At 39.8% G+C, this 288,358-nt stretch overlaps 3 protein-coding genes across 5 annotated transcripts; 2 read left to right on the plus strand and 1 right to left on the minus strand.

Moving 5' to 3' along the window:
• The first annotated feature begins 846 nt into the window (after nt 1–846).
• MAP3K15 (mitogen-activated protein kinase kinase kinase 15) lies at nt 847–159,165 on the plus strand. Its single transcript, XM_043990710.1, is given in 30 exon segments — nt 847–1,679; nt 22,720–22,859; nt 24,872–24,895; nt 44,700–44,893; nt 59,649–59,752; nt 59,755–59,816; nt 63,260–63,366; nt 99,319–99,489; nt 101,231–101,343; nt 103,358–103,517; nt 104,747–104,897; nt 106,503–106,610; nt 112,613–112,662; nt 113,056–113,151; nt 115,120–115,207; nt 118,682–118,815; nt 120,831–120,958; nt 123,818–123,948; nt 124,186–124,291; nt 131,808–131,965; nt 138,629–138,812; nt 141,050–141,227; nt 143,128–143,302; nt 146,156–146,341; nt 146,969–147,074; nt 149,988–150,204; nt 154,304–154,416; nt 155,394–155,503; nt 155,580–155,656; nt 159,031–159,165. Coding segments are annotated over 30 exon segments (4,053 nt in total). The 5' UTR covers nt 847–1,285; the 3' UTR covers nt 159,119–159,165.
• PDHA1 (pyruvate dehydrogenase E1 subunit alpha 1) lies at nt 159,090–188,426 on the minus strand. Of its 3 annotated transcripts, XM_043990713.1 has the most exons (13): nt 188,226–188,426; nt 182,396–182,410; nt 177,414–177,473; nt 176,485–176,658; nt 175,040–175,166; nt 173,556–173,647; nt 172,076–172,168; nt 170,913–171,068; nt 170,692–170,763; nt 164,721–164,788; nt 161,256–161,364; nt 160,485–160,655; nt 159,090–160,238 (listed from the first exon to the last, which is right to left on the minus strand). In XM_043990713.1, exons 1-12 carry the CDS (start codon nt 188,280–188,282, stop codon nt 160,491–160,493), a joined length of 1,188 nt encoding a protein of 395 aa, XP_043846648.1. In that variant the 5' UTR covers nt 188,283–188,426; the 3' UTR covers nt 159,090–160,238; nt 160,485–160,490. The 3 variants fall into 3 exon arrangements, with proteins under 3 accessions (XP_043846648.1, XP_043846647.1, XP_043846649.1); XM_043990712.1 differs by lacking the exon at nt 159,090–160,238 and having other exon boundaries at nt 160,263–160,655; XM_043990714.1 differs by lacking the exons at nt 159,090–160,238; nt 182,396–182,410 and having other exon boundaries at nt 160,263–160,655.
• Nucleotides 188,427–243,138: 54,712 nt separating this feature from the next.
• Nucleotides 243,139–244,008, plus strand: LOC122747510 (COMM domain-containing protein 8-like). The gene is made up of 2 exons (XM_043993481.1): nt 243,139–243,217; nt 243,391–244,008. Exons 1-2 carry the CDS (start codon nt 243,139–243,141, stop codon nt 243,861–243,863), a joined length of 552 nt encoding a protein of 183 aa, XP_043849416.1. The 3' UTR covers nt 243,864–244,008.
• The last annotated feature ends 44,350 nt before the right edge of the window (nt 244,009–288,358 follow it).

Below are 288,358 nucleotides of genomic sequence, written 5' to 3' on the forward strand. Positions count from 1 at the left end.
GTCGTGGTCAAAGTCAGAGAACTACCTAAGAGGGAATACTAAAAGCTGAATGGTCTCTTCGTTAATCACCCGGGGCTTGTTTAAAATTTAAAATGTCTGCAGGAAAAATTTTCAAGTTTATTTCTTAGACTCAAGAAGTTCCTAGCGTGGATGTGCCAACTGCACAACTTCGCTGACAGCCCAAAGTCATTCTGGAAAGAACAGTTGGCAGTAGGGATGGGGGAAAGGTAAGAAAGAGGATGTGGACTGAAACGGAGAGTATTTAGGACTTAAACCAGACAGGAAGCCAGGAAGGCTACGGATGCCGCTTTCCCAGGAGGGTCCGGCTTTTGTGCGCTGCGGGGCAGGCGAGACTTCGAGAAGAGGGCAGAGCTCCTGGTAGCAGCCCTTTATCTGTATCCCGCCCCAAGCCCCAGCCTCTTGCTCTTCCACCTTCAAAGGACACTTTGGGGCCAAAGAGCCGAGCCAGGGGCTCAGTGCTTCCGCCGCCCCTGGTGCTTCTCTCCTCCGGACTCTGCCGGCACCGCCCTCTGCTGACCAACCCGGGAAGGCTTGGCGATTGCCTGCGGGGGTCAGGGTCAGGTCCGTGGGCTGGCTAACAGCTGACAGAGAGGGCAGCAGCAGGCGGCCCACGCCGGAATCCTGCCTGCCCCGGGCCAACTAGGACATTTAAAAATCCGGCGGCGGCGAAGGGAGGCGGGTGGACTGCAAAGAGGACCAACTGACCGATCGCCGGCCCAAGCCCTTGCGGCCAGGGGTGGAGGGTAAAGGCCGGCCCCGCGGGAGGGGAGGGGAGGGGAGAGGAGAGGAGAGCAGAGTACAGCTAGCAGCTCCCAGTCCCGGGTCCCGGTCCTCCGGGGGCAGATTCTCCACCCACTCACGATTTGGCTGCAACCCAGCGAGAGGGAGCCGGGCAGGTGTCGGGCTAGAAGTTTTCCTAGCTGGTTGTTGCTTCAGGGCTTTGCTGCTGGCTCAGTTCTTAGCCAATCCCCCGCCGGGCCGGGTCAGTGCCTTCTCGTCTTGCTCTAGAATTTCTCTTTCTCTCTGCTTCTAAGCCAGGCTCTTGCAATCCTCGCCTAAGGTCCAAGGCCACCTTCCTCCCTCTTTCCCTCCCCGTCCTCCACCAGGAGATACCTTCCTTCTTTCTTCCACCAGGTCTCCACCCAGGGCCACCCTTCTTCCCTTCTTCCTTTCAGTTCCCAGCCTGGGGTTCTGGTGGTCTGCCCTGCCTCTGCCTGGGAGGTACATCTAAGGGCAGTGGGGCAGGGAGGTACAGGGAACCCCTATGGAGAGCAGCGGCGTGGCCAGCGGCGTTCCCCCTGTTGGGGTGCCCTCGGCCGCGACCGAACAACCTCAGCAAAGCCAGCAACAGCCCCAGCAGCCCCACCCCGGAGGAGATGGCACGGAGCTGGCAGGAAACGGGCCTGACGGGGTAGGGGTGGCACCCGAGGGCGGGGAGGGCAGTAGTGGGTGTCAGTCCGGAGGCCGCCAGCGCTCCCTGCGGGCAGTGTATGTGCTGAACGACAGTCCCAAGGGTGGAGTGGGGGGCAGCCCCGAGGCCGGGGCGCTTCAATGTCTCCAGCGAGCTTGTGAGGCAGAGGGGGCCCACCTCGCCACCGTCAACTTCGGGGAGCTGGACTTCGGGGAGACTGCAGTGCTAGACACCTTCTACGATGCAGGTGAGAAACAAGAGGGATAAGCTCTGGAGCCAGGCCCGACAGTAGTGCCCAACAGCTCCTGGCCACTCGCGATCAAAGGATATGGAGCTGGATGGGGATGGGGGAAAGGTCTTCTGGGCCAACCTTCTCATTTTACAGATAAGGAAACTGAGGAAACCTTAGGAGGTGAAATGGCATAGCCCGAGGTCACACAGCTGGTAGGCAGCAAAGGTGGGATTTGAATTAGTTTTCTGACCTCAAATCTATTACTCTTTCCACTACACCACAGTGTGCCCTATGGTCCAACTGCATCATTTTACGGAGGAGGAAACTGAGGTTCAGAGAGGTTGTGACAACAGGTAGGCAGCAGCAGAGTTCAGGAATCTATGTCCTGACACAAAATTCCCTGCTTTACACCAAGATGCTTCTCAATCTTCCCCATACATAACCTGGTTCTCTTACCTGCCTTCCCTACCATAAATGTAGGCTTAGAAGCCAAATACATCATTTTTAAACAAGATCCATGCTTCCTATTGCCTGGACTTTTTAAAAAAAGTGCATAAAGCTTTTATGCTCTTCAGTTACCTAGTGAGAAAAGTCATACTTTTTAGACCAGGAAGAGACCTTAGAGATGATCTGGCCAAATACCCTTGTTTTACAAACGAGGAGTGCTGTTAGCATATAAATGCTAACTATTAGTTATTTCTACTATTAGGGGGAGAAGTAGCATGACTGAGAGACACTACACTATAAAGTGCAGGGAAGACAGTATCTCCTTTTTATAGATGAAGAAATTGCTACCATCAATATTCATTTATTTAATGTTCTTAAATATTAGATATGGAAACAAATCCTCCACTTAGGTGTGCACATAATCAAATGCATAGGGCTCATTTCACTTCTCTCTCAATCTGTCTCTCTGTATTTCCGTGTGCGAGCACTTACACACACACACACACACACACACCCATAACTGGGAGAATGCCTTTTCTGTACCTGGAGAACCACACCATATTAGGACTGAAATGGATCTTGCAGATCCTCTGGTACAATTCTGCCCCCCCCCCTTTTTTTTCCAGATAAAAACCAGAGGCTCATAGAAATTAAGTGCCTTGTTCTAGGTCACACAGAGAATTAGTGAGAGTAGAGAATCTAGGAGGGGACGGGAAGAGAAGGTAATACGCATATCGTGCCTACTATGTGCCAGGAGCAGCGAGGCAGTAGAATGGATAAAGCCCTGAGCCTGGAGTTAGCAAGACCCGAGTTCAGATGTGGCCTCAAACACTTACTAGCTAGGTGACCCTGGGCAAGTCACTTAACTGTGTCTGCTGAAGTTTCCCATCTGTCAAATGAGCTGGAGAAGGGAATGGTATACTGCTCCAGTCTCTTTGCCAAGGAAACCTCAAATGGGGGTCACAGAGAGTCAGACATGACTGGAAAAAGACTCAATGCTGTTCCAGGTACTGTGCTAAGAGATTTACAACTCTTATCTTATTTGATCCTTGAAACAATCTCGCTCTTATTTTATTTATTTATTTGTTTTTTGGTGAGGCAACTGGGGTTAAGTTACTTGCCTACGGTCACACAGCTAGTAAGTGTTAAGTGACTGAGGCAGGATCTGAACTCAGATCCTCCTGACTCCAGGGCTGGTACTCTAACGACTGTGCCAACTAACTGCCCCCAATCTTGCTCTTATTAACCCCATTTTACGATTGAGGAAACTGACTTGCCCAGATGAAAAAGCATCAGTGTCCAAATTTGAACTTGAGTCTTCCTGACTACAGCATTTTAAGTGATGCAAAAGATAAATGCCTAGGACTCCATTTTCAATTCTTAGTTTGATGTTCACTGCATTATATATCATGCTTTCTCTCTACTACAGTATTCCTATCAACTTCTTTCCCAACATAGGCTAAATGGACTGCGTCTTAAGCCCTGAAAATAGTCAGGGGGACTATAATAATTACAATTCTCTGGGAGCTTGCTATGCTTCAGTGTCCCATCTCTCAAAATCCCACCCAACATCACAGGCAGAGATGAAAATGCTCCAAGCCCAGCAGAATGGACTGGATCTATTTTTGGTAGAGACTGCCTTTTTTCACAGAAAAGAGGGCCCAGCCTTCTCAAATGACTTTGATTAGATTCTTAAGTTAAAAACAATGCCCTGACAATACAGTCCCTGACCTAGGAATATCACTTTTTTTTAGCATGAATCTTTGTCCTCTCAGTTGAGGAACCATTCTCCCACCAACCCTAGAATTCTCCAGATTCCTTGAATTCAGTTAGTTTGATCTCAAATTTTTGTTATAAACAAAGACCATAAGATTATTTGTGGGTTATCAGATGGCTGTCTTGGCATTGCAGGCATAGAATCATTGAATGTTTGGGCTGGTAGAGCCCTTAGAGGGCCTACCATCTCCTGGTTTGGGGAATTTTCACTGGCTGACCCTCATACCTGGAATTCTCTCCTCATCTCTGCATCCCAGCCTACCTGGCTTCTTTCAACCCCACCGCCTCTAAAATTCCACCTTCTATAACAACTATAAACAAAGTTTTGTCCATCTCAGCTTAATACTTGGTGCCTTCTCTCTGTGTGTTATCTTCAGTTTATGGTGTGTGTATATAGTTTATTTGTACATAGTTGTTAGCATATTGTCACCCAAGGGACGTCTCCTCCCCCCTCCTCCCCAATTAGATTTGCAAGCTCAATGAGAGCAGTGACTAGAATATTATTTTTGTTTTTGCCATTGGATCCCTAGTATTTAACACAGTACTTAGCACGTAAGTCAGTGCTTAATAAATGCTTGTTGACTGACTTAACTATCTTGTCCAGTCAATCTGCAGGCTTTTATTAATCTCAGACACTGCTAGGTGCTGGGGGATACAAAGACAAAACATGAAACAAACCTTCTTTTCCTGGGAGCTTACATTTTCTCTATTCTCCTTCCTCATTTAACCAAGGAGGAAACGGAATCCTCACAGGGAAAATAATGTATGTCGTTTAGATCACCAAGCGAGTTAGTGACAATATCAGGTCTGTAACTCCTCTCTTAAGTTCAGAGGCAGTGCTTTCTCTGGGTCTGAGAATGCCTCTCTTTCAGCATTCTCTGAAACCTTTGCCTGTTGGTTGTTTCTTCTAAGGAAATTGTTATATGATGGCACTGTTCATCTTTCTGAATACCATCCACGTAAGAATAAGTGTGTGTGTGTGCTTGAGAGATTTTGCTTTGCACATGCAATTAGTCTCCTTTTTCATGGAGTGCTACGAGGCTCTATTTCCTCCATCCTGCTCATTGCATCCTATGAAGGATCTTGGAGAAACCCAAAGGAATCTTTCAGGGCTTTCTGTTTTATTGGTACGAGATATATTGTTATTGTTCAATGGTGATCAATTCTTCATGACTCCATGGATCATAGCACATCAATACTGGCCATGGATTTTTCTTGGCAAAGATACTGGAGTGGTTTGACATTCCCTTCTCCAGTGGATTAAGGCACACAGAGGTTAAGTGACTTGCCCAAGGTCACATAACTAGTAAGTGTCTGAGGTCACATTTGAACTTGGTTCTTCCCTATTCTAGGCCCAGCTCTGTATCCAGTGAGTCACCTTGCTTCCTCATAATATTGGTTACTTTGTCCTTAATCTGATTATCCAAAGCTTTTTGGAATACTGTGGTTTTGGATTGCCAATTTAATAGGGGTTTTCAGGAGATGCAAAATTGACCTCCTCTTATTGACTTTGCATTGTTCTTGTCTAAATCATATTGAAGAACATTTTAAAGTATATAGGTCTGTTTCTTCAACAAAGGAAATAACTTTTAGTTGCCTCTTCTCATCCCTGTGAATTAAAATGTTTTTATTTGTTCCCTTGTCTATATGAATATATTTTTTAAAAAACCCAACAACAATCTGTCACCTAGTTTGAGTTTTAAGGAAGGAAAATAATACTTTTTACAATTTTCATATCTTGGAAGTATCAGTAAGTAGATTACTTTGGGTGCCTCAAACCACATGGTCATGACCAGGTGTCAAGTTAAATTTCCTTATGAGAAATTATCAACCATATTGTTTCTAATAGGTTTTTTAAATCCCTTTTAGGGTCACAAATGATTCTTCACTGGTTCTGGAATGTTTGAGTTGAATTTTATATTTGAGGAAACTCAAATTGATGCTGCAGAAGAGATTTTAGGCCCTACTTAGTGGTTCAAGAAGTTAGGAGGATCAGAAAATTTAGAGCTAGAAGTTCCTTAGAGATCACTTAGTCCAGAGATCTCCCAACTTTTTGAGTTTGAGAACTCTTTTAATGAATCCCTAATTTCATGGATCCCTTCTACAATAACTGCTGTACTATTGGTATGCAATGAGTAGAATCAATATATAGTAACTGGATAGTGTGTTGGACTCGGAGTCAGGAAGGCCTGGGTTCCATCATCACTTCTTGACAATTACTACATGGACGAATCACTTAATCTGTCTGAGTTGGTTTCTTCCTCTGCAAAACTGGAATAAAATACCCTTATAAGTTGTGGGTGGTTTTTTTTTTTTGGTGAGGCTCAAATTAATGTCATTGGTGTAAAATGCTTTGTCAATTTTAGAGTGCTACATAAATGTTAGTTTTGTTAATGGGAAAAATAAAGTTGATGGAAAAAAAAAGACCACTCTGAAGTCAGGGATGCTTTTAAACAAATTTATATTTCATTAGTCACACAACTGCCACATAAAATGAGATAGTAAGACCCATATGTCTGAGACGTTCCTTCCACAGAAAATGTTTGTTCATTCATAGTTCATAACTATGTTTTGTTGAGGTTAAGTACCAAAATATTTCTATAATTCATATATGATAATATACAATGTATAGTTTATTAGGTATATCTATGACTTTATATATATATAGATATATATATAATATATATGAAAAAAATAAAAGACTAAAAGGAGAAATAAGGAACAAATTAATTATTTGGGTCTAGAGAGAAGCATGACAATGATTGTCATTGAAAGAAAAAAGCCAAGGAAAACAAAAGTACAATAAGTACATATGAAATATTTTGGTCAACAAGCGTGTGTGTGTGTGTGTGTGTTCTATTGACTCTAGGATTCTGTGAACATTCATGTATATGTGTTCATATGCATTGGGTTTGTAGTCAGAGACAGGAGTTTAATTTCTAGTTTTGCTTGGGGAAGACACAGCCTCTCTGGGCCTCAGTTTCCTCATTTGTCAAGTGAGAGGGTTAGACAACTTCAGGGGTTTCCAGCCTGTTGTCCATAGAGTTACTGCAAGGGGTCCACAAATCCATTTGCATTCTAAGCATGGTCATTTTGATATTTAACTCCAACAAAATGCAGCAAGAGGGTATGATAAACACTTTCTTCACATGTGTACTACACAAATAGGCTTGAAAGAAGAAAACAGCCAATTTTGAGTATCTAATTTGAGTGCCTAGTGTCTCGGACTATCTGCTGGCCCCTTTATTTAAGGGTTTGAAGTTGGGTAGGTAAAAAAGCCAATGTCAGTTTGGCTTTGTTCTTATTGTTTCAGTCATACCCAACTCTTTGGAATCCCTATTGAGTTTTTCTTGCCAAAGATCTTGGGGTGGTTTGCCATTTCATTCTCCAGCTCATTTGACAGATGAGGAAACTGATGCAAACAGAGATTAATCGACTTGCCCAAGGTCACCCAGCTAATAAGGGTCTGAGGCTGGATTTGAACTCGGGTCTTCCTGACTGTAGATCCATCTCTCTATCCATTGGGGTTTCTAGCTGCCTCTTTGCTCCTTTAGCTCTGGAAAATTATTTAGGGAAGATAAATTGATGTTACTGCAGTGTCAAACATGAATTCTTTGAAATTATCTGGGTGGTTTTTTGGCTTTTTTTGTTTTTTTTACACTTTAATCTCTCCCAATTTTTGGTCTTTGGCTAACCAAGACTATATTTTTAATCTGTTTTTTTTCCTACTTCTTGTTATTGCTTTGTATTAAAGGAACTATGTATGATATATCTTTTTTTAAAAATTGACATCTGGCTTCATTACAAAGTTTCATAATATATTTGGTACCTGGAGGATTTTTGAGGCTCGTTAAAGCTAATAAAAAGCTCATATCCAAAGAGCTGACATGAAGCTGATTCAGTTGAATTCTACAAATCTGTAATGTTGGCAGAGACCTGATCATAAATGATGCAGATTTGACTTTGGAGGTTATCTTAGTATGCTCATTAGCCCCTCCTGGCTCTTGTTTCATTTTTTGTTTGTTTAGGTTGGTAACAATCTCTGTATGGAAAAATTGCGGCCTTTTTATTACCTCACTGAGTTATGAAGAAGACATTTTTAGACCTTAAAGCACTATGTAAATGAGAATTATTCTTCTTAATGTGGACTTCACCATCTGTAGTAATTCATGCTTTTTTGAACTCTACTATGGGTGGATTCCTGCAATGCAGGATCAGGTTGAGACACAAAATAGCTCCAGTGGACACAAAATATAGAAGGTTTCTTTTCTTTTTACATTTTCTTTCTTTCTCGTGTGTGTGTGTGTGTGTGTGTGTGTGTGTGTGTGTGTGTGTTTTTGCAAATGGAGTCTTTGTTAACATTACATCAACTCTCCTTTTGCTAAAATTTGGTTGTCTTTCTGCCTCTGCAGGCTTTGGAGTGTTGACTCTAGCTAGCCTTATATGTGTTTGGATCTTGATTATCTTTGTTTTGTTTTTGTTTTTGTTTGTTTTTAGTGAGGCAATTGGGGTTAAGTGACTTGCCCAGGGTCACACGGATCTTCATTATCTTAGAGAATCTTTCCCTCTGGGTACTCATGCAGACTTTGTGTCTCAAAAACAAGAGTGAGCATGTGTAATAAGTGTGATCCTTTCAACCTCTGATAGGAAGCTATAGGAATAATGGATTTTCTTTTTCCTACACATTCCTTTACTTTTCCAGTTAATGGTAATCTAAGTGAGGGGCCCCAACTTTTGCGTAAGCCTCAAACTGCTCAAGTTAGTTATTAACTGCCTGGATGACAAAACCATTCCTTCCATGTAGCATTGATACTTAGGAATTTGCTGCATGAATTGTTGTCTTGTATACTTATTGAGTTTTGATTTTCTCTGGCTTTCTTTCTGAGCAAAATTTTGCTCTTTATTTTTTTCCTTCATCTAGTCCCTGAAATTAAAAAAAAATTGAAATCAAACTATGCTAACATGGGGAAACCATTGTTATGAATCAGTAAGTCATATAGGGTATTATAGTGATAAGACCAAGATCCCAATATTTACCCACTTGTAAGCTGGTCAGTTTTGCCCTATTTGGGGGTCATAGGTTACTCCCTTTATCCCCTCTCCTCCAACTACCTCTTCTTACAGTACCTTTGGTCTCAAGAAATACTAGATAAGAAATGGTGAATAGGTCTCGACAAATCTACTTATATTATTAGATAAATAGCCTATAGTTTTCTTATGTAGGTCAGTAACATATCCTCCCTTGAGTGAAGGTTGCATGCCTTTCTTAAGAATCATATACTTTATTAAGTACTGTAACAATCTAGGTGGCACTGAGGTGGGGGAAGGGATATATTAACTTTTCAGGTCCCATCCAACTCTAAATATGACATGGATAATAAACCACAAGGAACATATGGTTAACATCAATATACAAGGGAAATGCCTTCCTATGTTCCATTTCCTTCTTTTACCACCTTTTCAGGCCTAGTATATTCTCCTTCCTTTATATTAAATAAGGTTTTGATTTCTGACCCAATGTGTTATTACCCTGACAATATAACAGTGATATAAATATCTCACCTTGGTTTTGTTCTCAAAGACGAAAAAAAATCTATGTTTTGTCCTTACCCAAATGATCTTCCTTGTGTCGAGAGGCTATGATGGCTTTGTTTCTATTGTTTGGGTGACTTGAGTAATTTGTTGCTGGATCATATGTATAATTTTACACAACTGCCTTTTTTCCAATCTTAATAGTATTTTTTTTCAGTTACATGTAAAGATAATTTTAAAAATTCGTTTTTATAATATTCTGAGTTCCAGATTTTTCTTCCTTCTTCCATCCTGTCCGCCTTCCCCAAGACAGCAACCAATCTGATATAGGTTATATATGTACAATCGTGTTCAACATTTCCACATTAGTCATGTTGTGAAAGAAGAATCACAACAAAAGGGAAAAACCTTAAGGGGGGGGGGGAGAAAATAGCATGGTTCAATCTGCTTCAGATTCCATAGTTATTTTCTGGATGTGGAGAACATTTTCCATCATGAGTCCTTTGGAATTGTCTTAAATAATTGTATTGCTGAGAATAGATTGCTTGATCATCACACGATGTTGCTATTACTGTACGTGATGTTCTCCTGGTTCTGCTCACTTCACTCAACATCAGTCCACTTAAGTCTGTCCAGGTTTTTCTGAAATCTGCCTGCTCATAATTTCTTTTTTTTTTCTTTTTCTTTTTTTCTTCTTCTTCTTCTTTTTTTTTTTTTTTTAGTGAGGCAATTGGGGTTAAGTGACTTGCCCAGGGTCACACAGCTAGTAAGTATAAGTGTCTGAGGTCTGATTTGAACTCAGGTACTCCTGATTCCAGGGCCGGTGCTCTATCCACTGCGCCACCTAGCTGCCCCCTTGCTCATAATTTCTTACAGCACAATAAGATTCGATTCCATTCCATTCATTTACCACAACTTGTTCAGTACGTGGCTTCATTTTAAGGGTCAAGAGACCTGGAAGGAGTTATGCTCATGAGTCTTGTGATTGAAGCATTAGTCTTTACTAATAGCTCCTACATCTGACTATATGTCACTAGAGTCACTCTCCTTAACTTCAGAGAGGTTCCTTCTCTTGGGGACATAACTCTACATAGTCACTGGTTTGACCCAAGATGGCATTTTTCAATGGTGGCAATACTGTAAGTAGTGGTTAAGATGTAGCTGAACTAGCACTACTGGTATTGTAATCTCGATGTAAATCAAGACCCTTTTCAATCTGGGTGTGGTGGCTCATGTCTGTACATCCTTGCTACTGGTGGAACCTGAGACTAAGGGATCACTTGAGTTTGAGAGTTTTGAACTCCAGTAAGTCTAATGGTGATTGGGTGACTTTGTTAAATATAGTACTAGGGGCTGAGAGGGCCACTCTAGAGGTGAAACAGCCCAAGTTAAAGGTAAAAATATCAGGTTAAAACTGCTGAACAGATCAGCATTGGAATCAGCCTGGGAGAGGGGCTGCTGTACTTAGTTTCTCTAATTTCTGTCCTTTCTCCCCCCTGCCGCCAAAGGGACAATTTTGAGAAACATTTTTCGAATTTAATTTTTAAATAAACAAGCTTCCCTCTTTCCCCCACTATCTGTCACTAACATATTGGGGGAAATTTTTTTTTTTAATCCTTGTATCAGGGGGCAGCTAGGTGGTGCAGTGGATAGAGCACTGGCCCTGGACTCAGGAGTACCTGAGTTCAAATCTGGCCTCAGACACTTAACACTCACTAGCTGTGTGACCTTGGGCAAGTCACTTAACCCCAATTGCCCCACCAAGAAAAAAAAATTTAAAAAAAATCCTTGTATCAGATATGCAAGGGGCAGTTAGATAGCAAGGTGGATGGAACACTGGGCCTGGAGTCAAGAAGACCTGAGTTCAGATCTCCCTCAGATACTTCTAGGTGTGCAACCCTGGGCAAGTCACTTAACCCTGTTTGCCTCAGTTTCCTCAACTGTAAAATGAGCTGGAGAAGTAAAGGGCAAACCACTCCAGTACCTCTGCCAAGAAAACCCCAAATGGGGTCATGAAGAGTCAGGTGTGAGGGGAATGTGGGGGATGGGTCAATTGATCCCAAAGAATTACAAGACTCAGTAACTCAGTTTCCCAAATTTTATCGAAATACTGTGAGTGACTACGGGGAGACCACCAGGGAGATGTTTCCAATAGGAAGAGGAAGATGGTTATATTTATAGTGAGGAAAAAGTAGGTTATCTCCTAATTATCTTAATCTCCTCCTTAAGGAGGTACAGGGGAGGGGTTATCCTAATTTGGAGTTTCTGGGGGCTTAAGCCAACCCTGGAGGTGGATATCCTTTTCCTTGGAGGTGTGTTTTGGGGGTTTACATGTCATAAGATGAATCTAAGGACACATTTGGTCTTTTCTGTGCATGTTCATAAAGACATTCTTAGACTTGTCAGAGCCAGAGGGTCTCTCTGTGTTTGGTGTCTCTTTACTTTAAGGTCTGGTCTCTAGGTGTCCTGTCATCTAGGAATATTAATGGCTATTAATGGTCAATAGTCCCTAGTTATTGTCTCTGTTGATGGTGTTGGTTGATAAGGACTCGAACCCTCTTGGTTACAGTACTGTTGATAAGAACACAAACCTTAGTTTCTCTGTTAGCCCTTTTTGGTACTATTGATAGGTTATCTGTTAACCCTTTTAGCCTCCTACATTCAAGGGTGTGACTGAAAAATTGACTGAATAATAACATGCAGAGACATGCAAAACAAATTCGTATCCCCAAATCTGTCACATTTTGCATCTTGTATCTGTTAGGAAATAGGTAGCATACTTTTATCATGGTCTTCCAGACACATGGTTGATTATTGCCTTGACATGAGTTCTTAAGTCTTTTGGAGGTTTGGTTTGGTTTGGTTTAAACATTGTTATCGTCTGCTCACTTCACTCTGAATCAGTTCATATAAATTGTCCCGGGCTGTCTGAAACTATCCCTGTTGTCATTTTTCAGAAAATATTGTCATCAGAGCTATGTCACAATAATATCTTGTTCAAGATGTGAAAGCATTCCTTTTGTCTTAGCAGAGTATTCCTTCTTCCTTCCCTTCCTTGTATTCCTACTTGACTCAATTTCAGGGAAAGGATGGTATAGCTCCTTAGCTCTCAGGGAGGCATGCTCTTTGGTTTTGGAGTAACATTATGCCAAGACTTGATAGAATAATAGCTGGCAATTATATAGGGCTCTAAGGTTCTCAAAGTGCCTTACATACATTATTTCATTTGGTCTTCACAATAACCCTATAAAGGTCAGTGTTATAGGGATTATTATTATACTTAGTTTACAGATGAAAGAAGCTTGTTGTAGTGTTGAGCTGGACTTCAGGGACAGTCCTGCCCCTCTGACATGGATGGACTATGTGACCCTGGGCAACCCATTTAACATCCTAATGCCCCGAGCAACTTTCTAGGACTTTGAGTTTCAGAACAGGTGCAAATCTGCATGGGTGGACATTTCTTCACTTGAAATTCCCATAACAATGAAATCACCGTTCCTGTCTTCACCCTCTCCCTAGAAGGAATTGCAGATGAGACTATTAAAATAAGGGAAATTATTAAGATAGGGGTTAGATGACTGACTCATGATTATGGCACTAAGGATGAATGAACAAAAAAACATTTAATGCTTGCTATGCCAATTCAAAAGCAAAGATGGTCCCTGCCTTCAGAGAACTTATAATAGGAGAAGAACTTTTGGGGATGGTTACTGGGAGGGGCACTTGGATCTGGAAAATTACAGTGATTATGAATAGGGGAATAAAGCAGTAGGGGAGTAGATGGACATACCCTCCTGAGAGTTGTAAGGAAGGTAGGTGGTTCAGTGGATAGATCTCCCAGCCTGGAGTCAGGAAGACTTTAATTAAAATCAGGCCTCACTTGGTAACCTTGTAATTCTGGGCAAGTCACTTTACTCTGTTTGACTCAGTTTTCTTATCTATAAAATGAACTGGAGAAGGAAATGGCAAACTACTCCAGTATCTCTGCCAACTGTGCCTTATCTCCTCCTCCTCCTTCTTCTTTTTTTTTTTGGGGGGGGGGGCGGCGGGGCAATGAGGGTTAAATGACTTGCCAGGGTCACAGAGCTAGTAAGTGTCAAGTGTCTGAGGCTGGATTTGAACTCAGGTCCTCCTGAATCCAGGGTCGGTGCTCTATCCACTGCGCCACCTAGCTGCCCCTCTTCCCTACTTCTTAACGTACTGACTGGATGCTATCTATGGTGTCAAGGACTGTTAGCTGCTTGGAACTCAGGATTGGAGGCTGATCATACTTTAGGGGCTCTCAGACAGTGCTCTTTCTCTGAAATCCTAGTATCCATTTTTTGTGGGCACATTGTTGTGAAAAGAAATGGTCTCCAATTTTTCCTCTCCTAAATAAGTTCTTTTCATCTCCTCCCATCTGATATCAGGTCAACAGGGCAAGAATATTGTTAAATGTCATTTTACACCTGTTCCTCAGATTTGTAAGGAGGTAAAAATCTAATAGGAATTAGTCAGGGTTAGTCAGTCAACTGTCAAACTGACCCTAATTCCTGTTAAATTTTCACCTCCTTACAATCTGAGGAACAGGTGTAAAATGACATTTAACAATATTCTTGCCTGTTGACCTGATATCAGATGGGAGGAGATGAAAAGAACTTATTTAGGAGAGGAAAAATTGGAGACCATTTCTTTTTACATCAGTCCCTTGTAGACACAGAAGTCATGGGTTTGGTGCTGCAGCTCCAGGTTTGAATCCTGACTACTCCTTACTACTTATTCCATGAAGCAATTTAAGAGTCAAGTCCCATAACTTTAATAGGTCTTTGTTTTGTTATTCTTGTTTAGTTGTGTCCAACTCTTTATAACTCGGTAGGCCATATTGTCCATGGGGTTTTCTTAGCAAAGATGCTGGCATGCTTTGCCATTACCCTCTCCAGAGGATTAAGGCAAAGAGGGTTAAGTGACTTACCCAGGGTCATACAGCTGATAAGTATATGAGGGCAGATTTGAATTCAGAATACTGTGTATGGAGTCAGGAAGACCTATCTCCTAAGCCACCTACCTCCTTGGTCTCTGTTTTCTCATCTATAGAATTAGGAAGTTGGGCTAAATGATCTCTAAGGCATAATCTAGTTCTAGATCTCAAACTAAAAGGCATTTTAAAAAAATAATAATCTTATGAGTTGCTTTTGTTTTTATTTCCCCAGTTGGCTTTAGCTGGTTTAGACACTTGGGAATCCAGCTATTAAAATTGTATGGCAGGGGCAGCTAGGTGGTGCAGTGGATAAAGCACTGGCCCTGGATTCAGGAGGACCTGAGTTCAAATGCAACCTCAGACACTTGGCACTTACTAGCTGTGTGACCCTGGGCAAGTCACTTAACCCCAATTGCCTCACTAAAAAAACAAAACAAAACCAAACCATAGTGTCACGGTTGCCTATAATTTGTGTCCTTTGAATACCAGTACATGGTAACAACAGCTAACATTCATATAACACTAAGTATATTACCTTAGTTGAGTTTCACAGCAACCCAGTTTTGCAGATGAGGAAACCAAGTCTCAAAGAGGGTGAAGTGCTTTCTCAATGTCACCTAGTAGAATGTGAACGTGCATTCTCTGACTCCAGATCTGGGATGGTTTTTCAGTACCCTGCACTGCTTCCCATTAGGTCAATGCAAACACATATATTACAGGTTGGAGAATGAGGCCTTGGCCCCTAGATGACCTTGAATATATTTAAAAACCAGTGTGAGCCAGTACAGTCCCAGAATATGGTCAATTATTCTCTACCATATAGTTGCCTCAGTTGCCTAATTGCTTTAGAAACTTGAGAATCATTTGACAAATGGAAAGAGGAAAAAGTACATGCATAATTTTATGCGCGTTTAAATGAAAATAACATTTATAGTCTATGGTAATATTTTACCTCTGGGGTAAAATAATATGGTGCCCCTCTTTCATCACCATTTTTGTAAGCTAGAATGGATAGAGACAGTGCTAGTTGTAAAAGAGTTCTTTTGTTAATGGGTAACTTGCTTTTTTTTTTTCTTTTTAAAAATATCCTTCCTCCTCAGCTCTTCAGGAAGCCACCCTTTTCAACAAAGGAAAAAAGGAAGGAGAAGGGGTGGGGTTGGGGGACCTATCCAACTTACCTCTGGCTCTAATAGTATATGCAGTGTTCCACACTGAGTGTCCCTCTAAAGGTACTTATTTTGAACCTTAGCCTTTCCCAGTCAGATTCTTATGAAGTTTAAAAAGTCAAGTTGTTGGCAGTGACCAACCACCACTCCAGAGCACTGATGATGAGAAAGTTTACCCACCTTTTGACAGAGAGGTGATGATGGATCCTGAGTGCAGATTGGCATTTGTGTGGCATTTTGTCAATACTTGATTGACTAAACCTAATTCCTGTTGAGTTTTCACCTTCTTACACTCTGAAGAGCAGGTGTAAAACGATATTTCACCACATTCTTGCTTAAAAAAAACAAACAAACAAACAAACGTTTTTTGGTGATGGCTAATGAGAAATTTGTTTTGCTTGAGTGTACATATCTATTAAAAGAGTTGTGTTTTCTTGTTTCTCCACCCCTTTGCTCAAGGAGGGAAGGAGAGGAAACATTTTTTGCAAACTGAAAAAAGGTAATTAAAATAAAATGTCAGGTTGTTGAGAGCTTCTCGACAGGTGGAGCCAGTGAAGGAAGGGCTCTTTCTCAAAAGCTTTTCTGTTGGTGGTGGTGGTTGGTTGGTGGAGTGGTGGGGGTGGTGGTAGTGGTTGTTTGCTGTTGTTGTTGAGTCATGTCCCACTCTGTGACCCTATGGACCATAGCATGCTAGGCCCTTCTATGCTCCATTATCTTTCAAGATCTGTCCAAGCTCAAGTTCATTGATTAGGTGACACTATCCATCTCATTTTCTTCTGTCCCCTTCTCTTTTTGCCTTCGCTCTTTCCCAACTGTCTACATGTAATGTGACCAGCTTTTCTTCCTTTTGTTAATGGAAGACCCACAACACTGAAATGTAGAATCATAAATGGGTTTTCTTTTGATGGTTATCAAGAATTTCTGTATCCCAGATACTCTTATCTCTTTCTGTCTAGTTTCCTAATTGCTTAAAGACTATCCTGATTTTTTTTTTAAAGCCTTTGATAAATTTACCTTCAGGTGACTCCACCAGCAGTGTGTTATGATGACTTTATCAAAAGGAATTCAATAGGGGCAGCTAGGTGGTGCAGTGGATAGAGCACCGGCCCTGGAGTCAGGAATACCTGAGTTCAAATCCGGCCTCAGACACTTGACACTTACTAGCTGTGTGACCCTGGGCAAGTCATTTAACCCCAATTGCCTCACTAAAAAAAAATAATAAATGAATAAAAAAATGTAATAAACATAAAAAAATTTTTTTTAAAAAAAAAAAGGAAGTCAATAAGGAAATATGCTTTACATGGGCAAATTAGTTGTTTTACTCTAATTGGGCTCCTAAGAAAGGATCTTGAACCTTATCTAGTCATATGATATTTTATTTAGCTCAAAGTTTTATACTAAATCATTGGAGTCAAATTGAGAACCAGAGGGATCTTAATTATCTAGTTTTCTTCTTTGCAAATGAAGAAACTGAGCTTTGGGGGAAGATCAGTGCCTTGCCCAAGATTTTAACAAAAGTTGTTGGTTCCAAATCCCTTGTTTTTGCCTCTTGGGAGCTCCCCAGAGAAGCTGGCAATGTGTTCTTGCTACCAACAGCCAAAGCTAAATTTGGTCTTTTCTTTTGAGGAAAGGAGGACACACTTTAGCCAGTGGGGAACTTTAAAATAAGTTTAATTTTAAATTGTAATGTTAAATCATTGTCCCACCACCTCACATGAAAGATCTTAAAACAATAGCAGGAAGTGCCCCGAATATTTTCATCTCTGATGGGCTGCAATCCAGTATCAGGCTTTCAATCACATTCCTCAAAGCTCTTATTCCTTTACATGTAGCTTTAGTTGGGCAGTTGAAACAAGCCAGGGAGAGGATCTGAAAGAATATTGGCTCTTGGTGTCAGAGGAGCTGGGATTAAACTCTATCTCTGACACTTATTTCCTCTGGGACCTTAGGCAAGCCTTTTCATCTGTAAATGAAGGGACTGGATAGATGACCTCAAAGTTCCCTACTGACTCTGAATCTCTCACACCCTTTCACAGTGAAAGGTCATAGCTCAGAAATCTGAAAGAGGCAAATTGAGTAATAATGATTATGATGATAAATAGTGTTACTGATTTATTATTATTATTCCTTGGTTTTCCGTTTTCAGCACATACTATGTGGCAGGCACTCTGCCCAGTGCTTTAGAATTATTATCCAATTTAGGGGCAGTTAGATGGCACAGTGGATAGAGCACCGGCCCTGGAGTCAGGAGTACCTGAGTTCAAATCTGGCCTCAGACACTTAACACTTACTAGCTGTGTGACCCTGGGCAAGTCACTTAACCCCAATTGCCTCACCAAAAAATAAAAAAGAATCATTATCCAATTTGAAAGAAGTAGCTCTTTTTGTTACATTAAATTTGAATCTTCTCTTGGCCTCAGAATACTAGCAATAGCACAATTTTCATAGTGTTTTTCAAAGTCTATAGCTCCTAATGACCATAGGAAGTAAGTAGCTGTTCCTTTTTAAAAGATTAGGAAACCAGGGGGCAGCTAGGTGGTGTAGTGGATAAAGCACTGGCCCTGGATTCAGGAAGACCTGAGTTCAAATCCAGCCTCAGACACTTGACACTTACTAGCTGTGTGACCCTGGGCAAGTCACTTAACCCTCAATGCCCCACCAAGAAAAAAAAAAAAGAAAAAGAAAAGATTAGGAAACTGAGACAGGGGATCATAGAATCATATTTCCTTCTACAGCTCATTTTACAGATGAGGAAACTGAGGCAAATATGGTTAAGTCAGTTGCCTAGGGTCATGAAGCTAATGAGCACCTAAGGCTAGGGTTGAACTCCAGAAGATGAGAGATGAGTCTTCCTGATTCTAGGTCTGACAATTAGAGTAAAACACTGCCCCTCAAGCAATGATTCCCTAAGGCAAACTATTCATCACAGGTGTCCAATATCATGCCATTCTTGTACTGTGATCTCCCATAAATATTCCACAGACAGCCATCTGATGGGCTAGAGGCCTTCTCTTAGGTCTTTTTACATTTTAGGGTACCAGTTCCACTCTCCATCTGTCCATGCAAATTATATGTCTCATTGGTAATGGTTGAACCAAAAAGGACTATTTATGATGCCTGAGTGATGGGGGTACTGAGGAAATGTATCTTAATTTTGGTGACCTCTCTGGTAAAATGCTTGCACCAGGATATTTGCAGTGATTTAGGGAAATCATTTGCCCAAGGTCACATAACTAGTGGAGATCAGAACTCAGGTCTTCTGACCCCCAAATCCTTTGGTTTGTTTGTTTTTTGTTATTGTTGATTTTGTTTTGTTGTTTAAGTGAGGCAATTGGGGTTAAGTGACACAACTCTGGAGAGGACCTAATAGAGACCAGGGCTCCTTGAACCATGTGACCTTGCTAACCTGAGGGGGAGGAGGAGATCTGAGACCTTTGTCCTACAAACAGGTCAGGGGAGTATGACTGACTGTTATATCCACATTGAGAGGAGACAATTACCCATTTCTCACAATTATACATGTATAACCTATATCTGATTGCTTATTGTCTCAGGTAGGGAAGGAGGGATAGAATTTGGAACTCAAAACTTTAAATAAAAATGTTTATTATTTTTGAAATAATGATGATAATAAAATAGAGCTTACTATGTGCCAGGCACTGTGCTATTTTGGGGAAATATTTACATTTTGCATATCATCACTGATTTAAAGCTAAAATTAACTTTAGAAGTCATCCAGACTGAAGATTCTTTACTGTTTTTGTGTTATTTGTCCTTGAAATCTGGTGAAACCTAAGGACCCTTTTTGGGGGAAAAAGGTTTTGAAATGTGTAGAATAAGGTGAAAAGGAAATAAAAATCTCCCTTCTTTCTCCCTCTTTCCCTCCCTCCCTTCTCCTCCTCCTCTTGTCACCCTATTTTATTTGTAATTTCTTTCTTTCCTTTTTTTTTTTTTTTAGGGCAATGAGGGTTAAGTGACTTGCCCAGGGTCACACAGCTAGTAAGTGTTAAGTGTCTGAGGCCGGATTTGAACTCTGGTACTCCTGAATCCAGGGCTGGTGTTTTATCCACTGTGCCACCTAGCTGCCCCTTATTTGTAATTTCTAATAGCTTTGAGGCACCACTGATGCAGTATAACACCTGATGGTTATATTAGCATCAGTCAATCAAAAAAGAATGATGGGATCACTCTGTGGCTAGAACAGTGCTCAGCTTGTGGTGAGGATACAGAGAAATCCAAAAACTGGGCCTTGCCCTGAAAGAGCTCATTAATGAATATATTTTTATTATCTCCAGTGGAGTTTATTGAATCAAACTCAAAGCACTTGTTCTCTTACTCTCAAAATAAATTCTTTAAAAGTGCTGGGGGGACAGCTAGGTGGCACAGTGGATAGAGCACTGGATTCAGGAGGACCTGAGTTCAAATTCAGCCGCAGATATTTGACACTAGTTGTGTGACCCTGGGCAAGTCACTTAACCTTCATTGCCCCTCAAAAAAAATTTTTTTTAAATGGGGGCAGCTAGGTGGTGTAGTGGATAAAGCACCGACCCTGGATTCAGGAGGATCTGAGTTCAAATCCAACCTCAGACACTTGATACTCACTAGCTGTGTGATCCTGGGCAAGTCACTTAACCCCTCATTGCCCCGCAAAAAACCAAAACAAAACACCACCAACCAAATAATTTTTTTAAAAAATCAATTTGGGTTTTTTTGAACTAGGAAAGATTATAGCTGTTTAGATGACCTCTATATTTCTCTGCTCTAGATTTCATCTCTCCATGTTTATCATCCAGTTAAAATAGGATTGAAAGGATCAGTAGCAAAGAATGTTGATTTCATTTTAATTGCTATTAATTTTATCATACAAAAATCCTGCCTCCATGAAAACAGTTATCACCCAAATTCTAGAAAATCTGGTCCTTATCAAGGAACCCAGAATGTCATGAATAGCTTTCAAGAGTTCTTTAAACAATCCCAGTATTTGTGAATTTGACCCTTCTGTTTCATAGGATTAATTTAGTCTTATCTAAAATCCTGTTTTAATTGGAAATATGTTAATATACCCTGAGGGTGAGTATGTACTAACAGAAAAGAAGCCAGGGGGTAGCCCTGATTCCTAGAGAACTGTACATTTTGATTAGGTCTTAAAGGCCTACTTCGATAACTTGAATTCTTTTGTAGAGATGTAAACATTGCCTTTTATTTTTTTTAAAGGCAGGATTTTGAACATGCATTCCAACTGGTTTAAAATTTATTGCAGGTAGTATTTAATTGAATTCCAAAAAACAGAAGACAGTTTTTCATTCTCACTTCTAAGGAAACATTAAAAATCAATTAGTGTCTGAGTACCTGCTTCATGTTTAGAAACACTCTAAAAAGGGAGTTAAACCAGGAAGACCTGAGACCAATTCCAGCCTTAGAGACTTAGTAGTTAGATATCCCTGGGTAAATCATTTCTCAGTTTGACCACTTGTAAAATGGGGATGGTAATAGAACCTACCCTCTTAGAATTGTCATGAGGGTCAAATGAGATAAACATTGTAAAGCTCTTTGCAAACCATAAAGCATTATAAAACAGCTTTGAATAATAACATTAAGCTATTGTTTTACTATTATTTCTCTACCCTAATTAACGTTGAGATTTGAACTAAATCATTCCTTAGCTCTACATGATCATGGCTCACAGCAGAAGTACAAATTGCAGTTCTCTACTGTTTGTAATCGGTGAGAAACTGAGAAAGTGAATAGTAGAATGTCAGATTCCAGGCGGTACAGTAGATGGAGCACTGGGCTTGGAATCAGGATGATTCATCTTCATGAGTTCAAATCTGGCCTCAGACACTTACTAGCTCTGTGACTCTGGACAAGTCATTTAACCATGTTTGCCTCAGTTCTTCTTTTGTAAAATGAGCTGGAGATGGAAAAGGCAAATCACTCCACTATCTTTGTAAAGAGAACCCCAAGTAGAATCGGACACAACTGAATAACAACAAGGCAGGTGTCCGCAGTGCCTGGTACAGAGCTTGGCTTTTTTTTTTTTAACATATATGGTATTTTATTTTTTCTGTTACATGTAAAGATAGTTCTCAACTTTTGTCTATACAAGCTTTACAATTTCAGATTTTTCTCCCTCCCTCCCCTCCCTCCCCCCCTCCCCTAGACAGCAGGCAATCTGATATAGGTTATATCTATATGTCTATATATCTATAGACACATATATATATACATAATATATACATATATATACACATAATAACATTAATCCTATTTCTGCATTAGTCCTGTTATAAAAGAAAAAATCAGAGCAATGATGAAAAACCTCAAAATAGGAAAAAAAAAAAACAGCACCAAAAACAAAAGAAATAGTATGGTTCATTCAGCATCTATACTCCACAGTTTTTTTTTTTTTTCTCTTGGATTTGGAGATCCTCTTCTATCATGAGTTCCCTGGAACTCTTCTGTACCATTGCATTGGTGAGAAGAATATAGTCCATCACAGTAGGTCAACACTCAATGTTGATGATACTGTGTACAATGTTCTTCTGGTTCTGCTCATCTCTCTCATCAGCTCATGTAAGACCCTCCAGGTTTCTCTGAACTCCTCCTGCTCATCATTTCTTACAGCACAATAGTATTCCATTGTATTCATATACCACAACTTGTCCAGCCATTCCCCAATTAATGGGCACCCCCTCAACTTCCAATTCCTTGCTACCACGTAAAGAGCAGCTCTAAATATTTTTGTACATGTGGGTCCCTTTCCCTTTCCCATGATTTCTTTGGGAAAAAGACCTAAAAGTGGTATTGCTGGGTCAAAGGGTATGCACAGCTTTATCGCCCTTTGGGCATAATTCCAAATTGCTCTCCAGAATGGTTGGATCAGTTCACAGTTCCACCAATAATGAATTAGTGTTCCAATTTTCCCACAGCTTATCCAACATTTATTATTTTCCTTTTTTGTCATTTTAGCCAGTCTGATAGGTGTCAGGTGGTACCTCAGAGTTGTTTTAATTTGCATCTCTCTAATCATTAGAGATTTAGAGCATTTTTTCATATGGGAATAGATAGCTTTGCAGAGCTTGGCTCTTAATAAATGTTTATTGATTTATTTGAATTGTAGCAGTGAGCTCTATGACCTTTCCTATGCTCTTCCCTTCCTTATTCCCAATTATTCCAGATGTTGCTGTGGTAGATATGAGTGATATTTCCAGACAGCCATCCCTCTTCTATCACCTTGGAGTACGGGAAAGCTTTGACATGGCCAATAACGTCATACTGTACCATGATATTGATGCAGATACTGCTCTCTCACTTAAGGTAAAGTATGCTTTCCAGATCCTTCTATATTACGTGTTTAGGTGAATAAAATTCTGCTAAAGACTATGATGAATCCAGTTGTAGTTGAGGAAGAAGACTGTGGAATAATATCCATGTAAATTTAGTCCCACAGTAACAAAGGTTTGGCCTAACAAAGAATTTGCTTTCATGGTGAGGATCTCTGAAGGTGTTGCCAATGAATAGACTTGTTTCAGTGAAGTTCAAACCACTTGAATTTGAGTGAACTTCTGGAAAATCACTTGTGATTTCTTAACTCTTGAGGAACTATATAAAGGGAAGTGGCCTCCTAGCTGTACCACACTCCACCTCTCAGCTCCTGGCTTTTTCCTCTGGCTGTTCCCCTTACCTACAATGCTCTCTCTTGTCTCTCACCTTTGACCTTCCTGGCTTCCCTTAAGTCCCAACTAAAATCCCACCTTCTATAGGAAGCCTTCCCCAGCCCCTTTTAATTCTAGTATATTCCTGTTTATCCTGTATATAGCTTGTGCCGTATACATTTATTTACACGTTGTATTTCCCACTAGATTGTAAGCTCCTTGAGGGAAGTGTGTACAAATGTAACTTATGGAGTTTGAGGCAACATCTTCCACTCATTTATGTTGCCCTTACTAAGATGGATAATTTACAGCTGGAGCCTCACCCACTTGAAATTTCACCATTCCTTTGATGTGTGATTTCATTCTCATCTCCAGATACAAATTAGACAATTGGATAATTTTTACAAGCAATTGTAAAAAAAAAAAATAGGGAAAATGTTAGCTTCTGCCATTTCCCCAACCATTGTTCAATACCCATATTTAGAAAAAAATATTTTAAAATATAAAATGTTCTTAGTATATTTTACATACTAATTAACCCAGGATAGTTGTAAGCTTTCAGAATGTTCTTACTTTAAAATTTTAATGTTTATGTTGATGTGTTCCAGGTCCAAACTATATTAATATGCTATTAACGTTTCAGCAATTAGGTAATCCATATGATTGTACCCAAAGAAACCAATTAATTGCTATAATTCCAATTCTACATTTGTTTTCAAGAAGGTTGAAGCATATTCAAATTAGTTCAAATGGCATCAGTATATAGACAGATTTGGATTTCATTAAGGTTGTTAAATTTGTAGTTTGGTAGCTGTAGATACATGGGTAATGGTTTTTGTTGGAGGTGGTTTTTAATATAGGAAATGATGTGAATTTAATATGCCTTATTCCCCATTTCAATAGATAGTTACTTAGCTATGGAGCTCAGTGAAAAGCTATATAAGCTAGATAAAAAAATAGAAGAGACCATTTTAATGAAATGGGGTTGAGTGGTTTGTTATGATACCAGATATTTTTACTTGTCAGATCCCCTCTTTCTAGCCTCCTCTTCTGGGACTAGAAATTTCAAGACATTTGAGATTTAGGAGAGGATGTGTGGAAACAATGGCTATTTATTTTTTCCCCCTCTAAATAAATATTGGTTTCCATGATTGCTTAATTGATGTTTTTCAAGTGTTGTGTAATCATTTTGCTAAATTAACTGGATAAAATAGCTATAACCTGGTGGAGCCTTCAGAATTCTAATTGGGATAAAACCTATCCCCCTAACCACCACCCCCAGCATAAGTTCTTCTCAAGGCTGATTTACTATCAGATAGTAGAAGCCAATTTGGCATCCAAATGGTCCTACTTCATGAGAAAAGGGTTATGAGGCAAAGACCCAAACCCTTGTAAGGGGAAAAACTACAGAGAAAAGAGGTGGGTAAACTTCCATGACATTGAATGACTCTAGTCAGCAATTTGGTCTGAAAGTTATGCAGTTGAGAACAAGAATACCCTAGCTAAAAATTACAGTATTTACTGGGCCATAGTCTAAATTTTTAGGAAGTTTTGCAGTTATTGGCTCTTATTGCAAGTAGGCGAAATGTAATAGCTGCCCTTATAAATTATTGCTATAATTAACTCTTTTCAGAAGCATGTCTTGATTTAATCCTGTTTGTTCATTTCTTTCAGGATATGGTCTCTCAAAAAAACACAGTAAGTATTAAGTCCTTAGATTTTTAGTCTTAATTGTAAATTGTAAAATAAAATCGACATTGCAAAACTTTTCTTAGGTCTATCTCAGTGGAACTTTTAAGCCCATTGGTGCAATACTACCTGATGTTTGAAGCTCCAGATATGAAGAAAGTAGGATCTTTCTCTGAAGATGTGATGGGTTGGGGGGAAGAGATTGGCCAGTAAATGTAGTCCTTATAAGCAATCCTCACATGGACTAAAGAGCATTGCACAGGCATTGTTTCTGGTCTGCTAACCATGGTGAGAAAGATTGGCAGCTGAGCCAGAACTGAGAATGCTTACAAAAGGTAACTAATTGGTCAGAGCATCTCCTTATCTTCCTCTTTGGCCATGATAAAGTGCATATGTTCTTTAAGTCTTTTGTTAGGGAGAAAGCTTGTAGTTTTTGTAGGTACTGAAGATTCCTGGGCCAACTCCCACTCTCACAGATGATCCCACAGAGGACTGGCTATTCCCCTCCTCTGTTCCTGAGAGTATCTTAGGAAAACCCCGGAGCAGCAAAAGATTTCCTTTTTCTAATTCTATTGGCTTGAACTCCAATTATAGCACATTCTCTCTAATATGAATGACCTGATATCATAACTACCTTCCAGTGATTAGTGCCTCAGTATTTAACCAATTTAATCAATTAGCATCAACTAGCTTTTACAAAGGCATATTTACTAGGAAGATATAGCAAGATTAAACATACAAACTTTGCCCCTCAACATCCAGGGGCATGCTTCCTCCTATTCCATCATGGTCTCTGGGGAGATTGGGTTCAAACTTAAAGTAGTTTCTACAAAACATTTGCCATGCCAAGTTCACCTTGGAGTGTGGCTTAGCTGATATATAATTTGGACTTGCTCTATCTTGGTTGCTTTCAATCAACTCCTGTATTGGTTCAATCAGTTCTCTAGTCCTTGCTCCTCACCAACCTCAGCAGTCCACAAAATCCAGCTCTTGGACCAGTGGTACCTCAATCTCTCAACTGTTAAGGGCTAAAATTCTAGCTAGTCTGTCTAAAATATCCAATAAGTGGTTGCCAATAAATTATAAGCTTTAGCAAGACTTAGACTTTTAAGCATTTATTAAGGAGAATAAGAATTTGGTAAAGAAAGAGAGAAAGGCCTAGATTCCTATCTATTAAAGGGAGAGCACATTTCTAGCTCCACTCTCCACCAGAGTCCAAAGGCCAGAGAGTGAGACTGAGCGCCAGTCTCTTCCTTCCTCCTCCCACTAGCCCACGTCACTTCCTGAAGCCAAAGAAAAGGCTCCTGGTCTTGCCCTCAAAGACCTCCACTTCATGGGCGGAACTCTTCTACAGTAAGTCTCCAGCAGGTGGCATTATTCTAATCGTTACACAACCTTTCAAAACTTGCAAGGTTCTATAGCCTGGTCTTCACCTAGGAGTAGGAACAAGCAGAAAGAGGCAAAATCCAAGGCCATGTATGTGTGAGCTTGAGAGAAGAGATTAAGGTCTGAGGCCCCTTTCTCTGCCCAGAAGTACCTACATTGGAGCATGTTTTTCCCTTGGTCACACGTTTGATCAGTTTCCTTTGTGAAGGAATTTTAATAACTGTTCTTAGTTTTGGCTTAGCAGCAAATTAGGAATGCTTTTCTTCTTCAAGAACTAAGAAGATGAGAAAAAAACTGCTCATTTTTTAAGTCCACTTGGGGAAAGCATCTTGTTGGCTGGTCATAAGGATTGGGCTCATTGGCCAACCCTCCCTCTGTCCCCATTACAGGGAGATGGAGAGATTAGATAGTTTTATCTACATGTTAACAGGGGAGTGTATTTTTTAAAGTTTCAAGATGGTTTCAGGACCTTCTGAAGAGAAGGACCATTGCCCTGTCTATTTCTATACTGCCTCACCCAACTTTTGATGCTTCTCCCACTCCCCCCAATAGTTTAACTTTCGTTTTCAGATCTACCTGTTTAGACAAATAGGGAAGCAGTGTATTGTAATGAAAGAAAGAAAACATTGGACTAGGAGTGAGGACACTTGGGTTCTAATTCCAGGACTACCACTAATTAGCTGTGTTACCTAGGAAAAGTCATTAAACTCTCTAGGTTTAATTTTTCTCATCTGAAAAATAATGTGATTTTTATCTCCAAGGCCCCTTTTCACTCTAGAATTCTAGGTGAATTATCCTAGGAAAAGGTAGAACTTAGGAGTGAGTGTGGAAAAACTTTTTTAGAATATCTAAAGAGAACTTGAATTTGACTGCTGAACATCTTAGCTTTTGGAAGTTCTTGAATTATGGGTGGCCTGGATGTTGTCTAATTCTCCTCAGACTTCCTTAATTCTAATTCTTTTTTCTCTTCTGTGCCCTCTAACTCTACACTTAGAGTGATTCCTTCTTCCCACTACCCTGTGGTTCTGGAGAAGTACATTTTGTAGGTTTAAAGACATTTTGAAAGAATTGAGAAGTAATCTTTTGGTAATATTTTTGTGTTGTCTCTGGGTCATACCCCCAGCTTTTGTCCATGTACTTTTAAAGGTCAAGATGGCAAAAAACTATGCAGAAAAATTAAAGGATTAAAAACGATTATGAATTTGGAAAAGAGGACCCATGAGGAAATTTATAGAGTTGTGGAAATTGTAGCTTATAGGGTTGATAAGACTGAGTGAGGGATGCTCAGTGACAGCCTTTTAGGTATGTGGAAGATTATAAAGATGGTAGAAACTAGTTATTCTCCAATCTCTAATTGGGCAGAACAAAGAAAAATGTGTTTGAGAGATTTAAGTTAATTAATATAAAGAGAGAAGCAACATGACCTAGAAGGAAGGTATCAGATTCATGGCAGCATGCCACCATATTACATACACCAGAGGGTGCCCAACCAGGTTAAAATGTAATTGGGAATTACTTGACAAAATAAACAAAAATAGATTAAAACATAAATAACTACATTAAAAAAAACTAAATCAATGTGCTTTCTGGGATCTTTATACACAAATTGGGGAGGGGGCAGTCTTAATGTCTTTGTTTTTATTTGAATTTGACATCACTGACCTAGTGGATAGAGAGTTAGCTTTGTGAGAAAATAATTATTAATAATGAATTTCTTGGGAACCCAGAGACCCAGTTTTAGTCCCTTTCCTCTCCCCCCTGCTTCAGAAAGTCCAATTCTTTACTGGAATCTTGTTAGGGGTGAGCCCAAAGATACAATAGGAGCTGAGATAGATTCTTATGTCTAGGTCATAAAAGGACTGATTAAACCACACCTAGATAATGGACTTTGCCTGGAACAATTTAGGGGAGAGTCTTCTGCATACTTCCCCCTTATGTCACCTGGTAAAGTTCATTTTAATTTGAACCACCCTCAGGTCATGTCAACCAATGGAATTGAATGATGCTAACCAATTAGCTTTGATCAATGTATAATGACCCACCTCTATCAAAAGAGGATAAAAAGCCTTGGCCACCCAAGGGTTGCCATCTTGGCTCTCTTTCTTGGCCTGATCTTGGCTCAGAATGCTGTCTCTTGGTGCATGTTCTCCCTCTTGGGACAGTATAGGTTAGTAGGACTTCTGAACTCTCCTTGAGGCCATGAGCTCTCTCTCTGAGAGACAACATGGCTCTGGGGCTTTCTTCCTGCTTGTGCTAACTGTCACGTAATACTTTACTAATATATAATATTATAAATACTGCCAAAATGGGTACAATAGCCATTAAAATATAAGTAACAATAATTTAAAAAACAGCTTCAAATGCAAGAATCGAAATCGTATGCTAACCATGTGGCCTTGGTACACCACTTGATGTCTCAGTGCCCCAGGCAACCCTTTTGAGGCTTTAAGTTACAGCCTACATTTGTTGAGAGAGTTTCAGTACTGAGAGTCACTTGCACCAGTGAATTCAAAGGTCTTATCCCCAGAAAACAAAAAACCCAAATCCCAAACAAAAACAAAAAAACAGAAAAATATCTTGGTATGAAAGGTGGTCATACATTAGAATACAGTATTAAGGTAATCTGGAACTCTCAACTATCCCCTGGGCCTTTTGACAGTAATGGTCTGCTGGTGCTCGCTCCCTCGCTCTCAATTAGATTAACTGAGATAGCAAACAGAGTCATGTCCTAACTATTTTTCTAGCTTGATGAATTTATTATTCTTGGGTCAATTTAGATGGCTTTTTTTCAAAGCGCACAAGGCTTCTTGCTGTAAACCCAACATCAGTATTTTAGTGCTAAAATTCTAGACCTGAAAAGTGCCCTGGTATAGGCATTGAGTGAAGCATACAGACTAGATTCAGCTATCTGAAGTGGTCTGCATACCTGGAAAAATGGAGATGGTCTCTTTTTTTGGGGGGGGGGCAGTCATTTAAAGTTCTTAGTAGTAACCATATAATATACTACATTCAGGTGAGGAGTAGAGAAGGGGAGGAGAAGTGTAAGAAGACTGGAGAGGTAGAAGGGGGCCAGGTTATGAATGGCTTTGAACAGAGTTTTATATCTGACCCTGGAAGTAATAGAGAACTACTGGACTTGATTGAATAGGGAAGAAGGTGGTATGATCAGATCTTTGTGGTCAGGAAGATTCATCAGGCAGGTGAGGGGGGCAGGGGTAGACTGGAGTGAAGAGAGACTTTAGGCAGACCAACTAGCAGCTATTTCAGCAGTCAAAGCATGAGGTGATGAGGGCCTATACTTGGGTGGTGGCAGTGTCAGAGGAGAGAAGGGAGTATATGATAGAGAGGTTAGGAAGGTAAAATCAACAGGGCTTGGCAAAAGATTGAATATGAAGGGTGAGAGATGGTGAGGATTTGAGGATGACATCTGGGTTGCAAGCCTAGATGTCTGGGAGGATGATGGGGGCCCTCAACAGTAATAAAGAAGTTTGGAATGAGGCTGAGTTTGAGGGGGAAAGCTAATGAGTTCAGTCTGGGGCATGCTGAGTTTAAGATATCCATAGGATATCCACTTTGAGATGCCTAATAGGTAGTGGGAGGTGTGAGTCTGGAGGGTAGATCCTGGAATCATCAGCATAGAGATGATAATGGAAGTCATGGGAGCTGATGAGGTCACCAAGTAAAAGAGCATAGAGGGGCAGCTAGGTGGCGCAGTGGATAGAGCACTGGCCCTGGATTCAGGAGGACCTGAATTCAAATCTGGCCTCAGACACTTGACACTTACTAGCTGTGTGACCCTGGGCAAGTCACTTAACCCTCATTGCCCCTCCTCCCCCTAAAACAATTGTCAGACTAGGTGGTCTCTGAGGCCCCTTCCAACTCTAGATTTATGATGTTACCATCTTATTATTAGAAGGTCATTCAAGTCATCATCACTTCAATCTCTGGTGTTCAGGTAGGACTGTGTCCATTGTAGTTCTAGGCATTTTCTGTGCCTTTGAAATACCACACTTTTATCTTAACTGGTTTGTAGGAGATGTTATACTTAACTTGTCTTCATATGCTTTATTTGGCCTTTTAGTATCTACCTAGACATTGTTATTTTACTTCCTACCAAAGCAAATACCTAATACCTTTCCAGAACTGAGACTTTCCTTTCACTATCAAAGGCTATTTGCACAAAGTATTTGGGGAAAATATTTGTATTTATTTTTGGAAAACAAAGAAGTACATGTATTTAAATGTGAAAAGGCCCCAAAATACTAAGGTTATCCTTGTCAGACCAAGACACAATAAAATTAGTAATCATTTCAGGGAGCTGAAACAAAAGACACTGACCTTAATGAAGATTTAAAATGAATTCCCAGATGATAAGTCAAAAAAGAAGTCATAGACAATATTAATGATAAAACATCAAAATTTCTGAAATGCAGCTGAAGCCATTCTCAGGAAAAATTGTATCTCCAAAAAATACATTAAAATAGAAGAGGAAAGGATGAATGAATTGAATATGCATGGAAGAAGAACCCAAAATATGCACAAGAGGAAATCTCAAAAATTATAGAATAGATAAGTTGGAAACCAAAAGGACTATAGAAATGACAAACAATTAAAAGCTAATTTTTTGAAAAATAAGAGGCCAAATTTTTTCTTACATGACATTAAAAAAGGAAGTAATTTCCAGGCAGTGTGTTGAAGTAATAAATGATCTTATCTTCCGGGTTGTTGTTATTTTTTAAACAGCTTTCTATAGTATGAATTTTCCTGCTATTAAATGGTACTAGCCTTGAAACAATATACTATAAATTCAATGAAATCTTTGAATGGAAGATTTTTTGTTCTTGTTTAAATTGCTATCATGAAAGAAATAGCTAATTTTCTTTTTAATATAGAGGGGCATTAGTTTAGTATTTTGTGAGCATACATTCAAAACTAAATAGAACTAGCAAAGAAAATTTTCTTTTCTCTCTCATGAAGAAACCCTAATGATATGATAACAGCTAGCATTTACATAGCACTATAAAGTTTGTGAAGCACTTTATAAATATTTTTTCATTTTATCCCCACAACCTTGCAAGTTAGGTGCTATTATTATTCCTAATTTACAGATGAGGATACTAAGGGGGCGGAGGTGGGGGTGTGTGTGTGTGGGGGGGGTTAATAGACTAGGATAAGGAGAAATGTGTAATTCTTCAGATAGTATTTTTGCTTGAATTTTATTGTGACAATGGGGAAAAAAAAGTAAAGATTTAATACTTAGCCTAAAATGTTATCCCATTGATTCTTCCTCTTCACTAATGAAAAGTAGATAGCTGAAACATACTTATTTTTTTTCTGTTAAATAGTTTAAATTATAATTATTGAGGGAATCGGTGAAGTATAGTTAAAAAGAACCATGTTCCAGGAGTCTAAGGACCTGGGTTTAAATCCTGAAACTGACCTACTAATTGTTACTTTGGGCAAGTCACAATCTCTATGGGCTTCATTTTCCTCAACTATAAAATGAGGGTGTTGGACAAGATGGCCACATCTAAAACTCAGTATTTATTAAGTCCTTCCTATCTGCCAGGTACTGTGCTAAGGGCTGGGGATAAAAGGGAAAAAAAAGCAAAAGCATCATCCTGGCCCTCAGGGACTTAATATTCTAATAGAGGAGACGGTATGTGGAAAAAAAAATTATATAGATACTATAAATGGAAGGTAATTTCTGAGGGCAGCTAGGTGGTACAGTGGATAGAGCACCAGGAAGACCCGAGTTTAAATACATCATTGGATACTTCCTAGCTGTGTGACCCTGGGGTAAGTCACTTAACCCTGTTTGCCTCAGTTTCCTTATCTGTAAAATGAGCTACAGAAGGAAATGGCCAATTGCTCTAGTATCTCTGCCAAGAATAACCCAAACGGGGTCACGAAGAGTCGGACTGAAACAACTGAACAACAAAAATCTCAGAGAAAGGGTAATATCAGAGGTGGGGGGGTAGGGGGTGTAGAGGAAAGAGACCGGGAAAGGCCTCTTGCAGAGATGGCAATTGAGCCCAGTCTTAAAGAAAGCTAGGAAACCCAGGAGGTGGTGGTAAGAAGAGATGGCAGGAGATGGATTATTTTACGTGAGAAATAAGTCCAGAGTTCCTGAGTTGTAGAGTAGCCAGAGAGGAGTAAAATTTAAGACTAGAAAGCTAGGAAGGGGATGGGTTGTTCAAAAGCCATACAAAGGATTTATATTTGCTCCTGGAGGTTATATGGAGACCCAAGAGTTTATTGGTGGATGAAATGATGTGGTCAGTCATGGACCTTAGGAAAGTCACTTTGGCAGCTGAATAGTATTACAAATTCTTTTAATTCTCTCCACCAGCACAGATCCTAACCCTTCCTGCATTTTAATAGGTAATTTAATGAATTTCTGTGGCCAAAATAACTCATTACCTAGAGGCCTGCTTCCTAATGATGAACTTCTCAAAATCTGTTCTGGTCCTCTGATTGAGGATACACAGCCTGTCACTGGACCTGTGCTAAAAGATTTTTGCCTGTTAAAATCTGTCATTTGCTGAGCTGGTGTGCAGGAACTCAGGCTCACTGTAATTTCCCATCAACCCTCCCCACACCTTCATGCCCATGACAAAGTATCAGAGTAGGAATGTAGGGGAAGACCATTACTACCATGTAATAAAATGGCAGAATGGCTAAAATTGAACCATTTTTACCTGGCATTATTTTCAATTTATAAGTCTTAATGAAAGCACTGAAAACTTAATAACTACTGAAGCTGTGAAAAATATATAATATATACACCAAAAATACATATGTACATATTGGATCTCTATAAACATATGTGTATATGTAAAGAGGTATGATTCATTTGCTTTTTCTAAGAACTCATAAATATTCCTTGGGCTGCTATTGCTGCAATTTGTGTTGTAATTCAGCATTTTTTATTTTGATAGGCAAGTATTCTACAAGTTTAAGTTGAATTCATAAGTGTAACTCTGTACGTAAACACATTTAAATGTAGGATGTTTATTTTAAATTTATTTTCATTGCTTATTTTAAGCTCAGTTTTAGTTCTCTCTCTCTCTCTCTCTCTCTCTCTCTCTCTCTCTCTCTCTCTCTCTCTCTCTCTCTTTTTTTTTTTTTGTGAGGCAATTGGGGTTAAGTGACTTGCCCAGGGTCACACAGCTAGTAAGTGCCAAGTGTCTGAGGCCAAATTTGAACTCGGATACTCCTGACTCCAGAGCCGGTGCTCTATCCACTACGCCACCTAGCTGCCCCCAGTTTTAGTTCTCTTTATGCTGTTTAAAATGCTTTAGAAAAATTAAGACTCTATAGAATGGAAAAAATGAAAAGGACTAGGTAAAGATTGGATAAACATGACCCACACAAAGTGAAAAATCCATTTAACAAAATAGAAGAGCCTTGGATCTCTTACCAATGTAGCTTTGGAGATATTTAATGTTAACATGTTTTTCTAAGGAAGACATTAATCTTAACTATTACTGGGCTAGGAATGTAGTCTCCAATTATAGGCACAGAATAAAATTGGAGTTTAAATGGAACTTACACTTGAGCACCTTCAAGGTAAACCTGATAAACAAAGCATCTGCCCCAGGTTTTGTAACATTACCTGGGCTGAAATGTGCAGGTGAGGGGTTTCACAGTCCTTGATAAAATCTTCAGATAAATTAAATGTTCTATCTGACTCTTCAGTAGCTAGTGATTAAAATTGTACTTGGTTTGATTTTCCATATGTCATGGCCTACAGCCATGGTGAAAATTTACCTTGTGAGCCTGAGGATTGTCAGGAGATTCCAGAATAGTTTCAAACCAGTGTATGGTTAAAAGGTCATGATTATTGTCCTATAAATTGGGTTCCTAGTTCTCGGGTACCTCACTTATATTTAGAGAATGTGGTTTCTAAACCTTGTCAGCAGGTATTACATATACCTGATTCTCCATCAGTGTTCCAATTTCATTCCTGTAGGTTCCCTTAGAAGTTTGTATTTATTATTCTTTTTTTAAACTGTAGCAATACCTCCCAAATCTAGTTATTTGTTCATTTAAAACATCCATTGAGTACCTATTATGTGCAACACACTAGGCAGGAAATTGGAGAAAAAAGATTTTTAAAAAGTGATAGCCCCCTGTCCTCAAGGACTTTATATTTGATGTGATGGGAAGGGAATATGATATATACAGAATAAAGCATAGTACAAATTAGGGAGTAATGGAGACACTAAGAAAAGATCTAAGGTAAGTTCTCTGGGAAGAACACTTGGAACTACTTCGAGAAGGAAAGGAACATTTGTAGGTGGGAAGATTGGATGGAAAAGATGTGATTTCCTAAGCTTTCTTGAAGAATAAAAGGATTCTGGTGGGTTTAGGTGAATGCATTTCAGATGTGGGGGATAACGTTTGCAAATGTACAAGTTGGTGGGGGGGGAGATGGCAGGAGATTGGGGAACAGCTAATACTAGTGTTTGTGTAGGACATGCAGTAATTGTGAAGGGCAATAATATGCAATAAAGATGAAAAAGGAGTCAAGTTTTGGGGACCTTTACTTCCCATTCTAGGGAGTTTGGATTTTATGTAGCTGCCTGTAGGGAGCCCCTTGAGGGTTTTGAGCTGGGTGACATGGTCAGACCCATATTCTGGGGAGACGAGCAATTATAGAGACTAGATGAAAGATGGACTGGAAAGAGAAGGGAAGGAATTCAAGAGATGTTTTGGAGGTAAAAATTGATAGTCATTGGGTGTGAAAGATTAGGGAGAGAGAAAAATCCAAGAGATTGTTGGTACCATCAGTAGAAATAGGGAATTAGTGAGGCAGGGCAAGTTTAATAGGGAAGATGATGGGCTTGAGTTGCACATACAGATACAGACATCTAGTAGTCAAATAGAGTTAAATGAAAGTTTAGAGGAGAGATAACTTAAGTTTATAGTTACAGAAGTCAACTAGGAGTGATAATTAAACCCATTAATGTTTACCATGTCACCAAGGGAGAGAGTGAGCAGTTAACTGGCTCAGTGGATAAATCAGTGGGCTTACAATGAGGAACATCCGTCCGTCCAATCTTTTTCTTGGGGGCAGCTAGGTGGCGCAGTGGATAAAGCACCGACCCTGGATTCAGGAGTGCCTGAGTTCAAATCTGATCTCAGACACTTAACACTTTCTAGCTGTGTGAGCCTGGGCTAGTCACTTAACCCCAATTGCCTCACCAAAAAAAAAAATTAAAAATCTATGATACTTCACTTTGCCAAAAAAAAAAAAATCCTTAAACCTGATCTTTTTCTTGTTGAATCTCACCTACGTGGGGGGGGAAAAAAAACAAAAAAAACCCCCAGAATCTAAGATGAGTGAGAAACATGTTTTCCCCTTTTTGAAAGGATTGGTGAATTAAAAAAAATAAATAAAATGAAAGGATTCGTGAACTTCTTTCTTCAAACCCTGCCTGAATCAAGACTCCATGCTGCTTTTTATTAGCAGGGGACAGAATTTCAAATACTATGGCTACATATACCACCAATGCATATTGCAGAAATAGTATGTTACTCACTGGATGGGTTGTAGTTTCTACCAAGGAAAAAATGTCCTTGAAAATGATAGCTTTGCATTTCTATTATTTCTGCCATCTTAATAATCTGTTTCTGTCTGTATTTCTATACCCTTGTGGTTCTCTCTCTCTCTCTCTTTCTCTCTCTCTCTCTTTCTCTCTCTCTCTCTCTCTCTCTCTCTCTCTCTCTCTCTCTCTCTCTCTCTCTCTCTCCCCCTCTCTCCCCCCTCTCTCTGTCTCTCTCCCCCCCCCCTGTCTCTCTCCCCCCCTCTCTTTCAATTTGGAGTAGGCTGAAGGCTCCAGCCACAAAATTTTTCTTCCTGTCTCCGTACCTCCTGAGTACCACAGTGATAGTATGACAAGAAAAGTATGTATTTCTTATTCCACTTGTTTCTGCTGATTGATTAAACCTATTATGCTGCACGATGTCGGTCTTTTTGTTGTGATTCCTCTGATATTTTGAAGATATTTCAGAATTACAGTGGGATATGTTATATAGCAAAAAGAACACTGGACTGGAAGACCTGGTTTCTAGTTTTCACTCCCCCTCACTAGCTGGGTGACCTTGGGCAAGTCGGTTTATCTCTGAGCCTTATTTTCCATCCTATAAATTGAGAGGGTTGGATGACATCAGAGATTCCTATTCATTCATTTGGTCCTAGGAGTTCATGCTAAAAATTTTTCTGTGGTGCCTTAAGTAGTAAATAATTGCCCATTTATGTTAAGTATCTTTTCCCTCTGTGACAACAAGCATGTTTGAAGCATGTGCGTGTTTGAACTCTTGCAGGTTTGTCTCTGCAGCGATTTAATGTGAAATCTTATAAAATATTAAGCAAATGAGGTCTTGATGGGTGACATCTTTTAATTCTTACAGAATGTCCCACATGAAGTATTCATAATTATTTTATAGAATTTTATAGTTTTATGTTTAGAGTTTTCACAATTAGAGGTAGAATAAAATTTCATATTTTGTCATTATAATCATATAATGATTATAATTAATTTGGAGCTTTTGGAGGCAAGTTATCAATGTGGTTTTTGTAAGTACTTAAGGACTAAATCTTAAAAGAATGTTATGAGCAATATATTAGATTATCCTGGGGAGGGGGTTCACAATACATTTTTGCTGTTGTTGTTGTTGCTTGTGCTGCTGCTGCTGCTGCTGTCCTTATTGAAAGGGGGTTAAGGAACAAAATCACTGGGAACCGCTGCAATAAATGATATTTAAGAGCATTTTCAGCACTAAGGAATTCTGATTCTGTAATGGCCATTTTAACCAAGTAGATGGTAACACATCAAAATAGTTATGTGATTATTGAAAGGTTGCCTTAAAGAAGTCATGTCTTCATTTAAAAAAACCCCAACTCTTTTATTAAAAGAACAACTTAACAACCATCAATTATTATAAACATTTTGCTATACAAAGAAGACCCAAAAGAGGTTGTATATGAACTTTGCTTATGTATGGTTTATTTAAAAATATATAATTAAATTTACTATGGTAGTGACAAAACTGCCCAGTTTATGTCCCCTTCTGACATTGTTTTTTCTATATATTTAAAAATTTCTTCTGCATATTTTAAAGTTCATACTATTTTTGTATCTCTATTACTACGTACTAACTCAAGCCCCTTTGTCATTTAGCAACATGGTATTTTTTTTTGGTTTTTTTGGTGAGGCAATTGGGGTTAAGTGACTTGCCCAGGGTCACACAGCCAGTAAGTGTCAAGTGTCTGAGGCCAGATTTGAACTCAGGTCCTCCTGAATCTAGGGCTGGTGTTCTATCCACTGCGCCACCTAGCTGCCCATGTAAATGGTATTTTAAACATTTTTTGACAGTCTGAAATTATTGTTTGTGTTGATGATGAGTCTTGTGAATCTTATGGTTAAGCAAAGAGGAAGGATAGTGTAGAGATTGCTGCAATAAAGGTATGACCTTAATATTTAACCAAAAAAAAAAGACAATCACACTAATTGGAATTTGCTGTGAATTGTTCACAAACCGTGTTCTCTTAACTAACTAAAGAATGAATTATGCCTTTCAGGTTTACACAGCCTAATAATTATCAGGGCATCCAGTGGTATTCCTTGCTTAGTGGTTTATCATTATCTTGACCAATGATCTATTTATTTTAGTTATTGTGCCATTTTTATTCATTTTCTCCTTAAGATTTTTTTCTTTTTTTTTTGCTACAAATATTGAGCCTTTATAACCATTATGATAAGAACCTGGTATCTGTTCTCCACCTTTTCTGTCCCCTGGGCCAGTTGGGTCTAGGTGTGGTGAACCATTTTGGTGTTCCCATATCTGAAGAGAGCCTTTTCCTGGGTGAAGAACTTAAGATTTTTTTTTTTAATAGGCAATCTGCTTCTGAGTTTTGTCAAGTAAAATATGTTGTCATGGAATTTAAGTGCTATTTATTTTGCCTTATAACACTATTACCAAATTATAGCATTTTTACAGGAAATGCGATACTTCATGAATTCACTTATGATGATGATTTCGTCCTGGGTTGGTATTCAAATAGATTATATATCCAAAGAAGGTGCTGTTGTTTGTTTTTGTTTTTGTTTTTTTTTCCAAACAGGCTTTGTTGGGTAAAAATTTAAAAAAAAAAATTCTTCTCTCTTCTCCTCTGACCTGTCCTACAACATCAAGTTGAAAACCAAGTTCAGGGTATTGCTAAGATAAATCCTTTTGCAAACATCTTACCCGAAACTAATCATTTTTAAGCCTTGAGCTTGCATTGACATGTTTCGCCACCTGCCACTAGCCATAAATAAAAATCAGAGGTCATATCACTCTGCCCTGTTGGGCAGTGTTTCCATCTTGGCACCACAGTGTCCTTGGCAGTCTTGTGGGGAGATCTGAAACAGCTAATTGAAATTCATTCCAAATTGAAGGGGATATTCCAGATAGATGATCTGTTTATTTGTCCATTTTATGGATTACAATCCTGAAAAGAATTGAAAGAGATGTTTATTATACAACTCTATACTACCATGTTTTATTTGGCAACTTTTTATGGATAGGAATGATACTTCTACTTTTCATTCATGATCTGCCTTCGAAGATAAACTAGACTATACTGAGCTCTTCCATTTTGGTTTTAGGGTTAGAACTCTTCAGATCTATGAGTTACAATGAACTGATCTGAGTTTGCATCACCTTTTTATTTACAAAAACAGATTGTAATTTAACCCTGAGATAACATTACACTATATCTGTTAGTTTTGTAGATGGCAACGGATATGTAAACTTTTGAGTCAGCAACTGAACATTTTACAGGACGATACTCTCACCCTTTAATTTTTTTGTGATATGTAAGTGTATCAATAGACTTAGAGATTCATCCACAATCTTGGTCTTTTGTGAATCAAGTTAACTTTGTTTTAATTGGCTAAATACTTGAAGCATTTAAACAATTAAAGTGCTTCTTTAGATCAATGTACTACTGTATACAAGTATCCTAACTAGAGCAATTCATATATATACACACATATACCATTCATATCTATGTATATCTATATGTATATATATATATATATATATATATATAGAGAGAGAGAGAGAGAGAGAGAGAGAGAGGCAATGAGGGTTAAGTGACTTGCCCAAGGTCACATAGCTAGTAAGTGTCAAGTATCTGAGGCTGGATTTGAACTCAGGTCCTGAATCCAGGGCCAGTGCTTTAGCCACTGTGCCACCTAGCTGCCCCCAAGAGCAATATTTTCTTAACCTAAATTCTGTTTAACCTAATACCTTTAAAAACTATGCTGTAACCTTTAACCCCTGATCCCCAAATCTAGATGAGTATCCTTGATGTTTAAATTCCCTTAAGTCCCTACTATTTTCATCTCCTTTAGGCTAGAATAGTAAAATTATCATTTGGAAAGTATGTGTTTTTCTACATTTTTTGATTACTATTTCTTTTTCATCTGAGGATTTTTGTTTTAAAATTTTTATAGACTATTTTTTACACTTACATTTTTCTCCCTTTTCCACACAAAGTCCATTCTTTCCAAAATTTTTTTAGACAATGTTACTTTGTCTCCACAATTTCAGGGTTGCAATTTATTTTTTAAATTTAATTAAATTTAATTTTTGGTGAGGCAATTGGGGTTGTGACTTGCACAGGATCACACAGCTAGTAGTGTCGAGTGTCTGAGGCTGGATCTGAACTCGGGTCCTCCTGACTCCAGGGCCAGTGCTCTATCCACTGCACCATGTAGCTGCCCCTCAGGGTTGTAATTTATGAAAGGTTTTCTATTTTTTCCCCTCTGCCCAAAGAACCCTTCTATGATCTATTTCTTTTTCCTTAGATTATTTCTTCATGACTGTTATTCTTCCATTTTAAAATAGTGTCCCAAAATGTCTTGTTATCTACATTCCCTTTTGAAAATTGTTTTGGGTATGTTGAAACAAAGGAAAATTCTCTTTCCAAAGCATTACTTTGAGACTATTGATAGCAAATACCCCTCATTCTTTTTGTTTGTTTTTTAGGGGCAATGAGGGTTAAGTGACTTGCCCAGAGTCACACAGCTCGTAGGTGTCAAGTGTCTGGATAGCAAATACCAATCCCCTGACTTGTGGATATGAGTTTCTTAATCTTCTACTTTGAAAACCCAAGATATTCCATGGAAAGTTGTGCTTTCCAAAGAAAATTTGTCTCATATATTTTTCACATGGGATGTATTTCTCATTTCTTCTTTTTCTTGTATCAGCTTTATCTAATAATAGAATATTCCACTTATGTATATGGTTTATTGATAATGTTTTTCTTCCTGACCCTTAATTTACATATGTTGCTATCAATCTATAAATCAATCAAAAACATTTAAGTGCTTAATATGAACCAGTGCTAGGTATATAAAGAAAAAATAAAACCATTTCCTCCCTTCAGAGAACTTATGGCATATACACATTCTATACAGAGTAGAAACAAGATAATCATGTAGGTGAAGGTTACCAGCAGCTAGTGGGACCAGGAGAGGTCTACTGTGAAAGGTAGTGCTTGAACTAAAATCTTGAAGGAAGCCAGGGATACTAAGAGGTAGAGGTGAGGAAGGAGAATATTGCCAGGGTTCAGACAGCACCATAGCACAGAAAGTGTGAGGAAGAGCAAGGAGGCTTATATAGCTGGATCTTAGAATTCATTCAGGGGAATAGTGTATAAGAAGACTGGAAAGGTAGGAAGGGGTCAGGTTGTAAAAATGCTTTAAAGCCAAACAGAGGAATTTATATTTGAGCCTAAAGTTAATAGGAAGCCTGTTGGAATTTATCCATTGGGGATGTTTGTACATAAAATGGTCAGAGCTTCTTTGCTAGCTTTGTGGGGGATGAAGGGGAGTTGGAAAAGACTTGAGGTTAGGAGACTAGTTAGAAGGCAGGGGCAGCTAGGTGGCGCAGTGGATAGAGCACCACCCTGGATTCAGGAGGACCTGAGTTCCAATCTGACCTCAGACACTTGCTAGCTGTGTGACCCTGGGCAAGTCACTTAACCCCAATTGCCTCACAAAAAAAAAAAGAAAGAAAGAAAGAAGGCCATTACAGCAGTCCAGGCCAGAGGTGTTTAGGGTCTGAACTAGGGTGGTTGCCCTGTGAGGGAAGAAGAGGGGACATAATTCAGAAATATCATGGAGTTAGAAACAGGAAGATCTGGCAACCAATTGGAAGTTTGTAACTTGGATCGTAATAAGACAGTTCAGAAGAGGGGTGAGTTTTGAGGGAATGATAATGAGTTCTCATTCAGACAATTTGAATTTAAGATGGCTATAGGACACTAAATTTGAAATGTTAAAAAATGTTTTGCAATAGGTTATAGAGGATTGATGCTCAGGAGAGAGACTAGAGCTGAGTATATGGATCTGGGAGTCATTTTCAGAGGGAGAATAATTGAACCCATGGGAGATGATGAAATTATATGGTCATTTGAGAGAGTACAAAGAGAAAAAAGAAGGCCAAGGACAGTGCCTTGGGCTCTACCCATAGTTAGAAGCTAATTATTTAATTCTCACTCTTTCTCACTCTCTCACCCTCCCTCTCTGCATATGTCTAGATATGTATATATGGGGATATATCTATGTATTCAAATACATAAACATAAATAATGTGTATATTTAAATATATTTGTGTGTATATATAAACACCTATATATATATATATGCTTACTAATTCGAAATCAGTGACAATTTGACTGAAAGTTTACTTTTGTGCTCATTCAGTATTAATAGTTTTGCTGAGGAAATTAATAGTGTATCAGATTTATGGGGCAATTTAAGAGAATCAATGGTTTTTGATACTTCAGCATTTCTATTCAAATAAGAAATAAAGCCATTCCTGTTTATTAAAGCAGGATCCAGAAGAATTTCTGCTTTGGAATCTTTATCATTTAGTTGTAGTAACGGTATATATATGAAAGCAATAAGACTGCATTACTTTAAAAAAATATTCTATTATCCAGATCACTGGTTTAGACTGAAGTTTTCTAAATTGGTCAACAAATATTTATTGATATAATAACTATCATTTATATTTAATACTTAAAAGTTTGCCTGTGATTTACAAATATCTCGTCTTATTCTCACAGCAACCCTGAGAGGTATGTGCTTATTAGCCCCATTTTACAGATGAGGAAATTAAGGCTTACAGGTTGAGTGAATTGCCCTGGGTCACACAGCCAGCAAACATCTGAGGCTTCTTTCCAACCTAGCAATCATTCATTATGCCGTCCAAGGAACTGTGCTTAGCTGAATTAATGGGATTGTATTATATAGTTGAGAAGCAGCTTGATGTAGTGGATAGAAAGCTGATCTCAGAATCAGAAAGGCCTAAGTTTAAGACCTACCTCTGACCATAGGCAAATCACTGAGCCTCTCAGAAAACTAGATAACTCTCCTAAACTTTTTTTTTTTTATGCAGAGAAGGGCTGAGCTGTATAGGTCGAGGGAATTTCCTCACCCAGGTGTTCCTTGTGCCAATGAAATCACTGCTTCTTCTGTTAGTGACTGGTCTTTCATAGAAGACTATGAAGGGATAAAACAAAAAAAGCATTTGAATTTAGAGATCGGTCAGCCCACTTTGTTCCAAGAAGTATGGATTTCTGGGAATGGAAAGGAAAACTTTTAGTTTGTCAGTCAACCTCTGTGGCTTCTATCTGGTGTAGTAGATGTAGATAGTGTTCTGGACCTGGAGTCAGGGAGACAGACCTGAATTCAAATCTTTCCTTGGATGCTTAGTAGATATGTGACCCTGGGCATGTCACTTAATCTCTCTATTCCTCAGTTTCCTCAACTGTAAAATGAGGGGGTTGTACTTGATGGTCTCTGAGATCCCTTCTGGCTCTAAATATAGTATGATTCTATGATTTTCTCTTTGATTTGGTATTCAAAGACGTTGGCAATGATAATTCTTCATTAGGCTGATGCTCCAAATCCAAGGTCCTTTGGTCGTTTCTCTGCTGTAGCAGGTAATATTGATTCTGGGTGTGCTTAGGATGAGTAAGAATACAAATGAATACAGGTTCTGCTTCACTATGTCCTAGATGCTGAATATTTTCCCTTTTAGGCTTAGATTCACTGGATTCTTCTGTTATTAGTTCTTTTAACTTCACCCTGTCCCAGATGGCTGTATTCTGTCAGGAGTATAGTCTTTTCTGGAATGCTAAAAAAAATGAGGAAGCATTTTCTAAGATAAGTTTTAGCATAGTAGCAGTTTTGACCAATTAAGACTTTTTCTACAAATGAAATGTGATCAGCTCCTCAAAGCTTGCGTTTCATATTTAATGTTATCTCAAGAAAATAAATTGTGCTGTTGCATTTAAGAATTATGTGATTTAGTGGTGTCAAACTAAAATAAAAACAGAGTATCCATATGTGAAGATCCCCGGTGGCTGCAATGTTGCCTTAATTTTTAAACGTAATATTATCTATATTTTCTTGTATTTTTATTTATTTTGTTAATATTTCCCAATTACATAAAGTGATTGCTTCCATGGACTGAGTGTTGGACACTTCTGATGTAATGTACTAGAAACTTTAACAATAGATTTTCTGTAATCATTCCAAGTATCCATGTAGTAACTCATACTCATTAATATCTACTTCCCATAAATATAGGGTGTACCCAAAGTCTTAGTGCAGTTTTAGGCTTTGGATGCTTAAAACTGCACTAAGACTTTGGGGAAACTCCAAAAAATTACAGTTGAGCAGTGATTATAGCAGTACACTTATAGTGATCTTACCTGCATCGATAGTATGGCAGCGTGCTAACTACAAATGGATTTCATTTATTTATTCATTAAAGTAGGCTAAGAAGGATGTTTACTTTACTTCATTTTAAATAATGTACCCCTAAATAATGCGACCTTTACACCTAAAAGACATTAAAGTAGGGGCAGCTAGGTGGCGCAGTGGATAGAGCACCAGCCCTGGATTCAGGAGGACCTGAGTTCAAATCCGACCTCAGACACTTAACACTTACTAGCTGTGTGACCCTGGGCAAGTCACTTAACCCCAATTGTCTCTCTCTCTCTCACACACACACACACACACACACACACACACACACACACACACACACACACACGACATTAAAATAGCTGATGGAGAAGTCTTAGGTCACTTACTGTCAGATTTAGCATGCTAAACCAAAGAGATATAATGATCTAAATCTTTTATGGCTTGAAATCTATGAAATAACTTGTTATTCTTATGTTTTATACTTTACCTTTGAAACAAGTAGCTATTCAGTAATGTTACATTTATTGTCCCTGATAAGAGCTATTCACAATTTTCTGAACGATCTTTTTCCCCACAACTACCACTTTGTCTCTACTTTTATTTATGGTACTTCCTGAATATTTTTTTTTTGGTCTTTCTTCTAGGCATCTAGTGGGAATTACTATTTCATCCCATATATTGTAACACCTTGTGCCGATTACTTTTGCTGTGAAAGTGATGCCCAGCGGAGAGCCTCAGAGTATATGCAGCCCAATTGGGACAACCTCCTGGGCCCACTGTGTGTTCCCTTGATGGACAGGTTTATCAATCTTCTCAAGGACATACATGTCACCTCATGGTAATTCACTCCTCCTTTATCCCCATTGACATCTGAGAGTTTCCTGTGGAGGGGGAAGGGGACAGAATGATCAAGCATTTATTAAATTTCTACTATGTGATAGTCACTGTACTAAGGTGCTTTATAGATATTATCTCATTGAGATAATGAGAAGCTCATATGGATGGTGAAACCTCAGTTAATCAGAGTACTCACCAAAGAGAAACTTGGGGTAAATTGAATTTTTTAGACTTGGAAGTTGTTGAACATCTTTCTAGAATGTTCTTTGGTAGCAAGAAGAATGAGGCAATGCAGGTGTATTAGCAGTAGTGTTGGTGAAGGAGTGATCTGGGTTCTAACAACTTGGCCTAGATGCTAAATCTACACTATAAACTTTGCTATTGTTGTTTGGTCGTTTAGTTGTGTCCAACTCCTCCTGACCCCATTTGGGTCATTTCACACTAATTAAGGTGTAAGACTAGAGGATCTCTAAAGTTCCTTTTAACCCTAAGACTTTTTTCGGTGCTAAGTGCAATCTACTGACATAATTAAATCTCTCCTTGGTGGGGGGAATTTTGAAGGACTTCAGGGTTATCGCTTTGAAGATGAGAAAGCACAGTACTTACTAGAACTTAGGAAAATATAAAGATTGTACAGAGATGGTCATGACCTCAGGCCATACCTTTGAAATTTATTTTAAATATAATTTATCTTATTAAATACCTAGGGCAGTCAGGTGGTACAGTGCGTAGAATGCTGGGCCTGGAGTCAGGAAGACATCTTCCTGAGTTCAAATCTGGCCTTTGAGACTTACTAGTTATGTGACCCTGGGCAAGTCATTTAACCCTGTTTGCCTCAGTTTCCTCATCTGTAAAATGAGCTGGAGAAGTAAATGGCAAACCATTCCAGTATCTTTGCCAAGAAAACTTCAAAAAGGGTCATAAAGAGTTGGACATGACTGAAAAATGACTGAACAACAATATCTAAATATCTATTAATGTTGTTTTTTGCTTGTAATCTGCCTCTTATGGAGTATAAAAGAATGTAGAAAACAAATTCCAACAGTTGGGGCTCTAGTTAAGTTATGAAGGATTTACTTCTGTAAGTTATTTCACAAGAAAAATGATTTGTACTGTCTTTCCTAAGCACTAATGAAAATCCTGAGTGCTGGCAGCCTCAACCTGTAATAAATTTGAAGAATGTGCTTGTGGTTAATTTGCCTTATTAACTCTCTGTAATTCGGTTCTTTTGTTGCATAGCTTCCATTCTGCATTGAGAGTTTCCACTCCTTTTAAAAGGAAGATGAGTTTGGAAAAGGAGACCATGTAGTGCCTTAATCATTTTATGATGTCTTTATATGATCAGATATAGCATAGTCATTTGGGGTTCAACTAGTCTGCTGACTTGTGAAATATAAGGAAAAACGTTATCTTTTTTTCATGACTACTGTATTATTTCAGGGAAAATACCTGCATATGATACTATATCCTAAGTTTAAGCTATAGGTTAGGGATTCTTAACCTTTTCGTATGCGCGTGTGTGTGTGTGTGTGTGTGTGTGTGTGTGTGTGTGTGTGTATGAATGAGAGAGAGAGAGAGAGAGAGAGAGAGAGAGATGGTTCCATTTGGCAATCTGATGGTCTGTGGATCCCTTCTCAGAACAATGTTTTTAAATACATTAAAACAAAATACTTAAGGATTTTTGGGGCAGCTAGGTGGCGCAGTGGATAAAGCACTGGCCCTGGAGTCAGGACTACCTGAGTTCGAATCCGGCGTCAGACACTTAACACTTACTAGCTGTGTGACCCTGGGCAAGTCACTTAACCCCAATTGCCTTACTAAAAAACAAAAACAAAAAACTTAAGGATTTCAAAGGAAAACAATTATATCGAAATATTTATCAATATATTTAAAAACGCAAGTTCATGGACCCCCAGGTTAATGAGCTGTTTTTTCACTCCAAAAAATAAGTCTTTCTCTAGTCTTTCTACCATATTTCTTCAAAACATGCATCAGATTAAAATGACTTTTCATGCTTAATTCAGGGATCCTTGATTTTATCATTATGGTTATTCCATTTCTTTTCTTTTTCTTTTCTTTTTTTTTTTTTGTGGGGCAATGAGGGTGAAGTGACTTGCCCAAGGCCACACAGCTAGTAAGTGTTAACTGTCTGAGGCCTGATTTGAACTCAGGTTGTCCTGAATCCAGGGCTGGTGCTTTATCCTAGCTGCCCCCAAGGTTATTCCATTTCTAATGCAGATCACTACCAGCTCTGGTCTTTGATATATCGTCTTCATGAGTTGCTTATGATTTTTAAAATCTTTATTTATTTTAATTTATCTTCTTTGCGGGGGAGTGTTAAGGCTTTGTGAACTTTATGGGACTGGTCTTTGGGCAATAGTCCACCATTAGGTTCAGATTCAAAGTCCTTCTAACCTTCTCAGCCCTGCTAGAGTTTCCACTCAGCTGTCGTAGCGTTTGAGAATCTTGGGTCATCTCCACACCCCAATGAGACTTCAGACTAGGGCTCTGATGTAGATAATTTTTGCTGTGTATATTTACCTTGGAAACAACAATGTTAAACAATAACCCTTGGAAACAAAAGAACCCAAACACAGGCTATTACTTTGTTAGGCTTTACAAATAATGTTTAATGCTTTTATGCTTAATGCTATAACTTGGACAGTAATCATGATTTTGAACACCTAATAGATAGCAAATAAGTGCCCACACACTCTATTGATATGCTGATTTATCCCTGTCATCTCTTACCTGTAAAACAAGGTTATACCAAGAATCCATGAGTTTCTTGAAACTAGAAACTTGACTAAAGAAATTACTTTATTCAGTGATTCTTGAGTATTGAATTAACCAAAATTATACAGTAGAAAGGGATCTAAATGAAAGGGTGATTTCTTTTTGTAATTGTTTCTTTTTATACAAGGCAGCGAGGTCCAGAACTATATAGCTGTAACACCAAAGATATGTACCTCTCTGTGCCTCAGTTTTCTCCTCAACTCAAATGAAGAGGATTGAACTCGATGGTCTAAAATATTCCCTCCAACATTAAATCTTTGACAGATGTATTTAAATACATATGTGACAAAGTCCTATGATTTATACAATTATCAACAACCCATAGACATGTGGTAAATGTAAACAGGGATTTTCCCAGTTAACATTTGTACAATAGAAGCAGCATCTAAGACAGCATCAAGGATTTTGGATGAGTAGAAAAGGAGCTGTATCTGCCAATCAGTGATGACAGGTAGACAGTCCAAGCAGTACTGGTGGGCCCAAGCTACTGAAAGAACAAATCTTTTACTACATGGAAAAAAAAATCTTCCTTGGCAGATTTAAAGGTAAAGTAGGACAAGACTCACACATCGGACAAAAAAACATGAAGGAATCTCCTGCATGGGTAGATGGAGTATCCATCCACACTGATGAAGTCATGAATGTAGGTCAAAAGTATCAAAAGTTAATCTTTAAAATGAGACACTATCTTATAAAAAACTAAACTAAACTTCACTCAGCACAAAAATATTTTTTTCAATGGTCCTCCTATGTGCCTAGCTCTGAGTTAGGTGGCTTATTGAGGAGTTTTATAGTATTACAGGCAAATAACCTCAGTTATTCTAATTCTCTTTCTCTGGAGATAATTATTTCTCTATTCAGTGAACAGACCTAATGTTGCCCTGTATAATTTAATTGTTTTAATCTACTTACCAGATTGACTGTTTTATTCATCTTAGAAATGCTAAGTATCCATAAGTAACTTTTCCAAAGTAGACAAGCCACTTAAATCAACCAATTGTAACTACACATATGGCAGTGAAAAAATTATATCATCTTTAAAGGTTTTGATCATTGGATGTTTAAGGAAGAACCATGAAACAAAAACCAAGTCAGTAAATACTTATCAAGTTTCTGTTGGGTGCAAAACACTGTGCTAGGCAGGGGATTGCAAAGGCAGAAATGAACCAGTCCTGGAGTCATTACTCTGGGGAATATTTAGCAAGTAATATCATGGTGGGGGTACAGGGGTGGAAAGAGGGAGACAAAGTGGGTTGGGGGGAAGAAAAACATGGAGGAGGACAGAGGGAGAGGGGGGAAGGAGGAGGAAAAGAGTGAGAAGGAGAGAAAGCAGAGATGGGGAGAAAGCTGAGAGTGAGAATAAAGGAAGGAATGGAAAGAAGGGGAAGAACACAGAGGGAAGGGAGGAAAAGGTGGGGAGGAGGGAGGGAAAGAGGGAGATGGGACAGGGACGGAGAGGGAGAGAGAGGGAGGGAGGGAGAGGGAGAGAGAGGGAGGGAGGGAGAGGGAGAGAGAGAGAGGGAGGGAGAGAGAGAGAGAGAGGGAGGGAGAGAGAGAGAGAGAGGGAGGGAGAGAGAGAGAGAGGGAGGGACGGGGAGAGAGAAAGAGAGAGGGAGGGACGGGGAGAGAGAAAGAGAGAGGGAGGGACGGGGAGAGAGAAAGAGAGAGGGAGGGACGGGGAGAGAGAAAGAGAGAGGGAGGGACGGGGAGAGAGAAAGAGAGAGGGAGGGACGGGGAGAGAGAAAGAGAGAGGGAGGGACGGGGAGAGAGAAAGAGAGAGGGAGGGACGGGGAGAGAGAAAGAGAGAGGGAGGGACGGGGAGAGAGAAAGAGAGAGGGAGGGACGGGGAGAGAGAAAGAGAGAGGGAGGGACGGGGAGAGAGAAAGAGAGAGGGAGGGACGGGGAGAGAGAAAGAGAGAGGGAGGGACGGGGAGAGAGAAAGAGAGAGGGAGGGACGGGGAGAGAGAAAGAGAGAGGGAGGGACGGGGAGAGAGAAAGAGAGAGGGAGGGACGGGGAGAGAGAAAGAGAGAGGGAGGGACGGGGAGAGAGAAAGAGAGAGGGAGGGACGGGGAGAGAGAAAGAGAGAGGGAGGGACGGGGAGAGAGAAAGAGAGAGGGAGGGACGGGGAGAGAGAAAGAGAGAGGGAGGGACGGGGAGAGAGAAAGAGAGAGGGAGGGACGGGGAGAGAGAAAGAGAGAGGGAGGGACGGGGGAGAGAGAAAGAGAGAGGGAGGGACGGGGAGAGAGAAAGAGAGAGGGAGGGACGGGGAGAGAGAAAGAGAGAGGGAGGGACGGGGAGAGAGAAAGAGAGAGGGAGGGACGGGGAGAGAGAAAGAGAGAGGGAGGGACGGGGAGAGAGAAAGAGAGAGGGAGGGACGGGGAGAGAGAAAGAGAGAGGGAGGGACGGGGAGAGAGAAAGAGAGAGGGAGGGACGGGGGAGAGAGAAAGAGAGAGGGAGGGACGGGGAGAGAGAAAGAGAGAGGGAGGGACGGGGAGAGAGAAAGAGAGAGGGAGGGACGGGGAGAGAGAAAGAGAGAGGGAGGGACGGGGAGAGAGAAAGAGAGAGGGAGGGACGGGGAGAGAGAAAGAGAGAGGGAGGGACGGGGAGAGAGAAAGAGAGAGGGAGGGACGGGGAGAGAGAAAGAGAGTGGGAGGGACGGGGAGAGAGAAAGAGAGAGGGAGGGACGGGGGAGAGAGAAAGAGAGAGGGAGGGACGGGGAGAGAGAAAGAGAGAGGGAGGGACGGGGAGAGAGAAAGAGAGAGGGAGGGACGGGGAGAGAGAAAGAGAGAGGGAGGGACGGGGAGAGAGAAAGAGAGAGGGAGGGACGGGGAGAGAGAAAGAGAGAGGGAGGGACGGGGAGAGAGAAAGAGAGAGGGAGGGACGGGGAGAGAGAAAGAGAGAGGGAGGGACGGGGAGAGAGAAAGAGAGAGGGAGGGACGGGGAGAGAGAAAGAGAGAGGGAGGGACGGGGAGAGAGAAAGAGAGAGGGAGGGACGGGGAGAGAGAAGGAGGGAGGGAGGGACGGGGAGAGGGAGGGAGGGAGGGAGGGACGGGGAGAGGGAGGGAGGGAGGGAGGGACGGGGAGAGGGAGGGAGGGAGGGAGGGACGGGGAGAGGGAGGGAGGGACGGGGAGAGGGAGGGAGGGACGGGGAGAGGGAGGGAGGGACGGGGAGAGGGAGGGAGGGACGGGGAGAGGGAGGGAGGGACGGGGAGAGGGAGGGAGGGAGGGAGGGAGGGACGGGGAGAGGGAGGGAGGGAGGGAGGGAGGGACGGGGAGGAGGGAGGGAGGGAGGGAGGGAGGGACGGGGAGAGGGAGGGAGGGAGGGAGGGAGGGACGGGGAGAGGGAGGGAGGGAGGGAGGGAGGGACGGGGAGAGGGAGGGAGGGAGGGAGGGAGGGACGGGGAGAGGGAGGGAGGGAGGGAGGGAGGGACGGGGGAGAGGGAGGAGGGAGGGAGGGAGGGAGGGGAGAGGGAGGAGGAGGGAGGGAGGGAGGGGGGAGAGAGGAGGGAGGCGGGGGGAGGCGGGGGAGGGGAGAGGGAGGGAGGGAGGGAGGGAGGGACGGGGAGGGAGGGAGGAGGAGGGAGGGACGGGGAGAGGGAGGGCGGGAGAGGGAGGGAGGGACGGGGAGAGGGAGGGAGGGAGGGAGGGAGGGACGGGAGAGGGAGGGAGGGGGGAGGGAGGGAGGGGAGGAGGGAGGGAGGGGAGGGAGGGAGGGACGGGGAGGAGGGAGGGAGGGAGGGAGGGAGGGACGGGGAGAGGGAGGGAGGGAGGGAGGGAGGGACGGGGCAGAGGGAGGAGGGAGGGAGGGAGGGACGGGGGAGAGGGAGGGAGAGGGAGGGAGGGACGGGGAGAGGGAGGGAGGGAGGGAGGGGAGGGACGGGGAGAGGGAGGGAGGGAGGGAGGGAGGGACGGGGAGGGAGGGAGGAGGGAGGGAGGGACGGGGAGAGGGAGGGAGGGAGGGAGGGAGGGAGGGAGGGACGGGGAGAGGGAGGGAGGGAGGGAGGGAGGGACGGGGAGGGGAGGGAGGGAGGGAGGGACGGGGAGAGGGAGGGAGGGAGGGAGGGACGGGGAGAGGGAGGGAGGGAGGGAGGGACGGGGAGAGGGAGGGAGGGAGGGAGGGACGGGGAGAGGGAGGGAGGGACGGGGAGAGGGAGGGAGGGAGGGACGGGGAGAGGGAGGGAGGGAGGGAGGGAGGGACGGGGAGAGGGAGGGAGGGAGGGAGGGAGGGACGGGGAGCGAGGGGGGAGGGAGGGAGGGAGGGAGGGAGGGGGGGGGAGGGAGGGAGGGAGGGACGGGGAGAGGGAGGGAGGGAGGGAGGGGAGGGAGGGAGGGACGGGGAGAGGAGGGAGGGAGGGAGGGGAGGGAGGGAGGGACGGGGGGAGGGGAGGGAGGGAGGGAGGGAGGGAGGGAGGGACGGGGAGAGGGGAGGGAGGGAGGGAGGCGAGGGAGGAGGGCGGGGAGAGAGAGAGAGGGAGGGAGGGAGGGAGGGAGGGACGGGGGAGATGAGCGAGGAGGGAGGGAGGGAGGGAGGGACGGGGAGAGAGAGAGAGGGAGGGAGGGAGGGAGGGAGGGACGGGGAGAGAGAGAGAGGGAGGGAGGGAGGGAGGGAGGGACGGGGAGAGAGAGGGAGGGAGGGACGGAGAGAGAGAGAGAGAGAGAGAGAGAGAGGGAGGGAGGGACGGAGAGAGAGAGAGCGAGAGAGAGAGAGGGAGGGAGGGGACGGAGAGAGAGAGAGAGGAGAGAGCGAGGAGAGGGAGGGAGGACGGAGCGAGAGAGAGAGAGAGAGAGGAGGGAGGGAGGGACGGAGAGAGCGAGAGAGAGAGAGAGAGCGGAGGGAGGGACGGACGGAGAGAGAGAGAGAGAGAGAGAGAGAGAGAGAGAGAGAGAGAGAGAGAGAGAGAGAGAGAGAGGGAGGGACGGACGGAGAGAGAGGGAGGGAGGGGGGGGGACGGAGAGAGAATATGAGAATACAGAGTGACAGAGGAGGGAGATCACAGAGGAAAGGAAGGAGAGAAAAGGGAAGAGAAGGGAAGAGGAAGTGCATTTTGGTCAGGTAAGAGATGGAACCCCTAGTTCAGGGAACACCTGGTAGGCCAGTTTGCCTGAGAAACAAATAGCACAAGAAGGGGAGTTAGATGAGAATAAGCCTGAAAAGTGAGCTGTTGGAAGACTTTAGTTACTGAGCCGAGGAGCTTGCATCTTATGAGTAGAGGAAATAGGTAACCACAGATGATTCTTTAAGAGTCATATTAAAAAAATTTTTTTAAATTAAAAAAAAGTCATATTGTCAGATTCTTTTTCTTTTTTTTTTCTTTCTTTCTTTTTTTTTTTTTTTGCAGGCAATGGGGGTTAAGTGACTTGCCCAGGGTCACACAGCTAGTAAGTGTCAAGTGTCTGAGGCCAGATTTGAACTCAGGTACTCCTGAATCCAGGGCCCGTACTTTAACCACTGCGCCATCTAGCTGCCCCGATTTTTTTCTTTTTTCACCTGAATCTGTGGTTTAATTGGTAGAGAACTCTAGGTGAGGAATCTCCCTTTACCAATACAGCAAGTTCTTGATCTTACAGAGTTTCCTGAAGACACAGTATGTGAGTTATAAGTGGGATTTGCACGCAGGTTTTCCTGACTCTGAAGATAGCTTTCCAGCCCTTACTATCTCAGCTACCTCTCAGAATTTTAGGTATGATCATTTTTATACTAGTCGCAATTTTCTTTAAAATTGCCTTTCATATGTTTATATAGCTAAAATGTACATATACGAGGTAAAGTTTTATTATGTATCTTGTGTTATATTACACAAATGTGTCAAGGCTAACAAATATCGTAGTCAGTCATTTTTTGATTATATAATGTGTAATTATCAATACATTTGTTCCCTGAGAGGAGGCAGCTTGGGTATAGTGGACAGAGAAGTGACCTCACAGCCAGAAACACCTGAATTTCAATGCTGCCTCCGAGTAATACTCTGTGATTGATCCAGGCAAATCTCTTGTCTTTGCTCTAACTAAGCAATTCCCTACATAAAAGTTGGTAGCTAGGTGGAACAGTGGATAGAATGCCAGGTCTGGAGTCGGAAGACTCATCTTTCTGAGTTCAAATCGGGCTTCAGACACTTACTAGCTGTGTGACTCTAAGCAAGTCACTTAACCCTGTTTGCCTCTGTTTCCTCCTCTGTAAAATGAGATGGAAAGGGAAATGGCAAACCACTCCAATATTTTTATCAAGAAAACTCCAAGTGGGGTCTCAGAGTCAGATACAACTGAACAACAAAGTTGGAGAGATGGTGCTGACTTGCAATGGTAGAGAGAGTTCCCTCACCTGAAAGTTCCTGTATCAATTAAATTAGAGCTCTTCTTTCTATCCCTTGCTTCTTAAAGTTGGGAATACCATATTTCCATTGAATTTTGTAGCACAAGACTTGGCTCTGTGGAGTTGTTTGATGTTTTCCCCAATGATTGGGGAGATTAGAGAGCAACAATTTTGGATGATCAGATCAAAATTTAAAGTAACCTCAGTTAGTTGGAGCAGCCATCTCAAATTGAATCAGCCTGGCACATTAGAAAGAGTGCAGGCTTAGGAGTTTGGGACCCTGAGTTAAAATCTCCCTTTGATACTGTGTGACCTTGGGCAAATCACTTAACATCCCAGAGGTAATGTTTCCTCATCTGTAAAATGAGGAATTTGGACTAGATAGCTTTCGAAATCCCTTTTAGTGTCTGATCTTTGAATGAAATTTAGTAAGATCAAATGAAAGAATTATAAGTAAGTTAAATATAAGTAAATAAATAGTAATAGATATACTGAGAGAAGAAACCTCGGTACTTGGATATATGAAAAAAGAAAGGAGTTTAAGGCAGAATAAATGGGATGAGATACTTCAGGTTGATGGAAATTCAGTGAATAGTTCTCACTGAGGAAACGTTATTCAGATCCATTTTCTCATTGTGGTTAAAGTCTGCACAAAACTATTGGCTATGTTGAGAAACAGAGGATGCCTGTGTGTGTTTTTATGTGTGTGTCATGTGCTTTTGTACCCCAATGGTATTCTCCCTAGCCTTCTGTTGTTCTGTGCATGTCACCCCCTACCCCAGACCTGTGTCTATTTCTAGGTATCATAAATAATAACAATTTTTTTTAAAAAGCATAGAGAACTTGGATATGCTTCAGTGTCAAGCCACACACACGCTAATATGAGCTAATATGGCCTGTTCCCTTATGGGAGGGTCAGAGAGCATGGTCTTAAGTTGTAGAGCTGGAGGCTACATTTAAAGAAAAAATACCTTAATTGGGAAACTAATTGAAGATCTCTGAATGTTTCCTGATGGCATTTATGTCATTTCTAAGTACAGACTCTCTTCCATTCCTATCCACCGCTTTCCTTTTCTTTCTAATTTGACCTGCCGTCTTTCTTTTGGTTCTGACTCTTGTTCACATAACTTACATACTCCTGTTTTTCCTTTCCTTTTTACATTTCTTTTAAAATGTTTATATTTCTTTCATCTCTCATCAGTTAACCCTTTTCTCTCAGTGTTTTAACGACCAGGGTGAAAGGCATTACTTGCTGGTATGCTAAGACAAAGGAGAAAAAGATGAAATGAAATATGAAGGATAAGAGGCTAAACGTTTTCTGCAGGAGCCAGGATAGACTTAAGGCAGGGAGTTTAATTAGAAATGTATTGCAGTGGTTTAGGTGAGAGGTGATCTATGCCTAGAGACGCATACTGCCTCATGTTCGTCTCCAGGCCTTTGCGCTGGCTGACCTCCCTGCCTGAAATGTTCTCCTTCTTCCTTCCCCTCTGCCTCCTAGATTCTCTGGGAATATGAGTGGAGAGAGGGAATAGTGTGAAGAAAGAAACAAGATTTATGTAGGGTGAGTGATAGTGAGAAGCTAAGGATGACTTTGAGGTTCCAAACTTGAATGGTTTGTGAGGATAGTGGTACCCCCCAACAATGCCAGGGAGGTTCACAAGAAAGGAAGGTTTAGGGGTAAAGAGAATGCATTCTGCTTCAGACATATTAAGTTTGAAATAGGTATGAGACATTCCTCTTGAAATACTAAATAGGCAGTTGGTGATGAAAGACTATAGTCCTGGAGGGAGATGAGGGTTGGAGATATATAGATTTAGGCATAGAGATGATAATGGAGGGGTGGCTAGGTGGCGCAGTGGATAAAGCACCGGCCCTGGATTCAGGAGTTCCTGAGTTCAAGTCCGGCCTCAGACGCTTGACACTTACTGGCTGTGTGACCCTGGGCAAGTCACTTAACCCCATTACCCCATTAAAAAAAAAAGAGAGAGAAAAGAGATGGTAATGGAACCCATGGAGGCTTATGATATCACTAATGTAAAGAGTGAAAGAGGAAAAGGGCCTAAGACATAGCTATGAGGGGCTGTTTAGTGGGCATGACAGGGTTAAGGATCCAGGAATTATCAGGCAGATAAGAGGAAAACCAAGAGAAAGCAGAGACATGAAAACTCAGAGAGGGAGTGGTGTCAGATGCTCTTGGTGCCTTTCTTTGTATCTCCAGTACCTATCATATTGCCTTGCACATAGTAAGCACTTAATAAATGCTTATTGACTGATAGGTCAAGAAGAATAAAGCTTGAGGAAAGCTACTTTTGAAAGAGCTGTTTGATTTGAATGATGAGGTTGGTGCCAGATTGCAGAAAGCTTAGAAGAGAGTGAGAGAGGAGAGGAATTAGAAGGATGGAGTGTAGACTGACTTTTCAATGAGAGTAGCTGAGGGGGAGAGAGAGAGATATGGGACAATAGATAACAGGTATGGTAGGGTCTAGTGAAGGTGTTTTTTAAGGATAGGGAAGACCTGTATGTGTTGGTAGATGGCAAGGAAAGAATCGGTAAGATAGGAAGAGATTGAAGATAAAAAGAGGGTGGGGAGGCTAGAGATGGTGGAGGAAAGATGGTCAAGGGTTCATGTTGAAGGGTTGGCTTTGGCAAGAAGAAAGTTCACCTCTTGATCAGAGCCTGGAATGAAAGAGGAGATATAGTGGGGTATGGTGTCAAAGGGTTGGGAAAAGAGGGAACTCCTGGTGAATGGTCTCAGTTTTTCTGTGAAGTATGAGGAGAGGTCCTCAGCTGAGGGGGGTAAGCAGGAAGAGCTAATATGGGAGACTTGAGGAGAAAAGAGAAGATTTGGGACAGCTGTGGTAAATGGAATAGGGTATTGACTATGGATGAGTAGTAGGATTGTCTTGTTGCAGAGAAGATCTGTTTGAAATTAGTATGCTTTTGTAGAGGACCCAGTAAGTGCAGTTCCGTGATTTCCTTCAGCTCCAGTCTACATCTTGTGAGTAGAAACAAAGTAGGCAGATAGTAGGATTAATTATGGGTTGGGGGTTGGCAAGGTGTGGTCAGTGACAGACAAGGGAACAAGTGTGGAGCTGAACTGGTTCACTGAGCTTGGAATTGGGCGAGGGCAATGTAGCCGGGTGCATGGGTGATGACCCAGCAAAGTACTAAGGGTTGAGGACATGGAGAGGACTGCAAGTCATGGTGAAGCTGAAGTATAGATTTCGGAGGAGTACGCTGGAAATCCAAATGGCTAAGAGCTGAAAGAATGGTTTTTTTTTAGAATGCTTTTTTTTAACGTTCTTGAACACAGAAGAGGAACATTTGTGGGTGATTGCCACATCCAATCCCTTTATGTAGGTGAGGTGCAAGTAGAAGACTGTCATGGGAACTGACCAGATTGAGGAACTGGAAGTTAGGGCATTTGAGGAAATACAACTGTGTATGCTGAATTCTCTATTGAAATGAGGTGGGTGAGATAGACTGTATCATATGGCACTGAACTCATTCTCTCATGGAGAATGTCCTTGGGGTCGTCAGATAATGGCTGCCCGAACCTGGAGTAAGTGATAAATGCATCTAAGCATAACTCTGAAGCAGGAAAGGTTGCTAAAAGATGGCAATAGAGGAAGAACCTAGGAAGTAGCAGAGGACAGCAAGGAATATTCCCTGTCTTGACCAGTGACTAGGGGGAGGGGGAGAAAATATGAGTTGAAAGTCAGCTGTATGGGAAAGAACTGGCCAGGGATACAGTGGCATCCAGATAGGAATTGGGTCTCAGTGAGTGCCGGAAGAAAATGGAAGAAGCAAGAGGAATGGGGAAAGATGAAAGGGAATTTTGTCATTGTGGAGCAGGTGGAAGGAGTGGGTAAATCTGTGGTGGGACAATTCAGTGTGGATGGGAAGGAGAGAGTGGGCCGCTGGGGAAAGAAATTTGTTCATCAGCAGTTGTAATTCCAGTTTCCACTGGGATAGGGTATGAATGAGTAGAAATATGATCATTATTGGGGGATATCCCATGCCCTCACAGCAGTCATGAAATAGGAGGAAGAAACTGCTGTATCCTAGGCACCATAGGACCTGCTGGTCCCCTATGTGAGTCCAGTGAGTGAGTTCAGAAGCCTGCCTAAGAGGCACTGAATCTTGTGCCTTAGCAGGTCTTGGGCAAAGAAACAGGAGGGGATAAGAGGAGCAACCTCACAGCAACCTGTAGCAGATTTCTCTGAAAGCCTGGTGAGGAGGCAGGAGGTGGTTTTTTGCCTCAGCCAGTCTTGTGGCATTTCTTTTCTGTTCTGTCCTGTCCTTTTTTTTAGGGGCAATGAGGGTTAAGTGACTTGCCTAAGGTCACACAGCTAGTAAGTGTCTAGTGACTGAGGTTGGATTTGAACTTGGGTCCTCCTGAATCCAGGGCCAGTGCTTTAGGTCCTCCTGAATCCAGGGCCAGTGCTTTATCCACTGCACCACCTAGCTGCCCCGCATTATTTTTCTATGTAACTATTGCCTCCCTTTGTTAGAATGTAAATTCCTTGAGGCCAAGGATTAAGCAAGCTTTTGTCTTTATATCTTCAGCACTTATGTCTGGTACCTAGCTGATGCTTGATAAATATGTATTAATTAGCTGTTTGATCCTTATCTGAAAAAAAAAAAGATGGTGCCATTGGAGATCTTGATGGACCATGAGGAAGGTGGTCCTTGATCATCCTGGCTGGACTTCACAGTGAGGGAGCCTTAATATAGAAAATAGTTGGTTTTTTTTTTAAATAGAAGTTCTAATTTACTCTTGTGGACTTAGGGAAGTTTATTGTCTCAACATTCCTCTATTATTTGTGGGGGGGGAAAGTATTCAAGTGTGCCACTCATTCTTTCTAGTCTATGATAATCTGATGGAGACAGGTTAAGTTGTATATTAAATTACATTTTCCTGAACAAAAATGGACATTTTTGAAATTCATTTCAAGGCTGTAATGTACTGCTCATGAATTCCTTACATTTGTTTCTCAATATCTGTTGCTTGTGGCATGGCAATCAGCATTTATTAGTGCCTACTATGTTCCTGGCACTTGTGTGACCCATAATTGGATAACAGAGGTTGTCTCCTTTATGTTGCTATAATTATAGTTCACTTTCATATGGTGTGTTAAGGTTTGTTCAACAATCCTGTAAGGTTGGTTGCAAGTATTCACATCCCCCTTCTCTGGTTGAGAAAACTGAGGCTCTGAGAGATCGTTTCTTTCTTTTTAAAATTTTTTTTTTATTTTTGTTTTTTTTGCGGGGCAATGGGGGTTAAGTGACTTGCCCAGTGTCACACAGCTAGTAAGTGTCAAGTGTCTGAGACTGGATTTGAACTCTGGTACTCCTGAATCCAGGGCCAGTGCTTTATCCACTGTGCCACCTAGCCACCCCCAATCATTTCTTTCTTACCGCACTGCACAGTGTTTGAGGTAGAATCTGAACCCACATCTGCTGGATCAAAGTATAGTAGTCCTCTGGTCAATTGCCTCCAAATGATGTCAGAGCTTTTCTGGTGTAAGTGGCTCAAGTGACTAAACTAAATTTATATCTAAACAGAAGTCCTTATTTGCTTTGCTATAGAAACTGGGTCTTCGTACAGGTAAATATGACATTGCTTTTCTTGTTTTTCTCCACCAGTGCTTATTACAAGGAGACCTTGTTAAATGACATTCGGAAAGCCAGAGAAAATATCAAGGTGATGAATTGGCAAAGGAAACTGGCCAGAATTAAACTCCGTATGGATACACCGAAGTCCTGACATCTGACATTGTCATTAATCTGCTGTTATCATACCGTGATATCCAGGTATCTTAGTAATCACTGACCCTCAAATATGGCAAGTGAGTGTGCAGGATTGATCTGTGAAGTCCTCTCATTACTGGGCTGGCCAATTGTATTTTTTTGTAGATGAGGAAATCATCTTATAGATGAATAAATTTAGGTCCTTAGAGAGGTTGAGAATCAAGTGTAAGCTGTCATAGCAGAAAGAGTGGTAAAAAAGAGGGGATTTGTCATATCAAGGTTACCCTGGATGGGATAACGCAGAGAGACAAGAAGTCTTATACTCTGTGTGTGTGGGGTGGGGGGTATGGGGGGGGTCATTTAAACCCTTGGGACTCTCTGTTTTGATTAGCATTATCTATTATGGAAAGGGAAGATGGAATTAGGGGTTAGTCAGTGGCTATAGATTGCTTTAGGACTGCACAGGTATTTTTCTGGGGTAAGCAGTAATAAGGACACACCATCCCTGACATAAGCCTTTGGGACAAGTAGGGGGAAAGAACTCTCCGTCAGCATGGTTTTATATCCTTGAATGATTTATTTTCCACATGTTATGAGGGTCAGCATGATGTAGGGAAAATAGATTAATTGAATTAAATTTTGAAAAAATATTGGAAGAGATTGATAGGTTTTACCCTATGAATTGACAAAGGGATTTATGACATTTTAGAAAGAGATTTTAAAAAAACAAAACCCACACACCTAGATTAGATGATTTTTAAGATTCCTTCAAGGTATCAAGTTCTCTGACATTCCATGACATTGTGTAAGTTGAGTCTACCAACCTGGGTGTGCAGGTGATTGGTCTACATAGTATTCTATAAGCCCTGTCTGTGGTCATTGATATGCATAGAACCTAGGTAAGGTGTACTGCTCACACTTTATGAATGCTTCTGCCCATGGTGCTTATAAACTCGTTTCCTTGGTATGAACTATGTTTTTCTCTCTATGGGCCTTTGCTCATGCTTTTTCCTGTGCCTAGAAGGTTTTCTCTCCTTTCTTTCTCTGTGCAATTATTGCTCATCTTATAAAGCATAACTCAAATGCTACCTCATCATGAAGACCTTCCACAATCACTCAGTCATTAACCACTTTTTCTACTCAGACTTGACAAAGCACTTTGTTTTCTATCTCTCTGATGCAGTTATGTGTTCTTAAGCCTCATAATTATATGCTGAATCTCTTTACTAAATTATGAGCTCCATCAGGGTGATGCTGTGTCATATGTAAACTTTGTATTTCCCTCAGTCACCATAGACAGCATGAATGAATGGATGACAAAATGTATTAAGCATTTACCTTTATGCTAAAACAGTTGGCTAAGTACTGGGAATACAGATATAAAGGTAAGACAGTCCCTGCCTTCAAAGAGTTAGGTCTCTAGCATGAGAGACAGCACACAGAGGACTGTGGTGACCAGGGAAAGGTGTGTTGCTTTGGAAAGACACAGGTATATTGGGTGAAGTCATCAAGAAATTGATTGATAGTAGCAATGGATGCATGGATTTAATTCAGATGCAAAAATACCTTTCTACATTGAATTCTACAGACTACAACAAAAAGGTACAATGAATTAGGAGAGTATAAACCCAGCTGAAGAGGGAGTAGCAAGAAGGTCATGAGGGCAGAATGTGAAGGATGTCTTGGTCTGGCTAACCATAGTGGACCATGTGAATTTGAGAGTGTGGGTCCCAGGATGAATAATAGAGTTGAGAGTAAGCTTCCCAGGGTGTGATCACTAGGCACTTAGTAACTGCCTTGTAGGTGTGAAATTTTTAACTAAACTAAATATAAATGAAGCATCTACTCTGTGTAGCATACTTTTCTAGACACTGGAGAATTCCCAATCAAAATGGAAAATGAGACACAGAAATACATAGAGATATCGTAGCCAGTTTTGTAATGGACAACATTTAAAGATTTTGATAGTAGTAAAGAAATATCCAAATGGTTAAGAAAAATATTGTTCAGTGATCTCTCTCCCTAAAGCCTTCCTTCATTTTGCTACCATGTTTTTTGATTTGTTTTATTCTCTTTGGTTTCCCCATTCCCCTGCTGCCCACACCCACATGTGATGTAATTTTTTTTCTTTTCATAACAGTTGGTGTAATCCTTTGGTTTATAGTAAAACTAGTAGTTATTGGACTATATTAACTTTTCTGTAGGCTGGTGAGATTGAGAGGGGTCAGAAAGAGTGGGAGATGAGGACTTGTTTTTCTGCATTTTAGGGAACCTCTGATATATAGAGACCCTACACTGTTTCTTTGCTTCTTGGTTATTAACAGTGATTCTAATCTTAAATGGAAGAGTAGCAGGTGAGATTTTTAGCAATGGCCCACCCAATCTACAAAATCATTATAACACTTTTACCTCCTGTAACTATGGCAAGTTAAACTAATAAATCATTGACCTAGAGCCAAAAGGGACTATTGAAGTCAGCTAGTCCACCTCCTTTTCAGATGAGGAAACTGAGGCTCAGAAGTTGTGGTTTGCCCAAGGCCACAAGTAGAGGGAGAAAATAGAACCAGTATTCGAACATAGTTCCAGTGACTCAAAGTTCATTGCCTTTTCCATGATCCCCAGTTGTTTCCTTCACTTTTCCCATAAAATTGGGGGAAAATGAGTTGTGTTCCCTTTGCTTGAGAAGTAGTCATAAGTTTCACATATATTTATGCATCTCCCATCAAATTTCTACTGAATAATCGCTGTGCTCTTTTTTTGTAATCTTCCTTTCGTCTTCTGGATCCATGTTTTATATATGGCAGGGAACAAGAGTTTTTGTTCCCTCCCCCCTCCATTTGATGCTGTATGACTTGCCATTTTTGCCTTATTGCTGGTGCTGGGTGGAGCAGTAGATAGAATACTGAATCTGGAGTCAGGAAGGCCTGAGTTCCAATCCAGCCTCAGATACTAGCTGTGTAACCCTGGGCAAGCCATTAACTTCCATCTACCTCATGTTTGTGAAAGACAGAATGGGGATAATACCAGGACCCAACTCCCCAGAGCTGTTGTGAGGATCCAGTGAGAAAATATTTGTAAAGTTATTAGCACAGTGCCTGGCACTGTGATGCTTAATACTTGCTTGTTCCTCTTGACAGATTTGCATATTCAAGGAGGGATTAATTTTCTGGCTTTCTTCTTCCTCAGGTGCCAAAAGATGTTGCTTTTTCAATTTAATCACGAATTCCGAATAGGAATTCACTGAAGTCTTTTAGTATCTAAAAAAAAAAACTATCTTAAAAAAATCAATACTTTTTTTCTTTTTTAAAGTGAGGCAACTGGGGTTAAGTGACTTGCCCAGGGTCACACAGCTAGTAAGTGTTAAGTGTCTGAGACTGGATTTGAACTCAGGTACCCCTGACTCCAGGGTCAGTGTTCTATCTACTGCACCACCTAGCTGCCCTCAAAATCAATACTTTCTAATAAAATATCTGTTTATTTCCTGCTTTCTGGCATTTGGGCACCAGGACTATGATGCTATGGTAAAACTGGTGGAAACATTGGAGATGCTGCCTACGTGTGATCTGGCTGATCAGCATAATATCAAGTTCCACTACGCCTTTGCACTAAACAGGTAAGAATGATCATTTATATGGGAAGTTTACAAAAGAGAGCATCCATGGGACTGTTCACCTCAGGTGACAAATTTAGACAGTTACTATCAGAAGTACAAGTGTTAATGATTTATTTGCAAGGAATTAAGAAGTGAAACAATTTCTCAAATGAAAAATGCTTGTCTTAGCCCAGAATGGGACAGGACAAAGTGAATGATAGCCAAAGGAGGCACCGTCAAACGTGACAACCAGTTAGCTTGAGTTGTGATGCCATGTTTTTCTTTGACTGGGTGGCTTTTGAACCAAGTGAAGCCATACTGGACCCTAAAAGTCGTGGATATGAGATGGAAGCCCTGCACATGGCAAATTCTACTTTTCACCAAGCTTATGAGGCAGTTAGGTAGTACCTTGGATAGAACACTAGGCCTGGAATGAATGAGGCCCAAATTCAAATCTGGCCTCACATGTTTACTAGCTGTGTGACCTTGGGCAAGTCACTTAACTTCTTTTTTTGCCCAGGTTTATTGTGAGGATTAAATGAGATAGTATTAGTAAACCATTTAACACAGTGCCTGGCATATAATAGGCACTTAAAATGCACATTTCCTTCCTTACACTAGAGATGTGCTGACAGGAGGGCTTGAATTTAATTCAGCAAGCATTTATTAAGTGCTTAATGTCTGCCAGACATGGTTCTAGCTAAAGAGACAAAGACAAGCATGTAACAATCCCTGTTTATAAGGAGTTTGAATCCTATGAATAGGCTACAATTTGGACAAAGAGAAAAAAATACCGTGCCAGTCAACAACAATTGATATACTTTGTGTGCCAGGCACTGTGCTGAGCACTGAGGTTATAAAGAAAGGCAGGAAAGGCAGACTTTGTCCTCAAGAAGCTCATTTTTGAATCAGTGAGAAAACATGTAAATAATTGTGTGTATATTATACATATACATATATGCACACACTGATAAACATGTATACATGCAATATGTACATACATATGTGTACGGTTACATATGCATATATAATATATGTAAATAGAGATACATGAATATAATTGTATGGGATTTAAGAGGAAAGGCACTAGCATGGTGGGTGCTGGGTGGGGAAGGATCCCATGAGGAAAGACCTCCTGCAGAAAGTGGGATTTGAACTGTTTTAAAGGAAGCCCAGAAGTAGAGGTGAGGGGGGAGACCATGCCAGTCAGAAGAGGCATGGAAGTGAGATTTGTAGTGGAAAAGCGGGCAGGCTGGTGTTCCCTGGTCATAGAGTATATGGAGGAGAGAACAATGTAGGCAGATCAGAAAGGGAGGAAAGGACCAGGTGGTAAAGGGTTTACCTATTTTATAGGAGGAGTGAGGTCTAAAGTCGGGGTGCGGGGAGGGAAGGGGAAATGAGGGAAGGCTTCTTGGGTAGGTGGCTCCTGGTCAGAGCCTTAAAGAGGGGGTAAGGAATTCAGAGAAGCAGAGTTGAGGAAGAAATAATTTGGAGTCTTTGTAAATACACAGAGATGGGAGCTGGCTTGCTGAGTTGGGGAAACAGCTGGTAATTGCATTCAGTTGGAATATAATGAGTTAAAGGAAGTAATGTGAAATAATGCAAGTTGAACCTAGATTTTAGAGGCCCTTAAATGCCAGGTTTTTGTGCAAAAGGTGCAAGGAATTTGTTTTTCTTTCAATTAAACAAACATTTTTTTAAAGTACCTGTATTTGAAAGAAACTATGCTAGGTAAGTACTGGGAAATAGCAGTTTTGTTTATAGAAAAAGAAGAACCAATCCCTGTCCTGCAGGAGTTTATATTCTACTAGTGCTATACAACATGTGCACAGAGAAGTAAGTCAAGGTAGCTTGAGGTTGAAGAGAGCACTAATGGGCGACTTAGTGGTTGAGTGGATAGTGTTGGGCCTGAAGTCAGGAAGACCTAGTTCAAATATGGCATCAGATACTTACTAGCTGTATGACCCCCTGGGCAAGTCACTTAACCCTGCTTGCCTCAGTTTCCTCATCTATAAAATGAGCTGGAGAAGAAAATGGCCACTCCAATGCCTTTGCCAAAAAAACCCCAAACGGAGTCACAAAATGTCGGAACTCACTGAATAGCGACAAAGAGCACCACCAGCTGAGAAAAGGAAAGGTTTCACCCAGGAGGTTGCTTGCTGAATCTTAAAGAAAGCTAGGGATTCTAGAAGGCTTAGGTGCAGAGGCATCATGTACCAAGCAATCAATATGCATTTATTAAGTACCTACTGCTTACCAGGTACTTTGCTAAGCCAGGGGGGTCTTAAAAGAGGAGCTTACAGTCTAAAGAGAGAGAGAATATGCAAACATATATATAATGTATGTATATATCAACCTATATACAAGATAAATAGGAAATGATTAACAAAGGGAAGGTAGTAGAATTAAGAGGGCATTGTGGGGACTGCTTGTGTGAAGGAACACAAATGGGAGGTGAAATGACGAGTTTCAGGAATAGCTGGTAATCCAGTTGGACTGGCATATAGAGTATGGTAAGATTAAATAATTTTGGATGAACTTAAAGGCCAGGTAGGAGTCTGTGTTTTGTCCTGATGCAATAGAGAATCTTGACTGATTTTTGAGCAGGGGAATGATGTGGTCTGACTTGTGTTTTAGCCTAACTCTAATTAATTTGGCTGTCTGGTGTGGAGGATGGAAGTTGTGAAGGGCTTTGAATGACCCTGCTATTTTTCCTCCCTGAAAAAGAGGTACTTGTTTGTAGGGATGCCCTAAACAATATTCATGTTTTAGCCAGGAGTTGGATTAAATGTCCTTTTAAGTTTCTTTCCAACTCTTCAGATGCTGGAATTTTGTATTCTATTGTATATGTAAAGAGAAAGACAGGATGGTCCAGTTATTTCACTGGAGATGTATGAGGAATTTTCATGAGTTACTGTTGACCTTTGACTCGTGTGAAATGGAGCAAGGCATAGTTATGAATTAATTATGGAAGGTGACCAGTAATGAATGATGCCTGACCCATGAACAGCAATGGCTTTATGTTAGTGGCAGAGACTGGTTCAGTCCTGCTTGGTTTTTCCTGTTAATGACCACTTTGCTGCTTCTATCAAAACTTTCAAAGATAGGATTTTCTTGTACTAACTTTTTCTTCCAATTACTTAAAATTTCCACTGAACTCAGCAGTCGTAAAGGCTGTTTGATTCTTTATGGTGTGGAGGTTCTATATGAGTAACATTTATTGACTATTTGTATGGTGAGCTCGTTATCATCCATAATGAGGGTATATTGGTAAGATATAGCTAAGGGGGGAGAGCAGCTAGGTGGTGCAGTGGATAAAGCACCAGTCCTGGAGGAGTCAGGAGGACCTGAGTTCAAATCCTGCCTCAGACATTTGACACTTAGTAGCTGTGTGACCCTGGGAAAGTCACTTAACCCTAATTGCCTCACCAGAAACCCCTCCAAAAAGATATAGCTAAGGGTCAGGGAAGTTTCAAGGAGGGATAGTTTAAGAAAAAACTTTCTATCAAACTCATTTCAAGTATCTGTGACTTCAGTCAGTCAATAAGCATTTATTAAGCATCTACTTTGTACCAGTTGGGGGGGGTGGGGGTGGGGGGTTGGTGTTGGGCAATGAGGGTTAAGTGACTTGCTCAGGGTCTCACAGAGCTAGTAAGTGTCAAGTGTCTGATACCAGATTTGAACTCAGGTCCTCCTGAATCCAGGGCTGGTGTTCTATCCACTGTGCCACCTAGCTGTCCCCTAAACTATCTTCTTTACACAGTATTAAAGTATTAACATACATTATATACCTGGCTTTAAAATACCTTTAGGCTGAATATCTGGACCAAGAAAAAATAACAAGTTCAACGCAGCTCCACTTATTCCCTTTTTGAAAATTATATTAATATATGTGGGATCTCTGCATATCATTAGAATGTAAAATTTAAGAAAAGCAAAATCATCACTACTAGAATTTCCATTGTAATAAATCTTGATACATTAATTATTGACCATTCTCATGGTACATACAAACTGACTTTTGAATGGGAATATTGTCTGGTATCCTTTGCTCACAAGGTTAGGCTAAGTTCTAAATAAATATTGGTTGTTGTTCTTGTTGCTATTACCATTATTATTCAACCAGGCAGGCAGCAAGTAACACACTCACATCCTCTGCTACATCAAACAAGAGGCACCCTGGGGAAATCAGAAATAATCAATGCTAGATGTTACACAGAGAGACGCTAAGCCTTGGAAGATTTGCTCTCAAAACTTTTGATAATATGGTAATGTTTTACATAATTGCACATGTATAACCTATATCTGATTGCTTACTACCTCAGGGATCGGGGAGGGAAGGGAGGAAAGGAGGGATAAAATTTGAAACTCAAAACTTTAAATAAAAATGTTTATTGATTAATAAAAAAATTTGGAACTCAAAACTTTAAATAAAAATGTTTATTCCTCCTTCCCTCCTTCCCCTCTCCTCTCCCTGAGGCAGTAAGCAATCAGGTATAGGTAATGTTTATTATTGAAAGAAGGAAAGAAGAAAAGAAGAAAAGAAGGAAAGGAGGAAAGGAGGAGGAAAGAAACTTGTCTGAAATAGTCAAGACTAAAAGGAAAGAGTTGTGAAGATGAGCAGGGGGAGGTATGGGATTGGCTGAGCCTCTGATCTTGTTGCTGCTCTTCCAGAGCACAGAGCTGAGTGCTTCACTTCTGCATCCTTTCCCATGTCTTCTTTGTAAGGGGGGAGAAGAAAATGGTACTTCCTGTTGGTTTAAAAAAAAAGAGTGAGCTCCCGAACTCATGACAGGATCGCTCCAAAAAACATCCAAATAAGGTCATAGGAAAATGCCCGGAACAGCAAAACTCACAGAAGAATGTGCTGAAATCATCTTCTAACCAAGAACGGCTTGGAAGGTCAGAAGGAGGGAGCTGCTGTGCTGATACAGGAGTCCCGCCCAACCCCACAGTCACCCTGACACAGAGCCAGTCTCAGGAAGTCCTCACCAGAGAAGGAGACCCCCAGAGCCTCTGAATCAGCTGAAGCACCAGTGTCATCAGGAACTAAGCTCACAGTCTGGTGAGTGGGCTGAGCCCTGGGCAGGGGAGAGACTACAGGGGTCTATGCTGGTGCTAAGGCAGAACTTGAATTTTACACCCCTACAACGAGCACAGGCTCCTTGGAGCTAACAACCACAACACACACAGCTGGTTGATTGGCAAGTTGGTCTGGGGTCATCTAGGACCAGGAAACAGGCTGGGGGAGGGAAGAACCTCATTCTCCTTAAATCATACCACCTGGGACTTCTTAAGCTTGGGATACTGCAGCCTGGAAACAGTGCCCCACTTTAAGGAGCTAAAAGTCAAGGCAAGATGACCCAACAGAGAAAGGTGAGGACCATAGAAAGTTTCTTCAGTAACAAGGAAGACCAAGGGGCACCCTCAGAGGAAGACATCAACATCAGGGCCCCTATATCTAAAGCTTCCAAGAAAAATACGAATTGGTCTCAGGCCATAGAGGTGCTCAAAAAGAACTTTGAAGATAAAATTAGAGAGGCAGAGGAAAAAATGGAAAGAGAAATGAGGGTGATGCAGGAAAGACATGAGAAAAAAGTCAACAGCTTGAAAAGTCAAATGGAAAAGGAGGTACAAAAGCTCTCTGATGAAAATAATTGCCTAAGAATTAGGATGGAACAAATGGAAGCCAGTGACTTTATGAGAAACCAAGACCCAATAAAGCAAATCCAAATGAATAAAAAAATAGAGGGCAATGTGAAATATCTTCTGGGAAAAACTGCTGACCTGGAAAATAGGTCCAAGAAAGATAATTTGAAAATTATTGGTCTACCTGAAAACCATGATCAAGGAAAGAGCTTAGACACCATCTTCCAAGATATTCTCAGGGAAAATTGTCCTGAAATTCTAGAAGAAGAAGCTAAAATAGAAATTGAAAGAATCCACCCATCACCTCCAGAAAGAGATCCCAAAAAGAAAACTCCTAGGAATATTATAGCCAAATTCCAGAGCTCTCAGGTCAAGGAGAAAATATTGCAAGCTGCCAAAAAGAAAGAATTCAAGTACTGTTGGAGCCCCAGTCAAGATAGCACAAGATCTAGCAGCTTCTACATTAAAGGACCGGAGGGCATGGAATATGATATTCCAAAGGGAAAAGGAAATGGGATTACAACCAAGAATCACCTACCCAGCAAAACTCAGCATTATCTTTCAGCAGAAAAAATGGGACTTTAATGAAAAAGAAGACTTTCAGATATTTGTGATGAAAAGACCTGAACTGAATGGCAAATTTGACTTTCAAATACAAGACCCTAGAGAACCATAAAAAAAAAATTGGAGCTGGGGGACATACCTGGGTTCGTACAGTGGGCGACTGTCTTGTGTCTGAGGCCAGGTTTTGGCTGGGATCCCCCTGGGTCCAGGGATGATGATTTGTCCACTGTGTCACTTGGCTAGATGATAACATCTTTAGGGTTAAACTGAGGGGTAAAGGGAATTCATTGGGGGAGGGGGAAGGGCAGAAGCAAAATCCTATAGGAAAGTAACAGGAAAAGGCTTATGGAGTGGGGGAAGAGATGGGAGAGGAGCAGGGCAGTAAATGAATTTTACACTCATCAGAAAAGGCTCAAAGACCTCAATCTCATTAGAATTGGCTCAAGGAGGGAATAATATACACACTCAATTGGGTGGAATAATCTCTATAACCCTGCAGGAAAATAGGAGGGGAAAGGGATAAAGAGAGAGGGGCAAAAGAAGGAAGGGCAGAGTGGGGGAGGGGACAGAAAGAAGCAAATCCCTTTTGAAGAGTGATAGGATGAAAGAAGATGGATAATAGAATAAATATCATGGGGAAGGGAATAGGATGGAAGGGAAACAGTTAGCAATAGTAATCATGAAAAAGAGAAAAGGGGGGAAAATTGTACAAAAAAGATTTATAGCAACTCTTGGTGGAGGCTAAGAATTGAGAATCAAGGGAATGTCCATCAATTGAGGAATGATGGAAAAAGCTGTGTTATATGATTGTAGTGGAATGGACTTGTGCTACAGGAAATGACAAACAGGATGATCCCCGAAAAACCTTGAAAGACTAACATGAAGATCAATGTATAGTGAAGTGAGCAGAGATGAGAGGACATTGTGCATAGTGACAGCAGTATTGTTCAAGGAGCAATTGTCAATGACTTAACTACTCTCAGCAATGCAATGATCCAAGACAATCCCAAGGAACTAATGAGGAAGCATACTATCCACCCCCATAGAAAGAACTGATAAAAAGAATACTTGTGGACTTGTGGATTGTACATATATAACCTGATTTCGATCTTGTGGAGGGGGGAGGAAAGGGAGGGAGAAAAATTTAGAACTCTAAATCTTGTGAAAATGAATGTTGAAAACTACCCTCACATGTAACTGGAAAATAAAAAATAAATGTTTGTTAAAAAAAAAAATAGCTCTGGGCTAATAGCTGCATCTCAGTCCCAGTTCTGCTATCTCCATTGTTCGGTCATTCCTTACTCCCCCCATCACTTCATCAAAGGAGTGAAAGAGTCCATGCTCCAACCTTCCAAAGAGACCCTGAAGAACCTTGGTGTAGTTAGTAGAGTCCTGGGCCTGGAGTCAGGACGAGGATAGTTTCCCATCTCATCTCAGCAACTTTCTATCTTGACAGATTCTCTCTGTGACTCAGTGTTAAGGGCTAAAATTCTAGCTAAACTGTCTAAACTATTTAATGAGTGGTAGCCAATAAATTATAAGCTTTAGCAAGAGTTAGGCTTTTAGGCATTTATTAAGGAGAATAAGAATTTGGTAAAGAGAGAGAAAGGCCTAGATCCCTATCTATTAAAGGGAGAGCACATTTCTAGCTCCGCTCTCCACCAGAGTCCAAAGGAAAGAGCGCGAGACTGAGCGCCAGTCTCTTCCTTCCTCCTCTCACTAGCCCGCGTCACTTCCTGACGCCAAAGAAAAGACTCCTGGTCTTGCCCTCAAAGACCTTCGCTTCATGGGCGGAACTCTTCTACAGTAAGTCTCCAGCAGGTGGCGTCATTCCAATCGTTACATCAGTTTCCTTAGAGAAGATTGGAGTTGACTTTTTGGGTCCTTTTCAACTCTAAAACTATGATCCGTCCATCCCTTAGGCTGTTCTTTGGTGAATTCTTTCTCTCCTTTCAAGGCTGCACTTCTTTTGTCAGGGAAAGAAACAGCCTTAAGTGATTATTATTCTTTCCAGCACTTCTGCTTGTTAAAGGGATACTTCTATAGAGACTGACCCTGTAGATGTGTGTGTGTGTGTGTGTGTGTGTGTGTGTGTGTGTGTGTGTGAGAGAGAGAGAGAAGTATTTTGATGATGATTTCAGGACAATAGGTTTTTTGGTAACCCTATGTATTTTATGGATTTAGAAAACATTATTCTGAGAAGGGGTCCATAGATGTCACCAGATTGCCAAAACAGTCCATGACCCACAAAAGGTTAAGAAACCCTAATGGAGAAAAAAAGAAGACATTAGTTCAAACTTCACTGAAGTTGAGAGAATGATGGGCCATCCAGGGCGTTTCCCTGAGCTCCTACTAAATACAACAAATGCTCATTTAATATTTAATTGATGCTTAATATTAGTCGACACATTGGTTTTAAATAGGATGCATTTTACACTAGGGTGCTCTTTCTTTTATATGCTCTATGTTCAGTTGTTTTCAGTCGTGTCCCATTTTTTATGACCCTATTTGGGATTTTCTTGCAAAAGATACTGGAGTGTTTTGCCATTTCTTCCTCCAGCTCATTTTACAGATGAGGAAACCGAGGCAAACAGCATTAATTGACTTGCCCAGGGATACAGAAATAGTAAGTATCTGAGGTCATATTTGAACTCGGGAAGATATCCGACATTCTATCTACTGTGCCACCTAGGATGCACTATGGTACAATACATTTCTGGCCATTTTCTAGAGCTATTCCTTTTTTTTTTTTCTTTTTTTTGGTCAGGCAATTGGGGTTAGGTGACTTGCCCAGGGTCACACAGCTAGTATGTGTCAAGTGTCTGAGGCCAGATTTGAACTCGGGTCCTTCTGACTCCAGGGCCGGTGCTCTATCCACTGCGTCACTTAGCTGCCCCCGTTTTCTAGAGCTCTTACAAGAGAGGCAGTATACTGAAAAGTCATTGGAGTGGGAATAAGGAGGCTTGGTCCCACTTTGTCACTAACTGGCTATATGACCTTGGGTAAGTCATTTAATTAAAATAACAATAACAACAATAATAAAATAATTGAAATGATAAGTTATTTAAATAAAATAATACTAATTGACATTCATATGAAACTTTAGTCTACAAGGCACTTTACATACACAGAGGACTTAGGTTCAAATTCAGGGTTTTCCATTTACTACCTGTGTTACCTTGGGAATGTCACAACTTTTGGGCGGTCCGATTTCCTCATCTGTAAGATGAAGGGGTGCTGAATCTCATTGTTTCTCCCATTACAAGATCTTTCATTTGCTTCTATTTCTCTCCTCTTTCATAGGCACCACCTTAGTTTAGGCCCTTATCACCTTGTAGAGATGATTGTAGTAGCCTTTAAAAAAACTTTTTTTCCTTTTTTTTCCTTTTTCTTTTTCTTTTCTTTTCTTTTTTTTTTTTTTTGTTGTTGAGGGAGGGGGCAATCAGGGTTAAGTGACTTGCCCAGGGTCACACAGCTAGTAGATAAATGTCTGAGGTCTGATTTGAACTCTGGTCTTCTGGACTCCAGTTGCTTAGTACTGCTTTTAAAACCTGTTTCAAAATTCCAGTGGAACTCATGAATAATCACATCATAGAACTTCACCAAATAGCCAATTGCTGAAGGCTATCAGGAGCCTAGGAACTTTTTAGTCCTGAGTTTTCTCCCACTTAACTATTGGACTCTTGGCAAGCTATTTCATCTCTGGGTCTCTACCACATATAGGGGATTGGATTAGATTATCACTAAGGTTCCCTCAGGTCCCCAGGATTCTCATGAAACATTCTCTGCTGCTAACAGCCACATGAAAATGGTCTTGGATTTCCAATAGACTACAAACTACAATCAGATGATGAGTCACCACGGTGACAAGTCAGCTGAAGAAACCCCTACAAGATTAATATAAACAATATCCAGAATGAGGAAAAGATTAATTCCATTGCACACTGCCCTAGTCAAATTGTATCTGGAGAATGATATTCAGTTCTGGGCACAACATTTTAGGTAGGATATTCATGAGGTGGATATAGGATATAGAAGCATATAGGTAGCATCGTGGCTAGAGAGCTGGACCTGGAGGCAGGAAGAACTGAGTTCAAATCAGACCTCAGATGTTTACTAGCTGTGTGACCCTAGGCAACCTCATTTTCTTCAACTGTAAGATGGGAATAATAATAAAGCAAGTACCTCCTAGGTGTAACGATTGGAATGACGCCACCTGCTGGAGACTTACTGTAGAAGAGTTCCGCCCATGAAGTGAAGGTCTTTGAGGGCAAGACCAGGAATCTTTTCTTTGGTGTCAGGAAGTGACGCGGGCTAGTGAGAGGAGGAAGGAAGAGACTGGCGCTCAGTCTCACTCTCTTTCCTTGGGACTCTGGTGGAGAGCGGAGCTAGAAATGTGCTCTCCCTTTAATAGATAGGAATCTAGGCCTTTCTCTCTCTTTACCAAATTCTTATTCTCCTTAATAAATGCTTAAAAGTCTAACTCTTGCTAAAGCTTATAATTTATTGGTGACCACTCATTGGATATTTTAGACAGACTAGCTAGAATTTTAACCTTAACATAGGGTTGTTGTCAAGATAAAATAATATTTGTAAAATGCCTAGCATATAGCCACCATATAAATGTTAGCTGTCATTGCTAGTGTTGTTAGCTGCTATGTGTAGAGAGAGGCAGGTAATTAAAATGGTGAGGAACCTGGAAACCATTTCATATAAACATTGGTGGAAAGAAGTAGGGGTGGTTAGTCCAGAGAAGAGATTTAGGGAGCACATGACAACTTTTATTGTTGTTCAGTCGTTTCAGTTGTGTATGAACACTCTTCATTTGTTCTTGTTGTTGTTTGTTTGTTTTTTTTGGCAAAGATACTGGAGTGATTTGCTTTTTCCTTCTCTGGCTCATTTTATAGATGAGGAAACTGAGGCCAGTAGGGTTAAATAACTTGCCCAAAGTCACACAGCTTGCAAGTGTCTGAGGCCACATTTGAACTTGAGTCTTCCTGACTCCATGCTGGGTGTTCTATCCACTGCACCACCTGGCCACACCATCATGACAGCTACCTTTCAGATATTTGAAGGGTTCTCATGTGGGAAAAGAACAATTAGGATTGTTTTGCTAGGCCTCAGAACTAGGATTAAGAAGTTGCAATGGGGCATCTAGGTGGTGCAGTGGATAAAGCACCAGCCCTGGATTCAGGAAGACCTGAGTTCAAATTTGGCCTCAGACACTTCACACCAGCTGTGTGATCCTGGGTAAGTCACTTAACCCCAATTGCCTCACCCCCCCCCAAAAAAAAAGAAGTTGCAGAGACAGAATTAGGTTTTTTAGTTTCATTAGGGGTTTTTGAGGGAAGGGGACTCTGGACTTCTTATTTTGTTGGTTTAGGGAGTTCCAGGTGAGGAAAACTCCTTTACTAATGTAGACCAGTAACTTCTTTTCTTGTTTCATTGGTACTTTTTCTCCGCTGCCCCCCACCCCACCCCATGGATACCAACTTTGTTTCCAGTTATTTGCTATGAAAAAAAGGTTCTGCTGTAAATACTTTTGCTCACATGGATCCTTTTTCTCTGTCTTTGATCTCTGGGTTATGAGTCTAGTCATGGTATTGCTCAGTCAAAGGGTGCATGGTTTCATGACATTTGGGATATAATAGGAGTGGATTACTTTCCAGAATGGTTAGACCATTTATGAACAGTGTATCTGTGTGCTTGACCTCCCCCAACCTCTCCAGAAACTGTCGTTTTTGCCAATCTATGTGTATGGAAGAATCTCGTAGTTATTTTAATTCACATTTCTCTGATTTGTATTGATTTGAACTCTTTTGAAAACATGTGCTACTGGTATAACCCTAGGCAAGTCACCTACCCTCTCTTACCCTGTTTCCTTATCTATGATTAGAATAAAATAGTATTTACATCACAGACTTATTGTAAAGATCAAATGAAATAACATGTAAAGCACATTGCAAACTTGTAGTGCTACATAAATTATTATTAGAACATTTTTTTCCATGTGATTGAAGTTCTTTTGACAGCTGCCGATTCCTATCCTTGGGACCATTTATCTATTGGGGAATGAATGTCTCTTATTCTTATACATCTGTATAAATTTTCTAGATACCTAATATTACAGACCTTTATCAGAGAAATTTGTTACAAAGATTTATTTCTAGTTCACCGATTCCCTACTAATTCTTACTTCATTGATTTATTTGTGCAAAAAACTTTTCAATCTTATGAAGCCAAAATTGTTTTATCCCCTTTGTTTTCTTTGGTTGAGAACTCTTCCTCTATCCATAACTCTGAAAAATATTCCCTTACTTGTTTTGGAAGATGTGGTTTTCTCAATAGGAGCCCCTCCCCCCACCCCCGAAAAATATATGTTACTGGGCAGCTAGGTGGCACAGTGGATTGAGTACCAGCCCTGGATTCAGGAGGACCTGAGTTCAAATTTGACCTCAGACACTTGACACTTACTAGCTGTATGACCCTGGGCAAGTCACTTAACCCCAATTGCCTCACACACACAAAAAAAAATGTTACTGAAGAATATTGGTGATTGGGCTTTTCCAGCATCTAGCCAATTAGCATTATGGATGGCATTTCTACAACAGCAAAAAAGTGGGTAGGCATCTAAGTAGACACCATTAGCCACTGAGCCATATGCCTACTTCCCCTTTACTATAAAACTTTTTATGAGAATAGTTCATATACACATTGAAGGTATTCATAGTGATAACATGAGAAAGCATGAGGCAAGCATGCGGGATTTCAGACGACTTTCTGCAGCAGACCACACAACTGTCTGAAAGATTAGATACAGAAAATTTAAGATCCCTGTGGGGCCATTGTTTGTAGAACTAAAAAATGTTTGACTCAGTAGAATAAAATACTACTGTAAAAATCTTCCTCCAATGGAGGTGCTCTTACACCTATGTTAAAATCACACACGATCTTTTGGCAGATGAAACTGCAGAGAAAACTGTTCAGTGACCTGGTGAGAACAACCCACCATCAGCACATCTTAAGTCTTCATCAGTCAGAGAGGATGTCTTGCACTGGGTGAAACCAGGGAGTAAAAGGATTCACTGTCATTGTTGAGATTCTCTAACTTCTCTTTCTTGCAGATGACATGTTACTATTTTTGTTAAGTCTCAGAACACTAAAAGATTTTCTTACTTAAATTGCAAACAGTTTGAAAGAAATACCAGTAGAAAAACCAAGTGGATAGCAAATTCATGATAGCTATATGATGGTATGCAACTAGAATACAACCTATGATGTTACTTTGGGTACAGTTTTTTTTTTTTAATAGGAGGATATCACTGGATTGTATTGGGAAATTGTTTAGCACTTCAAGTAATTTTTAGGATCATGCAAAAGAAAAAAATAATCTGTTTGCCTTGCCAATGAATACCACACGTTTTACTAAACAATATGGGGAAAGACTAAAATTCTAAAACCAACGACATTAAAATTCTATTTTAAAAAATGCCTTTGTCGGGGCAGCTAGGTGGCACAGTGGATAGAGCACGGGCCCTGGAGTCAGGAGGACCTGAGTTCAAATCCGGCCTCAGACACTTGACACTTACTGGCTGTGTGACCCTGGGCAAGTCACTTAACCCCAATTGCCTCACCAAAAAAAAAAAAATGCCTTTGTCATATATCTTTGTTTTCAAAGGCTGGATAAAGTGAACCATTAACCTGAGGTATAGACCTCCAACATTAAATTCCTACTTTGGTTGTAGGAAAATATAAATTGGAACTATAAATGTGTACTGCAAAAAGTTGAATAAATAGTAGAGATAGGGTGCAGTAAGTGAGTTAGGTGGCACAGTGGATAGAGTGCAGGGCCTGGAGTCGGCAAGACGAGTTCATATCCAGCTTCAGACACTTTACTGCTGTGTGACCCTGGGCAAGTCACTGCTTGGTTTCCTCATCTATAAAATGAACTGGAGAAGAAAATGGCAAACCACTCCAGTATCTCTGCCAAGAAAACCCTGACTGGGGTTATGAAGAATCAGACACAAGTGAAATGACAACAACAAAAAATGGTATAGTGCAGAGGTGTCAAACTCCTGGCCCTTGGCTGCATGCCCCCTAGGAAAAGCCTGATTGGGGCTGGAATCAGATTAAAATGTGACTGGAAAATGTTTAACAAAATAAAATTTAAAAATACAATCTAACACAGATAATGTTAATTTATAATTTTCTAAGTCAACTTGCAGCCTTTAAGGATCTGTTTCCATTTGAATTTGACATCACTGATGCAGTGGGTAAAGGATTGTTTGGGATTCAGGAAAGTGAGTTCAAATCTCATCTTTGATAGATACTTGCTAAATGTCCTAGCAAACCATTTAACTCCTCAGTTCCTCCAGGGAACTCTTTTAAAACTAATTTGCAGGGGGCAGCTAGGTGGCACAGTGTATAGAGTACTGGCTCTGGATTCAGGAGGACCTGAGTTCAAATCTGCCCTCAGGCACTTGACACTAGCTGTGTGATCCTGGGCAAGTCACTTAACCCTCATTGCCCTGCCTCCTCCCCGCCCCCCCCCCCAAAAAAGATTAACTTGCAGAACATTTACTGCTTTGAATAGGTTAAAGAGTTCATGGAAATCCCCTATGTGTATGAATTCACAGGTCTGAACTATCTCCCCTGACCCTCCTCTCCTCCCTGCCCAAAATCACATGGACCAATTAAGACTCAAACAAGCAGTTGTTTACATTGTATATATTGTGTGTTGAGAAAAAAAGGCATCATGAAAGTGGGACTTCCCAGAGGAATTTCCTCTTCTGGTTATTTCCCTGTTGGGAAGAGGTAGATGGGGTTGGAGGAGGTGCTTGAATAGTGAAGGAGAGAGTTTCTATTGGTGGGTCAGGGAGTCATTTTTAGCTCATTGTGTGTTGTGAGAGAATCCTGGGAGTCAGGATTAGGATAAGATGGAATCATTGAAAGAATTCACTTAAGAGGATGTTCACCTGCAGTAAAAATAATGATGATGATGGCTCACATTTATATAGTGCTTTAAGTTTGGGAAAGTGTTTTATAAATAGTTCTTCATTTTATTCCCACAATAACCTTGTGAAAGGTTGGTGCTATTATTATTCCTATATTGAGATAGAGGTTAAATGATTGGTCCAGGGTTACACAGCTAGTAAATATCTAAGGCAGTGTGATGTTTAAAATCTAAATTGTGGTAGCCTTAAATTAGAAGCTTTAGCACCAGTCCTCGGGCATTAAATATTTATTAAAGCATACGGATATCCCCATGGAGTTCAGAAAGTTAAGAAAAAAGCCTATTTAGCCCAGAGTTCCAGCCTGGTCTGGTTCTTCCTCAAGTCCTCTGCCACAAGCCTGCTTCAGTCATGAACTCTCTCCAGCAAACTGATTGTGGAAGCTTTTTATAGGTCCGGAACAAAGGCAGTCCTTACACACTGCTTCAAGCTGATTGGTTGTGTGGTAAAATATGAAAGTTTTTAACAGTCGGTTAGGATAACTGAAAGACGCCAGTTTTTCAAGGACCACCCTTTTGGGGAGGAGATGAACAGTCTGCCTGCTGCGCATGTCAGACTGCCTGCCGGGTAGTCCGCCTGCTGCGCATGTCAGACTGCCTGCCAGGTACAGTGCGCCTGCTGCGCATGTCAGACTGCCTGCCGGGTTTTTTGGGACTTCCGGGGTGGGGAGAAGGAGAGTAGCCTTTTTTGCCGGCTTGGCGGGACGCCGGGCGGCGCGGCACAGACGGTCTGACTCACTCCAAAGGTGGCCTAAATCGGTTTGGTGAGTTTTTATAAGGAATATAGACTAAGCCTAGATTTAAGACGATTTGTACTGTATTTCTGTTTTCCTATCCTTCTAATCAACAACACCTTATATACAATAAAGGCTCTATCTAGAAAACCAGAAGCTTCTTCCATTTACTAGTCTGGGAGATGAGTTAAGGGAAGGGTTAAGTAGGGGAGATTTATGATCTAATATCCAATTTTAAATCTCACAGTTTGGCGACCCCGAAGGGACCTTAAGGACCCTCCCACCCTCCCTAGTTTGGCCATAAGCCGGCTAATTCGGTGGATTTTCCAAATACCCCCCCCCCCCCCCCCCCCCCCCCGCGGACTTTCCCTTTGTCTAATCTCCCTTAAAGACTTTAAGCCTCTAAAAGTCTTGCTTTAAACAGAAAAGCCAGCCCAGTTTAAAGGGCAAGATGCTAGAATATTCTACCATCCCTTTGATTTTTCTCATCGGAATGTATTGGGACAGCATAACATCCCGACTTAGAGGAATAGTTTACTCAATGGTCCTTCATAACATTATTGGTTTTTTCCTCATTCAGGCAGCAAAAGGTTTTTTGTATAATAGTATACGTGAGAATCTTTGGGAAAATACGTTTAATATAAGTAGAAATTTTATGCCTGCAATTGAAATACCTTTTAATACCACATCCATAGTTCATACGACTAAGGATTTTATTTTTTTTTGTTGTTTTTTTTTTGTTTTTGTTATTATCATTGTTTTTGTTATTATCATTGTTATGATGTGGGGGAAACTCTCACATATGGAGAGAGACCTCAAAATGGCTGTTTCTACTAGAGATGATCCAAGTTCAGAATCAGATCAGCAGAAACTACTCCCTCTGCAGGAAGCTATAGAACATAGTAAGAAGGGAGTGCCAATTCAAGTCAGAAAATATAGCCCCTTTAGACCAAGTGACTTGAGCGCATGGAAATCAATCATCCCTAGTTTTGAGAAAAATCCAAACACTGTAATTTCACAGTTAAGGACTATATTTAATGCATATCAACCCAGTTGGGCTGATGTTACTTGCCTTTTGGAAACTTTACTGTCCCCAACTGAGATTACAGATATTATCTCAGCAGGAAATGCCATTGTTGCGAAAGGTAAGGCCGATGTGGAATGGCCTCTAAAGGATCCAGAGTGGAATTATAATGATGATAGGGATTTCCAAAGATTAAAAGATGCTAGAGAAACACTTCTGAAGGGAATGGAATCTTGCTCTAGAAAACCGGAAAACTGGCAGAAATTTTTAAGCCTACCTCAGGAGGCTAATGAAAGACCAAACAGATTTTATGATAGACTTTGTGAGGCCGCTAGACAGTACACCAGATTGGATCCAGTAGATTTAAGAGATTCCTGTATCATTCTCAACACATTTGTTTATAATTCACTGCCAGAAATACGCAGATACTTTCTGAAACAATGTCCAGACTGGAGAAATCTCTCAGTAGATAGAATTAAGGAACTTGCAAATTATGTCTTTGACTCACGTGAGGAAGATCCAGATCACCCTAAACAGAGCATTCTGGCACCAGCGATTCCTAGTCAGCCATGTGGACACCGGAACAAGGACACTAAGGTGTGTTGTTACTGTCGTAAGGAGGGGCATGAATTGAGAGAATGTAGGACTTGGAGAAGAAATTCTAATTCTAATTACAGGCGAAATCAAAATAGAAATAGATCTTTTTGGAGGAATACAGAAAGGCAGTACCAGAATAATGGTAACCAAGACCCCCCTCAGAAGAGGACACAGGAATGATGGTGTCTTGGGGAGGAATGGAACATAGATAATGAAAGCCATATATTCCCAGATCCGGATTTTTTGAATGCACTTGTGCCAGTCCATTCACCTCCCCAGAGTAATGAACCACATGTCACCTTAAAAGTGGGGGAGACTTATTATGATTGTCTGCTAGACACAGGAGCCTCTAAATCAGTATTAGTAAGCAAACCAGATGCTGGGTGTAGACCTGTAGGATTTTTGAATGTAGTGGGAGTCTCAGGAAAGAGCCAGAGAGTGGCAAAATTGAATCCTCGCATGGTATCTATGGGGCCCTTAACAGTGGAACATTCATTTTTACTCATGCCTGATGCCCCTGTAAATTTATTAGGTCGTGATCTCCTTTGCAAGCTTAGAGCAACCATATCTTGTGCTCCAGATGGGGCTGTCTCCTTACAATTGCCAGAGGATACTGTTCATTTATTACCAATTTTACTTACAGAAGCTCAAGGAACAGCAGGGGAGGTATCCAAAATCCCCTCTGACATTCCTGAGTCTTTATGGGCCTCATCCCCTAATGAGGTGGGGCTCCTTAAGTCTGCCATGCCTGTTACCTTTAAAGTTAAGGGGGGACCACCCCCCTCCATTCCACAGTATCCATTGTCTAGGGAAGCAATAGAAGGGATCACCCCTATAATTGAGGCTTTGAAAAGCCAGGGTATTATTATTCCATGTCATCACTCTCCATGCAATACTCCCATTTTGCCAGTTAAAAAACCCAAGCCTGGGCCAGATGGTAAACCTGTTTATCGTTTTGTGCAAGATCTTAGAGCGATTAATAATTATGTTATTCCTAGACATTCCATAGTTCCAAACCCGGCTACGATAATTTCATCGATTCCCTATGAATCTACATGTTTCACAGTGGTAGACCTTTGCTCTGCCTTTTTCTCCATACCAGTACATGAGGACTTCCAATATTTATTTGCTTTTACCTGGAAAAATAGACAGTGGACCTGGACTAGACTCCCACAGGGATTTGTAGACAGTCCCACATTATTTTCCCAAATTTTACAGCAGGATCTGGCCTCTATTACCTTTAAGGGCTCCATACTAGTACAGTATGTTGATGACTTACTTTTGGCCTCTCCTAATGCTGAAATTTGTCAGGAAGATAGCCGTCACTTACTGCTGGAGCTGCACAAGAGAGGACACAAGGTTTCCAAGACAAAGGTACAATGGTGTTTGCCCCAGGTAGAATATTTAGGATTTATTTTGGCTGCTGGAACTCGCTCTGTCTCTTCTAAGAGAGTCCAGGCCATTCAACAACTCTCTGCCCCCACTACTAAGAGGCAGTTGAGAGCCATTCTGGGAGCAGCTGGGTACTGTAGACAATGGATACCCTCTTTTGGTGAAATTACTAAACCCCTCATAGCTCTTACAAAAAGTTCTGTTCCAGACAGTTTACAGTTGGATCCCCAGCATCTCTCAGCCATAAAAGAATTAAAACGGGCCTTGTTATCAGCACCTGCCCTAGGACTGCCAGATTATAGTAAGCCTTTCACTCTCTTTGTGCATGAACAAAGGGGGGTGGCTTCTGGAGTCCTGACTCAGTCACTGGGGCCTAACCAACGTCCTATAGCCTACTATTCAATTCAGCTGGACCCTGTAGCGGCTGGAGCGCCACCTTGCCTTAGAGCAGTGGCGGCCACAGCGCTTTTGGTAGAAAAAGCCTCTGATTTGGTCCTAGGTAACCCTCTAACTGTGCAATGCCCTCACGAAGTGGAGGCTCTCTTACTACGTCACAGGACACAAGCCTTTTCAGATCAAAGGCTGGCTAAGTATGAAATAACCCTGTTAGGTAATGAGAATATCACTTTAAAACGCTGCACAGTTCTTAATCCAGCAACACTACTCCCTAACTTACCATTCTCGGGGGAACCGTTGCATGACTGTGCTTCTTTAGTTGATATGGCTGAAAAACCCCGTGACAATCTTTTTGATACACCTTTAGAAAATCCTGATCTTGTCCTCTATACAGATGGTTCCTCATTTATGAGAGAGGGAACCCGTTTTACTGGAGCTGCTGTAGTTTCTGATTATGACACCCTCTGGGCAGCTTCTCTGCCTTCCCATTTTAGTGCACAGGCTGCTGAACTTGTGGCTCTTACACAGGCCTGTAATATAGCTAAAGATAAGAGTGCCACCATTTTTACTGACTCGAAATATGGCTTTGGCATATGCCACTTTATTGGTATGATTTGGCGTCAACGAGGCTTTCTAACATCCTCGGGCAAGGCTATTGCCAATGGGGACCTTATCAAGGACCTCTTAGATGCCCTAAAACTGCCTTCTTCCCTAGCCGTTGTACATTGCCCTGCACACACAGGGAATAGTGATCCTGTTTCAAAGGGAAATGCACGAGCCGATTCTGCAGCCAAGCTAGCTGCATTAGAAGCTCCTGAACATGTATTTAACCTTTCACCTTCTGAGGATATTCCTTCCAACCTAACCTATGACGATTCTGAAGTAGAAAAGTGGAAAAAGAAATTTAAGGCGAAACAGATCAATGGCATCTGGGTGTCTCCGGAAGGTAAGCCATTTCTTCCCCGGAAATTCTACCACCAGGTATGCCTCTCTGTTCACAGAAAAGGCCATTTTGGTACACAAGGCATTGTAGACTCTATTAAGAGAACCTGGATAGCACCAGGTGTGACTAATACAGCATCTCGAATCTGCTCGGGCTGCTCCACATGTCAGTCTTATAATCAGTATGCTTTTAAGGCCAAAGCTTATGGAGGGCGTCCTCTAGCATATACACCTTTTGAGCACTTACAAATTGATTATATTACTATGCCAAAAGCAGGACATTATAAATTTTGCCTTGTTATAGTTGATCAGCTCACTCGGTGGGTGGAGGCCTTTCCCAGCCCCCGAGCCACAGCTGCCTTTGTTGCCAAAATTCTTCTTAAAGAGATAGTACCTCGTTTTGGCCCACCAGCCCGCATCGATTCTGACAAAGGCACACATTTCACTGATTCGATTTTATCCCAAATCTATTCTTTCTTGGGAGTGACTCCAAAATTCCACACGCCCTACCATCCACAAAGTTCAGGCCAAGTCGAACGTATGAATAAAGAGCTTAAGAGTATGATTGGCAAATTATGTACTGAAACCCATTTGAAATGGCCTGATGTTCTACCATTGGCATTATTCTATCTACGAAGTAGACCAAGAGGAGAACTTCATATATCTCCTTATGAAATGCTTTTTGGTCACCCTCCTATCCAAGCTAAAACTTTTTCCCCAGTTTATACATCACTGGTGGGAGGTGATACTTCTGTTGCTTCCTATATACAGGAATTACAGACCAGGCTACGTGAACTCCATGAGGCAGGAGCTGTGGTCCAGGCAGGACCATTAGACTTTTCATTGCATAACTTCAACCCAGGAGATAAAATATATGTAAAGAATTTTCAGAAAACCAGTGGAACTCAACCTGCCTGGGAAGGACCTTTTCAGGTATTATTGACAACTCCTACTGCCATTAAAATTGGTGAAAAAGACTCATGGATTCATTGCTCTCATATAAAGCCTGCACCATTCATAGGTGAAGAGATTTCAGATAGACCTGAGGTAGACGCTAAAGAGGTAAAAACCCTAAAGATAGCAACTGTTAAAGAGCAAAGAGAGTTCAGAGGAAAAAGGCAGTTCCCATTTAATAATCCCACTGATCAGTTAAATGCTTTGGGACTCAGTCTTCGTAAAGTATCAGGAGACGGAAATTGCCTTTTTAGGGCTTTAGCAGACCAGCTAGAAGGTCACTGTAGAAATCATCTCAGACACAGACAAGAAGCTGCTTCTTATATGATTAACCATAGACAAGAGTTTGAGTCTTTTATAGTAAATGACTCCCCTTTTGAAGAATATGTTGATGAATTAAAGGAATTTGGAAAGTGGGGAGGAAATGATTCAATTGTAGCATTTGCTAAGCAGCATCAGCTGAATGTTGTGGTTCATCAATTAAATCAGCCTTTATTGAAAATCAGTGGCACAGACAAAACTGATGCTAGAGAACTCCACATTTTCTACCATAAAGAACATTATGACAGCATTAGAAAGATCAATGACAATTCAGAAACCCCTGCCACTTTGGCATGCAGAGAATTGGGGAACCAGTTAAAACAATGTGGCATACCCCAAACTCTAGCAGCTTAAATACCTTAAAATTTAACAAGCATTTCCTTCCACAGGCAAAAGCACTGAAGCACATGGCCTAGTTTTCTGGCCCACCTCAATTTCTCCCACCCTTTTCCCTACCCTATACCTATTTTTTTTTTTTTTATCCTTTTTGCTTTTTGTTTTGTTTTGACTTTTGAAAGGCACTGAAAAGACCTGGAATTCACCACACCTTTAAATTCTTTAAGAGCACAAAAGGGTGCTTAGCGAATCTTTTGCCTTTTATTTTTGGTTTTTGGTTTTGCTTTGTTTTTTTTTTTTTTTTACTTTTGTTTCTTTTGCTTTTCTTTAAAAACCCGATTTTGTAAACTAAGTGACTTTTCAAAGGCATTTTAAGTATATGCTATTGAATATTGAATCTTGCTTATTGAAGTCTTATTTCTTTTTGATGAATTAATCACCACTTTAAGTATCTGCTACTGTTATACTAGAGAATTCATGTATAAGATGATGTGGTCTAATTGCTAAAAGAAGATTATGTAACAATGTCTAATATAATCAGCTATTTACATTCGTTTATTATTTATATGTCATTATACTCTGGGTATGGTTTGGAATTATTGTATATATCACTAATATATTCTCAGTTATGCAGCATAGCACACATTTTTACCATCATATTGTCTTTGGTGAAATTAATGAGATTTCAGAAATATGGAAACTTATCATTTCAGAGACTAACTTGCTGTGAACTCTGATGCAGGCCCTGGAGAGAATGTATGTGCAACAAAAGGAGAGACAGGTATACGTAAGTCCATGGTTTGCTTATGATGGTGACTATGTAGAGCACAATTACTAGGCACAGTCCAGTATTCATCCTCTCTCCCTCCTAATTTAACCTAATTTAACTGAACTTATTTATCTTTTTATCTCAGTTGAATTCACCTGTGGCCTAGCACAATCACTGGCTGTCTCAGAACCATGAGATATGGTATGATAACCTTTCCATAACATTTTCAGGTGTCATGAACACATACTAAATTTGGCTTTGATCCAGACACATGGTGGTAAAAAGTGTTACACATTGCATAACTACCTCAACCCTCTATTACAAGTCTAACCATATAAAGGAGGGAATGTAATGGAATTTATTAATTTGATCATTGACAATGCTATGCTAAGGTTTTAAAAATACAGCAATTCAAACAGTTAAAGAAGATAATCCAGCTTTCCAGACCAGAGTCCAGAATCCAGACCAGAATCCAGAATCCAGACCAGAGTCCAGAATCCAGTTTTCCAGACCAGAATCCAGTTTCCTCCTGATGACATCTTACCACTTCAAGAAGACAAGAGAACTCAGAGACTTTATATGAACTGTTTTGCTTTATTAGCTTTTACTATCTCCTTTCTGTTATATACTATCTGTAACATGTACTCTCTGCAGAGGCTCTCCCTTTGCAAGACTAATGTCAAAGCGTCGGTTCATGAGGAAAAAAAAAAAAAAATCGCCCCTCTGGACAAAAACTTTCCTCTCTTCCTTTTCTGTATTGTTGTTCGCATATTATTAGTCAGCAAAAGTTATTATGTTCTTTTTACTGTTCCATCAAGGAAACATTCCGTTTCTTGAGGAAGCAAAGGGGGGAAATGTGGTAAAATATGAAAGTTTTTAACAGTCGGTTAGGATAACTGAAAGACGCCAGTTTTTCAAGGACCACCCTTTTGGGGAGGAGATGAACAGTCTGCCTGCTGCGCATGTCAGACTGCCTGCCGGGTAGTCCGCCTGCTGCGCATGTCAGACTGCCTGCCAGGTACAGTGCGCCTGCTGCGCATGTCAGACTGCCTGCCGGGTTTTTTGGGACTTCCGGGGTGGGGAGAAGGAGAGTAGCCTTTTTTGCCGGCTTGGCGGGACGCCGGGCGGCGCGGCACAGACGGTCTGACTCACTCCAAAGGTGGCCTAAATCGGTTTGGTGAGTTTTTATAAGGAATATAGACTAAGCCTAGATTTAAGACGATTTGTACTGTATTTCTGTTTTCCTATCCTTCTAATCAACAACACCTTATATACAATAAAGGCTCTATCTAGAAAACCAGAAGCTTCTTCCATTTACTAGTCTGGGAGATGAGTTAAGGGAAGGGTTAAGTAGGGGAGATTTATGATCTAATATCCAATTTTAAATCTCACAGTTTGGCGACCCCGAAGGGACCTTAAGGACCCTCCCACCCTCCCTAGTTTGGCCATAAGCCGGCTAATTCGGTGGATTTTCCAAATACCCCCCCCCCCCCCCCGCGGACTTTCCCTTTGTCTAATCTCCCTTAAAGACTTTAAGCCTCTAAAAGTCTTGCTTTAAACAGAAAAGCCAGCCCAGTTTAAAGGGCAAGATGCTAGAATATTCTACCATCCCTTTGATTTTTCTCATCGGAATGTATTGGGACAGCATAACATCCCGACTTAGAGGAATAGTTTACTCAATGGTCCTTCATAACATTATTGGTTTTTTCCTCATTCAGGCAGCAAAAGGTTTTTTGTATAATAGTATACGTGAGAATCTTTGGGAAAATACGTTTAATATAAGTAGAAATTTTATGCCTGCAATTGAAATACCTTTTAATACCACATCCATAGTTCATACGACTAAGGATTTTATTTTTTTTTGTTGTTTTTTTTTTGTTTTTGTTATTATCATTGTTTTTGTTATTATCATTGTTATGATGTGGGGGAAACTCTCACATATGGAGAGAGACCTCAAAATGGCTGTTTCTACTAGAGATGATCCAAGTTCAGAATCAGATCAGCAGAAACTACTCCCTCTGCAGGAAGCTATAGAACATAGTAAGAAGGGAGTGCCAATTCAAGTCAGAAAATATAGCCCCTTTAGACCAAGTGACTTGAGCGCATGGAAATCAATCATCCCTAGTTTTGAGAAAAATCCAAACACTGTAATTTCACAGTTAAGGACTATATTTAATGCATATCAACCCAGTTGGGCTGATGTTACTTGCCTTTTGGAAACTTTACTGTCCCCAACTGAGATTACAGATATTATCTCAGCAGGAAATGCCCTTGTTGCGAAAGGTAAGGCCGATGTGGAATGGCCTCTAAAGGATCCAGAGTGGAATTATAATGATGATAGGGATTTCCAAAGATTAAAAGATGCTAGAGAAACACTTCTGAAGGGAATGGAATCTTGCTCTAGAAAACCGGAAAACTGGCAGAAATTTTTAAGCCTACCTCAGGAGGCTAATGAAAGACCAAACAGATTTTATGATAGACTTTGTGAGGCCGCTAGACAGTACACCAGATTGGATCCAGTAGATTTAAGAGATTCCTGTATCATTCTCAACACATTTGTTTATAATTCACTGCCAGAAATACGCAGATACTTTCTGAAACAATGTCCAGACTGGAGAAATCTCTCAGTAGATAGAATTAAGGAACTTGCAAATTATGTCTTTGACTCACGTGAGGAAGATCCAGATCACCCTAAACAGAGCATTCTGGCACCAGCGATTCCTAGTCAGCCATGTGGACACCGGAACAAGGACACTAAGGTGTGTTGTTACTGTCGTAAGGAGGGGCATGAATTGAGAGAATGTAGGACTTGGAGAAGAAATTCTAATTCTAATTACAGGCGAAATCAAAATAGAAATAGATCTTTTTGGAGGAATACAGAAAGGCAGTACCAGAATAATGGTAACCAAGACCCCCCTCAGAAGAGGACACAGGAATGATGGTGTCTTGGGGAGGAATGGAACATAGATAATGAAAGCCATATATTCCCAGATCCGGATTTTTTGAATGCACTTGTGCCAGTCCATTCACCTCCCCAGAGTAATGAACCACATGTCACCTTAAAAGTGGGGGAGACTTATTATGATTGTCTGCTAGACACAGGAGCCTCTAAATCAGTATTAGTAAGCAAACCAGATGCTGGGTGTAGACCTGTAGGATTTTTGAATGTAGTGGGAGTCTCAGGAAAGAGCCAGAGAGTGGCAAAATTGAATCCTCGCATGGTATCTATGGGGCCCTTAACAGTGGAACATTCATTTTTACTCATGCCTGATGCCCCTGTAAATTTATTAGGTCGTGATCTCCTTTGCAAGCTTAGAGCAACCATATCTTGTGCTCCAGATGGGGCTGTCTCCTTACAATTGCCAGAGGATACTGTTCATTTATTACCAATTTTACTTACAGAAGCTCAAGGAACAGCAGGGGAGGTATCCAAAATCCCCTCTGACATTCCTGAGTCTTTATGGGCCTCATCCCCTAATGAGGTGGGGCTCCTTAAGTCTGCCATGCCTGTTACCTTTAAAGTTAAGGGGGGACCACCCCCCTCCATTCCACAGTATCCATTGTCTAGGGAAGCAATAGAAGGGATCACCCCTATAATTGAGGCTTTGAAAAGCCAGGGTATTATTATTCCATGTCATCACTCTCCATGCAATACTCCCATTTTGCCAGTTAAAAAACCCAAGCCTGGGCCAGATGGTAAACCTGTTTATCGTTTTGTGCAAGATCTTAGAGCGATTAATAATTATGTTATTCCTAGACATTCCATAGTTCCAAACCCGGCTACGATAATTTCATCGATTCCCTATGAATCTACATGTTTCACAGTGGTAGACCTTTGCTCTGCCTTTTTCTCCATACCAGTACATGAGGACTTCCAATATTTATTTGCTTTTACCTGGAAAAATAGACAGTGGACCTGGACTAGACTCCCACAGGGATTTGTAGACAGTCCCACATTATTTTCCCAAATTTTACAGCAGGATCTGGCCTCTATTACCTTTAAGGGCTCCATACTAGTACAGTATGTTGATGACTTACTTTTGGCCTCTCCTAATGCTGAAATTTGTCAGGAAGATAGCCGTCACTTACTGCTGGAGCTGCACAAGAGAGGACACAAGGTTTCCAAGACAAAGGTACAATGGTGTTTGCCCCAGGTAGAATATTTAGGATTTATTTTGGCTGCTGGAACTCGCTCTGTCTCTTCTAAGAGAGTCCAGGCCATTCAACAACTCTCTGCCCCCACTACTAAGAGGCAGTTGAGAGCCATTCTGGGAGCAGCTGGGTACTGTAGACAATGGATACCCTCTTTTGGTGAAATTACTAAACCCCTCATAGCTCTTACAAAAAGTTCTGTTCCAGACAGTTTACAGTTGGATCCCCAGCATCTCTCAGCCATAAAAGAATTAAAACGGGCCTTGTTATCAGCACCTGCCCTAGGACTGCCAGATTATAGTAAGCCTTTCACTCTCTTTGTGCATGAACAAAGGGGGGTGGCTTCTGGAGTCCTGACTCAGTCACTGGGGCCTAACCAACGTCCTATAGCCTACTATTCAATTCAGCTGGACCCTGTAGCGGCTGGAGCGCCACCTTGCCTTAGAGCAGTGGCGGCCACAGCGCTTTTGGTAGAAAAAGCCTCTGATTTGGTCCTAGGTAACCCTCTAACTGTGCAATGCCCTCACGAAGTGGAGGCTCTCTTACTACGTCACAGGACACAAGCCTTTTCAGATCAAAGGCTGGCTAAGTATGAAATAACCCTGTTAGGTAATGAGAATATCACTTTAAAACGCTGCACAGTTCTTAATCCAGCAACACTACTCCCTAACTTACCATTCTCGGGGGAACCGTTGCATGACTGTGCTTCTTTAGTTGATATGGCTGAAAAACCCCGTGACAATCTTTTTGATACACCTTTAGAAAATCCTGATCTTGTCCTCTATACAGATGGTTCCTCATTTATGAGAGAGGGAACCCGTTTTACTGGAGCTGCTGTAGTTTCTGATTATGACACCCTCTGGGCAGCTTCTCTGCCTTCCCATTTTAGTGCACAGGCTGCTGAACTTGTGGCTCTTACACAGGCCTGTAATATAGCTAAAGATAAGAGTGCCACCATTTTTACTGACTCGAAATATGGCTTTGGCATATGCCACTTTATTGGTATGATTTGGCGTCAACGAGGCTTTCTAACATCCTCGGGCAAGGCTATTGCCAATGGGGACCTTATCAAGGACCTCTTAGATGCCCTAAAACTGCCTTCTTCCCTAGCCGTTGTACATTGCCCTGCACACACAGGGAATAGTGATCCTGTTTCAAAGGGAAATGCACGAGCCGATTCTGCAGCCAAGCTAGCTGCATTAGAAGCTCCTGAACATGTATTTAACCTTTCACCTTCTGAGGATATTCCTTCCAACCTAACCTATGACGATTCTGAAGTAGAAAAGTGGAAAAAGAAATTTAAGGCGAAACAGATCAATGGCATCTGGGTGTCTCCGGAAGGTAAGCCATTTCTTCCCCGGAAATTCTACCACCAGGTATGCCTCTCTGTTCACAGAAAAGGCCATTTTGGTACACAAGGCATTGTAGACTCTATTAAGAGAACCTGGATAGCACCAGGTGTGACTAATACAGCATCTCGAATCTGCTCGGGCTGCTCCACATGTCAGTCTTATAATCAGTATGCTTTTAAGGCCAAAGCTTATGGAGGGCGTCCTCTAGCATATACACCTTTTGAGCACTTACAAATTGATTATATTACTATGCCAAAAGCAGGACATTATAAATTTTGCCTTGTTATAGTTGATCAGCTCACTCGGTGGGTGGAGGCCTTTCCCAGCCCCCGAGCCACAGCTGCCTTTGTTGCCAAAATTCTTCTTAAAGAGATAGTACCTCGTTTTGGCCCACCAGCCCGCATCGATTCTGACAAAGGCACACATTTCACTGATTCGATTTTATCCCAAATCTATTCTTTCTTGGGAGTGACTCCAAAATTCCACACGCCCTACCATCCACAAAGTTCAGGCCAAGTCGAACGTATGAATAAAGAGCTTAAGAGTATGATTGGCAAATTATGTACTGAAACCCATTTGAAATGGCCTGATGTTCTACCATTGGCATTATTCTATCTACGAAGTAGACCAAGAGGAGAACTTCATATATCTCCTTATGAAATGCTTTTTGGTCACCCTCCTATCCAAGCTAAAACTTTTTCCCCAGTTTATACATCACTGGTGGGAGGTGATACTTCTGTTGCTTCCTATATACAGGAATTACAGACCAGGCTACGTGAACTCCATGAGGCAGGAGCTGTGGTCCAGGCAGGACCATTAGACTTTTCATTGCATAACTTCAACCCAGGAGATAAAATATATGTAAAGAATTTTCAGAAAACCAGTGGAACTCAACCTGCCTGGGAAGGACCTTTTCAGGTATTATTGACAACTCCTACTGCCATTAAAATTGGTGAAAAAGACTCATGGATTCATTGCTCTCATATAAAGCCTGCACCATTCATAGGTGAAGAGATTTCAGATAGACCTGAGGTAGACGCTAAAGAGGTAAAAACCCTAAAGATAGCAACTGTTAAAGAGCAAAGAGAGTTCAGAGGAAAAAGGCAGTTCCCATTTAATAATCCCACTGATCAGTTAAATGCTTTGGGACTCAGTCTTCGTAAAGTATCAGGAGACGGAAATTGCCTTTTTAGGGCTTTAGCAGACCAGCTAGAAGGTCACTGTAGAAATCATCTCAGACACAGACAAGAAGCTGCTTCTTATATGATTAACCATAGACAAGAGTTTGAGTCTTTTATAGTAAATGACTCCCCTTTTGAAGAATATGTTGATGAATTAAAGGAATTTGGAAAGTGGGGAGGAAATGATTCAATTGTAGCATTTGCTAAGCAGCATCAGCTGAATGTTGTGGTTCATCAATTAAATCAGCCTTTATTGAAAATCAGTGGCACAGACAAAACTGATGCTAGAGAACTCCACATTTTCTACCATAAAGAACATTATGACAGCATTAGAAAGATCAATGACAATTCAGAAACCCCTGCCACTTTGGCATGCAGAGAATTGGGGAACCAGTTAAAACAATGTGGCATACCCCAAACTCTAGCAGCTTAAATACCTTAAAATTTAACAAGCATTTCCTTCCACAGGCAAAAGCACTGAAGCACATGGCCTAGTTTTCTGGCCCACCTCAATTTCTCCCACCCTTTTCCCTACCCTATACCTATTTTTTTTTTTTTTATCCTTTTTGCTTTTTGTTTTGTTTTGACTTTTGAAAGGCACTGAAAAGACCTGGAATTCACCACACCTTTAAATTCTTTAAGAGCACAAAAGGGTGCTTAGCGAATCTTTTGCCTTTTATTTTTGGTTTTTGGTTTTGCTTTGTTTTTTTTTTTTTTTTACTTTTGTTTCTTTTGCTTTTCTTTAAAAACCCGATTTTGTAAACTAAGTGACTTTTCAAAGGCATTTTAAGTATATGCTATTGAATATTGAATCTTGCTTATTGAAGTCTTATTTCTTTTTGATGAATTAATCACCACTTTAAGTATCTGCTACTGTTATACTAGAGAATTCATGTATAAGATGATGTGGTCTAATTGCTAAAAGAAGATTATGTAACAATGTCTAATATAATCAGCTATTTACATTCGTTTATTATTTATATGTCATTATACTCTGGGTATGGTTTGGAATTATTGTATATATCACTAATATATTCTCAGTTATGCAGCATAGCACACATTTTTACCATCATATTGTCTTTGGTGAAATTAATGAGATTTCAGAAATATGGAAACTTATCATTTCAGAGACTAACTTGCTGTGAACTCTGATGCAGGCCCTGGAGAGAATGTATGTGCAACAAAAGGAGAGACAGGTATACGTAAGTCCATGGTTTGCTTATGATGGTGACTATGTAGAGCACAATTACTAGGCACAGTCCAGTATTCATCCTCTCTCCCTCCTAATTTAACCTAATTTAACTGAACTTATTTATCTTTTTATCTCAGTTGAATTCACCTGTGGCCTAGCACAATCACTGGCTGTCTCAGAACCATGAGATATGGTATGATAACCTTTCCATAACATTTTCAGGTGTCATGAACACATACTAAATTTGGCTTTGATCCAGACACATGGTGGTAAAAAGTGTTACACATTGCATAACTACCTCAACCCTCTATTACAAGTCTAACCATATAAAGGAGGGAATGTAATGGAATTTATTAATTTGATCATTGACAATGCTATGCTAAGGTTTTAAAAATACAGCAATTCAAACAGTTAAAGAAGATAATCCAGCTTTCCAGACCAGAGTCCAGAATCCAGACCAGAATCCAGAATCCAGACCAGAGTCCAGAATCCAGTTTTCCAGACCAGAATCCAGTTTCCTCCTGATGACATCTTACCACTTCAAGAAGACAAGAGAACTCAGAGACTTTATATGAACTGTTTTGCTTTATTAGCTTTTACTATCTCCTTTCTGTTATATACTATCTGTAACATGTACTCTCTGCAGAGGCTCTCCCTTTGCAAGACTAATGTCAAAGCGTCGGTTCATGAGGAAAAAAAAAAAAAAATCGCCCCTCTGGACAAAAACTTTCCTCTCTTCCTTTTCTGTATTGTTGTTCGCATATTATTAGTCAGCAAAAGTTATTATGTTCTTTTTACTGTTCCATCAAGGAAACATTCCGTTTCTTGAGGAAGCAAAGGGGGGAAATGTGGTAAAATATGAAAGTTTTTAACAGTCGGTTAGGATAACTGAAAGACGCCAGTTTTTCAAGGACCACCCTTTTGGGGAGGAGATGAACAGTCTGCCTGCTGCGCATGTCAGACTGCCTGCCGGGTAGTCCGCCTGCTGCGCATGTCAGACTGCCTGCCAGGTACAGTGCGCCTGCTGCGCATGTCAGACTGCCTGCCGGGTTTTTTGGGACTTCCGGGGTGGGGAGAAGGAGAGTAGCCTTTTTTGCCGGCTTGGCGGGACGCCGGGCGGCGCGGCACAGACGGTCTGACTCACTCCAAAGGTGGCCTAAATCGGTTTGGTGAGTTTTTATAAGGAATATAGACTAAGCCTAGATTTAAGACGATTTGTACTGTATTTCTGTTTTCCTATCCTTCTAATCAACAACACCTTATATACAATAAAGGCTCTATCTAGAAAACCAGAAGCTTCTTCCATTTACTAGTCTGGGAGATGAGTTAAGGGAAGGGTTAAGTAGGGGAGATTTATGATCTAATATCCAATTTTAAATCTCACAGTTGGCATCATCCAAATCCATTGGTTCTGAAGGTGTTCTCAAGGTGTGATTACAATCCAGTTAACTTGAAGTAGGCTAATCAGCAGTTAATCACTGTCACTTGATTCAATCAGCCTAGATTAATCTCCAGGTGGGTCTTTGAGTATCTGCTAAATCTCATTATTTCATCACAGGAGGATTTGAATTCGGGTCTTCCTGACTTAAGTGATGAAAAAATGTGATATATAAAGCCTAAGTCTTGATTCCTAGCTCTACCTGGTATGTGTCTATGAATGGTTGGCCATTTGCTTTTCCAGAGTAGGAAACTGAGGCAAATAAGATTAAGTGACTCGTCTAGGGTCACACAGCTTGTAAATGTTTGAAGCTGGATCTGAACTCATGAATATGAATCTTTCTGACTCCAGGCCTGGCACTCTATCTACTGTGTCATCAAGCTTCTAATTTTTACAGATAAGGGAACTGAGACCCTTAAAAGCCTAATTAGGGAGGCAGCTAGGTGGTACAGTGGATAAAGCACTGAATTCAGGAAGACCTGAGTTCAAATTTAGCCTCAGACACTTGACACTAGCTGTGTGACCCTGGTCAAGTCACTTAACCCTCATTGCCCTGCAAAAAAAAAAAAAAGCCTAATTAGGTGGTTTTCCTAAGATCTCACAAGTAGTGAGTGGTAGTAGTGGGATTTGGAACCCAAATCTTCTGACTCCATTTCTTTTTTATGTTTACAATGTATTTTAGATATACATTTTAAACATTTATTTAAAAAAACACCTTGAGGGGCAGCTAGGTGGTACAGTGGATAGAATACTGGCCCTGGAGTCAGGAGAACCTGAGTTCAAAACCGGCCTCAGACACATAACACTTACTAGCTGTGTGACCCTGGGCAAGTCACTTAACCCCACTTGCCTCACCAAAACAAAAACCAAAACCAAAACCAAAAAAACCACCTTGAGTTTCAAATTCTTTCCCTCCCTCCATCTAGTTCCTCCCTATCCATTAAGAAAGCAAGAGATACGATATTGATTACACATGTGAAGTCATAGGAAACATATTTACATATTAGCCACGTTGCAAAAAAAAAAGCAAGAAAAATTAAAAATAAAGAAGGTGAAAAAAAATATGCTTCGGTTTACACTCAGTTTTCACTAGTTCTTTCTCTGGAGGTGGATAGCATCTCTCATCATGCTGACTCTGTTCCTTCTAAGATAGAATTCTTGGTCAGTGCTGGTTGGACACATGTAAGTTCTCTTCTTTTCTCCTTCCATGGATTATAAAAATAGCCTAGAGTTTTTCAAGTGCTTCATTTGCTTCTTGTGAGAGCTCCATTGAAGACTGTAAGGGCTGGCTTTATTGTTGTCATTTTACAAATAAGGAAAATGGGTTTCAGAGATTTAAAATGACTTGCCTTAGGTCACACAGCTGAATTCAAATCAAGTCTCAGTGGCTCCTAGGCCATTTATTATAGGATACCAAATTAAATCAAACTTTGAAAACCTGTAGTCTCCTGCCTCTCAATATAAGCTGAATGTAAATCACCTATCCCTTACTGATCAGTAACTTTTAAATATTTTATTGGGTGGCAAATGAGGGAAAGTAGAGGGAAAAAAAGGGAGATGAAACATTCTCTAGTTTTGAGGGGCATAAAGGTGACTCAGGAGCTTTTGTAAACCACTTTTCAGTAGAGCAGAGCTTAGTTCATCATTTCTATTAATTGACAAAATTCTCATGTTACCAGAAACAGGCAGCTGGCTACCGCTCACATTGGTGACTGATTAAACACAACAGTTCTGAAATATTGGCTTGTTCTTGGATACCTTGGGGTCTGGGAATCATAAGCAGATAAGCAAAACAGGTTGTTAATCTCCAAGGGGATTAGACTTTTTTTTAGTAGCTCTCCTTAAAGTGGCTTTTAACTAAAAAGTTCTCTTTGCTTTTCCCTCAAAAAGGTTGATATGTGTGAATGTGTATATTATATGTGTGTGTATTTTTTTTTTGCCCAACCTCAAATGACCTTTTGTTGTGAATGGAAAGAGTAAATTTCAAATTAAGGAACAATGTGGGGCAAATCTAGATGTAACTAGACTCTGAAGGCTTAAAAATCTCATTAACAACTAAGAATTTCAGGAAGGTTAATGCAGGCTTTTTATAAACTTGAACATTGGACACCTTAAAAAAATTTGACTCATAGCAGACGTAGAAATTTTGTACCTCATTAAATGTTTAATCTCTTTCATTTTTTTTTCTCCATAGGATCCAGAGATTAGCTTGAGGATAAATGTCATCTGTTAAAAATGTTCAACAAAACTGATTGACTTGGGGGTGGGGTTGGCTTCCAGTACTGAAGGAATGAGTGGGGAGAAGAGAGAAAATGTACTCTTTATCAGGAGAAGCAATTTATAGCTTAGATGAATAGGAATTTCATGAATAGATAAAGGAAGCATCAGGTACACTGGGAAGGATCCAAATCAAGAATGTGGATAAAATCAGGGGCCACATATTCTCATTAGAATGAAACAACTAGGTGTCTCAGTGGATAGAGGGGTAATGTTGGAGTCAGGAAGGCCCAAGTTTTTGAGTTCTGCCTTGGGCATGAGTTATGTGACTCTGGGCAAAATATATACATACTCACATGCACACATACATTCATCTGTCCACACTTGTATGTATACGTGTGTGTACATGTATGTATGTATGTGGGCAGTTAGGTGGGTAGAGCTCTGAGCCTGGAGTCAGGTAGAGTCATCTTCCTGAGTTCAAATCTGGCCCCAGACACTTATTAGCTGTGTGATCCTGGACATGTCACTTAACTCTTTCTGCCTTAGTTTCTCATCTGTAAAATGAGCTGGAGAAGGAAATGGCAAACCACTCCAGTATCATATTTTTACCAAGAAAAGTCCAAATGGGATCACAGAGAGTCAAAAAAGACCAAAAGAAATGACAGAACAGCAGTAACAATGTAGAGATGTATGTTTGTTTATACATATGTGTGTATGTCCGTTTCTTCCCTTTTATTATGTAAATCCCTTGAGGACCGAAACTTGAATTTTTTTTTCTTTTATCCCCATTGTGTAGTATACTGTCACATAGTAGGTGCTTAATAAGTGTCTGGATCTTCATGTACTTACTTGATATATTTGAAAGGAAAATAGGTTATTGCTTGGGTTTCTTGGAGTTTTTTTGTTTATTTTTTACAGCAAAAGAGAAAAACTTGTTCTAAGGCAGGGTTTAAAAAAATATGTATTTTATTTTTCCCCAAATTACATGTTAAAACAATTTTTAACATTTCCAAAAAAAAGTTTTGAAATCCAAATTTGATCCCTCCTTCCCTCCTTCCCCTCCCCACTACCTGAAGATGGTTACCAATCTCAGATCTAGGTCATATATATATATGCAATCATGTAAAATATTTCCACATTGGTCATTTTGTAAAAGAAGTCTCGAATAAGATAAAAAGAAAGAAAGTGAGAAATAGCATGCTACCATCTGTAGTCAAACAATATCAATTCTTTCTCTGGAGGCAGATAGTATGCTTCATTATTAGTCATTTGGGATTGTCTTAGATCATTGTATTGTTGAGAATAGTCAAGTCATTCACAGTTCTTCATCAAGCAATATTGCTGTCTCTGTGTACAATGTCCTCTTGGATTTGCTCACTTCACACTACATCAGTTCATACAAGTCTTTTTGAGCCTTTCTGAAATCACCCTGCTTGTCATTTCTTTTAGCACCATTATATTCCATACCATCATATACCACAGCTTGTTTAGCCATTCCCCAATTGATGGGCATTCCTTTGATTTCCAATTCTTAGCCAACACAAAAAGAGCTACTATAAATATTTTTGTACAAATAGGTCCTTTTTTTTTCTTTTTGGAATGTCTTTGGGATGTAAACCTAGCAATGGTATTTATTGCTGGATCAAAGAGTATGCACAGTTTTATGGCCTCTAGGGCAGGTTAAAAAAACCCAGCCCAGTCATCTTTGTCTGCCATCCCCCTCTCATGGTGACCCATGAATGTGTTTCAGGAGAAATCATGCTGGTGACCGAGGGAAGGCGCTGCAAGTGATGCTTCAGGTTCTACAAACATGTGACCATCCTGCTCCAGATATGTTCTGCTTGTGTGGGAGAATCTATAAGGACATATTCCTCGATTCAGACTGTAAGGATGTGGAAAGCAGGGACTCTGCCATTGAATGGTGAGATCAAATTCTCTTTCACATCAATTTCTGTTTTACATGTAAGGTGACAGAATTGTATAATTTCACCAACACTAGGTGTGACAGCCAGGTGGCACAGTGGATAGAGTGCCAGGCCTGGAGTCAGGAAGACTCATCTTCCTGAGTTCAAATCTGGCCTCAGGCACTTACTAGCTGTGTGGCCCTGGGCAAGTCATTGAACCCTCTTTGTCTTAATTTCCTCATCTGCAAAATGAGCTGGAGAAGGAAATGGCAAACCACTCCACTGTCCTTGCCAAGAAAACCCCAAATGGGGTCGTGAAGAGTCAGGCGCAACTGAAACAACTGAACAACAACGACAACCTCTGTGGGGGGGGGGGTTGTGCATAGCTGCTAGCTGAGAAATTTAATGATGGGGTCTGGAGTCAGAGGACCTAGCTTCAAAATCCAGCTCTGAATTTTATTACGTGTGTGACCCTGGACAAGTCACTTAACTTCTGCACCAGTTTTTTCAAAGATGTCAAATAATGCGGCCCATATATTGCCTTGAACCAGATAAAAATGTAATTGGGAAATATTTAGCAAAATAAATTAAAATACTATAGGACATAGATAGTGTTAATGCGTGGTTTTTATAACTCAATATGAGGCCAGCAGGGATCTTTATATACAGCTTAGTGGCTCCTGTTAATGAAAGGGATATTTTACAACAATAGACTATAGGGTCAACTAGGTGGCACAATGGATAGAACATTGACCCTGGAGTCAGGAGGACCTGAATTAAAATTCAGCCTCAGACACTTACTAGCTGTGTGACACTGGGCAAGTCACTTAACCCTGATTACTTCCCCACCCCCCAATTTCATTATCAGAGGTAGAAGCAGGAATCCTTGAATCTGAATACTATAGGAAGTAAAGGAATCAGGACACATCTTCTGTTTCTTGTTTGCAGATTCCAGGTGATTCAGGATTCATATTCCTTCCTTTTTTGTCTCTTAGGCCTCTTGGAGGGAGGGGGGCGGTGCGGGGAGAGGGAGAGAGCATGTGTGTTTTCACGTGTGTCTGTGCACAGGATTGCAGGAGTTAGAGGCAAATACATACAAGGCAGAGCAGAGTCTCTATGAAACTCAGTGCTGTGATTTGGTTATTGCACGTAACTTTAACTAGTATGCTATCCATTGTGCCAAACAAACAAACAAAAACCCTAACGTAGACATCCTGTCCAATTGAAACGCAGTATCTTTATACATGTTGGGGAAACTCTTGAAAAAAGGGAAGCTCTTTGTTTTACCGTGGTCATAGACAGCTGAGTATAATGGCATAGGGGAGTTAATCATTTATGGAAAAAAAAAACAACCCAATTAACTTTTTTTTTTTTTTTAGTGAGGTAATTGGGGTTAAGTGACTTGCCCAGGGTCACACAGCTAGTGAGTGTTAAGTGTCTGAGGCCGGATTTGAACTCAGGTACTCCTGAATCCAGGGCCGGTGCTCTATCCTCTGTGCCACCTAGCTGCCCCCCCAATTAACTTTTAAGAGGATGATTTTGGGTGGCTGCCTTTGAATATTTGTTTATCAGAATTTCAAAGCTATGAAAGGCGTTTGGCATTAATGGATTTGTTATTTGGTTAACTCGAAGAAAGAGCTTGAGAAAATGTTTGATGAGTGATAGTGACCTTTCTTGTTCATTTAAATTTGTACTTACAATCAGTAGTTCAGTGTGAGAAAATGCTCTAGTTAATACGGGTATGCTTGTATAATATAGGTACCGCAAAGGATTTGAACTCCAGTCATCTCTTTACTCTGGAATTAATCTGGCTGTTTTGTTGATAGTTGCTGGACAACAGTTTGAAACTTCTATGGAACTGAGGAAAATAGGTAAAGCTCTTTCTGAATCCTATTTTGGCATTCTTTTTTAGTAAGTTGGTTTTTCAAATTTAAAAAAATTACAAATCACTCACCTACCAACTGTGTATTATAGAAAGTGATGTATCACTTGCTCTTTGGTAACCCAACAGCAGTGGCTCAGTGGATAGAGTGTTGGGTTTGGAGTCATGAAGGCTCATCTTCCTGAGTTCAAATGTGGCCTCAGATACGTTCTAGCTGTGTGACCCTGGGAAAGTCATTTAATCCTGTTTGCCTCAGTTTCCTCATCTGTAAAATGAGCTGAAGAAGGAAATGACAAATTCCTCCAGTCTCTTCGCCAAGAAAACCCCAAATGGGGCCACAAAGAGTCAGATGTGACTGAAAACCACTGAACAGCAACAATAATCCCCAAATCAAGAGCAGTCACCTGACTAAAAATTTCTTTTTCCTCAATCTGATCTGTGACTTGGATCTCATTTGCCCAGGTTTACAACTTCAGCATCATTCTTCACTCTCCTCCTATCCTACCCCTCCATATCGAATCAGTTTCCAAATCTGCCTCCACAAGATTTCTCAAATCCATTTCCTTCTTTCTAGTCACACGGCCGCGCCCCACCACCCCTTAGTTCATTTGCCCATCTGCTCTCACGGGGACTAATGGAACAGACTCTTACTTGGCCTCCCTGCTTCTACAATCCATCTTCTATATAGCAAAACAACAGTGTTCCTAAAGCACAGGTTCTGACCATGCCACTCTCCTCAAGAATCTTCAGTGGCTCCTTATTTCCCTATAGGAACAAATGTAAACTCTTCAAACTGATGTTTACAGCCCCGTACAAACTGGCTCTAGCCTATCTCTACAGATTTATTTCACTTTATTTTTCCTGAAGCACTGTAAGTTCCTGCCAGACTGACCCACTAGGTTTTTTGTGAGATTGGAACTGCATCTACCACCTCTGCATCTTTGCACAGGTGTTACTCTTAACTAGAATGCACTTCTTCTTCCCCTCTGCATTGACCTCTTAGAAATCTATAAGGCATAATTTCAGGGGCACTCTCCCATGGGAAGCCTGTTGTTAGGGTTTTATCCTCCTAAAATTATCTTGTATTTCTTTTTCTTTGCCCATGTATTTGCCCCATTCCCCCTCCCCAGAACAATGTAAGCTCCATGAAGGAAGGGAAGGGATGATTTTAGTATCGTCTTAGCATCCCCAGCATTAGTGCTGTGAGTATAGTAGACACTTAGCAAATGCTTTAGGTCAAGGCTTTGCACATAGTAGGTACTTACATGCTTGTTGAATTAAATAGCTTAGACCTTGAACATCACATAATTCCAGTAACTTAGGCTTTATTTTATAATAGAGAGACATTATGGCATAAGAGATGAAGAGACAGCTTCACAACCAAGAAGACATGGGATGGGGCAGCTAGATGGTGCAGTGGATAAAGCATCAGCCCTGGATTCAGGAAGACCTGAGTTCAAATTCGGCCTCAGACACTTGACACTTACTAGCTGTGTGACCCTGGGCAAGTCACTTAACCCCAATTGCCTCATTAAAAAAAAAAAAAGACATGGGGATTCAAGTCCTGTTTCTGACACATATTTGTTGCCTGACCCTGGGCAACTGCCTTACCATATGGGCGACTCTCTAAGACTAAATTTCAGAGAAGGTGCTGATCTGCATTGATAGGGGGAAGTTTGCTTCATTCACCTGGGAATTTTCTATAGCAGTGACATCACTGGTTCATTCTCCATCCTAACACTAACAGTTTACTATAAAAACATTCTTTCCCTGCATTACCTTATTTGATCCATTCGACAACAGTATATAGGAAAAATATTATCCCAATTTTACAGATGAGAAACCGAGACTCAGGTCTAACTCTTTGCCCAGGATCATAGAGCTAGCAACTAAGTGGTGGAATCCCGAGACTCAAACAATGGTCAGACTCAGAACCCAGTGTTTTGTTCACTTGATGTCTTTGTTTATATAAGCTAATCTTGACCAAAATTCAAACTTCTAAGGTGTCCGGCTGAATAGTTTGCTGGGAAGAAAAGGAAGCTTGGAAAAAATGAACAATTACTGGGATGTCGGTCAGTTCTTCAACGTGAGCATGTTGGCCAATGACATAGGGAAAGCAGTGCAAGCAGCAGAGAGGCTATTTAAACTCAAGCCTCCCATCTGGTGAGTGCCATAGGTCTGTGGTCACCAAGTACCAACTCTTTGTTCGATGTTCTGATACAGATAGAGCACTGGACCTGGAGTCAGGAAGACCTGAGTTCAAATCCAGCCTCAAATTCTTCCTAGCTGTGTGATGCTTGGACAGGTCTGTTTGACCTCTGTTTGCCTCAGTTTCCCCATCTGTAAAATGGGGATAATAATAGCACCTACCTCCCAGGGTTATTGTGAGGATCAAATCAGATAATAATTGTAAAGTGCTTAGTACTCATGAGAAATGATGGTGCATCTTTGGTTTGGCATTCTCAATTCTTTGTTGAAGAAAGTTGGAAGCTAGTATAACTAATACAGTCCTTCTGTTAAGATCTACTTTGGAGAAGGTTAGGGAGAAATATGGATTTGCCCTTTCCAGACCCTTAAACTATTGGCCTTTCCAAATTAACCAGGTCCACAAAAGTAAAGAGCCCTAAGAATAAAGCAGAGCATTTGAGAAGAAAGATATGGCGAGGCTGACAGATACGCTAAGGCAAATGATGCCACCTTCCCCATCTCTCTTGTACAAGACGGACTAGTCTAGATGCAAGGTTAAGAGTCTTCCTGAACACCTTATACATTAAAAAAAAAAAAAGAGTCTTCCTGATCAAAAGGCCCCAGAGTTTGGTTCATGAACCAAACCAGCCTCCTCAATCTTTTGAGAGTATCCAGATACAAGAGGGAGAAACTTGCAGCTTCTTCTCTAGATCAGGAGGACCTCTTCAAAGTTTTTTCCTTACTTGAATTTCCTCTCAAGACATCACCCTTAAAATGTCATTGGTCCTCTTTGAAAATGAAGGATAAACAACAACAATCACTATCTCCCCTTAGCAAAAAAAAAAAAAATCAATTTTCCAGAGGTAGAGACAAAGAATAGGTTGCATTCGTTACTTGCTTAGTTTATATACTCAACCAAGTCAGGGCAGTTAGGATTTCCACCAGGGAATATTTATTCTCAGCTCAGTTTCATTAAAAAGTAAGAGAACTTAGAATTAGCTTTACCTTTTTTTGGTCCTTTCACTTGAATATGTTGCCAAGAAAGGCACACTTAGAGCATCCTTATGAAGTCTCTTGAAAAATAAGACTTTCACTGAGAAGTTGACTGGGTAGATGGACTCATGACTCAGTAAAAATCAAACTCCAGGTATAATTAAATTATTTTTCCTGAGGGGTCTAATTTCCCTATGTTTCTGTTCCTGTAGGTATCTGCGGTCATTAGTTCAGAACCTGCAACTAATCCAGCGCTTTAAAAAACTCACCATTGAACACTCTCATAGACAGGAGCTGTTTAACTTCTGGCTGGATATAATTTTTGAGGCAACAAAGGAAATCACGAATGGACTGAGATTTCCAGTAGGATATTCTAAAATCCATTTCTTATACATGGTTTTTGGATTGGGGAGAGGGGTTACCACTAAAATTCTGAAAGACATATTCAAGAATATGCTTTAAAATACTTAGGAAAAGTGTTAAAGCCTATTCATCAGAGTTTTTTTTTTCTTTTAAGTAAGTTCCTATGATGTTACAGCCAATTGTTTTAGCTGCTAAGGTGGGGTAGCCCCTGATTTCAAGGTGTTCCCAGTCTGATAGTTTTCCAAAGGTGTGCTGGAGTCAGATGAAATCTGACACCTTAGAAATCAGCAAAGGCTATAAATCAGGGTTTGATTTCTTGTTTTGTTAATTATTAGACTTAATAAGATGAAGAAAATGTTAATAAAAACTTAAAAGTATATCCTTGGGGCAGCTAGGTGGTGCAGTGGATAAAGCACCAGCCCTGAATTCAGGAGTACCTGAGTTCAAATATGGCCTCAGACACTTGACACTTACTAGCTGTGTGACCCTGGGCAAGTCACTTAACCCCCATTGCCCCGCAAAAAAAAAAAAAAAATTTATCCTGTGTTTTCAGAGAGGTATTGAATATCTACCGGTGGATCCCTGGTTTTACCTGTGCCTTTGGGTACGTTTTATTCAGAATTCTTCACTTATGTTGTTCCCTAGAGTGAAGCTTCTTAAACTATGGGTTGGGACCCGGTATTGGGTTGTGTAACTGAATGTGGGGGTCATGAAAAATTTGGCAGTAAATGTTTGATTTGTATACTTATTTTATATACCTTATACAGCCAGGGTCACATAAAAATTTCTTGGGTGAAAAAGGGGTTGCGAGTGGAAAAAGTTTAAGAAGCCTTGCTGTAGAACATCATGGATCTAGAGGCAGAAAGAAGGTACTAGAAAAGTCATCTGGTACAAGCCCCTCATTTTATGGATGAGAAGACTGAGACCTAAAGAGGTTCAATAATTAGCCAACTAATAATATAATAGCTGTGGGCTGCTAGGTGGTGCAGTGGATAGAGTGCAGAGCCTGGAGTCAGAATGACTCATCTTTCTGAGTTCAAATCTGACTCCAGAGACTTAATAGTTATGTGACTCTGGGCAAGTCACTTAAGTCTGTTTGCCTCAGTTTCCTCATCTGTAAATGAGCTGGAGAAAGAAATGGCAAACCATTCCAGTATCTTTCCCAAGAAAACCCTGTGGACAGCATAGGCATGCTAAGGTCCACAGGGTCACCAAGATTCAGACAGGGCTGAACAACAACTGTAGGATAAAAAGTCTTAGCATCTAATTAGTTCTTGGATTGTGTCAGAGCATGAGAGGTCAAAGTAATCTTTCATTTCTCACCCTTGTTGTGATTGCTTAATACCCGAAAATCAATGACTGCTCCTTCCTTGTTTTCCGTAGTTGGAAAAATAGATTCTTCTCAAGCTTTATAGTATAATGTATATGCTACTGATATAAGCGCGCGCGCGCACACACACACACACATATATATATCTATATCTATAGATATACACGTGTGTGTGTATGTGTATACAAGTATATATGATTATATAAATATAAGGATAATGAGTATTGCTGGGCATGCCAGCAATTACAAATTACAAATATTTGTTCTTATTGCAGGTTCTAGTGATTGAGCCAACCAAAGTCTACCAGCCTTCTTATGTTTCCATAAACAAGGAGGCAGAGGAGAGAACTGTCTCTTTATGGCATGTCTCACCCACAGAAATGGTAAGAAAAAGAAATCACAGTCATTTTTCATGCCATTCAATAATCTTTAATCAAATATATGAGTCTTAGCTAGAAGAGCCCAAGTCCACGGGCTCAGAACAACAAGGAGAGCAAGGAACATTCCCTTGGCTAGCTCCCCCACTTGGAATTTGCAAAAGTGGGGCTTTAGCTGAGATTTGAAGGAATCCAAGGAAGCCAGTTGGCCTAGATGAGGAGGGAAAGAGATGTAGGCATGAGAGAGAGCCAGTGAAGATGGCAGGAACTGGAAAATGAAGTGTGTTGTGTGAGGAATGACAATGAGGCTGGTTATTAAAATGGAGAACTTCTGAATTTTGCCAACTACTGAAATAATAAAACTGTAGATTGGGGAGACCTTTCTGTAGATTGTCATGCAGTTTGCATAGGAGTGTAGGATTTGTGTGGTTTTAGAGGTAACAGGTTTATATTTTCCCTTTGTACCTCAAAAGGCTTCCTTCTTTTTTTTTTTATTTTATAAATGATTCTGTTTTATCACTGTGTATTTGTCCTATATCCATATGTTAGCAGCTCTCCCTTCTGAACTTGGTAGGAATGCATAAAGTTTTTTTTTTAAGAAGCATGAAAATTGAACATGACTTAGAACAAGGGTAAATATCAACACAAATGCCTTCAGAAACAAAACACATATAAAGAAGTGTAAGCAATTCCCAAGTCTAAAATAGAAACATCTCACCAGAAATAGATGGAGTCACGAACATCTCAAGTGTAGATCAGTAATTCTATCCAGTATTTGATGCCAGGATTGCTTTCTCATGGATCAGAATGTAGTCTGCACAGTCATCGATAATGATGGAGTGCTGCGTAATTCACGTTTTGTCAGTATTGAATGCATTAGGCATTCCAAAAAATGAAGTGAAGAAATTGGAGATGCATGCTTTAGTGAGCAGTGTTCATCCAGCTAGCACCATCCGTTATTTGATGTGACTATCTTATGCAGCAAATGGACTTAATTTATTTGTCTCCTTTTTGTTTTGTAACCAGGGAGGGGATGCATCTGGTGCCTCATTTGGTATAACGTTTGCTGGTATTATTGTTATTATCAAAATGACCACTTTATTTTTATATATTTCTGTTGGGATTGCAAAATACTTGTACTTCTTGCTTATCTTCTTCTTGCTACTTTCTGACATTGAGAGTGACATGTAACGATTGGAATGACGCCACCTGCTGGATACTTACTGTAGAAGAGTTCTGCCCATGAAGCGAAGGTCTTTGAGGGCAAGACCAGGAGTCTTTTCTTTGGCGGGGAGGAAGTGACGCAGACTAGTGGGAGGAGGAAGGAAGAGACTGGCGCTGACTCTGGGGCTCTTTCCTGAGGACGCTGGCGGAGAAGGGAGCTAGAAATGTGCTCTCCCTTTAATAGATAGGAATCTAGGCCTTTCTCTCTCTTTACCAAATTCTTATTCTCCTTAATAAATGCTTAAAAGTCTAACTCTTGCTAAAGCTTATAATTTATTGGCGACCACTCATTAGATATTTTAGACAGTTTAGCTAGAATTTTAGCCCTTAACAGACAGTTGCTAAGCATCTGTTGTGAATTATTGAGAAGTGACTGCCAAAAAACTACTACCAATAAAATATTCATAGGAAACTATTTTTTGTGTAATTGTTTTATCCATCTGCCCTAATCATTTGAATTCTATAGTTGTCTCTTGCCTTTAATAGGAATTTCCATAGATAAAGAAAATAGCTTACTATTTGTGAGAAAGCTGGAAGCTATTTTTAATGATTGGTGGGGTAAAAAGGAACTATTAAGGATTTCTTTTCCTCTGAGGAAATATTTTGTAAGAGTAGATATTACAGGAATTACCCAAGAACTCAACAGAGGTTGTTTTGTTTTGTTTTGTTTTTTGTTCCTTATGGGAAGTTGTTTTCATTCAGTTTCATTGTTTCCATTTATATTGTTAAAAGCTCATGTGTGGTTGCAGGTTGTTGTTGTTTTGGTGAGGCAATTGGGGTTAAGTGACTTGTCCAAGGTCACACAGCTAGTAAGTGTCAAGTGTCTGAGACTGGATTTTAACTCTGGTCCTCTTGAATCCAGGGCCAGTGCTTTATCTATTGTGCCAACTAGCTGTGCCCCTAGGTTGCAGGTTTTTCAAGAGAATTTGCCTATTGCAAACAAGGACATATTTCTCTGTACATGAAACAATTTGAGTCAAATCTCTGAAAAGATTAAAATGATACCTTTGTAGTGGTGTGCTCAAAGCAAGAGGTTTTCAGAGACAGAACTTTTTCCTGCATAGGCTAGAAGGAGGGTGTACCCCATCCCAACTTTCCCTCCAAAATAATTAGCCACATTGGTTCATTTGTGCTTATGCTATTCTTGCTAAAAAAAAAAAAAATGTGCATAGTAGCTACTTATTGCCTCAGCCGAAAAATGTTGAACAAAAGAAGTAAAAATAGTAACAAAACATTTGTTGTTGTTCAGTTGTTTGTTTTGTCTAATTCTTCATGACCCCATTTAGTTTTTTTTGTTGTTTGTTGTTGTTGTTTGTTTGTTTGTTTCTTTTCTTTAGCAAAGATACTGGAATGATTTGCCATTTCCTTCTCCAGCTCATTTGACAGATAAGCAAACTGAAACAAACAGGGTTAAGTGACTAGCCTAGTCACATGGCTAGTGTCTAAGGTTATATTTGAACTCCGGTCTTTCTGACTCCAGGCCCAGTGCTCTATCCACTGTACCACCCAACTGCCCAGTAAAACATATACAATGTTAATTTTGATCTTCTAAGTGAATATGAGGCCTGCAGGGATCTGTTTGACACCACTGGGCTGAAGTCCAAATTCTTTAGCCTGACATTCACCATTACTACATGAGACTTTTCCTAATCCCCTCAGTTATTCGAAATTCTCTCTCTCTGTCTGTTTCTCTCTCTCTCTCTCTCTCTCTCTCTCTCTCTCTCTCTCTCTCTCTCTCTCTCTCTCTCTCTCTCTCTCTCTGTCTCTGTCTCTCTCTCATAATTTTTTGTATTTACTTACTCATATGACTGTTGTTATCCCTTCAGTAAAATGTAAACCCCTTAAGGGCAAGGACTTTGTTGTTGTTGTTGTTGTTCTTATTGTTTGTCTTTTGCTTTTTTTTATAAAGTAGGTACTTATTTATTAATAACATTTCATTTTTCTCCAGCTACACATAAAAACAATTTTTAAACATTGAAAAAAAAATTGAGTTCTAAATTATCTTTCCCTCCCTTCCTGAGACAGTAAACACTCAAGTATAGGTTATACATGTAAATTATGTAAAACATTTCCATATTACTCATTTTGTGGAGGAACACTAAAATAAAAAATTAAGAAAGTGAAAAATAGTATTTCTTTGGTCTGCATTGAGACCATTCTTTCTCTGGAGGCAGAGAGCATTTTTCATCATGAGTCCTTTGAGATTTTCTTGGATCATTGTACTGCTGAGAAAAGCTACATCATTTACAATTTTCATTGTATAGTATTGCTGTTACTGTGTATAGTGGTCTCCTGGTTCACACTTCACTCTGCATTAATTCATCTAAATCTTTTCAGGTTTTTCTGAGAACATCCTGCTTGTCGTTTAAAAAACCCCAAACTTTTATTTAAAGTTTTGAGTTCCAATTTTTTCCTCCTTCCCTCCTTCCTTTCCTCCCTCCCTGAGGCAATAAGCAATCAGATATAGGTTATACATGTGCAATTAGGTAAAACATTACCTTAGTCATTTTGTATAAGAAAACTTAAAGAAAAAAATGAAAGAGAAAAATAGCATGCTTCAGTTTGTGTTCAATCAGTAGCAGTTCTTTCTTTGGAGGTGGGTAGTATACTTCATCTTTAGTCCTTTGGGATTGTCTTAGATCATTGTATTGTTGAGAATAGTTGTCCCATTTCTTCATCAAACAATATTGCTGTCTCTGTGCACAACCTTCTCTTGTTTCTGCTCACTTCACTATATATCAGTTCATATAAGTCTTTCCAGGCCTTTCTGAAATCATTCTGCTTGTCATTTCTTATAGCACAATAATATTCCAACACCACCATATACCACAGCTTGTTTAGCCATTGATGGGTGTCTTCTCAATTTCCCATTCTTTGCCACCACAAAAATAGCTGCTATAAATATTTTTGTGCATGTAGGTCCTTTCCCCTATTTTATAATCTCTTTGGGATAGAGAAGAATAGGTATTTGTTAATTGTTGCCTTATATTTGAGCTCTTTAAGTGCTCTAGGAGCCTGAGCTCATCTTTGGGTTGACTCAATCAGTGTAGTCAGCCCCAGATGATGCTTCCCCAAAGGTAGAATAAGGCTTCAATTCTTCCTCTCCTCAGAATCATCCTGGTCTACTATTTCTCTTCTTCTGTGTTTGGATCGAGTTTAGTTCCCTCCATATAATTTAATCTGCCCCTCTTAGAATGGAATGCCTTCACTCTTGACTCTTCCTCTTAATCCAGGATGGCCTGAGACACATTACCTAGAGCTCACATTGTGTAGCTCACATTCAAGGTTCACAAAGTACCTTCCCAAGCCTTTTTAATGCCTTGGAGGAAAGCCTAAGACTTAGAGGTAGAAGAGAACTTTGATAGTCTCCAGTTCAACCCCTTCATTTTATAGTAGAGAAAACTGAGGCCCCCCCCCCCAAATGAGGTGAATCCTGAAGCTTCATGGGAGCTTGTGACCCTCCTGTACCCTGTGGCTATACTGCTTGGACCCACGGAGCAATAAGAGAGACATTTATCCTGGATACAGGAAAACTTAAGAGAGAATGTGCATTGCTGACTTCCATTATTTGAAAAGAATATCCTGTGGAAGAAGAGTTTGACTTTTCTGCATGGTCTCAGAGTTCAGAATTAGGAACAAAGAGTAGAAATCATGTTGGGCCATTGTATGTGGGGAGAAGCTTCTAACAATGATAGCTGCTCCAGACTGAGGTGAATATCCTTCTCAGGAATGAGTAGGTTCTTCAAGTGAGTGAGGATTGTTGGGGGTGGGGATGATTTTATGTTTGCCTTCGGAACCTCGTTGCTCAGCACAGTACCTTGTATATAGTGGGTGCTTAATAAATGCTTATTAATTGAAAAAAATCAACTTAAAAATAAATTCTCATCAAATTGAATGAGATAGATTGTTTGACCCCTTTCCAGGAGTGTTATAGAGGAGGTTTTCTGCTTGGGAATGGGTAGGACTTCATAAACTCAGTCAAGCATTTTTTTTCAGCACCTCCTGTATGTTAGCATTGTACTGGGCCCTGAGGGTAGCTCTGAGGTCCTTTCCAAGTATGAGATTCTGTGACAGCTTCTTGTCTAGTTGGCTTTGATCTTGTTCAGTTTCCACTCTCATTAAGTCCGGCTGGGTCCTACCTCACTTTTCTTCTGTTGTGACCATGTCGTCTCTCTTGGCAGCCTTCCCCCATACCCTTACATCTCCTTCCATTCTACCTGTTTCTTTTATTTGGTACATAAGGAATAAGAGAAAAGGGGAAAAGGAAGAGAATTCTCTTCAAGGAAAATGCTTTCTAGGGCTTTGTGCTTGCTTCCCATGGACCTGACAGCTCATCATAGGTCTAGCTCTAGGGCTTTGTGCTTACTTCCTGTGGGACTGACCTCCCTTCATAGGTCTTGCTCTTCTAAGATATGTTGAGCTTCCATTGCTTTGCTAGATTAATAAATTCCGATCTTACTCTGTGGTTTCTGATATGTCAGTGGAAGATGAATGGTGTTATTATATACTTCATAGAGAGGAGTTTTCTATTATACCAAAATAGAGACTTTCTGCTATAACTAGAAAAGGGCCTAAATCAATTTTTATACTTTGGAATATATTTCTTTTATTCTGTTACTCATTTTTATAGTAAAATGCAAATTTTTAAAAAATATAAAATTGTATCTCATGCTGAGAAAACTAGCATAGGTAATTGAATATTGAATGAAAAAGAGAATGACCCTGTTATGTTATACTTTGTTGTCAAATGTGGAACTCTTGACTTGTGTCTTTGGTTCCTACAGAAACAAATTCATGAATGGAATTTTACAGCCTCCTCCATTAGGGGAATAAGGTCAGTATGAAAGAAAAATGACAACTATTTACTGTTTTGTGCATTCCATTCCATTTTAATGGAAACAAAAACTCTTCGTGATTTTTCTCTGCACTTGCCCCTTTGTCTCCTTCATAATGTTTTGCACAGTTCTGTATAGTAGAGTAGATGCTTAATTAATGTTTGTTGAATTAACTTGATGAACACAGACTCAAAATAATGGGAGATTTCTCATTTACTTAAATTTTATTCATATGGAAATCATAGACTGATTAGGTAAGTCATTGGGATGTTGTCTTTAGGAAACTCTTTAAATGGAAGCAGTTTTGTCATAATATAAGAATTCTCCAGTAAATTTAAGATCTCTACACCCCAAGTAATATGTAATACTTCTTTTTAATGAACATTTTCCAGCATATCCAAGTTTGATGAACGGTGTTGTTTTCTTTATGTCCATGATAACTCTGATGACTTTCAAATTTACTTTTCTACTGAAGACCAGTGTAGTAGGTGAGTTAATTCCATTTCTGCTTTATTTATTTGAAGTATGGTAAACCTGTTTAAAGGGGCCCCGACAGTTATAGCTTGTGTTCCAAAAGAAAACAGTGTTTGGGGGCAGCTAGGTGGCACAGTGGATAAAGCACTGACCTTGGATTCAAGAGGACCTGAGTTCAAATCCAGCCTCAGACCCTTGACACTTACTAGCTGTGTGACCCTGGGCAAGTCACTTAACCCTCATTGCTCTGCAAAGAGAGAGAGAGAGAGAGAGAGAAGAGAAAGAAAACAGCATTTGTTGAATTTGCTTTCTTAAAATGTTATAAATGTAACTGTAATCATGTTTTAGGTACAATATGATAATAACCCACTTATCCAAGAGTCAAACTCCTGGCAACCGGTAAATACTTAAGGGGATTCTTTATTTCTATTAATTGTGATGTAGCTATAATTTGATATATTTTCTGGTTTAGAATAAGGCTCTCCAGATTTCAAAGCAGTAATACCAGTTTGATTTTAAAACTTATCATTGATACCATACCCTTTTTTTCCCTTAAAAAAAATTTATTGATGTTTTTTGGTTTTTGTATCACACCTGTTTCCTAATTTCTCCCTTTTAATAACAACAGCAACAACAACAAGAAGCAAAACCTACAACAGTTAAACAAGACTGACCAGTCTGACAGCATGTGCAATATTCCCCTTCCATAGTCCCTTAACTCTCTCCTGAGAAGAGAGAAGTATATTTTATCATTTCTGTTCTGGGTCCAGATGGGTCATTGCAATTAATCTTGATTTCAGCTTTTGTTTAGTTTCATTTCAATTATGTTATTGTAATCACTATGTATATTGTTCTCCTGGCTCTGCTCTCTTTGCTTTATTTTTGTTGTTGTTACTCAGTCCTTTCAGTCATGTCTGACTTTTCATGATCCCATTTGGGGTTTCCTTGGCAAAGATACTGAAGCAGTTTGCCTTTTCCCTCCCCAGCTCATTTTACAGATAAGGAAATTGAGTCAAACAGGGTTAAGTGACTTACCTGGGGTCATACAGCTAACTGTCTGAGGTCAGATTTGAACTCAGGTCTTCCTGACTCCAGGCCTGGTGCTCTATCCATTGCACCTCCTAGCTGTTGCATCTTTGCTTTATGTCATGTCATAAAACTCTTACCATGTTTCTATGAATTCCTACCATGTCTTTTTTAGCACAGAGATTCTTAACCCACCTTGTGAATTAAAAAAAAAATTCTTTGTTGACTTTATTTCAGTATAATTTGGTTTCCTTTGGAATTCTGTGTGTTTTCTTGTATGCATTTAAAAATATCATTTTGAGAAGGGGTCACTTTTTGAACTTTTTGAGAAGAGTTTCACTATACTGTGAAAGATGTCCATGACACAAGCCCCTAGCTCTATCTCCAGGAAAGGAGTAGGGATCACTTTCAGGGATTCCCTTCTCCAGCTTCATTTGGGGACCTTATTGTAAATATCCCTTATCACAACATTACCCTGGTTATCTCAAACTTCAAGGAAATGAAAATTATTCGTCACAAAAATTATTCCTCTGAAGACTTCTGGGCCGGAGAGTTGTGATTATTAATATAAAGAGTGGCCAATAAGGCCATTTAACAAATAATTATTTCTGTTGTTTAATTAATTCTTATATTAGTTTGTATTTGTTTTCCTTATTTCCATGTCCGAGTTTCACATTTTGGTTCTTGTTTTTAGTGTTCTGGTCTCTATGTTGCCATTTATGTGAGACTAAAGCTCTCAGGTGAAAAGTACATTTAGCTGGTTACCCTCAAACTCCAGCCATTTGCCATTCAGGGAAGAGACTTTTCCATACCCCACCCACCTCCAAATTGCAAACATCGCCCATTGTCAGTGCTCATTCATCTGTGATGAACTTAACAAAAGTATGAAGGTAAAGATGGGGGGGGAAACAGCTGCTATAAATTTATGAAGTTTTGGTTGCATTTGTTGTTTCCAGGTTTTGTTCTTTAGTGAAAGAGATTATAACTGATGTGGTGGGCTGCACGGTGGAATTAGAAGGGGAGATCGATGGGGATACATTAGAGGTGAGTCTTGGGTCATTCAAGATGACTTGAGAATCCTGACAGTACTTTTTCCATTTTTTTCCTCTGATTGAATTTATATAAAAGTTTTTGTTGTTTTTATGATTAATGAAGATTACAATGGATTTTACTATTGCTTTTTTGTGTGTGTGTGTGGCAATGAGGGTTAAGTGACTTGGCCGAGGTCACACAGCTAGTAAGTGTCAAGTGTCTGAGGCTGGATTTGAACTCAGGTACTCCTGAATCCAGGGCTAGTGCTTTATCCACAGTGCCACCTAGCTGCCCCCTATTGCTTTTAACGTAAAACGGTTTATAATCTGTTTATTAAGATTATAACAGCAATAGAGAATATAGCTATCATTTTCAGGGGTAATCTTTCTTCAACATGTTGTGAGAAAATTATTAATAATAGGGTTTTTGGGACTTCCAGGGGCTCCCACTGAGAGAGCCTGGCCTGACCTTTTACTCACCCCAATGTCAGTGCAGTATATTCTGGATATCATGAGGTCAAAATGTGTGACAATTTGGACTGGGTTTAAATTTACAGCCATGGGTCACACTCATAAATCTCATAGTTCTTCATTTACTAGAGAGAATTAGAAGAATAATCCTTTCATGAAGGAAAAAAAATGGAAAGGGAATGGAAAATCAGAATAGTCTAGTCCGGGCTTACGTCTTGGAACACCTGGGTCAGAGCAAAAGAGATGCTCTAAGAGATTGGATGAAACCCCAGAGCTTCATGTTTTCTGTAATACCCCTCTCTTCCAGTAGGGTGCTCTTCCACTTGGCCCCAAGGGCCACTCTCTCTAAGGACCCAAACCAAGAACTGTTGTTAATTCCTTCAAACTTCCTGTGCTGTGGCCTATGAGTCAAATAATAACATTTATAATTCCTACTCTGGTCTCTTGCCATCCAGCTTGGTTTGTATCTTCTATGGCCAACAGAATGCCCTCCGCCAAGCACAAACGTGGAACGAAGCCTATATAATATTTCATCCCAAACTTTTCTCCAAAATATGGTTGAAAGGGTCTTAAGCCATTGTGGCATAGTCAATCGGGAGCTGTACTTCGAGTCAGAAAGACCTGGGGTCAAGGCCCACTTCAGATACTTGCTAGCTGTGTGACCTTGGGCAACTCACTTTTCCTCATCTGTAAAGTGATAGAGTTGAACTCAGTGGCCTCTGAGTCCAGCCCGAGGTTTGTGATCCTATGAACTACCCAGTCCCCTGGAAAGTATAATAAAGTAGTTTGTGTATATATAATTTTCAAAACCTAGATGATAAGCTCCATTAGGATGTGGGCTGGGTCTTTTTAAATCTTTGTAGCTCTCCCAGCATCTAACATTATGCTCTCTCTCTTTTTTTTTTTTTTTCAACATCTTGCTCTTAATTGAATGGAGTAAAGTCTTTGATAAGCTAAAAGTGGAAGATTATAAGGAGGAGGTGGCTGGACAACTTAAAACAGACCTTTTTAATCCTTAAATCTCCTTTAGCTACCAGATACAAAGAGTTTTTATCTGTTCAAAAATCAGCTCAATACTGACTTTTCCTTGGCAATGCTAAATAGGTTGTTCTTCCCATTTACTGTATGTATTTGTAACTATTGTATAATTAACCAGAGTTGCCAGTAATTTAACCCAGTCTTCCCAGCTGCATTATTTATAATTAATGAGGTTTTACTGTGCTTTCAAGTCATATTGAAGTTATATCTCTGGGCTACTTTAAGAGGAGTTTTAAAATTATACATATTAATGAAGCTTTTCCCTGAAGCACTTATCAGTGCCTCACGGTGTTACGGAGCTGATCTTGATTTCTCTAAACCCCTTCTGACTGGAGCGCAAAGTCTGGCAAATTGTACCAAGCCAGAAAGACTCCAAGCAGGGGTCTGTGATAGAGGTTTGGGATGCAAAAGTTGGAAGCGCTTAATAGAGGGTTGGCAGCTGGACAATGAATATTTTAGCCACGGTGACTCAGAAAGATTGTCTTTAAGCTAGAGGGGTTGTGATCTGCACCTGCGGAGAGAATATTCAGAGTAGCTAAAATAACTTTTAAAAATGAACTGTGGGGGGCAGCTAGGTGGTGCAGTGGATAGAGCACTGGCCCTGGATTCAGGAGAACTTGAGTTCAAATCTGACCTCAGACACTTGACACTTACTAGCTGTGTGACCCTGGGCAAGTTACTTAACCCTCATTGCCCCTCAAAAAAAACCACACAAAAAAACCTCTGGGCTATACTAGAAAGAGAAATAGGTGGGCTGTTTGAAGATAAGGAAATTAATAAGGGGCAGCTAGATGGTGTAGTGGATAGAGCACTGGCCCTGGAGTCAGGAGTACCTGAGTTCAAATCCGGCCTCAGACTCTTAACACTTACTAGCTGTGTGACCCTGGGCAAGTTACTTAACCCCAATTGCCTCACTAAAAAAAAAAATAAATTAATTAATTAATTAATAAGATGGAAGCTCTTTTTTAGAATGTTCTCGATTTCAAATTTATAACTACGCATCAATGATAAAAACATCTCTCTTTCTCTTCCTCCCCCCTCCCCTTACTTTTCTCCTCCATCCATCCATCCATCCATCATCTATCTCTCTTCCCCCCTCCAGCAACCCCCTCCTTCCTTCCCTCTGTTGCTCCATCCATCCATTCCTCAATCATCTATCTCTCTTCCCCTTCCCCCAACCCCTCCTTCCATCCATCCATCATATATCTGTTGATCATCTCTCTGAGGTATATATCTCCCTCATAGCATATTTATTTGTGTACTTGTCTTCTGAACTCCTCTGTACAATTAGATTGGCAGCTCCTTGACATCAGGGTCTATGTCATATCTCTTTGCAGTCTTCTTTAACACCAAGCCCAGCACCTTATATATTGAAACATGTTTTTTAAAAACCATTTTTTTGGCTCAGACCTGTCAGTTCATTTATGTAGAGACCTCCCAGTGTGGAAACTTTGATTAGCAACCCATCCTTAGAGATCAAATGAATTGCTCATAGTCATACAATATGCGTCAGAGGCAAGCCCTGAGCCCAGGTCTTCCTTACTTCAAGGCCAGGCCTTGACCACAATACCTTTCGTGATTTGTTTTGCATATAGTTGATTTTAAATATATATTTCATGATCGAATTGAATATAAAAGAGTGATCTAAAGTTGATAAAAATATGATACCTGTAAAAACACAAATTCACTTACAGAACAAAGTAATAATGTATGTGTGTAAACAATGGCTCGAAATTCCATATCTTTGGAAAAGTTCTATGATTAAAAATGAAGAAATGAGTGGTGGTACTGTGCTCAAATAACACCCCCCTTTCTATGTATGCATACCTATACATTTCTATATGTGAAATATAAAATTAAAAGCCACAATTGCTGATTATCTTTGTTATTCTGATATTAAAAGAAGTTTTTGCTTCAAGTACCATGTTTCTCTGTCTCTCTGGGTTTTTTTTTTTTGTTATTGTTGTTTTACCCCCAGTATGAATATGATTATGATGAGAATGGTGAAAAAGTGGTCCTGGGGAAGGGCACCTATGGAATTGTATATGCCGGGAGAGATCTTAGCAACCAAGTTCGAATAGCTATCAAAGAGATACCAGAGAGAGACAGCAGGTAAGTCAGTCGCACTGCAGCCACCCCATGGATGGCATCTCCAAGACAATGACTGGTAATTTAGGTGGTTCAGGCAGGGAAGGAATAATTGTTACCCACATGGATAGTGTCTTCTCTAAAATTTGGCTGAAGGAAAAGCAAATCTTAACTGTACAATTCAGATAGATTGAAATGATGTAAGGTATCTTAGTGACATTTGAATTGTGAAATTTCATACAGATAAGAAAATTAGTCTGGCATAATGGATAGAATGCTGGCTTCAAAGACCTGGGTTCAAGTTCTGATAGAATGTGACCTTGGGCAAAAAAATCTCTCAGTCCCTTGGTATTCCAGGCAACTCTCTGAGAGAATTCATTAGCTTCAGAGGTGTTACTCTGCATTGGTAGAGGGGATTTCTTCCCTTGGAGCCCCTTATACTGTTGAAATCCCAGGGAAAGTAAAAAAGAAAATTATACCATTTAAAAAGTGATTCCAGTAATTCCGAGTCCCAATCACTGCAAATAAACAGGCTGAAGCATGCTCTTTTTCACTTTCTTTCTGTTTTTTTTTCTTTTATTCAAGTTTTCTTGCACAAAATGTGGCAGCTCTGTAAACAGATTCCTTGACTTTTTTCAGGAATTGGCTTGTAGGTGGGAGTTATTGAATGTTTTTTCTAAACTGACTTTGGAAATAGGTAGATAGGCTATCGGAACCTGAGTCCCTGTGGGTTGCTGGGGAATGGGTGCTTGTCCAAGGAACTCTCCATTTTTTCTTCATAGAGGTAGCTACAATGTACTGTGGATAAAGCAGAAAGACCTGCATTCAAATATGTTTTTATGTCATTCGGAGAAAGATTATTTGGAATCTTTGGGGCAGCTGAGTGATACAGTAGATAGGATGCCCATCCTGGAGTTGGGAAGACCCGAGTTAAAACTTGGCCTTGGACACTTACTAGCAGTGTGATGCTGGGCAAGTCACTTAACTTCTGCCTTCCTCAGTTTCTTTATCTGTAAAATGGGGATAATAATAGTACCTGTCTCCCAGGTTGTGAGGATAAAATTAAATAGTATTTTTAAAAATAATAATAAACATTTATTTAAAGTTTTGAGTTCTAAATTCTATCCCTCCTTCTTTTTCCCCCTCCCTGAGGTGGTAAGCAAACAGATATAGGTTATACATGTGCAGTTACATAAAACATTACCATATTAATCATTTTGTATAAGAAAATTTGAATAAAAGAAAAAATTAAAGAGAGTGAAAAATAGCATGCAATTTGTGTTCAGTCAGTATCAGTTCTTTCTTTGGAGGCGGAAGGGATGCTTCATCATTAGTCCTTTAGTATTGTCTTAGATCATTGGATTGCTGAGAATAGTTAAGTCAATTACAGTTCTTCAACAAACAATATTGTTGTCTCTGTGTACAATAGTCACCTGGTTCGGCTCATTTCACTAAACATCAGTTCATACGAGTCTTTCCAGGCCTTTCTGAAATCACCTTGCTTGTCATTTCTTATAGCACAATAATATTCCATTACAATTATGTACCACAGCTTGTTTAGCCATTCCGCAATTGATGGGCATTCCTTTGATTTCGAATTGTTAGCCACCACAAAAAGAGCTGCTATAAATATTTTTGTACAAATAGGTCATTTTCTCTTTTTGGGGGTGTCTTTGGGGTATGAAACTAGCAGTGGTATTGCTGGATCAAAGGGTATGCACAGTTTTATAGCTCTTTGGGCATAGTTCCAAATTGCTCTCCAGAATGATTGATCTGTTCACAGCTCCACCAATAGTGGGTTAGCATCTCAGTTTTCCCACATCCCCTCCAATATTCAATATTTTCCTTTTTTGTTATATTTGCCACTCTGATAGATGTGAGGTGGTACCTCAGAGCGGTTTTAATTTGTATTTCTATGATCAATAGTGATTTAGGCAAAAATTAAATAGGATTTGTAAAGTTCTTTGCAAACCTTTGAAGTGCTATTTAAATGCTATTGACATCATCATCATCATTGTTAATTATTGTTATTTTCATAGGTACTCTCAGCCTTTACATGAAGAGATAGCTCTGCACAAGTATTTGAAACATCGCAATATTGTTCAATATCTTGGTTCCGTTTCAGAAGATGGCTATATTAAAATCTTTATGGAGCAGGTGCCTGGAGGTTTGTGACTACTGTTTCAATGTTTTGAAAAGCAGGAATAAAACATGCATATCTCTTCTCTGCTTCATGAATTTTTTATTCATGTGCAAGGGTTATGAAGCCCAGCAGTGTGTCTTTTTTTTTTTTTTTTAAGATCATAGGATCATTGGGAGGCATATTTTCTGATTTGAAGTTTGATTTGAGGGAATGGAGGAAGTATGACTGGGATATGAAGGTTTTTAAAAAAAATAACCTAAGTTGAAAGATCTATACAGTTTGGTAGACATGAAGGCTATAACTACTTTAGGGGTAAATATGTTGATAAAAATGTTTTAAAAATCAGTTGAATATCTGGCTCTTTGATCTATAAAACACAAACCTTTTATACCAGATGTTTGAATTATTCAGGTTTCGTCTGATGCTTGGTATGTGTATTTAATAATCATAATTTACATTATTGTAGTTTACAGAACACATTTTCTCACAATACTCCTATGTGGTAAGTAGCACAAATATTAACGTTACTTACAAATGTCACAGGACAATCCCCATTTGCAGATGAGGCAACTGAGTCTCAGCAATATTTCTCATCATCATAACACACTAAGAAGTGGAACTGAGATTGTAATCTCTGTTGGCCGACTCCAGGTTAAGCCCTCTTCTCTGGGGGCTGTCCACTTGGTGAGCAGCAGTATTGTGCAAGGGAAAGATCCACTGGACTCTGAGCCCCAGAGTATCTGCATTTTGCTCCTACAGCTGGTGAACTTATTTAGTTATGTGACATTGGCCAGTCACTTGAGCTCTGAGTTGCTGATTGATCCCTCATCTGTTAAATGGGAATAATAATAGCACCTTCCTCCCAACATTGTTGTGAGGATCAAATCAGAGAATCCAAAATGCTTTGCAAATCTTAAAGAGCCATATATCAGAATAATGGCTACTAGCTAACATTTGTATTGTGCTTACCATGTGCCAAATACTGTGCTAAGTGCTTTACAGTTATTGTCTCATTTGATCCTCACAGCAACCCTGATTGTTGTTCTGTTGTTTCAATCACATCTGGCCCTTTGTGACCCCCTTTGGCAGAGATACCAGAGTGGCTTGCCATTTCTTCCTCCAACTCATTTTACAGATGAGGAAACTGAGGTAAACAGAAGTTAAATGGCTTGTCCAGAGTCACACAGCTAGTAAATGTCTGAGGCTGGATTTGAACTCAGGCCTTCCTGACTCCAGGTCTAGTGCTCCACTGCACAATGTAGTTGCCCCTATATTATATGCTAGTTATTATAATAATAACTACATCACTATAGGCTGGTCATTTAAGCTTCTGAGCCTTTGGTTTCTTTATCTTGTAAATCTTGAAATGCTGTAGGAATATCGGCTATTACTGTCATTAGAATTAGAGATTATGATGATTGTGAGTTATATTTAGAATCATAGATTTTGAGGGGGAAGGCATATTAAAAGTCCTTTAGTGAGGGGGGCGGCTAGATGGCGCAGTGGATAAAGCATCGGCCCTGGATTTAGGAGGACCTGAGTTCAAATCTGGCCTCAGACACTTGACACTAGCTGTGTGACCCTGGGCAAGTCACTTAACCCCCGTTGCCCCGAAAAAAACCAAACCAATCCAAAACAAAAAACGTCATTTAGTGGGTTCCCTAGGGGCAGCTAGGAAGTGCAGTCAGAGCACCAGGCCTGGAGTCAGGAAGACTCATCTTCCTGAGTTCAAGTCTGGCCTCAGACACTTAGTGGCTGTGTCACCCTGGACAAGTGAGCCCTGTCTGTCTCAGTTTCCTAATCTGTAAAATGAGCTGGAGAAGGAAATGTCAAACCACTCCAGTATCTTTTCCAAATGGAGTCACGAAGAGAAGGATATGACTGAAACAACTGAACAACTAGTGAGTTCCTCATTAGACTGTGAGCTCTTTGAGGGCAGGAGCTGTTGTTTACCTTTCTTGGTGTCCCCAGCACTTAGCACAGTGCCTGGCACATAGTAGGCATTTCATAAATATTTAATGACTGACTCACTAGTTTGTCCTGGCCATTTTACAGATGAGAAAAGGGAGGCCCAGAGAGGGGAAGCAATTCTCTCTATATCCCACAGGCAGTAAGTGATGGGCTAAGATTCAAATGAACATTATATGACTCTACTGAAAAATTTTGAATATGAAAAATGTTGACTCTGATCTTGAAGAAAGACAATAAATAAAGAAAGAATGAATGAAAGAGAAGAAAGGAAAGAAGGAAAGTGTAGTAGAGGGGAAAAATATATATTTTGGCAGAGGATACAAATTCAAATCCTGGCCCCCCACTTGGTACTTTTGTGACTTTGGGCAAATCCCTATAACCAGCCTGTACCACCTCCTCTGTGAAAGGAAGAGCTTTTACTAGAGAGCCTCTATCTTGCACCTTTATGTTTTTGAACTATGTCCCTCATATCTTATGACTTTTATATAGGATATCTTTGGCTTCTGTCTCTAAATCCATGCTATATATTTCTTGGTTATAGCCTTTCTCTTGACAATGGCTAAACTGATATAAACTGTAAACTTGTTGAAGTCTTGATCTTACTTAAACTTTGACTCTTCCCCAGCACTTTGCAGAGAATAAACACTTAATATATTTTTAATTGAATGAATAAATAAATCCATGCCAATCTAGGGTTGACTTTTTGCAAATATATTTTTATTAGGCACAGTACACAGCTCATTAATTGCTCTTACAGAATTGCTGTTGATAATAAATAAAAACAGCCTACCGGAAATTAATCTGGATGAAAGTATGTTTTCTTCACTTCTCCAACTGGCCGCCAGCAGAGAGGGGAATATTGAATGTGTTTAGCATACAAATTGAATGTGTTCTCTGCTTTATCTCTTACAGGAAGCCTTTCTGCCCTTCTGAGATCAAAATGGGGCCCAATGAAAGAACCTACAATAAAATTTTATACCAAGCAGATACTGGAGGGCCTTAAATATCTCCATGAAAATCAGATAGTTCACCGGGATATAAAGGTAATTTGGCTTTTCTCTTCCCTCCCCAGGGTTATTTAAATTTCCTTCTCTTCCTCTAATAATAGGAGCTGACGAGAATAGTTGTTGTAAATATGTAACACACACTCATACTTACCCACCCACATCACCATCTATTGCAATCGCACCCACCATTCTATTTCCCACCTTCCTAGAAACTTGTGAAAGAAGCATGGGGGTCTGAATGGGTTTATGGATGCCTGTTTCTTCTTATTTCAGGGTGATAATGTTTTGGTAAATACTTATAGTGGGGTGGTGAAGATTTCTGACTTTGGGACCTCCAAACGACTCGCAGGAGTGAATCCATGCACGGAGACCTTCACAGGTGAGTAGAACCCATCTAGGTTTCTCTAGAAGATTCAAGGTTACATCTGTGATATGGAGGTGAAAGTCACATGAGCAGTTGTCGCTGTTTGGTAACATCTTCATGCATGGAAAGTAGGTAGGCTTTCTGAAAAAAGAGTAGGTAGAGTGATGTTTAAAGCGGATGGTTTGTTTTATAAAGCAAGCCCCATTCTTGTCCTGCTGTTGTAACTCGATCTGTCACAGTCATCGGCTGCATGCAGATTGCCTCATTTTCTTCCTCTTCAGCCATCTCAGCCTTTGTTTTGTGAGGGTCTTCTCAGTCTGTGTAGCAAATAGCAGTCCCTGTAAACTTCCTGAGAGGCAGCATTGCTATAGTGGTTAGACAGCTGGCCTTGGATCTAGGAAGATGTGAGTTCAAATCCAGTCTCTTACAAATCTTGGCTGTGTGACCCTGAGTGAGTTACTCTACCTCTCATTGTTCTGGCTTCCTTTAAGTCTCAGCTAAAAGCCTGCTTTCTGAAAGGAAGCCTTCTGTGGGTCCTCCTTATTGTTAGTGCCTTCCCTCTGAGGTGGTCTCCAATATATCTAGTTTGCAGAGCTGTTTGAATTTTGTCTCTCCTCGTGAGATTATAAATTCCTTCTATCTTTCTTCATATCGCCACCATTAAGCTCTAAGCTTAGTATCCCCAAGTGCTAAGTTCATAATGCCTGACACATAGTAGGGACTTTATAAAAACTTGTTGACTTGAATCTAGACAACTCTCCAAGACTAGAAGCTTCAGTAAAGGCCCTGGGAGTTCCCTTTACAAATGAAATCACAGGTCCAGAGTCTCCTTCTATAAACTTCTTAAAGTCTCATCATCAACTGGCCTCAGTGGTGGGAAGTCTTGTATTCAAATTCTGATTGTGTGACCCTGGACAAGACACTTAAATTGTCTGTGCTACAGGCAATAAACTCTCGGAGAATGTAAGTTGTAGAACGTGTGTCCATAGGCATTGGTAAAGAGAGTTTCCTATCCTGTAATTCCTTATGTGAACAAAATTACAGTCAAACAACCAAACAAATAAATTTCCTATTAGTTAATAATTGGGGCTTTCCAGAAGTGAGAAGACCTACCTTGGTAGGTTTTCATGGACTGGACACTTTCAAGCAAAGGCTGAATAATGCCTTGATAGATATGATATAGATAGCTAGGTGAAACAGTGCATAGAGTACTGGGCTTAGAGGCAGGAAGACTTGAATTAAAATCCAGCATCAAATACTCAATAGCTGTGTGATCCTAGGCAAATTACTTAACTTCTGTTTTCCTCAGTTTCCTCAACGTATTTTTAAACAAAAATTTTATACATTTCCAAATTTTTCATTTTATAAATGGGGATAATAATAGCACTTACCTCCCAGGGTAGTTGTGAGGCTCAAATGAGATAATATTCCTTTTAAAAAAAAATAGTATTTTTCTCAATTATATGTAAAGACAATTTTTAGCATTCATTTTTACAAGATTTTGAGTTTGAGATAATATTTCTAAGGGACTTAGCACAGTTCTTGGCACATAAGTGCCATATAAAATGCTAACTTTATTGTTATCATCATCATGATCATTATTAATTTTTGTGGGATAATGAGGATCAAGTGACCCGCCCAAGGTCACACAGCCAGGAAGGGTCAAGTGTCTGAGGCAGGATCTGAACTCGGGTCCTCCTGAATCCAGGGCTGGTGCTCCATCCACTGCGCCACCCAGCTGCTCCTTTTGTTATTATTAAGAATTTTTATTCTTGTTTAGCAAGTCGAGCTTACTGGTCTTTGGGAGTCCCTTTCAGCCCCCAGATTCTGTTATTCTATTAAAAAAATGTCACCAACAAATTGTTGGAAATTGTGGCTAATTCAGAGTCATAGCAATTCTCTAGATATCTGCCTGCTTTATTGTTCTATAGTTTAAAAAAAATAGAATAATAGCAGCCCGATTAATGTTCACATTGTTTTTTCTAGTCCCTGGTGTTTTGTAATCATTGTTTTTCCCCCTCTGGGAGTCGGCTCCTCTTGGGATGTGTTATTCTGAGTATTTTGAGAAGTAGATTTCCTCTTCCATGCATGTCCCAGTGACGAAGATAAGCACGGAGAGAAAGGGGTTCAGTAGAAATCCCAAAGTCATTCAGTCTGACAATGAAAAGACTTTGCTTTGTTACTTCAGACATCCATGATTTTATCAGTGTGGATACTCTAAAGCAGAGCATTGACCCTCCAGGCCTCAGGAGACTCTCTGTGAGTCATTGTGGCTGCAAAGTTTCATCCCCAGTGTCCATCCTTCTGGTACTAAGCCTGTCCAGACTGAGTGAGTCCTGTCTTTGGGCAGCAGACATCCTATCCACTGTCAGACCTGAACTGCAAGTCTTTCCAGCTTGGTTGAACCTGACAGAGGTTGTACTAAGTTGGCATAACCTTTTAAACCTAGAGTGACCTCTACCCCAGGAAGGAAAATTATTGAAACATCTAGACCTTTTTAAAAATATGAAGTGCTTTGTAATTATGCTAGAACAATAATATTTTAAAAGTTCAGGTCCTTTGAAAGCAATGCTGTCCTAGGTAAAGATTTATTATTTTATCTGATCATGAAACAGTTGTGTGAAAAGTTATAAAAGCATATTGAAAACATTTCTTCTGCTAGACAGGCTGTATAAAGAATAAAAACTTAAAGAATGTTAGAGAGAAAAGTAGCCTTAAAGGGCGTCTGGACCAGACTCCTCATTATTATTATATAATTGTATTATAATTAATAATAGCATTATCATTCTAATTCCTGGCATTTATATAGATAGCACCTTAAGCTTTGTTATAGTATTAGCTTCATTTTACACATGAGGAAACTGAGGCAGAGAGCATTTAAATGACTTGATCACACAGCTAGTAAGTGCCTGAGGCATTCAGGTCATTTTAATTCCAAGTCCCATGCTCTATTTAAGACTTAGAACAATTAATAGACTTGATCACTGTCATATAACTAGTTAGTGACAAAGCCAAGACTAGTTCCCAGTTTGCTGCTGTTTCCTTTAGACTATTATAAATAGAGGAACTGGCTTGTCCTTTAAGTTTGTTCACATTTTTCTTTTCTGGAAAGTTATACAGAGAATTCCTTGCTTGGTCCTAGTTCAACACATGGAACTTTGGAAAGTCAGTTCTTAAAATTTTTTTAAATTTATTTTATTCTTAATTTATGGAATAAAACAAGCAGTTCCATGACATAATATAATAAAAAGATGATTACATATGAAACTACAAATATATTGTGTACAATTTGCTGTTCCTTTTAAAAATATATAATAGGGGCAGCTAGGTGGTGCAACGGATAAAGCACCGGCCCTGGATTCAGGAGTACCTGAGTTCAAATCTGGCCTCAGACACTTGACACTAGCTGTGTGACCCTGGGCAAGTCATTTAACCCCCATTGCCCCCCCCAATATATATATAAAATAAATGTATCATGTAAATTTCTTTTTCCCCTTCTTTTACCCCCTTCTCTGCTTTACTACTATTAGACACAAATTTGTGTATATGTGTGTGTGTGTATGTGTATATATATACATACACATGCACATATGTATACATATATACACACGTATATGTAAAATCATCCTATGCATACTTCTATTTATCAATTCTTTCTCTGTATGCAGATAGCATCTTCTTTCATATGTCCTTTCTAGTTAATTTGGAATCATGGTGGCTGATGGCAAATACTTGATCACAGATCTAGAACCTTAAGGAACCTCACAGATCATCTTAACATCTTAACCCTTCGTTTGAGAAATGACAGAACTGAGGCACTGAGATGGAGTTGGCTTGCCTGAGGCAAGCTAGAAAGTAAGCAGTGGACTCAGAATTTGAATCCAGATCCTCTGTGCAGTATGTAACTTAAATAAAGATATCCCATTTAACCCAGTTGGAAAATAGCCAAGTGAAAATTTATAAAAGCACAGCAGACAGATTCGATGTCTTTTCCATTGTACCCACACATGGTATGGGTTTCAAGGGAAAAGTAATTTAACAAATGGTGAGAGACCTCAGACTCTATCTATGGGATGATCAGTTGGGATGGCAGAGGATGACTGACGGTGAAGCAAGCCTCCTCCTATTTATGGGCAAAAGGTTGGTCGTGAACAGGTGGGAAATGAGGCAGACATTTTTAGATATGGCCAAAGTGTTGATTTATTTTTCTTGCTGGTACCCAAAATGGGGCCACAAAGGATCAGACACGACTAAAACGACTCAACAATAAAACTTATTTGTTACCGAGAGGGTTCTGTTGTACAGGTTAGGATGGAATAGTCATTGAGCAGTGTCAGTAATATTTTTAATTATAAAAGTATTTTATTATTTTCCAGTTACATGTAGAGATAGTTTTCAACATTTGTTTTTATAAGATTTCTAGTTTCAAATTTTTCTCCCTCCCTCCCATCCCTTTCCCCTCCCCAACATAGCAACTAATCTGCTATAGGTTATATATGACAGTAATGTTTTTAAAAAGGTATCAATGAAACATTTTAAAAAGAAGAGAAATGTAATTCAAGGAGCTTACAAAGTTTAAAGCTTTGGAAAGGAGTCAGAGGCAAAGCAAACTTGATTGGATGATCTCTGCTCCAGTGTAGCAGCATGGTAGCACGATTACATTTGATGCAAGCAAACTAACCCTGAACTCCATCAGCATATCCAAGACATATTGAAAAAGATTTAAACCTACTATCAACATTTTTTCCTATTTATTAGGAGTTAGATGGGTGTGTTTCCTTCCACCCTCATGCATACTTTTTGACTGCTCTGAGGGACTAATTTTCCTATGAAAAAAAATTAGGAGTATACAAAAAATGACTTTTCAACATTATCCTAAAGCTATGTTAACTAGACCAATGGATTCATTTGAAAGGCAGGAGACCAAAAATATATATCTAATTCTGGGTGTGACAGTCACTAGCTGTACAGCCTTGGGTCACTTAACCCCTTTGGAGGTCTCCAGCTGCATCATCTGTGAAATTGAAAGGTTGGGCTAAATGATGTCTAAGGTTCCTTTAACCCTAACATGCTGTGATGCCACCTGAGGTTGCTAGGTGGCACTGTGGAGAGAGGGCTGGAAAGTGCTCAGGAACACCTGAGTTCAAATTCAGTCTCAGGCACTTACCAGCTGTGTGATCCTGGGCAAGTTACTTACCTCACTTTACCTCAGTTTCCTCATCTGTGTACTGGGGATAATAATAGCACCTACCTCATAAGGTTGTTGTGAGGGTCAAATGAGATAATATTTGTAAAGTGCTTAGCACAGTGCCTGGGACATGATGGGATCTATATCAATGCTTATTCCCTTCCCTCTGCTTTCTTCCCTCTTTGTTGTTCAGTTGTTTCAGTCTCTCTGACTCTTCATGACCCATTTTGGGGCTTTCTGGGCACAGACACTGGAGTGGTTTGCCATTTCCTTCTCCAGCTTATTTTACAGATGAGGAAACTGAGGCAAACAAGGTTAAGTGACTTGCCCAGGGTCACACAGTAAGTGTCTGAGGCCGGATTTGAACTCTGGGAGATGATTCTCCCTGCAAATCAGTGGACATCTTCACTTATATGCAAACAGTCTATGAGTTTGCACATTCATCTGAAGTGTTGCCTTGCCTCCTCTCCAGTCAGTGTCTCTCTCTGTCTCTGTCTCTGTCTCTGTCTCTTTCTGTCTCTTCCCTCCCTCCCTCCCTTCCTTCCTTCCAGTATCTCTGTCTTTCTCTGTCTCTCTTTCTGTTTGGTTGATTTCCCTTTGTCATCAATTCCCCCCAGGTACTCTGCTTCAAATCCCTTAAGATTGCCTCTGTCTGCATGTATAAACCTCCTCTCTAGAGTCAACCTTAATACCAACATCCATAGTTATTATTGCAAAAGAAAGTGCCCCACGATGTTTTTTGAGCATGGTCAGTTTGTTCCTTCTGTTCGGCTTAACTGTTCTGTGCCATTTATTACCCAACCCTGCAAAATCTGTCTCTAATCAATTAATGTTGGATTAGTTGGAGGGAGCATTTTGTTCTAGGCCAAACCTTTTCACTCGTTAAGTTTGCAAAGCATATATGTCACAATTATGTTCCCCTTCCCGAGGTTTCAAGGATTTTTTAATATTGCAGAGAATCTTATGAGACTGTGTCTTGCTCAACACTTCAACTGATTAAACAGTTCCTTGTTATGCTTTCAGTCAAGCAGCCAGCATTTATTAAGTGTCCACTATATGCCAGACACTGGACTAAGTGCTAGGGATATAGAGAAAGGCAAAAAATAGTCCTTGTTCTCAAGGAGGTCACAGGCTAATGAGGGAGACCTCATGTGAACATCTATGTACAAACTGGACATGCTACAGGATAAATCGGGGATCCCTGGAAGCTCTCTGGCCATGAGTTCTCACTGATCTAATTGTTTTTTTTGTGTGTTGATGGCAGGGGGTCTGGACCTTTATAAGTTTGGGGAAACTCTTAGTGTGGAAACTCCCTTCACCTACACAGATCAGCAGTTGAACTCCAACTTTGACAGTGCCAGGAGAAATAAGGGGTTAAATAATTTGTCCATGATCACACAAGTACTATGTGTCAGAGGTGAGATAGAACTTGAACCCAGGTCTCCTTGATGCTCATCTAGCCACAAGATTTCTGAAAAAATCAGAGAAATGAAATAGAAATTTTACTGGAAGCATCACAGGATGGAGTATAGTTTTTGAAATGTGTTCCTGCACCCTTCAACACATCGATCTCTATTTATTTATTTATTTTGTGAGGCAGTTGGGGTCAAGTGACTTGCCCAGGGTCACACAGCTAGTAAGTGTTAAGTGTCCGAGGCCAGACCTGAACTCAGGTACCCCCGACTCCAGGGCTGGTGCTCCATCCACTGCACCACCTAGCTGCCCCGATCTTTATTTTCAAATTGATTGAGAAATGGTCTCAATCTGAATAAAAACTACAGGTGGTAGAATATGGCTGACTCCTCTCTCTCCCCTTCCTCCTTCCCCTCTTCCTTTCCCTTTCTCCCTCCCCCTCCCTCCTTCTCTCTACCTCCCCATTCCTTCCTCCTCCTACCCCACTGCCCCCCCCCCTTTTCAGTATTACCTTCTACCTTCCTCTTTATTATTGTCTTTCAATTGCAAAATTTTTCCTGGAGCCCTGAGCTTCTTTTTTCCTAGCATACCTCTAACTGGTCCCAGTGTGGTTTATTACTATACTTTCATAATTGTAGTTTCATTTTGCTGGACTTTAGACTTGGTCTCTGTTCTTGATCCCTCTCTGCAGCTCTGTGTGCCTGGCTTTCACAACCACTAGCGTTACAGGAATTCCCCCAGTTGGGACCTTCTGCCAAAGAAGAGATTGGACTACATATGCCCTTAAGTCTCAGCAATGGTGTCACAGCTGACGTTATTTGGGGAGTGAAATGGGGAACGTAGCTGTTTTATGTCATCGAGCCCACTCGGTGAACTGATGTGATGGATAACAAGTATGACCTCCCTTCACTGTTTTCCCCCCTAAACCAGGCACTCTACAGTATATGGCACCCGAGATCATTGATAAGGGTCCTCGAGGATATGGTGCCCCTGCTGACATCTGGTCCCTGGGCTGTACCATCATTGAAATGGCAACAGGCAAGCCTCCATTTCATGAACTCGGGGAACCTCAAGCAGCTATGTTTAAAGTAAGATTGATTTGATTTGTTTAAGGACCAATTGTATGTTCGAGAGGCTGGATGGGTTTTGTTCTGTTTTTGTTTTTGTTTTTGGTATTTCAAGGAGGAGCATTTTCCTGTTTTGACTTCTGTAGCTGGGACCTTGGGTGATCTTTTGGCAATGGAGCTTTCTTTTTTTCAAAGACCTTCCAAAACCGTGCTCACTGGATCGCCTGTGAGGGTGATCCATCTTCACAAGCTGACAAAGTTTTACTAACCAACATGTGGTTTACTGGTGAGGAGGCAAAATCCTTACTGCTGTTTAAATGTCAGACCTTCATTTCTCTCCTCAGTCCTTGAAGTTAATAAGAAAAAAGAGAACTTCCTTCCACTAAACACATGCGCGTGTACACGCACACGCGCACACGTGCACACACCCCAATTCTGAATCTCTGCAAGGCTTGGAAAAGGTCCTGAAGGCGTGTTAGCCCCCTGTGGTCTGTTAGACACTTGGCCCCATTTCTACTACCCTTGAAAAGCCAACTTAGTTGGATCTCAGAAAGCCAAATTGTTTGTGGATAATGGGGCCACAGGTTAGTTATATAATGTGATTACACAGGCTATTATTCTTCATTGCCTTGAGCTAACAAAACACAGTCCCCATTAAGCTGTCTTCCCTCCCCTTATAACTTCACCAGGTCTTGTGGCCTGGTCTGTATGTCAGCAGTCATTTAAAATTAGACACATAGAAAAATCTGCCAGATAGGAACAGTCCTGTTCAACAGAGTTCTAATCTCTCTGCTATCTGGGCCCTGGCTCTGCAGTTCTTGAATGGTTTTAATTATGCCAATAAGTCTCTGACCCCATGCAGAAAGTATTTTTACCCTATTAAGTTTATCTGTTGTGTTCAGCTCCTCCCTCCTATCTCAGTCTAGTTTTTTAGTAAAGTGTTGAATGTCACATCTAACTGTGAAACTTTCTTTAAAATTAATTTTTTCAGTTAATGAAAAACTGTCTTCTCTCCCTTCTACTTTACGTCTCCCCTACCTCTTTTGAAAAAGCAAGAAAGGTAAAACTCATGTTTCAAACATGTATAGTTGAACAAAACAAATCCTCACATTGACCATGTCTGAAAAAAAGTCTCGATCTGTAATTTGAGACTATCTAGAAGTGGGTAGCACGTTTTATCATGGGTCCTTTGGAGATATGGTTATTGCATTGATCAGAGTTTTGTCTTTATGATATTATTGTTATTGTATAAATTGTTCTACTAGTTCTTCTCACTTCACTGTATCGGCCCATACAAGACTTCCCAGGTCTTTCTGAAACCATCCCTTTAAGCATTAATCAGCAAAAATCCACCTTCTAAGTCTCCTACCTCAGCCTTGTCCAACATTGGAGAACAAAAGAACAAAACCTATTACAAAAATGTAGTCAATCAAAACAAATCTCCACATTAACTGTGTCCAAAAAATTTTGTCTCATGCTGTGTTGTGAATCTTTTACCTTTCTGTCAGGAGGTAGGTAAGATGTTTCATCACTAGTCCTCTGGAATTAGAGTTAGTCATTACACTGATAATTCTTTCAAACTTGTTTGTCTTTGCCTTATAACAATATTGTTCTCTTGGTTCTGTTCACTTCACTTGGCATCAGTTCATAATTTACTCTCTGAAACCCTCTCCATCATTTCTCATAGTATAACAGTATTCTATCACATTTATTATACCATAACTTGTTCTTAAATTACCCAATTTATGAACACCCCTCAGATTCCCATTCTTTGCCACTTCAAAAAAAAAGCTACAAATATTTTTGTACATCCTTAGTAAGAATTTGTTTTGCTTAGAACAAATCACTCCCTTAATCTGTCCTCCCTTTAATTCTCCCTCTCTCCTTTCCCTCCTATTTCCTATTGAGTGAAATGTATTTCTGTACCTAACTTTATGTATGTGGGCATGTGTGTATTTTTCCTTCTTTTAACCAGTTCAGATGAGGTGAGGTTCAACTGTTGATCACTCTCCTCCTGTGTACCCTAATTATATGAGATGATTTTTCCTATTCATCCCTTTCCTTCCCCTCTGGTTTATTCCTTTTCCCTCTCTTTCCATTCTTAAGATCATCAAGTTAGAATAGAACCACTCACAGATGTTTCCTAATTAGACTCCTATATGACCTGTGATGATGATAGGGTTCCCAAGTGACACATATCATTTTCCCCATATTTGAATGTAAATAGTCTTTTTTAGTCTTTCATAATTTTTATTGATGTTTATCTTTTCAGGTTTCTTTTAACTCTGTGTTTGAACTTCTACTATTTAGCTCTAGTCTTTATCAGGAATGCTTGAAAATCCTTTGTCTCACTAAAGATCCATTTTTTCCCTACTAGTAAGTCTTTCCTAGAACCCACATTGTAAGGAAGCACCAACTTTGCTTCACTCTTTGCCACCAGGGGTTATCTAACCCCTCCCATCCACTCTTTTTTTTTTTTTTTTTAGTGAGGCAATTGGGGTTAAGTGACTTGCCTAGGTTCACATAGCTAGTAAGTGTTAAGTGTCTGAGGCCGGATTTGAACTCAGGTACTCCTGACTCCAGGGCCGGTGCTCTATCCACTGCTCCATCTAGCTGCCCCACCCATCCACTCTTCAGTTCCCTTTTATATGTCTTCCTCCCCTATTCGAGGCCTGCATTTGTATCCCCATCCCTTAGCAGCCTGGCTATGTTAGTGTCTGGCACATAATAAACTGCTTAATAAATTGACATTGACAACAGAGGTGCAGATTATTCGCTTTAAATGACAATCTCAGAGCTATATACTGCAGATTCAAGGGAAGTTAAACAAATGCCCCCAAATCTAACCGTACATCAGCAAAAAAATGCAACTAAAATTAAGAGAGTTCCAACTTTCAGTTCCGCACTGACATCAGCAGCCCCAGATGCTTTTGTTTGCATTTGGCATTGTTCTGTTCTCTACTAGATTCTATTTCACGTGAAACGTGTCAGCAATGCGTGCTCACCAGATCTTGCCTGTGAAGGCGATCCATCTTCACAAGCCGACAAAGCGTTTTACTAACCAATGTGTGTTGTGGTTTACTGGTGAGGAGGCAGCTAATCATGGTGAAATCTGGAGAGTTCTATGGATAAACAGCTCTCAGCTCCTTCCTCCTGTGGCCAGGTTTTTCATCAGTATATTAGAACTCTCAAAACGATTGGGTAAACAAACTGACTGACTAATACTGTTTGTCCAGTGGATGTGATCTGTGTGAATTACTGTAAAATTGTTTTATTTATCAATTATTTATAATATCGACTAATGATTTGTTGTGTTTATCATATTTTAAAATTCTATTGTGAACTTAAATACAATTTAATAGACCAACGAGAACAAGGAAAGAAATATGTGCAAACAAGCTATATACAGCATAAATAGGAAATAATTAACAGAGGGAAGGCACTTGAATTAAGAGAGGTTAGGACAGGCTTCTTGTAAAAGATAGGATTTTATTGGGGATTTTGAAGGAAGCCAGGGAGCACTTGGGAATAAAGTTTTGGATGAAGAGGAAGAGATTCCCAGCCATGAGGGGGCAAGCCAGAGAAACTACCCAGAGTGCAATTAGCTTATGTAGACTCAATGAATGAGCTAGGCCTGAAAAGCAAACCCAAAACAGAGCAAGACTCCCAAGAGGGAGGGGTTGTCAAAGTTTTCTTACTACCCAAACATTTCCCTGGAGAAGATTTACAGGACAAGGAGAAAGAAAGGAGTTAGGTCCTTCAGTAAATACCTGGGGATATCCCTATTAAAACTTCATTAAGAGGAATTACTTCTGGGGCAGCTAGGTGGTGCAGTAGATAGAGCACCAGCCCTGGATTCGGGAGGACCTGAGTTCAAATTCAGCCTCAGACTTGTTAGAATATTTTTTTAACTAGGGCTCATTTTGGGGGGCTAAACTATGGATAACTAATCTGGAGACTTTTGACTATGTGGCTGACTTCGTTAATTTAAGGTGGGCTGTTTATAAAGTTCCACCACACTGCTCCCAAACTGATAAACTAAAGATTAAGAAGCCTCTTAACCAAATAATCAAAGCAGAGTTTATTTATGAGATACTGTTGAAAATTAAGAATACAGGGAAATAAAATGTACAACCTGACTGCTTTCCTGCGGTCTCTTTCCACTGCATCTCTTTCCCACCTGCTGCACTTTGAACTTCTTGAATACAAAGCCCTGGTTTGTAATAAGGCCTGTAACCTTGTCAGCCCCCTCTCTCCTTTTCCAAACCGAACTCTCCTCCGTCCTTGTCCGAGCTCCCCTCTAGTCAACCTATCTAGTCCGTCCTCCCTCTCCTTAATCTTGTCTCTCTATCTAGTCTGTCCTCGCTCCTTCTTTTTTTTAAATCTAACTCCCAGGTCTATATATACACCTTTTCTTCTCTCCACTCAAATCTTGGGGCTTCCTTCGCCCCCACAGACCAAGCTAATCTGCCAGCCAGGGCTGCGGCTGGTTTGGGGGGGGGGGCAGGGCGCACTTCCACTTCACAGGCTATCTTTCAGATAGCTCCGCTCAGGTCAGAGGGAGTTGGGGGCTTCTCCCCCCCCCCGCCCCCAGCTGTCTGACCTGGCTCTTGCACAGCCCATGGGGCTTTTTCATTCAGCTGAAGCTGAGGAGGAGGGGGAGAGACCCTGAGGGCCTAAGGCTTTCTAATCTCAGCCTAAAGGTAGGGTCCCCAAATCAAAATAAATTTCCACAGACCCTTGACACTTACTAGCTGTGTGACCCTGGGCAAGTCACTTAACCCCAATTGCCTCACCAAAAAAAAGAAAGAAAAACAAAAAAGAGGAATTACTTCTAACCTCTCTAGAATTATTATTAAGGATTCTAGACATTTAAGCAGTGTTTTTAATTGAGGTTGTGTCATAGTGGTTTCTTATCACTCTACTATGATAATTAGTTGATTAATCGGGTTTGTTATTGTTTTCTGACAGGGGACCTGTGTAGGAGCCCTAGGAGGGGGCTTCCTTAGCTAATACCTAAGGGGGTCCCCTGCAATTTTACAGTTTTAGAGAGTTGTCTAGGGCAGAGATGTCAAACCCTGTGACCTGCAACACTCCAAAGGATCATCAGAATCAGATGAAAATGAAATTGGGGGAATATCAATCAATAAATATTTATTAAGTGACTCTTAAGTCCCAGGCACCATGCCAAACACTGAGGATACAAAAAGAGGCAAAAAGACAGTTCCTGCCCTCAAGGAACTTACTATCTAAGCATTTAACAAAAAACAAATGCAATAGAAAATAGATAATGTTAACATGTGGCTTTTTAAGTCAAGATGTGGACTGAAAGCATCCTTATGTATAGTTTAGTGGTCCTCATTTCTATTCGAGTTTGATGTTATTGGCCAGTGAGAGGTTATATGTCTCCTCATGGGTCACATGCAGCCAGTATAAATCAGAAGTTGGACTTAAGCCTAGCCCCCAAGGCCAGCTTTCTTGCCACTGTACCATACAGCCTCTGATTGTTATGATTAATAACACTTTTTCAAAAGTTAAAGGAACTGTGACTTTTTTAGTGTCAGATTAAGAAAAAAAAAGCAACCTAACAGTAGTAGGGGATTTGGCCTCTGAAAAATAAATGACCGGGGCAGCTAGGTGGCGCAGTGGATAAAGCACTGGCCCTGGATTCAGGAGGACTTTAGTTCAAATCCAGCCTCAGACACTTGACACTTACTGGCTGTGTGACCCTGGGCAAGTCACTTAACCCCCATTGCCCCACCAAAAAAAAAAAAATGACCTATGGGATTTGGGATCAGTTGTAGATAATGGGGAGGGAGATTATATTTGTGCTTTTGTCTTGCTGTGGAAGTCAATCCCTTGATAAAGTTTAGGAAATAATATGGTTTGAACACTGCACTTGGAAATAGGGAGACCCGGGTTCAAATCCCACTTCAGACACTCGCTAGCTCTATGAGATCCTGGGTGGGCTTCAGTTTTCTTATTTGTAAACATGGGGATAAGAGGAGCACTGTTGTGAGGATCAAATGAAATAATGTTTGCACACTTTTAAAGAGCTATATAAATGCCAATTAAGATTATAATGATGGGGGCAGCTAGGTGGTGTAGTTAAAGCACCTTCAAATCTGGCCTCAGACACTTGACACCTAACTAGCTGTGTGACCCTGGGCAAGTCACTTAACCCTCATTGCCCTGCAAAAACAAAAACAAAAAACCCAAAAAACAAACAAACAAACAAAAAAGATTATAATGATGATGATGATGATGATGATGATGAGGAGGAGGAGGAGGAGGAGGAGGAGGAGGAGGACGACGACGATGACAACGACAACGACGAGGAAGAGAGTATCTGGTAAAGAGGGATGGATACTCTGTAGCTTGGTGGCATGTATGGGGAATGCTGATATCCACTGCAGTACCCTAGTGAGGTTGGAGGTACAATGTCTACTTGTCTTAAAGAAGAAACTAGTGGATAAAGCACCGGCCTGGATTCAGGAGTACCTGAGTTCAAATCCGGCCTCAGACACTTGACACTTACTAGCTGTGTGACCCTGGGCAAGTCACTTAACCCCCATTGTCCCGCAAAAAAAAAAAAAAGAAGAAGAAGAAACTAAAAGTATTACAAAACTTAAATTCACCAGAGGCCTTATTAAAACAAATATGTTGCTTCTATCCCCAATATAGGTGGGCATGTTCAAGATACACCCAGAGATCCCAGAATCACTATCAGCAGAAGCCAGAGCTTTCATTCTATTCTGTTTTGAACCTGACCCAAACAAACGAGTCACAGCCTCTGACTTGCTCAAGGACATGTTCTTGAAGCAGGTGAACAAGAGCAAGAAAAACCGAATTGCTTTCAAACCTGCAGGTGAGTTGTGCCTATGAAGGCAAGCCAGAGGATCAGTCAGATGGTATATTTAAAAAAAAAATCATGTGAATTATTGGGCCACCCACAGCCTCAGCTTTATTATTCAGAATAAAAGACATGCCAAGAAATGAAATGGAGCTGGGCTGCACAACATCCCTTAAATAGGAATTTTCACATAATGCTTCCTTTTTTTTTTTTTTTAATAAAAGAGTAGCATGTTTGGGGATTGTTGAAAATCTAAACAAATGGATGTTTGGCATTAATAACAGAGAAGTGCATTCATCCTTGGGCAGAATTTGAAGACAAAGACAAATGACCCTACCTTATTAACATGCTTCATTTTCATTTGTGACCTCAAAGCCAGGGCTAGTTGGGTTAAAGGGGGCAGCTTTGGTTCTTTTACACATGCAAGATTTAACATTTTATATTTGAGGCTAGTTAGCTTCAAGGCCATCTGCTGAGCCAGACCTTGATGGAAGAAGGCACTGAGTGCATTTATAGGGTGCTGCCCCATCTTGTAGTTGGATCTACCACAGGCCAGAAAAGTACCAGTTTCTAATTAGCTTCTAGCACCGTCAACCTAGTGGTAAATGGTCCAGTCATCACCTCCAAATAGCAGTCATTGGTTCTTTTTCATCTGGAGGAATGAGGTCAAAAGTCACAACACTATTAAGATTTTTGACTATTTGTCAATATCTAATATCCATATTCAGCCTTACTTTCTCATGTTTGTCCTTGGGACAGTTCTATAAGGGAGACAATTAAGTGGACTATTTCTATTTGGTATAGTGTGATTGTGTCTTGGATATTTTTTCTTGTTTTGGTTCTGGGAATTTTCTCAGGCTGTGCCCTTGCCTAGAAAGTTCTCCCTCCTCAACTCTGTCTACTGCCTTCCCTATAAGTCACATTTTTTTTTTACAGAAATCTTTTCTCACTCTCTCTTAATTTTACTGACTTTCTTCTGTTAGTTATTTCCCATTTATCATGTATATAGCTTGCTTTGTATCTATTTGTTTGCCTGTTGTCTCTCCCATTAGATTGTAAGCTCCTTGAGGTCAGGGATTGTCTTGTTGGTTTTTGTTTATGTAGCACTTACCATAGTGCCTGGCGCATAGTAGGCACTTAATAAATGTTGACTGATTGATCAATCAGCAGTGTTTTCCCAGGCCCAGCTCTGGTTGTATTTATGAATAGAAATAAAAGCAGCCTTCTACCTTTCTGGTCTTATTATCATTCTACTTCATATACTCTGTGTTCTGGTCAAACTGGACTTCTAGCTATTTCCTATAAATGAAATTCTGTCTTCTACCTTTGCTCGGGTGGCTCCCATTTCTGAAGTGCCTGCCTTCCTCACTTTCACCTCTTAGAATCACTAATAGACTTCTTGAATGTCTCAGGTGCCATCTCATATATGAAGCTTTTCCTTTTTTTTTTTTTCTGATGAGATAGATGACATTTAATGAGTATAAATAAAAAATGTTTTGGGTTCAACAAGTCAATGGCAAAAGTACACAATGTGAAAGGCTTGGGTAGATAATAATGCAAAAGACTTGAGGGTTTTTAGGGGATCATATATTCAATAAGAGTTAACAGTATAATATGGTGATGAAAACAGCTAACGTCATCTTAGGTTGAATTAATAGAGGCATAGGGTCCTTAAAGGAGAAAATAATAGTTCCTTTAAACTCTGCCTTGAGCATCCGGGGTATTTAATTCAGTCTAGGCACCACATTCTAGGGAGGACATGGATCGAACTTGGTGAACATGTTAATGAGGACAGACAGGCAGGGCTCTTGTTTTGGGTCCCTGTCTCTCTATATATAATCTCTTACACGATCACTTCATCAGCTTTCATGGATTTAATTATCACCCATGAGACCTTTTCTAAATCCTTCCAATTGCTTGTCTCTTCTCCTCTCCTCTTCCCTCCCCTCCCTTCCTGTTGCCTCCCCTCCCTCCTTCTCCTCCCCCCTTCTCCTCCCCTCTCTGTTTCTTCTTATAACTCTGTATTTTGCTTATCTTTGCACATGTTGTAGCCTACAAGTAGAATGTAAGCTTCCTGGGGACAGGGAATGTTTCATTTTAGTCTTTGTATCCCTAGCACTGGGCATGGTGCCTCATGCATAGTAGATACTAAGTAAATTCTCATTGAATTGGTGGGAATTAAATTACTTCCCTGAGCTCATATCTAAATGATGTCTAATTTTCTTGCTTCCCTCTGTTTCCTCGATGCTTAGATTATACTAGGAGTGTATCCCTTCCTCTGCCTGTCCAAGGGGAACAAGCTGGTGGCGGCAGCAGCAGCGAGCCTGGCTCCATTTCCCCAGATTCGGACATGCAACATGCCTTCTTTGAGAAGACAAAGCGGTTGGTGTCAGAGGTGCAAGCTAAGCATCACCTCTCCCAGTTACTAAGGTAGGAATGTTCCCATTGTTGCTGTTCTCCCATGGATGAGCTTTCTAATAACAAAGTACCCTGAAAAAAAAAAAAAGACATTTTCACACATTTCCAGTGTACAAGCAGATGGATGTGAAATTATTGAGAATCAAATGCTTCTGATTTTAAATTTAACTCATATTAAGTGATTTTTTTCCTTCCATTTCTTTGGGCACCATGGACAGGATGTTAGGTCTAGCAATCATACTGTGTAAATAGACCCCCAATATGAATGGGAGAGACATAGCTGCTGAGACAACTTGGTAGATGGATTGCCCAACATGGAGTTGGGAAGACATGAGTTTGAAACCTGCCTTAGATGCTAAATATCCGTGTGACCTTGGACAATTCATTTGCAGCTTCATTTTCCTCATTTGTAAAATAATTATAATGCCTACCTCAAAAGACTGTTGTGATAATCAAATAAGAATATATGTGGAGCACTAAAGTTGCTATATAAATCCTAGCTATTATGTTGTTAATTGCTGTTCAATCTTTTTTTTTTTTACTGGTGTCTGACTCTTCATGAGTCTATTTGGAGTTTTCTGGACAAAGATAATGGCGTGGTTTGCCATTTTTTCTCCACCTCATTTTACAGATAAATCATTCCACAAACATTTGTTAGGCAGCTGCTGTGGGCCAGGCACTAGGGCCAAAGACAAAAATAGAAGAGTTCCTGCCCTCAAGGAGCTTACAATTTAGGAGGGAAATAAAATATATATTATATACATATATAGATATATACAAAATAGATATAGGGTGATAGGGAGGCCCTCCTGGCCTCACATTGACTTAGAAAACCACAAATTAACATTATCTAAATTGTATCATATTTTTATTTACTTTGTTAAACATTTCCCAGTTACATTTTAATCTGCTTCTGACCACACTTAGGAATTTTGCTCTCTAGGAAAGTGTTTTTTGACATCTTTGATGTAGAGAATAGCACCTGAAATGAGAATGGAAAGAAATTAGGGATACTAGAAGAGGCAGAGTAAGGAAAAAATACATTTTAGATATAGGGGACAGTTAATACAAAGACATGGAGATTGGAGATGGAGTGCTATAAATGTAGCACAGTTTGATTGGATCTAATCTCTAAATATGGAAGGTTAAACTGAACTCAAGTTGTGAAGGGCTCTAAAACACAAACAGGGATTGACCCTAGCAGTAATAGGGAGCCACTCATGTTTATTGAGTAGAGGAGTGACACAGTTAGGCTGTCCTTTAGGAAAAGCATTGTAAAGCACAGAGGAAAGCAGAAGGGCTGATATTTTAAAGCAATAGTATTGCTGCCATGAAGCAGGTGATTGGGATTTTGAGAAGTTTTCATCTTCCCTGGGCATAGTTATTGTATCTACTATATCTAAGCTGAAATGTCAAAACAATAAAAAACCTTGGAGGTAATCTAGTCAAGCCCCTTCATTTTATAGATAATGAAACTGAGGGAAGTTCAGGTGACTTTCTTATGATCATATAATGAGTATCTAAGATGAGATTTGAACCCAGGTCATCTCATTCTGGGGCCAATATTCTTCCCACTACAGAGTAAAATTCGGCTTACCAGCTGAGAACAAGTCACCTAAGTTCTCTGAGCCTTAGTTTCTTTATCCATAAAATGGGGATATAAAGATAACAGCCACTTCACTGAGTTGTTGTAAGCATCAAGTGGAGATGCAGTTAAAGATACTTGTAAAGCACTTTGGAAACCTTATATAAATTTGAGCTACTATTTAAACGAATCCTTTGACTTGTCTCCTTTCTGATAAATGGGAAGAGTTGTGAGTTCTCTTGCTTGCTTTCTTTTTCTCAGTCTCCCTGACAGGGTCCTGAGCTGTCTTTCTGAATTGCTCAAAGCTGTGTCTTGTTTCACCCCCAGCGTTCCTGATGAGAACTCTATCTCAGAAGATCGTAGCACCTCCCCGTCCCTGGAGGACAAAGACTCTGGACTCTTCCTGCTGAGGAAGGACAGTGAGCGCCGGGCCATTCTGTACAAAATCCTCAGAGAGGAACAAGACAAAGTGGCCTCGAATCTACAGGAGTGTGTGGCTCAGGTGAGACGGTTTCAGTGAGGTCCATTTGAGGAGAGACTTTATTCCAAGGACATCTCTTCAGAGATCTCAGTCCCTGATGGGGCGGCCAAAGAGCAGAATGAAGGCCATGCTTGCTCTTAACCCATCAGAATTCCTGCATTTACAGTAAACATAGCGACATTTCCAGATCCGTTCCTTTTCTTTCCTTCTCCCTTGATAAGAACATTTTGCTAAAGGCTCCACAGTACAGTGATGCTGCAACTCTGCTCTTGTGGTGGTGAACTAGCACCCTCTTGTGGGAAGTTCAAATATTGGCTGATGGTTGAAGTCAGTTCATTCATTAAATCAGCTCCTACTTCCAAGAGATAAAACTCTGGCTAGTAGGCCAGCATATTTGGGGAGCACGAATCCAAGATTTCCTGAATTCCTTAGGATTCATAGCTAATTTGGGAAATGATAGAATCTGCCCACCTCACAGGGCATTTTATAAACCTTAAAGTTCTTTGTGGGTATGTGAAGGGTGAGATGTTAATATAATGATGATGATATAATAACAACCACCACAACCAACAACCAACAACCACAACAATGAATTGTACAGAGGATGCTTCTGTTGAAGCTTTTTATTCTCCTGCCGGGGATATATTTATAGACACACCAGGTCACTCCCCTTCCTTTCTCAATAAATTCCATAGCTGGCTCACAATTTTTCTTTCCTCTGCAACTCCTGGCCTTATACTAGAGGACTTCAGTACACATATTGGCCTCTCCAATAAATACCCTAGACACTCATTTTTTCAACCTACTCAGTCTCCTATGAGCTACTCTGCCACACACAAAGATGGTTATACCCTTAATCTTGCTATTAGTCACAAATGTACCACTGAAATCTGGGGGCAGCTGGGTGGTACAGTAGATAAAGCATTGGCCCTGGATTCAGGAGGACCTGAGTTCAAATCCCACCTCAGACACTTGACACTTAGTAGCTGTGTGACCCTGGGCAAGTCACTTAACCCTCATTGCCTGGGGGGTGGGGCAATCTCCTTATCTGACCATAATCCATTGACTTTTCATTTCTCCCTCTGCCTTCCCTCATAAAACCTTATTCTTCAGCCATACCATGACCTCCAATCCTTTTACCTTCAGTTTTCTCCCAGGTCATCCCCCCTGCACTAACCATTCCCTCCTCTTCTCCCCATCTTGACCCATTGGTAAACCAGCTCTACACTGTCTTCCTTTATTGAATCCCTAGCTCCTGATTATACCCAGCCAAGACTCAGCATTGGATCACTCCTATTGTTTATCCTTCATTCATACACATGTGCTGTTGAATTGTGAGAAGTGATTATTAATAAGTGATATCTTGGGGGAGATTTAGAGCTTTCCCCCTTCTTTCAAAGCTCTGACTTTTAGAGGTTGTTTCCCCTTCATAATGGGGGCTGCATTGACTCTCTTCATCTTCATCAGACCCATCTGAAGCTTGCCAAGGAGTCTAGGGTGGGGAAGCTTATTGTGTTCTACTTAAGCTTGGGTGGAGACAGATCTGTTTGTCTAGATAGGAAGGCTTCTCCATCTAGGGAGGGGTCACTCAGGCGTGCACCCCACCCCCAACCCCATTGAAGAAGAGCACATTCTTTGAATTGGTAGCCCAAGACTGGAGATAATCTCTTTGTGCAGGGTCAATTCTTGGCCCCGTTGACCATCTACTGTTTCAAGGGTATATAAACTCTGTGCCCAACCACCATGATTTGGTCTGGGGAGATAGACAGTGAGCATCCTTTTATTACTAACCTACTGGCCTTATTAATAAAATGATTAAATTACCCAGAAACTATGTCTCTCAAAATTTTAATTGTCACAGAACGAAGGTGGAGAAAATCATGCAACTGTTCTGCCTGAGTCCACTACAAATTTATGTCATACAACCTCAACTGGGCCCTCACTGCTTGCCAGGCATCAACATCACTATCCCACTTTCCACATCAGCTCTTCCACACCTTTACATCCCTCCTCAAACTTCTGATGGCTTCCCCTCCCACCCACTCTCTCAGCTGAGAACTTGCCTCATCTTTTATTTTTAAAAATTGAGGCCACTTGCTATGTTCATAAACTCCCTCTTCTCCCCTCTTCTTCATCTATCCCTCAGATGTCTTCTGCCACTCTTTTTTCTTTCACCTCTATCTTACATGATGACATGACTTTATTCCCTATCAAGGATAACTCCTCTACTTGTTCAAGGGATCCCATTTCATTCCATCTTCTCCAAAAGATTTATTGCCCTTCTGTTAGCCCTGCTCTTTACTTATTATCAGTCTCTCCCTTTCTACTGGCTTATTTCCTCTGGCCTACAAATATGCCCATTTCTCCCCATCCTGAAAAACAAAAACAACAAACAAAAAAACCCTTACTTAATCCTTCCATCCCGGTTAATTATTGTCTTTTATCTCTTTTGCCCTTTGAAGCCTAAAAATAATGCAGTTGGCAAAGGCTCCTCTCAATAGGATGCGGTCAAAGCTAGAGCAATTTCTAACTGCAGATTTGTTTGGGGGCATGCAAATTTATAGCTTCAAGAAAAAAAATAAACACTTTTGATTCAAGACATTGTTGGATTTTGTCCAGGTTCTTTTATTTATTTATTTATTATGATTATTTTTTTTAGTGAGGCAATTGGGGTTAAGTCACTTGCCCAAGGTCACACAGCTAGTAAGTATTAAGTATCTGAGGCCGGATTTGTACCCAGGTACTCCTGACTCCAGGGCTGGTGCTTTATCCACTGCGCCACCTAGCTGCCCCAGGTTCTTTTTTTAAGACTTGAAATGTTTTCCCTTTCTCCTTAGATATGGTCATGCAGTTAATTCTGTTTTATTTTGTCAGAGTTCTGAAGAGTTGCACCTCTCGGTTACTCACATCAAGCAGATAATTGGGATTTTGAGAGACTTCATCCGCTCCCCTGAGCACAGAGTTATGGCATCCACTATATCTAAGCTAAAAGTTGATCTAGACTTCGACAGCACTTCCATCAATCAAATTCATTTGGTGCTGTTTGGATTTCAAGATGCTGTAAGTCTTTTGTATGAGCCCTGCTATTGCTGTAGAAATTCAATGAGCCAGCTCAAATAGCTAATCACTGATATCATGGAAGTCTTAATGAGTTGCTCCCCAGTCCTCTTTGCCAAGGTAGTTGTCTCTTCCTGTTTCTGTATTTTCCCAAACTCTTGAATTTCTGTGTGACTTGACTATGCCCAAGTATAAGAAACATGCTCTTTTAATATCTCTGCGTAATATTATAGGCCATGGACACAGATTATTAGTGTGAGGTTTATGAATAATTTGGAATGACAACTTCTGAAAACCATGCCTGCCAGTGTCTTCCCTAACAAACTGTGGTTTTTTTGTTTTTTTGTTTGTTTTGGTTTTTTGGTGAGGCAATTGGGGTTAAGTGACTTGTCCAGAGTCAGACAGCTAGTAAGTGCCAAGTGTCTGAGGCTGGATTTGAACTCAGGTCCTCCTGAATCCAGGGCTGGTACTCTATCCACTGCGCCACCTAGCTGCCCCACAAACTATGTTTTGAAGGGAGGAAATGAAGAATTGCATAGTTATACCCACTCGCTCACCCATATAACAGGCTGGCCTAAGGTTGTTTTAACCTGATCTGTTTTTGTTTTTTTTTTCCAAAACTATTTTTAGGTGAGTAAAATCTTGAGGCATCATTTAATCAGGCCCCATTGGATGTTTGCCATGGATAACATCATACGTCGAGCAGTGCAGGCTGCTGTGACTATTCTCATTCCAGGTAAAGCCACACCAAATAATGAAAGTCAGAGCTTCTAATTGCTAGTGAAAACATTGATAAAAGGTCAATCAGAGTGGAGGATAGAGCACCGGCCCTGAAGTCAGGAGGATCTGAGTTCAAATCCGGCCTCAGACACTTAGCACTTACTAGCTGTGTGACCCTGGGCAAGTCACTTAATCCCAATTGCCTCACGAAAAAAAAATGTCAATCGGCATTTATTAAAAGCCCGGCATTATGTGCCAGGCACTGTGCTAAGAACTGGGGATATACAAAGGGGCAAAAGACAGTCTCTGCCCTCCAGGAGCTTAAAATTCAGTGGTGGGGGCAGCTGGGTGGTGCAGTGGATAGAGCACTGGCCCTGGATTCAGGAGGACCTGAGTTCAAATCTGGCCTCAGACCCTTGACACTTACTAGCTGTGTGACCCTGGGCAAGTCACTTAACGCCAATTGCCTCACCAAAAAAAAAAAAAAATTCAATGGTGGCGCTCAAAGTCTTGCTAAAAGTTCTTACTGTTTGGCAAGGTTCATTTTTTCCCTCTTCCTTCTTTTATTTTCCATCTAGGTTGTTATTCTCTTAATACCCTGACTATGACTGTAGTTGGTCCAATAAGATTGAATTAATCTCAACAAACATTTATTAAACCTTTGCTGTGGCTCCTTGAGGGACTTCTTTTGCTTCTTTTTGTATCCCTAGTGCTTAGCACAGTGCCTGGCAACAATAGAAGGCATTTAACAAATGTTACTCACGGGTTGGGGTCCCTACAGGGTAGCTGCTACCTTGAGTTCTGGGGGTAACCCCATGGGTATGTCATTCTAGTACAAGGGTCTACAAGCCCCTACTGGGTATTTCCCATTATCAATCATACTAGTAGCCACAAGCAGCATAGTAGAAACATTTACTAAAATGGCATAATAAGATAATTTGCTACAAAACACACCTTTCATAAACCTGGGGCACATTTTTTTATAAATACACACGTCAGGGACCATAACTTGTATTTCTCTCGTATCCCTTATATTATTATGAAACAGTAAAAAGAGGACTGGGTTGGATAAAGCATCAAAAGAGCAGGGTTTGAATCCCAGTTCTGTTCCTTTTTAGCTGTGCGTCTTTGAGCATATCTGTTCCTCTCCTTGGGCCTCAGTTTCTTCATCTTTAATGTAAGGAGTTTGGACCAGATGACCTCTAAAAAGTCCCTTCTAAATCTAAGTGATTCCATGTAGCCATTCAGGAAATGCGGACCATTATTTCTGAATGTTGAGCGATATCTTTTGTTTTTTATGCCAATCTCATTTTCCTGATAAATTTCTCCCCCAAATGTAACAAAGCAAAATAGATAATTCCAACTGACAAAATGATGATGGATGACTGTGTGTACAGCACTGCTCCGTGCCCCTGTTGTAAGGAGGGAAGTGTGTTTCATCAAGATTGGTCGAGAATCCTTAATGATTGCTGATGTGAGCAAATGAACCTTGTCTTTCTATTCTCACACATAGTGATGGTTATACAAATCTTTTATCAGAATTTTTCTCTGGAAGCATCTACTTTGGAAATGTTAGTGTGAGAGCAGCACCTAAAATAGAACTTTGAAGTCAGTTTTGTTAATCTGTGGTGATGGAGGTGGGGGTGGGGAGGAAAGATTATTTGGTTGAAATTATTACCTTCTCCTCTGTTTAGTTCACACTCCTTGCTGATGTCACTCATCCCTTTCTCCTACTCTGAATGCACAGCATACAGCTCAATGAGAACTCATTAGCTATCACAGCCTTTCAAACTCATAGACCTCAATGCCTTTCCCAAAGAATGTGTGAATTAGACTTACAGAAAGCTGGGAGACGAGGCTCAGCTTCTTTTGGTATCCTCTGCCAGTTTGTGAGAGGTCCCCATCATGGAGGGGAGGAAGGATTTGGGAGTCAGGTTGGAAGAGTTTTCTAATGAGTTGATCTCCTAAGTCTCCTGAAAGCCTTTTTTCATGATTTAAGGTTTCATGAATTCCTAGAACACACTTTCCAATGGAAATTCAAAAATTCATGGTTGATATCATATAGCAAATTAATTTAAAACTATTTTATATTATCACTAGCATTGCCCCCCACATGCTAGTGTGAATAATTAAGTTATACTTGGTTCAATCAGTGAAATAATGATTCCCCTTCCTTAATTAATTATAATGTAAATTACATGCCTTTTCTACAGGCCTATTCCAATGACTCGCCCATCCTGTCTCAAAGCTGACTCTTGGGTTGACGAATCTAAGGAACAGTCTACCCACCTGGCAGTGTTTCAAGTCTGGGACTTGTCGTGATCTATGTCTCTTCACTTAAGATGGGAAGAAGTTATCACTATGGCAGCAGGTTGCCATAGCAACCATTTACTAAGACAGGGAGGGTTACAACTTGCACTGATGGAGGGGAGTCCCCACACAAAGAAAATCACCCTTTAGGTACTGAAGGATGTATGCCTTAGGTGACATATACTCCTCATCTCCTTTAAGGCTAAGTGGTCTATATGGAATTTTAGTGTATAGTGTCATGGGGCCAGATTCAGAAAGTCTCAATATCCAGAATGATAATAATGGTGATAATGATGATACTGATAGCAGTTCCCATGTGTGTCATACATTAAGGTTTGAAAAAAGTGCTTTATTTTTGGAACCTCACAACAACCCTGTGTGGTAGGTACTATTGATATCATCCCCATTTTACACACAAAGAAACTGAGGCTCAGAAAGATTAAGTGACTTAACCAGTCACATGTCTCTTGTCTGATGCAGGATTTGAACCCAGGTTTTCTGATTCTTAAGCCCAGGGCTCTATCATCTCACTGCTACTCTAGCAACAGGAGTCTCTTGCCTCATTCACATTTCCTGCTAAGCATCATGTGGTCCTTTCTTTTTTCCTTGGTCTGGCCAGAGCTTCGGGCACACTTTGAGCCAGCCTCTGAAATGGAAGGAGTAGATAAGGATGCAGATGAAGTAGAAGATGATTACCACCCAGGAGATCCAAATGGAACCGAAGAACCCATTGCTGTTTCTGGAGTGAGCAGGGCCAGCTCTGTATTAACCCTGGAGTCTCAACAGCATCAGAAACTTAACCTTCAGCTGAGCAAGCTTAGACAAGAAACCAACAGGTAATGAACATCCCACGTGGCCAGGAGGAACCAACCAAAAGGAAGATGCTGCCGTGACCCCCAGGGGTGGGGGAGGGGGGAGGGTGGGAATCTCCTGAACCAACATGGATACGCTAGATTACAGTTAGGAGTAGATAGGGGTAGAAGGACAGGGGAAGCAACCTGGCTGAATTTTCTTTCTTGGGGGGAGTGTCTATGACGAGTATAGGGAGTGGGGAGCCATTGGGAAATTAAAGGGATATTAAAAATGGGGGGGGGTGGAGCTAGGTGGTGCAGTGGATAAAGCACTGGCCTTGGATTCAGGAGGACCTGAGTTGAAAGCCAGTCTCAGACATTTGACACTTAGTAGCTGTGTGACCCTGGGCAAGTCACTTAACCCTCATTGCCCTGCCCCCCCCCAAATTATGATATTATGCACCAATGCAGATTGCCACCTTCTTTGCAATGTCTTAGAGCAGGGGTGGTCCTTAGTCTAAGGCCCATGAACCTGTTTAAAAATATATTTTGATAAATGTTTTTCAATAGCATTGATTTTCTTAGCAATCCTTTGTATTTTTATTCATTTAAAAGTATTATTCTGAGAAGGGGTCATAGGTTTCATTGGACTGCTGAGGGGGTGTGGACCACAGGTTAAGGTTCCCCTGTTGTGTAGGGCAGGGAGAAATTATGTGACTTGTCTAGGGTCACAGAGTTCACCGTGCCAAAGACTGGACTTAAACTTGGATCCTTTTGGCTCCAAGTTCAGCACTAGGCATTGTCACCACAGTTTCTCTCATCATTAGCTTATAAATTACTTGAGAATAGGGCTTTTGTCTTTTCTTTGTATCCTCAGGGCCTAGCATAATGCATTGCTAAAAACAAGAGCTTAATACCCTTATACCCTTCCCCGACCACTCCAGAAAAGGAAAAAAAAAAAAAGGCCTTAAGTGGAGGCCTCGAGTGTTTGTGAAGCTATCAAGGTGGACATTCCACATGCTTTTATTAGCGGGTAATACTATATTAACATTGTGTGGTTGTTCAGTCATTTCAGTTGTGTCCAACTCTTCATGACTCTCATTTGGGGTTTTCTTGGCAAAGATACTAAGGTGGTTTGTCATTTCCTTCTCTGTCTCATTTGACAGATGAGGAAACTGAGGTAAACAGGGCTAAGTGACTAGCCCAGTGTCTGAGGCTAAATTTGAACTCGGGTCTTCCACTTAAGGCCATGTGTTTTATCCACTACACCCCCCGGCTAACCTTAACATTCTTGTAAGAAGGAAAGATGAGATACCAAGTCATTCTTCTATAGTATGAGAAATCAGGTAGAGAGGGTTTTTGCTTTGTATAAGTCCACACAGGTTCTTGATGACAGATTAAAGGATGCTGTCATTTCCTTTGTATCCTTTGGCATAATAAATGCTTAGTAAATGCAGCTGATTAGTGGCAGTATGCCTGGAACACAGGCATCTTTCCCAATGCAGATGTTTCTTTTGTTTGGTTCAGCAGGAGCCTGGTGACAAGCCTGCCTACTTTCATAGTTCCTGCCATCATATTCTAAGTAAAACTATACCCTTGCCATCCCCTAGAATCAGGATATTCCCTTCCTTTTAATCTATGATTTGTGATTTCCCATGATGCTTAGTTTTTGTTCCAGGATGTAAAGCCAACTCCTGGGCAAGGGTCAGGAAAGTATGTGAAATCAATGACTTCTTTTTGTTTGTTTTGTTTTGTTTTTGTCGGGCAATGAGGGTTAAGTGACTTGGCCAGGGTCACACAGCTAGTAAGTGTCAAGTGTCTGAGGCCGGATTCCAACTCGGGTCCTCCTGAATCCAGGGCCAGTGCTTTATCCACTGTGCCACCTAGCTGCCCCATGCAGCGACAGTTTTACTCCCAGTGTGTGTTATACCATGAGTTTTCCAGGCTACTGATAGTGTTATCCTGTGGAACAAGGGCAGAATATAAACCTATCTTCGAGATCTCCACCAGTTAAGAAGTCATTGATTGGGGGCAGCTAGGTGGCACAGTAGATGAAGCACCGGCCCTGGATTCAGGAGGACCTGAGTTCAAATCTGGCCTCAGACACTTGGCACTTACTAGCTGTGTGACCCTGGGCAAGTCACTTAACCCCAGTTGCCTCACCAAAACAAACAAAATCAAAAAACTGTCGCTGCCAATGCAGTCTGCTGATTTTATTTCTTTGCCTACAAATGGCCATGGTTAATGTCATCAGATCATATCATGTTAAAGAATTCTTTTACCTTTAATGTCACATAGCAAACATAAGCATTGATTTAGATTCCCAACATAATAAGTACTTTCAAGCTGTGGATAACTCATCTGAGCATTAAATAGGAGTTCTTTCTAGGAATATATACAGGGTTTCTCAGATGTTCAAGAGTCAAGACGAGTAGAAGTAAAATATATGTGGACCATTTTCCCCAAAATGCAAATGAAAGCACCAGATCTGGAGTTAGAGGAGCTGGACTTAAATTTCAGCTGTCACTATCTACATGACTGTGGACATGTCATTTCCCCTTGCTGGGCCTCAGTTTCTTCACCTGTGAAATGAAAGAGCTGGATTATGGCCTCCTAAGGTTCTATCCAGTTTTAGGTCCATGATTCTGTGACCCTTTGCTAATACATCAAACATCTGAGATTTCAGTGGTTGGGGAAACCCTGAGTGGGAACTTCTGCCACTGGTCACAAATCCTGAGGTGGGATTTGAATTCAGATCTTCCTGATTGCAAGAATAGTTATATCTAATGAAAGTTATGTAGATGCAATGGGAACACCATTTAATTAATACCATTTATCAACTTAGCAAGCAGGTCATCAGGGGAATGTGCCAGGTATCTGTGTTGGGTCTTAGGATAATTTTTGCTTGCTCTGGCCCAGATTTTCCAATAAAGCGAACGTTCAGGTGGACATTCCCATAGGGTTCTTTGCAAATGCCTCAATGTTTGAGGATCCATATTTGGGCCACTCTTCCTGTAATTCCTTATGCCACATAAAACACAGTCTGATAAGCTCTCCTCTGGTCATGGTTGAATATAGTCTGTTTTCCCTTATTCCAATCCATGAGTAGCTTTCCTAATGGGGAATCCCAGGGAATCATCTTTATCCTAATATCATCCAAGACATGCCAAATTTTCCATATCACACAACAAAGCCCCACAAAACCAAAAATAGGAATAAAAAAATATTCATTAAATTCAAACTGGCCAACATCTCTGATTAGTGAAGCTAAAGCTAGAAAAGGGGTACTAAGGAAGCTTAAAAGATCCATTTGAAAATTTAAAGTGAAAACAGCCGATGCTTGGCAGTACTTTCCAATTTAAGGGGACAGGGGAGGGGAAATCTTACCCAACTGGAAGATCAGAAGATGAAGGTTCAGTTTTCCTCTTTGTGGTCAGCCAAACTGTGTATTTTAAATTTCTAAATGTGGGTTTTAATCTGTCCCCCCAGTTTTGGGAGGAAACTAAAATCACTGATAAACGAGTTTAGGTTTTTTGAGGGTTTATTGAAAGATAGAAAAAGAAAGAGACTGAGAACAGATTCCTTTCTTAAATACCAGCCAGATGTGCTTTACAATCTAGTAAGCAGTCAACAGACAGTTGCCTTATCCAATTCAATCAGTTTAATTTAGTCTCCAGGTGGGCCCCTGAATAGCTGCTAAATCTCATCTATCACATTCCATTATCTTGACACACTATTTATACTTCTACTCAGCTGCTAAGGGATTAACTACTTCCTATAATGTTATCAGCCCTAAAGTCAAATTTTGATGGAACCAATTAGCCATATTAGTTTGAACAAACTCTGTGGCACAATGAAAAGCACAGATTTGGAGACAAAACACCTGGATTCAGTGTATGGTGGCAGAGGTTATTATAACATGACAGTTGTTAGAGTAGCATGGAAATGGATATATCTGTATTTAGAAGTTTAGTGAAACATGGGAAAGAAGAGAGACATGGGTCCTTTTAGGGGTCAGGCTATGGGCTTCACTTGTCCTGTCACTATTAGGGCATTATTTATTTTTCTCTACACAAAGAAGTATATATGTTATTCTACTTTATCTTTCTGGCTAACGACTTTTTATTTTTCTGTTTTTAAAAAGGCTCCTGGAACACTTGGTTCAAAAAGAGAGAGAATACCAGAATTTCCTACGGCAGGCTCTTGAACAGAAAACTCAAGAACTGTACCTTCTTCAGTTACGGTCCAAATCTCCTGGTAAAATACTTTTCTATCTGCTGAGACTTCAGTGTATGCTAAAGGGATGCACATCTGGAATGCCTGGGGACTCGCACACAGCTGGAGGCAGCAGATTTGTAGGGAGTTTTCATCATCTTTTTTCTTTTCTTTATAAATCACTGGATCTTACAAGGAATTATGTCAAGTTCATTAGCCTATTGTGTTTACAGGCACCTGCTCCCTTCACACCCACTCTCTTCCCCAAAGCCTCTAGAAACTATATTATTTCACCCTTTTCCCATTCCCCTTTGGGCAGTTTAGAACTTTCTCCCTCTGCTCCTTTGAAAGTTCTTCTGAGACAATAAATCTGTGATCAGACTGTTTCGTTTAAGCACCCCTTTTTAGGACTGGGTATCTTCCTTTAACACTTTAGATACTACAGTTATCTGTTCCACATCTCAGGGGCTAGGGCCACAGTGTCCCCATGATCTGGAAAATCCATGTAAAATTTTTTTGTCCCTCCCTTTGTACCAGAAGAGAAGTCTGATTTTTTTCTTCTTCTTTTAATGGGGTGTTTACAATAGCTTACTGTAAAATTTGGATTAAGTATTTGATCTTAGGCTTTATGTCATCTGTGGCATCCGCAAAACTCCAAAATCCCCATTTAATTTTTTTATGCTCATTGCCTCTCAATAACAGCACTTAATGAGCTGAACTGCCATCTAGCTTTTGAGACTATGATGGCAGACACATCCTACAGCTTTTAGTTTGCATTTTATATCCACATTCAGCTGTGGTCTCTTTTTAAAAAGTTCCACTTTCTGGGGCAGCTAGGTGGCACAGTGGATAAAGCACGGGCCCTGGGTTCAGGAGTACCTGAGTTCAAATCAGGCCTCAGACACTTGACACTTACTCGCTGTGTGACTCTGGGCAAATCACTTAACCCCCATTGCCCCAGAAAAAAAAAAAAAGTTCCACTTTCTGTCACATAAAATTCATTTTTAATTCTGTTGCAGATAATCTGGTTACTCCAATACGACCTCTTGAATCACAGGTACACAGGGCAGACAATGAGCTCACAGACTGGTTGAAACTACAAGGAGCTGATCCTATTACAATTGAAAAGGTAAAATAACCACAAAATTAGGTAAATTCTAGCTTTAAAAGCTGATTCCCTCTCATATATCCGGTATTTCTTTCAGATTGTTGAAGAAGGTTACACGCTTTATGACATTCTTAATGATATCGCCAAAGAAGACCTACGATATCTTGGACTTCGGTAAGAACATCCTCCAACGAAAGCTGGAAGAAAAACAGTTCATCTAAAAGGCTAAAACTATGTATAAAGTAGAGTTAGGAGTGATTTAATATAGTAAGGCTTGCTGGAGATGTTGTAGGGCAGGCATGTCAAACTTAAATAGAAACGGGGGCCACTAAACCATACATAGTAAGGTCTCTGCTGGCCACAGTCACTTAGAAAACTACTTGTAAACATGATTGCTGGTAAAGATGAAAAGTTTAGTTAACAGCTGATAGGCCAACTCCCTATTCTATTTTTATTTTGTTCACTATTTCCTAATTACATTTTAATCTGGAGTGTTGCTTGCCAGAGTGCAGCCTTTGGGCATCTATTATAAAGGGGAATCATATATGGAATTCCAGATATGGAATTCTACAATTCTCTAGACATTCTAATATAATACTTTATGAGCCATCAGTGTGCAGAAAAAGCATGAACTTAGTTAATTGTGGAATAATGAAGATGGGTTTGTACTAAGCACATTTTCTCGTTAGCATATCACAAATTGAGGTAGTCTGGCAATGGCACAGTAACTAAGTAAGGTTAAATGCTTAGTAGGATTAGTACCTTTCTAACCTGACATATTAGTACTATGCTGACATCTAATGGCACTAACTGTGCCATACACACTGTAAAAGCCTTACTTAGTTCTTTGCTATCTTTAACTTAATTTGAGGTGGGGCAGCTAGATGGCACAGTGGTTAAAGCACTGGCCCTGGATTCAGGAGTGCCTGGGTTCAAATCAAGCCTCAGACACTTGACACTTACTAGCTGTGTGACCCTGGGCAAGTCACTTAACCGCCATTGCCTAAAAAAAAAAAGAAAAACAAAAAACCAACAACTTAAGGAGGCAGCTAGATGGTATCCTGGGATAAAGGGGGTGGATCTGAAGTCAGGGAGATCTGTATTGGAAACCTGACTCAGATAACTAGCTGTGTGACCCTGAGCAAGGAACTTGAATCTCCCTCAGTCTCAGTTTCCCAGTTTATAAAATTGGAATAATAAAGCAATAACCTTGCAAGGTTGTTGTGAGGCTCAAGAGCTTTTACATATTTAAACATGTAAAGCACTCTGCAAAATCGAAGGCTAGATAAATGCTAGTTATTCTGTTTTCTTTTAAATCTACTACACATAAAATTATATTTAATTTGAAGTTGTAGGTGTCATATCACATCAATCAACAAGCATTTATTAACTGATATGCCAGGTGCTGTATTAAGGATACAAAGGAAGGAAAATAGTTCTTGCCTTCAAGGAGTGTAAAATCTAATGGTAAAGACAATATGTACAGGGTGGGCCAAAAGTCATGAATATTTAATAACCCCTTAATTTTTTGTTTTTAGTTTACAATACCATAGCATCATATACGGTGTATATATAGGAAATGGATTTTACATTACATGTGAAAAATCAAATCTTGTAAATAGTGAAAAAAAAATTCAAAGTTATTAAAACATCAGACCCCTTTGTGGCTTTTGGCTCACCCTGCACATAAATAGGCGTATATAAGATAAATACAAGGTGGTTTTAAGAGGCAGGGGCACCAGGTAGCTGGGGAAGGCCTGAAGCTTTTTTTTGAAGGAAGAAAGGGATCTGAAGAGGTGGAGATGAGGATGGGGAGAGCATTTCAGGCATGAGAAGAGAGTGCATGGGAAGTGGAGTATCATGGGTGAGGAACACCAAGTGGGCCAGGAGGACTAAACCATAAAAGGGAATGAATAAAGCATAAAAAGACTGGAAAGATACAAAAGGATTAGGAAAAGCCTTAAATGTCAAACAGGGAGCCAGTGGAGTCTGGTTGAGTGCAGTAATGTGGACCACCCTGGTGTCTGGAAGATGAGTCTGAGGGCTGTGTAGAGGACAGGCTAAAGGGGAGAGCCCTGAGGCTGAGAGACCAATTACAAAGCAAAGTCTGGGCAGGAGGAGGGGCCTGAACCAGAGTGGGGCAGCTGTGTGAGGAGAGAGTAGACAGAAACAAGATTTAGCAATTGACTGGAGAGATGGGGTGAGTTATAAGTCCAAGAAGACTGCAAGGTTGTGAACCTGGGTAACTGGAGGATAATGGTACCCTTGACACTAATGGGGAAGTTCAGACGAGGGGTGAATCCTGGGGTAAGACAATGAATGCTATTTGGACAGTTTGAGTTTGTGATGCCTACAGGACATCCAGTTCAAAAAGCACTAGACTAGGGTACCAGGGACTAGGCTGGATCTGGGAGTCCCTTGCAAAGAGATAAAACTTTCTATTTGCTGTGACAAAGGATGAGGAAGATTTCAAATAGCTAATCTTCATAATCATCGAGCTACAGAGTTCCCTGGATCCTTTTTTTCTTTTTCTTTTTTTTTTTTTGGTGGGGCAGTGGGGGTTAAGTGACTTGCCCAGGGTCACACAGCTAGTAAGTGTCAAGGGTCTGAGGCTGGATTTGAACTCAGGTACTCCTGAATCCAGGGCTGGTGCTCTATCCACTGCGCCACCTAGCTGCCTGAGTTCCCTGGATCCTTGAGTTTTCCCTTTTAAAAACTATGCTGGGCAGCTTGGATAGAGCACTGGCCCTGGATTCAGGAGTACCTGAGTTCAAATCCCGCCTCAGACCCTTGACACTTACTAGCTGTGTGACCCTGGGCAAGTCACTTAACCCCAATTGCCTCACCAAAAAAACCACAACAAAACAACACCCATGCTACTGGGTAGGGGATGGTTAAGGAAAAACTTCTTTCCATTCATAAGACTAAGTACTTATAACATACCCTTCATTTACTTTGTGAAGCCATAATTCTCATCTCTACCAATGGCTCAGCTAGAAATTTAGGTTCTTAAAAGAAAAGACAGGAATGCTTTGATCTTCCACTAGTCTCACCCCTTTATGTAGGAAAGAGGGTAGAACTGGCTGGCTGGAGGAGGGAAATAGATATGTCATTAAAAATAGATTTCTCACAGCAAAATCAAGGCAAATTTATTATGCTAGAGTATGTGTTTGCTAGTGTATAGGTCCCTAAGATCAGAGTTTCTTAAACTCTGGGTCTCAACTGGCAAATTTAGCAACAGTAAAAGGTTATGTATACCTATTTTATAAACTCATATTCCAGGGGTTGTGTAAAAATTTATCTGGCAAAAAGGGGTCCCGAGTGGAAAAAGTTTAAGAAGCCTTGTTTTAGATAATTTATCATTTATAGTAAGTGAAGATGTTAACTAATGTTTAAATTAGGGATCATTTTAAAACATGACTCCAAAACTACGCTGAGTCACAACCTGTAAGGAGTTTTCAAAAACTTAGAATGACCTGTAGAATAGTACATATTTGTTTGCTTCAAAATAACCTCTTAATGAGAACTTTTTTTTAAAATCCTCATAGTGGTGGTCTTCTCTGCAGAATCTGGAAAACAATCTCTAAGCACAGACAACAGGCTTGTGAACCTTCACAAATCAAACTTCAGGTTTAATCAGTTAAAGAAACAACAAAACAAAAAAACCTCTGGGAATGAGTGAGTTCAACATTCCACATCTTGGTTAAACTTTTGTAAATATGTATACAGAGTCTGCTATTTTTGTGCAATATTGTTCAATTGTTTATTGTTCAATTAACAATTTAGGAATTTAATTCTAAAGAGAATTATTTTACAAAAATGGATGTTATTTAGAATATATGTAATAATGATGCATTTATGTAAAATGAAATAAATACGTAGACATAACATATAATTGTGTCATATCCAGCTAAAGGAATCCTGGTTTAGACATGCCAGTGTATCCTGAATTTTTTTAAAATGAAAATTTTTACCAATTGAAATATACACATTTATGTTTTATAGCACTTGATGGGAGAGGAAAAAGTACTATTATGATAAAGTAACAATTATTAGTACTGCACTTTTATAATGCTGGGCTATTAGTGTAAAATTAACAATTAGCAAATTTAAATTAGCAAAAAAATCCTATTGTACTTAGAAACCTGAAATTAAAATGTAAATATATAATTTGAGAGAAAAATTGCCTTTGTGTTTATATGTAAAAGGAAAGTAAATTATTTTATTTTTTTCCCCCACTTATATTTTTAAAAGAATGATTTGGCTGGGAATGGCAATTTAACACTCTGTCTTTCAAAAAAATAAAATAAATGTAGATACAATTTTTCTAAAAAAAATTTGTCAAGTGTATAAGGCCGAATTTGAACTCAGGTCCTCCTGAATCCAGGGCCGGTGCTGAACCACTGGGCCACCTAGCTGCCCTTCACTGTGACATTATTACTGTCCCTATTATTGTACACTATTTCATTATTATTGTGCAGCAAGCACTTGACAGTGCTTGCCCTTCAGTGATATCACTAGCTGATCAGGCTGAAACAAAAACATTTTTTTCTCCCTCTGAGTGTTTTATCAGCTTTTTTGGGGACCCAAGAAAGTTAGGGTTTCCCTCTAATCAACAAAATGCTAATTAAGCAACAAAAGAAATGCAAATAGGCCTATTTAAGGGTTTTGTGGGTGTGTGAGAAAACAAATTTTTTATACCTAAGTTGCTTTTTCCTTTTTTTCCAATCTTCATCTTTTAAAAAGGCAGCATACACTGTAAAATAACCACACAAATGAATTAACTCATCCCATTCCTTTAATAAAACAATGAACATAATGCGTATAAATATAGAATGGAATAGTTACCCTTGAACATAATGTATATATTCAGTATTTTCTAATGACAATTCAAAATGTTTGTTTTGGGACTTTTCATCCCTTCCTTAAACCTAACAATTAGTTTCTTAAATTTGACAAGATAAAGTTCCATTAAAGGCTTTATATAAGTTTCAACACATACTTCCTTTTAGCTGACAGATTTGTACTTGATCCACTGATTTGCACCTCGAACTTCAAAAGGTGGTTCTCTGCAGTAGATATGATAGCCTAATTCTTCCAATGGTGGCTCTGGATCAGCTGTAGCAAACTGGGCAGCATCCTCAATCTCTTTCCTTACTTCAACATCAATTTCCTTTAAAAAGTCAAGAGGATGTGAATGCTCAATTAAACCAATATTCACTATGAGTATGTACTATGTAAGAGTGCTATCAGGTGCTTGATTACATAAAAGGAGGAGAATGGCACTTATATCTGGTATTTCTACAATTAAAAAAAAAGTTAATAAGCTCATACCAGGAACTAGATGCAGCAAGATTTTTCAATTAATCTGTCAAACCACTTTTTGAAAATGGTCAGTTGCTTGCTTTCCCAAAGAGACTTTGGAAGCAGACTGTATTAATGCTAGTTCAGTGGCATACTGTTTATAACCTCAGTCAATTGAAATACTCCTGTGATTTTATGTAAGAATCCAAGATTTTGAATATCTGCTCAATCACCAAGGCTTTCTTAGCATTAGCGGCAGCTTAACTGAGGGATTTTACAGTTAAGGGGAAAAAAGGAAAATGGCTGATTACTTCTTGATCAAGTCCTTTCCCTGAGTTTAGGTAACCTCAAGGCTCCCCCCCCCCAAAAAAAAAAACCAACCACCACCAAAAACAATATATGCACCCAGGAACAAAGAAAGGGAAACTCACTCAAACAGGAATGACAGACTACTGTAATATGATCTTACCTTTAATTCTTCAATACTGGCAAGGTTGTTGTTCACCATTCTATCCTTGAGAAGCATGATAGGGTCACTCTTACTCCTCACTTCCTGAATTTCTTCCCGAGTACGATAACTATTAGTGAAACAAAGATTAATTTTCTAAGGGGGGAACCATTTTCCAAGGTAGGAGAGACAGCTTTGTAAAATACAATTCACATACAATAATAACCATTTGCTCAATATATTAAGGCAAAGAGGCAGCTAGATGGCACGATGGATAAAACACCAACCCTGGATTCAGGAGGACCTGAGTTCAAATTCAGCCTCAGACATGTGACACCTACTAGCTGTGTGACCCTGGGCAAGTCACTTAACTCTCATTGTCCCATCCCTCCCTCCCAAAAATTACAGGGAATTATAATTCAAATTGTTGACTGTTTTGATTTGTCAAAAAAACCAATAACTCAAAGGAAAAACAACCTGACAAACATGTGATGAGCACTGTTGTTTCTATAATTGAAGAAAGGATAAAAATGACTATTTACCACATGTATTCTGATAATTATCTTGGTTTTCCCCAATCATCTTCATGTACTACTGTTCCTGGGGGTGTGGTTCTGAATTCATGGGTACAGGAGAAGCTGTAGAGGTCATCCTTCACCCTTCACGTGACAAGTGTCCCCCTGATTTTTACCAATTTATACTCGTCGAGTATAAAAATAGTAGCTAAACAATGTGCTATGCAGTTAGATGAAGAACCAACTCATTGCAGTGGTCAACTAATACGTGTCTCATACTGGCAGAGAAACAATTGTTTATTTCTGTGCCTTGAAGCAACACAGTACCCCCAAACATAGAAAACTGAATTTCTTTTTCTTCTTCCTTTGAAACCAGCAAAAACTGTTCTCAGCCTACAGTTTAAACTGATTCTTCAATTCGAACATTATATGGCTATAATATACAAGGTATTATACAACATGCTAGATTTAGCCCCTGGTCTCAAGGGGATCATAGTCTAAAAGGAGGTATAGGAGTAAGGGAAATGTGTATGCAGTAACTATGATAATAGGGGGAGTGAAGGGCAAAGTAGCATGAGAAATTTGAAGAGAGTTCATTTTTTACCCTTGTGGTAGAGAATCCTTGAAAGAAGGGACTTCAACAGATTAAGACTGGGAGGATAGGGGGGGGTGTCATTCCAGAGATGATCTGATCAAGACTGACGAGGGACAAAGTTTAGTTTGACAGGAACATACTTGATATGAGGGAGTAGTAAAGGATCAGAATAGAAAAGGTGGTTGGAATAAGATTGTGAAGGGCTTTGAATGCCAAAATTAGGAATTTACAGAAAGGCAATGAAGAACCACCATAGATTTGAGTAGGGAAGTAACATTTTTACACAGTACCATTGTACAAAACTCTAGAAATAGAGTAAGGTATCGTTGCTTGTTCATGCTATTCTCCTCTTCCTGTCTGTTTGCATACATAGATAGATGGATCATCCACCTATCTATTGATGGACTAATCCTAGTTAGTTGTTCATTTAACTGGACGATTGATGCTCTCATCTACTTTTCTCCTCCCAGCAGGGTCAAACACTTTTGAATGATCATGGATTTAATTTAGGAGACTTTGCACTGATTGTCCATACCCTGCAATATTTCAATGTCACCTTCAAATGGAAAGGAAACATACAGAGGATGGACCTCATCAAAATTGTGTACAAGTAGCATCTAACATATCATAAATATATGACCAATAAAAAAGATGAGCCACTTATAAAGTAAGAGGTAACTAATGGGAAGCCCATGTGCTCCAGTGGTACCTGGGCAATGTTAAGATTTAGGGGGCAGCTAGATGGTGCAGTGGATAGAGCACTGGCCCTGGAGTCAGGAGGACTTGAGTTCAAATCCGGCCTCAGACACTTAACACTTACTAGCTGTGTGACCCTGGGCAAGTCACTTAACCCCAATTGCCTCACCCCCCAAAAAAAAAATTTAGAAAGAAGGGCCACACGATGTTGGATAGACTTCCAGTGGAGAAGTTACAGAAGGAGATGGAAGAGTCACTCAGGAAGGACAGTCATAAAAGTTTGCTGTTTTTTAAAAAATCTGCATCACTGGGCATAATATTGGTAATACCCACAATGAAATCCTAGATCTATCAAAGTAATGAAGTATCTAGACAGGGATGTCCTCTTATTCCTTAATAATGACATAGGGCCATTAAATATCCATGGTCTTAGAAAAGGGCTGCATTTGAAACCAGAAGAGAGGGACAAAATCTTGGCTTTGCTATTTACTGCCCCTATTTCCCGGTGGAAAATTGACAGTCCTTTCGGCTTCAGTTTCTTCATCTGTAATATGAGGGATCTGGACTCAATGACTTAACATCCTTCCAGATCTAAATCTAGAACCCCAAGAGCTTTCATTACACTTTGCATCGACCAATAGCTAACATTATTTACATATTTTTATTTAAATGTGTTTTGCTTGGAAAACAGTTTTAAATACATTTAATTTTGAACTCAATCTCACCAACTTTACTTAGATTTCATTTTACAAACAAAAAGTTTTGCTCATTTAGTTTTTGCTTAGGGTTAGTTTCCTCAGTTTTCAATATGAACTGCAAAACTAGACCCAGTAATATTGCTTGCTCACTTAAGAGACTATCATTTCCCTACTTTGACATCTTTTTTATGCAAGCAAATACACAGCAGACAAATAGATTCGACAGGAAGTCAAAGTCAGGAAGATCTGGGTTCAAGTTCTGCCTTTGTGACCTTGGGCAAGTTACAGTTATCTCTTGGTGTCCCAGATTACTAGTCTTTATGTTGCACAGCAGGTGCCAATCTGCACTGGCAGAAGAAATTTCAGGTATGAAATCAGAGGTTTGGGACAGCTAGGTGGTGCAGTGGATAAAGCACTGGCACTGCATTCAGGAGGCCCTGAGTTCAAATCTGACCTCAGATACTAGACACTTACTAGCTGTGTGACCCTGGGCAAGTCACTTAACCCTCAATGCCCCGCAAAAAACCCAAAAACCAGCGGTTTGATTTTAAAAAAACTGTACATTAAGTTCTCCTAAAGACCATTTTCTTTCTTAGACCTTGCTTAAGTTAAGAACTCCACAAAGCAATTTTGGTTTTTTACTTAATAAAACTATCCCCATGTGTAAATTATTTTATATACATAACTTTTATAGCACTGACTTCTTATTGCAACTAAATTAGTATAAGTCTATTTTATACTGTAAGCTTTAATTATTGCTTTCGCTAATATTAGATACCTAAGATAAAACTCATCTAACCAATTCAATGGCAAAAAAAGCCCCAAGTGATTATCTGGCACTGTAGATCAGAAAACCCAGTTGTTTGAAATTCCACTTTTCAATGTGTTGATGATGACATGGATATAAACGCTAAAGAACTCTTCTCACATTTTTACTTTAAACGTAATTAGAGATCACACTTAAGAGTCCCTCTTATCATACCTGACACCAGGATCACTCATGCTGTGTCCATGATAACGATATGTCTGTAGTTCCATCAGCATAGGGCCCTGCAAGATGAAGAAAACATGATTAAAATGAGAGAACTGGAAGAGTTTCAAATATCTCTTGGTTCAAATGCAGAGAGATGTATCTCAATAGCCATGTCAAGAAACACTGACCTTGAGCAAGTCACGCATTCCCCTCCCTGGGCCTTGGAGAGGGTTACACTAGCTGGCCTCGGAGGGCTCTTTCAGCTCACTATACATGATCCTAAACCCTTGTGTTCTTTCACATTTGCCATAAGTGGGACTGTGTATGCAAAGTGCTACACTCTCAAGAAGGTCACAGAAATGAAAGAATTGGGAAGGACCATCAGAGGCCCTCTGAAGTCATCGGTACCTCCTTAAAAACGCTTCTCAACACCCCTAATGAGTAGTCATGCAGACTTTGTTTGAAGACCTCTAGTAAGAAGGAAACCACTGCTAATGAAAACAATCCCTTCCACATTAGGATAAGGCTAATTGTTAGGACATTTTTCCTTAGCTCCAGGCTAAATTTGCCACTTTGCCACTCCCAATGGTCCTAATTTTTTCCCCTGAGGTGTCACTCTTTTTTTTGGGGGGGGTGGGGTGGGGCAATGAGGGTTAAGTGACTTGCCCAGGGTCACACAGCTAGTGTCAAGTGTCTGAGGGCGGATTTAGACTCAGGTCCTTCTGAATCCAGGGCTGGTGCTTTATCCACTGCACCACCTAGCTGCCCCAGAGGTGTCACTCTTAAAAATAAATGAAATAGGGGCAGTCAGGAGGACCTGAATTCAAATCGGTCCTCAGACACTTAACACTTACTAGCTGTGTGACCCTGAGCAAGTCACTTAACCCCAATTGCCTCGCCAAAAAAAAAGAGAAAGAAAGAAAAACTACAATCTTCTACATTCTCCAATCTCCCTTTACAGGCTAAACATAGGATCACATCCAGAGCTGGACTAGATCCTTCAAGGTGATCTAGTCCAACTCCACATTTTACAGATGAGTAAACTAAGATCCAGGGAGGACAAGTGACTTAAGATAAGTGGCAATCAGGATTCAAACTCGGATTCTATGACCCTAAGTTCAGAATTCTTTCTATTCTTAGTACCATCAACTGATTTTCGTGTCATTATATTGAGCTTTAGGTCACTTTTATGGGTTGACTCATCACAGTGCTGACTCTTATTGAGCTTTCAGGCTGATAAAACTCCTGATACTGGGGTGAACGGCATTTCTTCAGCCGATCTACTAATCTCACCTCCTCCGGATGTTTAACATTTGTGAGGCTGACTGGACCCAAATGAAAGAAATATTTATCTCTATAAAAATGTCCTCATTAGATTCAGTTCAACATTCTAGACTGGTCAGATCTTGTTGGATCCTTACTCTGTCATCCAGTTTATTAATAATCCCACCCTGCATTGTATCAACTGCAACTGTTATCTATACCTTCACCTAATTTCTCACTGTTGGTCAGACTCGGGTCTAGATTAACAGCTCCTCTTAGTGCTACCTTTAACCTTTTGAAGAATTAAATTATTAAGTAAAGCCAAATCCCTATTAGTTGTTCCGCTTTGGGCAGAGGGAGAGGGTTCACCGTCCTCCTGTCCCAGTGATCTGTAGACTCCAATGACAATGATTCTTTTCTGGCTGCTCTTCTTGGAATACACAGCTTTCCTTCCCCCTTTACCTATCTTGTTCCTTCTGAATAAGGTATGCCCTTCCAGAGCTGTGTTCCTGACACAGGTCAAATCTCACAAAAGTCTTAGTGTTATTTTGGTCAAATGTGATCCAATTTCCCTCCTTATGTTAGTCTCTAGTTCCTCACCTCTTCAAAGATCACGCCACCTCAGACAAACACAAGATAGTCAGACTCTTGGAATTCATCATTAAGTGTTGCACGTCTACAATTCAGAACTCTAAAATTCCTCCAGCAATAATCCTGGTCCTTACACTGTCACCTGTTCTCTGTCCTCACTCTTCCAGTCATTCACCTATCACTTCCTGATCTTTCCTACCATCATCCTTGCTCTGTCCTTTTTTCCCTTCAAAATCTTGACCCTAGAGTTAACTACATATTCTTTTGCAGTATTATTACCATTCATTCCCTTGCTGAACCCCAATCCTAGACTATCATCAACCTCCTTCACTTTGATTTCCATTCTGCTGAATACCAATGGATAAAGGCGCACAATCATGCTGCCTACAAATATGCCTAGATCAGATTGCTATTTGCCTTTCATCATTCTTTTTTTGTTTGTTTTGTTTTGGCAGGGCAATGGGGGGTAAGTGACTTGCCCAGGGTCACACGGCTAGTGTCAAGTGTCTGAGTCTGTATTTGAACTCTGGTCCTCCTGAATCCAGGGCCAATGCTCTATCTGGGAGGGGAAGATGCTCAGGGTTTCTGGCCAGAACAGAAACAATTGCAACCCTATCCTTAAAAAACCTTTGATTGACTCCACCATCCCTTAAAGTGATTGTTCTATATCTCTCGCCGTGTATAAATTCTTCAGAAAAGCTTATTAGAGTGTTTGTCTCCAGTTTTTCACCTCTTGGTCATGTCTCAATCTCTGGCAATACTGTTTCCTCACCCCTCAATTGACACTAACTAGTCTCTCTAAAATATCTGATGTCCATATTGACTGAATATTATTCCACTCGTTCTCATTCTAGCCAAATTGGCATATTTCTTCTTCCTTGTCCATCACACTTTATCTCTCATCTCTGTGCCTCTGCCCTTTTTTAAGAAACTGCCCCAGGCCCATGATACCCTCCCTCCTCGTGTCTCTTGTTTGAATGCCTTTCCTGACTCCCACATCAATTACTACTCCCTTCCCAAAATTACTTTGTATACATTTTGTATTTACTTATCTGTGAACATACTGGCTCCCCCCAAGTAGAATGTAAGCTTCTTGAGGACAGGTACTGTTTCATTTCTGCCTTTGTTTCCCCAATGCCTAGCATAGTGCCTGGAACATAACAGGTGCTTAATAAATGCTTGATGAATTGAACTGAAATGAATTTTTACCCATACCTTCTACAAAATGATTGTTCTTAGGGAACTGCTCAATTCTAAAACTCAAAAACTACTACCTTTAAAACAATTTTAATTTTAAGGAATTTAAGCATATAGCTGTAGCTTGTTTTGAATAAGGGAGGGAGAAGTGTTATATGGCACATTTATATGAAATAATCATTCATTTGAATAAAAGCTTAGATAAAGCCTGCATTGATAACATTAAGATTATTCTCCCAGGGGCAGCTAGGTGGCGCAGTGGATAGAGCACCGGTCCTGGAGTCAGGGGTACCTGAGTTCAAATCTGGCCTCAGACACTTAACACTTACTAGCTGTGTGACCCTTGGCAAGTCACTTAACCCCAATTGCCTCACTAAAATAAATAAATTAAAAAAAAAAAAGATTATTCTCCCAGTTATTACTGAAACTTATCAGCAATTTGGAAAATATTCTCAAAACCACTGAGTCGTACTGTATGAAAACATTAGCTTTCTTATATACATTCTAGATAAAACATGCCTAAAAGAAAATTTCATTGTGTTAGGAAGGTAAATAATGCTACTCTGCCTGTACTCAATGGTTAATTTATTCCCACTCTATATTATCCACAGCTCACTGATTCTGAACGCTTAGGCTGCCAATGTATAAACCTAGCTGCCCATCTCCAGCTACCTACTTCCTTACACCCACCTCCCTCAACCAAATCTCACCACCAACATCCTATGCCAGGTCTGCCTGTTCCTTCCCCCATACCCTCTAGAATGCCTGTTTCACAATAAACAAATATCCTTTCATAGTAAACCTCTTCCTTTCTTCCTCAGTTCATCTTCTGGTCCTGAAACCTGGCTTCCTCTAGATGACATGGCATCCGTGGCCACCCTTTTCCAGTACTGGCTGCACTTTTGCTTTTGCCCCCCGGTCACTGTTTGTGGCAGGGGAGTTGGAATACTGCTTTGTCTCCCTTTGACACTTCCAGATGCTACCACTGTCACACAGCAGCGTTGGCTTTGAGAGTCACACTATACCAGTTTATCACTGAAACAAGACTGTGATGACTGGTACCTATCAACATCTCCTAGACATCCTTCTTCCTTCAATGAGTTTAGTGTTTGGCTCAGTCTCTCTACCCAATTTCCTATCCTGGTACTAGAAGACTTCAATAGATATGGACACTGATCCCTCATATGCTGAAACTTCCCAGGTCCCTAATCTACTTAATTCACATTTCCTCCTCCTCTTGAGAGGCACAGAGATGTTCATATGCTTGGTCCCATCACCCTCAAGTGCTTCGCTTCCACATTCATGAACTCCAGAATTTCTTGCTCTGATCCTAACCTTCTGTCATTCCCCCTGCATTACAATCCTGAACCCTGGTCTTGGTCCTGTGACCTGTTTTCTTAGTTCTTTCCTTGGCCATGCCCCCAGCACCAGCCACAGTCTCCTCCCTACCCCAGAGCCTGACTTTTGAGTGTAGCATTCTACAGTACACTTTCTAATCTCTTGCTAGCTGTCCTACAACTGATCATGCCTTGCCAAACCACAGCCCCGGATTAATCCTACCATCCACTTCCTTCATTCTTATTTGTAAGCTAATGAATGGAGTTAAAAAAAAAATCACAAAAGTGTTTTGGAACCCAAATACAATTTTCATGTTATTGCAGCAAGGCAATCATTCCACTCCTCCTTAATTGATTTTCTATCCTCCTCTTACAGCAATTGTTTCAAATCTTTACTTCTGACCTCACACCTCCGCCTTTCCTTCAATTTGTATGTTGAGGGCTTCATCTCATAATCTGTGGAAAAAACTGAAGCCATTCACCAAAAACTGCCCTTTATCCTCATTCATATCAGACTAAAAGCAACAATAATAGGTGGCCCATTGGAATGGATCTTCCCACAGTGCTGGAGATAACACAGCAAAGATACTAACAGCACAGCCCAGTGTGTCCATCCTGGAGGATTGAAACTTGCCTTTCTTTGTGGAAACACTTGTAATGCCCACCTCACAGTGATCTTATGAGACTCAAATGAGATAATACGTATAAAGTACTTTAGCACTTCACATTAATGTAAACTATTATTATTGTAATATCTTCTTTGCTCTATTATAATTTCTTCTCATTTTTCAGTATCTTCACTTTCTTGCCTCATTCTCATTGCTGCTGTTAAGTAAGTACTTTTCCAAGACTAATAACTGTCCTAACCTTTCACCCAAGGGGATGTTAAAGAACTTGCAAAGCTTCAGAGCAAAGCCATAGGGTTTAAAAAAAAAAAAAAGGCTGGAAGACATTGAGTGAATGAGTCCAAGGCTCTCTCCTGAGGCTCTGAAAGCATCTGGGAAATATCAGAAGTCTTTCTTCCTGTACTCTCTCTGCTGGCATCTATTACTCAAAGGCTGGGCCTACTGCCAAATATGGAAAGGTGTGCAAAATCCTCAGTCTGTCAAGTGGTTAGTTCATCCTTTTCCCAATTTCTTCTTAATAAGTTTTTAGGACCGAGGCCACAAAATATGGCACAAGATCATATGCTCTTTATTTCAACAACTGCAGATCTACTGAACCATGTAATTTGCAGGTTTGTTCCCCTACCCCACTCCCCTCACCCCGGCCTGGATCAAAAAGCCAATTCCCACATATATTTGAGAAGCCTATTATAAGCATAACTGTCCTATGATGACTTTACCAGACCAGTAAAGTGGCAAGGTAGGAACTTAGAAATAAAAAAAGGGAAATGTTGTATAAGGTTGTTTTATTCTCTGCAATTGTACCCCAGTGCCTAGCATCATGCTTGGCATAGAGTAGGTGTTTAATATGTCTTAACTGGTTGACTAATAGGGTTGTTACTTTCCAGTGCTAAGATTAGCAAATATAATATGGTATCTTGGGTTTGCCTATAATGAGAAAGAAAGGGAAGAATCCAATGGCCTTACCTTTCCTGATCTACAGTAGGCCGCTGCAAATTTTGTTGCTTCACGCACACACAGAACATCCATACCATCTACCTGTTATAAACATTCAATAAACATGGCAAAATTAAAGTCTGAAATGCAGTACAATTTTACATTTCTTGGCTAACGTGTTAAGATAATAATAACTGTTTATTTAGGAATGTCATGATGGAACTAGATCTATATGTAATTAATGTTCTTACCCTTATTCCTGGAATAAAGTCTCCTCTTTTGTAATAGTCAGTGCTGGCTGCTGCTCTCTCTACAGAAGTTCCCATTCCATATCGATTATTCTCACAAATGAAAATACAAGGCAATTTCCACAAAGCTGCCATATTGTAAGCTTCAAATATCTGACCCTAAAAAAAATGTGTACAGGTTCAAAGTTAAGTTCATTACATTATTACTTAGATTTCCACATAATAATTCCCATTTATATAATCAGTTAAAGGTAAGCAAAGCACTTTACACTGTCCCCATTTTATGTTCAGAACAACCCTGAAAGGAAACTTTTATCCTCATTCTATAGATGAAGAAACTGAAATTAAGTGATATGCTGGCTTATTCATCTGATAAATGTGTGAGGTTGGAACTAAACCCAAGGCCTTCTGACTCCAGGTCTAACATTCTATCCACCACACCACACCACACCATAATGCCTCTCTAATGTTCTTAAAAGTTGCTCCTCTACACAGGATAAAAATCCTTCTTTCTAAAATGCAGCTCTTTTAAACTGAGTTTTCAAAACAAAACAAAACAAAAACCATACTGCTCTGCAACAAATCAACTCACCAAACAAATCAGCACCTATATAGCACCACCCCTCCCTTCAGTGCCCAGAGCAAAGGAGCCCACACTGATGCTGCTGCCACTGCCCTGCTGGGATGGGAACTGGAACAGGGTTCTTCAGGCAGGAAGTATAAGTTGTGAAATGTGAATTTACATAAAGTACTGTCTGTACTTTTACTGTTACATAAATGTGGTAACACAGAACCCATCATAGAAAAGATAAATCTAATTAGATAATTTAGCTGTTCCTCAAGCTCAAGTGTCATTCCAAATTCTGCTACTGATTCCCAGGATAATGTTAGCTTGGAAGAGGTGTGGCAAAGCAACTAGGATCTCAAATCCCCAAAGACAAAATTTCCTTTAAGGGATGTTGTGATTTTAGTCAAATCCTTGACAAACTTTCCTAATGATAAAAAAAGCAACAATAAAGCAGACAAATCAGTAATATTAAAATAAAAACCAAATGTCAGATTTTGTCTAATGACCACCAGTAATAAATGAGAATATAATTTTTTAAAACCTCAAGTAATTTAATTATAACCTATTACCATAACATTAAGAAAATCGATACACTAACCTGATTAGCAGCACCATCTCCATACAAAGTCAAACAGATCTCATCTTTTTCATTGTACTTACAGGCTAGGGCAATACCAGCCCCAAGAGGTACCTAAAATTAAGAATAGAACTGAACTACAGCAAACCATGAGGAGGAATTAATATCTGAAATGTACCATGTACACAAAGTTTGGGGTAAGAGTAGCAGTGTCACAATAAGATTTTCCTTCTGACTCCATTAAAATAATTTTCAGAAAATGGAGAAAACTTAACATGAGTAAACGCAATGTTAGTTATTTTTAAAATATTATTACAGTTGTGAATGTTAACAGAAATTATAATAAACACTTTGTAGGCACAACTAAAAATTATTAACTGTTGCCTCTTGATTATTTATATCTATTGGTGAAAAAAAGAGAGTACAAAATAATTAGTCCAAAAATCATTTATAGATGTTTGGAAATATAAGCAGATACGCTCATCAACCATTAGGGCAAAATCTTGAATGCTACTTCTTTCTCTCTTCCCTATCTCCTCTCTTGATTTGGGCCTATCAAGTAGCCTCTAAACCTCGGTAAGGAAATCTTAGGTTACTGTGATTAACTCAAAGCAGATAATAAACTAAATATAAATCAAGAGTTGACCTCACAGCCCAACTAACAAAGGGCTTTTCCACTTAAGGAATCATAAGATCCAGCTATTCCAATCCCCTTATTCTGTAAACGAGGAAAACAGAGGCCCAGAGAGCTTTAAATGACTTGCAATGAGGAGAGAACCTACACAAAGCAGGGCTGGGAAGGGGTGCCCTGGCAGGGTTTGAGCCAAGTGTTGAAAGAAACCAAGGGCTCCAAAAGGCAGAGTTGCAACAATGCATTTCAAATATGGGAGGGACCATTTATTAAGCACGTACTATGTGCCAGACATTGAGCGAAGCTCTTTGTAAATATTCTTATTTGATCCTCTCAATAACCCTATGAGGTAGGTGCTATTATTAACATCCCCATTTCACAGGTAAGGAAACTGAGAGGAAAAGAGGTCAAGTGATTTGTCCAGGCCCAGTGCTCTATCAATAGAGCCACCAGCTCTATAGGAGCCAGCCAATGTGAAGGCAAAAAGAAAGGGACAGAACAGAAAAAAGGCCATAGGGCAGGTAATTAGGTATGAAAAAGGAAGTCAAGTATAAGGAGACTCAAAGGCAAGGGGGACCAGGTTGTAAAGAGCTCTAAATGCCAATCAGTTTATATTTGATTCTAGAACACCACTGGAGACTGTGGAAGGGATATAACGAGGTGAGAGTTAGAAAGTTAAAGACAGAATGAAGTAAGGAATGGCTTGTATCAGGGAAACCAAAGAGCAGGTGGAATTTCTATATGTGCACCTGGTGACATGAAAAACCAGATATGGTCCCCGATCCTTGAGAGCTTGAGAGAAGAGCCTGAGGCTCTCCTATGAAAATCTGCCCTTTGGCCTATCCTGCACACCCTGGTGACCCAAAGTACCTGAGCTCCAACAATGCCGTTGCCACCATAGAAGTTCTTGGCATACATGTGCATAGATCCTCCCTTTCCTTTAGCACATCCCCCTTTTCGTCCTAGAAGTGAAAGATACAAATACATCTTTACAGGGCTCCATTCTTCAGAAATCTAAGTACAATTCAATTCATCCAGTACCTGCCAATTTTTCTCCAAATTCAACTATTCAATATCAATTCCCTGGTTGGAATGGGACCTTCTCCCAGTCCCTGTCCTCATCCTTCAGCTTCAGCCTCAGAAAGTACCCAGACCGATGTAGGACTTTACACCAGTCCCAAAAAGCAACCACTTTCTCTTTGTTCATTCCCAGCTTTAGTCAGGGTGACAAGGAAAGAAGTAACATAGGGAATAGAAATAAGATTTCCAGGAGGCATTTATGACTCTCTAAAGTCCAACTTTTAAGCAATGAGAAATCTTCTTTCTCCCACAATGTACCAAAGCAGACAGTGTTTGTTGTTCAGTTGTGTCTGACTCTTTGCGATCCCGTAGCCTGAGGGGTTCATCTTCCAATGTGATGTCTTTTAGCATTTGAATACCATCCATGGGGTTTTCTTGGCAGAGATTATGAGTGGTTTGCCTTTCCCTTCTCCAAAGCAAACAATACCTAACATTTTCTACATTATCTTGTTAGTTACCATGGATAAACCAAAGCGTAATGCAAATAAAATAATTTAGTCTTAACATGGTATAGTGGATAAAGAGTAGGCCTCAGAGGCAGGAAGATGTGGCTTCAGGTCCCACTCTGATGTACACTGGCTGTGTGATCCTAGGAAGGGCAGTTAACCCAAAGACTGTGTTCTAGGAGATTTTCTAAAGCGACAAGTTGCAGTAAAGATGCTCACCTGCACTAGAAGAGGAAGTTTCCTTACCTGGGAGTTGCCTATGTGAATAAATCACACATCTGGTTGCTATCCCTATTCCTAATACTCCAAGTCATCTGATTTTTTTCAGGTTGGTACAGTGTACAAAGTGTGCTACAATAGACTCAAAAGACCCATGTTCAAAGCCACTATGCTCCATCCTGTGGCGTGTGCCTTTGGCCAAGCTACTTGTTCTCTTGCTCTCCCCCTCAGATTCTCCACCTAGAAATGAGGTGGTGGTACACAATGACCTCCACGGTTTCTTCCAGCTCTGAATCTATGACACTATGAGACTGTCGGCCCTGATATGACTCCTAACCTTCTAAAGCTTGTGTATGGTCTAAGAGTTGTTGGCTAGGCCACAAGAGCCAGAACATTTGCCAAGCCTTGTCTTGGAGTTCTCAGCTGGACAGGCCCGCCAAAGCAGGGCTTTCAAGAGCCTTGGGTATTTGCCAAAATGTGGCATTGAAGGATGAGTATTATTAAAACTCTTGTAACAGCAATTATTCCACTGGGAAAAAATAGAAAACCTGGGTCTTTATGATAATTATTGCAAAATGTATCTTTTCTATAAATGTATTAATAACAAACCTGTAAGCTCTGCCAGAATTTCCCGAACGGGAAGTCCACGAGTATAGGTAAAGCCATGAGCTCGATAGGCTGTAATAACATGATCTGAAGGATTTATACCAGCTTCAAGCCCCATACAACAAGCTTCCTGTGTTAAAGAAAAAAAGCGGTCACTAAGCAATTTTTAAAATACCTAGCTTATTCTGTCTATGTAAGAAAGACTATTAGGTTATTGCTAAAGATTTGGAACAATATAGGAACCCTTCATTTAACAACAGAACACAAAATTGCTCTTCCATAAACCGAGCTCTGTCCTCCAAGAGACTCTACCTAAAAATGCAGAGCTGATCATGATACTAAAACTATGGAACCCAACTTGATGTAGTTCTTCCTGTCTTTTTTTTTTTTTTTTGGTGGGGAAACGGGGGTTAAGTGACTTGCCCAGGGTCACACAGCCAGTAAGTGTGAAATGTCTGAGGCCAGATTCAAACTCAGGTACTCTTGAATCCAGGGCCAGTGCTTTATCCACTGTGCCACCTAGCTGCCCCCTGATATAATTCTTAAAACATGTGGAGCACCAGCAATGTCCATGAGTAACAAATTCTCAAACCTACAGAACAGAATTGAGGAACCAAGCACTTTTAAGATGAGGTTTAAAAAAAAAAAGTTAAACATACAAAAAGCAGAAATTTTAAAAACACCTCCTCCATTTCATGTCTGACTCAATTCTAAGAACATTATTTGATAACCCTATCAGGTTATACATAGCTTGAAAAACAATCTGAAAGGCAGACATATTTCAGGACAGTCTGACATTCACATAATGCCCCCACCTTAGTAGAAATCAGATAGTTGTGTAGGTAAGGGGAAGAAAGGCAGGCAAAGAGTGGTATGTAACAAGGCAAGCCTTGGGAAAAAAAACCCAAGGCAAGTCTTGACAACACTACTACATGTCCCCTAGGTAGAAGGAGGGGAAAAAAAAAGGACAAACAAAAAAGGGCAGGAACTGTGGAAATTTAGTACAGCTTGAGAACCAAAAAGCTAAATAAATATACTGAATTCTAATTTGTGTTACGTTTCTTAAATAAAAAGATATAACTTAACCCCCACCCCCCACCCCGCCCCCATTTAGGCTACATTTTTGTCAGATCTTTGTTTCAAAACATTTAAATAATGACTAAAGACAGTTCATTAGTTTTCCTAAGGGAGGCTAAAATAGACAGCTGGCTCAAAAATTAGTGCCACTAAATTGCTAATGAATTAACTTAGGCACCATCTGATTCATTGATTTTGACTAAAAGACCCTTCTATATGAACTTGAAGAACCCCACTGAATTCACAAGTTTATGGATGCTGATCTCAAACCTTTAACACTTATTATTCATAACTGGTCTTAAAATTCAAAACTTTTTGCCAACATAGACAACAAAATCTAAATAGTATGTTCTCACCAAATGTCTACTCACCTGGCCATCATACAAATGGCAGAAACCACGGATGATCTTTTGCTTATACAGCTGGTCTGCTTTCAATTCCATCCGGCGGACAGTCTGCATGATCTTATAGTACTTGAGTCCTTCTTCTCTAGTGAGAACTGCAGTGGTGGGAGGGCTGTCCTCAAGCCGATGAACATCACATTTCTGGAAATTTCATTTATTTCAGTGTAAATGCTCCCAACATGTTCTAAAATTTACCTCAGATAAATAACCAAGTAGCCTCTATCAAATGTGTCACAGCACTTCTGATCTCCTGTTTTACTAAAACTCATGTTAAAGTGATTCAACTATTTAGAAGGAAAAGTAACATCCCAAACACAACTTTCATCTAAGAAAATTGAGTTATTCGTGGTCTATCAAAGAAACATTCCGGGGGCAGCTAGGTGGTGCCAATGGATAAAGCACCGGCTTTAGATTCAGGAGGTCCTTAGTTCAAATCCGGCCTCAGACACTTGACACTTACTAGCTGTGTGAGCCTGGGCAAGTCACTTAACCCTCATTGCCCCACAAAAACAAAACAAAAAACAACAACAAAGAAACATTCGTAGAAATGTCTTAATCACTTTCTTTATCAAATCAAATGCCAAAATTTGTTATTGTGACTTCATTTTTACTTTTAGCCACTGAGGTGTCATGTGTCCTACCTACAAAATAGGGAGAATAAATTATAATTTTAGCTAAAAGCAACCTTTCCTGAACCATCAATTCCCCAAAATAAAAAAGATGGTAAGAGATCATGTTAATTCATTCACCTGTTCATTTACCCATTATTTATTGAGTACCTTCTCTGTGAGGCAAACATGCTAGTCAAATAACAGTATAAAATAACTATGCCAAAATGTAAGTGAAAAAATGTCTCAAAAATTCAGTATGAAGATATAGGAAAGCATCTTTCTTACCTTAATTTCAAATGAAGCATCATTTGCAAAGTTACGGGCTGCTACTAGCACTCTTCCAGCCTTCAAAACAAACAAATGCAAACAATTTTTAGGAAGGCTGAAAAAATAGCAGCTAAATTTGGAAAAGTTGGCAATATCTTTATTTATCCATGCTTTCCCTGTCTGCCTCAGTAGTATAGATAACCAACTGATAACCAGGTAGAGCTCTGCTTCCAGAATCATGGTTCCAATAAAATTATGATTACATCAATCCCGCTCATATTCAGATTCACTTTCCTATGTTATAGAATTAGACAAAAAGCTATTTTAAGGCACCAAAATTAGACGGTGAGTTGAGTCAATGAGATAAAGATGCAAAATAATGAAAAATGTATTAAGCCAATAGTTAAATCCTGGGTTAGTCCTGTTTGCTATTCAAGATATAGGAAAAACAGGCAAAAAACCAGACCTTTCCAAATATGATGTGCAATGTACACAAAGGCATGTCATTAAGTACTCAATAATACCTGTTATGATCTTCTTAATGCAGTTGACAATTTAAAACAAAATGAGATTAGCAGACCCCAAGAGTTTAAGAGGTACAGTGATATAGCAGGAAGAATGTTGGAATCAAGATGGCTGGGTTAAAATGCTGGCTCTGACAACTTACTAGCCGTGTCACCATGGGGAAGTCAATTAACCTCAGATCCCTAGAATAAAGATATTATTTGCACCAACTATCTCATAAGGGTGTTATAAGAAAACTACTGCAGAAATGAGATTTTTTACTAAATATAAATGAGTTTGAATAGTGAAAACAACCAAACTTTCAGTTCGACTCGGGAAAAAAATAACAATGCTGGCAAGAGTGAATCGTTAGCAGTGAAACTCAATAATCAGCTATTTTGGGCTGCTGCCAAATCATTTATGAAACCAACATTTTTATGCTGTAAACTGAATTTCTAGAAAAATCACACATATCTTAAGTTTCTGTGAAAGGCCTCAGGAATCTTAAAGGTCTGGGTCCTTCAAGCAATGAGAACTTCTGACCAATGTCAGTAACACACGTAGGGTACACCATGCTTATCCTACTAAAGAATACAAGACTTCCTGAATTAATGTTAAATTACTAATAACCAAACATCAAAGTGAATTAAATTAGAGCTTTCTATTTGGATGCATTGATATAAAATGCTTTTATAATGTAATTTAGCAAGCCACTGTTTTCCACATTAAAATAAATAGTTTAAAAAAAATAAATTGCAAAGTACCTAGAAAAAAGGTTTAAAAAAAAACATTTTGCATTAGGACAATATCATTTTTATCTTTAAGAATCTTGTAGGCGATATTATGACATAATGGTTTATATGAAAATCCTGTTCAAGTCCTATTTCTATGCCTCTTCATGGCATACAAGCAAGTGATCTTAGACTCTTCACAGTTATAGCCAGCTGAGTAAAAGCAATTTGTTAAATTTATGCTACAGTTGATTTAAATTCACATATTACATGCAGTTAAAACTATACTAAGACCTCGGTGACATCCCATATATGAAATAATTCCCTTAAATTCACATTTCTTTACATTTAATTTAAATTGGTATATTTGGTACAATAAATCATGTTGATGGAATGGAATTAAATCATATTTTTAGTCTCCAGTCAGTGAAATTTAGTGCAAAGAAATGTAGTGAAGTCCTACATTTGATTTAAAAATATATTTAAAAAATAGAAAAGACATGGTTAGATGCAGTTTATGTGAAAAAAGCAACATAATATGGATATCAAAAGAGCTTTTGATTTTAGGCTGTGGGAAGCATAGATCATGATATTTCCACAGTTGCTTTGGCTGGACCAACGAGCGAGCAGTGAGCAGTTCCGGACAATATATTTTGGAAATAACACTGCATGCAAAGGTGAGTAAGACGGTGAGGGGATTGAAAAAATCAAGCCAAAATTGTTTCTACTAACTTTTTAGTTGAATCTTTAAAACCTTCCAAGTATATCCCTATTGTCTGCAAAGAGATCATTTTATTACCTCATTGACTATTCAGATTCCTTCAATTTTTTTCTTCCCTTACTGCTATTGCTAGCATTTCTAATACAACATTGAATAATATCGGTGACAGTGGGTATCCTTGTTTCACTCATCTTATTTGAAAGTCTTGTAGTTTATTGCCATTACAAATAAAACTTGCTTATGGCTCTAGGTAGGTGCTTCTTATCGTTAAAAAATCCATTTATACCTATACCTTCAGGTGTTTTTATTAGGAATGAGATATATCTTGTCAAAAGCTTCTCCTACATAATCATATGATTTTTTGTTACTTTTGTTAGTGGTATAATCAATTATATTAATAGTTCTCCTTATGTTAAAGGATCTCTATACTGCTGGTATAAATTCCACCTGGTCACACTCTACAGTCTTTGTAATTTACTGTAGTCTTCTAGATAGCATTTTAATTTTATTTAGGATTCCTGCATCCATATTCATTAATGAAGTTGGTCTATAATTTTTTGGTTTTGCTCTTCCTGGTTTAGGTATCAGTATAATATCTGTTTCATAAAAGGAGCTCTTTGCCCATAATTCCAAATTTATTTGATATTGGAACTGTTTGGTAGAATACACTTGCATATTCATCTGGTACTGATACTTTTTTCTTAGGAAGCTCATTTATGGCCTCTTCATTGGGGGGCGGGGAATGAGGGTTAAGTGACTTGCCCAGGGTCACACAGCTATTAAATGTCAAGTGTCTGAGGCCGGATTTGAACACAGGTTCTCCTGAATCCAGAGTTAGTGCTTTATCCACTGTGCCACCTAGGTGCTCCTTATTTTCTTTTGCTAAAATAAGTGTACTTAGATAATCGATTTCCTCTTCTGTTGCTCTAGTTTATATTTTTGCCAACATTTTTCAACTTCACTTAAATTGTTAAATTTATTAGCATATAATTGGGCAAAATAACTCCTTATAATTGCTTTGATTGCATCAGTGGTATATTCACCCTTTTCATTTTTGATTCCAGTGATTTGGTTTTCTTCACTCTTTTTAAAAATCATATTAACCAATGATTTATTCTGATTTTCTTTCATAAAACCAACTCCTAGTTTTATTTATTAATTCAACAGTTTTCTTACACTCAATTTTATTAATCTCAACATTAACTTTGGGGTGGGGTTGGGCAATGAGGGTTAAGTGACTTGCCCAAAGTCACACAGCTAGTAAGTGTCAAGAGTCTGAGGCCAGATTTGAACTCAGGTCATCCTGACTCCAGGACCGGTACTCTATCCACTGCACCACCTAGCTGCAGATTTCCAATTAATTGGGGATTTAAAATTTGTTCTTGTTCTAGTTTTTTAAATTGCATACCCAATTCACTGGTCTGCTCTTTATTTTATTGACATAGGCGTTCAGAGATAGAAATTTTCCTCTGATTACAGCTTTTGCTATAGCCCACAGGTTTTGATAGTCATTATTATAATTCTCCTTAATAGAATTATTGTTTCTATGATTTGTTCTTTAACCCATTAATTTTTTAAGATTAGGTTGTTCAGTCTCTAATTAGTTTTTAATATATTTCTCCATGGTCCCTTATTCAATATAATTTTTGTTGCACTGTGATCTGAAAAGGATATATTTAATATTTCTACTTTTCTACATTTAAGTATAAAGTTTTTATGCCCTATTATATGGTCAATTTTTTTGTAAAGGTACTATATACCACTGAGAAAAAGATATATTCCGAGGAGCAGCTAGGTGGCGCAGTGGATAGAGCACCAGCCCTGGAGTCAGGAGGACCTAAATTCAAATCCAGCCTCAGACACTTAACACTTACTAGCTGTGTGACCTTGGGCAAGTCACTTAACCCCAATTGCCTCACCAAAAAAATAAAGAAAAAGAAAAAGGTATATTCCTTTCTATATCCAGTTAGTTCTTTCTAGATATCTATCATATCTAAGATTCTATTCACCCCCTTAATTTCTTTCTTAATTTATTTTCTTGATCAAATTTACCTAATTCTGAGAGGGGAAAGCTAAAGTCTCCCACTGTTATAGTGATACTATCTATTTCTACCTGTAATTTAACTTTTCCTTTAAAAGTTTAGAAGTGGGGCAGCTAGGTGGCACAGTGGATAGAGCACTGGCCCTAAAGTCAGGAGGACCCGAGTTCAAATATGGCTTCAGACACTTAACACTTACTAGCTGTGTGACCCTAGGCAAGTCACTTAACCCCAATTGCCTCACCAATAAATAAATAAAAGTTTAGAAGTTATAGCATTTGGTACATATAGGTTTAGTATTGATATTGATTCATTTTTATGGTCCCTTTTATCATAATATAGCTTTCCTGTTTAAGAGATCTTAATTAAATCTAATTTTAGTTTTAACTTTTTCTGACATCATGATTGCTACCCCTGCTTTTTTTGCATCAGCTGAAGCATAATTCTACTCTAGCCCTTTATTTTTGCTGCATGTATCTTTCATTTTAAAATGTGTTTCTCATAAACAACATATTGTCGAATTATGATTTTTAATCTATTCTGTTGTTTCTGGTTTATGGTGGGTTCATCCCATTCACATTTGAAGTTATAATTACTAGTTGTGGATTCCTCTCCATGCTGTTTTTCCTATTATCCTTTTCACTCTCTTTTACCCTATCCTTCCTCACAATCTGATTTACTTCTATATGACTACCTCCCTAATATTCCCCCTTTTAAGAACTTCTCCCTTATCCTCTCCCCTTACCCTACTTTTTTTTTCTTTTTTTTTAGTGAGGCAATTGGGGTTAAGTGACTTGCCCAGGGTCACACAGCTAGTAAGTGTTAAGTGTCTGAGGCCAGATTTGAACTCAGGGTACTCCTGACTCCAGGGCCGGTGCTTTATCCATTGCGCCACCTAGCCGTCCCCCCTTACCCTACTTTTTAATTTCCCCACCATTCTAAGAATTCCTCCCTTATCCTCTCCCCCACCCTCAAAAGAAATTTTTTGAAAAAAATTGATCTTACCTCACTAGCAGCTCCCTAAAGTAGCAGCAGTTGGGAAAAAATAAAAAGAATTTAAAAATTAATTATTTCACCTAATGAAAAAAATCTTTAAAACCCCAAAAGGGATGAAAAGGACCCAAGCCTAATTAGGATAACCCAAGGCAATCACCTTTGATTAAGTATACCATATTTTGGATTTTGTGTGTGTCTTTTGCAAAATGTTATCTTTCCCAAAAAAGTGAGTAGTAATGAGTAACCATATAACCAGTACTAAAGCTAGTAAACCATATTCAAAATTATCACTGTGAAAAGAAATATTAAAAACCATACCAACCTAATAACAAAGTACTCCTAAATAAAGTACACCTCAATTCCTTTTCCAGTACCATGGTGCCATTCTGCTAGTGCGTTAATAACATGTTCCCTAAGAGTTAATAAATAGTACTAGCAATAAAAGCTAGTAGTCAATATTATATATTGTTATATTACTAACTCTGCATGCTTTGCTTTCAGGGAACAGCCATCATGAAAGCCTTGAGGAGAGAAAGAAAAGAAGTGGAATGATAACTTTGCCTATTCTACCCAGTTGGCCCACGACCCACCCTGAAAGCAACACAATCTGGATTCTATGAAGGAATAAAACAAAAGAGAAGGGATGGGAAGACTGACTTATTTAGAAGGAGAGGAATAGAAAAAAAACCATAAAAATAACTACAGCTTCTCTGACTCCAACTGCATGGGCAGCATTAACAATGAATGTCACATTACTTCAGTGCTGGTAACATGAACGGTTGTCTAGTGTAATTGAGTCACTACTTAATTTACTAACAAGATTTTAAAAGGCAATCTATCTGTGATCAATTTATATCACCTATACTTAAGAAAAAAGGTAAAAAAGTAAGAATTCCACAATTATCAAAGATACAGCAAATTTCACATGAGTAAAACTGGTTTCCCAATAAATGAGGTGAGGCCAAGACAGATTTAAATTATCCTTGCTTTCTGGAAAGACAAAAGTAAGCACATGGAAGATTTCAGTACTCATTATCTTGGTAACCTTCATACTGGGCAGTAAACACTTGCAACTGACATCACCCAAGGAATTATATCTGGAGATTTTTACTCACAAGCCTGAACTTATTTTTGGAATTCACTATTCTTTTTGGCTTAAAATATTTTGCCACTTATTTTATAGAAGTATTTAGATAGATGACTTATGAATCTGCATGTTTGCTGGCTTTTTGGTACCGTCATGAGCTATATAACTACTTTGCTTGTTCTTTGAGATGTCGGGAGTCAATCCTGGGCAAGTAGGTGGTATAGTGGATAAAGTGTCAGGACTGGAGTCAGAAAGACTCCTCTTCCAGAGTTCAAATCTGGCTCTGGACACTTATTAGCTGTGTGACCCTGGGAAGTCATTTAACTCTATTTGCCTCAGTTTCCTCCTCTGTAAAAGGAAATGGCAAACCATTCTACTACCTTTGCCAAAAAAACCCCAAAAACCCAAATGAAGTCACAAACATGACTGAACTATTAAACAACAAAACATCCTTCTCTCCAACCCATACAGTATTAACATACCTACAAAGAAATCTACTGTATAACATACTGTATATGTCAGTACTCCTAAGAAACAATTTGTATCAGTGAAAAAGAGCTTTAGATTTTAATTCAATTCGGCCAACTTTTATCAAGTCCAGTGAATACTATATACAAGGCACAGTGTCAGAGGTTGGGGGGTATAAGACAAAAAGTAGAAAGTCGGCCCCCAAGGAGATTGATTGCAAGTTACTGAAGGATACAATCAATACACATCTAAGTAAACAGATTACTAACCTAAGAGAGTACCATACCAACACTCAGTTTTTATCCACTCATTTCAATTTTGTCAGACTCTTCCTGATCCCATTTAGGGTTTTCCCACCACTCTACTATACATAAATCTCAACATCTTAGGATCCTAAGGTTTTTTCTTAAAGAAAAATTATTTCTATCACTTTTTGTGACATTTCTTGTCATTTTAAAGGTTTGGCATTGGAAGGCAAGTTCTAAAAAGGCAAGGTAATTTTTAAAAGCATCATTATTGACCTGTCTTCAGGTCACTGCACCTCAGAATGCTGGAGCTATATTATTTGTTATTGCTGAGTTGTTTTTAGCAGTGACCCCACCCCAATGGGGTCATGGCAGAAATACTGGAGTAGTTTGTCATTTCTTTCTTTCTCTAGCTCATTTTACAGATGAAGAAACTGATAAACAGGGTTAAGTGACTTGCCCAGGGCTAGTGTCTGGGGTGGGATCTGAACTCAGAAAGATGACTCTTAGTGACTCTAAGGCCCTGTACTCTACCCACTGTACTTCCTAGTCATCCCAATAGAAATATGAAACCATGTAACCCAAACCCAACATTTTACAGATGAGAAAACTGAGACAGAAAGTTTAAGTGACTTGCCTAGGGTCATGCAGCTAGTTTAGTAGCAGAACTCAAATACGAATCTAATTCCTTACTGCTTTTTTCACTATACCCATACAATGTACACAATAAAATACCCTTGAGCCTGTGAACCAGCATCTCACTACTTATTTACATAGGTTCAGGGGCTCCAGATCCAAGGATAATAAAATTGTTTACAAGTGTGTACGTGTTTATTGATAACTCATTAGTTGTCAATAAACATTTTATTAAGGATGTGGCATGTGCTAATTAAATATCCAATATTATTGGTATCAAATTTCTACTTATAAACATGATATGCAAATTAGAACAAAATTCAAAATACTAGTATTTACACGTATCTGTCACTAAACTTTTCTGTCCTCAAAAAAGACCTAACCAAACATTTCCTTTATCCATGGGGCTATGTCAGGCATTCCCAGCTTCAACCATTATCTTGTTTATTCAAACAATTCAACAATTATCTGTCTATTCAAATTGGTTTTGCACTACCTCCTTAACAAATTCATCTAAGTTGAGAAAGTACCCATCATCACAGCTCATTGAAGCTCTGAAGAACAAAATGGTAAATGAATATCAAGAGACACTGATGTTCAGTCATTTCAGTCTCATCCAATTCATGACCCCATTTGAGATTTTCTTGGCAAAGATGTGTGGTCTGCCATTTCCTTCTCCAGCTCATCTGACAGAGGAGGAGACTGAAGCCAACAGGGTTAAATCACATAGTCTAGGTAATCTGTCTGAGGCTAGATTTGAACTTAGGTCTCCCTGAATCCAGGCTGGGTACTACATCCACTGTACCACCTAGATGCCCATTGGGAGATGCTATTCTAAAAATAGAAATAAACAGTACTTTATGATTAAGAGTAAATGTAGACGGGTGATGGTTGCCATGCCTGTAATCGTTGCTTCTGGAGAGGCTGCTGATGGATTGAATCATCTCAGAAGTTGTGAGCTGCAGAAAGAATGACCCTCCTGTGTGTCTGAACTAAGTCCATCACCAATATTGTAAACCACAAAGTTACCTAGGAAGGGGGAAGGCCACCCTAGGTTCTAAACCTAGAAGGTTCAAAGGTCCCCTGCTGATCAGTGAATGGCCAAAGCAATTCCAGCCTTGTTGTTTGTTCTTAATTCTCAAAGGGGACCATGAGATCAGGAAGGTGATGTCATGACTTGGAAGTGCATTGGATTTAAGTGAGACAGGGCTGTGCAAAGTCACCAGCTCACCTCTCCTCTAGAGGCATCTGGGTCCAGTGGCAAACATATAGATCAAGACTACTGGAGATGGGCCAGGATGCAGTGGAAAACCTTGGCCTTTTTAAGCTAAGCTCTTTCCCAGGTCTCAGTCTGAGGCAACACCCATTCCGTGATTAAGTCTGGGTAAGAAATGAGGCAAAGAATGGCCTGTTTTACCCAGTTAAAAGTAATATTAATAAAAATAATTAATCTGAGAGGAAAACACCCTCACTGGTCAAAACAAAAACAAATACTATTATACTCACTGAGCCATCAGAGTTCAAAAAATGATCAAGTGAGGCTTGGCTGAGTCCTATTTACTGGATAATCATGGAGAGCCAGAGTGATTTGGGTTTAAGGCATGGTCCTTAAAAAAAAGAAATCTAGTCCATAAATTCCAAGATATCTTGTGAGGTTTCAGAGATCAAAATTTATATTCCTTTGGCCAGAGTACCCTCAAGTAAGGGTATGATTCACTATGGGGATAGAGGGAGAGGAGGGAGGAAGGGAAGAAGGGAAAGAGGAAAGGAAAAGAGTTGTGTTGTCCAACTGGAATTGGCCAGTTGGGTCCCCAGTGGGGAGGGGGGAAAGCCAGTTTAGGTCCTAAACCCAGATGGTTCAAAGGTCTCCTGCTGATCAGTGAATGGTTGAAGCAATTCCAGTCTGGATTAGAGATGAAGACCCAGTCCTCCCTACTCCCCTCCCCCAAAGAGTAAATGTATTTATATGTTTTCTAGGTAACACTATCATAGGTTCCTAGATTTAGGGCTGGAAGAGACCTCAAAGACCATCTAATCCAATCCTCATTTTACAAATGAAAAATTTGAAGCCTAAAGAGATTAAGGGACTAGCCCAAGGACTACCCACAGGTCATCTATGAGGTGGGATTCAATCATAGGTCCTCCAACCCCACCGTCAGTGGGTCCCTAAAGGGGTAGAAAGTGTTGGCAATAGTCTTCGCCTTCCCAGTATCATTTAACGTGGGCAAAGAAAGAGTTTGGGCAAACTGGGGGACGTTTTCCCACCCTCCAGCCTAATCTTTATCCAAAATAGTACTAGGGTTGTTTTGTTGGGGTGTGTGGGGGTGGGGTAGGGGTGGAACATCAGAGAAAAGATTGCACCAAAACCCTGGGGGGATTACAAGGTACAGAATCATAAGGCCATGCCTGTCCTTGGTTGCTCAGTTCTGCAATGCAACCTAAGTAAGCTCAAAGGTCACAAAGATGGGTGTTAGGACCAGCCCCAAACTAGTGCTGGACCTTTACAAAACAGATTTCATTTTCTCCGATTCTATTTATCCTAGGTTAAAAAAAAAATCAGTTTCCTCTTGAATTTGCTGCCAAGTAAGGGTAACCAAAGGAAGGAAGGAAACAAATTTCTCCAACTCACGAAATAGCTGAAGAGTAATGAGATCAAGAAAACAAGGTGATAGGCAGAAAAAGAAAAAGAAAATCTCAGATGGAAAGCTTAAGGAGGAGTTTAGACTAAGGGTTATGTTTTTCCCTAGCTCTAATGAGTAAACAAGGAATTACGGCAGCCCTCAGGATGAGGGCCACCAACCACTCCTGATGAGGAAACCAAGGCTCGGAGAGGTGACGACAGCTACCCCGGGTCACGGCGCCGGTGACTGACCACAGCTGAGACAAGACGACACTGCCGGGGTTTGACACCCGGTGCTGGGATATTTCCCCTATTTCCCCCATCCTCCCCCCCCCCCATTTCTAAACCGGCCATGGGGTGGGGAAGATCCCTTTGACTTCCAAGTGTGACCTTGCCACGACCACTCGTGCGTCCACATGGTTCTGTTTAGTCCCGGCTGGGCGGGAGGCAAGAGCTTAAGAAGCTCTCTGGGCGCCCCAGTTCATTCCCACGGCGCAGGAATGAGGCCACAGGGGCCGAGGGGGCTGGAGGGCTCACGACCCGGGAGCCCCAGTGCTCTGGCCTCTAGCCCCGGTCGGGGGCCGGCAAAGCCCGGCCCTTTAAACTCGGGAAGCGGGGGTTGGAGAGGAGTGTGCAACCCTAACAACCCTCCCCTGCCTCCAGCCCGGTCTCGAACAGAGGCGCTGACCCTGGAGGGCCTCTTCTCCTTCCTATGCCACCTGGGCCGGGCGGAGCCCGGTCCCGCAGGCCGCTGCTCCCACCCGGCTTTTCCGAACCCCTCACCGGTTTCTGGGAGGCGCCCGTCAGCACGCGGGAAACGACGGCGAGCATTTTCCGCATGGAGCGGCGGCCCGAACGTGAGCGGCGGCGGCGGGGACACTATTGTCCAGTGGCGGACGGAGCCGGAAGGGACCGTGTCCCGAGTCTCCTTCAGGAGCCGGTAGCGGACACAGTGGTTGCAAGGGAAGGAGGGAGGGAGTAAGGGGAGAGAGATGGAGGGGCGGAAGTGACGACGCTGCCCCTCCGTGCTGCGTCTTCCAGGCCACGGACCAATCAGGGAAGTTTGCTGGATTAGCCCCGCCCCCTCGTGACTTCCGTTAGCTCGCCTGCTGTTTAGTTGGGGAAAGGTGCTTTCACCAGAAGGCGTTGGCGCTTGGCGTTCAGGTGCTCGGTGGACTTGGATGAAAAAAAAAAAAGGAAAGAAACCACATGTATTTTCACTGGCTTGTGGTTTCCTTTGTAAGGCTATGTATTTTGTGTGTGGGAGCGGTGTCTGAAGCGCGTGGATGTTTTACGTTCTTTTGCCCTTGTAAGTTTTGAGCATCCATATGGTTCTGTTTAGACCCGGCTGGAAAGGAGGCAAGAGATCTCTCTGGGGCCTCTTTCCCTACTCTTCTCCCAGGAAAACTAACTCCTGCCAGGCAGGGAAGCAGAGGGGGTGGGGCCAGAGACTGGTTATTTACTGCTCTGCTCAAAGGGAGGTTTTATTGTTGTTCAGTCGTGTCCAACTCTCCGACTCCATTTGGGGTTTTCTTGGCAAAGATACCGGAACAATTTGCCATATTCCTTCTCCGGCTCATTTTACAGATGAGAAAACAGGCAAACAGGGTTGAGTGACTTGTCCGGGGCCACACAGCTAGGATTTCGGGTATTCCTGCTCAATGCATTGCGCCACCCAGCTGCCCTAAGAGAGGAGCCATGGGGCTACAATTGTACCTTTCCACGCCCTTAAATATTGTTGGTCCAGGGGAACCAGTTTTAAACCGCACTGATTGGTATCTCTTCATAAGGAAAATATCCAAGGCTTTCCTACCAAATGCCAATTTCACTTTGAACACAAGTAGCAAAAAGCAAAATACATTAATTTATCCAAATAGAAAATCAGGAAGTATATGTAGGACAATATATGTGTTTGTGTATGTGCACATATATGTATGTGTATATATTCCATGTATATGTGTGAATATATGTATGTATGTGTACACACACACACACACACACCAGACAATACAAAATGAAAGGGCTCTCCCTGGAAATGAGATAACTCAGCTCAACCAAGACAGAGTTTCAGATCTCACCCAGGAGGAAATTCTCTGACGTTTCTTGTATAGCAAGCTGGGGAAATGGGGAGTGGTAGAGATTGCCAGCTGTTCTATGTGTTCTCTTATTCCCAGAGGTTTTTTCCTCCCAAAAATCTGAGGAAAGGTTGGAATGGCACATGTTTTTTTAAAGTTGGAAGCCCTAAAAAGCCAGAATCTCTTCTCTCAAGTTCTCACCAACTTTGCCCCACAACTAGGGTTGGAGGGGGAAGGGCGTTGAGGAATTAATCTCCAGTAATGAGAAAGCAATGAGTCTTTTGAGCTAAGGTTTACTTATGCATTTAAAAACATTATTGAGAAGGGTCCTTGTGTTTCACCAGAATCCTGTAACTCAAAAAAGGTTAAGAACACTTGGTTCTAGAGCTAGACAAAAATAACAATTCATTTGGAGAAACTAAACATCTAGAACAGGGATGTTTAACCTGATGTCCATGACCATCCTCCCCCCCCATACAAACAATATTTTGATAACTGGATATCAAGATATTTCGTTTGCTTATAATCTTATTGCATTTAAAACATTCTGAGAAAGGGGCCATTGACTTTATCAGATTGCCAAAAGGGTTTATGATACAGAAAGGTTTAGAATTCTTATTCTAAACTAGACTTTCAAAACAAAAATCATACCTTAATGTTACAAAGCAACTTACCAAAAAAAAAAATTACCTACTTGTTTATTGGCATACAAATGACCAAATAAATAAAATTCCAGAAAAAATAAATCTAAGTAAATAATTTAGTGGTGACCATCCCTGTTAAGTTTACTACCAAATTCTATCACTGACTCATATAATAACATTGGGCAGGGAGAAAGGATCCAAGGTTTGCCCTGCTGCAAAGGTTTATGGTTCTTAAAAATAGGGTTCAAGGACCCTAAGGAGTCTGTGGATAAATCTTGGTGGGGGTTGGGGGTATGGTAAAAATTATTGGAGGTTTAGCTTACTCATTTGGGAGGGGCCACACCTGGCCCACCCTGAAGTTAGTATGCTACTGAGGTCAGAAGGAGAAACCTCTCCATAGGCAGTTTTTGAAGGACCTCCTCTTTTGGGGGAAGAAGATTGAATGCTCCCTGAGGGGAGGCTGAGGCACTTCCTGAACACTAGTTCTCTCTCTTCTGCCTTTCCCATGGCTCAAGCAACTGCACACGTCCCAGGTGTAGTGAGTGAACACAAATTCCTTTGAATTAGCTTAATTAGAAACTAGCTGAGGATTGTATAGACTTATGTTAGAGCTAGGAGAATTTATCTGTATTTCTTTTTCCCTACTTCCTTATCTTTGATTTTTATTATTTTCACCTTTGTTGTTTAATTAGTTCCCAAGTAATAAAATCTGATCCTTTTGTGGAAAAGAAGCTGTAAGGCTCCTTTCTTATTGGCCTGGGAGAAATATCTAAAAGGGCAGTTCGGAGGGGAAGGAGCTTTGAACCTAGAGGTCCCTCATTATTTCCGGGACCCCAGTAGTTTGGTGAGTCACCCAATTAACTTTCCATATATTAAATTTAGGTCCTACAGTGGGGACCGTGTTTGTAAACTTTAATGGGGGGGGGGGTTACACCTTTGTTTTCACTAATCTAACAAATTTATCATTTCCTCCCATTTAAAACACTATTCTGAGAAGGGGTTCATAGGCTTCACCAGATTGCCAAAGATGTCTGACAAAAAAAAAAAGTTAATCCCTGTCTGATAATTCTGATAATAAGAAAATGCTGTCCACCTCTATAGAAGGAACTATGAACTCAAGTGTAGATTGAAGCATATTTTTCCCCATGTTTTATTTTTCATGGGATTTTTTTTGCAACATGGTTAATATGGAAATGTGTTTTTCATGACTTCATATGTATAATGGGTATCATATTGCTAACCTCAATCAGTGGGGGCAGGGCTAGAAAGGAGAGAATTTGGGGATACAAATAAGAGAAAGACAGTTCCTGCCACCAAGGAGATTACAATCTAAAGGGCAAAGGAAAATAACACACCAAAGCTGAAAAGGGGGGAGGTAAGGCATCTGGCTCAGGAGGGAATGTTAGAGAAGTCAAAGAAGTCCAAAATGAGTACAGCAGTATGGGAATTGAGGAGGTGTGTGTCCTGTCCCCCTTCTTTAAATGGAGGATGAGGAGTTCATGACTTCACCCTCCAAATCAGAAGGGCTGAGGGAATACAGTGTGAGTACTAAGTCTGATCAGGTCTTTCGGTATGAGATTCTCCAATGATAAGGTTGCTAGGGGCATGGTGGAGAAGCCAAAGAAGTCCAAAATGAGTGTAGCCTGGTTGGAAAATGAAGAAATGTACCAATGGTCTGTATAAGAGGTACAGACTCACAGAGTACAGTGGAACCCGAGGGTCGTTACCCCATTCTGAGGCTTGCAAGTTAGAGTGCAGTGGGTAGTGTCTAGTATTAATAATGATTAGTTTATTCCATCTTGGTCCCAAAAAGCAGCTGCAATGGACTGAGACAACAAAACAGTAGCATGGTCTTCAAATGTCATGCACTAACAAGTGGAATGACAGCAGCTCTGAAGCTGACCATTTTTCAGTTCAATTCAATAAACATATATTGGTTGGTTGGTGTTCTTCATTCTCTGAAAGGACCAAAATGATATCACTATCAGGGTACAATTTGTCCAACTGCTTGATCAGACCAGTATGAGTTTGTGCCTGACCTGAGGTCAGGCACAAAAAGTCATGTGAACATTTGAGGTGGAATCTTTATATTTGCACATCTTGCATTTCTTTTCAGCTACTTCAATTCTGCTTTGGTCATAGAGCACATCACCTTCTTTGATGTGGTCCTTTGTCAGTGTCTCCCATGTCCCGCAATCGATTCCAAAATTCTTGAGAGAGACCTTGAGAGTGTCTTTTCTGACCATCATGTGAACACTTGCCTTGTGTGAGTTTTCCATGAAATAGTCTTTTAGGCAAGCATAGGTTTGGCCTTTGAACAGTATGGCCAGCAGTGCAGAGCAATGTGTGCTCTCTGCAGTAGAGTTTGAATGCTTGGAAGTTTAGTTTGAGAAAGGACCTCAGTGTCTGGTACCTTATACTGCCAGGTGATCTTCAGAATCTTCTGAAGACAATTCAAATAGAAGCAATTCACCTTCCTGTCATGGTTCTGGTAGACTGTTCAAGTTTCACAGGCATACAACAAAAAAGTCAGCACAATGGCTCTGTAGACCTTCTGCTTGGTACCTTTTCTCTCCCACACTTTCCTTTGAAGCCTCCCAAACCCTTAGCTGCCTGTGGCAATGCATTTGCCAATCTCATTATCAATATGTACATCCCGGAAAAAATACTGCCAATGTAAGTGAATTTATCCACAGAATTCAAAACTTCTCTATTTGTTGTAACCCATAGTATCGATGGTATGGTGCTGGCCACTATGGGGGTGGATAGTAAGCTTCATCATTAGTCCCTTGGGGTTGTCTTGGATGATTGCATTGCTGAAAGTAGTTAAGTCATTCACAATTGCTCATTGAACAATACTGCTGTCACTATACACAATGTCCCCCCAGCTCTGCTCACTTCACTGTACATCAGTTCATGAGTCTGTAACGATTGGAATGACACCACCTGCTGGAGACTTACTGTAGAAAAGCTCTGCCATGAGGTGAAGGTCTCTGAAGGCAAGACCATGCGTCTTTTCTTTGGCATCAGGAAGTGGTGTTGGCTTGTGGGAAGAAGAAGGGGGAGGGAGCCTGGTGCTCTGACTCTCTCTCTTTCCTGTGGACTCTGGCGGAGAGCGGAGCTAGAAATGCGCTCTTCCTTTAATAGATGAATGTATGCCTTTCTCTCTCTTTACCAAATTCTTATTCTCCTTAATAAATGCTTAAAAGTCTAACTCTTGCTAAAGCTTATAATTTATTGGTGACCACTCATTAGATGTTTTAGACAGACTAGCTAGAATTTTAGCCTTAACAAGTCTTTCCAGGTTTTTTTGAGATCATCCTGTTTGTCATTTCCTATAGCACAATACCATTCTACCACAATCATATATCACAGCTTCTTCTGTCATTCCTCAATTGATAGACATTACCTTGATTCTCAATTCTTAGCCACCACAAAGAGTTGCTATAAATATTTTTTGTACAATTTTCCCCCTTTTCTCTTTTTCATGATTACTATTGTTAACTGTTTCCCTTCTATCCTCTTCCCTTCCCCATGATATTTATTCTATTATCCATCTTCTTTCATCCTATCATTCTTCAAAAGGGATTTGCTTCTGTCTGTCCCCTCCCCCAATCTGCCCTTCCATCTTTTGCCCCTCTCTCTTTATCCCCTTCCCCTCCTATTTTTCGGCAGGGTTAGAGAGATTACTCCACCCAATTGAGTGTGTATGTTATTCCCTCCTTGAGCCAATGCTGATGAGATTGAAGTCTTTGAGCCAATTCTGATAAGTGTTAGGCTCATTTACTGCCCATATTAAATAGATTACTCCACCCAGTTGGGTGTGTGTGTTAATCCCTCCTTGAGGCAACTCTGATGAGTTTAAGGTCTTTGGGCCTTTTCTGATGATTGTAAAATTCATTTACTGCCCTGATCCTCCCCCATCTATTCCCCCACTCCATAAGCCTTTTCCTATTTCTTTCATGTAGGATTTCACCTCTGCCCTTCCCCCCTCCCCCAGTGCATTCCCCTCACCCCTCAATTTAACCCTAAAGATGTCATCATGGGGCAGCTAGGTGACACAGTAGACAAAGCATCCACCCTGGACCCAGGGGGAGCCCAGCCAAAACCCGGCCTCAGACATAAGACAGTCACCCACTGCATGACCCCAGGTATGTACCCCAACTCCAGTGTTTTATGGTTCTCTAGGGTCTTGTATTTGAAAGTCAAATTTGCCATTCAGTTCAGGTCTTTTCATCACGAATACCTGAAAGTCCTTCTTTTCATTAAAGCCTCATTTTTTCCTCTGAAAGATTATGCTGAGTTTTGCTGGGTAGGTGATTCTTGGTTGTAATCCCAATTCCTTTGCCCTCTGGAATATCATATTCCATGCCCTCCATTCCTTTAACATAGAAACTGCTAGATCTTGTGCTATCCTAACTGGTGCTCCACAGTACTTGAATTCTTTCTTTTTGGCAGTTTGCAATATTTTCTCCTTGACCTGAGAGCTCTGGAATTTGGCTATAATATTCCTAGGAGTTTTCCTTTTGGGATCTTTTTCTGGAGGTGATTGGTGGGTTCTTTCAATTTCTATTTTATCTTCTATTTCTAGAATATCAGGGCAATTTTCCCTAAGAATATCTTGGAAGATAATGTGTAAGCTCTTTCTTTGATCATGGTTTTCAGGTAGACCAATAATTTTCAAATTATCTCTCCTGGACCTATTTTCCAGGTCAGCAGTTTTTCCCAGAAGATATTTCACATTGTCCTCTATTTTTTTTTTTTATTCATTTGGATTTTCTTTATTGTGTCTTGGTTTCTCATAAAGTCACTAGCTTCCATTTGTTCAATCCTAATTCTTAGGCAATTATTTTTATCAGAGAGCTTTTATACCTCCTTTTCCATTTGGCCAATTTGACTTTTCAAGCTATTGACTTTTTTCTCATGTCTTTCCTGCACCACCCTCATTTCTATTTCCATTTTTTCTTTTTGAGTGCCTCTATGGCCTGAGAAGCTTTAGATATAGGGGCCCTGACATTGATGTCTTCCTCTGAGGGTGCACCTCTATCTTCCTTGTCAGTGAAGAAACTTTCTATGGTCCTCACCTTTCTCTGTCTGCTCATCTTGCCTTTCTTTTACTTGATTTTTAGCTCCTTAAAGTGGGACATTGTTTCCAGGCAGCAGTATCCCAAGCTTCAAAAGTCCCAGGTGGTATGATTTAAGGAAGATCAGGTTCTTCCCTCGCCCAGCCTGTTCCCTGGTCTGTAGATGACCCCAGACCAACTAGCTAATCAACCAGCTTTGTGTGTTGTGGTTGTCAGCTCCAGTGAGCCTGTGCCCCTCCCCCACCTGGGCCACTGCTACTCAAGCCTACCTCCTGGTTCCCAGCAGGGGTGAAAAACCCATGTTCTGCCTTAGCACCAGCATAGACCCCTGTAGTCTCCCCCCTGCCAAGGGCTCAGCCCTCTGACCAGACTGTGAGCTTAGTTCCAGATGACACTGGTGCTTCAGCTGATTGAGAGGCTCTGGGGGGTCTCCTCTGGTGAAGCCTTCTTGGGACTGGATCTGTGTCAGGGTGACTGTGGGGTTGGGTTCTACTCCTGTCTCATCATAGCAGCTTCCTCCTTCTGACCTTCCAAACCATTTTTTGGGTAGAAGATTTCAGCACATTCTTCTGTGGGTTTTGCTGCTTCAGGCATTGTCCTGTGGCATTATTTCGTTTTTTGGAGTGATCGTGTCATAAGTTCGAGAGGTCACTCTGGGCAACCACATTTTAACATAATTTCCCATAAACCCCTAACTGAGTATCAAAGGCCTTGGTCAGATGAACAAACATTGTGTACAAACCTGTTTTGCTCCTGGCATTTCTGGAGTTGTTGGGCAGCAAACACCATATAAGTCATTCCTTGGCCCTTTCTGAAGCCACAGTGACTCAGGTAGATGACCGTCTTCCAGGTGAAGGATCAGCCTATTAAGTAGGACTCTGGCAAGAATCTTGCTAGAAATGCCAATGAGAGAGACCTTCCCCCCTCCCCCAGTGATGGTCACAGAACAATCTATTTCCTTTAATTTCATAGAGATGGATAGTGAAGGCATCCTTGTACTCCTGGTGGACACCTCCTCTTCCCTTATAACTCGGAAATTTTCAGTCAGCTTTTTTATAAGCAATGGACGCCCACTTTGTAAATCTCAGCTGGAATAGAATCAGTACCAGGTGCTTTGCATTTATTAATAAACATTTATTAAGTACCTATGAAGTGCGAGGCCCTGTTAAGCAGCATAAACCTAGGAAATCAAGGCCAGGACCAACAGGGGTTGACTGCTCATTCCAATATTATATGAGGCAGAAGAACCAGGCTCCTCCTCTCCTGGTGTGTTTTCCCTTAGAGAACTGGCATGTTACAGGCTTTCCTGGACCATCCCTAGTCAGATTCCTTTGAGTTTCCAATCCCCCAAAAGCTCCCCTGTTATTGTGCTCCTAACTTCCACATCTTGGAGTTTCCTCTGCTGTAGGCTTAAGGTAGCTGAGGAACATAAGAGAACCTACACCAGTGTCCTTGGTGCTTTTTCTCTTTTGTGTTGCCTTGCATTATTTAAAAAAGGTAATAAACATTTTTATTTATAGTTTGGGGTTCCAATTTTTATCCCTCCTTCCCTCCCTCCCCTCTCTCCTCCCTGAGGCAGTAAGTAATCAGATATAGGTTATACATGTACGATCATATAAAACATGACCATATTAGTCATTTTGTATAAGAAAACTTGAATAAAAGAGAAAAATGAAAGAGTGAAAAACAGCATGCTTTAGTCTGTGTTCTGCCAATATCAGTTCTTGCTTTGGAGGTGGATAGTATTGATGTGGGATGGAATTTGGGGTCAAATTGATCGTGAGTCATCCCAAAAGAATTACAAGACTCAGTGACTCAGTTTACCAAGTTTTATTGCAATACTGTGGGTGACCACAGGGAGAGAACCAGAAAAGTGGAAAGGTATCTCTGGGATAGTCAAAGGAAAGACAGTTATATTTAGAGCATGGATAAATTGATTATCAGTCTCATTATAATAATCTCCACCTTGGGGAGGTACAAGGGAGGGCCTGTCCTCATTATAATATTCTCCACCTAGGGGAGTTACAGGGGAGGGCTTATCCTAATTTGGAGTTCCTGGGGTCCTAAGCCAACCCCTGAGGCGGGTACCTTTTTCAGTTGAGGTGTGTTTTTGGGGTTTACACATCATAAGGTGAATCTGAGGACAAATTTGGCCTTTTCTGCACATGTCTCTTTCTGATTCCCATGACTAGTTTCAAAATATAATCATTTTTCTTTAGAATTTCTATAGCCTTGTCTTTTCCTTTGTTATTTTGACCTGACCCGGTTTGGTCCGTTATGGGCACTGATTTCTGTGGGTAAGAGAACCTAGCATTTTGACTTGTAAGTTATCCATTAACTGGGATCTAACTCCCTTTTGGAATTAATATCTGAATTAGAGCTTGGGTCTTAGGTTTTTCTGTTAACCCTTTTTTCACCTCCTACATCATTTTCCACCTCTTTAGAATTTTTCCCTCTTTGCTACTACAGAATTTCATTCTTCAGAGCTTTATTCTTTCTATGACTTTTTAAAAATCCACTTATCTCAGACATCATTAATCAATTTCCATTTAGAACTCGATCTTTTGCTTCAATTTTCTATTAATTACTATTTTAATTGCATCATGGCTTGTAAAGAATGTTGAAAATCTCTTTTATATTGATTTATATTTTTTCTACATGCTAGCACATGACTTATCTTTGTAAATATGTCAGGTGATGTTGAGAAATACTCTCGTTATTTAATGTTCTCAATCTGAGGAAACTGTCTTTAACTACCTGATGATTCTTTTTTTTCCTTTTCCCTTTGTTTTACTCAGGGCTTAGAGAGAAATATTAAAGGACTCAAAGCCATGACCTATTCTTACCCAGCCTCAGCCACACACAGAGATGTCCATACTCTCCATTTTACCCTCCAAGTTTAGGAATTCAGTTTCGTTTATCTGATCACAATCTGTTGTCATTCCACCCCCACAATCTCTGCCTTGAAAATCTGAATCCTGTTCTTCCTCTTGAGAGATTAATTGATTTGTCCCTGGCCTTGTTAGAGGCAAAACTTGAACCCAGGTCTTCTTGATTCCAAGACTTTCATGCTATTTACTGCTCCCCACTGCCCCTCAACAAAGCCATACCAAAGCTAAAGACTGATGTCATTATGGTCAAACCTCAGCTAGTGGAGGCACTGTCTTTTGTGAGGTCCTCTCAAGTTATCTCAGGACGACAATTGTTTTACCTTTTTATCTTTGTTGTTCTGCAATAATTTGGTGGTGATTTTCTGTCTGTTTGTGGAGGAAATCTGCAGAGGGTAAAATGAGATCAAATGTATGTAAAGTACATCCCAGACCTTAAAATGTTATATAAATGTGAGCTGCCTTATTATTATTATTATTATTTTTTTTTTGCTGGGCAATTGGGGTTAAGTGACTTGTCCAGGGTCACACAGCTAGTAAGTGTTAAGTGTCTGAGGCCGGATTTGAACTCAGGTACTCCTGAATCCAGGGCCGGTGCTCTATCCACTGTACCACCTAGCTGCCCCGAGCTGCCTTATTATTAACAGTGAAAAGACTGCAGTCCTCAGAGAGTCAGTCCATGAACCACCCTCAAGAGTTCATTCTGACTCCCCTGTAAACCTGGACAAGGGCAGCCTCTGCACTGAGCCCTAAAAAGGGTCCCCAGAGGTTAAGAAGCAGGTTAGGGGGCAGCTAGGTGGCGCAGTGGATAGAGCACTGGCCCTGAATTCAGGAGGACCTGAGTTCAAATCTGGCCTCAGACACTTGACACTTACTAGCTGTGTGACCCTGGGCAAGTCACTTAACCCCAATTGCCTCACTAAAAGAAGAAGAAGAAGGAGGAGGAGAAGGATAGAATATGTCAGCAGGGCTTAAAGAGGATGCCCTAGTGATATCTTTGGTTATAACAGTCCAAAGTAACTTTGGTTTAACTTAAAGGGGATGGTTTTCAAGAAATTCTCAAAAATGTTTCTAGAAATATATTTAAATAGAAAATAACATGTATTAAAGAGCTAAGAGGCCGGCATGCTGGAGAGACTTCTTGCTAAAAGGAAATAAACACTAGAGGGAACTCAAACTCAAAAAATCACTTTAGCAATCGCATTGTCAGTTCCAAGTTACATGAAGGTTGTGAGAAATTCCTTCTTAAGAATTCCTTGAGGGAATGCAAGCTAGAAAACCATAAAAGAAATCTCTCTGGAAGCCCAAGCCTGCTTTCCACAGTCTGAGTGCTGCTGCTAGATTTCCCAGAGGCTGCTGTCTTGAACTTCAGTCCCTAGGCAGCATAGGCCCCAGTGGTTTCTTTTCATGATGGATCTACCATGCTGGTTTCCTCAATGTTGAGAAGATCAAGGACATTAAAACTTTATAAATATTCTGCCTGGGGGCAGCTAGGTGGCACAGTGGATAGAACACCGGCCCTGGAGTCAGGAGTACCAGAGTTCAAATCCGGCCTCAGACACTTAACACTTACTAGCTGTGTGACCCTGGGCAAGTCACTTAACCCCAATAGCCTCACTAAAAAAAAATAATAAAATAAAATAAAATATTCTGCCTGGGCAAAATTGGTGTGGGGCCATCCTGTCACAAAGCCAGCACTGTCACATGTAACTTAGTTCTAGTGACTCACAGTTATTCACTAACAGGGTAGGACACACACTAGTACTGACTTAAATCCTCCAGCTTCTCTGCTTCTGCCAGGTAGCTAGATATTGACACTTACCCTGTGTGAGAGCTGGGAAACAGACATTTCCCTTTGGGTTGCTCCCTCAGGATTTAATATTGGTTTGACTCCCCAGACCAGAGATAAATGCAGATTGTATTCCTTAACAGAGAGGTAAAAACTTGCTACAAATTCATTCACTCATTCATTTTTTGCCTGTTATGAACATGTATAATCAAATAAAAGAAATTTCTTCATTGGCCATGTTGCCTCTCCCCGCCCCCCCCCACCCCCTTGTTTTTTTTGGTCTCATTCTACAGGCCAGGAAACTGTTAGGTTTCAGACTACTGTTAGTCATCAGACTACTCGAAGTAATCTGATCCCAGGAAAAAATCTGATTACTAACTGTTTAGTCTAAGCTCTGCCAGTTCTTCACCTGGATTTGGGTCTAAATATCACTAGACTGCTATTGGACTTAGCCCGTATCAGCCAGCTGGGAAACTACTGGTTCAGAGGGCCAGAACTGCAGGCTCCCCTCTGGTCTGAGATTTCTGCCCTGGTTACTCCTCTGCAGGCTGGGCTAGATACTGAAACTGAGCCCCCATTCTTCTCCTAGGTTCTGAACCACACTACTGCTGCTTGTTTGGGAACATTTTCCTTTCTCTATATACAACCCAGGGCCATCCTACCTGGGAATGCTATCTCCAGGTTCAGGTACCTTCTAACCTGGATCTGTAACCCAGAACTGGGGAGTGGTCAACCAAGCTGCCAACTGACACCTGTCTCCATTGTGGTGCCCTGGTATGAATCAAGAGTCTCTTCTATACAATTTTATTTTTAGTTTAAATTTGATGAAATGCATTCCGTTTTTGAGATTATTTGTGGAGAATTTTATGACACTCATTTGGACAGCTGGAAAGCAATTGAATTACCACAAAACCAGGTGAAGCATGAATCTAGACCTCTTCAAAAGAAGAGTTACACATACTGCACAAACCTATTGACTGAGTTCCTTTTTTTTCCTATCTGCTCATCCAAAAGTGCTCTCTCCAAGTTTAGGAAACCCTAGCTACTCTAATTCTTTTTTTTTTTTTTTTGGTGGGGCAGTGGGGGTTAAGTGACTTGCCCAAGGTCACACAGCTAGTAAGTATCCAGTGTCTGAGGCCGGATTTGAACTCAGGTACTCCTGAGTCCAGGGCCGGTGCTTTATCCACTGTGCCACCTAGCTACCCCGCTACTCTAATTCTAATGTGTATAAGCTTCCCTGATTGGGAAAGACTTAATAAGAGAGGGAAAAGTCTCCAGGAAATAAGAATCCATTCAAAAAATAGTCTGTTTAGAAAAGTAGCATTCTCTTTTCCTGGGAGGACTGCTTCATCCTAGTACTCCTGTCTATATTTCTTCTCAAAAGCCTTGAGTTCTTCTGCCTATGGAGGATCTTTGTTTTACCCTTTTGCCTCCAGTGAGGCAATATTGTAGCACTTGAGGGTGCCAAATTTACTTACTAGCAATATAAATCACTTGGGCAAGATACATCTCTGGATCTCCATTTCCTAATGAGCAAATTCCCAGGGGTTCAATCAGATGACCTCAAGGGCCTTTTATAGTTCAAAATCTATTATGCTATGATCCCATTAGCCGTGGCCCACCTGCAGGAGATTGTGTTACTCTGCAGGCACACAAATAGTCATGACTTGTAACTGTATTCAACCCAGAATGGCCTTACCAACTGACTAGCTTTTATGGCCTTTCAATCCGTTTTAGTATCTTATGGCTTTTCAACATGTCTCAATGTCCATTAGCAAATCAATCATCTATATCAGGCACTGATGCTGCCAGTGCTGGAGATACAAAGAAAAAAGACAAAACAGTCCTTGATCTCGTGAATCTTACATTCCAAAGAGCAAAATGATATGCACCAAAATAGCTATATGCAAGAAAAATACAGTAGAGATTCAAGACAATCTTAGAAGACACTAGCAGCTAGTCTGTGCTGGGAAAAATCTGTTGCAAAAGAAGGTAGTACTTAGACTGAGTCTTCAAGGAAGGCAGAGATCCTAAAAGGCAAAAGTAAGGAGGGAGAGGGGCAGCTAGGTGGCACAGTGGATAGAGCACTGGTCCTGGATTCAGGAGGACCTGAGTTCAAATTCGGCCTCAGACACTTGACACTTACTAGCTGTGTGACCCTGGGCAAGTCACTTAACCCCAATTGCCTCACTAAAAAAAAGTAAGGAGGGAGAACATTCCAGATGTTGGTGGAAGCCAGTACAAAGACACAGAGATGGGAAACTGAGAATGGAGCAAGGAATGGTAAATAGCCCACTAGAACTGGACCATAGAATGTCTGAATAGGAATAATGTGTAAGAAGAATGGAAAGATAGGAAGTGACCAAATTGTGGAAAACTTGGAAATAACAAAGAGGAGTTTGAAGTTGACCCTACAGATAATAGAGAACCACTGGAATGTATTGAGTAGAGACATAAGTTGTCCAGGACTGTGCTTTAAGATCACTTTGGAAGATGAGTGAAGAATGGATTGGGGTGAGGAAGACGTTTGTGGCAGGGAGACTAGTTAGAAGGCTACTGATATGGTCCTGGTGAGAAGTGATGAGGGCCTGAACTAGATGGTAGCTCTGTGAATGGAAACATCGGGGAATGTATGAGAAAAGTTGTGGAAAAACCCAGTAAGATTCAAGAACAGATTCCATATGTGGGTTGAGTAAAAGTGAAGACTTGGAGGATGGCACTATGTACCTGGGTGACTAGCAGGACGGTGGTGATCTTGACAGCAACAAGGAAGTATGGAAGAGGATTGCATTTCAGGGGAAAGACAGTGAGTTGTCTTGGACATGTTGAGTTTCAGACTCCTATAAATGCATCCAGTTCTAAATGCGTCCAGTAGGTGGTTAGTGATATAAGCCTGGAGATTGAGAGAGACACTAGGGCTGGATATATGACATAAATCCGGGAAACATTTACATAGAGAAGATAGTTAAACCCATGAGAGCCAGTGAGATCACCAAAGAACTTAGCCTTAGAGGATAGTGTGCATGTCATAGATGAAGATCCAGCAAGGGACACTCAGAAGTAGTAGTCAGGACTTATGATATTTTGAAATGCCAAAGTACAGAAGTACTATGATCCTTTTTCTTTAATGCTGTGATTTGGGGTGAGTTATTGCATCTTGAATTAAATGATTATTTGATACCATGGAAGTCTTTACAAGACAGGCTTATAAGAAGGAGGCACCAGTTGAATTGCTATAAAATTAAAGTGGTTGGGAAGGCCTCAAATACTTTTGTTCTTTTAGGAGCTTTTTAGCTCGAATAGGATCTGCCTGAGTAGATGCTAGTCAGATGGAAAGAGAGGAGAAAAATGAGGGAAGCTTGTCTTTCTTCCTATCTCAGGGTATATTTATTTACCTGTGGTTTTTGCTATTAGAATATGATGCCGGGGCAGCTAGGTGGCACAGTGGATAAAGCACCAGCCCTGGAGTCAGGAGTACCTGAGTTCAAATCTGGCCTCAGGCACTTAACACTTACTAGCTGTGTGACCCTGGGCAAGTCACTTAACCCCAATTGCCTCACTAAAAAAAAAAAACAAAAAAAAACAAAAAAAAAGCTTAAAAAAAAAAAGAATATGAGGCCACTGAGGTCAGAGACAGTATTTTTTTGCTCACTGCCTGGCAGTGTCTATCACCTTACCAATTGCTTAATAAATACTTATTGACTAAGAAGGCCCATAGCTGGTTTCACTTATGAATTCCAAGGAAAAGAATGCTTAGTGACTCCCTGACTCCTTAAAATAAGAAGTAAGACACAAATTCAGACACAGGCTTGAAAGACGTGCAAGGATTCAATTACTACCAAAAATAAACATTTTCATTTAGTTTCCTCTTCTACTTTGAAATTTCTCTAAGAGAGACTTGAATTGTGTACTTTGTCTCACTGGCATTTCTTCTTCTGTGTTTGTCTTGCTTGTCAAGGATAATTCAAATGACTTCTGGCCCGGACATGATTTTTCTTCCTTTGGTTGGTGCCGTCTTGCAAGTATGAAGCCCAACCAGGTGAATTTTTGAAGCACTTGGGGAACAGAGTCAGATTTGAGGCCTGAGGGCTTGGCTTTAGTGGGAAGGGGGTCTGTGACAATGGGAATGGTATTTGGCTTTTGTTGGGGCACTCTGAGGTAAAATCTCACATTCTTCTTCTCTGAATCATTAGGTAAAGGTGTTGGTATGGCCAGCAGTTGTGCCAGAGGAGGACGTTTCACTTCATGAACATGGGGACAGCCATTTGGTATCCATGAAGCACAAATTAAACAGATTGTATAACTAGCAGACATAAATTGCCCAGGCCAGTGAGTGGGCTTGGGACATCCCCTCATCTGCCACAGGTGCACCTGATTATAGAGATCTCTCTTTATTTTCTCCTCAGGGATCGAGCCAATGATTTTATCAACAACTTGAGTAGTAAGCGTTATTCCCCCCACAATCGTGTAAGGCTTGATGTCATTTAAATGCCTAGGATTATCTCTATTCTGCTCAGTCTGGGTCTGGTGTTGGCTCCCAGGTTGAGCCTCAGCTGGCTGGTGAGAGCTGGATGCATCCTCAGCCTGTTTGTAGTCTTGTGTTGTAGTTTCAGTCTGTTGTATGGGACTAGGAGGATTCTTCTTTTGGTAGCACTGGCTTATTGGATCTTTTGACTGATTACTCAGAAGTCTCGGAAGTATGCCATATTCTTCCTTTTCCAGTGGTATTTGGACTTGGTGGTATATTTTAGGGGGAGGGATGTCTTGGGCATCTGCATCTGGTGAAGTCTTTGAGTGATGCTCGTACCTTGGTGTAGCAGGTGTAGTTTGGCAATCTGGGCCAGGGTCTGTATTCATCAGCCTTGGTGTAGCAGGTGTGCTTTGGCAATCTGGGCCAGGGTGTGTATTTATCAGTAGATACTTAGTTGGGGATTGACAATGTGGTGGAGTCTTGCCAGATTGGGAAATGAAAGGAAGAGATGTAGCTTGATTTTTAGGAAGGTGCTGGGGAGGGAGTTTGGGTTTGTTCTGTTGTTTAGAATCCCATGTATGTTTGGCTTTGTGGTGAGGACCATGTTTGGCCTTGGTCTGACCTTTTGGCACAGTAGCTGGGGAGACCTTTTCATTGAGGCTCACTAACACATCTCCCCACTGGAACAGGTTTACTGAAGCTGTAGTCTTATATCCCTGGGAGTCTGGTCTAATGTCAACTCTATGGGGATAAGGGTGTGGTGGTGGCAGCTTATATTTGTCCCTGGTCTTGTCACTGTGGTTCCTTGGGGGCTCGGTCTTATGCCAAACAGGGGAGGACTTGTGTGGGAGGGATCGATGTTTGAGGCAGACCATCTTTTCAGCCTTGGACCAGTGGTCTTGTTTTGACAACAGTGCGATCCGATGTGGTGGGCACGGTATTAGCACTGATTGGGTCTTGCGAGGGAGGACCTTTTGAGGGATCTGAACCAAGCATGAAGCTGAAGAAGAGATAGTGAGAGGGAACATATCATTATTATTATTGTTGTTGTTGTTGTTCAGTCATGTCTGACTCTTTGTGACCCCATTTGGGCTTTTCATAGCAGAGATACTGGAATGGTTTGCCATTTCTTTCTCCAGTTCACTTTACAGATGAGGAAACTGAGGCAAACAGGGTTAAGTGACTTGCTCAGAGTCACATAGCTAATAAGTACCCAAGGTCAGATTTGAACTTATCAAGTGTCTTCCTGACTCCAGACCCTGTACTCTATCCACTGTGCCACCTAGCTAGCAAGAGAGAAAGGAGCTACTGTACTACCTACCACAGGAATGGGAATGGCAACTGTGGAACAGGCATGAGGAGAAGGGATGAGGGGCAGAGATCTGTGCTTTTACTGTTTATACTGGTTTTATAACTTCCACATAAGAACCTCTTAGCGCCCATAGCAGATCAATATTATTCCCATTTGACAGTTAATATCACATGCACATATAACAAATATTAGCCAGCATTCATATAATGCTTTAAAGGTTTGCAGAGTACTTGACATGCTATCTCATTTGATCCTTATAACAACTCTGGGTGGTAGGTGCTATTATTATATGTAGGGACAACTAGGTGGCACAGTGGATAAAGCACTGGCCCTGAAGTTGGGAGGACCTGAGTTCAAATCTCACCTCAGACACTTACTTAGTTGTGTGACCCTGGGAAAGTCACTTAACCCCAATTACCTTAAACATTTGGGCAATTTCCAGTATGATGAATATCTTGCCACTGGACCCAGATAGCTCTGGAGGAGAGTGTGAGGTTGGTGACTTTGCACAGCCCTGCCTCACTTAAATCCAATTTAGTGCAAGTCATGACATCACCCCAATGTCATAGTCCTCTTCGAGAATGAAGGACAAACAACAACATTATACCCATTTTACAGATGAGAAAATTGAAGCAGATAGAGGAAGTTGAATTGAACTCTTTTTTTGACTCCAAATCTAGTGCTCTCAATATGTAATTATTATATTATCTACCTAATAACTTTTATACTTACAAAGACCTTTTCTGAAACAACCTGTGAGGTAGATAGTATAAGTATTATACAGATGGTTTTTTAGAATGGCACAGGGAATGCAGCAAGTATGCCTAATATTTAAATGGAGGAGCCAAAATTCTAATCCAGAAAACTGAAATGGAATGATTAAGGGGTTTGCCCAAGGACACATAATGAGTAAATGGTAGAGGAAGGACTGGAACCCAGGTTTGCTGTTTACTTGACTCATATGCTCTTTCCATTGGTTCTGAGAAGCATAAAGTTAAGATGGATAAGAAACACACACACTCTCATGTGTGCGCGCACATTCACAAAGAGAGAAGGGATGGAGTCCCATTTGAAATGACTAAAAAACCAAAGTTCTCACCTTTGGGATATGTGCTGAGTCTTCTCCCCATTTTTCCACTGAAAGATTTCCTTGAAAATATAATATATGAATAAAGTATGGCAAACAACTGATTTGAGTGCCCCTTTAAACAGGTTAGCAAAAGACAAACCCCTCACCTGACTGCAGCCTTGGAACACCTCTTTTTTTCAGTCATGGATTCTTACCATTTTTTTGTGTCATGGCTCCTTTGGGCAACCTGGTGAAGCCTAAGGAACCCTTTTCAGAATGCTTTAAAAAAATTTTAGAAGCTGCTAAATTTCTAAGTTTTGTGGAAATGCAGATTTCATTCATTCATTCATTTAGTTGTTTACTTTTAAAAATTTGTTTTTTGCAGGGCAGTGAGGGTTAAATGACTTGCCTAGGGTCAAGTAAGTGTCAAGTGTCTGAGGTCGGATTTGAACTCAAGTCCTGCTAAATCCAGGGCCAGTGCTTTATCCACTGTATCACCTAGCTGCCTCCAGATGTATTGTTTTTCTCCACTCAAGTTCATGGATCTCTTGAAATTTACCCATGGAATCATTATGGGTCTGTGGATTCTAGGTTAAGAATCCCTATTTTAAACAAATTTCCTATTGTACCCATCCTGGAGGCATTTATAATAGACAAAGAGCTGTTACAGCTTTATATATAGCTAGATGGTATAGTGGATAGAGTGTTAGGCCTGGAGTCAAGAAGACCTAAGGTTCTAATCCACTTTCAAACACTATTGGCTGTAGTTCCCTGGGTAAAGTCACTTAACTTCTTTTTTTTTTTTTTTGAGGCAATTGGGGTCAAGTGACTTGCCCAGGGTCACACAGCTAGTAAGTGTCAAGTGTCTGAGGCCGGATTTGAACTCAGGTCCTCCTGAATCTAGGGCCGGTGCTCTATCCACTGCGCTGCCTAGCTGCCCCCAAGTCACTTAACTTCTGCCTGCCTCAGTTTCCTTAACTGTAAAATGGGGATAATTAACACCTAACTTTCAGGTTGTAAGGTTAAAAATGAGTGTTTGGCACATAGTAGGTGCTATATAAATGTAGCTATCGTCGTCGTCGTCGTCATCATCATCATCATCACCACCACCACAACTACTAATACAGAGATACAATAGGTTGCATAGATGGAGCTAGTTTAGTTGTTGCGTCCCAGGATCTTCACTTTTTCTTTTTCCCACCTTTTCTCATCCTGCTCATTCCCCCTTAAGATTATTAAATACATATTGTGAAGGTACTCTTACATTAATTTTTATGGCTACATAAACAAATGAAGAAAAAATCAGAGCTAGCTTTCCTGGGGTATTTTAGCCTTAAATTAAAAAATAGTATTTAGTGATTTCTGTGGTCCTTCCCCCTAACCCCAGACCCCAAATAACCTGTTTCTATTTTTACAATATAGCTCTATCATCTTTTTTTACATCACCAATATTTCCCAAAGTATGCCTTATTTTATGCCTACTCTCCCAGAGAGCCATCCCTTATAACAGAATATGGAATTTTTTTAAAAAACAACCCAAATTTGTTATTTCTCCCAAATTAACCTTCTCAAAAAGGGCTGCCATGATATGCTGTGTTCCACACCTATAGACTCTCACTTGTACAAAGAAGAGTGAGAAGGTAACTTCTCATATCTCTTCTTTGGGTCCATGCTTCATCATTATGATACTTACTGACAAGAGTATTTTTTCCAAAAGAGAAAAAAACCTATTTGTACAAAAATATTTATAGCAGCTCTTTTTGTGGTGGCTGAGAATTGGAAGTCAAAGGAATGCCCATCAATTGGGGAATGGCTAAACAAACTGTGGTATATGATTGTAATGGAATATTATTGTGCTATAAGAAATGACAAGCAGGGTGACTTCAGAAAGGCCTGGAAAGATTTGTATGAACTGATGTATGATGAAATGAGCAGAACCAGGAGAACATTGTGCACAGTGACAGCAATATTGTTTGATGAAGAACTGTGAATGACTTAGCTTTTCTCAGGAATACAATGATCCAAAACAATCCCAAATGACTAATGATGAAACATATTATCTACCACCAGAGAAAGAACTGATATTTATTAAAGATAGACTGCAGCATGCTATTTTTCACTTTCTTTCTTTCATTTTTTTCTTTTATTTGCATCATCTTACACAAAATGATTAGTATGGAAATGTTTTACCTAATTGCACATGTGTAACCTATATCTGATTGCTTACTGCCTCAGGGAGGGAAGAATAAAATTTGGAACTCAAAACTTTCAATAAAAATGTTTATTTTTTAAAAAAAGAATATTTTCCCTTTATTCCTAAGACCAGCTATAAATCTAAAAGTGTTTTCTTTCACAAAAAGATCCTATAAGCTTAAAGCCAGCAATGTTACCTTCAAATTAATTTGTATCCATTGCATGCCTTTATATTTTCAAAGGAAAATGAAATGAATTTTATTATGAAGTTGTGGAAACTGGAAACATTTTATCATAAAGCCAGAGATACAAGTTTAAATGAACTAGACACCTTCTCCTACCTCCCCTCCAGTCCAGTTCATTTAGTCCCCCCAAAGATCTCTCTCTACAGTAATCAGAGCAGGTCAAATGTTCTAATGTCGGTGGCATTGGATCAGTCAAATACCTAGTAGCCTCAGGAGCTTCTTTTTAATTTAGTGGAGACTAAATTAAATAGAAAGAGAATAACAAAAATTCAGTCTCTTCAACGAAATGGTTTCTCCTAAGAGGAACTTGTGTAAAAGGATGCATTAAAAAAAAAAAAATCAATCAACTTTTTTTTTTTTCCAGTGAGGCAGTTGGGGTTAAGTGACTTGCCCAGGATCACACAGCTAGTAAGTGTTAAGTGTCTGAAGCTGGATTTGAACTCAGGTTCTCCTGAATCCAGGGCCGGTGCTCTAACAACTGCGCCACCTAGCTGCCCCTCAGCTATTAAAAATATGCAGGAGGACTGAATTTTGTGGCCCCAACCCAGATAGGTATGATATGATATCACTCTAACATCACAAAGCATCACTTGTCTATTATTGCCTGGCATCAAATGGGAACTTAAGAGGTAATACTTGCCCAAGAAAGGTTGTCATGGTAACTAGGACTACAACAAGCTTAAACTTTTAGCTATATTTAAAATGGAATCTTCTGTTCATTCCTCTTCATTCATTTGATGGCCCCATCATGTCCTTTCTATACAAAACACAATACTTCTTTCAAGAAGCACAGAGTTTAATTCCTGTCCCACCTATGGTCTCATTTACAAAGCTTTGTGAGGACAGGCAATGTTTCTTTTCATGATTTGACTTGTCCATCCTCCCTTCCCTTCAGCCACTGAGCCAGCCTAGTGCCCTGGAGAGATTATTGTGAAGTGCACCTGAGAATACAATTGATAAAAACTTATTTTAGTGTTAACCTTCCTCAGTCTTTGGGATAATCTATTCCTGAGGGCAGCTGGGTGGTTTAGTGGATACAGCATTGGTCCTGGAGTCAGGAGGACCCAAGTTCAAATCTCACCTCAGACACTTAGCTGTGTGACCCTGGGTAAGTCACTTAACCCTAATTGCCTTAAAACATTCAGGGCCCTCTCCAGTTATTTTGATATATATCTTGCTACTGGACCCAGATGGCTCTGGAGGAGAGAGTGAGGTTGGTACAAGTCATGACATCATCCCGATGTCAAGGTCCTCTTAGAGAATGAAGGACAAACAACAACAATCTGTTCCTCCAGTATGCCAACCTTCACTTCTACCAGGTACATAAAGATACTGTTCAAATGTAAAGATGGCTTTTCAAATTCATTTTAATTATTTCTTAGACATCCCTTACCCCGAAGAAGCCATTTGAGAATGTCACAAATAGCACTGGGAATGTTAGTTTAGACTAGGTAGTAATCAATCAACTAATAAGCATTTATAAAGTACCTCATGTGTATGGCACCGTGTAGGCACCGGAGGAACAAAGAAGAAGTGAAATTATCCCTGTCCTCTAGGATTTATGATCTAACTGAAGAAAAGAACGTAAAAATATAAAATACATACAAAGCAGAGATAAGCAATTTGGGGGGCAGGCAAACCGGAGATAGTGAGGAAGACCAGGTGTTCATGTCTGAAAGGTCATGATTGACCTGAGCCTCAGGTCACATAATCATAGATTTAGAAGGAACAATCTCAGAGGCATAAAAATGACTTAACCGTATATGCACAGCTAGCAAGTGTCAGAAGCAGGAATTGAACTCGGGTCTTCCTGACTCCAAGTCCAACACCTTAACCAATACACCACTGGATTCTAAGAGGCTGAGGTGAGGAGGGGAAGTACTCAAGTAATAAGAGAGAGCAAATGCAGAGGTATGGAGATGGGAGATAGAGAGTCCTGCATATGAGGAACATGTTGAAAGAAGTTCAATTTGGTTAGACTTTAGTGTATGTGAAAGGAAGCAGCACTTATGGTTAGAAAGCTAGTTTGAAGCCATATTGAGCAAGGCTTTAAAGAGCTATATATAGTTGATCCTAGCACTATCAGGGAAGTCAGAGAGAGTTTATTAGAGAGGAAGTCATTAGGGAGTTTTCTGAGTAAGGTAGCCATTTGTTACCTAACAAATGGTCAGACCCATGATTCTGGAAAAATCAATTTGACCACTATAAGGAGGATGAATTGGAGTATGGAAACTTGAATTAGGAAGACAAACACTGTAGTCCAGGTGAGAGGGTACTAAAGGCTCGAACTAGGGTGTTTGGTTGTCTGATTGAAGAGACAGATGTGAGAGATGTGGAGGTAGAAATGGCAAGCTATGGCAATGAAATGGTAATGTGGGATCAGAGAGTGAGGAATCTAGGATGATACTGGAATTGTAAGCCCTAAGAATGAGGGTTCTTTTGTGTGTGTGTGTGTGTGTGTGTGTGTTTAAAAGAGAGAGAGAGAGAGAGAGAGAGAGAGAGAGAGAGAGAGATTGATACATTGACACATTTGGCAAGCTGATGCAGCCTATTGATCCTTTACAGAATTGTTAAATACATGAAATAAAATGCATAGCATTAACAAAGGAAACCAATTATATTTAAATAGTTATTAAATTTAAAAATACCCACAAACAAACAAGTTTACAGACCCCAGGGTGCGAAATCACTGAACTAAAAGGATGATAATACCCTGCAGAAAATTAGGAAAATTTGGAAGAGGGATAGGATTGGTAGAAAGATAGTAACTTTTTTTTTTTTTTTGCAGGCAGTGGGGGTTAAGTGACTTGCACAGGGTCACACAGCTAGTAAGTGTCAAGTGTCTGAGGCTGGATTTGAACTCAGGTACTCCTGATTCCAGGGCCGATGCTCTATCCACTGCGCCATCTAGCTGCCCCTGATAGTAACATTTTTAAGAGTTTGATTTTGAGATGCCCTGGGTTCAGTTTGATAGTCCAAAAACAGGCTTTCTGCCTTCCACCTCCTATAAGCTCCAATTCTGAGACTTCTTTCTCCATTTGGGGTTTATTGGGCACAAAGAAAGGAAAATACTCTGAAATGCCATTAAAGGCTACCTTAATTTTGTATCATGGACTCCTTTGTTGGTCTGGTGAAGTATAGGGTACCCTTATTTTAATACTGTTTTTTAAATGCACAAGACAAGATATGTAGAATTACAAGGGAAACTAATCATATGAAAATGCCATTATCTAAAGACATTTTAAAATATATTAATGAACCCCAGCTTTAGAATTCTTCTATCATGGGACCTGAGGTCTGTCCGTGGGCTACTGCCTCCTCATTGTTGAGCCTCCAAACACTTTGACTTTTTTTCTTCTTCCTTTCTTTTTTCTCTTCTTCTTCTTCTTCTTCTTCTTCTTCTTCTTCTTCTTCTTCTTCTTCTTCTTCTTCTTCTCCTTCTCCTTCTCCTTCTCCTTCTCCTTCTTCCTTCTTCCTTCTTCCTTCTTCCTTCTTCCTTCTTCCTTCTTCCTTCTTCCTTCTTCCTTCTTCCTTCTTCCTTCTTCCTTCTTCCTTCTTCCTTCTTCCTTCTTCCTTCTTCCTTCTTCCTTCTTTCTTCTTTCTTCTTCTTCTCCCAAGAAGATCTATACCATCTGTATCTGGGAAGCTCAGATGACCCTGAGCTTGACCCTCTTTCTCCCTGCACAAAGCTGTTACCTCAGGGTTGCTTACCTGTAAGACTTCAAGAAGATCAATAAACGGGTTATTTAAAATACTCCTAATAGTATCAGGAACCATGAGCCAATGAAATTCCAGCTTGTGATCTCTCTCTACCAGCAAGCTTCTCCAAGAGGGAACTGAATATCCATAAAAGTAAAGTAGCTACATTTAAAACTAGTGGGGTGAGCAAAATAGCATTCTCTCCCAAGAGGACTGTGTTCTGGGATGCAAAGAAAACAGATGTACTTGCCTTTAAAACCTATAGCAGGACTGAGGCCTTTGATTATTCATCCCAGATAAGGGAGCTGAAATTTCTCTGACATCACAAAGCAGTACTTATTCTCTGTCAACCTGCAGTTGAAGTCACCTCACCCATATCTGGGGGGGATTCAGTAGCTTTATATGGTAGAGAGTGGGGAAAAGTAGAAGATGGGGTCCTATGTGCAATGTTGCTAACACAGAACATGAGCAAGTCCTGACTTGAAATCTTTAACAAACACTTGATTTCCTGTTGGTTCCCAACCACAAATTTCCAACCATTATCACCACTTTCACACAATCCCACCCCATCACCATCAGCTGTTTAACTTGAAAATGCAGTAGGTTTAGAAAGTACAAAGGGGGGCAGCTAGGTGGAGCAGTGGATAAAGCTCCAGCCCTGGATACAGGAGGACCTGAGTTCAAATCTGGCATCAGATGTTTGACACTTACTAGCTGTGTGACCCTGGGCAAGTCACTTAATCCCCATTGCCCCACCAAAAAAAAAAAAAAAGTTGTAGTCACTCTGGAGCAATCTTTTGGTTCCTGTTTTTTTCTGTTACCCCATAAAAACTCTGTCCTCTGTTCCCATCTTTGGGTATTCCTAGCTTCTGAGCTTTGTGATACCACGAGCTAAGCTATAGTTCCTCTGCCCCAATTAAAGACCTTATTTTCTCCTATATTGATTGTTTCCTCAATTTCCAGGTTAACTACATATATATGGTGTATATATGTCTCAGCCAGCAGCCTGAATCCATCACCTCTCAGGAGGTGAGTAACATATTTCCTCATGTGTCCTCTAGATTTGTGGTTGATCATCATATTGATCAGAGTTCTTCTCACAAAGTTTTCTTTCAGTTATTGTTATTGTATAAATTATTTTTCTGTTTCTACTCACCTTACTTCTGCATCACTTCATAGAAGTCTTCTCAGATTTTTCTGAAACTATCTCCTTTATTATTTCTCAAAGCACGATATAATTGTATCACATTTATATATAATAATTTGTTCAGCCATTCCCCAATTGATAGATATTGCCTCAATTTCCAATTATTTGCCACTACAAAAAGAGCTCCTATAAATATTTTTGTACATAAAGGTCTTACTTTATCTTTGATACTTTGGGGATACAAACTTAATAGTGGTATTGCTGGGTCAAAGGGTATACACAGTTTGATAGCCCTTTGAGCATTACTCTACCAACAATGCATTAGTGTCCCAATTTTCCCACATCTTCTCCAACACCTTACTTTTCTTTTCTGTTATATTAGACAATCCGATAGGTGTGAGGTAGTACCTTAGAGTTGTTTTAATTTGCATTTCTCTAATCAGTAGTGATTTAGAGAGAGGATTCTGGGAGGATGGCAGCTTTCCGAATTTCCTCCACAAATAAAAGCCAGAACATTGCCTCAGAGGGAATGTAGAGTAGTGGAAACAAACAAAACTCAGGGTAAAGCAGCTGTTCTCCTAAGACAATCTAAGAAGTCTCCAGGAAAGCCTGGACCTCCTAAGGCAGAGGTTCTTCCTGAGTGAAGTTTAAACACCTCTAGGCTGACTCTGTAGAATCTACAAACAAGCCTTGGGGCTAGCTGGGTTGGGAGGCAGCCTCAACCTCAGGAGCTCACCTCACAGACTATGTAGGGGTTGGAAGTGGGAAAAGATTGAAGAATTTTTCAATGTCAAGGGATGCCTTGCACATCTGTGCTAACCAGACCTGTTGGGTCTGAGGTTGCCGGGATAAGGAGCTAGCACACATTTTGTTAGTACAGTAGCAGAGGGAAGGAGAATCTCCTGGCTATGGGCACTTGTAGAGAGCAGAGTTCCTGGTTTCATTTCCAGCACAGAGAGGAAAATTGTAGTTTGTAGCCACCAGAGAGACCTCAGGGAACAAGTGCTTTTGCTGGACAGTGGAGCTGGAGACTCTGATGGTGGCTTAGGAGTTCAGAGGAGAGCCTAAGGTTGAACCCTAAGATATACATGAGAAAATAACGGTAAGAAGCTTAGGGCATCATTGCCCCCCACCTTGGGACTAGAACTTGATTATACTAATAGCTGCTAAGAACAAAATTAAAATAAAAATGAGCAAGTAAAGTAGAAAGAACCCAACCATAGATAGCTACTATGGGGATAGGGAAAATCAGGGTTCATATTCAGAGTAAGATAATGGAGCTAAAAAGTTACTCCTTTTTCAATAAGAAATGTCAAATGGTCTCATAGCAGAAAAAGAGTTCTTGGAAGAACTTAAAAAGGGATTTAGACTTTAGACTTTAAAAATCAAATAAGAGAGATGGAGGAAAAAAAGAAGAAAAAAAGAGCAATCCAAGAAAATCAAGAAAATTATGAAAAGAAAATTAACCAACTTGGAATAGGGAATAAAAAACTTAAGGAATAAAATAATTCCTTGAAAACTAGAATTGGGCAAAGGGAAGCTATTGATATTCTAAGAAACCAAGAAATAATAAAACAAAATCAAAAGAATGAAAAGATAGAAGAGAATATGAAATAGCAGAGAAATAACTGATCTGGAGAACAGATCGAGGAGAAATAATATAAGAATAGTTGGGCTACCTTAAAATTACAATGAAAAAATCATGATATAGAATTACAAGAAAGTATCAAGGAAAATTGTCATGAAGTTCTAGAATAAGAAGACAAAGAAGAAATAGAAAAAAAATCCACCAATCTCCACCTGAAAGAGATCCCAGGAGGAAAACTTACAGAAATATCATAGCCAAATTTCAATGCTCTCAGGATAAGGGCAAAATATTTTAAGTAGCAAGAAAAAAAATTAAATGACATGGAACTACAATGAAGATTACAGAAGACCTAGTAGCTATTTTATTGAAGGAATGTAGGTCTTGGAATACTATATTTTATAGAGCAAAAGAGCTGGGGTTACTTACCCAGTAAAGTTAAGTATAAAAAAATTGGATATAAATAAATAAATAAAATTAGGCATTTAATGAACTGAAAGACTTTCAGTTTATTTGTGACAAAAATAGCAGAACTTAATGGAAAATTAAACATTCAAGATCCAAGATAAATATAAGGTAAATATTAAAGACAAATTATAAGGGATTCAATAAAATCAGATTGTTTACTTTTTATATGTGAAAATGTTATCAGTAATCTTTTGACTGTTATTACTTGGGTAGTTTAAAAGAAGGACTTGGGCTGAGCTGTGTATGAGATGGAATGAGTCTAAAAAAAAACTGTAGGGAGAAATAAAAAGGAGTACTTATCTTCTACAAATGAGTCTCACATGGACTCTGTTCCGCATGGGGCACCTTCATATTACATCTCTATATGATAAAGGGGAAATGGGAGGTAAACTCAGAGCCTTTAAGGCGTTAGCACTGGGGAAATCAAGAGAGGCCTCTTGTGGGTGTAATTTGAGTTGGATCTTGAAGGAAAATAAGGAAGCTAGGAGGAAGAAAAGATCACTGTAGGCATGGGAGATAGCTAGTGAAAAAGTGCTGGAAAGAGAGAATCTGTTGTCTTCAAGGACCAACAAAGAGGAGTACTTTGAATCATAGAATTCCTCAAAGAGCCTGAGTCTGAATCCTAACTCTGTCTCTTTCTCGAATGTAAATAATTTAACCTCTCTAGGAATCAATTTTTTAATTTATAAAATGAGAGGGTTGGATTAAATGATTCCCAAGGTCCCTGTCAGGACTAAATCTATGATTCTATGACCTCTGTGGTTCTACAACAAGTTACCCAAGAAAACCTCTATTAAGTATTTACAAGTATTGTCACACTTGGGGTATACCCCTCTCATATGTGGGGTCCTCAGAATGGCTACCTCAGGCTTCAGGTACTTTGTGTGGGTCCATAGCCACTCAAAACAATGGCTTATGAGTGCACACTGATGTATATTCTTTTTCTCTCATCACCCAAAGGACACAATTAGTTCAAAGCAAAGGTATGTTAATGAGATTGCATAGTAAGGAAATAGAACATTAAGCCCATAAACCAGGAGCACACTCTTCTACAAATACATGTACCATCAGTGAGTAGAATAAGTATAAATATAGATAACTTATGAGGAACAGGAAACATGTGACCAGAAAACACACATCTCAGGGCAGTTAGCACCTCCAATTATGAGTGTTCACAGGTGTCTTCTGGAGATATCCTTGTTGGACCTGCTTCTGGTGTTACCAACATTCCTATGGGGTAGTTCTGTCTGATGGTTAGGCATGTAATCTCTCTGGTGCTTTGCCCAGTTGGGCAAACTGTCTTAGGTCCAATTATTATTTATCATACACACACACACACACACACATATACATATCTATCTCTAGAGATAGTGATTGAGATACATGTATATATAGTATATGTGTATATCATGCATATATACATGTAGTATTGTATATGCACATACATGTATATATGTATGTCTGTGTATAGAGACAGACACACACTGACTCCTAGAACCTGTCATAAGGGCTGACAGACAAGTCTTTTCATAGCTACCACACCCACCCAACAGAAGCCAAGCCAATTTCCCCAAGGCTAAAATTAAGTTTTTTCTTTTTAAGCTCCTGTGTTTGGGGAGGAGATGAAAATCTTTTATTACAGATAAATATAGGGTGAAACTTTACCAAGATTCTCTTTGACTTAGCTTGCAAATGAATTTGACCCAGAATAAAAGGTAAATTGTATTCCTGCCTTTATTGTGCATATTTGTCAGTAGCAAAGACTGATTGCCTTAGTATTGGATTATTAGCCAGCAGAAAGCCTTGGTTTCCTTTTATATTATTAACAGTACTATTAAGTTAATTTAATACAAATTTACTGAGAAATTATATATGCATAGTACTTGTTTAGGAACTGAGAGGAATACAAAGATGAGCAAGATACAATCCCTGCCTCAAAAGAGCTTGCCCTCTAGTGGAGGAAATAAGAATTGATGTCCAGTAAGTAATAGTACAAGCAAGCATCTCACCTCAGACACTAGCTGTGTGACCCACGGCAAGTCACTTAACCCCAGTTTCTTGAAACATCCACAGGCATGTCCAGTCATCCTGATCTATATCGTCATTGGACCCAGATGGTTCTGGAGGAGAGAGTTGGTGACCTATCACAGCCCTCTCTCACTTAAATCCAACTCACTGCAAGTCATGACATCACTCTGATGTAATGGTCTTCTTTGAGGATGAAGGACAAACGACAACAACAGTAAAAGCAAGAATAGGAGAAGGGTCCAGAGTTAGGCCAAAAACTTGAAAGTTCAGTGAAGAGGGACTTATGCCTATAGGAAAGATGGTTTCCAAAATGTTTCCACTTTTATGATCTCCTTTGATCTGCACAACTGTCCAGTAAGGTATATGATGGTCATTTTTAACACACATACACATGTATTTTATTTTTCCTTATATGATATATTCAAGTTCCATAGATCCCTTTAGCAATTCTGTTTATCAATAATTGGATTGCAAATATCCCTGTAAGGACTGGAAGTAAGATTGGGGCTAGTGGGCCAAGAGTTTGATGCTTGTGAAAAGGCAAAGCCCTTTGCTTGAAGGAACTGTTAGGTTTATGAATCAAGGCTGTTCCTCTGTTAGCAAAGTGCCCAGGATATTTCTGAGTCCACCATGCACTGGCTGGGGGTACCACTCTGGACCATGATTAGCTGGTGCTCTGTGGTGTCATAATGACTTCAGGTTTCTTGTTGGAGAGAGATGCCTGGAGGTATCACCCAGCTTTCCCTTCATCATCAGGGCACAGACCTTTGGGAAGAGAGTGACATTCTTCTGGATGTTTTTTTTTTTTTGCTTGCTTGCTTTAACCCTGATCTTTATTCATGAGACCTAGGTCTGCCCTTCAGGGTTGATGCGTAATTACCATGGTCACAAGGTAGAAGTGGATCTGGCATCCTGATCTTACAGTGTTTCCTGTTATTCCTGAAGCTCCGACCAGTGAGATGCCCTTTGAAACCAAGGCAAGAGAAGGGATAGAGGGGGTCAGGGTCACCAGAGATCCCTGGGGACAAATGTGTTCGACTTTCTCTTGGGTCTGACAATGAGAGAACAAAAGGAGGGAGAACCAAGTACCAGGCTTGAAGGAAGGAACAGAGGGTAACTAAGTTATCCATCCTAGTGGCTGCACTCATCAGTTCTCTTCAGGCTCAGGCCTGCAAAGGTAGGCCAGAGCATCCCCTATATTGATCCCTAAGAAAGGGAAATTTGTGGGACTTTGGCTGAGAGAATTAGAGGAATCTACTACAATTTAGGCCAATAATTAATTTTTGAGGGTAATTTTTTGGTAATACAAAGTGTTATTGTCACATAGTGGATTTAGAGAAAGGTTCAGTCTGGTGTCTGATGCTTTCTGTGTGATCCTAGGTAAATCCATTTCACTATCGGTGCCCTGGCAGACTCTGTAAGTCTATAAATTGCAGGATATTTGTCCGTATGCATTGGATGAAGGAGTTTCCTCACTGGGGAATTCCCTTATGCCAATGATTTCAGAGACTTAGACCCTCAAAAGTGACTCCTTATACTCTAAGAAATTACTAAAACAAACAAACAAAACAAGGACTATACTAAGGAATGAAGATATGAATACAAAAGAGACAATCCTTTGCTGTCATGAAAGGGGGAAGCAGGGTACGAAGGCTATTTAGGAGGTAAGGGAATGTGCTTGGGGCAGGGTGAATGCTATGCAAAACTGAAACAAACAGCATTAGGGAACTCAAACTAAAAGAGACAAGGAACAATTTTTCTTATTTTTTTATTCATATAATGATTATGATAATAATAGCTAGCATTTATGTAGTACCTACTAGGTGCCAGACACTGTTGAGGGCTTTACAAATACTACCACATTTCATCCTTGTAGATCTGGGGCATAGGTACTATTATTATCCCCATTTTATAGATGAGGAAACTGGGGCAGAGAGGGTAAATGACTTGTCCAAGGTGTCACAGCTAATAATAATCAGCAAGCATTCACTTGGAAGCCTACAAAACAGAATTTTTTGAAGGCCTCTACCTATCTCCTTCCTGTCCGGGCTTAAGGATGTTCAGGGACATGAAATGTCTTGCTCTGCACATAAAGCTGCCCAGGACACAGCACTACCGCCTGCCACAAGTCCAGGCAGTTGAGGATTGTGCTGTGAAGACCCCACATGACATGCACCCTGGGGATACCTTGAATCTTCTAATCCCCCGACTTCATCAGCAGACCTCTTCCCATCTGCAAATACTCTGCCTAGACACATTTCCCGGTGATTAGTATATATCGACTTCTCTTATTGTCTCCAGCTTTGTGTTTCAGAATTCTGATTATGAAAGAACAAATGCCCTGTATCCACACCAGCTGGATGTTCCCTTATTCCCATCCACCTCAGCCTTATGCCCCCAAATAACCCACTTCAAATCTGTCCCTTCCATTGTGCCCTCTGGAACTCTCACTCAAAAATTAACACACTTCCTCTGGCTTTGGATCATTTTTTTCGTTGCTCCTTCCATTTTCTGGTACTCACTGAGCTCTGGCTCCCCCAAGATGACACTACCTTGACCATCTTTTCCAGGACTGATTCTCCCTTCTCTCATACCCCCTGGAATATTCCTGGATCCTCATAGCCACTTTCATATTCTCTTTCTCCCACTATTCACTTGGCACCTTTTTTCACTTAAGGTTCACACTATTAAAATTTGTCTTCTTACTCAAGTGGAAAAACTCATAGACACCACTAAAATTGGACTAGCCAAGGCTCCAGTTCTTGAACTCTTTTTGATGATCGCATTTGAGGATTACTAGAGAGGATAGAGGAGAGGGCCAGTAAATGTGGGATAAGGTACTCTGTTGCCAGAATGACTCTTCTGGCACACAGTAGGGGAAAGAACTGGGTTTTGAAGAGGTCTAGAGTAGTTCTTCTTAGGCTTGGTTTTATAATAATTCAGTTATTTCCCAGTTGTCTGAGGTAATGTTATAACATTTTCCACAAATAATCTCAATTAATTTCCCTGCACTTAAACTAAGAATAAAAAAGGTTTATTTGAGGGGCTTAAGTGATCCTATTTTGGCATGATTTTGCAGAATCAAATGAGAATTAATCTTAGAAAATTTATAATGGAAGATTAAATTAAAAGACCCTTGGAAAGGAACAAGCATTTATATAGCACCTACTATGTGCTAGGTACTAGGTTATACAGTTTTCAAATATTTATTTAATTTAATACAACAATCCTGTGAGATAGGTAGCTTTTATTATCCTCATTTTACAGGTGAGGAAACTCAGGCAAACAGAGGCAAAGTCACTTGTCCAGAGTCACACAACTAGTAAGTGTTTGAGTTTGGATTTGAACTCAGGTCTTCCTGACACTAGGCCCAGTACTCCATCTACTGCATCAACATGGCTGTCAGGAGACTAACAATGTAAGACCAGAAATCACAGCCTGATATTTAAACTTCTCTTGTAGAGCTCTATTCTTTTATCTTAAGGCTTAAATTCCTCCTACAATGAAGCAGTTGGGGGTAACATTATTACTATTTCAGTGACGCAATCCTCTGCATAAATTATTTTGCCACTATTATAAAACTATAATGAAAGGGAAGATCAAGAAAGATGGGGAGGGGGCAGCCAGGTGGATGAGTGGATAGAACACCATCACTGGATTCAGGAGGACCTGAGTTCAAACGTGGCCTCAGACACTTGACACTTACTAGCTGTGTGACCTTGAGCAAATCATTTAACCCTCATTGCCCCACATAAATAAATAATTAATTAATTAGAAAAAGAAAGATGGGGAGGGGGCAGCTAGGTGGCGCAGTGGATAAAGCACCGGCCCTGGATTCAGGAGGACCTGAGTTCAAATCCAGATTCAGAAACTTCACACTAGCTGTGTGACCATGGGAAAGTCACTTAACCCTCATTGCCCCACAAAAAAAAAAGCAAAACTGAAATAAAATATGAAATTGTGTACAAAAATAACTATAAAGAGAACAATTTGGGGGCAGCTAGGTGGCACAGTAGACAAAGCACTGGCCTTGGATTCAGGCGGGCCTGAGTTCAAATCCAGCCTCAGACACTTGACATTAGCTATGTGACCCTGGGCAAGTCACTTAAACCTCATTGCCCCGCAAAAAAAAAAAAAAAAAAGATGGGGCAGCAGCAGCCATCAAAGCACTTCCCTTTTTTTTCCAGTTATGAGAAGGTTGTTCTGAACTTAAGGAATGTCAAAGACTATATTGAGATTCAGATCGACAATGTAAAATGAGTTTAAGAAAAGATATTTCAGGCTGGGCAAAGCTATGATATAGATTTATTTGGTTATTTAACTACTATTTAGGGGACAGTTATAACTGATGTTTGTTAACATGTTATTTTCTTAAAGAAAACCCTTCAGGAGGTGAATGCAGAGAAAAAACGGATCTTTATTCCAAAGGTGAGAATTACATCTTTCCTTGTTCTTGCCAACTCTTTCCCTTACTCTTTATAAATGGATGGCCCTGTTTCCTCTTTTTATGACTCTCATCCATCTAATTCTACATCCTGTAAGTGGTCCTCAAAATCAGCATGGTGGGGAGATCACTGCTCTAGAAGTCAAAAGATGTTGGTTCTAATGCTAGCTGTGTACCATGGCCTTTGACAAGTTGACCTCTGTGAATACTAGTTTCCCTAACTTTATGTTTTGCCTCCACAATTGATTTTCTATGACCCAAGTTGTTTTAACATCTTTGTCTATTTGCTCATCTGTCAAATGGACACAATAATAACCTACTAGACTGTTTCATGGGTTTGTTGTCTGGATCACATGAAGTAATATTTGGGAAAGTGCTTTGACAATTATAAATTATTGTACAAATACGAGACATTTTAATGAACAGATCTCTGTTAGACTCATACACATTCCACAGTTTCCTTTCCCATATATGCCTTAAGTGTAGTGCAGTTCTTTACCCTTACTATTCTAGGGAATTCGCACTTTACACGATACCAGAACATATAGAAGAGAACTTGACTAGTGAAAGTGGTGAGTTTCTTCACTTTATTTTTGTTCTTACTGATATCATTCTATATAGAATTATTGGAGGAACATTGAGATTAATACCTATTTAGTGTTATAAATTTTTATCAACAGAATCCTAATCTAGAGAATTTTTCCAAAATGACATTCTTTGAGAAATTCCCCTTGGAAAAGAATAATACTTAATCATGGTTAATCTCAAATTTAGGAATATTCAACAAAGACAATCCATACCTTGCAACCTCCAAAGGACTCTCTAGTCCCCTGCCAGAAAAGTCTTTCAAGCTACAATTGACATGAGAGTCTCTGCTACACTATCCTTTCTAACTTTGCACCCTCAAAACTAGAGGTTTGGCAACTCCTGGTGTCCAAAGTCACCTAGAGCAGAGCTACCATCTTTACTGTTTGGTTTTCCCTTGGTGCCTAACATGCTTTGGGGCTCTGAGTACTCCTGTTTAGCTACAGTATGGAGAAAAAATTTATTCATAGCATCATGCTAGTAAAATGTCAGTTGCTTGAGAGTAAAGGCTGTAGCCATATTAATCTTTCCTTCCTCAGCCTTTCTAGAACAACCTATGTCTTATACATGTTTGCTGGACTGATTTTAATTCAGCAGGAGAAGAAAAACCCCATAATTGACTTATTAGTTATGAGAGTTGACAAGCCATCCCCTTGGGGAGTAAAAGGTTTTAAAAACCTTTGATAATAATCGTAGCTAACATTTATGGAAAGCTTCAAGGTTTGCCAAGAATTTTATATAAATTATCTTCCCCCATTCTCACTACAACCCTGGTATGATACTATTCTTTTCCCAATTTTATATATGTAGAAATAGCCTGAGAAAGGCCAAGTGACTTGCCCACAGTCATGTAGCTAGTTAAGTGTCTGAGGCTGGATTGGAACTTAGATCTTCCTAACTCCAACACCAGTGCTCTATGTATTAGTCCAGCTAGTGGATTCTGAAAACTTGGATCTCTGAAAGAATACTTTTATTTGGAGGATTACAGGTGAATGTCATTTGAGCTACATAATTATTGGTATATAAAATGGACCAGACTTCTATGCCAGTTATTAGATAGACAACAACCTTTACCTAAGGTGTTTGGTGAAACTTGATTCTATTCTGAGTGCCTCACTTTACTGCACTCATGTTTGGTATTGTGAATCTACTCAGTTCTCCCTAAGGGGTTAATTAGTCAGCAATTAAGTATTAGGTTTACAAGGCTGGAGCCTACAAGAGCCTATAGTGGCAAATAAGGAATAGCCTGAGCAGAAGTGATGAACCTCCTTGGCTGGCATTTCTTAGCTTGCTTATGCTAAGCACTGACACCATTAAATTGGGGTTAGGCTACTTGAATTTTTACTGACCAATTAGTGTTTGAATTGCTCAAATCAAGCTTTATTGGTGTTAAGCTGCCACTGGAGAGAGGGAAGGGGCAAGGACTGCCTTGATATATAGATCACGAATAGTTATTACTAGAAGGCTATAGGTCATAGACTTCAGGCTTTTTACATTGTAGGAGAAAGCCAGCTCCAGGTGGCAGCTGTCTCTTGCAAATACCATTAGTATATTTTTAGTGTTTTACTCACTAATTTATTCTTACTCCTAGATACAGGAACTAATGAAAAAGGAGAGGACACCATACGAGAGAAGAGCAACAAAAGGAGGACTTTTTCATTTTTACGGTAAGACCTTTGTTAACACAAAATCCCACTGATGAAAATCATCTCTTCCTGACTTGATTTTGAGTGTTTGGCACCTGTACAGCCAATATCAATTTTGCTCTTTGTTGTCGAGTTCTCTTAATCACAGACAATTATTCTTTGGCATCTGTGTTGTTTTCATATGAGCCGTTAAGTGTAGGAAAGAGTATTAGGTGAGAAATCTGAAGATAGACCCGGGTCCAAATCCTAGCTCTGCCATTTCTCACTCTGAATGAAACATCAGTCAAGTCATTTAATCTCTCTGGGCCTCATTTTCCTCATCAGAAGTAAAGAGAGAGTTGGACTAGATGACATCCAAGGGCCTTTCCTGACCTAAAGGGAATATCCCATAAGCTTTTCAATTTATAGGGTAAGGTCCAAGAAGTTTTTGTGGTTATATGCAGAAAAATGACAACCAGGTTGAAAATGGGCCTATAGAAAGAACTGGGCAGATATTTAAGAATTCCCTTCTGGGGGCAGCTAGGTGGCGCAGTGGATAAAGCACCGGTCCTGGATTCAGGAGTACCTGAGTTCAAATCCAACCTCAGATGCTTGACATTTACTGGCTGTGTGACCCTGGGCAAGTCACTTAACCCCCCATAGCCCCGCCAAAAAAAAAAGATTCCCTTTTTTTTTTTTTTTTTTTTGTGAGGCAATTGGGGTTAAGTGACTTGCCCAGGATCACACAGCTATTAAGTGTTAAGTGTCTGAGGCCGGATTTGAACTCAGGTACTCCTGACTCCAGGGCTGGTGCTCTATCCACTGTGCCACCTAGCTGCCCCAAGAATTCCCTTTTGATTAGAAAAAAATCTATCAATGAAGTAAAAATGGTTGCCATTCATAGATACACACATATATATGCAATATATATATACATAATCATATATATATACATTCATGTACAACACACAACACAAATTCACAGATATGTGCATATGCACATATTCACATATAAGTTCACAAAAACACATGCACTCATTCACACAACACATTCACACATTCCTACACATATAGACACATTCACATATCCATATACACACATACATATTCATGCACATGCATACATATGCAAACATATACTTATTTACATATACATATACCTACAGACACAGTTTTATATGGGGTTCCAAAACTTGTTTTTCTTAATTAAGGTTAGTCTGGCTGTACTATCTCATTTGATTTTATTATACTAGAATGTGTATAAAAATAACCTTTTTTGTCACCTTGAATTTCAGGTGCTTTTTATGGCTAACTAGAAAACAAAAAAAAGGACACAAAGAAGAGTCAGTTTTATCGAATACTGAAAGGTATTTTCACCTTTATTTATGACATATTAGTGACATTTTTAGCATTTGTTGGCATTTGTGATTTCACAGGCATTCAACTATCCCATAGGTTTGTCTGATGGGAAAATAGGTTATTCCTACTTCTAGCATCCATGCATCTACCTCCAATCTGTGAGGGGACATGTTTCCAGAGGTGCTTTGGGTACATGGAATCGGGGTCTACCTTTACAAAGAAATGGGAGCAGCAGGAGTGTACCAGTTTCAAATGATCAAAGATATGATATATTTTTGTTTTGTTTTTGTTTTGTTTTGTGGGACAGTGAGGGTTAAGTGACTTGCCCAGGATTACACAGCTAGTGTCAAGTGTCTGAAGTCACATTTGAACTCAGGTCCTCCTGAATCCAGGGCCAGTGCTTTATCCACTGCGTCAGCTAGCTGCCCCAAAGACATGATATATTGACATCTTAAGATACTTGGATAATTGTTTCTAGACTTCCTCACACTACAAACATGTCAGTTCTCACCACAGCTTCATCTTCTGAAATGCTCTTTGCCTTTCATTGTGGTTCTTAAATTTGTTATTTGTTTTTAAGTATACTTCCATCATGTTAAGAAATATTTTATTCTGTCTTCCCTATTTTTCCTCAGAACCAGGGATGAATCCGAAAAAAATGCTTCAACAGTCACATCAGCCACAGGTTCCACTACTTTAGCATGTTTAAAGACCGAAAAATGTGAGAAAAAATCCAAGGAATAAAATGTAAGGAAAGGAAATTTTTGTCACCCTGATTTTGTTGTGAAGATTTAAGCATTTCTCTTTTCTCATTCTAATTAATCAGGCAGTCAATAATAAGCAGTCAGTCAATAAACATATTAAGCACCTACTGTATGCTAAGTTCAGTGCTAAGTGTTGGACACACAAAGGAAGGCAAAAGATAATCCCTGCCCTCAGGAAGGTCAGTCTTATTGAGGAGACAACATGTAAACAACCAGGGAAAACAACACTGTCAAAAGGATAAATATGAGATAATGGAAAGGGAACCCACTAGGATTGTGGGATTGGAAAACCTTTCCATAGAAGGTTGGATTTTAGCTGGAATTTAAAGGAAGCCAGGTCATTGACATGAGAAGGGAGCACATTCCAGGCTTGGGGGGAGAGTCTGAGAAAATGAGAGATGGAGTATCTTGTTTGAAGAAGCGCACAGAGGCCAGTATCACGACATCAAAGAGTGTGTTTCAGGGAATAAGGTATAAGAACACTAGAAAAGTAGGAGGGAATGAGGTTATGAAGGCCTGTGAACAAAAAGCACAGGATTTGGTATTTGATCCTAGAGATAGGGAACCACTAGTGTATGAGCAGGAGACCAAGAGTGACATAGTTAGAGTTGTGCACATGTACCTTGTGTTTAGCTTTTATACCCCTGTGATGTGTGGGAAGAATGAAAACCCTCAAGGCAGAGTTTCTGGATAATTAACAACCAATTTATTAATTAAGCTAGCCTGTAATCAGTAAATTGATGATCAGTGGTTTCTCTCTGTAACCAAAGACACCAAGGGAGGCTCTAAAGCACTTTAAATAACCTTCTGACAGTGCACTTCCTATACAAGTGAAACTCAACCCTGTTTGGTGGAGAGTTAATGAGAAGGTGGGTTAAACATCTTCAGCAACTCCTGCTATAAAGTACCTTGGTTGTGAGACTCAGCATCTGGGCAGGGAAAGCCATTTCCATGAGGATCTCTCTGGTTAGTTTTTTCTCCTTCTTGAGCTGGGTTGCCTTAAACACTATTGAAGGAGATTAAAGATGGGGGAATTCCTCCCCTAGGCAAAGGCTAGCCAAGACTGAATTCTGTTTATACTCTAAACAGAAATCAGTTTTCCCAGTTGGGTGGGGTCCAGACCAGCCTAGTTGAGGAGCATGTATCTTGGGGGCCTAGTAATCTCATCACTCAGATTTGAGCTTCAGAGACTAACTGAACTTTTCAGGAGTTGGGTCTCAACAGAAGTAGAAGGAAAAGGATGGAGTGCAAATGAATAATTATTAATAGTATGATATTACTGTTATATGAAACTATCCAAGGATTTGTTTATGGGTACTGCTGCCAATCATACTTATTGTGAGAAACAAATTGTGAGAAACCCCATTAAAAAATTTATGGGACTCAGTGTTGGAGAAGTATCAAAGGTCTTTATTTATGCATTCGTGTGTGAATGGGCCAAGTCCCTAGTGGAAATGGCAGTGAGCTTGGGACTTGGGAGCCCTTTTATCTCTTAACCCGACTGGCTCTGCCCTTCTTCCTCAGTTACAATCTTCATGCCAAGACACTGGCGCCAAACGCTAGCCAATTGGAATGCAGTATAGTCAAAGGGGCAGCCCTCTAAACTCCTCCCCCATGTGACCAGCCCTGGGTCTCTCTCATCATGTGATCCTGACTGCTGGGGAGGGGGGAGGAAAGGAGCCATTAGTAAGTACCCTTCTCCCAGCTGAAATTCACCTCTCAGACATTCTCCAAACAACTTCAATCAGCTTTTGAGGGGGGCCCATATTTTCCCACAATCCCTCCTCTTTGTTTTTGACCATTGAGTCCCCCTCAGTCCTCTGCTAACATATTTGTGATTTTAGTAATACATACCGCCCCCGCCAGTGTCCATTCAGTTCCAGAGTCTAGAAGATGTCTTATCTCCAGGGCACTTCTCCAGTGGATTCACTTCTCTGTTTTCAAATTACTTGTCCTGTTAAAAACTAAGGTCATGTTATAAATTAATCATCTATCCCGATCCTTCAGGGAAAGAACAATCCCCAACTGACCCCCTCAGGGCGGGAGCATCCCTAACTGAACTCAGGTCTACCAATTTGCTACTGCACTTAGCTAAAGGAAAAGAGGGCAAAGATCTCTTCTGTAACTGCTTCAAGATGAATACAGTTGTAGAGCTGGCCTTAGGTCTTAGTGGAAGGTATAGAAATCCTGGCAGGCCTGGTCCAGAGAGTGAAGGGGTATATTACCATAAGGTTGAAAGCCTCGAGCCTAGATGAAGCAAACTACTGAGAGGTTCCAAAAATTAAAAGGACAAGAACCAGTATTACTATAGGGAAAAATGGGGCAAACCAAGAGAGAGACTCCAGGAACCCCAGGATCCTGTATCAGGTGTGAAAAGCTGTTCCAGTGAGAGATGTCATGAATACCCCATGATGTTCAAAGCTTTATCTAACATAATTAACATAACAAAACATTCTATAAGTTCCCTCCTCTACTTCTCTTTTTTTTTTTTTTTCCAGGCAATGGGGGTTAAGTGACTTGCCCGGGGTCACACAGCTAGTAAGTGTTAAGTGTCTGAGGCTGGATTTGAACTCAGGTACTCCTGAATCCAGGGCTGGTGCTTTAACTACTGCGCCATCTAGCTACCCCCTCCTCTACTTCTCTTGAAACAAACTTGAGATGTTAAAAACTCTCCCAAGCTACCCCCAAAGGAGTCCATAAGTTATACTCCTATAGACTTTTCGTCTTTGTTTCATCACTTTTTGCATCATCTGCCTACTTATCCTCAGGCCATTATGTGAAATTAAAGAATCTAATACCACTGGTATCAAATGCCATGGCCAAATTCAACGTGTTTATCATGACACCTGGGATGATTATGGGGGTTACCATAAAAGAACAAAAGTGGCTAAGCCTCATGGAAGCCAGTGCAGGGGAAACTGAGTCAGGCTTAATCAGATGCATGGGATTGAGATGTCCATGACATCAGGCATATAGGAGAGGTGGGATCAAAGTCAGGTGTAGAATGAGATGGCATAGCCAGCCATCTAGTGCTATGTGTAGGGGAAATGAAGCCAAAAGAATCTAGCCCTGGCTTTTGCCGATGACTGTTCCCTCAGCCTTTCCCAAAGTAGTACAATACCTGAGCTTCGAGAATCCCTCCTCTCTATGACCGTTCCGAACCTGCTCTTCTCTCTGTAATGAATGGAATGACGCCACCTGCTGGAGACTTACTATAGGAAAGCTCTACCATGAGGAGAATTCCTCTGAGGGCAAAGCCATGCAGCTTTTCCTTGGCATCAGGAAGTGACATTTGCTCATGGGTACTGTCTATCAAGGCTACCAACCAATCAACTTGAGGAGCCTCCCATTTCTGGGAGGAACACACATGAAGTAGGAAGCGGGTGCTGGGGGAGGAGTTCATGCTTTTTGGGTTCCTGACTTCACCGTGGTCACCTCACCAGAGGACTTCACAGGAAAATTGAGGAAAGATAGGATTGCCAGGCTGTAGGAATTCTGTTCTCAATCTTTCTCTTTCTATCTTTCAATAAACCTTTAAAAACCTAAACTCGTTTTATCAGTGATTTTAGTCAGTTTCCCCCAAAACTGGGGGAACAGATTAGAACCCACATTTAGAATTTTAAATTGCACATCTCCCTTGGTTGCTCAGATCTGGTAACTCAGAATAAAGGCAATTAATATCTTAAAATGGTAAATTCCCCACAATCCAAGTCTCATATGGATTTAACAGCTGAGGATAATGTTGATAGCAAAAAATGTGAATTAAGTTTGTAAACAGTTCCTAGCTTTATAATAATTTATTGGCCCAATCATAAGCTCAGTTCTTAAGGACAAACATGTATGGAATCTCAACCAGTAATTATTAAACTCCTTTAGAACTGCTGAACATTTAGGCCATGCTAGAATTTTAAAAATACATTGCCCCTTTGACTTCCAAGATCACTTCTAACCAAGAAAACCTAAAATAACAGCTATTTTTCCAAATAATAATTACAAATATATAACTTCCATGAATGCATATATAGAACAAAATATACATGGAAGAATAAAAGAATGAAAATCAAACTGGCTTGAAACAATCTTAAAAGAATTAAAATCTCTAGGAAAACTTTTATCTGAATCAATTTGAGCAGGAGGCCTATATAGGTACAATTTCTTACACAAAAGCTGCAGCGAAAGCTTTCAGTTAATAAATTCAAATAGTATTTAACCTTAAGCAAAATTATAAAACCAATTTACAATAGCATGCAACAATTGATGAATATTACCATAATTTCCATCCATCAACAGTTTTACCAATTAAAACATGAACTCACAGTTTACAAAATATCTCTTGAGCACAGAAATACTCAAAAGTAATTCTATTGAATATGTTCTCATCAGAACAATCATATTTTCAGAATTCCCAACTGAGTTGTCCTGGGATTACAATAGGTTTCTGATTTCTATTCCTAATTATTATACAATTTATTAACAATGAAAGTGATGTGGGATGGATTTTGGGGTCAAATTATTCGTGAGTCGTCCCAAAAGAATTACAAGACTCAGTGACTCAGTTTCCCAGGTTTTATTGCAATACTGTGGGTGACCACAGGAAGAGAACCAGAATAGTGGAAAGGTATCTCTTGAATAGTCAAAGGAAAGACAGTTATATTTATAGTATAAATTGATTTATCAGTCTCATTATAATATTCTCCACCTTGGGGAGGTACAGGGGAGGGCTTATCCTAATTTGGAGTTCCTGGGGTCCTAAGCCAACCCTCGAGGCGGGTACCTTTTTCAGTAGAGGTGTGTCTTTGGGGTTTACATGTCATAAGGTGAATCTGGGGACAAATTTGGCCTTTTCTGCACATGTCTCTTTCTAGTTCCCATGGCTAGTTTTAAAACATCTTCATTTTTCATTTATTTCTAGTCTGAATTTCTATAGGCTATCATTTAGTCTAAGGTCATCATGGCCTCTCTCCCTCTGTTCCCCTTATAGGCACTGATTTCTGTGGGTAAGAGAACCTAGCACCCTGACTTATAAGTTATTCATTAACTGGGGTCTAACTCCCTTTTGGAGCTAATATGTGAATTAAAGCTTGGGTCTTAGGTTATTAACCCTTTTTTCACCTCCTACATCAAAACGATCCTTCTGAACACAGAAATATCAAAGGAACTAAGACTAATAGGAAAAGCCCTAACTAAAATATTAACCTGATGTATCTAGATAAGTTCTCAGGATTTAAAGAGGAAGTTTCAAATATTTTTTAAATGATTTCTCACAAAAGTTGCAAACTGTCATGGGGTACAGAGCACCCCAGAATTTCTCTGGGGCACATCAAGGAATCTTCTCCTTGAGAAACTAAACCAGAGGACAGATAACGCCTAGAGAGATAGATTCCCACCCTTCATTCTGGTCTCCCTTGGGTGTGGCTGTGGCCTTTGTGTCCCAATTACAGTGAGAGAGCCACCCCTCACTGAATTCCTCTAGTCACTACCAGTGGGGGATGGTCCTCCACTCCTCACCCAATTCCCCCAGCTACCACCAGTGGGGGATGGTCCTCCCTCACTAAAGGAATTTTTCACAGACAGATGGTCCACCCCCATCAGTCCTCTATTAAAGTACCTTCCAGTCTCCTGTTCGAGGAGATTGGTACCTCTGAGCCATGTGCTTTGTGCCTATCTCCCCATGAGAGGTCCAAAGATTTCTGTCATGGTTTCCCTCCCCCTACCCTTCCCTTCCCTTGCCCCTAAATAAACTACGACCTTATTCTAACTACTTTTGTGTGCAAGAGGGTGTAATTCTTTTTTTTTTTTAAGTGAGGCAGTTGGGGTTAAGTGACTTGCCCAGGGTCACACAGCTAGTACATGTTAAGTGTCTGAGGGCGGATTTGAACTCAGGACCTCCCGACTCCAGGGCTATCCACTGCGCCATCTAGCTGCCCCGGGTGTAATTATTTAAAGAGGAATTCCTAAGAACCCCTAACTCAAACCTGTACCCCATTTTCCCCCCATTACAAAACCAAACAATAAAATTTTCTTAATATACCAATAAATTCAGATTAAAACAGCAAGATCCCTTTCACAGTTTAGTGCAGCAATTTGGATGCCCTAATATTAATTTCTTTGCAACAAATTAACTCTCAAATAGAAAGAGCCCCCTAAATCCCACAAGTGTTATATACACATAACTTTCTCTTTTCTAAGAAAAGGCACAGATTCCCACTCCACTTTCCCAAGTAAATGAATTGCCTGGGGCTAACCGACCTTTGTTAATCCCAGACTCCTGATGGACCCATGGATCCTCCCCCACCTACCCCAAGCAAATTCTCCCCTCCCAATGGTTAAAAGGATCAAGTAAAACCTTTTGTTTTAATGGGCCTAGCTTACCTGGGGCAAATCAAAAGAACCCCCTCCCCACAAAACCAAACCAAAGGACAGACACCCAAAGAGATACTGAGTAACTCCAAGACCACCACCCTTTACTCCTGTCTCCCTCACCCCCAAGGAAGACAAGATTAGGTATGACTGCTGTCCCTGTGGTGTGAGGGGGTGAAAGATGACCTGAGAGATCCAGAGCCACCTCTCACTCAACTTCCCTCAGCCACCCCCAGTGGGGGATGGCCCTCCCCCAACAAGGGAACCCTTCAGTCAGATGATGACCCCACTGGACCACCACCACCCACCAAAAAAATGCCTGCTCATCTCCTACTCAGGGAGAAAGGCATCCCAGAGAGCCACACCTCCACATCATGCTCTCTTCTCATGAGAATAAATTCAGGGACCTCTCTCCTGGCTTTCCCCCCAAATAAACCATTATTTCACTCCAATTGGATTTGTATTCGAGAGGGTGCAATTCTTCAAAGAAGAATTCCTAAGAACCCCTATACTAAACCCCCATAACATTTTGCTCTATCCTCACAACCCTGGGAGGTAAACTTCATTCATAAATTCACCCAATACCTCTGCAAAAGACGCATTGCGGTGACTTCCCCAGCATCAGCCTAACAAGCCAAAGCACTTACTTTTCCTTCCTCCCCACCGCAGTCCCTCATTCCCAAGGCTTGCAGCTGGAAGGCAAAGAATCCAGCTGAATGCTGAAAGGGTATGGCCTGCTTCAACCTGGACAGCAGAAACAGCACTAATGATACACTTCAGATCCCACATCCCATAATCTTCCTCCATACTGATTCCCTTAAATCCCGTCTATGAAGAAAAGGGAAGGAGAAACTGTTAAACTCTAACTCATTTCCCCTCCATTCCCATTTATGTCGGGCTAACTTTTCTCCAGTCACAAATTTCTTTTGTCCTACGCCTGATTTACCAAACGCCAAACAGCTGGGGTTTCCCTTTCCACTTCTCAGCAGGCTCCAGTTAATCTTCCCACATTCAGATCTTTCCTTTTCTGAAAAGGTCAGCCGCCTGCCTCTCCTTTGGGTGGTCTTTAGCATAGCTCACTCTCAGTCTACTGCCTTTTTCCTTTGGGGCCTTTCCACACTTTTCTCCAGCCAGCTAGCCATTGCTCACTCACAGCCTGCTCCAGCCTCAGCAGCTGCAGCAGCCCTGGCCGTAGCGGTAGCCTGGCCTCCCCTCTTTAAGTACGACTTCTTCAGGTCTCCCCACTCTACTTGTTCACCTGGATTCATGCCCTCCATTCACCAACAAGATTTTTCTTTCCCAGACTCTTACTTTTTAACTACATTGCTCCATACACAAATCTCCTTTCCTTACAATCCATCTCACTATGGGTGTTTTTCCTGCCCTGTCTGTCCCTTTCTTTTTCTTTCCCTTTCTTGCCCTCTCTGTCCCTGTCTCACGGAAAACCACTACCACAATTAATTAAATTCATCCACATAGAACATCACAATGATACATTTTAACTACACCTGACATCCCATAGAACCTCAATGGACAATTTCATTCTACTACCAATTGCCCGAAGAACCATCCACCCCAAGCATTCCACATTTTCCCTTCTGTTCCTAAGCCATTCCACCACAAAGTACATATATCAAAACATGCCCAGCTCAAAGTCAGTAAGCCTGACTTCCTACCCATTTAGTACACATTTTATAAAGACTTGAACACATAACACAATTTCACACATTCACGGTACAGAAGATGAGATGCAGACACTTTCTCAGTCCTACTCCTCCCGCATAGCAGAAACTGTCATGCAAAAGAGGCGGGGAGAGCAGAACACCTGGCGTTTCCCCCCCAACTCAAACTCCACCCCAAAATACTTTACCTCGTTCCTTTTTCACTGTCAGCACTAACAGGGTTCCACTACTTTCCCTTACCACCCACTGGGAGGGTCTCCTCTCCCAGGGGTCCCACGAGGCCACACTGGGTTCAGGGGTTCTCTATAACCCCCTCTTTCTGTTGCCCACCGACTCAAATAGCCTGGCATTATAGACAACTGGGGTTTACCTCAGTTTCCCCAAACTGCCAAGACTGCCCCTGCAAAAGAATTCACTCAGCCCCTTTCTTTCCGTGGCGTTCCATGCGCATAGACTTACATGGTGCTTCAGCACCTTTTGCCCACAGACTCAAACGGACCAGCATTACCATCCTTATTTACCCCCCAATTATTTTTTCCTTTTTTTTTTTTTTTTGGTGAGCTCACTTAATCCATCTGCGTCTCATGGTATCTAAATGACCACTGAGTTCCAGATAGAGTTTTCATAAGACATCTAGTTCCATCATCAGAAAAAAAAATACAGTTTGATTTTTACAGCTACCAAAGGGGAAAAGGAAAGATTTACATTTCAAAGATAACCTTGTAAAATTGATAGCAGGCTTATGGAGAGGAAGGAGGTTTATTGTCAAAGATAGAAGGGGAAAAATTACATCAAATCAAGTTGTAAATTGGTCAACAAACACTGAGAGGAGTTACTCTGGAATTTACAATTAAGTGGGTAATGATTATCATCAAGTCAGAAAAGCTTTTTACTTCTAACTAATTAAATATCTGGGTTGAGTTATTGGAGGTCTCACCTCAATTCCAGGCTATAAAAAAGTCAGCTCATTATGTTATTTTTCTTACAGATACAATGGTTGTACCGAGGTCAATAGAAAGGAACATTTAAAAATCTTATGACCATTCCCCTCTTCTGGGTTATAAATGAACATAAAAAAAAAAATGGACATGAATTGGACATCTGTGACCATATTCTTATGCCTCCTCTCAGTCTCTTCTCTGGACACTTCTTTATAAGTTCTCTGACGAGCATTTCCCCAGACAGATACAAGTATTGGACAGCAGTAGATAATAACAAAATCAAAGCAATAATACAATAACAAGTAAACAGATTTATTATCCTTTTGTCTTGGATTTGTCCTAGGAAGTCATCTACTTCTGGCAAACATTTTCTCTTGGAGATTGTGTGGCAAAAGGGTCTGTCCCACATCAATGTTACCAAATGTCCAGTTCAGTTCAAGAATCCTGGTGTCCTTACCTGGGATGTTCCTAGGGCAATTTTGGAGAGGTGTTCTTCCCAGGACATCTACCTCCCAGGATCCAAGTCACTTGTAGAGGCCCCCTAGGTAATGCTGCTTGATCCTGTTAGAGATAAGACACAGTATCATTTAGTAGAACCTGACAAAAAACTTATCATTTTAGCCTTCCAGTAATTAATTCATAATTGGTGATGAAAGTAATTTCAGACCTTATGGATCTAGTTGGCTGTAGGAAGAATACCATATGAAGCTACCTATAGATCATGAAAGTTCAGAGAATTTCAGTTTTCACATACCACTTCATCTTTCCATCTTTACTTGAACCCTATGCATTATATAGGTAATGTTATATGTAGGCTAGAGGAAAAATTGGACTTTGTAAAATAAGTCCCATTTGTCTCCTGATATTTTCAGAAAGAGACTTTAAACAGAAAAAAACCCCTTTCACTTAATAAAAGCCCACATATAAGAGAATAAGAGAAATTATTCATTTGGACCCCTACTCTATTCTAAATAATATTAATCAGTTTGAAATTTTACATAACATATAGGAATAATTAGATATGTTCTTATAGTAGGCCTTTATAATAGGCCTCAAACTTTAATCCAATGTTTATCACATGTTTATTGGTTATAAAGCTCACTTGTGCCTGTTTTGCTCAAATTTCATGCCCAAATATGGCATGAGTGGATGCCTTAATTCTCTGGAAAGTCTTTAACTTATTTTGTATCTCTGGACCACTCTCTCTTGTCCAACATGAGCGGGTAACCATCTTATGTCCACTTAGAGAAGATGACCTTTGCCTTGCCCATTTTGTAACTACTCATACTGATGCATCATTTCTTTCCCTCCTGGAGTGGGATTTAGTATTTTACTTTGCCTCTCCTGAATGTTTGGGTATTAAACCCTATAAAAGTAAGGCCCTGGGCAAAGGAAGTATCTCAGACAGTGAGGGAGATCTAAGGTCCACTTCATTAGAAGGCACAATGGACCCTTTAATAAAGTGCTTTTGTTTTGGAACTCTGTCTCAGTGGTTTTTCTTGCAGATCGGACAGTTTTGGACCCCACCTCATGGAGACTCTGGTGGGACAGTAATGTATGGACTCCTACCTCCTAAAAGGAAGTGCACACCTGGGCTAATTTTCACCATTGGCTCCCCTACGGACACAGGCCCTAGGAGGTTGGACTCCCCTCACTGTCTTTACCTAAGTTCTCTGAGCCTGAGGTAAATCCCTCCAAGCTGAGGATTGGTGAGTCTGCCTTGATTTACTCTAAATTCTTTTTCTCTAAGAAAGGTCCTGGGGCAGCTAGATGGTGCAGTGGATAAAGCACCGGCCCTGGATTCAGGAGGACCTGCATTCAAATCCGGCCTCAGACACTTGACACTTACTAGCTGTGTGACCCTGGGCAAGTCACTTAACCCCCACTGCCCCGCAAAAGAAAAAAAATAAATTCCTCAATTGGGCTGAGACTATTTGAATTTATAACTAATCTATCTGGGTTTTTAAGCTCTAGGACACTCAATTTCTTATATTTAATTATATGGCCATAATTAAAATTTTAACTTTTTAAACACAGGCTACTGGATTTTTTCCCTCTTTTTCCTCCCCACCCCCCCCCCATTTTTTTTTTAACTTTCATTTTGTTAGAGATTCAGCAGTGGAATTGCTAGTTTCTTATTTTCAGCCAGCTAGCCAGCTAGCCACCTAGCCAACCTAGCTAATTTTAAAACTTCCTGTTGCCAGAATTAAAATAGATTTTTTCCCCCTTTAAATTCTTTTAACAAGGAACAATCAAATTGTTCTTGCCATCAGTAGAGAAATCTCTTAAATTGGTTGAGCGGTAACTTTTGGTAGCTCATAGTGGGGTGAGGAACATATCTAGAGGACCCTATGACCAGTGCCATGACACCACCTTGAGGGAGGAACAATTTGGGCTAGACCCAACAGCCTTGACTATCTTGGGAGGAATCTCACCCTCTTCTGACTTGAGAAGAAGGCTCATTTTAGATTTACAAAGATGAGGAAAGGAAAAGGCTCCCTTTCAGTTAGAGAGCAAAGGTATTTTCACTTATATTTACTTTTGATTAAGTCAGTTACTGATAATCAGAGCTAATTTTTTTTTTTTTTTTAGTGAGGCAATTGGGGTTAAGTGACTTGCCCAGGGTCACACAGCTAGTAAGTGTTAAGTGTCTGAGGCCGGATTTGAACTCAGGTCCTCCTGACTCCAGGGCCAGTGTTCTATCCACTGCGCCACCTAGCTGCCCCAGAGCTAAAATGTTTAGGGAGTTTTAGAGAAAAGATGGCATAAATTCTGTTGAAAGTTTGGTCTCAATTGAAATTACTTTATAAAATTGGTCCCTGGTTCCCTTCCTCATAGAGTTTCCAGAGATCAGCCACCTGATTTTTAATATTTATATTCACTTATAAAGGACCTTTGAGCCCTAGTTGACCAGTCTTAGGACCCTGGAGGTTAAGCCCAGAAATTACTAATTGGAAGTATTGAAGAATTTGCCAAAACAAATCCCTGAATTTTGGAGTTTTAGCTGTAGGAAAGGACTTCCATAAGGGTGGAACTGAGATGTCAGGGGACTGCCCCCTTACAAAGTCAAGTGCAAGCATCTCCAGCATCTTCAGTGGGGAACTTCTCAGATGAAATAAGCCAAAAGATGAGTAAATACTGGCCATGTGGGCGATTGCTGAGAAGAAAGACAGACAAAGAGTAATTGGGAACTAAGATACAAAAAATGATTGGAAACCAAGTTTGTGAAAAAGAAATGATTTCTTTCATTTTAAAATTACAACTTAGATGTTTTTGTAATGAATCTTGATGGGGCTTGGGGGTACCAGCTCACTCTGTAGAGTTTAATGACAACAACAACAAATGACAGGTCAGTTATTCCATAAAGGAACCTTTAAAATGACTAGGGATTAAATCATTCCCCAATTGAGAAGTGGTCAAAGGATATGAACAGGCAGTTTTCTGATGAAGAAACCAAAGCTATCTATTCACATATGAAAAAATGCTCTAAATCTCTAATGATTAGAGAGATGCAAATTAAAACAACTCTGAGGTACCACCTGACACCTATCAGATTGGCTAAAATGACAAAAAAGGAAGATAATAAATGTTGGAGAGGCTGTGGGAAAATTGGAACACTAATGCATTGTTGGTGGAGCTGTGAGCTGATCCAACCATTCTGGAGAGCAATTTGGAATTATGCCCAAAGGGCGATAAAGCTGTGCATACCCTTTGACCCAGCAATCCCACTTTTAGGTCTTTTGCCCAAAGAAATCATGGTAGGGGGAAAGGGACCCACATGTACAAAAATATTTATAGCTGCTCTTTACGTGGTAGCAAGGAATTGGAAGTTGAGGGGGTGCCCATCAATTGGGGAATGGCTGGACAAGTTGTGGTATATGAATACAATGGAATACTATTGTGCTGTAAGAAATGATGAGCAGGAAGAGTTCAGAGAAACCTGGAGGGTGTTACGTGAGCTGATGATGAGTGAGATGAGCAGAACCAGAAGAACATTGTACACAGTATCATCAACATTGAGTGTTGACCTACTGTGATGGACTATATTCTTCTCACCAATGCAATGGTACAGAAGAGTTCCAGGGAACTCATGATAGAAGAGGATCTCCAAATCCAAGAAAAAAAAAGAAAGAAAGAACTGTGGGGTATAGATGCTGATTGAACCATATTATTTCTTTTGTTTTGGGTGCTGTTGGTTTTTTTTCTCTCTATTTTGAGGTTTTGCATCACTGCTCTGATTCTTTCTCTTGTAACAGGATTAATGCAGAAATAGGATTAATGTTATTATGTGTATATATATATGTGTGTGTATATATATATATCTATATGTATATGTATAGAGATATATAGATATAACCTATATCAGATTGCCTGCTGTCTAGGGGAGGGGGGAGGGAGGGGTGGGAGGGAGAAAAATCTGAAATTGTAAAGCATGTATAAACAAAAGTTGAGAACTATCTTTACATGTAATGGAAAAAATAAAATACCTCATACATTAAAAAAATAAATAAATAAATAAAAACTTAGCTTTCCATAAAATGCCTGGGCCTAAAAAAAAAAAAAATGACTAGGGATTGGGGCGGCTAGGTGGCGCAGTGGATAGAGCACTGGACCTGGAGTCAGGAGTACCTGAGTTCAAATCCAGCCTCAGACACTTAACACTTACTAGCTGTGTGACCCTGAGCAAGTCACTTAACCCCAATTGCCTTACTAAAAAAAAATGACTAGGGATTGATTTAAAGCTGCAGTTTGAATTTTAATAATTGTTCTATTAATCATGAAATATATTCAGGAGAAAGTATTAAAACAGGAAAAACTTAGGAAATAGTAAAAGAGAAATTAGAGTAAAACTCTTGTGAGCTTATAGAATTCCACAGCTCAGAATTTAAAAAAAACACATTTGCTAAACCTGAAGAAATTTCAGTTAGCTGTTCCCTTAAGTTTGAAATTTTGGGATATCAATTTGTGAAATTGTTTTAATTTTTGTGTAGAATAAAGGTATACTTAAAAACTATATTTAAAGTTGGGCTAAGTTTATTTCAAGAAGGAATTTTTATTATTAGGGGGCAGAATAAGGAAATTTTAGACCATCTTCAGAAAATAATAAAAGTAGAATTGGAGTCCATTTACCCTTCTGTTGTTTACTTTTTAAACAACCCACCTAAGGGCATCAAGCAAGTCCTGATTGGGACTCCCAATTGAAGGTGAATCCCAGAAAAAGAAAAAAAAAGTTTTGATTTCAGAAAGCAGTGGAAGGTAAGTGACATTTAATGAAACTACTACAGTTTTAATCAATTATTTAGGTAAACTAAAACACTATAAAACTTGTGTTGAAATCAATTGTCTAGTGAAAAGAAGTTCAAATTGTATAAATAATGCTATCATAAAGTTAGGGAAAGAATTATTAAAGATAGAATTCAGCAAGAATAGATATAGATATAAGAATAAATTAATTGGGGGCAGCTAGGTGGCACAATGGCTAATGTGCTGGCCCTGGATTCAATAAAACCTCATATGTACTTAATAAGTAGTGAAGGTCAATGTCTTTATTGCCACCTGACACATCTTGGAACAAAATGAGAAAAATAATAATAGTAACTATACCTTACCCTAAACTGTGATTAATGAAATTTGCCTTTTGAGGTAAAATCTCTTGGGGTCATACTTTGGTATTGTTCTGAGTTTTGAATTCAGGTATAATGGTCTGGATTATTATTAAGTTGGTAGTCTCTCATTTAAGTGAAATGCCATGAATTAATAAAAGGGAGAACAATCTGTAGCTGGGAAGATTGAGAAGGTATTTTAATGAAGGTAATGGCAGGATCCTCTTGACTCAGTTTCTCCATTTTGCTATTTCCTTTCTGACTAGGAAAATTTGCCACCTGGTGATTAATCCTGAGCCTAATGATATCACATAAATAATATGGATTTTTCTTCATGATTAACTTTACCAAAAGTCACCTATGACTCTTACCTGGAATCAAATAGAACTAAGGATGCTTTTTCCCTCTTATACCTATGTTGGGTCAGTCCTTGCCCTTTAAGACTCAATCTTGATATTGTTAAAAGCCATGTTTCTCCTTCCTTTCATAAGCAAATATTTATAAGTCTGGCAAGTGAATAATAAGGTTTTGTTTTTACATAATCTTTTCCTTTCAGTACTCAAACATCTCATAGTCATTATAATGTGACATAAGTATAAAGAACCCTATTGTTTTTATTTTTACTATTCTGAATTTGTGTTCTTTATTTATTTTAACTTCCTAACCTAAGCAGCTAGGAAAATGAGTTCTTTGGCTTGCCATCCCCTTGCTAATGGTTTTACATTCATATATAATATTAGGCCTCACAGTGCTACATCTTTTTTACATGACATCATTGTGTGTGTGTGTATTTTCAAAGGGGAGATAGGACAAAGATATGTTTACAGATATAGAAGTTTTAAAGTAAATATTTTAAATTTTATGCAGAAGCTTTACATTTTAATAATAATTTCTGGTTGTGAGCAAATGATCATGTATTGACTATATGTGTGAAGTTACAGAATATGATTATTTTCTCAATTTTTGTTTGATTTTGCTCCAGGATGGGTTTAAACTAGAAAAAGGAAGAGTAAGATGATGAATCTCCATTACTCAAAGGAAACACTTGTTCATAGATGGGTCCTCCAGGGTGGTGGAGAGAAAGAGACATAACGGCTATGCTGTAATTGATGGGAACCATGCTATGGACATAGAGAGTGGAAGGCTGCCAAACAAGTAGTCAGCACAAACTTGTGAATTATATTTTTTGAATCAAGCATTAAAATGCTTGGCCAATGACTTAGGAACTATATATACCGATTCAAAGTATGCTTTTGGAATAGTACATGTGTTTGGAAAACTCAGTGAGGTGGGGCTCAATGCACGGATAAAGGGCAATGGGTACTTCCTGATGGGAGGGAAATGGTTAACAGAGCCATCATGAGAGAACTCATGGGCACTCTGCATCAGGGGAACCATTTGGGAGCACAGACTATGTGTGATATCATATTAAGAAGGTATGGATGGGGGCAGCTAGATGGCGCAGTGGATAAAGCACTGGCCCTGGAGTCAGGAGTACCTGAGTTCAAATCCGGCCTCAGACACTTGACACTTACTAGCTGTGTGACCCTGGGCAAGTCACTTAACCCCAATTGCCTCACTAAAAAAAAAAAAAAAAAGGTATGGATGGCGGGGAGTCTCTGAGCTGTGGTGGGGAATGAAGGCAGAAGAGGAACTGTCCCTACGGGGGCTGGAGAAGCTGCCCGCCAGAGCTCAGGCCCAAGCTCCTTCACAAAGTCATTGATGGGGGGCAGCTAGGTGGCACAGTGGATAAAGCACTGGCCCTGGATTCAGAAGGACCTGAGTTCAAAGCCAGCCTCAGGCACTTGACACTTACTAGCTGTGTAACCTTGGGCAAGTCACTTAATCCCCATTGCCCCGCCAAAAAACAAAAACAAAAAAACCAAAGTAATTGATGGTGTTTGTGGCCGTGCTTATCCTCAGTTTAAGGATTATGACAATATTTGGGATTCAACAGAATGGACTAATGTCCTGGAAGATATTTCCAAGTTTTTCAGAACTGTCATTGGTAAAAATAAAGATTTTGAAAAAGTGATTGAGCAGTTGAATCACTTAAGCTCAGATCATCAGAATACAATCATGAAGTGTTTGAAAAATCGAAAAGATGAAATTAGGAAAGCTCTCTTAGGAGAAATAATTGCCATTTCCTCTGCCCAGTTACAGGATTTTGATTGGCAGTTAAAGCTTGCTCTCTCTAGTGATAAGATTGCCACATTGCAAGTGCCACTTTTGAACCCTGATCTAGATGTAAAGGAAAATGGTGACGTTAAACAATATTCTGTTGAAATGAATAAAGAAGAACTTCAGAATTTAATAAATTCGTTGGAAGCAGCTAATAAGGTCATCTTGCAGTTGAAGTGACTGGAGAGGATGGATATCAGAACCATCAGCCTCTTACTGCTACAACTGAGGTGGCAGCAAGAATAGTTTATGCTCAGAGACTCAAGAGATATACTGATATAGTATGCTGATCTGAGCAGGCAGCAGTGATCTGAGATTAGGAAGGTGAAAGTATCTATTTGACCAGGAAAAGCTACTATGGTTGGTGTGAAAAGTGTAAAAAAAAGTAAATATGAAAAATTACATAGCATTTTATATTTTTAAAGACTTGTTTTATCTATCATTTTGTAGAGAAATCTTTAGAAATACACCTGTTTAGGCAGTTTTCTGATGAAGAAACCAAAGCTATCTATTCCCATATGAAAAAATGCTCTAAATCTCTAATGATTAGAGAGATGCAAATTAAAACAACTCTGAGGTACCACCTGACACGTATCAGATTGGCTCCTGATTCCCCACCCAGCCCCCCTACCCAGGCAGATGAATTGCCTGGGCTGTCTTTGTCTCTTCCAGACTCTTGATGGACATATGGACCTTCCCCCCAAACAACTTATCCCCTCCCAATGTTCCCCTGGACTTTATGATTATTATGTAAAAGAGTCCATCTACATTAAATAGTTTCTATTGAGAGTCAGTAACATACTTAATTTAGGAACAGTTCTATTGTTTCTTTTGTTAAAGGTTCATTTACATTAAGAAGTTGTAGTCACTCTGGAGCAATCTTTTGGTTCCCTTTTTGTTTTGTTACCCCATAAAAACCCTCTTCTCTGTTCCCATCTTTGGGTATTCCTAGCTTCTGAGCTTTGTGATGCCACAAGCTATAGTTCCTCTGCCCTGATTAAAGACCTTATTTCTCCTATATTGATTGTTTCCTTAATTTCCAGGTTAACATTGGCTTGCTAGGATGTGTCCTGTCCTGAACTGTGCTCCCCCTTTACCCAAATGAGACAGACTTTCCCTGCCCACCTTCCAAGTTTCTTGGGATAAAAGATTGTTTCACCCCATCTTTTTGCTGGTTCTACTATTCTAGGAATTATTTCGAGGTGCTAGTTTATGGTGAATGGTTGGAGGTGAACATGGGAGAAATAAGGCAATTTCCTGCTTACTCCACCATCTTGGCTCCTGGAAGTGAAATCCAAACTTTAAAAATTTATAGTAGGCTAATGGAGAGGAAGGAAGTTTACATATTAAAGTTAGCAGAAGGGGATATATTATATTAAGTGAAGTTGTAAATTGATGGATAAATGCTGAGATGAGTTACTGAAAGGAATTTACAATTAGCCAGGTAGTGATTATCATCATGCTGAAAGAGAAATTTTTTTTACCCCTAACCTAGTTACCTGTGCTAAATTATTAGAGATCTCATCTAAACTCCACACTATAAAGCAAGTCTTAACTAGTTAGGTGGTTTTGCTTATAAATAAAATAGACATACTGGAGCTAATGAAATATCTCCAATGCCTTTAACACTAATTCTCATACTTTCAGTGCCAAGATGACAGAGTGAGGAAGGAACCCTCTGAAGCCTTCCCAAATTCCCCTCCAAACATCTTGAAAACCACTTCATAACTGATCTAGGAGGAGGGAAGCAGCTTTCCAGCACAGGAGGTCTGTCTTATTGGGGTGGGAGAGGATTGAGGTCTAAGAGCAGTAGCAGCCGCAAGCCTTAAGGCAGGGAGCCTGCAGCAAGCCTGGGGCAATCTAGCAAACTAGCACCCCCCCCCCCAAGGGAAAGTGAGCAGTTTGAGCTGCACAGCAAAATCCCACCCCAGTGACCCCACAGCTAGCACTAGCTACCAGAGAGGACTGGATTCCACTGATGACCAGTAGTGAAGTCCTGCCCCCAAGGCTGTCCAACAATGGCCGGCCTCTGGGGTCTACCAGCAGAAAGACCCTGTTTCCATAGATATGTAGCAACAGAGCTCTGTCCTTTAGACAGATCAGCAACAAAATTATTCCTCCAGGGCCTCTTAATAGAAAGTGCCTGTTACCATAGCAACCCAATAGCAAGGCTCCACCCCTGGAGCAGGCCAGCAGTTAGTTAAATGCCACACCCAGAGGAAGCCAACAGGGAGGCTCTGACCCCCAGTACAAACCAGAATGGAAGCCTACCTTCCAGAGAAAGCAAGCAACTAAGCCTTGAAGTCCAATGAAAGCCATTAGTAAGACCCAGAGCTTCAGCACAAAAAGCTTGGGAAAGGGCATGACCAGAACTCAACTCACACTTAAAAACAGCAAATCACAAAAAAAGGCAGAAAAAAATGAGCAAAAAAAGCTTGACTATAGAAAGTTATTATGATGATAGGGAGGATCAAGGTATAAACTTAGAAGAGGACCATATTGTCAAAATGGCTCCATGGGAAGCCTCAAAGAAAAATGTAATTTGGTACTAGGCTTAAAAAGAATTCCTGGAAGAGTTTTAAAAGGATTTTAAAAAGCAAATTAGAGGGGCAGCTAGGTGGCACAGTAGATAGAGCACTGGTCTGGAGTCAGGAGTACCTGAGTTCAAATCCGGCCTCAGACACTTAACACTTACTAGCTGTGTGACCCTGGGCAAGTCATTTAACCCCAATTGCCTCACTAAAAAAAAAAAGTACCTTGTAAAAGTAAATTAGAAAAGTAGATGAAAAATTTGGAAAAGAAATGATAGTAAAGAAAGAGAATCATGACAAAAGAGTCAATAGAATGGGAAAAGATATAAAAAAATTTACTGAGGAAAATAACTCCCTAAAACAATTGAATCGGCCAAATGGAAAAGGAAGTACAAAAGATTACTAGAGAAAATAATTCCTTAAAATTAGAATTAAGCAAATGGAAACTAATGATTATGAGACATCAAGGTACAATAAAACAAAATCAGAAAAAAAAATTTAAAACCTTTTCTTTCTCACTGGTACTATTCTTTTAGTGTGCCTTAGTAATCATGACACTTGAAGGAATGGTGCGTTCTGGATTCTCATTATGGGTTTCTTCCTTTTACTTTTTCATTGTTCCTATCCCAAAGTTGCATGGCTTGTGGTTTTGCTCCTGATGATATTAGACCCTCCTCCTGATCCTCAGGTGTAGGCATCCTACTACATCACCCATTCAGGAGCCCAATACAATCCTCACAACTCATTGTTGGGCTTGCTACTCACTGTCCCGACCTCTACAGGCTCTGGTGGTAGCTGCCTCTTAGAAGCCTGAATTACAAACCTGGTGAGAAAGTTCTACTTCACTGGCCTTCTGGGATGGTAGGCCAATCAGGATATTCCAAAGACCTAAGATCTATCCTCTTGGTTATAACCCCTACTCTCCCAGGAAACTGTCAACTTATACTAGGCAACACACAGGTTCTGATTCAATAATTGGTTGATTTTGTGTGTGTGTGTGTGAGGCAATTGGGGTTAAGTGACTTGCCCAGGGTCACACAGCTAGTTAAGTGTCAAGTGTCTGAGGTCAGATTTGAACTCAGGTCTTCCTGAATCCAGGGCCAGTGCTCTATCCACTGCGCCACCTAGCTGCCCCTGATTCAATAATTGTTAATCAATACCACCCAGGTGCCCCTACAACTACTCTTGGGGAGTTGAAGCATCAGGATCAAGAAATAAAAGACCCTTGGGGCAGCTAGGTGGTGCAGTGGTTAGAGCACCGGCCCTGGAGTCAGGAGTACCTGAGTTCAAATCTGGCCTCAGACACTTAACACTTACTAGCTGTGTGACCCTGGGCAAGTCACTTAACTCCAATTGCCTTACTAAAAAAAAAAAAAAGAAAGAAAGAAATAAAAGACCCAACCACAGCATTTAGGCCTCCTATAATCTCAGGCCCTTACCACAAGGGTTTGTCATGCTCAGGAGTCTCTCTAGAAACTCAGGTTCTGCTTTGCATCCTGGGAATGAGCAGTAACTTGGGTTCGACCTCAGAACATCAAGTCCCCCAAAATGTAACACCATCTTAATTCTGAATTCCTCACTTGTCAGTACCCTAGAGATCTCGCCTGGTCCCAGTGGCCAATTTCAGTGGCCACAAATGTCCCAGAATGGGACTGGGATATCTTATAACACTATTGATGCTCCCTGTAGTAAATGGTATGTGGGTACTTGTCCTAACAAATTAAGCTTCAGCCTTCATCAGGAATCAGGCCAAATGCAAAGGCATCCATTCTATTCCCAGGGTAGTGTGAGATGTTCAAAATGGACTCTAGTTCCATAATATTACCAGCCCTAAATATCCTTGTTTTCAGCCCCTCTGCTCCATGGGTCAGTCTCGCTCCACTTGGAAGTCATCCGAACCTTGCTACATCTGAACCTGATGTGGGATGGAATTAGGGGTCAAATTGATTGTGAGTCGTCCCAAAAGAATCACAAGACTCAGTGACTCAGTTTCCCAAGTTTTATTGCAATACTCTGAGTGACCACAGGGAGAGAACCAGGAAAGTGGAAAGGTATCTCTCAAATAAGGAAAAGACAGTTATATTTATAGTATGGATAAATTGATTATCAGTCTCATTATAATAATCTCCACCTTGGGGAGGTACAGGGGAGGGCCTGTCCTAATTTGGAGTTCCTGGGGTCCTAAGCCAACCCCCAAGGCAGGTACCTTTTTCAGTGGAGGTTTGTTTTGGGGGTTTACATGTCATAAGGTGAATCTGGGAACAAATTTGGCCTTTTCTGCGCATGTTTCTTTCTGATTCCCATGCTTAGTTTCAAAACATCTTCATTTATCATTTCTTTCTTTTTAAAAAAAAAATTTTTTTTTTTGCAAGGCAATGAGGGTTAAGTGACTTGCCCAGGGTCACACAGCTAGTTAAGTGTCAAGTGTCTGAGGCTGGATTTGAACTCAGGTACTCCTGAATCCAAGGCCAGTGCTCTATTCACTTCGCCACCTAGCTGCCCCCTACCATTTATTTCTAGTCTGAGTTTCTACAGCCTGTCATTTAGTCTAAGGTCTTCATGGCCTCTCTCCCTCTGTTCCTGTTATGGGTACTGATTACTGTGGGTAAGAGAACTTAGCATCCTGACTTGTAAGTTTTCCACTAACTGTGGTCTGAATCCCTTGTAGAGCTCATATCTGAATTAGAGCTTGGGTCTTAGGTTTTTCTATTAACCCCCTTTGCCTCCTACATCAAACCTTGGCAGTTGAACTGCCCTCTTCAACAAGACTGTTCTTCCTATGTGGCTCTTTTTTATATTATAGCTTTACTCCTTTCTGGGAAGGTTTCTGTACCCTTATCTATACCTTGCCCAAGCTGTCTTGATTTCTAGGGAACCACTCTGCTGAGGTACTTCTCTGGATAAGGTTGCTTCTTCATTAGTAATGGGGCATTGCTATACTACCCATCATAGCTCTAACATCTTCCATTGTATCCCTGACTGGCACCACAGCCATCTTTGGCACATTGTACCCATCTGTTGGGAATATCTTGATGGAGCTAAGCCATGGGCCCAGGATGTACTTATTACTTATTACTAGTTTATTACTAGCCTACAGCTGCAAGCTGACTCACTAGCCCTCATGGTATTGCAAAACCACTGGGGTGCTGGATACCTGAACTGCCAAGCAGGGTGGGGCTTGTGTTTGCACTGGGGTTGAATGCTATTTCTATGTCAACCAATCTTCCCTCATAAAAGAGGATCTCATTGCTCTGAACAAACAAGTGGAAGGTTTATGGAATAGGGGCCAAGGCATCCTGAACCAGTTCTCTTCTTTTTATTCCTTCATTTATTTATTCCATTCTTTATCAGTTTTCTCTAAGTTGTTCTCTTGGCTACTTGGAAACCTAGGTAGCATTCTCTACTCCATCCTCTTTGGCCTAATATCTCTCCTCTTTATTGTCTTTGCTGTCTGTGAGAAACAGGTGCAGACCACCTTCTCAAAATAAGTTCTTTCAGAGGCAGCTTTGGTATGACAAAAGCCTTTTATTGCATTCTCATGAGAATGACCACCCACAGTAAAGCCAATTAGTGAGTGTCAATGCTGAAAGGACTCAGCCTGTATTTATCCTGAGCTAGGACCCAGTAAGTCCCTCCCCTGAGCCACTTATAGGTTGCTAGGCTCAGGTTCACAATCTTCCTGGATGAGTTCTAGCTAAATCCTCCTTAATAGGTTACCCCATCCTATAGGCATACACCTTCATGCAACCATGATTGAAAATGGGGTGGAGACTTTAGGCAGGGGAGGAGAAGTTAATATTCTCAATTCTATTATTAAGCAAACACTGTAGTGGCTAGGGCTGAACTTTTATCTACTTTTACTAAAGCACTGGCAAGAGTCAGCTCAAACTGGTTTCTATCTCTAGCCCTGAAAAACTCACTTTGCTCTTTCTTGAGTTAACACAATTCACTAGATTGCATTGCCCTGCTGTTCCCTGAGAAGATTTTACCATATCTCATTCTATTACTGTTTCCCACACTGTCTATCTTGGCACCCACCTTGTGTGTGGGCCTTGTTTCTCGCCTATATTCTTCTGTCTTGAATAAAGTCTTGTTTCAGTTAATTATTCCCTCTGGTTTACAGGGTCATCCTGGCCTTTAAATGTGTCACAGGGGTAGGGGTCCTTAGGTATTCCTCTTTAAAGAATGACACCTCTTGCACACAATTTAATTAGAATAAAATAGTCTTTTATTTGAGCACTTAGAGAAAGTGACCACAGGGAGAGAACCAGAATAGTGGAAAGGTATTCCTCCAATAGGGAAAGGAAAAACAGTTATATTTATAGTATGGATAAATTGATTATCAGTCTCACTATAATAATCTCCACCTTGGGGAGGTACAGGGGAGGGCCTGTCCTACTCATCATATTATTTTCCACCTTGGGGAGGTACAGGGGAGGGCTTATCCTAATTTGGAGTTCCTGGGGTCCTAAGCCAACCCCCAAGGCAGGTACCTTTTTCAGTAGAGGTGTGTCTTTGGGGTTTACACATCATAAGGTGAATCTGGGGACAAATTTGGCCTTTTTTTGTGCATGTCTCTTTCTGGTTCCCATGGCTAGTTTCAAAACACCTTCACTTTTCTTTTATTTCTAGTCTGAATTATTTAGTCTAAAGTCATCATGGCCTCTCTCTCTCTGTTCCTGTTATGGGCACTGATTTCTGTGGGTAAGAGAACCTAGCACCCTGACTTATAATTTATCCATTAACTGGGGTCTAACTCCCTTTTGGAGCTAATATCTTAATTAAAGCTTGGGTCTTAGGTTTTTCTGTTAACCCTTTTTTCACCTCCTACATCATAACCACCAAGTGACCTGAATCATATTCTCTGCTCTTGTGCAAGAATGGAAAGTCCTAGCCATGCTAACCCTGGCTCCACACCTCACTGAAACACCACAAGGTTCCATGACTTTAATGACTCTGAGAACCCAAGAACACCTGTGGTTTCTCTGTGGTTCTCATGTTTAGAAACCCTACCCTTTCTATAAGCAGACTAGCTCTCCTTCTTAGGAAGGGAGATTCTGCTGATAAGCTGTTTTTTTCACAAACAAATAAACTACTTCTGTAGTTCTCTAACCAATTGGTCCTGACTGCTCTATTTGGCTCTGACCTCCACAGACTGGGTGTCCAGTTTGGCCCAGTTGACAAAACATGACCCTTCTGATGGTCACTGGCTCTCTTCGAGAGTAAAGGACAAACAATAATCCATAAGGAAGTGCAGAAGGATATTCAGAAGAGAATGTAGATAAGCACTGCACTGTACTGTTTGTATAATCAGGTTAAATTTAACATCTACTTTTTTTTTTTAGGGGCAATGAGGGTTAAGTGACTTGCCCAGGGTCACACAGCTAGTGAGTGTCAAGTGTCTGAGGCCACATTTGAACTCAGGTCCTCCTGACTCCAGGGCTGGTGCTTTATCCACTGTGCCACCTAGCTGCCCTTTAACATCTACTTAAAAAAAAAAAACAGTCTATATAAAAGAGATGCAGAGCCAAACAAACAACTCTTCCTCATAAGTGGAAATAATCATGTTTGTTGATGCTTGTCAAGTTTATAAGAAGAAAAGATAAATTTGAAAAAAATCAGCCCAAGTAAAAATTATCACCTATGTTAGTAGAGAAACATAATGTCCTATTGACCCTCATTCTACTTCTCCAGCCTTGTGTCAAAATTTACCCTTTTTCTCTGACCTCTCTAAATTCCCCCTAGATACAAAGGGTTTTTAGTGTAAAGTCTTTGTGGTGTCATTATCTGAGACTATTTAAAAAAAATTTATTTATTTTATTATTTTTTTTTGGGGGGGGCTGGGCAATGGGGGTTAAGTGACTTGCCCAGGGTCACACAGCTAGTAAGTGTCAAGTGTCTGAGGTCAGATTTGAACTCAGGTCCTCCAGAATCCAAGGCTGGTGCTTTATCCATTGTGCCACCTAGCTGCCCCTCTGAGACTATTTTTTTAAAGTAGTACATTGCTCTGCCTTTCTGAACCATGATATAGCACCACTTTCAAGTGATCTAATTTCTCATGTGCTCCTTCCACCCTGAGACTGCTTATCAGAATACTGTCTCCTTGACAGGACTTAAGCCCAATGGACTTAAACATTATACTTCTCTGCCACCAATCATAAGATCATTCACTATCCTGAATCATATTCAAGTCAAGGATGAAGCAGCAGTATCACATTTTGGGGACTTAACAATGCTATTAAACCCTTCATCAGTTTTTTTGCTCTAGCTACCAATTATTCAAGGAAATCTGAGGCACAAAAACATGTTTTAATGAAATCAAGTACATATCTTCATGAAATAGGTCTTAGGGTTTATAAAGCTTGGGAAAATTCCATCCCTGTCTCCAACCCTGAGTTCAGAGCCTGCTTCAGACCTAAGCTAGGTCATCTCTGCCTTTAAGGAAACACAGAGGGGCAGCTAGGTGGCGCAGTGGATAAAGCACTGGCCCTGGATTCAGGAGTACCTGAGTTCAAATTTGGCCTCAGACACTTGACACTTACTAGCTGTGTGACCCTGGGCAAGTCATTTGACCCCCATTACTCCGCAAGGGGAAAAAAAAAAAGAAACACAGAATCCAAGGACAATTCTCTAAAACTCTGTTTTAACCTCTTGTCAAATGCATGTGGTAGAGGAAGTTCTTACACCAAGAATTCACTCCCATTGATGAGATCTTTATTTTTTACATTCATTTTCTTTCTATCCCTTGAAATGATGCCACTGACGCCCTTTGGAAAGACAACGGAAAGGGCCATTTTCTCTTTGGTGGGTTTGATGTATTCTCTAAATCTTCCTATTGTAAACCTCAAAATGTAAATTCTTTCAGATTGTTTCTGAAGAACTCGGGATAGACAGTACTAAATTAATCCATAGGAACATATCTAGGAACTGCTGTTGCTGAATAAAGGTTGATCTGTGCCTCAACAGTGGCAAGGAAAGGCTAATTACAGATCAAAGAGTTTGGATACAATCTAAAAGAACATATTCATGTATATAAGACATGATCTAGGAAGAAGCTCAGATTTTTTTTTTTTTTGCATGTGGCAATGAGGGTTAAGTGACTTGCCCAAAGTCACATAGCTAATAAGTGTCAAGTGTCTGAGTCCAGATTTGAACTCAGGTCCTCCTGAATCTTTTCTACTTTTTAATCAATTGGCTAAAGACATCCATTTCATTAGTTTTTTAGTGAGCTATTTTTGTTTGTTTTTATTGTTGCTATAGTCTTTTTGATTCTCAAATGATCTATTTCCCTGTCCCAGAAAAGACCATGTGGGATTCACTATGGGTGTTTTCTCATTGATCTCAAAATCTCTGAACTGGAAGTATCTTTGCAAAACTTAGAGGCCTCAGTATAAGGAGAAAAAATGGGCCTACTCTTTTCTCTGGTTTCAACTCCTTGTCTTCCCCATCCTGACCCTCAAAATGTGAGTTAGCTTTTTAAGGGATTCCTTGTTTCTTTAAATCTGAGCATTCTTGGGACAGTGGATAAAGCCAAGTGCTGGGCTAATAAACAGGAAACTGAAAATCGCTGATCTGAAAGTACAGAAATTGTCTTAAAAGTAAACATTCATGATTCAAGACAATCCCAAAGGACTAATGATGAAGCATATTATCCACCTCCAAAGAAAGAAATGATATTGACTGAACACAGACTGAAGCAGGCTATTTTTCACTTTCTTTCATTTTTTCTTTTATTCAAGTTTTCTTATATAAAATGACTAATATAGTAATGTTTTACATAATTGCACATGTATAACCTATATCTGATTGTTTACCGCCTCAGGGAGCAGGGAGGGGAGTGTAATGGAATTTATTAATTTGATCATTGACAATGCTATGCTAAGGTGTAGTAAAAATACAGCAATTCAAACAGTTAAAGAAGAGAATCCAGCTTTCCAGACCAGAGTCCAGAATCCAGTTTTCCAGACCAGAATCCAGTTTCCTCCTGATGACATGGAATAATAATACCCTGGCTTTTCAAAGCCTCAATTATAGGTGCAATCCCTTCTTTTGCTTCCCTAGAGTTATAATATACACTATCTGTAACATGTACTCTCTGCAGAGGCTCTCCCTTTGCAAGACTAATGTCAAAGCGTCGGTTCATGAGGACAAAAAAAAAATTGCCCCTCTGGACAAAACTTTCCTCTCTTCCTTTTCTATATTGTTGTTCACGTATTATTAGTTAGCAATAGTTATTATATTATTTTTACTGTTCCGTCAAGGAAATATTTTGTTTCTTGAGGAACAAAAAGGGGGAATGTGGTAAAAAGTTTTAACAGTTGGTTAGATAATGGAGAGATGCCAGTTTTTTTTTAGGACCACCCTTTTGGGGAGGAGACCAACAGCATGAGCTACGCACACCAGTCCGCCTGCGACGCACGCCAGATTGCCTGCTGAGCACTCGATTTCTGGGGTGCGAGCTTAAAAGGCAAGGAGAGAACGGAAGTGGGGCCTTTTTCCTGCTCCGCTGGTCTCCTGGCTGCGCTGCACAGACAGACGCGGACTGGAGTTTGACTCGGCCCGGCTTTCGGTTAACAGCACGCGCTTGACTCGGTCTCTCTCCCCAAAGGTGGCCTTCGGCTTTTGGTGAGTTTTATACGGAATATAGACTAAGCCTAGACTTAAGACGATTTGTATTGTATTTCTACTTTCCTATCCTTCTAATCAACATCACCTTGTGACTACTGTACAATAAAAGCTCTATCTAGAAAACTAGAAGCTTCTTCCATTTACTGTTCTGGGAGATAAATTAAGGGAAAGGTTAAGTAGGGTAGATTTATGATCTAATATCCAATTTTAATCTCACAGGAGGGAGGGAAAAAGGGATAGAATTTCAACTCAAAATATTAATTACAAAATGTTTATTATTATTAAAAAATAAAAAGGTAAACATTTCAATATCTGAGGCTTAATTAGACTTATTAGAATCTTTCATGTGTAGTTTCTTTAGTATCCTCTTTTCACATTGGATTATTTAACATATTTCACCATCGTTTTCTTAGCATTGGTATTTTAGATTTTTGTAGGTAATGCTTGATTTCATGTTTATTTTCCATGTTGGAGGAACACATATGAGAATCACAGATTAATTAGGATAATTCATTTTATTCCTTCAAAATTTGTTGTAATTTTACATTGTCTTTTTCTTTTTCCATCTTGATTTTTTTGTGTAACAAAAAAAAAATCCTACATAATTTTCCTTATCTTATTATTTATTTTTACTTATTTCTGAGTAAAACAGCCATTTCATGAACTATTTCCTCAGAAAAGAAATAGATTTTTATTCCTAATAAATGACTGATACTTTTGCACCCCTGTTGCTCAGGGGCAGCTAGGTGGTGTAGTGGATAGAGCAGCAGCCCTGCATTCAGGAGGACCTGAGTTCAAATCTGACCTCAGAGACTTAACACTTGTTAGCTATGTGACCCTGGGCAAGTCACTTAACCCCAATTCCCTCACCAAAACAAAAAACAAAACAAAAAAAACCCCTTATTGATCCTTGTTACCTTTGAACATGAACATTCTTCTATTCTATCTTGGGTACAGAAATATGTCCTTTCAGAACTACAAAGGTTTATAATAAAATTGTTAATATTTTCCCTAAAGGTCCAACTTTACTCATAGAAACAACCCCTTGAGTTCCTAAGAAACACCGTTCTAATGTAAAACTTCAGGTCCACAAAAGTAATCTGAGAGAAGTTACCATTCCATATTCATTTGGAAGACTTAGATCACACATCTGACATAATATACAGAAAGTAACCCTTTTCTTTCCCAGTGCACAACTTCCTTCAGTCCAAGTGACAGAAAACAAATGAGAAAAACATGAAACCCTTATTATGCACATAAAATGCCTATGGTAGGAACATTTAAGATTTTTGAAACTGGATAACTCTGTTGGGTCACCTAAGAGAATCAATTCTTCATTAAGCAGCACTCCCAATAACTAATTCTTTGAGTGGGTGACATCATAAAGCACCTGTTTTGATTGCTTTCCATGGTAGCAAGAGTGGGCAGAGTAGTTACTGACCATTACTCTTGAGGAGAGTGTTGGGACAGGATGTGTGGTGTTTGGTTTTTGAAGTATTTGATGTCTTGGATTGAGAAGGTGATATTTTGTTCAACTTTCCTTCCAGACCTGGTTCAGGAATTTGAAGTAGGTGCTGATCTCACTAATTTACCATTAATACATCATAGACATCTTAAACTCAGCATTTCTAAAGCTGAACTCTATTACCATCCCCCTCTTGAAGCTTTCCCTATTCCTGACTTCTCTTTCATTGTAGAAGGCACCACCATCCTCACAGTCAACCCAGAAATGTCATACTCAATATTTCCTTTCTCACCTCCTATCTGATCACGTCCCCAAAGGCTTTTGACTTTTACCATCCAAACTCTATCTATCCTTTGTTTTATCTCCTACATTGTCATATATTATCTGTCTTAGGTTGGGAAAGTGGTACTTTGTTTATCTATCCTTCCAGAACTCAATTTTGAATGTTTCGTAGGTGCTAATTTTACTCACTTACCATTGATACATTAGACATCTTATACTCAGTGTTTTGGAAATGAACTCATCTTTCCCTTATCAGATCCTCCCTTAATCCTAAATTTCCTCCTCCCCGCCCCCATTTAATAGTATTTTATTTCCCAATTACATGTAAAGATAGTTTTCAACATTCATTTTTGTAAGATTCTGAGTTCCAAATTTTTCTTTCTACTTCCTTTCCCTCCCCCCAAATTTCCTTTCACTTTTCACCACACTGCCATCCTATCAGTTGCTAAAGACTATCTTTTTTTCTTTTTTTTCCATCTGCTCAACTTTTCTATTTATCCTGTGATTTTCTCCTCCGTCACTGTCACAACCTAGGTACAGGTCTCCTTCAATTTCTTTTCTTTTCTTTTCTTTTTTTTGGCCTTCTTCAATTTCATCCTGAGCTTCTGTGACAATTCTCCCCCAACTCAAGTACATCCTCCCCTTAGTTTGATTTGAAGTCATTTTCCTATAGTACAGGTGTCTGATCATGTCTAGCCCTCAATCAATAGTACTGGCTTCCTAACACTTTCAAGATTGACAACAAATTCATGTTTGGCATTTAAAATTTTTCAAAATCTAATTCTCTATCACCATATAGCTTAACACACACACACACACACACACACACACACACACACACACACCCCTACACACCTTTCAGAGCTACATTATTACAGTAAGATGAAATATTTAGAGATAGAAAGGTCCTCGAAGGACAACCCCTTATTTTAAATTTTAGCAAACTGAATCCCAGTTAAGTTATGTTATTTGCCCAAGGTCTTACAGGTAATAAACATAACTGCTGTATCCTTCCTTGGTTTCAGGTATTAGGATTGCATTTGACACATAATAGGACTTAGGTAGATTGTAGCTTTATTTCTCCATTTTTGAGAAAAAGTCATTCTTATGTAAAAAAATTGATAGCCTCCATTTGGATATCCTCCTCACTGGCATTTTGTGCTCTTTTGTTTATATTAGTTTTGTGTTGCTATATGACTTTGGTTTAATTAAGAAACACAGAAGTTGTGCTTATATACTCTCACAGAAAAGAACAAGTTTATGATTCTACCAGACATATTCAGTCAGTGAACACATGTTATATGGTTGTTGTTTTTTTTTTGGCAGGGCAATAAGGGTTAAGTGACTTGCCCAGGGTCACACAGCTAGCAACTGTCAAGTGTCTGAGGTCAGATTTGAACTCAGGTCCTCCTGAATCCAGGGCCGATTCTATATCCACTGCGTCACCTAGCTGCCTCCCCTCTTATATGCTTTTTTGATGTCAGACACTGCTAAATATTGTGCATCTAAGTAGGAATATATGATATAAATATAAGTAAGAAAAAAGAGGCACTGGCACCAAAGAGCTTGACATCTAATGAGAAGCATGCAAATCATAAGCACAAGGGAACCAAGAAGCAGAAACCACTTCAGTATTAAACATGCAGAACTAGTGGCATTCTCAGTCTTATTGTAGCCTCTCATGTAGCTCCTTTAAAGTGATGTTAATATCCTGCTCTAACATTGCATTAAGATCTCTCATCTGTGTACTTTTTTCTTCTGTATTTGTACTGATTTTCCCTTGACCAATTTCTGTTTTTCTTCTTTTTACTAAATCAGACCTTTCAGGTAGTATCTTTTCAGAATAACAACAGAACACATTCCAACTAATATCTTACTATCTACATGATAGTGAAAACATAAAACAATGTTTAGAATCTAAGATAATGTTATAAATTCTAGAAAAATATTTTTATGTTTATCTTTAAATGTTTATGTGTGTGTATACATGTATATATATACACACATATAAATTCTGTTAATAAGTGTTATATGTATATAATATAAATGTATGTATCCTTCTGTGTTTATACATTATGTGTATCTCTATTTTTATATACTATGAAATTTATAGTTAAGTATATCTAAAGAACATTGTGGTGGTTGTTGTTTGTTCTTCATTCTCAAAGAGGACCATGACATGACATCAGAACTGGATTTAGGTGAGGGAGTCTGTGCAAGGTCACCAACCTCATTTTCTCCTCCAGAACCATCTGGGTCCAGTGGCAAGATATAGATTAAGATGACTGGAGATGGTCCTGGATGTTTAAGGCAATTGGGGTTAAGTGACTTGCCCAGGGCCACACAGCTAGTAAGTGTCTGAGGTGAGATTTGAATTCAGGTCCTCCCAACTTCAGGGCCAATGCTCTATCTACTGTGTCATCTAGCTGCTCCAGAGAACATGGTATGACTATGTATTCATACATACCTAGTCAACCTCCAATATTATGCACATAGCAATAAAAGTGCTATACTTTAATTTTAAGGCATCAGTAGCAAAATACAGGAAATTTCCCATTATTTCCTGATCTTGGAAACCCTTACACTGATTCCCATTTTCAAATTATCTTTCTTGTGTTTCCACCAATTTATCCTTAAGCTTCTGATTTTATCTTACTATTTTGCATTTATTGCTTTATTGTGCTCATCGTGGAAACATTTTCTTGGCTCTATTTAATTCACCTTGCATCAGTTCACATTGAACTTTCCATGTTTCTCTGTATTCATCACATTTAATACATTATCACAATTATCATATTTCTTACAACATTGTAGTATTTCATTCCATTCCACAATTTTTTGATTTATTCGCCAATAGAGGGCTTTACTCGTTAGCAATTCTTTGATAACAAAAAAGTGCTGCTTATAAATATTTTGATGTATTTTGGGGACTTTATTCTTATCAATGACTCCTTTGGGGCATAAGCTGAGTAACAGAACCTCTTAATCAGTCAAAGAATATATACCTTTTAGTCACTACATTTGTCAAATTCCCAATTGTTTTCTAAAACGGTTTTAATAATTTACAATTCCAACAACAGTATACCAGTGTGCCTATCTTCCCACATGACCTCCTAAAATCACTATATATATCTTTGAACATCTTTGTCAATTCTCAGGAGATGAGGTAAAGAGTTGCTTTTATTTTCATATCACTTTCAAAAAGAGATTTGGAACATTACTTCCTGGATAATAAATTTGCAGTTCTGGGCTTAGGGTAATTTAACCTTGTTTAACAGGGTGCTCTAGGGATGGAGATCTTGGAATCAGGATTGCAGGATGGATGTAGTATCCAGCTCAGCAGGGAGCCCCAAGAAGCCAGGAAACCAGCAAAGGGGAGGTTTGGAGGTGGAATTTGCTGGCACTAGGCTATGTAAGAACTGAGGAATGCTGTGTATCTAATTCTCATCCACTTCCCAAAGACTGAGGAAGGGGAATTATGCTCACCATGGGTTGGGGGAGAATGTTTGCATGTCTATTCTTATTATACTTTTGAGGTCAATATTACTCTGTACAAACTCATCTAAGTGGCTAAATAAAACTGGGGTACCTGTGGACCCCTAAAATGGAAGGAAAATTATCAGTGTGGCTTAAGACAATGGTATATACTACACAGCTACAGCCTTCTTCCCATGTGATCCCTGGAAGAGTACAGGAGAAATTTGAGGAGGAGCGGTGAAATGATACCTACCTTCTCGGGTGGCAAGGGTGGAGTGGGATGTGAAGAATCATTATTACAATATGACACCTTTAGAACACATTTAAAAACAACCAGTTTTAGATTTTCTTACTGACTTTTGTTTTCCAGTTCCTCTATCTCTTCAACTTTTGTGACTATTATATTAATCTATTTCCTGGTTTCCATTTTTTTTTTAATGCATTGGTCACTTAATCCTCTTTCTTATGATTTTAGGATCTCATTTTTAACAGTGATAATAGTTCCAAGGAATTCACTGCAGATTTTTCATATGTTATCTCATTATCATCGTCTTTTACCTCATTTTTAACTTTTTCTGTGATTTGTTGCTTGAGTCACTTCTTGTTTAGCATTTCAGGATGAAACCTCCACTTCAGTGTGAGAAAATAATAATTTTTTTTTTTTTTTGCAGGGCAATGAGGGTTAAGTGACTTGCCTAGGGTCACACAGCTAGTAAGTGTCAAGTGTCCAAGGCTGGATTTGAACTCAGGTACTCCTGAATTCAGGGCCAGTGCTTTATCCACTGCTCTACCTAGCTGCCCCTGAAAATAATTATTAATAGTGGATTTATTGGGGGATCCAGAGATGAGTTTCTCAGTCCTTTCTCCCACCCCCTCCAGAAAGTCCAGTTCTCCTTGATCTGGAATAAATCCTAGAGAACAAAAGAAATGGAGATAGATTCTCTTCTCTAGCTCAGTGAAGCACTGATGGGATCAAACCATACCTAGATAATGCACTTTGCCTTAATAAACCTGAATAAGGGTCTTTTGCATACTACCTAATCATAGAAAATTAGATACTCTCAAAATTGATACTTACTACACATATTAACCTCCAGGTATAAATGTTTATGAAAGTTCAGGAAAGCCATTCCCACTCCCTTCCCCAAGAAGAAAAGAGGTTATCTTAGCTGCAGAAGCCAAAATTGCTGCCACACAAACTATCCTAGCCAGTGGCTAGTGGCTAACACTCTTAGCATCAGAGTTTCCATTTCCATCCTTCCCTTTGTATCAGGAATGATGTCCAAAGATACTCTGAATATGTATTTTGAGTTATAGTGTGGATAAAGCTGACTTTAGTAGAATAACCGGAGAAACTATTATTTATTACATAGTTCACAAAATGTAAGCTGTCTGAGGAAAAAGGCTGTGTCATTATCATGTCCTTGTTCATCTTTGATTCCTCAGAATCCCTGACCATATGTTTGTTTTATCCTTATTTACTAAAGGTAACAAAGTGATGACACGACATAGAAAGTTGTAGATATCAGCCTATTTTTACCTGGGAAGTGCCTGTAATTGAATTCACACTTTGGTAACTGCTGAGTATTTATTTTTGTAGGTGATACTTAAGGTGGTATTTTTTTGGTCAAAAGGTGGCAGTTTATCAGTGTAAGACTCTCCAAGTACAGAACATTCCTCCTCCAATTCATCCAATGAACTCTTCAAAATGCTGTGCCTGACATTTCTTATCCCTCTAAAGGCTTTGGAATTCAAATTTAAGTTTTTTGTCACCACCAACTGACCCATTAGCAAAACTCCAATGGCCAAAGCTACTAGTATCAGAAATCTCATTTTCCCCATTACCTTTTTTTTTTTGTGAGGCAGTTGGGGTTAAGTGACTTGCCCAGGGTCACACAGCTAGTAAGCGTCAAGTGTCTGAGGCTGGATTTGAACTCAGGTCCTCCTGACTCCAGGACCAGTGCTCTATCCACTGCGCCACCTAGCTGCCCCCCCCATTACCTTTTAACAGGGATTTGGGGTCCAACTGTACTCTGAGTACTTCTGTTCAGTTGTGGCATGGATTGAGTAGACTTTTGGGATTACTCAGAGAAACTGTAATTTATAGTACAGAACAAGTAGAATATTAGCTGCTTGAAGCCAAAGGCCATGTTGTCTTTCTTTCTCTTTGATTCCTTACTCCCTATGGAAGCATATTATAGGTCTTTTCTGAAATTTTAATTCAGTAGAGGAAGAAGTACAATCTGTTACAAACTAATGATGCAAAAAAGTTTTAAGTTTTAGCCTCGTTACCTTTGGCAGTTACCTGATCAACTAACTAATCATGTGATTTCAAGCTCCATATGGGAGGTAAAAAACCCCAACTATGTCTGCATCAATATAAGGAATTGGCTATATGGAATCTTCCTCTAATGATTCACTGGATCAATAACTCATTAGAAGCCTATTGCCATTAAAAATTACCTGATGTGGTCAAAGGATATGAATAGGAAGTTTTCAGATGAAGAAATCAAAGCTATCTATTGCCATATGAAAATAAGTTCTAAATGATTATTGATTAGACAAATTCAAATTAAAACAACTCTGAGGTACCACCACATACATATCAAATTGGCTAATATGACAAAAAAGGAAAATAATAAATGTTGGAGAAGCTGTGGGAAAATTGGAACATTAATGCGTTGTGGGTGGAGTTGTGAGGGACAAGATAAAAAGAGAAAGGTTGATGGAAGAAAATAAGATGGAGGGAAATATGCAGTTAGTAACCATAACTGCATGTGATTAGCATAAGCTCATATACAAAACAGAAGTCCATGACAGAATGGATTAGACACCCGAATCCAACAATATGTTGTTTACAAGAGATGCACTTGAAACAAAGATACACAAAGTTAAAGGGCTAGAGTAGAATCTATTATGCTTCAGCTGAAGTAAAAAAAGGCAGGGGTAGCAATCATCATCTTGGATAAAGCAAAAAGAGACCCAATTCAAAGAGATGATCAGGGAAACTAGATTTTGATAAAAGGTCCTGTAGACAACAAATTACATCAAGTTTCTTTTCTAAAGGCCTAATTCCTCAAATATATAGGGAATTGAGCAAAATTTACAAAAATTAAAGCCATTCCCCAATTGGTAAATGGTTAAAAGGTAGTTTTCAGAGGGAGAAATCAAAGCTGACTATAGTCATGTGAAAAAATTCTGGAAACCACTATTGACTAGAGAAATTCCAATTACAGTTCTGAGGTACCATCTTTCATGTCTCAGAAATGACAAATGGTAGAAGGGATGATGGAAAACAGGTATGTTAATGTATTGTTGGTGGAGTTGTTCTCTAACCAAAATGGAGAAAAATTTGGAACTATGACAAAAGGGCTATCGACTGTCAATACCCTTCTTTTGATCCAGCAATATCACAACTAGGCCTGTACCTAAAACATCAAAGAAAAACGAAAAGAAAAAGGAACTGTAAGTACAAAAATATAGCAACTCTAGGGGGCAGCTAGGTGGCACAGTGAATAAAGCACCAGCTCTGGATTCAGGAAGACCTAAATTCAAATCCGACCTCAGACACTTGACACTGTGTGACCCGGGGCAAGTCACATAACCCCTATTGCCCAGCAAAAAAAAAAAAAAATACACACACACACACACACACACATATGGCAACTCTTTTTGTCATGGCAAAGAATTGGAAAGTGAAGGGATGCTCATCAATTGGGGAATGGATAAACGACTTGTGGCATATGATTGTGATGGAGTACTATTGTGATATAGCAAATGACAAAGGGGGATGGTTTCAGAAAGAAATGGCAAGACCTATATGAACTGATACAAAGTGAAGTAGGAAGAAACGGATCATTCTGCACAGTAACAACAGTATTGTAATAATGATCAATTGTGAAAGACTTGGCTATTCTCAATGATACAATGATCCAAGACAAATTCCAAAGGACTCATGATGAAAAGATGCTATCCACCTCCAGAGAGAATGAACTCTGAGTGCAAGTCGAAGTATAATTTAATAGCTTTACTTTGTATGTGTGTGTGATATGGCTAAATAGACATTGTATTCTTTCACATGTGTAATATATACCATATTGCTTGCCCTCTCAATGGGTTGGAGAGGGGTGGGAGGAAGAAATTAAGTTTGGAACTCAAAATTGGAAAAGAAAAGAAAGTAACATAATAAATATTTTATTTGAAAAAAGAAATTTTTAAAAAGAAAACGCATGAGCACTCACAGGTCCAATATTTGGGGGGGGGGAGGGAAGAAGAAGAGGGCAGTGCATTGAGAAGCTCTACCCTCAAACTCCTCTAAACAGAATTAGAAAATCACCAGACCAGGGGCAGCTGGGTGGCGCAGTGGATAGAGCAGTAGCCCTGAATTCAGGAGTACTTGAGTTCAAATCCAGCCTCAGACACTTAACACTTACTAGCTGTGTGACCCTGGGCAAGTCATTTAACCCCAATTGCCTCATCCCCCCCCCAAAAAAAAATCACCAGACCAAATCCAAAGGGGGAAAGTTTTTAAAAATCAGGTCTTTTTTTTTTTTTTGGGCGGGGCAATGGGGGTTAAGTGACTTGCCCAGGGTCACACAGCTAGTAGGTGTCAAGTGTCTGATGCCGGTTTTGAACTCAGGTCCTTCTGATTCCAGGGCCAGTGCTTTATCCACTGTGCCACCTAGCTGCCCCAATCCAGTCATTTTTTTAAGTCCAGGTCAGCACACAGACACAGATAAACAGAACTACAGACATATGATTCAGGTCCTAAAGCAGAACATGTAATGAAGGGAGCAGATCTGCCACCCAGGGAGAATTTGTGAACCAGGGTAAGTAGGAGTTCAAGCAGGGTACCACAACTGGGACCAGTGCAAACTGGAATCTTTGTAACTACCACTACCCAATTCTGAGTAGAATAAGAAATGCATGTACTCACTCTCACATCCCGAACAGTCTCAGGCCCTAGATGTTATACCAAGGGGAAAGCATACAAAAAAACCACAGCCCTGTGGCTCAGATATAAGAAGCACAGCAGAATCTCAATTCCACCTCCAGCCTATTTTGAAGACTAGAAGAATAATAAGTGTAGAAAAACCAGACAAAAAGAAGCTTGGAATTCTATAACTCTGAATTCGAGCTTATCAGATGCCTGAATGTGAATGGAACCAGCAGCACTCTGTGGTTGCTCATACTCAATCCCAGATCAGGAATGTGCAGAGCTTAGACCAGAAGGGCAACAATCAGAGTTATCCTTGGATCAGGCCACTTTGGGCACATGGAAAGCATGCAGTTCCTCAACCTGTGCTGTCTTTGGGATCCTGAAATAACACAATACTGCTAACCTCAAAGTAGAGCAGTATCTGTCCTGGCCATTCCTACAGAAGTGAATAGAGTCTATCCCTGTATTAAGTCCAAAATCAAGAAGAAGGCTGGAAGAATGAATAAACAAAAACAGAATCTGACCATAAAAAGCCTACTCACTTGGCCTCAAGGAACCATTTCCTGATTGTACCTCAAATAATCCTCTTAGTTCCTTCCTTGCTTTGCTCTGAGACAAAGTACTCCTATAAATGGTAGAAAAGTATCCTGTCCAGTCCCATCCCTCCAATTATTCATATTTTCTATTGCAGTTTGTGGGTGTTTCTCATGACAATGTATGTTTTTTGTTTTGTTTGTTTTTTTGTTTTTTTAGGGTAGAAATATCATTTTGCCATATAAGAATGATCATATTGTAAGGATGGTTTATGGGAGTAGAAGATAGGTCCGAATCCAGCAGACTGCTCAAAAGGGGAAGGGCTGTGGATTGAGTGTTACTGCACTGATAAAAAGACCTCCTAGGTGGAGGAAATTCCCTCTACCAATACAATTTGGGAATCCTATCCAATTTATATTAACAGAGGCTTAGTGCTAAGGATACGTTCAAGAAGCATAGTATACACCATGCAGAGGGAGCTCCTATTTTAGTCTATATCTTCATCAGAAGAAGCTTTGTACTGAGGACAGAGACATATTTCAGATAGAGCCAATTTTAGAAGAAGTGAGGGGATTCTGCTGAAAAGATGGCAATGGCATATGATATAGAACATAACAATAGCTAGAGATTTTCCTCCTCTTAATGAACATTATATTATGAAAGAAATGACTATCATATGAGCATATAATAATTGTCATGTTGCAGGGAGAGTCTATGGGAGTAGCACATAGGTGCCAATCCAGCATATTCTTCAAAAGCTTGGCCAGAACAGAAAGCTAGGCATGGGATGAGGAGTGAGTTTGCGTTGATATAAAAACCTCTCTGATGAGGAGATAACTTCTATGAAAACAATTTGTATGGCTTCTCACCAATATATAGGGACAGATGCTCATCTCTCAGGGAGGTTGTGATTCAGTGCTCAAGCACTAACCATGTATGGCCAAGGCATGGAGCCAACCTGCTCTTCCTGACTCAGGGGCATGCTTTCTACTCCCAGGGAAAATTCATTTGAATCATTTCACTTCTATAGGCTGCAGTTTTCTCATGAGTACAAAGAGGGTGTCAGACTGGATAGCCACTTTCTTTCTGACCTTCCTTCTTGCTCTAGTATATTAATCCCATTCTATGTCCAAAAATCTGAAACTTAACCACTTATTGACAGTGGTGGGATTTGATAGCAGAAAAATACCCTTTTCATTGGATTTGGATTTAAATGTTTTTCTTTCTATTCCAGGGATTTCAATGATGTAAATACCCCCCCCCTAAGTATGGAAAATATTGTGATCAATCAGGATGATGACCCTCGTGAGTTCATTAAAATTATTTTCATTTTTGAAGATTTCATGACACTTTGTTTTAAAGTAGACTTTAGTAGGTGAGTAAAAAAAAACCTCATTATAGTATTCTACATGGAACATAGAAGCTGCTGGAGAACTGAGGCTCCATCTTTATTTATTTTTGCTTCTTCAGCATGTCTGATTAGGTTTATATTTTCATTGATTATGATTATGGGTTATCCAGTGATGACAATAAAAGTTTTATATCTCCATTCCCTTTATACTTTGGAAATTATGTCTGATCGGCTTTCTATTCATGATAATTGATAAACAATGCTTTTCTGTTAGTATTGGTCCTGTTTTGGTAAAAACACAGCACTACATCAATGTAAGGAACCTCAAATGTGGAACGTTCCTCTATTCATTCATCCAAAGAACAACTATTTAAAAAATAATTACCTTAGAGAATTGCCTGACAGTTCAAAGAGCTCTAAATGATTCAGTGGTTCACAATTATGCTTTTGATCATTGTAGATGAAACTGTTACCATCTATGAGAAAGATGAAATAAAACTGCCAAAACAGGGAGGAAGGGAGAAAAGTATTATGCAGGAAGGTATTCATGATCAACATGCATGGTGAGCTTCTACATTAGTTTATATCTTTATTAGATATTTACTAGCTTTGAATATAATTGTTTAAATAAGTGTACAAATTTCTCAGGAAAATTTCCATCTGAAAGAAAATATCCCATAAATAAATAAATCACTCTGGAAAAAAAAAACCCTCAAAAATATGGAAATAGGAAACGGCATTTATAACTGAATGCTCAGTGTTGCAAAGGTAGGAATAGTACACTACTTCCATGGCCATCCATTTTTAAAATGTCCTCACAATATGGGCATCCATTTAGATGTTGATCAATTAGAAGGCCTTAGATACTGTCAGTCAAACCACAGATTATCTCTCTTTGTTTTCAGTGTAGTGTTATTTCCAAAATCCTTTGAGTTCAAAGAGAATGCATAATAACCATGTAACAGAGTGCACTGATTGGGCCAGCTGAGTTGGCCAAGGAAGGATGGGGTTAAATTATGCTCCTCAAATTATGCTGCTTATAGAAAATGAACAATATGGAAAGGTTTTACATGATTGTACATGTATAACCTATATCAGATTGCTTACTATCTTAGGGAGGGGGAAAGGAAGAGAGGTACAGATAGAATTTGGAACTCAAAACTTAAACTCAAATGTTAAAAATTGTCTTAACATGTAATCGGGGAAAAATAGACTATTACTTAAAAAAAAATTATGTTTTTGAACCAGCATTCACTTACAGAACAAATGGAGCAGAGATGGTACATCTCTACCTACAGGGTGTTGGCATGCAAAACCACTAAGCACCTGCTTTGGGAAAGGATATCTTATAAAATTCTAATATAGTGATAAAGTCCCAGCTGTACTGTAAGGACTCATTAGTTGTTCATTTGTTTCAGTTGTGCTGACTCTGTGACCCCCCCCCCACAATTTGGGGTTTTCCTGGCAAAGATATTCGAGTAGTTTGCCATTTCCTTTTCCAGCTCATTATACAGAGGCAAATAGGGTTAAGTGTCTTGCCCAGGGTCACATAGCTAGTAAGTGTCTGATGCCAGATTTGCCTTCAGGTCTTTTTGACTTCAGGCTCAGCATTGAGTGGGATGGGAAGTACACCCACTGACCCCCTGTAATAGGAGAAAGGAAGCCAAAGCATTGATTTTATTTCTTTCGAAAGAAAGGTGCACCACACTCACTGGGACAACCAGGAGGTGTGACACACCGGAATTAAGAAACCAAGCAGTTTTTATACTCTTTACAGACATCTAATTTGAGCAAAATGCAGTAATTGGGTTCAGCAATAAATCATTCTCCTGGAATGTACAGCGATAAGTCTCTCCTGGGTTGTTAGATTATTTTGTAAAATTTTCTGTTTCTGCAACAATGTATCATGTCTACATAATGTCTCGGTGCAGACTCTATGAAGCAATTTTTAAGTTGATATGCCTATATTTAGAAAGGGGGATAGTAGCTTCCCATTATTGCCTCTCTCTAGAGAAAAAACAGAGAGAGAGAGAAATAGGGGGCTCTAAGGGGCTTTAAGACTTTGAGATCAGATCACTAGGCTGAAGGGGGGGCACTTTCCATCTCAGTGGAGGGTCATATCCCTATGTCCCTCTCAGCATCTTATTCACAGGGCCACCTACCTACCCCTATGCAGACAACAAACAAATGTGATCAAATGTGATCAAAATATACCAGCCATCTGTTCATGCTTCAGAAACATTTCTGAACTCCTTCAAAGAAAATATGCTTCTTTCTAAGTTTATTTGTTTCAAAACAGATAAAAACAATTTAGGCTTGAAAGAAAGGTTCAGTTTTTCACTTTTACATGGGAGAATTTATTTTAGACCACTTCACTTGGACTAAAGGGACTATTTCTGGATTGTCCCTCCTCTAGTCCTTGACAGACTCATACATGTGATTTAAGCAAGGCTTGTCCTTTAGGGAGAATTCTGCTGCCCAGTCCCATCACTCAAAATATGCATATCATGTATTCGAAATTTGTGGTTCTTTTCACCATAATGACCATTTGTGGTGGTGCTGGTGGGGGGATCAATTTTATTTGGCCACATCTGAATCATCATGCTGCAGGGATGGTCTATGGGAGTAGAATTATGTTTCTGAACCAGTAGATTCCACAAAAAATGAGGTTTGGACAGCATGGAAACAAGGGGATGAATAATCTCAAAACTTCCCTGTCAAACCAAACCAAACCAAAATAAAACACGATATGTTATGGGATGGAAAGTGAGCTTTCATTCACATAAATACCTCTTGGTGTCTTTGTGGGAAAATATGGGCCCCCCTCAAAAGCTGATTTAAGTTGTCTGGGGAACAATTAATGTCAGGCTCCTTTTTTCCCCTCCTCCCCAGCAATCAGGATCACATGATGAGAAAGACCCAAAGCTGATCACGTGGGGGAGGAGTTTAGAGGGCTGTTCCTGCCACGCTTCTGAGGAAGGGAGGAGTATAGACTATACTGCATTCTGATTGACTAGTTTTTGGCGCCAGTGTCTTGGCACTTAAATTGTAATTGAGGAAGAAGGAAGGGGCCAGCCTGGTTGAGATAAAAGGGCTCCCGAATCCCACGCTTGCTGCCACCATTTCCATTAGGGAGCTGCCCCATTCTCGAGCAAATATATAAAGACCTTTGATACTTCTCCAACACTGAGTCCCCAAAAATTTTAAATGGGGTTTCTCACAGTCTTATACCCAAAATGTAACAACAAATGTCAAGCAGCATTCATAGAGGCAGGAATCTTGACTCAGAAGGGGCAATGTTTCTAATGGAGTGACTTTCAATGAATCACAACTTTCATGGGCTTCAGTTTTCTCATGAGTACAGTGGGACTGTTGGTATGGATGGCCATTTTCTTTCTGACCTCCCCTTTTGTCTCTTCCCATTCTATGTCAAATAAAATCCAAAGTTTTGATGATTCTGACAGTGTGAGTCCTGACAGCAGAAATAAACCTTTCCCTTGGTTCTCATGCTTTTGTTTGTTGGTAGTACTTTTTCAGCTCTTTCTACCTTGTGGATTTCTTTGGAATTCTAAAAGTTCAAATTAGATTTTTCCAATAATTGCACACTAATTTAACATTTCAAAGGTAAAGAATGACTATAGAGGGAAGTTGAATATATTACTTAGGTTCAGAAATTTAAAATATTTTAATGATATAGATTAAGTTTCCCACAATCAATTGGATTCCTTTGCAAGGACACTTCATGAGGTGATAGAAAAGATCTTATTAGAAATAACATTATGGCATATCCAAAATTTTAAAAATTGGATTTACTTTGAAATGTTTTCCTTCCTATTTCAGTGAAAACAATAATGGAAATATTCTCCTAAATAAGGAAAAGGATGAGATTTACCATGTTAATGAACCTGGTGAGTTGATTAAAATTATTTTCATATTTGTAGATTCTATAACATAATACAGTCATTAGAGCAATGTTGTGATTCAACAATGTTAGTGAAATTCTTATAAATGTCAGCAAAATCTTGAGAAGTTTTGAGACAGAATTTGAGAAAGTCTTCTCAAAAATGAATAATATTTAATTCTAGTGAGTCTCCAATTTATGAATATAACAAGAACCCTCCATTCACTGGAACATCCAAAGGCTACCCCAGTCCCAGAGGAGTAGAGTTAATTCCAGCTGCTGAAGTGAGAATTGTTGCTGAACAATGCTTCATCCAAATTAGAGGCCAAAATTCCCAGCATTTGAGTTTCTAGTTTTATCCTTCTATTTCCATAACAAATGCTGTAAATGATGTCCAACCTCTCATTGTGTAGTCACAGTCCCCAATATACAGGCTAGATTTAAATTGAGGTCTTTCTGACCCTAAGCTAAGAGCACTATCCACTGCTAATGGGGCAGCTAGGTGGTGCAATGGATAGAGCACTGGCTCTGAAGTTGGGAGGATCTGCATTCAAATCTTACTCAGACACTTACTAGCTGTATGGCCCTGGGCAAATCACTTAACCCCAACTGCCTTAAACATCCATGATGTATATCTTGCCACTAGACCCAGATGGCTTTGGAGGAGAAAGTGAGGTTGGTGACCTTGCACAGCTCTCCCTCATTCAAATTTAATTCACTTCAAGTCATGACATCACCCTGATGTCATGGTCCTCTTTGATAATGAAGGACAAAGAATAACCACTGCTACCTAGTTGCCCTAAATGGAAGATACTTGAGAGCAAAGCCTGTGTCCTTATCCATCTTCAATTCTTTAGCATGCCAGATTAAGGGGATAGTTTAATTCACATTAGCTATGGGTTGCCAAGTGATGACAATGAAAGTTTATAATTTTAACCCATTAATTCTTTTGAAGTTACCCCTAACTGACTTTCTATTCATTATAATTTATGAGCAATATTTTCTGTTAATGTTGTTTTCTTTTGGTAAAAAATTTTAAAAAAGCATTGCTGCATCAGTGTAAGGGACTTGAGGTGTGGAAACTACCCCAGTAATTCACACAATCAATAGCTCTTTACAAACCTATTGCCTCAAGGAATTGCCTGACTTTTCTAAGTATTCAAAATGACTTGGCACTTCACATTTGAACTCTTTATCATTGTAGATGAGCCTGAGGTTTGTGGTATCATGGATATGAACTATGAAATAAACCAATCAAAGTATGAAATTATTGACAGAATTATTGCTCAGAAAGGTGCAGGTGATCAACATGCATGGTGAGTTCTACTTTAGCCTATATCTTCATGATATTTAACTTGGAATACAGTCATTTTACCAAGCATATACATGTCTCATGCAAAAAGAAAACCTAATTTATTCATTCCTAATAAAAACTCAAAAAAGCAATATGCAATGAGCATTTAAGATTGAAGAGATACTGTTGTTAAGGTGTCAATAAAACAAAACTTCCATGGAAATCCATTTTTCAATGGTATGAATCAATGGGCTTCTATTTACATTTTGATCAATTACAAGGCTTAACTATTGTCAGTCATTCCATGGAATATCATTGTTCTGGGTAGAGTTATTTCTAAAATCCTTTGAATTCAAAGAAAATGTTCAATAGCCATATTGCTGATTGGGGAAATTGCGTCTTTCCAAGGAAGGTTTAGGAGATGGTTGGGGTTGCATTAAGCTCCTGAACTATCACCTGACTGAAAAAGAAACTGAACAGATATGACATATCTCTAACTACTGGGTATTCCTAGGCAATAGCATTAACCACCTGCTTAGGGAAGTTCATGTTAAGAAATTAGAATATTGACAAAGATTTATAGAATCTAGGCTACAGGGACTCACAAGAAGCCAACCTCAACAAAAATAGGATTAAAATGAACTAATTATATGTTCATATTTAAGAAACACATTTGAATTCCTTCAAGGAAAATAAAACCAAGTTTGTTCATTTATTCACAAAACTGAGAAAAAAGTATTTTTTTCCTACATAAACTCTATTTTGGGAAACAACTTCAGTTTTCTGTTTCTAAATGGGTGAGGGAATTTATTTTAGATCATTCACTTAGGCTCAAGGAAACATTTCTGGATTCTCCCTCCAATAGTCATCTTACTTCCTTCATTACCTCACTCAAATTTGGGATTTAAGCACAAGGCACTACTTCAAATGATATAAAAGTATCCAGCCCAATCCCATTCACAAAGAATATGTATAAACTAATTGGAGTTTGAGGTGGTTCCTCACATTATAACGACAAAATTTTTATGGGCAGGATCAATGTCATTTGGTCATGATATAATAATGTTGCCACCAGGATGATCTGTGGGAAGATAATACTACTCGATCCAACAAATTCCACAAAATAGAAGGAATTGGGCAGCATGGAAATACCAACATAGCTTCCTGTGGAAAAAAAATGAAGATACAATATGAATTAATATTAAAACCTCACAGACAAGGAAATATCTTCTACCAATGCAGATTCAGTGTCTTCCCTCAAATTTATTTTTTTAAAAAGTGTCAAGTCCTCAGGGAGGTTAAGTGTTTCATTCAGTGTTCTTTTTGTTGTTGTTGTTGTTGTTGTTGCTGTTGTTGTTTTTGGTTTTTTTGGTGAGGCAATTGGGGTTAAGTGACTTGCTCAGCTTACACAGCTAGTAAGTATTAAGTGTCTGAGGCCAGATTTGAACTCAGGTCTTCCTGAATCCAGGCCTGGTGCTCTATCCACTGTGCCACCTAGCTGCCCCCATTGAGTGTTTTAAGAAAGAAAGCAGACATGGTAAAGGCAGGACCCCACCATGCTTATCCTAAATCACAGGGCCAGCTTATCTAACTCCTGGGTGACTTTTGAGTGAATATTTTAGTATTTATGGGTTTGGGTTATTCCTGGGTATAATGAGGCTGACTGTCAGACTTTATGGCCATATTCTTTCTGAACTTACTTCCTCCTCTACCATATTATTATTATTTTTTTTGCAGGGCAAAGGGTTAAGTGAGTTGCTCAGGGTCACATAGCTAGTAAATGTCAAGTGTCTGAGGCTAGATTTGAACTCAGGTCCTCTTGAATCCAGGGCTGGTGTTTTATCTACTGTGCCACCTAGCTGCACCCTACCACATTATTCTTATCCCAGGTCTAAAAATCCAAAGCTTTCACCCCTCTGTGACCTTGTGAGACATCAAAACAGAAATAATCCTCTCCATTGGTTCCCAAGCTTTGTTTTATGATAACTAGTTTTCCAACAGCTCTCCCTACCATGATCACTTCTTTGGATTTCTAAAAATCCTATTTAGATTGATCAAAATCCATACAATAATTCTGAATGTTTCAAAGGTAAGGAATGACTACAGAAGGAAGTTAAGATGATGTAGATTCAGAAATTTAAAACAATTCTTGGAGTCATAGATGACTCTCACAGAATTAACAACATTCCTCAAAGTAAGACTTTCCTGATATACTAGAGAATAAGTATGAAAAAGGTCCTTTTCCCAAATAACATGTCATATTCATAATGTTTAAAATTGGATTTTCATTAAAAGTGTTTTACTTCTATTCCAGCAATGCCAATGATGGCAGTAAGGCAGAAACCATGGGAAAAACTGAGATCTATGAGAATAATTATCCATGTGAGTTTATTAAAAATTATATTCATATTAGCAGATTTCATAGCATATATAAGTAATTAGAGCCATCTTGAGATTTAACCATGGTATAATGAAGTTCTTACATCTTGAGAAAGTTTTGAAGGTAAGACTATTTGAGGAAGTCTGCTCATAAATGAATAGCTAATCAGTGATTCTTCAACTTATGAATATTCAAATAGAACTCTTCATTCCCTAAAACATCCAAAGGTCACCTTGTCTCATAGAAGTACATCTCTTTTTCTGAAAGTACATCTCCGAAGTGAGACTTGCTGCTGTGCAGTCATTTATCCCAACCAGTGGCCAAATTTATCAGCATATCAGAGTTTCTACTTTTGACCTTTCCATTTCCTTGGCTAATGATAACCAAGGCTACTTTGAACACTTCTGTTCTGCTACAATATGGCTTGAGTAGGTATGAGTAGATTAATCAGAAAAACTATTCAACTCTTCAAAGAAAATGGAAGCTATGTGAGAACAGATTGTGTCCTTCTTCCTCTTTGATTCTTTCTCATGCCTTCTCTTTTTTTTTTTTTAAAGTGAGGCAATTGGGGTTAAGTAACTTGCCCAGGGTCACACAGCTAGTAAGTGTTAAGTGTCTGAGGCTGGATTTGAACTCAGGTCCTCCTGAATCCAGGGCCAGTGCTCTATCCACTGCACCACCTAGCTGCCCCTCATGCCTTCTCAGGTAGATGCTTTAATCCACATTGGCTCTGGGTTTTCAAGGGATGACAAGAAAAGTTTTAGATATCAAACCATTTATACTTCAAAAATTGATATGCAAACCTTTTATATTTGTGGTGTTTTTCTTTTGGTAAAAAGGGAGCACTGAGCCACAGTAATTCAACCAATCAACAAGTCTTAGAAACTGATTTCTTTAGATTCCCTGACTTTTCTAAGTGCTCTGAATGATTTGGTAATTCACATTTGAACTCTTTATCACTGTAGGTAAAACTGAGATTTGCGGAACCATGGAAGGGGAAAATGATGACCAGTCAAAGTTAGGACTGAATGAGAAAATTAGTGTTCAGGGAAGAGCAGGTGATAATTATGCGTGGTAAGCTTCTAATTTAGTCCATATCTTCATTAAACTTAACTTTGAATACTGTCTTTCAGTAAGGATTCAAATATCTCATGAAAAAAAATCTATCTGAAACTAAATATCACTTATAAATAAATAATAAATCATGCTGAAAAAACTAAAAAAGATGGCAATATGTGATTAGCATTTTAAAATGAATGAACAATGCTGTAAATCTGGCAGTGAGACAAAACCACCAATGACAATCCAATTTCTTTTATTTTTTTTGGTGAGGCAATTGGGGCTAAATGACTTGCCCAGGGTCACACAGCTAGTAAGTGTTAAGTGTCTGAGGCCAGATTTGAACTCAGGTCCTCCTGACTCCAGGGCTGATGCTCTATCCGCTACACCACCTAGCTGCCCTGACAATCCAATTTCAAATGCTTAACACAATAGAAATGTATTTATTTGTTGCTCAGTTACAAGGTTTTAGCTACTGTCAATCACTCCATATTATCTTATTGTTCTGGGTAGTGTTATTTCCACAGTTCTTTTAGGTCAGTGAAAATGTATTTTGCCATATTACAGAATGTACTGACTGTGGCAGTTAGGAAATGCCATAGAAGGCTTACAAGATGGTTGAAGTTGAATTATACTTCTGAACCAGCACCCTACTCAGAAACAAATTGACCAGAGGTGACATATTCTACCTACAGGATGTTCCCATGTCAAACTACCAAGCATCCATATTACAAAGGGATTCCTTATGAAATTCCAAGATAGTGAGAGAGCTTAATGTAATCTTGGATATGAGAGGGACATATGGATATGACCCTCCACTGAGATGGAAAGTGCCCCCCGCTTTGGCCTAGTGATCTGATCTCAAAGTCTTAAAGCCTCTTAAAGCCCCCCATTTCTCTCTCTCTGTTTTTTCTCTAGAGAGAGGCAATAATGGGAAGCTACTATCCCCCTTTCTAAATATAGGCATATCAACTTAAAAATTGCTTCATAGGGTCTGCACTGAGACATTATGTAGATATGATAAATTGTTGCTGAAACATGAAATTTTGCAAAATAACCTATGGCTGAACCCCTGAGGTTGGGGCACTCTGACCCAGGAGAGAGGGACTTATCACTGAACATCCCAGGAGAAAGATTTATTGCTGAACCCAATTACCACATTTTTGCTCAAATTAGATGTCTGTAAAAAGTATAAAAACTGCTTGATTTCTAATCCCGGTGTGTCACACCTCCTGGTTGTCCCAGTGAGTGTGGTACACCTTTCTTTTGAAAGAAATAAAATCAATGCTTTGGCCTCCTTTCTCCTCAAGTCTCTATTACAGGGGTCAGTGGGTGTACTTCCCAGATATAAGGACTCAAATAGACAACCTCAATACAAATGTGATCAAAACATATTTCCTCTATATCTAGAAACACAGCTGAATTTGTTTAGAGAAAATTAAATTCTCTCTAAAGTTGCTCTTTTAGTCACAACACTAAATAACAAGAAACAAAATTTCCCATACAAATTCTATCCTGAATGGAGAGCCTTCAGTTTTCTATTTACACATAGCTAAGTGAATTTATTTTAGATGAAGCATTTTAACTTGAGGGAACATTTTAGAATTGCCCCTCATCTCTTCTTAGTTCCTTCCTTGCCTCACTCAAGATTATGATGAGGCATGAGGCACTCTTTCAAATGCCCAGTACCATCACTCAAAATACCTGTATAAACTATTTGTTACTTGAGGTGGTTTTCCACCATAATGACCATTTTTTGGGGGGGAGAATTCAATGTCATTTGGCCATGCCAGAATGATCAGGATGTGGTAATGGTCAATCTGGGTAGATTATTCTGATTCAATAGATTCCCCAAAAGGGAATGGCTTGATCAGAACAGAAACAATGGGCATTACTAGTCAATTGCAAGACAGTCCCTTCTCAGAAAAAAAGGATAATATGGATTGTGATGAGAAGTGAATTTGCATTGATATAAAGACCTCCCAGAAGGGAAAATACCTTCTACCAATGCAAGTTCAGTCTTCTCCCTAATTTACAGAGATAGATGCTGAGTACACAGAGAATTGAATGGATTCATTCAGTGTTAAAGCCACAAGCAGACATTGTAGAGGAAGAAATCCATGTAATTCCTTAGTCATGGGCAGCTTTTTTACTGTCTAGGGGAATTTGCAGGAATTACTTAACATTTAGGGGCTATAGTTTCTTCATAAGTATGATGAGGGTGTCAGGCTGGCTGGCCATATATATATATTTTACTCCCCTTCCTCCTATAGCTTATTATTCTCATTCTTTGTCTCAAAATCCAACTTTTTAAAAAAAAATCACTCTAATCACCTTGTGAGATCTGACAGTAAAAGTAATCATTTTCATTGTTTCCTATATTTTGTTTTATGGTAAGTCATACTTCCATGGCTTTTTTTACCTAGTACTACTTTGGATTTCTAAAAATCCTTATTAACATTGTCCATACCCACACACCAATTTAATATTTCAAAGATAAGAGATGATTATGAGTGTAAATTTAACATATGATATAGGTTCAGAGTTTTCAAATAATTTTTGGAGTGATATAGACTGATTCTCTCATAATCAAATGGATTCCTCTGGAAAGACCCTTCCTGAAGTGAAAGAGATTATTAAAAAATAATTATTTATAAATATTAGAGATAATTAAAAATAATCCCTTTTATTTATAACATAATAGGAGTATATTAATAATTTTTTAAATTGTGACTACATTGAGATATATTTTGTATTCTAGTGAGACCAACAATGGTAATATTCCAGTGATTCCTGAGATCTACCATGATAATTATACAAGTGAGTTTAAAAAAATATTTTCATGTTTTTAGACTTCATAATATACTCATTCAAGCAATACTAAACTAAACTAAAATTCAGTAAAACTCTTACAAATATTCAAAAAATCTAGAGAAAGTTTTGAAGTTGACAGATTGTCAGAAATTGTCATGAACTCACCATGTAAATGAACCATGCCTAATTACAACGAATTTCCAACTTATGAACATTTATCAAGAAGAATACATTCACTGAAATATATAAAAGCTGCTGTATTCCCATATAAGAAGTGCCCATTCTAAAGGCTAAAGCAAGACATGCTGCTGCACCATCCTTAATACAAACAGTGACTAAAATGACCATTGTTGCAGCTCCCATTTTCAACCTTTTGTTTCCATATGGAATGATTTCTAAGACTATTCTGAATATTTATGTTCCAATTCACTACTGACTGAGAAGACAATATATTAGTCATAAAATTCTGTTAATTATAATGTTGCAAGGAAAATAGAAGTCATTTGAGGCAGTTTGTTTCCCAATTCATGTTGCATTTTTTACTATGCCTGATTATGTAGGTGTTTTAAGTGCTTTTGTAATTTTATAACTGATAAAGACCTCTAATTGCTTTTTTTCTTATAAAAATTATTTATTTTGGGGCAGCTAGGTTGCGCAGTGGATAGAGCACCAGCCCTGGAGTCAGGAGGACCTGAGTTCAAATCCGGCCTCAGACACTTACCACTTACTAGCTGTGTGACCCTGGGCAAGTCACTTAACCCCAATTGCCTCACCAAAAAAAAAACAAAACCAAAAAATGAAAAAAAAAACAGTATTATTGTTCTATTTCTTTAAAAAGAACTAATTTTGCCATATGACAATTATATTTTATTCTAAAAACAAATTTATTGTATTTCACATTTGTCTGAACAGCAAATGATACTTTGTGGGCTATGTTTTCATGATCAACTTCTTTGAATTTCTAAAAATCTCAATTTGTTTTACTGAAACCAACAAACTAATATTTTGCACTTTCATATATCAAAAATACTTTCAAATGACAGGCTAAATGAAGTTATTGATTATGAAACCTAAAATATTATTGAAAAGAGATATACTGACTTTCACACAATCAAATGGATCCATCTTCCAAGGTCCTTACAATGTGAAGAGATTTATGACATAGGTGATTTTTACCAATGACATAGTCACACATCTGATATTTTATAATGAGTATTTATGTTTAACAGATTTTACTTCTTGTTCAAGGGAGATCCCTATGTATAAAATAGCAGAATGTAGTGAAGAAACCTCAAGTGACAGTGGTGGTAAGTTTGTTTTATTTTTATATTTGGTGATTTCAATCATATATGCAGTCATTGGAGAAATGTTAAGATTCAAACCTGTTAGTGAAAGAGATTCTTATCAATAGCAGCCTAATCTAGCAAACTTTTCAGAATGACATACTTTGAGAAAGTTCTCTTGTAAGTGAATCATACCTAACTATACTGAGTTTCTGACTTAGGGATATTCAACAGGACCAATCCATTCACTAGAACATTTGATGGTCCCTTTTGCTCAATACCAGTAGACCCTTACCCTCCAGTTCCCACAAGAGTTGTTGCTACACAGTATTTTCCTGCACACCTGCATACCATCAGCAAATCTCTAATCATCAAACCTACCAACAGCAGAGCTCTCAATTTCACCCTTCCTTTTTCATAGGGATTTGGTGCCCAATGATACACTGAGTGCTCCTGTTAAGCTACAATATGGACTGAAGAAACTTTTTTTGGATTACTCAGAGAAATTTATTTATAAAAGTATTCAAGTAGAATGTTAGCTTTTTGAGGGTAAAGGCTGTGTCCTTTTTCATCTTTGTTTACTTAGCACCACAGGGGGTAAAGATGATGTTTTGTATATGTTCACTTAATGTTAATTCAGTGGTAGAAATACAGATGACAATAAAGAGTTTTAGATTTTACCTCATTTTTACTTTAGGGATTTTCAAATGATTTATTACTCACATGAGTGGATGATTTTTTTTTTCTGGGTAAATAAAGATTATAAAAATCTATGGTACCACCATAAGGAATTTACAGTTGTAACCTTCTCCTTTTCATCTGATTGGCAATACAATCAGAAACCTGGGGCCTTAGAGAATTGTCTGACATTTTCATTATCACTTTACATGTTTTGTGTATCTTAATTTTTGAACTCTTTGATTTGTGGTTGACAGCCCCTATTATACAACCAGTTGAAGAGTACAATCAACTTACTTGCATGAATAGCTATCGAAACAAGGAAATAGGTACTTATCTTCATGGATGGTGAGCTTCCATTTTTGTCTATAACTTTATTAGAATTAGCTTTATAGTAAAGACAGACATTTTGAATAGGTCCTTTTAGAAAGTGGACAAATTTACAATGAAAAAATAATCACCAGCAAAATATGTCTTTTAAATAATCTTTCCAAGTAACATTAAATAAGTAACATTTAAAATTTGAATGAAAATTACTATAAATATGGCACCAAAATATATCACCTTCACATTACTTTTATTAAAAGGCCTGCTACACTCTGCATTTCTTTACATATCGAAACTTTAAGTCACTCCTTAGAAAACGATTGTTCAGGGAAGAATTGTTTCCCTAGTCTGTTACATTTGTTGAAAATGTATCAAAGCCATGGCAGTGGTTTTAGTAACTGAGTTATAATGTCACCTTGTAAGAAAGGCTTATGAGACCATTAGGGTCTAATTTTGTTCCTGATTCAGCACCCAATTCAACATTCATTTTCATAAGATTTAGAGTTCCAAATTTTTCTCCCTCCCTCCCTCCCTTTCCTCCCCCCTCCATAAGATCGCAATCAGGTTATATATGTACAATCCACAAGTGTTCTTTTTATCAGTTCTTTCTATAGCAGTTCATAGTATGCTTCCTCATTAGTTCCTTGGGATTGTCCTGGATCATTGTACTGCTGAGAGTAGCTAAGTCCTTCACAGTTACTCATTGAACAATACTGCTGTCACTACGCACAATGTCCTCTCAGCTCTGCTCACTTCACCATACATCGATGTTCATTAGTCTTTCAAGGTTTTTCAGGGATCATCCTGTTTGTCATTTCCTGTAGCACAAGACCATTCCACTACAATCATATAACACAGCTTTTTCCATCATTCCTCAATTGATGGACATTCCCTTGATTCTCAATTCTTAGCCTCCACCAAGAGTTGCTACAAATATTTTTTGTACAATTTTTCCCCCTTTTCTCTTTTTCATGATTACTATTGTTAACTGTTTCCCTTCTATCCTATTCCCTTCCCCATGATATTTATTCTATTATCCATCTTCTTTCATCCTATCCCTCTTCAAAAGGGATTTGCTTCTGTCTGTCCCCTCCCCCACTCTGCCCTTCCTTCTTTTGCCCCTCTCTCTTTATCCCCTTCCCCTCCTATTTTCCTGCAGGGTTATAGAGATTACTCTAGCCAATTGAGTGTGTACATTATTCCCTCCTTGAGCCAATTCTAATGAGATTGAGGTCTTTGAGCCAATTTTGATGAGTGTTAGGCTCATTTAATGCCCAGTTAAATAGATTACTCCACCCAGTTGGGTGTGTCTATTAGTCCCTCCTTGAGGTAGCTCTGATGAGTTTAAGATCTTTGAGCCTTTTCTGATGAGTATAAAATTCATTTACTGCCCTGCTCCTCTCCCATCTCTTCCCCCCACTCCATAAGCCTTTTCCTGTTACTTTCATGTAGGATTTCGCTTCTGCCCTTCCCCCTCCCCTCAATTTAACCCTAAAGATGTTATCATCTAGCTAAGTGACACAGTGGACAAATCATCACCCCTGGACCCAGGGGGATCCCAGCCAAAACCTGGCCTCTGACACAAGACAGTCACCCACTGTATGACCCCAGGTATGTCCTCCAGCTCCGATTTTTTTTTTTTATGGTTCTCTAGGGTCTTGTACTTGAAAGTCAAATTTGCCATTCAGTTCAGGTTTTTTCATCACAAATATTTGAAAGTCTTCTTTTTCCTTAAAGTCCCATTTTTTTCTGCTGAAAGATAATGCTGAGTTTTGCTGGGTAGGTGATTCTTGGTTGTAATCCCATTTCCTTTGCCCTTTGGAATATCATATTCCATGCCCTCTGGTCCTTTAATGTAGAAGCTGCTAGATCTTGTGCTATCCTGACTGGGGCTCCACAGTACTTGAATTCTTTCTTTTTGTCAGCTTGCAATATTTTCTCCTTGACCTGAGAGCTCTGGAATTTGGCTATAATATTCCTAGGAGTTTTCTTTTTGGGATCTCTTTCTGGAGGCGATTGGTGGATTCTTTCAATTTCTATTTTAGCTTCTTCTTCTAGAATTTCAGGGCAATTTTCCCTGAGAATGTCTTGGAAGATGGTGTCTGAGCTCTTTCCTTGATCATGGTTTTCAGGTAGACCAATAATTTTCATATGATCTCTCCTGGACCTATTTTCCAGGTCAGCAGTTTTTCCCAGAAGATATTTCACATTGCCCTCTATTTTTTTATTCATTTGGATTTTCTTTTTTGTGTCTTGGTTTCTCATGAAGTCACTGGCTTCCATTTGTTTAATCCTAATTCTTAGGCAATTATTTTCATCAGAGAGCTTTTGTACCTCCTTTTCCATTTGACTTTTCAAGCTGTTGACTTTTTTCTCATGTCTTTCCTGCATCACCCTCTTTTCTCTTTCCATTTTTTCCTCTACCTCTCTAATTTTATCTTCAAAGTCCTTTTTGAGCACCTCTATGGCCTGAGACCAATTCTTATTTTTCTTGGAAGCTTTAGATATAGGGGCCCTGATGTTGATGTCTTCCTTGTTACTGAAGAAGCTTTCTATGGTCCTCACCTTTCTCTGTCAGCTCATCTTGCCTTTCTTTTACTTGACTTTTAGCTCCTTAAAGTGGGGCACTGTTTCCAGGCTGCAGTATCCCAAGCTTAAGAAGTCCCAGGTGGTATGATTTAAGGAGAATGAGGTTCTTCCCTCCCCCAGCCTGTTTCCTGGTCCTAGATGACCCCAGACCAACTTGCCAATCAACCAGCTGTGTGTGTTGTGGTTGTTAGCTCCAACGAACCTGTGCCCCTCTCCCACCTGGGCTACTTCTACTCGAGCCTACCACCTGGTTCTCAGTAGGAGTGTAAAATCCAAGTTTTTCCTTAGCACCAGTATAGACCCCTGTAGTCTCTCCCCTGCCCAGGGCTCAGCCCACTCACCAGACTGTGAGCTTAGTTCCAGAGGACACTGGTGCTTCAGCTGATTCAGAAGCTTTGGGGGTCTCCTTCTCTGGTGAGGACTTCCTGAGATTGGCTCTGTGTCAGGGTGACTGTGGGGTTGGGCGGGACTCCTGTATCAGCACAGCAGCTCCCTCCTTCTGACCTTCCAAGCCGTTCTTGGTTAGAAGATGATTTCAGGACATTCTTCTGTGAGTTTTGCTGCTCCAGGCATTTTACTATGACCTTTCAGCACCCAATTCAAGAATGAGTTGACCACAGAAAACTCTACCTGCAAGGTATTACTATAAAACATCATTAACTGTGTGCTTTAGGGAATGAGACACTTATGAAATTCAAAATATTGAATGATACTCATATTTTCAAGTCTGTAAGGACTCAGAAGTTATACTCAGCAAAAATACTATCAAATTTTACTTACTATAATATGTCTATATTCAAGAAGTACTTATGAGTTCCTTCAAAGAAAGGAAACCTCTCTCAGAATTTGCTTTCTTTCAGTTGCAAAAGTGAGAAAAAAAACATTAAGCATTATATTAGAAGGAAAGCTTCATTTTCCTATTTCTATATTTGAGATGGAATTGATAATTATTTAGTTCAGTTGCTTTCAAGGAATTATTTCTCACTTGTTCCTCTTCTAGTCTTTTTACTTCTTTTCACTTAGGCTGATGACTCCATGAACCTACCATTGATTCCATGCTTATAAAATAGTGAAGGCTTTTTGAGCACAAGGCACTCTTGAAATGGTAGAGATTTACACTGTTCTATTCCTCAACAAATGCTTAGAATATATTTGAAGTTTGAGGTTGTTTCTCATTATGATGGAAATGTTTTAAAGGGAGAAATTAATGTCAATGAGACATTCTAGCATTGCTGTGTTACAGAGGTGGTAGTAAAATATAGGTTCCAACTAAACAGATTCCTTAAAAGGAAAGGATTTGGCAGACATGGAAAGGCAACAAGGATAGGGCTGAGACAATCACCTCTGAGAAAGTAAAGTACATGGATTGTTATGGGAAGTGTGATTGCATTGATAAAGAGACTCCGAAGAGAGGAAACTCCCTCTACCAGTGAAATCTAGGCTTCTTCCCAATTTATAGGGGAATATTCCAACCATTCAGAGGTTGGTACTTTATATGTTCAAGCAGCAGGCAGATATGGTGAGACAGGAATCCACTCTAATTTTCCTGACAGAGAAAAAGCCATTTCTACTGTGTGGGTAACTTGGAGAGAATAACTTAACTTCCAAGGGCCTCAGTTTCTTCAAGTGTATGATGAAGGTGAATGACTGGCTGGACACATTTTTATTGATCTCTTTTCCTCCTCTAGTCTATTATTATCATTCTCTCATTCAGAAAAAACCAAAAATTCTAGGGGCAACTATGTGGTGCAGTGGATAAAGCACTGGCCCTGGATTCAGGAGGCCCTGAGTTCAAATCTGATCTTAGACACTTGACACTTACCAGCTGTGTGACCCTGGGCAAGTCACTTAACACTCATTGCCCCACAGAAAAACAGACCAAAAAAAAAACCACCTCACTCTAATGACTTTGTGAGATCTGATAGTAAAAGTAACCCTTTCATTGTTTCCCATGCTTTTCTTTTTAATGGTAAATCATACTCCCATGGCTTTTTTCTACCAAACCTAGTTTACTTATTTGGATTTCTAAAAATCCTTATTAAAGTTGTCCTTAACTATACACTAATTTAATATTTCAAAGGTAAAAAATAATTATGAATGGAAATTTAACATATGATATAGGTTCAGAGTTTTCAAATAATTTTTGGAGTGATATACACAGATTCTTCCACAATCAAATGGATTCCTTTGCAAAGACTCTTCCTGAAGTGAAAAAGAAATAATTCTAAAAGTAATCCTTTTTATGTATGACATTATGGCCTATTCATAATTTTTTAAAATTACAATTACATTGAAATTTATTACTTTTGTATTCCAGTGAGACCAATGATGGCAATATTCCAGTGATTATGGAAAACTCTGAGATCTACCATGATAGTGATTCAAGTGAGTTTTTAGACTTCATAATATATAGTCATTCAAGCAATATTGGGAATCAACTAAAATTCATGAAACTCTTACAAATATTACTATTTTCGGGCCAAAAGCTCCTGAAGCTGCTTCTGCTGCTACCTTCAAGGCCTACCTCCTATAGGTGCACTTGGGCCTGACCTCACTTCAGTATTACAGACTTCTACCTCTCTCTTTGCTGTCTTCTGCTAGAAAAGTGTTTCACCTGAAACTTTTCTTGCCTCCGCCACTCCAGAAGCTATTATTTTAAAGTTCTTTGGAGGGGAACATTGGGAGAGTTTGGCTGGCTTCCTGTTTCTATTTCACCATCTTGGCTTTGCTTCCCCTTGAGTTTATATTCATAAGAATTGATAAGCAATACTTTTATGTTGGTATTGTTTTTCTTTTGGTAAAAACATAGCATTGCAGCAGAGTAAGGAACTCCCAGCATGGAACCCTCTTCTCTTCTTCATCAACTCAACAAATCTTTAGAAACCTATTGTTTTAGGGAATAGTATCACATTTCTTAGTACTTTAAATTATTTAGAAGTTCTTATTTGAACTTTTTATCATTGTAGATGAACCTGAGGTTTGTGGTACCACCAATGTAAAGGTTAACATTAATCTACCCAAAGAGGTAACAAGTGAAAATATTCATATTCAAGATGATACAGGTGACCATCATGCATGGTGAGCTTCTACTTTAGTCTATTTATTCATTACAATTAACTAAGGATGTATTCAAATGAAGGAGCATTGAGCATAAGCTGCTGCAAAGGGGTCAATACTATATAACATCACTGCCATTCTGGTTTTTATTTTTATTTTTTTTTATTTTAGTGAGGCAATTGGGGTTAAGTGACTTGCCCAGGGTCACACAGCTAGTAAGTGTTAAGTGTCTGAGGCCGGATTTGAACTCAGGTACTCCTGACTCCAGGGCCGGTGCTCTATCCACTGCGCCATCTAGCTGCCCACCATTCTGTTTTTGTAAAGTCTGAAACAACAGGCATCTTTTTATATATTATTCAGTTACAGTCTTTACTACTGACATTTACTCCCTATGATGTAGATGTTTCATTATAGAATTGTAGAAAGTTCTTTCCTTTTACTGAATTAGTGATGAGTCCTTATTCTCTAAGTATGAGTTAGTCACTTAATTTACTGGGGGCTTCAATTTTCTTGTTAATTACAATGAAGTGGTCAGATGGATCAGATGTTCTTTTTCTGACAATGTTTATAATTCTAAAACACTGTTACTATTCTATTTATTTTTTTAAAAAGCTCATTCTACCATATGGCAGGATTAATATTTGCTATTAAAAAGAAACACTTTTATTGTATTTCATGTTTGTTTGAACTGCAAATGATATTTTGTGGGCTATCTTTCCATTGTGAACTTCTTTGAATTTTTAAAAACCCCAATTAGTTTTGTTGAAACCCACAAACTAATATTTAAAATTTTAATATGTCAAAAATATCTCCAATGACAGGCTAAATGAAGTTATTTACTGGTTCTGAAAGGTAAAATATTCTTGAAAAGAGGTGGACTGACTTTTCCACAATCAAATGGATTTATCCTCCATGGTCCTCATCAGTGTGGAAAATTTTGTGACAGAGGTGTTTTGTTTTTGTTTTGTTTTTTACCAAAATTGCATATTCACACATTTGCTATTTTATAAAGAAGATTTATAGTTAACAGAGTTTACTTCTTGTTCAAGGGAGGTCCCCATGTTCAGGATTGAAGAAAATAAAGAAGAATCCTCTAGTGATAGTGGTGGTAAGTTTGTGGGTTGGTGGTTTTTTTTTTTTTTTTGCTGTATTTTTGTTTTGTTTTGTTTTTTGTTTTTGTGGGGCAATGAGAGTTAAGTGACTTGCCCAAGGTCACACAGCTAGCAAATGTCAAGTGTCTGAGGCTGGATTTGAACTCAGGTCCTCCTGACTCCAGCGCTGGTGCTCTATCCACTGTGCCACCTAGCTGCCCCCTTTACTGTATTTTTGTATTTGCTAATTTTATCATATGTGTGGTCATTGGAGGAATGTAGAGATTTAGCCCTGTTACTGATATAAATCCTTATCAATAGTAGCCTAATCTAGAAACTTTTCAGAGTGATATACTTTGAAGAACTCCTCCTGTAAATGAATAATACCTAGCTATACTGAGTCTTTGTAAGGATATTCAACAGGACTAATCCATTCACTGGAACATTCAATAGCCACCTTTGCTCCATACCAGTAGAACCATTCCCTCCAGTTCCCACAAGAGTTGTTGCTGCAGTTTTTTCCCCCCAACACACCCTCATTCAATCACCAAACTCCCAATGGCCAAAATTCCAACAACAGAACTCCCATTTTCACCCTTCCTTTTTCAGAGGGATTTGGTGTCCAATTATAGATTGAGTATTCCTGTTAAGCTACAATATGGATTGAGAAGACTTCTGTGGCTTACTCAGAGAATCTTATTCATACATTTCTACGATCAACTACAATGCTAGCTATTTGAGAGCAAAAGTGTCCTTTATCTTTGCTTGCTTAGCACCATTGGTGGTAGAGTTGATGTTTTATTCATGTTTCCTGAATAGATTGTTAGTTCAGTGGTGGAAATAACTGATTTATGAAAAAGGTGATAATAGTTTTTAGATTTTAGTCCATTTTAACTTTGGGGACTTTCATGTAACTGATTTATTATTCACATGAATGGATAAATTTATTTTTTCCAGGTGGGTATGGTTTATACAAATCTATGCATCACTGTAAA

This window comes from Dromiciops gliroides, chromosome 3 (assembly GCF_019393635.1).
Source record: "Dromiciops gliroides isolate mDroGli1 chromosome 3, mDroGli1.pri, whole genome shotgun sequence".
NCBI classification, from domain to species: Eukaryota; Metazoa; Chordata; class Mammalia; order Microbiotheria; family Microbiotheriidae; genus Dromiciops; species Dromiciops gliroides.

Bases quoted from the DNA above. Each gene is read 5' to 3' on its own strand.
- PDHA1 (XM_043990713.1), bottom strand. From the start codon at position 188,282: ATGCGGAAAATGCTCGCCGTCGTTTCCCGCGTGCTGACGGGCGCCTCC. The intron at 176,659-177,413 runs GTAAGAAAGATG...TGAAATTTCCAG, and splicing joins ATGCTTCATTTGAAATTAAG to AAATGTGATGTTCATCGGCT. The intron at 170,764-170,912 runs GTAAGAACATTA...TGTTTATAACAG, and splicing joins ACTTTATTCCAGGAATAAGG to GTAGATGGTATGGATGTTCT.
- LOC122747510 (XM_043993481.1), top strand. From the start codon at position 243,139: ATGAAGGCAGAAGAGGAACTGTCCCTACGGGGGCTGGAGAAGCTGCCC. The intron at 243,218-243,390 runs GTCATTGATGGG...AAAAAACCAAAG, and splicing joins GGCCCAAGCTCCTTCACAAA to TAATTGATGGTGTTTGTGGC.